Genomic DNA, 288,358 nt, shown 5'->3' on the forward strand with positions numbered 1-288,358 from the left:
TATTCATGCTTTAATATTACATTGTTCCAATCTATCAGAGAGATGTAGGATGACCACCAGTCTTGTAAATGTAAAAGTTTAATGCAAAAAGCTGAGGCGTGATGTTAGAGTACGAAAATTGTCTTTGTTGACCAAAATACAAAACTGTTGATGCCTTACTGTGTGTCACTTCAATGAAGCTAACAAGATAGGCAAGTAATATTTAGCAGATCAATCTTAGCTAGCTGTTGCATGTCATAGAGCAGCGATGTTTTTGATCATGCCTGCAGATTTCTGTTTTACTTGTTTGTCTTGTCTCTTAAGTTGTTCTTGAAAAGTATTTAAGCCCTTTTTGCTTAGGAGCCAATTTCAACTTCCTGAGGAGCTTGAGTGAATTGTTCTAAGTCTCACCTGCTTTCACTCTTGGATGCAATTTCCATACAGACAGAATTGGTGGGTCAGGAAAAGCATCCTCTGACTAAACCAGGTCAGAAAAGGCAAGACCTGGCTTAGCATAGTTCCCTCCTGGTTAGATTCCGAGTAGCTTCATCACAGCCGTGTTTCAGTGAAGGGGACTGGGCCCTTTACGGGCTAGAGCCATTGCAGAAGCCCAGAGCAGTCCACTTTCCAGCTGTGTTGCTCTCATTGTTATAAGAAATAATTCCCTAGTAAGGAATGCCTGCCCTCCTTTTCTTCCCTTGGTGAGCACCTTATACTGAAATGTAAGCCGTGTAGGTTTTCAGGGAGCTGCATCTGAAGAGTCCTTCCCATGTTCTTGTGAATCGAGCTCAAGGAGGATGAAAATCCCCAAACCTTTAATCTGTGGGAACTAAGCATATGTTGAGTAGGAAGGTTTTCTTTTAGATTGATGCAAATGATCTGTTAACCCATCTGCTTTTCATAGAGTATGTTCTGTTGTAGAGATCCGCTCTGTATGAGGGAGATTAGCAGTGAAGTACAAGACACATATGACTAAATTATGTTCCTGTGAAATGCTGTTTTAGACTGTTTTTCACTTCAGTGTGTTCTCTGCTTTATGATTGAGTTTGCAGAGAGTAGCCTTAAAACGCGTGGGGTCTTTACGAATATGCTGTTATAATAAATAGCTTGCAGGTATGACACAACATTGCCTTTTATTTGTGGATGTTTGGGTTTTTCTACCTTGACTAAGCACAGCTGAGCTAAAACAGAAAGTCAATCACAATTAGTTGAAACAAACATGAGACTCTTTCTTTCCAAATAAACAGAGGGGCATAATAAACAGAGAGCACCCCACAAAATCAGGCTCTGCTAAACAGTGTGCTCCATGTTGCAAAACTACTGAAGAAAGCAGAATTCAGCTCTACTGCAGCACTGCCTGTAGTCTGAGCAACAGAGGGCATCCTGACAGCAAGAGGAGCTGGAGATCTCAGCCAGCTGAAGTTCAGCTTGTTTTCCTGAGGGCTGATATCAAGAACATGAATTCTGAGGTCAAGCAGAATATAATTCAGGTAAGAAGCACTGTATTCCTACTCCAGAAGCATCGGAACTGGGATTGTGCCTGTGATTACCTGCTTGCAGTCCACTTGTTTTTCAGCAAGATTGGGATTTGACTTCTCTGTTCTCATAGTCTTTTTCATAACAAATTCCCCATGGGCAGACACCCAGATCCCCATGACCAATAGGTCTCTGTTCTATACCGTCAACCAGAACCAGTTTATTTGCAAACTCAGCTGATTTTGTAGCTGGGCAGGAGGAGGACACATACATGTTAGGAATAGCACTAAAGCCTTTCTGGTTGTAACAATGAATGTCTGGCTCCTGTTGGTGGATTGAAGATGTTCAGCACTTGACAGTTGTATTATGATGACCTTAGTTCTCAAAATCCCGCAGTGTGTTGCCTGTGATGCACTTCATTTGGCTGTTCGTTTCACTTCCTCCTAAGCAGCTTGGGTTTGCAAACTTGTTAGTGACCTGGCCAGCAAATTCCTCCTTTGATTTCTTTATCTCAGATGTCCTGAGGAGCCCTAACAGCACTGAAGTTTGTTTGTTAGCGCTTAACAGTTGAAACAGTAGAATTCACATACACTGTTTTGTTATTTTGAGCAGCTTGATGGCAATTTATTCTCCCCTACTCCTCCCAAGTAGATTCCTGAGAGCTGAGCTGTTGCCAGGCAGGAACTGTAGTGTGGCTGTGAGTACATTAGTGACTACTGGGCTGTATGGGAAAGCAGAAGAGTAGGATTCTAGTTAGCCTTTCCATCCCAGCCCCGGCAGCTCTCTTTTTCAAAGACCTATTAATGCTGGACCATCACTTACCTAGTAAGATGTTGTCCCAGGCTACTTATCCAAATATTTCTATGCTACAACTATCATAACTGGCCAAGATTCTACTCTTTTTGGGGCTTTGCTTGTTTCTGTTTCACCTCAATTTAAAAAGCACCATGGCAATTACTATACTGGTACAGTTCTGCACATTAGGCAGCAGTTGCTTTTCAACACATAGTGAAGCTTGCCAATTTTAATTTATTGTAAATTAGCAAGGAATATGAAGCTATTTTTCAGCTTCCTTAAAGGCCTCGAGTAACTTCATCAGTGGGAACTGACCATGCTTTCTCTGATAGAACTTGCTTCAATGGCAGCACTATTGTTCTGATTTGTCCCTTGTTTCACAGTTTGCCTCATGCAAATGAACACCTCTGCCTCCACATCATTGAAGTAGGAGTTGGCAAGTGGCCTTGTGATGAATAACTTTCAGAATATGTAGGCAATACCTGCAAGCCCTTTGTATGCTGTAAATAATGTGGGTGTTGTTTTAGAATATTTTTGCAATTCTAGATGTAAATGAAATTGAAAATACTATGTAGTGTTTCACTATACAGAACACACAGTAGCTTTAATGACATGGGTGACGATTCCTTAAATTAACTGCTAAGATCAACAGTTAATGACATAAGAAATAGAAAAGTGATAAGTAAAAGATCATGATCTCCTTGATTCAACACCACATAGAACTACGTGGGTTTTCATCAAGGGTGATTTTATTTCTTTTTAGTACTGCCTTAGTGCTTCTATTTCCTCTTACACAGACTAATGACTGTGGCTCTGTGTATCTACCTTGCAGAACTTAATGCAGTTATTTAGGATATACTACATGCACGTCACAGCGTTAAGGTACTTTCAAAATCCTTTTCTGCCTTGCCAAGCTACAAGAATATGCTTTTTCTGGAAGTACAGGATATAAAAGCCCTGCCTCCATATGTTCAAAAGCAAAATACTGGTCCACAAGTTGACTTACTGTGCTAAGCAAGAAACTTGTAGAAGGGATAGTGCTTTAATCAACTTCGGTACTTCCTTTCTTTTACCACATCTAAATAATAGAATAATGTATTCTGTAGAATTATTTATTTTAACGTTTAATTGCTTGAGTTGTCTCTCTCACTGAATCCCTGAGGAAAAACTCTTCAGCCCTTCAGGTTATTTTTGTTGTTGCTGTTTCTCTTGTGTTATTATGATTTTTACCCAGATTATCTGATTCTTTCTGTACAGTGGTATGAACATGCCAAGATCGAGTTCAGGCCTTCTAATTCATGAGCTGCACAGAGTGCATCTGGTCCAACTGCAGAACAGGCAGAGCGAGCAGCCTTCTCAGCTGCAGTAACTTGGCAGAGCTCAGCCTGCTCTACTCTGCAGTACTCCAGCAGTACTGCTCTGTGCAGTCAGGCTCTAGCTGAGGAGTCAGTATTCAGTGCTTGAGCAAACAATCTATTTTCTGTGCTACTGCTGAATGCAATTTACCCCATTGTTAAGTATTTTTCTCTAGCTTTGTGACAGCAACTCAATGAATATTCTAATTTTGCTGGATTATTCTTTTTTTCCCCAAGGATTGGAAACAAAATTGAAATTCAAATAAGTTGAAGCATCAAACAAAACCACAGTTGAGTATTTTAAGTACTGCAGCACAGGGGGCAAATAGTGAGAATAATGCTAGATGTATTACCATATATATCAACGAAATGCAAAAAGCAAAAAATGCTAACAGTTTTGCTCCTCATTCAGCCTGCACCCTTTGTTACTCTGCCTTTTAGCAACCGCCTAGCAGGGCTGAGATGTCTTATCAACATGTGCTAATGCTGCTGAAGCAAATCGAGACCAGTTGTGTGCACCATCACCTGATATCTGAGTCACTCTGTAGCCAAGGCAGCAGAGCAGCTTCACGAAGCCCACGTGACCACATCTGCAGTGTGTCATAATGCAGCATATGCAGTGTGCACCCAGAAAACAGAGCAGCCTGAGGAGGAGAGCCTCGGCTGTCACAGCCCCAGGACAGTCACAGAACTCAGGACACCTCTGATGGTCTGCTTTGTGAGAAGTTAGCAATTAATTCTGTAAGGGATGATGCAGGATTTTGTGCATAAGCATTTCATAATGAATTCTCCCTTGCTTTTGGAGCTCGGTGTGCTCATCTGCCAGCTGACTGTGAACATCAAGTCTTTGATACAGTTTAATTATACCTGTTGTTCTATGTTTGAAATACCATTTGTTTATTAAAATAATTAATTTCACATTATCTTCAACCTTTACATGAAATTCTATGGTGGTTCATGATGTTACAGCTAGAAGATATCTACAGCTAACACCAATTTTGTTACTGCTCTCTTACTGGTACCATTATTATCTTACATCTCACATCTAGTTGAGACAAAAAAATCCCCTTGTTCTCAGAGTACCAGCATTTTCCATGAGAGGTCACTCTATCCAGAAAGATGCTGAGCTGCAACGGATCTGAACAGTGCACCTGAACAATGAAGAAGTGTTTGTGAAATCACTCTGACGGTGCTGGAAGTAAATCAGCTATTTGTATAAAAGCTACACTCCACACTTCCCCAAAAATGGAAGAAGAGAAAGAGTTGTGAAGATTACTCACATCAGTCCACATTCTTTAAGTGGCTCTTAAACAGAAAGCAGTGAAAATGAAGAAAATGCGAGATTTAAAACAAACTTCTTCCATGATTGTTTTTTTTTCCTCACCCCAAGTAAATTGGAAGCTTGCACTGGATCCAAACGAGGCAGAAAACATACCATAGAAAATTAGACAAGTGATACTCAAAACTTCCTTGGTTTGTTAATACAGAAATCAAATTGAACACCATACATTGTGAGTCAGCATCTCAGAGATCATCAGTATGCTGAAGTCGCAGGGCAATAAATGATGCTCGGAGGTGGACTTTGAATCAGAGCATGTGTGTGGAATTTGAAATGTAAGAAATGTTGTAGTGGTACGTTTAGTGTTGTTGCAAGGACTTAGAAAAATTGGAGCCTGTTACTTCCTTTTAAATATTTGATATTTTTGGTTAAATCAATGCATATAGCAGATGAAATTGTCTTCAGAAAATATTTGCACCTATAAGCATTGCAATTCAGAAAGCTTCGTGGAAAGCCCAATGCTGGCTATCACCTAGTTGGGGAAACAGGATTTTAGTTTTAGATTTTAATGCTCAGCAAATCAAAAGGAAGCTTTTTGCAATCCAGATAAGTCAGGAGTCAGTACTTGTGCCATCGGTACCAGAGAACCAAGAGGCCCTAAAGTAAAGCACATAACACGCAAAGCTCACGTGCCTTGTTTGTTAGTACAGCATAGAAAGAAAGAATGACAAGATTTCTCATCCTTACAGGACAGCTTCCAGGTGAGATACATCACCTATCAGAAAAGAAACATATTCTAAAGAAATACTCATTAGTTGCTTATCAGTCTGGCACTTAAGTTGCTTGGGGCACCGTTGTAGGCAGTGTAGAAAGGCTACCTGCTCAGCACTGTGTTTATAACTGTTTTTAAAATCCTGTGCTTTATGACAGTTGAAACTTGTAACATGGAGAGAAGGAAGCAGTGAGCCAGGCTCTAGAGCAGAAGCTCTTAGGATGGAGATATTCAGATGCCATTCCTCCTGTTACTGAGATGCTGCACGTAGAAAAAGAATAAAAGTTGCCACTAAAAACCCTGCTGTTCACTGCTCCTTCTTCATTTCATAATTATAAAGAAGCAATGATGAGGAAGGACCAACATATTACAATGCTGGTTGTGGTCTAGATGATAAAAGGAAGAGCCTGTATGCTTCTCTCTGGTTCAGTAGATTAAAAGTAAACTGGAAGCAACCTGTATTATCTTTTCCACAGAGACTGGTATCTTTGATGTTCTGATACTCTTCTTATCCCTTTACAGTCAAAGAAAGGCAAATTCCCTGCAATGGCCCTGCAAATAAGACAGATGGAAAAGAAAACACTAGGTCATTCTCAAAAGAATGAAGAGCTGGGTGCAAGTTCCCTTAACTTGGAAAAGAAAAGTCAGGTTTTATAAGTTATGTAAACTTGTGGCAAGGCTTGGCTCACATCAATCATCGTGGGAAGGAAGCTGAGTCAAGTCAGTGGCAGCCAGGACATTTAGCTTTAAGGCAAAGGACACCTCCATCCTTCCTGTGACAGAAAATAATGACAGCAGTTTCTGTGGGAAGAACAAGATCTCTGTGACAGTAGATTGGAATTCATCAGTGAATTCTGAAAGAATTAGAGATTGCAGAAAGACAGCCCCAAAAGCACGCCTGGATAAAGGCTGGCAGTAACTCAGTAGGGATTATCAGGAAGACCCCTCAGGCAGAGGTCCTGAAGCCCGTGGCACACTCAAACAGGCTGCTTCAGAGGCTCACTGGGTCTCTGCAGATCCTTCTGTTGGCTCTGGAGCTCTGGGCTTTGAGCAGGGACAAGCACAGCACGTTAAGACAGATGGTTTTATTGATCTGTTCTGTGTGGTAGTCCTGGATTGCACTTGGACATACAGCAAAACAAATACATGACGGTTGGTTGGAAGAGCTTTCTCTCCAGGCTAGGATATGTCTGATCTTTCAGAAATTAGCTTGCTTTGCATTTGAAAATGGAAAAGACTCACTTTTTAGAATTATTCTTTTTTCCCCCGCTACTGTTTCTGAACAGATCCTAACCTTTCATCAGTGCAGATCAGTATTTCCACCCACAAGGAATAAGAGCTTAGAGCCAATTCCTCTGTTATTATTCTGTAGCTAAATTGTAAAATCACTGAGAGGCATCAATCAGGACTGGATTAATGTAATGCCAGGCAAAAAAAACCACAACCAAACACAACAGAACTAGATCACAGTTCCTGACTCTGATCCTTCCTTGTGCCAAGTTCTTATGAATTTTATATTATTTAATCACAGCTCAAAAGGTACCTATTTTGGAAAACCAATTAATATGCCTTCTCAGTGCATGTGCAGTACATTCATCCATAAAAATACGAGTTATAAGTGGTATTTTGTGTAGGAAAGATCTAGGGCATAACACAGATGTTTCTGGGGGGGAAAATCTCAGTGTTCATTATTAATCACAGGCTCAGATATGTATGGAGGGGGCAGGATACAGCACAGAGGAGCAGAGTTAATACGAGATGTGATGTTTTCTGGCATCTATACAAGGCATGATTTAAAAGAAACAATCAATCAAAGGGAAACAGCTCAAACCCCTCAAAAACAGCAGCAGCAGCAAATGGTCACTTCAGCAGACTGAATACAATAAGTATTACCTAGGCAATACCCATACAGAATGCTGCATTGGTCATATTTCATCTAATAATAATGATAATGAGTAGAAACTGGAATAAATAGAAAAAGTCACCTACCTGAGCAAGACAAGAACAGTCTCTCATGAAGAGGGAAAACTTGGAATATATTTGGAGACAAAAATGCTGGATAGTTAATGTGCCCATGCCTGCTCACCACCACAGTCTTCAGACCTTAGAAAATATTATCAGAAAACAAACAGTAACCGCTTTCTTCAGTCTGCCACACAAGTGTGTAGAGCTTCCACATGCAGGTGGAACAGCTGCTCTCAGGCAGAGTGTTTTCTAAGCATCGAGGGGCATTTAAAAGTTAGCTGTAAACATGGTTATATGCAATATTGTAAATATGTTTGTTAGATCAAAACTTTTAATTGCTGCTGCCCACGTGTCACCAGAATAAATTGAAGAAAACGCGTTTTTGTTAAATGTGATACCTAAGCCAAGGGTGATATATGGGTGTAAAGTTTTTCCTATTACCAGCACAGACAACTCGTTAGTATGTGCAAGAGACAGAAGCTCACCCTTGCATGTTGCAGACAACTTATTGGGTCCTTTTTTTTGTCCTAAGTTCTCTGCAGGGCCTGCAGGCAGCACTTCCTGGCAGTGCTCACTTTTCCAATGATACTGCTCTTCTGTAGGTAAACTGGAGGCTCTGCAGCCAAGCAGAATCTGCTTCTGATAGCACCTGACTCTTGGGGTACCTTTGGTAAAGGGCCTTCATCCATTCTGAAACAGTTCTTGGCAGCCTCCTCACCCCCCTCTGCAGGGGACAAAAGCAATGATTGAGGGTGGATATCCTTTACATTGCCTTCTCGGAAATCCTGTAAGTGGAAATTAAACATTAGATTAAACACAACTTCTTTACTACCTAACCAAAGGGCTTAATAAATATTGCTTCCTTAAGCTTACTGTACTTTGGCATAGCAAAGTTAATTTGTGCTACGTAATCCTGTTGCTGTGCAAATAGTTTGTTTTTACATTTAAAATGAAAGAAAAAGTGTATGTAAGGAGATGCATGTCTCAGGCTAGGCTAATATGCTCTTGGTACAAGGAGAAGCAGTGTTGGTCTTTGAAATTTTTTATTCATCTTTTCATTACATTCTTAAATATGTTTTTAAGTATTTATTTTTATATGACTTAAATTAGAAAAGCTTTCAGACCACGAGGGCATTTGGACATGGATGCTCTTTTTTTTTAAAGCTGAGGATCACACTTGCCTTAGTTCATACTTCTCAGCTTTCCCAGTACTTCTGATGCAAGAATTACAGAATTCCATGCATACTTGTTGCAGCTGCACATCTAAAATAAAGCTTATATTATTAGGGCTCTATTTCAGGAATTACACTCAGACTTACACACAGCATGAACATTATGAACACTGAAGAGAGACCTTGATAAACATCGGTGGTGTTTATGTTGTACTGACAACGAACAGCAGGTTGCAGTATTGAGGAACACTTTTAGCAATGTGACAACTGATAAGAAATTAGAGAACCTTTTTTTTTTTTTTTTAATTGAAAAAAATTACACAAGGAACTCACCAGGCAATTCAATCACCAGAATGAAATCATGAAACCTCTGTTAGCATAGATTATATGAAAATAAGTGAGAATGAACTTGTAGTTCCACATATTTAAAGTTTTTCTTGTTTTTTTTTTGTTGTTGTTGTTGTTGCCTCATAACTAGCATGCTTCACTTCTACATCTTTCCTGTTTCATGTATATTTAGTAAAGTATATTTAGTAAAATGTGTATTGCTTAAAGCCTCCACACTTTGACCACACTAGATATCACAAACAGAAAGAGAATATGCCAAGTTTTACTGAAGGATGAAATATGAAATTCAACTAAACCACTGTTGCTCAGAGAAAGGTGGCAGCCTTGCAATCAGAGACTTAAGTTTCTATTTGCCCTTGCTAAGTAAAATGTAAAAGTAAGGTGTAAAAGGACCTATTTGTCATATGTATCATTTTAGAAGGTGTGTGTACAACACAACAATAACAACATATCATTAGATTGTTAAGATCACATGGAATTGATTCCATTGGATAATACAGAGAGGAGATAGGATGAAGAAACCAAGCATTCCAGGTTAATAATTAGAGTATGATCAAATGATCTCAGCAATGATTAATGATCAAAATGTGACCTCAGCAAGAAAAAGACTTTATTTTGTTTATCATTAATAGACTAAGAGAAGGCAGAACTGAAAGTGAGCGAAAGGACATGCAAATGTAACAGGACTGATGGCACACTGCAGTGGAAGCATATATAGGAATGCCCTACCTGTCTTGAACAGCCATGTGCTGTGTCCAGTAGCCAAAATATTACTGACCCCTGGGACCGTTTTTGACATTTATAGTGTTCTATATGAAAAGTGGAGAGCGAGAGATGTTTGTTTTTTGTTTTTTAAATAAAGAATAGATATGGGCCTTTTAAACTGGGAGTGAACCCTCTGGTATCTCTCACTGCAGTTGATGCTCAGGAACTATTCAGCTTGAAATCTTTAAATTTTTTTTTGCAGCTAAGCAGGGAATTAGGAATTCATAATTCATTAACCATCTTACTACATGTGCACATCCACTGAATGACTTATTTTTATATTTATTTTTTAAATTATAGTGTTTCAGATCAAACAGAATAATGAGATTAAAACTGTTTCTGCATTGCTGCATGGAGATATCTCACCTAAACCTGCAGTACAAGCAGCTTTGCACACCTACAAGTAATGCAATGGGTAGCTGTGACAATCAGGAAGATCAACGTGGAGGAACAGCGGTAAGGAGGCATAATGACAAAGGGAACAGTACGATGGAAAGGTGCTACAAAGAAAAAGGAAAGTGTTCATCCATTTCTGAAGATGTAGTCTCCCAGGGGAAAACTCCATAAGGAGCAAATCTCCAAACAGAAATCCTTCCTCAGTGACAGCCCTTCAATGAGGTCTAAGAGGTGCAGCCAGGCTCCACCCCTTCTGGTCACACAGCTGAATTGCCTTCACCTGTGCACCTAGGGCTGACCTTTCCTTTTCCTTTTTTCCCCAGGTGCTCCATCAGTTGGTCAGGCTGGGACTCAACAGTTCCCATACAGCAGTGTAACACACAGCCTCCTGAAAGCTATTCTTGTTTTTGTCCTGATGTGGCTACATAAAGAGCATGAATACATGAGATTGTGAAAGGCTGTAGCAGGTGGCTCTTGAAAGACAAAGGTCTTGCCTGCTTATTTGGAGAGGGTTCAAAGAAGGGCCACAAAGGTGCTCTGAGGGATGGAGCACCTCTCCTAAGAAGACAGGCTGAAGGAGTTGGGCTTCTTCAGCTTGGAGAAGGCTCCAGGGAGACTGCATTACAACTTTCCAATATTTTAAGGGAGATAATAAACAGGAGGGAAAACAACTTTTTGCATGGGTAGATAGTGACAGGACAAGGGTGAATAGCTTTAAACTAAAGGAGGGAAGATTTAGATCAGATACGGGGAGAAATATTTTGTTGAGAGTGATGAGGTGGTGGCACAGGCTGCTCAGAGATGCTTCAGATGCCCCATCCATGGAGCTGTTCAAGGCTGGGTTGGATGGGGCTCTGGGCCGCCTGGTCTAGTGCTTGATCCAGTGGTTGGCAACCCTGTGGCAGGGGGGTTGAAACTGGTGATCCTTGAGATCCCTTCCAACCCAAACCACGTATTTATGTTAAGACTCCATTTTGTTGAATTACATGAAGTGCAAATATTCATTCCTAAATACAAGGTAGCTTAGCTGCTTGACATTGAAAGACAGTGAATGACCTCACTGTTCATGCTGTTAATGTCAGAAATCTTCTTTATGGGACAGAAACTTGTGCTTGATATTACACTATTTGGTCTTAAGACAAGATAATAATAATAATAATTTATTCAAAGCCACTACAATATTATCCCAGAAATAAACATTGTAACAATAAAATCTAAGAAAGTGAAATATCTTAAGCCCTTAAGAACTTATTTTTGTTAAAACTTAAATACATTGTCATTATTTTAAACACATTCTCTAAACATCTTCAAGGAGGGCAGGAGAGAAAGTTGATTTAACAATTGCTGTAAATTTCAAAGCTTCTAAGTGGATTTATCTCAATGAGTGAAAGGTAGTCACAAAAACAAGCACAAAAATTCTACTCCTTACGTGAATTTGAAATACTTTAAATAGTTTCTGAAAGCATTCAAATTACATGCAGAACTGATTTTAACAAGGGTTAAAATACAGTGTAGATAACAGCCTCAAAAGTCTTTGCAGCTACATTCCTCAAGGACCACCGGAAAATATTTTGTACAGGTACACCATACACTCTGTCATGTTACACCTGACATGTTACCAAGGGGAAATTAATTCAAAACAAAGCACTGGTGCTATGAAAGCTCATCTGCCTTTTCTGGAACACTCAGTCTTAGTAACCAGCAGCAAAAGAGTCCAGCAGATTTTAAACTGCAGAGCTCAGCTTGCAGAGGTTGCTGACTTTTTAGCCAGTCAGTGAATTAGCTACATATAAAACAGTTTATCAACATAGTCACAGAAACACTTGAAAACTACAGTTCAGAAATCCCAAATGAGGTATTTTAATAGCATTTATCTTGAAATGTTTTCTTTTTTTTTTTTTTTTTTTTTTTTTTTTTTTTTTTTTTTTTTTTTGTTATTTACACAGTTTGTTTTCCTACCTGCAAACTGCATTTGCTGTTCTCTATTTCCAGCCACTTTTCTGGAAAAGGACTTTGTAGTAACAGATTGAACACTTGGCAACAACAATCATCTTAATGTCCGTATATGTTTGTACAGAACAGGATGTATGTTTTGCTGTGTGGTTGCTAGGAAGACTGAACAGGTTAAACGTTGGAAAGACAACCAAAATTTGAAGGGAGAACCAGCAACAGAACAAGGAGTAATAGCTTAAAACTGGAGCATAGGAAGCTCCATACTAACATGCAGAGGAATGTCTTTAAGGTAAGGGTGACAGAGCACTGGGACAGGCTGCTCAGAGAGGTTGTGGAGTCTCCTTCTGTGGAGATATTCAAAACTCATCTGGACTCCTACCTGTGTGCCCTATTGTAGGGTACCTCCTTTAGCAGAGGGGTTGGACTCGATGATCTCTTGAGGCCCCTCCCAACCCCCGTGATTCAATAATTTTTTTCTAAATTAGCATGAAAATTCAGATGTAATTGTAAGCTGAAAAAAGAAATTTGTTTTTTTATTATGTAAATATGCACCTGGCTTGTGCAGCAAGCCACAACATTTGAGAGAAGGATGGACGCATTCCAAAGACTTGGGAAAACCGTACAAAACATTTTATGCCATTTTTGAGATTGCTGAGGGAAATACATGAAGAAGCTAACTCATGAGGAAATTATTAAAGAAATACAAGGCAGCACCATCCCCAATACCCAACTTGTTACATGGAGAAGGCTGGCAACGTTCTACACTTTATTAAACACAACACTAAGCATAAATAGTGCTTTCAGCTGTGAGTGGTCTCATCACTGAGCAAGAACGCCCAGCTGGTTCACTCACCTGCGTGTGCCTGGGGCTACCAATAAGAGCTGTGGGCACCCGCAGCTGCCAGCTGTGCACCTGCCTGGAATATCGGCTGTCTGCTAGTGGCGATATTTGGACCTCACCCTGGGAAGGAAAGCGATGCCCGTAAAGTGAAAGATCGGAAAGGCTAATGACCACAAGCATTAATTAATACGGCGGGCACCCGCTTTCCCACACCTCAGGGGCGCTGCCGCCCTCCACGCACGGCTAAGCCTTCGAGGCCGCGTTGGTCTGAGGGGCGCAGCGAGCCGCCGCCAAATGGGCGGGAAACGCGCAGGGCGCTGCCATCGCGCCTCCTCCCGCGCCGCAGGACTGTCACCACAGCAACCGGCGCCGCGGCGCCGCGCGGCATCATGGGAGATGTAGTCGCTGTCGGCCCGTTGCCTCGCTGCCGCTCGGCCGTACTAACTCGCGTTCCCATGAGGCGCCGCGCGGGATGAAGGCGGGCGGGAGGGCCGAGCGCGGCCGTCGCCCCTGGGGCCCCGCCTCGCTGAGGGGGACGCGCCTCCGCCCTCACACACCTCCCGGGCCGCTGTGCGGCAGCGGGCCGCGAGGGGCGGTGTGACCCGCGATGCTTGGGGTGCGATGCCGGGTTTCGCTCTCGGCTTTGCGGTGTCACCGCGCCCCTCCTCGGGCGGGGGGTGCCGGGTGAGGAGGGGTTGCCTGCACCTTCCGCGGTGCTGCCGTGAGGGTCGTCGCCTCCGATGGAGGGGCCGAGTTTCGGAGAGGTTCGGTCTCGCTGGGCGAAGACCAGCGAAGCGGTGGATCGGCGGCACGAAGGGCACCCGCGCCCCGCTGCTGACGGCAACGCGAATCCCGCTGAAGGGGGAGCGGGAGGGCAGCGAGACAGCGCGCTGCTCCTGGGGAACATCGCTCCAGAGAACGATAGCAAATAAACACTAATAACGCAGCAGTCCAGTCCTCCTGCCCACGTATTCCGTGGCAAACCGCCCCGGGACACGAGAAGCTAGAATTGTTTGAATTGCACGATAGACGCGAAGAGGACGCGTTGGGTCAGTGGGGAGCAGCGCAGGACGGGGCGGAGGGGCCGGGAGAGCCCTGAGGGCAGGGCAGGGCAGGGCAGGGAGCCGCCGAACGGCTCAGCGCAGCACGGGCTGCAGCCAGGCAGCGCTCCCCCACTGCGCGTCCGCTACGCGCGCATCCCGCCATTCACAAACGCGAGCCGTTGGGTTTTTTTTTCCTCATGATTTTTTTTTTTTTGGTCTCCTCTCAGCTTTGACCCAAAGATAGAAAGCTCAGCGAGGAAAGCGGCCCGAGGAGCGCCGCGCGGGGAAAGCGGGCGGGAACTGCGGCGGCGGAGGCGCGGGCAGGCAGGCAGGTGGCGGTGAGGCGCGGGAGCGGTAGGGCCGTGCCTGCGGCCCCGCCGGCGGCGCTCGGCCGGGTCGCGGCGCGGCGGCTGATGGTGGCGGCGCAGCGCTGACCGCCCCGCGCTGCCGACGCGTTTGGCGTCGACTGCCGTCGCCGCGAAGCGCCGCCACCTGAAGATTCGTCGAGTCGAAAGGGGAAAACCCCGACGGGAGAAGGAGGAGGTGGGGGAAAGGAGGGGCAGAGCCGCGTTTCGTGCGTGCCAGTGGGAAGAGGGGATTGGTTATCATGGCGGATCGGACGGCTCCCAGATGCCGGCTCCGTCTGGAGTGGGTTTACGGGTATAGGGGCCACCAGTGCCGCAACAACCTGTACTACACGGCGGGCAAGGAGGTGGTCTACTTCGTGGCCGGAGTCGGCGTGGTTTACAACACCCGAGAGCACAGCCAGAAATTCTTCCTCGGGCACAACGACGATATTATCAGGTAAGGGGGTGACTTGTCTTTGGTGGGGTGGGGTTTAAATGAAGGGAGGGGAAAGCGGGTCGGCACGGTTCCCCCTCCTCGCTTCTCGCGGCTGGACCTGGCGTCGTGGAGCCGCTCGGGTTTCGTGCCGGCGGTCGGGGTGAAAGCCGGCTGTCTGCAGGTTGTTGTGATTGTTATTTCCGTGGCATCGCTTCGAAACATTGCAGTGACGAGATAGAAAGCTTTTTTTTTTATTTTTTTATAATTTTTTTTTGTGCCGCACCAAATGCGAAACAGTTTCAGCGTGGCGATGCGATGGGAAGATCCTGATGCAACAACGAGCCCAGCACCTTGCTCTTCCCAGCGCTGGGACCTCGCCTCTCTCGTTCTGTTGCCTTACAGCAGGCAGGCGCAGTTCCCTTTACACCCTGCACAAGTGTGCTGTAAACTCGGCCCGTAGATCAAACTGATCTATTTCTATCATCCTGAAAATCTTACGCCAAGTCAATTTTAGCTCTTTGTACCCAAGATAAAAAATAATCTCAGGCGTGCTGGTGCAAGATGGCTACAGGAGGTCTTGCTCCTCATCTGGTCGGTTTCTTGTATCTTTTTTTTCACCTTCTTTCTGAAGAGTGACTTTAACTGATGCTGTTTTATTAGAGAAATACAAGATTTAATGCACCACACAAAGTAACAAAACTGTGGTTCCAGAGTTCCAAGTAGCTTTTTTAAAAAATCTGTCCAAAACACAGAAATTGTCAGTATGTAAAAAATCAGAGTTACTTCTGCTCCTACTCTCCTCCTGTCAGATATCTGAACCTGGAATACCCTCATAAAGGCATCATTGCACAGTATGATGCCGAGCACAGCTAACTGCTGCCCTCCTGATTCACCTGAATTCAGCATGAATGAGGCATTTTCCCAGTGATCAGCACAGACCCAGGAGACTCATGGTGTGAGTGAAGGAACACGTGCTGAAGTCAAAGTTGGGACACTTGCTAACAGAATCACGTAGCTGTCATACAATCATTCTGGACTCTTGTTTACAGAAAACTATCTGCTTTCCCCAGGGAGAGCTTTTGGCTGCTCTGTCCCAAGTAGCGTTTTTCTCCTCCCTTTTATAGTCCATGATAAAGTATTTCATGAAATACCGGGGATTGCTTAAGAATTTATTATGGTTTTAAAGGGAATGTCACTTCCAGAAGGCTGTTCAAATAGACTCTTGTCTCCTCAGATTACTAAGATAAGAATGACTATTTTACTGAATCTGCAGTATCATGGAATGCAGGTTTTTCTTTCCGGATAACCTGTCAAGACACAAGTGCATATGCTCACTGCTTCTTTGGTTTGACAGAGATGCTTTTATTCTCCTTCCCTCACCTGCACCCTCCCTCTTTAATATCCCATCTACTGAGGAAATAATGTCCAGTTTATTATACCTGACAACAGTTCCTGGCCAAAGTTGGCTGTGTTGTGTGACTTCTGTGCCTTGTCTTTTAAAGCACTCTTTAAAAGAGAGACCACTTTTGGCAGTCTCTCATTTAGAGTGTAAAAGGGGACTAGGAAGAACGTGAGTGACTGCTGTTTGTACTTCAGATGCTGCTCTGCCTGTTCTACTTTTTAAAGAAAATGAGTAATCACTTGTTCAAATCAGCAGGTGTTTTGACGACTCACTGTTTGCTCAGCTGATTTTTAGCTTGTGATTTTGAAAGGTGAATTTTGTTCCTGTTCAAAACGAGATCAGAATTTTGTAGGATGACCATAATTTCAGCAGAGGATGAAATGTTTTGGCCCAGAGGGTGAGAGCAGGACTCAAGATATCGGATGATTTGAGCTTTTAGTGGCCTAGAGAAGTTGTTGTTATAAGTGTTTTAAGGGAGGAAAGAGAGCTATTGTTTGAGTCTCCAAAATGTTGGTAGAATGTTTCATCTTTTGCGTCTTTCAATGGTTGCCTTTGCTACCTTTGATGCAGTTTGTAGACATTGAAGAACATCCCATCGCTGCAGTACTTCCAAGTAGATGGTTCCTTGCATGAATATAAATAATAGAATTGAAATTATAATATTTTAGACTTTACAGCATCCCACTGACACGAATGGGCTGACTGTAATCCTTCAGTTTTTCTTGTTTTGTTGGTACTTATTTCCCTGGCACTAACTTCTAAACAGTAGTGTGTATATTTGCAGTCCAACAGGTTGTAATTTTTAAGGTTTGAAACATGATTAAAAATAAATAAATGAAGCTTGCAGACTTTGGAAAATACTGCACAATCATTAAGACTGGAAGGCCTTGAAGAGGGCAGAACTACTTCCAGGGGTTGCCATTAGCTCCTACCATGTTGAAAACATTCAGTAAATACAACTTTTTTGGGGAGGGAGAGGAGGAAGAGGAACCGAGAAATGTTTCCTTGAAGTGTTTGTTAAAATCATGAAGGTGGATATTCTTCCTTGGTGAAAAGGTTGCATGATTAAAAATGTACACTTGCTTTTCATCACAATGTTAATGGTCTTGTCTCTTGCTTTCTGTCAAGATAATTCGGTTGGACATAATTTAGTTGTGGCAAAAATAGACCAGATTGTACTGGATTAATGAAGAAATAATTTGTTTTTTTCCCTTCTAAAATTCATATTTGAAAAATATGTCCTACTGTAAAGTAGGTGTTCAGAATATGGACAAAGTGAGTTCTGAAGTGTATTTCTGTGCAAAGCAGCTACAAGGTGCTGTACTTCTGAGCTCTTCTGCCTCTTACCTTCCCGTGAGACGGGTTTCTGAGTTGCCCGGTTGAGCTCTGAAGTGAGCCCAGCTTTGTGGGTGGGTCGCTCTGGGTGCCCTGCAGGGCTCCCTGTCAAGGCTACAGCATTCAGTGGTTTTTTGTTACTTCCTGTCGTGTAATACCATTCTTCTTGCATGTCATTTAATTCAGGAATAATTAATACTATTGATTATCAAGTCTTTATAAAGCAGGATGAACACTTGGTTGAAATTAATAGCATTGGTTTTCTGAAGATCGCTGGTGCATTTTATTTGGAGCCCCAAAAGATGTGCAGTTTATGAAGTTTACAGTCCAAGAAAATGGAGCATACAGTATTCTTCACCCTCCTTTCCTTTTTTTCATGTTCATTTCTTCTGTTTGTTCTCAAAAATGATCTAACAGCTGAGGGGCATTGAAGGTCAGAATAATCCTGTTTCCTCTGCTCTGCAAGCCCTGTAGTCTGCCCTAAGGTCTGTGTTCTAGACCACAAAGTATCACAAAATGTAACTCTGCATTTGAAGTGTGATCTACCTGAAGCATGGTAACTCAGGTGTGGGAACTATGTCAAACATTTTAATGAGCAAAGTGTCATGTAGGTTATCATGAAGCATGTAGCTTTCTTTCATTGGATTTGGTCATTTGTGCTTTCCAGGACTAGGTTTCGGAAGCTGTAATAATAACGTATGGGTATTGTTTTCCTTCCTGAGGAATATTAAAATAGATTTTTGAAGCAGGTAATGGTTACAGCTCTAAGTCAATGTGTTGATGAGAACATTGCAGTTTGTGTGTTGTCACTGCCTTGAGTGAAATTCATGTGAGTGTGGGATTTACATTGAGTGCAACCAAAGTGGTTTGTGAGTTTTGAAGGTAACTGAACACTTTCAAAAGAAGATAAGGTGTTTTTATATTGTGTATTCCTTGTGTAACAGAGAGCAATGAGATCGCTGCTCTTTTCTCTCTTAATTAAATGTTGGATGGGGGGGCAGTTCTTTTCTATATTTTTTTTTCTGCAATTTTGCATGTGAAAGTGAAAGAAAATGAAACTAAACAAAAATCAACCCAACATTTGCTACGAGAAACAGCGAAAACACAAATACGATCAGTTAAGGTACTTCATTATACTTAAAATGCAATTTCACTGATTTACTTTTAGAATTAATTTCTAAACAGAAATTCCTAACCTTGAGAAAATTTAGTGATGGTTTGGTGATAAGTTTGTCTGCCTGTTTTTATTTCCAATAATTTCTGCAATATTGAGCAGTTTTTCTGAATATGTACTGAAGACTTCATCTGCACTTTTCCTATACCACTGTTTCCTAACATTATGTGATGTCTGCATTTAATTTGACAGATACCTCAATGTGTCTGATATCTTGTGGCATCAAGCATGTTAAACAAGCACATTTTGCATTCTGCTGCCTTCCTCAGGAGCCTCTGCAGTGCTTGCTGCCTGGGCACACTACCTGGAAAGCCAGCCTATTATCTGTGGATACTAAAGCATGTCGTTTCTGTAAGGCTGCTTACAGTGTAATAGCAATGTAGGATTAATCAGAATATTGCTGTAAGTATGCGGGTGTGCTGCTGTGCTGACAGATTGAGATTAAAAATGCGGATGTGCCAGTGGTGATGAGATTTACTGAGCTGTGAGAGTGACAAGGGGCCTGCCTTATTCTTTTTAGAGAGACCTTTTGGAACATAAATACTTTGTCTTTCTGTCTTTCTTGTCTTTCTGCAGCTGGGGAAAAGAGAAATATGTTTGCCTCCAACAATGTTGTTGACTGTAGCAAACATAACTTTTGAGTAACTCAGTTGATGGCAGAGATTTGCAAATCAAGACCCTGGAGTTAAAATATCTAAGTAGTAGTTTGATGTTTTTATATAAGTCTTACGCATTATTTCTGTTTATAGAGTGGTGTTATTTGAATGGATGCAAAATACTCCAAATTTATACATAATTGCCACCTTTCTGATGGTAAGGCACAGCATTCGTTTGCTTAATAATATTCAACTTACCATTCTCATTTACTGAAAGTGTATGGAAAATGGAGCTGTTTGTAGCTTGTACATAACCTGGACTTCAGTCACAGAAGATGCACATGCAGGACTGCTGAAACAGCCCCTGGGAAGACAGAAAGTTAGCAATGAAGTATGAAATTTCCTGCAATGGAATGTCCAGACCTGCTTCCTGTGCCAATGCCATGTAGGTTCCTAAGCAAAGCCAGTACACCTTTAAAGGCATGACTGTGGAGCAGCTAGGATGAAGGAGAATCTGGGGTCTGTGTGTACTGAAATGCTTTGGGAAGTGTTTTGAAACTGGAGGTTATTGAAGGAGTTTCATATTAGAGAAGTCCATTCCCAAAGAAACTCATTTTGTCAGCTTATGTCTTCTTTTACTTTCAGTCTCAAAAAAAAACCAAAAAAAAAAAAAAGGGAGAAAGCCATTTCTTCAGGTAGTTATGGGGATCATTCACATCATTTTTTTTTCCCCATGGCTTTCATTAGCTTAAGTTTTAAAATTCAAAATTAGCTTGATTTTATTTATTTTACATCTGTTCTGCATTAAATCTTCACATATAATCACAGAATTGCAGGGGTTGGAAGGGACCTCAAGAGATAGTGAGTCCAGCCCCCCTGCTAAAGCACGTACCCCATAATAGGGTGCATGGGTAGGCATCCAGATGGGTCTTGAATATCTCCATAGAAGAAGGTTCCACTGCCTTTCTATGGGCAACCTGTTCCAGTGCTCCATCACCCTTACTGTAAAGAAGGTCTTCTGTGTGTTATATTCAAGTTTTAGACCATTATTCCTTGTCCCATTGCTGCACAGCACCAAGGAGAGCCTGGCCCCGTTCATTTGCCTCCTACTTCCCTTTAGGTGTTTATTAACATTTATCAGATTCCCTCTCAGTCTCCTTTTCCCCATGCTGAACAGACCCAGGTTACTCAGCCTTTCCTCTTATGGGAGTTGCTCCAGGCCTTTATAATCATCTTTATGGCCTTCTGCTGGACTCTTTCTAGGAGGTTCCTGTCTTTTTTAAATGGGGAGCCCGAAAATGGACACAGTAGTCTAAATGTGGCTTCAGTAGAGTGGAGAAAAGGGGGAGAATAATCTCCCTGCCCAGTGCTCTTTGTAATGCACCCCAGGATCCCATTGGCCTTCCTGGGCACAAGGGCATACTGCTGGCTCATGGACAACCTCTTGGCCACCAGGACCCTCCAGCAGGTCCTTCCACACAGAGCTCCTCTCCATCAGGTCATCCCCTAACCTGTACTGATACAAGTGCTTATTCCTCCCCAGGTGCAAGACTCTATGCTTGCTCTTGTTAAATTACAGAGTGGTCTGGGTTGAAAGGGACCACAAGGGTCATCATGTTCCAAGCCCCCTGCTGCAGACAGGGCCACCTGCTTCCGTTCCTGGTACCAGACCAGGCTGCCCAGAACCCCGACCATCTTGGTCTTGAACACCTCCAGGGGTGGAGCACCCACAGCCTCTCTGGGCAGCCTGCTCCAGTACCTTACCAGTCTCTCTGTGAAGAACTTCCCCCTGACATCCAATCTAAACCTTCCCTCGTTGAGCTTAAAACCGTTCCCCCTTGTCCTGTCACTATCTACCTGAGTAAAAAGTTGGTTCCTCTCCTTTTTATCATCCCCTTTTAAATACTGGAAGTGAGGTCTTCTCACAGCCTTCTCTTCTCCAGGCTGAACAAGCCCAGCACCCTCAGCCTATCTTCGTAGAAGTGGTGCTCCAACCTCATCAGGTTCCTCTCTGCCCAACTCTCCAGACTATCCAGGTCTTCTTGAATGGCAGCACAGCCTTCTTGTGTCTCAGCCGCTCCTTCCAGCTTTGTATCATCAGCAAACTTGCTGAGGATGAACTCCTTTCGTCCAGGTTGCTGATGAGGATGTTGAACAAGACCGAACCCAGAACTGACCCCTGGGGAACGCTAGTTATGGCCTCCAGCAAGCCTCTGCACTGCTGATCGCAACCCTCTGAGCTCTTGTCAGTTAGCCAGTTCTCAACCCCCCTCTCTGTCTACTCATCCATCCCACATTTCTCAGTTTCAAAACAAGGATGTTATGGGAGACGGTGTCAAAAGTCTTGCTGAATTCAAGGTATACAGCATCCAATGCTCTCCTCCTATCTACCCAGCCATGATGACATCATAGAACGCTATCAGCTTGGTCAAGCATGATTTCCCCTTATCAAATCTGTGTTAATGTCACGGTTTTATCTCTAGATCTGTGTCCTTTTCTAGTCCTTTTTTTGTGGCGTAAGAACATGAAAGTGCGGTACAGATGAGGCTCTAACCTAGAATTAGAAATACCAGACTAACCTTGAAGATGTACTCTTGTTTGGGCTTGCAGTGGTTATTTCACTTTTCAAGTCAGGAAAGAAGTTCTGCGGAGCCGTGTCTGAGCGGTTACAGAACACAGCAGAACCAAAGCTCTTAGAGCAGGTAGCCCTTTAGAATCACAAATGGGAATATTACTTTCTCTTCTAATACCGTGGCAGATAAGCATCATTCATCAAGTGAAGAAGTAATAATTAAGCCTTTTGTAAAAATGCAGGTTATGATTATTATTACTTGTAATATTGTTACTTGCAATAGGTGCATGTATTTTGTAGGTGATATGTTTTCACAGCAGGTTTTCTGAGAACATGTTCAGGCAGTGCTTTCTTATGGAACCTGCAGATGTATCTGCTTGAATGTGAACAGCTACAAGAAATGCAGCATGCGCTGAAGTCCATCACAGATGTGACATTCACAGTGGTGGAAAGGTTGGTTATCCAAAAGCTTACACACAGCCTTCCTGGATACTTTTAGAAGATTAAAGGCATAGGCTCCAGATACAAATGTTTTTGCACTTTGAGAATTGAAAAGATTTTTCTGTCCTTAGAGTTGTTAAATAATGTCCTTAACAGAACATGAGTATTTTTTAGGTTTTGTTTTATGCATTATTTTATGCATTATTATTTATGCTACATTTCCAGTGCTTTGTTATTTAATGAACTGGTGCTGCTATTTGGAATGTAATTCTTCTTATTTTGGGGGCTTCTTTTGAATACAGGACTCTTTTGCATATGGAATTTTGGATATAAATTATATCTCAGATCTCAGATGAAAAACTTTCAAATTTATTTCAAGTGAAAATTTGACATTAGATGCTGTGACAAGAAGTATAAATAAGGAGTAGCCAGGGAGAACTAACTCTCTTTTACTGGGGCATTGGTAACTCTTCAGATGAGTTACTGCTAGTATTCTAAAAAGCAGCTTTTGCACATGCTAAACACTTAAATCCAAACTGGAAATTCTTGAGCAAGCTGCTTGTAGGCCATACCACTGATCTGTGTCAAGGGATGTGCTGTCTGCAAGTTTGATCTGCCAAGGATGAGCTTGGAATCTTTGCTTTGAATAGTTTGCTACAAAATCAGGAGAAAAAGAGAAATAATAGGCAATGGAATGAATCACAATGCTTGCATAAAAAAGGTGAAAAGCTTTCATTTTGTGTTTGTTCATGTAAGTCCTGGTGTTAGTCTCACGAAAGTTTAAAAGGAATCCTTTGCATAACTAGAATCTCTCTCAAATACAGCATTTGGTGTATTTTGGTGGTGTAATAACTTTACAACACAGTCTGTTTCATACACGTCTGTGACTGGCTGCACACTCATTAGAGCAGGCAAAATTAACAGCATATGGGTAATTAATAACTGTATCCTACATGAAAAGTTTTGAATAATAGAAGGTTCCCTGTCTTATGATGGTGCTCAGTGCAGCTGGCAGTAATGAAGAATCCCTAAGCTGAAGCAGTTTGTAACTATCTTTTTAAACTCCCAAGCTCAGTGCTTCTCTCAAACATGAAGATTACTGAACAATGCAAAGAGCTGTTTGAGATTTGGGTACTTGGAAGTGGATTGGAAAAATACACAGCTAGATCCAACAATGCAAAATGGATCTTCCTGCCTAAATGGTCTGTTTTGAGCTGTTTTTTTGGTTCTGCCAAAATGAAGATACTTACAGTGGAATAGTGTCAGATCCAGAACATATTTATGTGAAAGCATTACATTTTGGCCTCAAGTTGCACCAGGAGAGGTTCAGGTTGGGTGTTAGGAACAGTTTGTTCTCTGAAAGAGTGCTCAGGCTGTGGCACAGGTAGCCCTGGGAGGTGTGGTGTCACCGTCCCTGGAGGTGTTAAAGAGATGATTAGGTGTTGTACTGAGGGATGTGGTTTAGTGTGAAGTATTGGTCATGGGTTCACAGTTGGACTGGTTGATCTTGGAGGTCTTTTCCAACCTTGGTGGTCCTATGATTCTATCATTCTTTGTTATTTAGCAGCCCTATATTTCACTGGGTTCCAGTGGGTTCCTCAGCACTTTAACAGTGACAATTAATTACTTGGCATTAGTTTTTATTTGAAATTTACTGAATTTACATTTTATAACAATTCATTTTAAATAAACTACAAAGCAGCCTTGTCGACACAGCTTACCTCATGATAAGTTACTGTCAAATCAGTTGCTCAGGAACCCGGTGGGTTTTGAACAGTCTGCTCAGTATTTACATAGTTCCTGTTGGTCACCTGGTAATAACTCAACACATGTTTTGCAGCTATCTGTTTTGTGGCCAGCACGTAGGGGAGATATCAGATTGGAAGAGCATGCTGCATTTCCAAACTCAGTCTTCAGTTTTCACAGCGTCTCTCGTCTTTCTGGAGAGTGATCACAGGCGTGTGCTTTGTAGCTGTAGTGATGGCCCTGCAGGCACTCCCTTATGGGCTAACATATGAATGATTCTGTTAACACAGATGGAGCATTTTAAAAATTTACGAGTAAATTAATCTTCAATGGGTATAATTTCTGGAAATATTTTCCAGGACTTGTTCATATGTGAAGGGAAATAGGACATAAATCTTTACATGTGAAATACTAACAAGAAATCCAGATCTTTGCATTTGTCAAAGATCTTTACAATTTACTAACGTAGCTCTGCTCTAATGTAGACTGAGACACTGTTTAAATTTCTGTGATTCAGTGGGCATCGAGCCTACCTCTAAATTGCAGGAAATGTGTATTGGTGATGAAGCCATTCTCTTGGAACATCAGCATGTTTGAAGCATCGTGATGTCATTGCAGTTAGATTGTGTTCGTGATGGAAGTATGGTTTGGAGAGTAGCTGGGAGTCTTGGTGGATGTGAAGATTTTTGGTTTCCCTTTGTATTCTCTACCTCTGAATGTGTTTGTTAGCATGGACTGTCTGCATTTCATCTTTGCTGTTCCTAGAACAGCTGAACTCAGCTGGTTAGGCTGAGCTCAAAGCCCTAAAAATGATATAAATTGACATGCTAGATTCTGGGGAAAGGAAAAGATCGACTTTCCACCAACTAGTCATGGGTGTTACTAACTATGTTGAGGAACTCTTAGAGCTCCATAGAAGTTTGATGTCACCAGTTCATTTTTGTAAATGACTACCATAAGAATATTTTAGTCTGGATATACTGCATTTTTCTATCAGAGTTGACATAACATGAGACATAATACCATTTTTCTGTAAGACAGTTGGGAAAACAATGCCCATTTATTGGAGCAAGGAATGTTTTGGCACTTGTGCCATCAGCATAACTTTCACAATTTTATTTCATTTAAGTATTAGACCTGGTGATTGGTCATTAGATAAATCAGGAGTAATGGTGGAGTATTATTTTTCAACAGAGGGCAGATTAAATGAAGTGTGACTACACTGCTGTTAAAAAGACAGCTCTTGAGAATGTTCTGTTCCTTGTATCCCTGCTGTATTAAATAGTTATTTGATGGAATTATTCTGAGTGTGCTCTGAACACAGTGTATTGCATTTCATATTTTTCCTGGGGTGTGCTTTATTTTTTCATTTTGAATCTGTGGGTCTCCCTTCTGCCCAGAGGTAAATGTTCTTTTACCTCGTCAGTTAGTTTGGGATGAATTGCTTTATGCGTGATGACAGTTAAGTGCACTGCGCAATTTTTTTCTGCCTGCTTCTTCCCTCTCAGATGTAACCATTTAATCAGCCTTCCCCCTCTGAACAAGCAGTTCCTGCTGCTGTCACAGGTTATTACCAGCTGAGCTAGAGTTGGTGTATGATCCACCTGTCTGCCTCAGAATTTTGGTAGGATTGCATTCTGTTTTCCATGGTGTCTTTTGTTGTTGTTTGTTTGTTTTTTAAATATATATTTATTGGAGTGGGTATACAGATATGTATTTGATGTCAAATGAACTGTTTAGACCGAATGTTCAATAATTAAAAAAAGCAAACCAACAATTGATTTCTGTTCCTCAGTATAATTTCCTGTATGCTTTGTACTTATGGACAATTGAGCTAAATCACAGCCACAGTCCATGCAATTTTGTGCAGTTTCTGTGCAGTAGACAGGATTATGTTTCTCTTGAGAGGTGTGTGTGCTTCATCGAATTTGACTGGGAACACTGCAACTGTTGTGAAGCTCATTCACTGCAATTTCAGAGCAACTTCTTATGACAGAATCACAGAATTGTAGGGGTTGGAAGGGACCTCCAGAGATCATAGAGTCCAACCCCCCTGCCAAAGCAAGTTCCCTACACCAGGAATCTTCATCTTTAGCCATAATCCCCCTTATCTTTAGCACAGAAAGTAGTCAGATTATCAAAACCCTAACACTAGCCCTGCACAAATATTAATGTTGATTCTACCAAAAGATCTCCACCAACATGCAGTGGTTTTCAGCTCAGTGCTGCTTTATTGTCCAATATCACACCTACAGAATTTAATTTTAAGACTGGTAAAGCATTGGAAATTGAACTGTCATTTTGTAGAAATAGAACAACTCATTTTCATTCATGTTTCCAACTATTAGGATATGATTCTAGTTTGGATTTTGCCTTCATTTAAAGTGACATGAAAGCGACTGAATGAAGCTTCTGCTACAGTAAGAAATTGCAGCCTATTTTTCCTGATGTTATTTTAAATATTCCTAATCATTATTAGTGCTAAATTCACCGAAGTTTTGGCCTTGGCATTCTCAAGCTTACTCACGTATATTTTGCTACATTTTTGTTGTGTCGTAAGTTTCTGTGCTTTGTAACAAATTAGGATTACTTTACTACAGCCTGCTTGTTCCATTCCTGAACCAAGCTGTTTATCAAGATTATGAATTTCTTTCTGTCACATCTTGAAACAGGAGAGTTTCACATGTTTTCTTTCCTGGATATTTGATGAAGAAAGCACGTAAAATATTTTCGAGAAACTCAGTGAAAATAGATTTAGCAGATTAAACATGTAAGTATTTGGCAGTATGGGGATGGGAATTCCCTTCCTGGATGAGATGTTCCTTGTCCATATAAAGTATTGTGCTGCCTTTGATTGGCCTGATTTCCTCAGTGAGCACCAGTCCACTTCAGAAGTGAACTGCTTGAGGCCACCCCTGCATAACTCCTTTACTTTCAACGAGCTTTCACATCTGTCTTGGTGGCAGTTGTGATGAATAATGCTGTCTGTTCATTCACTTTATGCATGTAATGTGCTTAAGCCCCAGATTGCTAAGCAGTTAGAATTAAACAGGGATTTTCAATGTTGATGAATCTGAGCCTTTTTTTCCTGAGTTTTCTGAATTTTAGTCTGCTGGAAAACATTACCTGCAAAAAAACAAGTCTAGGGCTCTGACAGGAAGGTTTGTTTTCCTCTCAACTCTGTGATATCAGTTACTTTCCAGATAAGGGCAAAAAAGCAGTAATCACAACCACGATTCATTCTTTGTCGTCCAAAATGACATGTGAAATGTTTCTAATGACATGTGAAAATTATTGGTCATACTGTACACCCTGTCTAGATCACAAACAGATGAGCTTCAGTGCATTTCAACATAAACATCAGTCATAAGCATTAGGTGTCGTCTTTTGCTCTGGTGGTTGCGGGGATTTCTACCTCCTCATTTCTTTCTGAAGACAGCTCACAGCATTCTGTTGTACCTGCTTTTCCTCCCTTCATAACAGCGCACTCCTTCTAACATGTCACACATCAGTTGTTCTTCTGGCTCCCACAAGTCAATTAGGTAGAACTGTTTCCCAGTTACCACCATCCACCAACCCAATGGATAGAACTGAAACTTAGGTAGAACTAAAGACAAAGTAAATCGTTTTGTGGTCGCAATGCTCACTGATGTGAGAATTCTCAGCCTGAAATGTAAAATATGCTGGAGTGTTTCATAAGCCTATCTTGTTTTTAAAATATTAGCATATGTCTTTGATCAGCTGTTACAGAAACCAGTAAGAATACACTGAGGAATTTAGTTCATAGAAAAAAATTGGCAGCAGATCCTAAGTTTTGAACATTATTTTGTTGTTAGACATTTAATCTTCATTTTCTTAATTAGAATCTTCATTTATGTTGTAAAGTAAACTTCTCTTTATTTCATCACTTTTCCTTTTTCTCTCCAATTTATAATGCAGTTCAGTTTCTTATGCTGTTGTCAAAAAAAAAAAAAAGCTCATCTGACACAGTGAATAAAAATGAGTGCTTTTGGTCAGCCTTTAGGGAGATGACTTCATAGTTATCAATCAAACTCCCATGCAGCTGCACCAATCTGCTTTGACTGATGACCCCATGGTGACTCCCCTAGAGGCTGGCTGAAGGTCTCTCTTCTCTGCACTGACTTGGAGACATTCTCTTCTGAATACGTGGAAAGTTTCCTAGCTGCATTTTATTTTCATCCAGCTTGCAGCTTTTTTTCTGTTCTGTTTTCACTCTTCTATATTCATCCAGATATTGATGTTACAGTTCTTCCAATCAGCATAAAGTGATGCCCTTTGGGTAAAAATCGTGTTACAAATCTGCTTTTTTTGTCCCCAAATCTGTGAAAGTTAGGTGCTGATTTACACACCTAGAAATGTTTATTTCTCTGAAATGAGATTCAGTTAATTGTAATCTTTTGAAATTAGGAATGCTGTTGTTCCAAGGTACAACTGACTTCTCCACTAGGAGCTAGAGCAATTGATTCTTTGGCCTTGAGACCAAATGTCATCATGCAACTTGCATGGTTTTCTTCCCTGAAAGAGGGTGGCATCATTCAGATAACAGGAACTGCCTGTGCTGTGTTTTGTCTTCCAGACCTTGCCCAGGCATTGTGTGAGAAAGCACTGAATACCAAAGGCTGAACCTACTGATGTGTCTGTTGCTTAGGTGATAGGTGACCAGTGTTGAGTCTGTGTTCTGAAAGTGGTTTCTGAAGGAGCTGGGAATGTTCAGCCTGGAGAAGAGGAGGCTCAGGGGAGACTCATTGCTCTCTATAACTTCCTGAAGGGAGGTTGTAGTGAGCTGGGGGTCGGCCTCTTCTCTCGTGTCATCAGTGATAGGAGCAGAGGGAATGGCTTCAAGCTACGGCAGGGGAGATTCAGGCTGGACATGAGGAAGTATTACTTTTCAGAAAGGGTGGTCAGGCACTGGAATGGATGCCCAGGGAGGTGGTGGAGTCACCGAGCCTGGGGGTGTTCAAGGAAAGGCTGGATGTTGTGTTGGGGGACATGGTTTAGTGGGAGCTATTGGGAATAGGTGAACGGTTGGACTGCATGAGCTTTTAGGTCTTTTCCAACCTTGGTGATTCTATGATTCTATGATTCTTTGTTAATGTTAACATAGTTTAATTTGAGTTAACATAGCTTAATTTGAGGGGTTGGCAATTAAATATTCAACTCTATGTAGCCAAAGACAGTCAGGAGATTACTGCAAGATCCTTTTTTTTAATGTTATTCCTACATACTGCAAAAATAAAAGCAAATCCATGCAAAATACTTTGCAGAGATGGGCACCTATTAAAATCCTAGTTCATTCTCAACAAGCCAAGTCTGATATTTTTGCAAGAGAAGGATGTGGCTGATGTCTCGCCCATCGGTTGGACTTACTAATCTTTTGCTTTCAAAAATAGATGTGTATCAGAAAATATTCTCTGCATTCTTGGCTGAACTGCAAGCATTTTATATTGCAGACTGTAATATCTCTGGAGATACCAGTAACAGTCTGGCTGTGGTTGCATGGAACTCAAAAAGAGCAAACTTACCCTTTATTTGGTTTTTCTTTCTTGTTGACTTTCCAACAAATCAGATTTCCCAGCAAATCTGGGAGTTCTGATACACAATTACTTAAAGTGTATCTGCTTTCAATTTCGTCTCTTTGCCTGTACTGAGAGCATTACAGGAGATACGAACACCTGAATCCACCAAAAAGTGTTCTGCAACACAGTCCTAAAATCTGTGCCCTGTATATGCAGTATATCCGAAATGTGCTGTAGATGCAGTGATTTATTGATGTGTTCTTAAAAACATTGTCATTGTGTGAAGAATTATTGTTAAAACAGCCTTTAGATTCATTTTACTTTTAATAGTGGTATTTGTTTTCATAAGCTTTTGATCTGAAGCTAATGCAGAATGAAATCCATACGTAGTTCTTTAAGCACGATAGCCAAAGCTTGGCGCACGTTAAGTAAGACAATCCTGTATAGCATTTTCCTTTAGGGATTTTCACATTTGTGAATGCAGTGCCAAATCATATATTTGCCTTATGTCTTGAGAAGGTGGAATAGGCACTCTCATGTTCTTCTTTGACTTTTTCTGTTAGAATATGACTGTCCACATGACATTATCCTTAAATATAACCACATTCACCTTACAGACTGGGTAAATTTAAAGTTCTTGGAGCTACAGCTAGGTAAGTTAGGGTTATGGCTTTGAAGTCCATATTTCTAAGAACATTTACACCAACCAAAGCTGGTACTCAAGATGAAGGCCTTTCATGTTTCTTCAAAGGTGAAATTCTCAAATTTTATTTGGAAGCAGGAGGGAGATGGCCATTTAATCCATTTTCTTGCTTTCTGAAGTCCAAGATAAGTCCAAGATGTGCATGGCTGATCCAATCCTTAGGGAGATACAGCCATTTTGCAGCTGTCATGTATGAGCTAGTGCTGCAGTACACAAGGAAACCACTGATTCAAGTATCAAACTGGTTAGTTTCTACAAGATGCAGAACAAAATATGGTGATTAAATTAAAATACATTTGTATGAAATTACTACGTGGTTGAAGTTGCCACAATGAGTACAGTGAAATCAAATTAATTTTTAATTTAAGTGGAAGTTTTCTAATTTCCTCAGAGTGATCTCTTTAGCTATTGCAGATCCAATGCTGCGTTGATTTTTTTCTTTTACAATCAATACCTCTTTTATGCAAGGCTGGTTTGTGCATTTCAGATGTCTTAACTGCACGTGGCATAAAATGTGAGGATAAAATTGTAATAAGATTTGTGGAGTGTTTTCATTTGTACACAGATCATCTGGGTTAGTCTTCAGGCTTTTGTTTACTGCTGCTCCTTACAGCACCGTTAGCACGCCCAGAATGTCCAGTCTTCATTTATATAATTCTGTTATTAACTGTGCTGATCTCATCACGCAGGACTAAAGTAAGAAGTGGAATCATTTAAAAGAAATTGATGAATTGTTTAAGGCCTCGTGCTTATCTCTGAAAGAAGGGAAAGAGTCCTATTTTCTGTAATATGTGGCACTTGGAAATCATCAAAGCTTTATAGAACTTTAACTGTCATTAAGGTAGACTGAGTCTCTTCAAACTTTCTTATCTGGGATAACTAATACTTTTACTGACACTGATTTAGGTTGCCTTCCCTTGCAAGATAGAAACATTTGGCAGAAGTAGCTCCTGCTGTCGTCAGCAGCACAGCTGGTGAATCATGGTGGCAGAGCAAAGAGGATATCTGATGCACCAACCACATCAGGATGCACACTGTGGGCTTTCTTAGAAATTTACTGTACTCTAGCTTAAATTAGTATACTTTTTTATGATTGTGCACATATATATAGTTTTCATATAATAGAATCACAGAATCATTTGAGTTGGAATGGACGTTATAGAGGCCTTTAACAGCTGTGTAGTCCAACTTCCCTGCAATGAACAGAGACACCTACAGCCTGATCAGGTTGCTCAGAGCCTGGTCCAGCCTGACCTTGAACATCTCCAAGGATGGGGCATCCACCACCCCTGTGAGCAACCTGCTCCAGTGCTTCATGACCCTTTTTGTAAAAAAAAAAAAATAAAAAATTAATTAATCCAATCTAAATCTCCTCTCTTTCAGATTGAAACCATTTCCCCTTGTCTTATCACAACATGCCCTGCTAAAGATTTGAAAATGCATTCCACCAATGTGCTTTCCAAGAATATGCTTTCCATCAGTGCTTACATTGAATAGAATACCTGTATTCTTCCTAAATTTCATTAAAATAGTATGTTAGTAATAACTCCTGCTTTTTGGACTTCTAATCTCAAGAATAAGATTTTGTATCACAGATGCCTGATAAGTAATTTGATTTTCTCATCCTGATGAACTAGAGTTTGTCATCTGAAAGCACTGCTCATGCCCACATTAGTCTGAAAAGCACATTCTTAGAGCTTGTGCAGTTTTCTGTGAGATTCCAAGAGGCAAAAGGAAAGAACAAAATTACTTTGGCTTTTGTAATTAGTGTTAACATTTACATTTCAAGCTGTCTCTTCTTTTTTTACTTGGCTAGACTGGACTGATGGAGGTACAACTTTTTCTAATGGACTTCCCAACTCCTCAGGCAGTCTGCTTTTGTGTGGGCCACTAAGATGAACTTGAAGTACTGAGTAACTAATAAAGCCCTGGTTTTTTTTACAAGGGAAGTGCTTACATAACATGGTATAAATGATTTAGAGAAAATATTCAGTAATAACACAGGAAAATTTTAAGAGTTAAAAAGAAATTGGGAAAGAAAAAGCTTTTTAGTGACTACAGAAAGTTTATTTTAATTTTGAGTATTGTAACGCTATGCACCTAGGAAAAAGATTTAAAAAAACAACAGACCTCTTGCTGATTGTAATTTGTTTGTTACTGTTAGCTAAGTTCTAAAAATGCCCAGTATGAATTTCTGTCTTTCACCAGATATGAGAGAAACTTATTTCACTTAGCTTTGGGGTTTTACAGCTCTATGGCAGAAGGTAAGCTTGCACTTTTTTAGTGATTTCAGTAAAGATAAATTCAGCAATATTTCTGTGTACTACATGGAAGATGATTTTTAAGTGCTTTCGGTGTGTTTATGTAGCCCTTACAGTATTTTTAGTAGTTTTAATAGGAAATGTGGCTCTCCCAGTGAAGTGTGGGTTAGGATGTTTTTTGTTGGCGAGCATCTTCAAATACAACGGCTACAAAAACATGGCAGAACCTGACTCTTAAGAAAAGCTGAAAAAATGACTGCGTGTTGAAATGGTTCCAAGTTACAGTTCTCAAATTGACAAAAGCAATGGATTACATGGCTTAGACATAGTCAGCATTTACCTTCAGACTGTGAAGAAGTAACTTTAGGGTTCCTTTCATTTGGTTTCCTCTGTTCTTTGTGGTGGAAAAACACTGTGTGAACTGCTGTTAGGAGGAAAGGGTGCTTCCTTTCTTATCATGTTGAAGAGGGAGACACTAATCTATCTGTACATGTTTTGTTATCTTCTACTGAGGCTTTTACAGCCCTTTAACCTTCACAGTGCTTTTAAGTGAATAACAGCTAGAAGGAGGTGAGATAAGCCCTCTGCTTCCATCTAGTTGGTAGCAGCAATGTGTAGCTGGAGAAATTTTGAGTCCACTATCTAGTTGGAGAATAAATGAATCTTGGTAGTCCTAAACATTTCTCTTGCTACTGCAGTCAAAATCAAATTGGATATTTTCACCTTCTGCCCCCCTGTTCTCAGTTCCTGCATTCTGTGTAAAACCTAGAGAGGGAAGGAGCTGTGGTTGCTGATGTCCTGATGCCCAGGAGCAGGACCTCCAGAGGGTTCCAATGGCAGATAGATATGCTTTGATGGTGATTTTCTAAGACATGTGAGTTGGCTGTATATGGGTATATTTTCACAAGTGGTGCAAAATAGATACAATCTTGAAAGAGTAGCCTTGAATAACTTCAGCTTGAGCAACTGAGTTTCAGAAACATTTTGAGTAAACACAATGACAGTGCAGACATTGCAGACAGTGCAGTGAGCCAGAATTCCACTAAAATTCTGTCGCTTGCTTTTGATTAATGATTTTAATTCAGCTTAATGCTGAAGGGCTACCTTTCCCTAGAAATCTGAAAATCTCCACTTGATAATAGGGAAGCGGGCACTGAACTACATGAGATACTGAGTAAAGTGCATCTTAGATACCAGAGCTCCCATAGGGAAAAAAAAGAACAAAAAACAGCAAACCTAGCATATGGAATCAGCTCTGTGACACTACACTGATGTGGACGTGAGCTGGGTCTCTTCAGCCTGGAGAAGGCTGTGAAACTATTAGCAGCTTTTCAGTATCTGAAGGGGAGCTGCAGGAAAGGAGGGGACGGACTCTTTAGAAGGGGTTGTGGTGATAGAACAAGGGGAAATGGCTTCAAGCTCAAGGAGGATAGATTTAGGTTAGATACAAGGAATAAGTCTTTCACAGTGAGGGTGGCAAGGCACTGGGACAGGTTACTTAGTAATGTGATTGATGCCCCATCCCTGGAGACTTTCAGGGTGAGGCTGGATCAGGCCCTGGGCAGCCTGGTGTAGCTGTGGCGTCCCTGTGCATTGCAGGAGGGTTGGACAGATGGCCCTCAGAGGTCCCTTCCAACTCTGAGAATTCTATGATTCTATTGAATTCTAGCTTTTCTTCTAATAAAAAGAGCTCTGTCCAGTGAAGATTTTCTGTATTTTTATATCACTGAAGCACACATTTTACTTCAAAGGGATATTTCACCTTTATTTAACCTGTTGAAGTTGAGAAAATAGAACTTGTAAATGGGATTGGGCAGTTAAAATACCTGCTCCTGGACTTGCCAGGTTTGTCAGTTTGTAACAAATCTGAACCAACAGGGAGAAGAAGGGGAAAACATCTTCGGGTTAGATGCAGGATTCCGTTGTCAGGTTGGACACGTGGAAGCTGCTTAAGGGAGTTGTTAAGCAGTTGTTAGGCTTATTGATGCTTTTCCAAACTCTGGAAAAACTGCCTTAAAACATTGTCCAGTTTTGTTTGGTGAAGAAGTGGAAAAATAGTTTCTCTTTAGTATTTTTATCCATTAAATGTATTACCTATTCCTAAGTAGTAGTTCAATTTTTTTTCTTGGTTACATTGCAGTTAACAACATTCTACTTAGTTTGTGTCAAATCATCAGTTGCTGAAATCAGCTGAGTTACTGTGACTGACAAAACCTGTCACAGAAAAGTGAGAAGGCTAAATGGATAACTTAATCACTAGGAATATAGCAGAATGTGGTGAAAGCAGAGCTTTCTTTTTTATATATTGAGCACCTCGTTTAACTGTGTCCCTATTCATTGCAGGGAAGTTGGGCTAGAGGACCTTCAAGGGCCCCTTCCAACTCAAACAATCCTATGGTTCTGTGAAACATAATTTTTTTTAGAAGAGTGACATCCATCTGCTTCTTGTTTATTAACAGGCCATAGCTGGTGACATGCCTTTCATATCTGCCAGTTAGAGTAGGCTCTACAGCTTCACCAAGGGCAAATCCTGTCTGGCCAACCAACCTAGTAGCCTTCTATTCAGTGGACAAGGGAAGAGCCACTGATGTCATCCATCTGGAATTCAGTAAGGCCTGGTCCACATAGCATCCTTTCTGTGCAAGTTGGAAAGGTATGTATTTGGAGATCTGTGATGGGAGGTGCAGTAAGATAGAAGAGGACAGGACAGGCTCTTTAGCAGGGTCCATTCTGAGGACAAGGAGAAGTGGTTTCAAACTAAAAGAAGGGAGACAGACTGGATATAAGGAAAAAAACTTGTTTTGTTTTATTTTTTTAGCAAGGAGGATAGTGAAGCACTGGCACAGGTTACCCAGAGAGGTGGTGGATGCACCGTCCCTGGAGACACTCAGGATCAGGCTGGATGGGTCTTTGAGCAACCTGATCAAGCTGTATTTGTCCCTTTTCATTGTAGGGGAGTTGGACTATACAACCTTTAAAGGTCCCTTCCAACTCAAGTGATTGTGTGACAATAGATAAATTCATTTATGTAATAAGTTTAGCACGTGAGTGCACTTCTAGATTTATTCTAGCTGCATCTTGTGGTGCTAGTTGGTAATTTCACTTTCTGTAATCTCATACAAAATAGTCACTTGATACTTACAGTCTTCAAGTTGTTTCAGACAACATAGAATAAGCTGATAAACATCACATTTATTTTAGTAAATGCACTTGAAAAATATTTGTTTTCATAGACTTTTATAGAAACTTAAAATGTGAGTTGCTAGAACAACGGAAAATTAAAATATGTGTATTTTGAGAGCAGTCTTCAAGTTTTTAGAAATAGATTTTGTATTTGTATTGTACACAGCTGGCTGGTGAAAGAGAATTTCAGGAGCCCAGCAAGAGTGCTCATAAAACTAATATTTGTGACCTTGTGACTGATACACTGTAACTGGAAATGTAGATGATGGACCCAATTTGATGTTAAATGTGGATACTCTGCTATGTTTTCTGTTTCAGTATGTAATTTTTGTTATAACTTATTCCAGCAGACCCAACGGGGAGCAGGGTTTCTATACAGTCATACTGAACTTGTATTCCCATTTATTTGACAACCTCTGAAATACGGGGAAAGATAATTTCTTTGGAAAGTAGGAGAGCATGAGCTTTCAACTGACTACTGCAAACAGCAGGAATAAAAAGCCTTCTTGAATGTCTCACGTAGTCTAGAATACCTAGAAAACAGTATTTTTCCCCAGATACATTTAGTATTACCACATTTATCATTTCTGTAAACATCTGTTGTAGGCTTTGCTCTGCATAAAAGAGCCATCATCTGCTTCTGACCAATGGCATGCAGCTTGGCACATGTTCATCTGATGCACTGTTGGAACAACCTCCTACTTTTCCTAATTTCTTTCCATTAGAGTGCTTAAAATCAAAATGTTCTGTGACAGGCTCATCAAGAATGAAGGAATTGGAGGCAAACCTATGCGAAAAGTACTGTTATCCCAATGTAAACTTTTTAATAAGATTCTATGAGTTTTCTCAGATCATACAACTTGTCATAGATGTGAATTCACCCAGGGATTTTCCATAAGATGAGATGGAATCTGTTAAACAAAAAATTGAAGTGGGACTGATCCGGAAACATTATGCATAATGGGTTTTTATCTTGTTCTCCCACTTCTCCTTGGCTATTCTCTGCTAGTCTTGGTTGTTCTTACTGTGCCTTCTCCAATGTTTTATTCACTTTGTATCTCCTTTATCTTTCTTTTCAGTAATTGTCTCTATTGTGTGCCTTATTTCCAAGATTTCTCTAAATATCCTCTCTTTCTCAGATGTATTTCAAATATTTTGACTTGGATTGTGTGTAGAGTGAGCTACATAGTTCTGTAGTCTCTGATGACTGCTAACTGCAGAAAGTAGAGTAGATCCAGGAAATCCCAAAGCAGTTAATTACTGAAGCAGCCTCAGGAACGAATACCTTCAGCTGTGCTGTCAAGCGTAGGACCCATCTGCAGCAACCATAATGCAGCTTGATTGACATCATCATGCTGTGGGCAATTAATTAGTGCACAGATATTTACTGTTCATTGTGACCACCAGTTTTAGAGCTGACTGGCTTAATCTTTGCCTGAATTATGATCGCATCTGTACATTTGGGAGAAAATGCACAGCTAACATTCAGTCCATTTTTAGTCATTTCAGCTCCAGACTGTGATGAAATCAGAAAAATAGGCAATTTGCTAGCAGCATAGCACAGTTGGTGTCATCTGTTTTGTCTGAGCTTTGAATCAGTATTTCAACAGAGTCAAACTGGAACAGGGTGAACATAGGAAATAATGGAGGCTACAGTGTGTGACAGTGGCCATGATAACTTAACTTACAGATTTTATCAGATGTATAAATTGTATTTGCAATCAGATTGCTCAGAATGACCTAAAATTGTTAATACCAGATGAATGTGAAGTTTTTGCTAGTTTCTGTTGAGCAACAGGAAACTTAGAGCAGCGTGTAGCTGCTGTGCCACATATTGCTCATTGAATTAACCCGGTAGTCTTTGTTGCACCACAGACTGTATTTCTTTGCAATGTTTTACTGTTCATTACAAAACATTCTCCACTGTCCATGTAACTATAATAAACATTGAATAGGCAAAACAAACAAAGGCACCCCCACACAACAAAGTTTCATTTCAGACAGGTAAAAGCTATGTAGCTGTTTTGGCTGAACTGCACACGCCTGTGCAGCTTTATCCAGCTCCTGACTGTCTAGCAACATCCCTACTTCTTTCAGCAGGGGCCAAGACCCTCTCTTTCTTGTATCTTTAGCTCTTTCTGAACAGGTATTCATAGTATTTTGTAGATGAAAAAATCCAGTATTCTTATATTGATGTCACCAGGGTAGTTGTTTTCAGATATTTGCAGAATGCTGCAGTAATCAGTAGGAATGCAAATATAATCACAGTCAAAATGGAAACTCCATGCATGTGAAAGCTGAAGTTGTACAACACTGTGTGTTTGACCCAGTGCAGCTAATAGGAAATAATGCATATTTTTCCCTGATCCCGTGTTCAAAAAAAACACAATTCATGAGGCCATCAACAGTAGTTTACCGTTCAATGTCCTTGAATGTGCTTTGGGTACATAAGGCTCATTCTGCTGACAGAAGCTTGGAGTTGCAAAGTATCTGAGAGTGAGTATATGTAAAATATATGCATTAGATAAAAACCACATCAACTTTGTGCTTCTGCAGCAATGTGTGCTGTAGAACTGTGCTGCAGTACCATTCCTTTTATTAGATCTGCCAAATCTTATTGCCTGTACACATGCATGGGTCTGCAAATCACAGCTGGTCTCAGTTAAAGTGCAGAACAATTGAGTCTAACAAAAATTGCATTTTAGAGTTTTCTAAGAGCTTTTCTCATGTTTCTTTTCCCTTCTCTTGGAGGAAATTCTAATCATTTGGTCAAAATTTAATCTTTTCATCTGGCCTGACTCTGTGAACCCACTGCAGCTCTGTGCTACAACTGCAGATTGCACATTTCTGTGATGTTGCTTTTGCCACTTTATGGGCCTGATCTGTCAAGACATCTATTAAGCACTGAGCAGCCAAACAGACTATTGGAGTGTGATGGAATAACTCTGTAGACTTGAATATAACCACTGGCACAGAGAACCATTAGCAATAATTCCCCAAGAACAAAGTGGAGTAATTCAGTGTGGCAGGAATGTCCATAACTTTGGAAGCTGCTGCAGCAGTTATATCCCACATTACTTCTAGAAAAAACAAAAATAAAATCCTGTCAGAATGCCCCTTGAATGAAAGGACACTTTCAGTGGGCTTAGCATAACAGCCATTAATGTGCATGCTCTAGAGACCTTTACCAACGCCAACTGAACTGCATGTCTACTCTATAAATGATCTTAATATAAAAAATCTTAGGCTCTGTTGGTGGCCAAGACCATTTCTGTATGCTAACACTGATTTTCAATCAGTCTGCATCAGCTTCATTCAGAACTGTAGGTGTTTGCTTCCTCTGACAACCAGATGGTTGCTGTCTGAGGCAGGCCCCCAGATTCAGAAGCTGCTGTTGGAAAAGTTAGCCTGCAATGACTTGATTGAGGTAGGAAGCCAGTGTAGAAGTATGAATAAATTCCAGAACAGCTAACTACATCACTCTGCTTCCCACACATCAAACATGAAAGGAGAAAGAAAGCATAGCAGTTAAGAACTTAGGCCTAAAAAAATATTTGCCAGATGCTCTGAAATGAATATTACTTGGTGGTGTTTCTATGGACATTTATATTATTTCAGGTCAAATGTGTTCTGTACCTCAGCTGTTTGCTGTAATTGAGCGGCAATATTTTGTATTCTTCAAAGGTATTATTACAGCTTTATATTCATGTGTAAAAAGTAGTTAAATTGTACCAAGTCCCTTTGTTCTTCCCTCCTTCTGCTTCTTTTCTCCAGGCTCCCCCTTACTTCCTGCAGGTCACCACATTTTCTTCTACTTAACTGCTGGTATTCCATTGCTTCTTTTAATGAGAATTGATTTTGATTTATACTGTATTCAGGAATAGAGGTCAGGCTGCATCCTGTCTTATTTTTCTGATAATACTGATCTGTCTGTACAGCAAGTTGCAGTCTTCTGTTTTGACCCTGCAGCTGAGCAGAGAAGCTCATTTTGTTCCATGAAATGAGAAATTCCTGAAAGACCGTTTGTTTCCTTTGCTGACATGTGAAAGCAGCTCCATCCTTTGCACTATATGAGCAGAAAAATGAAGCTGAAAAGATCCCTGGTCTTCAGACATGCCTGCTGGCCTGTCAGGATCTTGAACGTGTCACTTCATTCTGCACTGAGAGCTAGCAGTGCAGAGCAGAAGGAGGCAACCAAGAAGAAAATACCTAGTGGCACGTAATGGCCTATTTCAGGACAGGCTTGGAGCTTCTTGAAGCATTTTGATTTTTCTTTATTTCCTCAGAGATGTTTTTGTTACAGAGAAAAAGTCTTATGAAAAATGGTTGTGTTATTTATGTGTCTGCTATTCAAGCATAGCACAGGCAGCGCCCTCAGTACCTCCCAACAACTTTGACCTAAATGCTCAGGATAAACTCACTATGTTCTCTGTATCTGTAAGCTGTAGGTTTTGTAGCAGATTTTGAGCCAGAAAGTATCAATTCCTTCATTTATTTCCGGAAGTAATTAATCATATACAATCAGTATCAGTTTTGCTGGGGAATTTGATTTTAAATTTACCATACATTTCTCACCAAATCTTCACTACGTAGCATTGCATTAACATAAAGCTGCCAAACTCTTTAAAGGTTTGTCTGAACATTAAAGTCATTCCAACTGTAAAACAGGGTAAGTTTCTAGTAGAGAATTATTTACAAGGGTCTAACTAGCTAGAGTTATTTTAGAATAGCGTCAGATTTTCAGGCTTCTTTAATGTGCAATAAAACCTTAGCAGTGAGAATGTTTTGCATTGTCAAGAGATGGGTGACAAGACTCAACATCTTTCCAAGAGCAATTTTTGTATGTTAGGTGGGGGCCATTCCAGGAAGTAAATGTAGTTTGTATGGAAAGTGCATTTGGTTGATTGGTGTTAATCAAAGACTAGTTAATATGATGGTTCTAGAAAAGTTTCAGTTCGTAAATAGTAAATACACTGAAAAAATTATACATCCATAAGAATGGAGAGAAATGCTCAGCCTTTGGCTGCTTCAGTGAAAGAGTGTTTTGACAGCCTGGTGAGGTTTGTAATAGTAAATTAAGGATAGTGAACTTCAGATGTTTATCTTTTGTTTAAAGCATCCATTTCAACCTCAGTAAGCCTGTCAATGTATGTATTAAAGATAGCAGGAGCCACTTTCCTTTGGCAGTGTCAACTATCAATTTACTAATGCAAGTAAAGTTCTCTGAGCCAAAATCCATTTTTACTTTGATTGCCTTAGCTTTCTTGATATATTTCAGTATTTGGGATTATAGAAAATCTAGTCTTGAAGGGGCTTCCAGAAATCATCCAGTCCAGTCCTGACTTTCTCCCGAGAGCACAGGAGGTCAGGTTACCTTGGGTCCTGTCAAGCCAAGGAAGTCTTATATCATTTCCAGCAAGGGGAATCTTCCACTTTTCTAGGCAGTGAAGAACATTTTTCTTATGTCCAGACAGGATTTCCCATGAAGAAACTCGTGCCTCTTGCCCTTTGTCCTTTTACCATCTTTCTTTGTGACAAGCATACCTCCAACTTCTCTACAGCTACCTTTGAGGTGCTGGAAAACTATCAGATCCACCCTGAACCTCCTCTAATCTTTCTGAAGGACCTCGTCCTTGACCACCTTCAATTCCCCCATCCCCTTTTCTGTTCTTCCTAATCAGGCTTGGGGCACAGTGGTGGAAAGACTGGGGAAAATGGATCTGGGGGTGTTGATCAGCACTCCTGTGAACATGAGCCAGCAGTGTGCCCAGGTGGCCAAGAAGGCAATAACATCCCTGGAGGTGTTAAAGAAACATTAGGTGTTGTACTGAGGGACGTGGTTTAGTGGGGGAATATTGGTGGCGGATGAAGGTTGGACTGGTTGATTTTGAAAGACTTTTGCAACATTGGTGATTCTATGGTTCTGTGATTCTTTGTTTCAAGTCTGTAGTTCTTTGATTCCTAGACTGTGTTCCTGTTGAGGATCAAACATCTTTGCTGGTGGTTTGGGAATAATTTAAAGGCAAACACTTCAATTTAATATTCAAGGATGTTGAAGTAGTTTGCATTCCGTAAACTTTTCTACTTAGTTCAGTTTTAAGCTTACATATATGCCTAGAAATCTAGAGGAACTGTTAAAGAAAACAAACAAACAAAAATACAATATGGACGAGAATCAAATACTTTCAATCTTGTGAAATTCTAAATTGTTATAAAAGCAAAAGAAAATCTTGGAGCAGAATATGATTGCAACAGCGATTGCGGAGGTACTGAGAGCTTACCATCTGGCAAGGCCCTCAGTCCAGATGGATCCACTAATGACTTTTATAAAGCATTTCATCAGACTCTGCTGGAACACGACTGGCGTCTGTAATTATCCTAATTTAACAGGGTTCCAGCCTTCGATGCTACATTCATAATCATTGGTCTTGGAAGTGAAGAAAACGTTCACTGAAATCTCTTACTAACAAAAGCATGGATTAGGAAGAAGGTGTAACGTTAAAATGCTGCCTGGAGTTCATTGGTTCATCTTAAATGGATTGTTTGATTTTCAAAAAAGTGTCTGTGAAGTGCCATGCACTTTTGTTGAAGACCTTCTCTGCAGATACATCAGCACGCTTGTGGAATTCTCAGTTAGCTTTATGCTGCCACAAAAGCATTCAGCTGCTGGAAGGAGCAGATTGCCAGAAATCCCTTCACTTTTTTTTTTGCCTGCCCTGGAAGGAGGGGAACTTGCAATTCCCAAGCAATTGATCTCTGCTTCTTACCCTACACATGCAACTGCTCCTGTTACAGTTCTCACAGACAGAAGGTTGAGAAGTGTGGGGAAGTGACTGCCACTACCAGCAAGCACTGCCAACAGCAGTAACTGCTACTTTTTCCCCTTCTGTTTTCCAGCCTAGCTAATTGTGTGGTGTGGAAGAACTGCAGATAAGGCAAGATAAATGTGAATTCCTTTTCATACAAACCTGGAAAATAGGGAGAACTTTTCTTGTGAAATTTCTGCTGCCCATCTGCCTAGATCTTGTTGGCTGTACCCTGTGCTGCGATCACTCTGCCTTACACTAACGAATCTCAAACAGCTATCTGCAGCCTTATTGCCTGTGGGTTGCAGAAAATTGCCTAGTTATAAGAGAAAGACTTTTCTGTTTCTAGCTGTTGTTCCTTTTGGAAGGAACAGGAAAGATTCCCCAGCAGTGTTGTTCTGTATCATAAATTACTTTTGTTTGAATACATAATCTAATCATATTTTTATCTTCCTTCAATAATAATATTTCAGTACTTTCCAGTGTAGTGATGTGATACCACAAATTGTGTAGGTATAGGATCTTTGCTTAGAAAGGTTGAAGATACACACCTATATGCTGGAAGCAAAACAATGAAGTTTATACCCGTTTTTAGAGTGTGGAAGGGCAGAGAAGCCATGCCAGTTAGAGGTTTTCTGGTCTGGAGACAGGAAGCAATCCATTTGCAAACGGATTGAATAGTCACACATGCAGTTTTGCATTTTCATTGACAAACATGGCTGTCATGTATGAAGGTATTCAGACAGTCACCAGGAATTGTTGTTGAATTTCGACTCCATTTCCTCACTCCGTAAGCTCTGTCTGCCAAAAACAAACCCTTGGTTATCTAACAGCCAGACTGAACGTAGGCAGTTGTAGTGCATTATTGTAAAGGTTGTGAGCAGGAAATGAATGTCCTTAGTGGTTCTGAAAAATCAGGCTACTTCTTAGGTGCCAGAAACTGATACTTGGTCCTAACTTTAAATGTGCCATTAGTTGACTTCATGCATAGAAATGGACAAAGCAAATAACAGATATGTTCAGTATTTAGGTTGTAGGAAATACGTTGTTCATACAACCAGGAATGGAGATGCTGAACATGGGGAGATCTAGTATGTGAAAAGCAAATTGTACAGACCAATGGTAGATGTAATTAAGCTGCAATTGTGTTCTAGCAGTGAGATAGGTTGCTTCAATTAATCTTTTCCATCTGGTTTTTATGTTTTTATCACTGAAGAAGAGTAATCCAACTTCATTGTAAATGTCCCATCTTAAATATGGTGAAGTTACCCTCTATTTGCCTTACAGGTTTACAATTAAGGTGACTAGCTGACACACAGCAAACTTTAGAATCCAAGCCTGAGAAGAAGGAAAAAATGAGCAAGTAGGAGAACTGATAAAAAAAAAAGTTTCTATGGAGTGTTCTGCTGAACTTATTCTTTTTGCAAGTATTGTTCCTTAACATAAGAAAATTGACATTTTTTATTTAACTGCCTTAATTTTTTTTAATGAATCCTTTTTAATAATTAGTATTATCTACTCCTGGGATATTAAAATATACTCAGATGCCCTGAGCCATCTGTTGAGTGTCAGTTTATTAATAGGATACTTTTCCTTATTCCATCTGTAGCTCGCATATTTAGACATCATTCTAATTTGTTTCGTGGATAACAGTGTAAAACTGTCTTTGTATTCATGCTACCCTAGGGAGAGGATTTTTATTATTAACTTCCCCAGGCGAGATTTTCAAACTAGATCCTCTGGGCTTTGTCAAAGAGAATGCCTCAAGGAGTAAAGGACAGCTTGACAACAACTTGGAATCATTGCAAAGAGCACTTTTTGGTACCGTGTCAGCTACTGATAGCCTGCATTGCTCTATTCTTAGTATGGGAGAAAGTTTGCTCAATGATGGCCTTCTGTCTTTCTGTGTTGCCATGAAAATGTAAAAAATATGTTACAAGGAAAATACAGAATACATTTTTTTTTTCCTAAATGGTGCTACTGCTTCGATCCAGAATATGTTTGACATCTAAGAGAAACGTCCCAACACAATATGGAAGTAAACATTAGAGTTCACACTTTGGCATGGAAGAGAAAGATACCATGGGCAGTCTGGTGGAGATTTCCATGTCTGAAGAGATGTGCACAGAGATGGTTTTTGATTCTGCATTAGAGTGGCTTGCAATAATGTGCCTCTGTACAGAGACTGCAGGGAAAAAAAAAGTTGAGAGGTCTGTGTTTAACAGTGTGTATAAGATAGTCAGTCAAAACAGTTGTACTATTGGAGTTATTGGAGTAAATCACTGGAAACCAGGGAATGATTTTTGAAACGTTAGCATTTGCTTGGATTTAAGTAAGAGAAGTCCTGTTTGTCATGAAGGTTTTTATTGAGAAAATGTGTTGTAACTTAAACTGTGTTTTTTCTTTCAGCCTTGCAGTTCACCCGGATAAAACTTTAGTAGCTACAGGGCAGGTTGGAAAGGACCCTTACATTTGCATTTGGGATTCCTACCGTGTACAGACTGTTTCTGTCCTTAAGGATGCACATACGCATGGAGTTGCCTGCTTAGCTTTTGATTCTGATGGCCAGGTATGTATATCTTCTTTTTCAATGTTTTCAATTTAGTTTGACCTCTGAGCCCAAGAGACATCACTTTGAAATATTTTATCTGTACAGATAGGTGTATGGCTGTACTTAAACTACTATTATGATTAATTTTTTTTTTAATGCAAGGACTGCAAATGTAGCTCGTTCAAAAACCAAAATGTCACCAAGAATTCAATTCAAGTAGATGCATTAGTTACTGAACAAATGTCTATAAAAGAAACAGCCCTCCTCGGCTCAAATGTAATAGCTTCACTACATACTTATCACTTGCTGTTCAAGAGACCATTTCCTGGCAGAGTCCTTGCAATCCTGCAGCTCTTTTGGCAGAGAGACTCCAGTAAGAGTCTCATTGGCTAAGGTGCACAGTCAGTTTAATAGAATAAAGGGGTTAGGACACAATATGTTAAATGATTATGTGATATTTTGAGGCAGGATTAAAACACAAGTAAGCGATGGGCTGTTCACGTCTAAACACATTGATTTTTTTCCCTGCAGGAGAACTAGTAAAAACATTGAATTGTAACTAAAAAGGGAGAAAAATAGATTAATTATGTGGATAAAACTGAGAAGTGTTTCATATTCAATTTTGTCCTTATCAGTCAGTTTTCAGTTTTCTGGTATAACACTGGTCATGTTTTATAGTTGGCTGCTGAAATTTTTTAGGACTAGTTAGAAAGTAAGCTGATTCCTGGATTCTTGCACAGATCTTCCTTGTTTTCTAGTGAATTGCATCACAGAAGGACAGATTTGCCTTCAAATGCTTTCCTTAAAATAAAGTTGTAGACAGTTAGCTGTCTGTAGAACTTTACTATCATATGCCTGACTGCTCTGCGGCTGATCACAGAGTGGTTTTATTCCACTTTCTGAGATCAAAACCAGACATACAATGCCTAAAAATGTGTTCTCACATGAAACAAAAGTGCTTTCTATTGTGTGTTATCTTGTGTATATTCAGTTTAAAGATCAGTGTGAGTTGAAGTACACTACCACAAGCAATTACCTGTAACACATATTCAGAAAGCTTTACTAGGCAGCACTGTGGCATGTATTTCTGTTTTAGAAATTGGAGGTAACTTTCTATTTTAAGCTTAGTTTTCAACTATCTCCTTCCAATTTTTTTTTTTAAAGTAAAACCATTTCCTCCGAAATCTCATGTGCCAACTCTAATTAAAGAAAAAGGTGTTCCTAGGAAATGTGCATTAAAAAAATCAAATGAGAGCATCCCCAGTTCACCAGAAGAAAATTTTGAATGATATAATAACCTTAACATTATTTTAATTCAGAAATAAGTATTCTTAAAATTTTCTCTTGTTTCTAACTTCATGAGAATGGTGGGTAAACCTTTAAACAGGTTTAAATCCCTGCTTAAGCACATGATAAGGATAAGCCCAGTCCATATGAGTTCAAGATGGGGACTCTTCTGAAGATGCTGCTTGTTGCCTAATGGTAATTAAAAACTGAACTTATTGGTGTGCTGACTTTGCAAAACAGTGGCATTCTGTTTCTGGAAATGTTAGAGAAGTTGCAGATATTCTGGAATGAAGATTTGCACAGAATGCAGTTTATATCTGGAGAAGGACCAGTGCTGGAAAACATAAATGTGGATGATGCATCTTGGCTTTTACTGCTCTTTCTGGTTTACAAAAGAGGGTGTTGTGCTGAGCCAAAATTAAAGAGCTTTGACATAACTTTGAGTATGTGGAATGCAGAGCTGCTTCCACGTTATATAGTCAGCACAGTCACCTGAGGGAGGTGGCATCTTGTCACAAAACGGGCTTCATATACATTGCTCATGTCTTTCCTTCAACTGCATACATTTCACTCATAGTGTCTATTTCTATCCTGGAAAGATTGATATTTTAGCCTCAACACAAACAAAAATTCAATAGTAACATAACATACAGGTGCAAATAATTGTATCCCTACATACTATTTTCTCAAATACCTGCTATTTTCCACTTTTAAAATAAGCATAGGCTGAGGAAAAGCCCAGGTAATTCTGCTTCTCTGCCCTTGCTCAGTTCCCATAAAGACAACTCTGCTTCCTCCCACTCTGCTGCACACAGCTTCTGGTTCCGAGGGCAACCACTGTGTTGAGTGCTGCACAGCCCCAGTGTGAGAATTTAGTGTGGGTCCCAGAATGGTGACACTGCATTTATATTTTGACCGGTATAATTAGCTCTTCCTGTATCAGAAACTCTGGGGTATTTTCAAGCATTCAAATGAATTAATTCTGAAGTATTACTCCCTGCTAGACTTATTCCCAGCTGGCACTGCATGGAGACAGCTTAGGTGTCTCTGCAATGCTTCCCTGGCGTAATTAACCACAAACTGAGTAATGGAGAGTAGAAAGTATTATTTTCTGATATACAGATCAACAAGCAGCTTAAATCAAGGGTAGTTTATTTTATGTACTTTCAATAAGGATTTGAAATTTGAAGATGAATATATTTTAAGGAAATTTTCTGTTAACATTCTCTGTAATTAATGTTGCATTTTAAGAGTGCTGAAGGCAGTTAAATTCCAGCAGAGCAGTTGTTATTGAAAAATACATATTTTAGTTTGTGATTTTTCAGTATGACTGGGAGATGACATTTGTAGGAGGGAAGCTGCACATTGTTCAAATGTCAGTTTGCCTATGAATAAAACTTACTCCGTTGAACCAGGAACTAACTAGAGTTTGAGAGCACCAAGGTCTGCCCTTCACAGAATTACCTACAAGGCTGATGTCTTTTTTATTAAAGAATTTCCCTAATGCTATATATTTCAATTTCTGTTCCAGGTTGTTTTTTGAGGACCTCTTTTGTGGGCTTTCTTTAAACAGAGTAAGGAGGGCATGCGTGCATTTCTGAATTTGGCGTTAGGTTGCGGTAGGCTACTTTAGCCAGATCTTCTACATCTGTGTAGACTTAAAAAATAATTGTTTAATTATGTGCATAAGATACTTGGCAGATTTTCTTCTGGTGATTCTGTGAATTGTCTGAGCAGGATGCTATCAAGTTCCATTCCAAAAGGAATACTAAAAGTAGAAGCGTTTTAACTTAAAAGGAAATTCAGCATTTACCACTCTTGTGCCAGCAGGAGACCTTCCTCAATAGATCTAAAGGAAAAAAGAAACTATAAATCATTAGCTAACACACTCTATAAATATCACTGCCCATCTACTCCACTAATGGAAATTTATTGTCTGGGAGATGAAGTCTGATGTTGTTATAAGTCTGAAAGGTACTGTAAGTACTGCCATGGTTTCCATGGTGAAGAGAACAGTATAAAAAAGGCGAGAAAATGTTGGAATCAGTGATGGTTCCGTGAAAAAATATCTGGTGTTTTGATCAGTGCGTCCAACCTCCTGGGTAGATGTAGATTACTCAAGAGCAAATAAAACATATGCCACAATAATAGTCCTTTCTCAAATGCATAAATATTTTGATCTTGGTGATTGGCAGGAGTGTGTTTGTTCTTTCCCCTATTCTATTTTCCCTTCATTACCACTCAGTACCTACCTTTCCTGTTTCAAAGGCTCGGATGTGGGTAGATGCCAAACAGATTTTGGTGAAATATATTACACTGAAATCTTTTCAGTGCTTGGTGTCCTACAGGTGCTTCTGCTAGATTTTATGCGTTATTCACTATGCAGAGTTCAGCTGTTACGTGAGGTTGCAATGTATGTTGTGTCGGTTCCCAAGCAACCAAATGTAAAAGGGATCTATTTCATTACTCTAAAATAAAAGAACTGTAACTATTATGAAGATAGTGCAGGGTGCATGTGTAACTACTGCCCTTAAGCCAGAGGCCTTTGGAAGTGGCTCACTTATTCAGTGGAAGATGTACACTATGTTTTTGCTCTTGAAAATGGCATGAAAAGGCATGGAATACCTTGTCTGATTAATTTTGCTACGGACTGAAAGCTGGAATGCTCTGTTTCTTTGTGAATATTGATTTCACTCAGCTGTATAGTAATTGGTAGTTTTATAGCAATTAGTATTTTTTCTAACAAAGTATTTTAGAAGAATTTTTTGGTAAAATTGCTCTTGTCTTTGCTGGTTCAGTTCTCTAGTATTAACTCAGAAATTTCCAGACTTTAAACAATTTACCTGCTGCAAAGCCAAGCCAAAAATAACAGACATGTAATTGAAGGAAGCATTCAGTACAGAGATTCAGTTTGCAAGTCATCTTGAAGTAATTCTTCAAGGAAAAATCTGGTTCATGTCAAATCTGAAACATGAGTCCATTTGGATCAGATGATTCATCTGCTCATCTTCATCTTTGAGGCCAAAATAAGGTTTCATTTATTGCATGTTTGTGAAATGTAGGCTTTCTTGTAACAGAGCAAAATGTGTAGGAGCTTCAGTTGGACTCTTAAGTTTTTAGATAGGGCAATGAGAAGAATAAGGGACACAACAGAACGTTACCCAATTGTGTTACCAAGCTAGGTGGCTGTTTGCCATGAAAAGTGTCTCTCAGTCTCTTCCCACAGTGCAAGTTACCCAGGCATGTTCCCTTTACTAACATATATTGGACATATCTCTGTCCAACATATGTTATATCCTATCCTATCCTATCCAATCCATTTTATACAGTTGCAGTACATGTGATATCAGTTTAGTCTTCAAGCTGTTATAGATCACAACAGTCTCTGCTCCATCAGTCTAAGATTGCTCATCTAATAAAAAACTCTGATGGAAATCATGTAAAGTTATACACAATGAGCACAGTCACTGGGAGGTTATCTGATACACTGATTTATATAAAAGGCAGTTATTGAAAGTGCATCCAGTTCAGATTCTAAACCTCATCTAAATAAACATAATGAATAAACGTGTTTGTGGATAGTGAGAACTTCTGTTTTCCATTTGTTTTTACTATCAGGTTAATAGATCAGAATGCCAGAGTGCATCAGAGTGATCATTACAGTCCTTCTGTAATTATATTTGAGACATCAGTAACCTGAAATTAAAACCTAACTCTGTGGAAAAGATTAGGCGTTTCAGTGCTTTCTCCAGCAAACAGATGATTAACACAATTATCTTGACGATGCCTTTAGCAATGTGGTTCAATCACAAGTCACATGTGGGAAGCTTTATTTGTTCAGTACAGTAAACTGATTTTTGAGTTGATTAACTGTTAACTAGATTACTATTGTTTTTCCTTAGCGTTTAGCTTCAGTGGGACTGGATGCCAAAAATACAGTGTGTATTTGGGACTGGAAGAGAGGAAAGCTACTGGCAACAGCTACGGGCCATTCAGACAGGGTAAGTGTATTAAAGAAATACTTTATTATTTATTATTTTTTTGTTTATCAAAGGTTAACATAGAGGTAATTTTGTTCATTCTACGTAGCTTTTAAAATACTGAACAAGGTACTTCTTTCTTCTCATTCTACCAAACAAAACACAAAGGACTATGTTAGCACATGATGTATTCTTGAGCTGGCTGGCTTGCCTGAGGAGGAAATACTTTGTAATTACACACTGATGAAGATGATTTATAGCCCTTTATATGAGATGTGAAATGCTAGCTCAGTGGACAAAGATAATGCTCTTTCCAAATGCATCAAAAAGACATTTTATCCTGAGGGGAAGTTTAATTATTTCCTTTTCATTTTTGCTTAAGATAGTTACCTGCAGGTGAGCTAAAAGTCAGGATAAATATTCCTGTTGTATCTATTAAATTCAAGCAAAGAATCAGAATAACCTCAATAAATAAGAGAAATTAGGAGGTCTGAGTTTAGAATATTATTCAGGATTACAAAATGTTTAAACAAGTTTAGCATCAGCAAAATAACTCCCCGCCATGTAAGCATGCATGTGTTAAGTTTTGGAAATATTCTGACAGCTTTTTTCTTAAGTATATTATGAAATTAGGATGCCTTCATATTGAAATGTTAGAAAGTTTTACTACTAATGGGGGAGTATTCATGGTAAAATATATAGAAGCAGAGCAGCAGACTAAACCCTTTCTTCTAGTATATGTGTACATATAGCCTACCTGCATCTTACATATCATCTGGATAAACTATGGAATCATAGAAAGGTCTGTGTCTGAAGGGACCTTAAAACTCATCCAGTTCCAACCCCCTGCCATGGGCAGGAACACCTCACACTGGGTTGTATTGCTCAAATCCTCCTCCAGCCTGGCCTTAAACGTTTCCAGGGATGGGGCATTCTCAACTTCTCTGTGTCAGGACCCCACCGCCCTCAATCTGGTAGCTCATTTTTACTTAAAATATCCACACCACAGCAGAATCTTAGTCTTTATTCAAATTTCTTCTTTCAGAACTGATTCACTTCCCAGTTATGTCAGTGGAAGTTTTGCTACCATCTTGTGCTACCCACCTCACTAGGCACAAGATCAGGTTTTGAATTATTTGAAGACTCCAGGACAGGCAAGAAGTACTAAAATCTTTGTCTCCTTAGACTTTCACAACCAGAAAAAGCAGATTTTGCACTGAAGAAGGAATGGGAAAGAATATGTATCTATTACTGCCACAAATTGTATTGATTTAGTGTGCTGGAAACATACAGCACTTCTAAAATAAAATATCTTGTGTTTAACAAAATACAAAGTACTTGAACTACTGTAAGGGATGGTTTCTTAAAGAAGATAAATATTTTGTAGGATAGCATATAAAATGAATGATGGGTTTGCTTAGCATAGTAAGTTCCTGTAGAGTGCTGGAAGTTTTCAGAAGTACACGCACTTCTTGTACATGTACAGTGTTAAGATGTACTTGTTAACAGCTGAAGAGCTGGAAGTAGCAAAAAGACCCATTATCTCTGGCTACAGACACAGGTTTCCTGTAGTAACTCGTGATTGTGGTAACATCATTGGTTTTCAGCTTGGCCTTTGAGAAGCTGAATGCCAGAGATGAAAAGTCTGAAAATGGCATACTGGTGAAAATCTGGGCTGAAGTAGAAACTTCTTATTTCCAAACTTCGTGCAGTATTTTTCATTGGACATAATCTCATAGTTGTAGATTACTCTGTAATTTTTTTTCTGATAATGGGGATAGGACCTGATGCTTAATTTTTTGATGCATATTGTTGTAAATTTAGCAATAATCAACATGATTAATGCAATTTTATTTCTGCAGATTAATTCAAATGAATGATACCTCATTTTGTCACATTAAGTCTTTGTGATCAGCTTATATTAACTACTGTACCTTTTACATAAAATAATAAGCAAAGATAAATGCACCATTCTTTCATCCCTAAACTTAAGGAACATTGGCTCACCACGTGATTCCCATTTTATTTGAGATTGTTAGTGTTATTTATTCAAGAATATCTCAGACCTGGAATAGATTCCTAGTTTGAAGGCAGGAAAGAGGTGTCTTGGCAGAGCTGGGTGAGATGACCTTAATCTTTATACAAAGAGCTCCGGTTTTACCTAAATATTGTGCTTTGATTTTTAGCAGTACTTTGCAATACTTATGCTTAAAAATTAGTAAAAGCAAACTGAGTTTAAATTCAATTACTGTATAATTTAAAATATCAGCTTACTGCATTTCTTAACAGATATTTGATATTTCCTGGGATCAGTATCAACCAAACAGAATTGTCAGCTGTGGAGTAAAACACATAAAGGTAAATATCTTTTGTTTGCTGTTATTTTTGTTTGTGAGTAAATAGCCATTGTGGAAGAAGTTTGTCCTGTGAAATGATGAGGCTTTCAATATAAGAGATTTTCCATTTTTCTTTTTTTAATCCGTCAACATTTCACCAAAATTTTTTGTTGGAAGCCAGTTTAGACATTAAGCGGATGCAAATTATCAAGTGAAGGTCACTTGGTGTAATTTTCATCACTATACACTTCTAATTTTGGGGTTTCCTTCTCCCTGTTTGTAAAAGTCTTCAGTGATTTTTCTTGTTGAGCATCACAAGTGGTCACTGGGCTGGTGTAGGAGTAACTAAGAAGTATGAATTGAATGAATTTCTGTCTGACGTACTGTGCTACCAGCAACTGTAGTGATGCTGTAGAGAAGGTACCTAATACCTGTGGAGATGAGCAGATTATAACTCCATTTGGCCTACCACGCTATTGGCAATTGCAGTGATGCTGTAGGGAAGGTATGCAATGCCTATGGAGCAGATTAGAACTCTAGGATCTGACGATTGGATCCCTCTAATTCATCTTTTCAAGAGCTGACATTCCAACGCTTATAAAAATACTTAGAGAGAAATTCTCATTTGCTGATACTCCCTGCAATTTTCTTTTTTCCTCCAGTCTCATCAAACGCATTCCTAACAGATGGTAATTATTTCACATGGCTGAGGTGGGAAGAGCTTTAACTAGAAGTCTAGGAAACCAGCTAATATCTCTAGTTTGGGTTACTGAGAAGCTTTTGCCCTTGAAACCACCACTGCTTTCAAACTGTGGGTGGTTTTGGCAGGAGTGATACCATCTGTTGTATTCTGCAAGCTGTTTTCCAAAACCTGTCTTTATTTGGCACCTGTGTTCTGTTTTAATTGGCCATAATTGCCCCAAACGTGCATAATACCAGCAAAGTATGCATACGGATAGAGGTGTGCCAAGAAAAGAAGAAAAAAAAGAGGGACTGGGGGAGTGAGTTGGAATGCTTTCTCATTAGATATTCCCCTTCAGTGATGCTCAAGCAAGGCTCTACGTAGTTGTCAGTCATTATATGCCTGTGGAAATGTGATAATCAACTTGCAAAAAGGGATAAGAACAGCTCTAAAGCAATTGTAGCACTCTGAGAGTAAGGACTAGTAGTTAAGAATAATGCTGTTTCTTCCTTAGCATTTCAGTTCTGCTGGGTCTACTGGGTAAGCAAAAATTAAAAGCTGTGATAAGGCTTAGGAGCTAAGCCTTCATGCCCCACCTACTTTCTAATGCTGCTCTGCTCTCTTTACTTATGGTAAAAGACAATGGGAAAAATAATTGAATTAGAAATAGAGAAAGATTTGAAATAAAAATCCTTGACACAAAGATCTTCTGGAGTTCAGCTTATGGAAACTTATCGGAGCAAGAACAAGGAAAAAGACATGAAAATTGTTTATAACCACAGAAAAAGATGTAGGCATATGAAGTGAGATAGGCATTATGCTCCTGCGTCAGGCACCTCAGCATACCTATCCAATCTCTGAGTATCTCTTTATTGTGAAATGAACCACTGAACATAAATGCCCATTTCTGCTTGTGCTGCCAGGCCTGAGTATTTCAGCATTTCTTGTCCACATCTAATTGTAATCCACTTTATAGTCCCCAGGAGGTCTGATCCCTGAGCAGGCGCTGCGTTGCACACTGTTCTGTCTTCTTGATAGAAATTATGTCTATTTAGAAGAAAAAATTACACTCAATACTGATTCCAAAAGAAAAAAGTACAATTCCATGATTGTATGATTTTTCTAGCCCAGCCCTAAGGATGGCCTTCTGTTGTGTTTGTGTTCTCTTGCTCATTTCCTTTTCCTCTTTGCACAGTGTTACTGTATCTGTGTGAAAGTGAAGAAAGTCTCTATGCCACACCTAGAAAATCCCATTACTTCATACTCAGAGCAAGTTCAGTTTCAGGTACAAGGGTCTGCAGTTCTCCATCAAACCTCTGTAAATGTGGTTTTGAGGAGCATATTTGTTTCAGTGCACTGGGGAAGGGCAGAAATGTTTATTCAGCTCATCCAGAAGCTTAACTGTTTTATTACTTCACAACACTGTTGACGCTGTTTTGTAGGGATGTACATCTTTGAGATCTGCACATTAACATGAAAAAAAATGCAGAAATTCTTCCTGATAATAGCATTTACGTTTCAGTTTTGGACTCTGTGTGGAAATGCATTGACAGCGAAAAGAGGAATATTTGGTAAAACAGGGGATCTGCAAACTATCCTTTGTTTAGCATGTGCAAAAGAAGACATCACGTACTCCGGTGCTTTAAATGGAGACATCTATGTTTGGAAAGGGCTAAACTTAGTTCGCACAATTCAAGGAGCACATAGTGTAAGTTGTATCTTTAATGTCAATTTCTGAAATGTCTTGTTCATTGGCTTGAAAACTTTATTGAAGACCTTTTATTTCAGGTCAGAAGAGCGTTGAAGGCAGTTCGTCAGTTAAGATCTTATCTTTAATTTTGTACATTGTTTATGTTTTGTCAGCGGATGCTAGCTGCTGAACTGATATTGACAGAGCAGATATTGTTAGCGCAGATTTAAGCAAGCAGACTAAACGTAAGTTTCTAAATCTAAAGTTTCACAGATTATAGCTTCAGGTATGATCAGTTTAAATAAAAATATTTTGTAACCAAATGATCTTATTTCAAATTAATTTTACCAGTAAAATTCCCAGTATCCAAGATTGGTTCTTCACAGAAGCCTCAATGTAGAGTAGATCGTTTTAATCTGTGAGTGCACTCTGACCATATTCCAGAGGCTCTCAGTTTACTCCTTTCATAGTAACACCCCCTAATGTGGAGCCCTTAAAATTACAGAGAGAGAAAGGAATGTACGGGTTTCTGCTGGCTTTCTAACCACTTGGATTAACATCCGAAATACACGTTTCTGTTGTTGCTGCACTAAAGGCACGGTAGGATTTCCATGTCTGCAAATACAGGGTGGTGGTGGTGTGTTTTTTTTAATCTCCCCAAATTCATTATATTGGCAGTGCATCAGGATTCATAGCAACTCTTCTAATGACCTAATCCCTAATTTGTAAAAGCTGTCTGACTGAAGACAGTGACATTTCTTACCTGCAGAACTACCATGTAATTGACAGGTTGTGATTATGCACAACTGCAGTAACGTGGAAATCTCTGAGCTAAGCAGTAACTCTGTGTAGCACACTTCCTTAAGTTTATATATGGATTCACTGGAAAAAATAAATTCTTTCTACACAATATGTTCTGCTTTATTTTTACACATGATGGAGTTTCTTCGTGGCTAATTCATATTCTCCTGCCCACTTTGTAACCTCTATGTAAATATTCATTAATTAAGACTTTGAACAAGGCCACTTTGAAATCAGAGGTTTTCCCTTTCATTGTGTTAATTTCTGTACTGTTGAACTTGGCTTTTAACTGAGAGGTCTTCCTCATAATAGCATTCTGATTCAGCATGTGTTCCATGAGCTATTCCAATACTGCATAGCACAGTCATCAATAATGAGGCATTTTCAAAAATGAAGGAATTCAATCTGTAACAGAACTTTTTCTTTCAACAAGGAGAATGAATTGACAATCTTTCAGTTCCTATTAGATTCCAGATGATGTCTGCACTGAATTCATGAAAGAATGTCTCTATCATCTCCACACCTGTAAGAATATTTGTATGGCTTGTTTGCTTGTTTTTCTTTATTATGGGTAACTATTTATTTTAAGTGTTCTACTATTTGCTTAGTAGTTCCAATGATGATGTTAACCTAATCCAAATTTAAAGTTCTGCAAGTGGGCTATATCACTATTATTTGTATGAAAACTTCTACAAAAATTACTTGAGGTGAGAGCACTTGAAATAAAAATGTACCTCTGTGTTTGCTGGCTTGCTTTCTGGATGGACAACAGTATGCTGCCTAGCAGTTTCTAGCCTTTAATAAGAGTCTTTTCAAAAAGGTTTGCTTTGTGTGTTTAAATCAGTTGTAAAGAACCTTAAAACTTGTTATAATATTGGTTAACAGGCTGGAATTTTTAGTATGTATGCTTGTGAGGAAGGTTTTGCCACTGGAGGAAGAGATGGTTGCATTCGGTTATGGGACACTGATTTCAAACCAATTACTAAAATTGATCTCAGAGAGACTGAGCAAGGATACAAAGGTAATGAGCTACTACTTTACTGGCTTTTCATACATCTAAATAATTGTGGCACCACTGCATTCGATGCATTAATGTCTGTGTATACTGCTGATTTTTTGCTTAATGCCTGTATTTACCTCTAAGATCTGTGTTCCCTTTTTATTGAAAATGATGCTGCCTGATGAAGTTTTCTGTGCTTCGTTATATAAAAGGAGGGATATAGAGTTGCTCCTCCCCATGATGCAAATACGAGAAAATAAGTAAAACTGATTAATGACACAGGCAGGTGAATTAAGCTAGTCCATCTTTAAGTTATTATTTGCCAATTCATTTAGTTATTTGAAATTTTTGGAACCTGATATTTAAAGATGCTGAGCATCTCAGTACTCCACTTAGGTTCATTTGGAATGGTACCACTTGGCATATTTAATATAGAGGTTATTAATCTTTTGACCATCATGTTTATTGAAGCTAGCCACGCTCCCTATGAATCATCACTTTTCTTTGATTAGATTTTCAGTTTGCTTATGATCTCTATAGATGACAGTGTATGATTTATGAACAACTCAACTTTTAGGGAATTCTGCAACATCCATTTAGATTGAGAAGACTGATTGCTGGCCTCAAGTAGACTTCTGGCAGGCAGTTCTGCAATGGTTAGCTTATGGTTTTAGACAATTTTCATATTAAAATTGCCTTTGGAACACTTAGAAGACAACTAAAAAGGATAACATTTTTTTCCTCAGTTATGTATGTTTCGGTCTGTGATTTAGTGACAAGCTTGTTGTGTTTATTTTTTTCAGCTTACTTGAAACCAGATTGGCTAATGATTTTAATTCTTGTAAAATACAATATCAAGGCTCGTCCAACAAGCTAACTACTTTGAACACTCAATGAACAACTGCCCCACCAGTTTCTCTTGCTTGTTGATGTGTAGTGCAGTCAACACATCAGAGGGACAGGATGCTATCCAGAGAGACCTAGACAGGCTCAAGCAGTGGGCCCAGGAGGTTCAACAAATCCAAATGCAAACTCTTGCTCCTGGGTCGTGGCAACTCCCACTATCAATGCAAGCTGGGGAACAAAAGGATAGAGCACTGCCCTTCTAAAAAGAACTTGGGTTACTTGTGGATGGCAGCTGGACATGAGCCAGCACTCTGTCCTCACTGCCCAGGAAGCCAACCATGCATCTGGGCTACATCAAAAGCAGTACGACCAGCAGGGTGAGGGAGGTGATGGACTTTTTAGAGTGTGTTCAGAGAAGGACCACAAAAACGAGGACAGCCTGAGAGAGCTGGGGCTCTTCAACCTGAAGAGAAGGCTTCAGAGAAAGCAGTCTTTCAGTATCTGAAGGGGGACTACTAGAAGGAAAGGGACAGACTCTTCAGCGTGGTCTGTTGTGACAGGACAAGGGGAAATGGTTTCAAACTGAAACGGGAGAAATATTTTCCTATGGGGTGGTGAAGCATGAAAACAGGTTGCCTAGTAATGCTGTGGATGCCCGGTCTCTGCAGACACGGTCAGCTTGGACGGGGCTGTGGGTAACATGATCTACCTGTGAATGTCCCTGTTCATTGCAGGGGAGTTGGACTTGGTGGCTTTTAAAGATCTCTTCCAACAAAACAGTTGACTTTCAGTTGACTGCAGTTAACAAAACTTCCACGGAAAATTTTAATTTCATACTAGTAACATTTTACAAGTCTGTAAATATTCGAATACTTACAGGAGTTATCCAATCCTAGCATGTTGTCTGCAGAAAGCATCTGACAGCAGCTAGCTGCCCTTCTGCAGGTTAGCTGCAAGGGAATTTGCCTCTTTGTGGAAGTTAAGCTCAATCAAGGAAGAACTTAGTGAAGGAGAATTCCCATTAGACGTTCTGTTGAATGAATCTAAATTGATGCCTTTATTTCTATCTGCTGAATGATAGAGGAGACAGAGTTCTTAAATGAGTGCAGCTAAGCAGAGCCAGGCACCATAACAGCAGCTGAGACACAGTCAGCAGACGATTTTGTTATATTCCTGCATGGCAAAAGTGATAAAAATAAGCATTTTTAGAAAGTGAATTGCGTTGCTATTTTGTATATATTTTATATAAATTAAAACTTTTTACAAAAATTGGTAACAGATTTCTGTAAAACATTGTCTAAATCTTGTCTTGGAAACATTTAAATCTTTCTGGTTTATCTTTGTTTGTCAAAACACTGTCTGCATTAAAGGCAAGAAACTGACTCAAGCAAGTCTGGAAAATTTCACAGAGCTTAGCCAAAAATGGTGTGCCTGTGAGCATAATCGTTTAGACAAAGTAAAAAACTACTATGATTTGTATGTGAAGTGTTGTCTGACTTCTGGTCCTGCCGTAACTACAAAAAAATCAGGTCCTTGGGGATGCAGGTCATAAAACCCAAGCATGTACTTACTTCCTTGTCAACATCTTTTTCCTTTATCCTATTCTCTAGGCTTTCTTCTCTCTGTTTGGTGTGACACAAATCATGCCTGCTTTGTTTCTGTTATGCCTCTGTACTTTTCTCTTGTTACTGTCCTGTATGCCACCTACTGATGATCACTTCCATTTAGTTCTTGCTACTAAGACTGTAAAAAATACGTTTTACTTTCCATTATCACAGTGGCTAGTTTAAGTGTACATGTGACTTGAAGCAATACCAGTAGCCTAATTGCTTACCCATGCCTCCTGTTCCCTTTTTTCTTTTTCAAAAGCCATTCACAAAGACATCAGAGATCAAACTTAAAGCTCCTTTCCCAGGTGGTAGGAAGATTTTTGTTCTGCATATCCTCATTCATTGTTCATCCTGTACTGAAGTGTACTAAATACTTTTCAAGTAAGATGCGTTGCCAGTAGCCATCTGATCATAGACTCAGCATTTATTTATTAAATACATGTGGATATCAATAAAATTTCTGAGAATGGATCATCTTATGTGCAGAAAAAATTAGCTTTCCCGCATGGGAAGATGTAATTAGTATTCTAAAACTTAACACCAATTTGCCACTTCTGAAGTTCAATCATTGTGTGGCATTTGCTGTTTTTCAAGAAGGCGTGAGTCAAAAGTTCATTAGAGTCTCAAAATTAAAAGGTACTGGAGCTGGACAAGACAATAAACAAAGTTTAATTTGCCCTTCTAAAAAGATGACACAGAATGCTTGCAGTATGTTTTATTTATATGTCTGGTAGTTAATTGCATTGTGTATTCCATTCCAAAAGATATAAAAATCATGATGCATTTGACCTTGACTACGTGGTGAATGAATTTTTAATTCATTCACATCTCATAGAATCTAGACCCATTATTGAAACTTCAGAATTTCACATTTTCATGTAATTCGTTGGACAGAAGATAGAAACCCTGCGAGCAGTCAAGAAGAGAGTGGCACCAACCCATTAATCTTTTGGTTTAAAGTATTCAGCTAGGGTCACAAAACCAAATTCAGCCTTAGAGCCACTGAACCTCTTTACTTTTTGAGTGTTCTTCAAATGGTTACTACCAGATTTCCCTACTGTAAAAGGTGTTTCTGAATGCAAAACACTAGTTTTGAAATGCAGTCACCTACGTTGAGGCAGTCAGTGCTGTCATTCATTGATAAGAGGATATTTTTAAGCATGTTGTTAGAAAAATTCCAGCTTAAAAATTATGGAATTTTTTGGAATAAGATCAAGCTCTCTAATATGTATGAAAAGCAAAACTCTAATTTTTTTTTTTAATAGTTTGGATAAAAGTAGAGAAGGGTGATAACTTGTAACTTAAGATCATCATTAAAATTTTATTCACTGTTTTGTTTAGATATGCAAAAACGTAAAGTACCGGGGAAAAAAATAAAGCTTCAGAAGAAGGAATCTTACCTATTCTAAAATTTTTATCTTTAACTCATGCCTTATTTTTATTTTATGTAAATTCTGAAGATGCAAGCAAAGCAGAAGAACTCGATCCCTTGGCAGAATGACAGCAGACAGCGTTTTCCCAGAATTGAACCCTCTCTTTTTCTGTGTAATGGAGATAACTTAGGAGAACTGTTTTGAGATTCAAACAACTGTGATATAAGGCTTGTTTTGAAAACGTGATGATTGTTGTAAAATTCTCTTGAAGTCTTAGTGATCTTCACAGTACTATCATTTGGTCTTGTCATTGCCATTAATCTGAAATTATTCTGTCCCATCAGGTTTGTCCATCCGAAGTGTCTGTTGGAAAGCAGACAGACTTCTAGCAGGGACACAGGACAGTGAAATATTTGAGGTGCTAGTAAGAGAAAGAGATAAACCCATGCTGATTATGCAGGGTCATTGTGAAGGGGAGCTGTGGGCCCTGGCAGTCCATCCAAAGAAGCCTTTAGCAGTCACAGGCAGTGACGATCGATCAGTACGGTAAGGCTAGATCTTGTGGGTTTTTTTTAATATATTGAATCACGTACATATCATTTTTAACCAGTTTCAATTTGATGTATTTGTAAATGATTTATATTTTGGCCTTATGTTAAGAGTCCCATAAGGCAACATTCCCCCCACTTTATTTTTCTTTAGCAGCTTTTCTTTCTCTTTTCAGTCCTTGTATGTGGTCTTCAAACATCATGTGAAATTAATCAGAATATGTGTTCAAATACTTATGTTTAGCACATGCTGGAGTACTCTGCTTTAAGTACTTATTACTGTTCTGAACAACAATTTTAATTCTAATTCTGACAGTGGCCTCCTGCTTCTCATCAGTTAGTACCATGCAAAAATCAAAAATCTTAAACACCTTTGACTTAATTTTTGCACAGCAAGAGTCTGAGCCAACCATGAGTGTTTAGAAAATTTAATCTAAACCCAATTAAATTAAAATCCCAGAAAACAAGGCTGGATTACTCTGATGAAAAACATCTTTCAGGTGTTTACTTGTAGCAGGTACACCTGAAGTCTTGATAACAGCGATTTGAAACTTTGTACACGTGTTTGTGGAGGTTTTGGTAAAGTCAAGGATGTTTCTTTTCTTCTCGCTGTTAAGTTTGACCAAATGAGAAGCGGATGAAAAACCTAAGCTTTTTTTGTACACTTAGTAAAACTTACTGTAAAGCATGGAAGTTAAGCTATGTTGATAGCCATACTGATAACAATCTCAAACCCACACAGCTGTTTTCTATTACATCATCTGGACTTGAACAGTATCCACTGTGACTGATTACTTACCTGAGATTAAAGAGAGTCAGCAAAACTTTTCTCAGCCTTCTGTTTTCCACACAGGGAAAGATACCTATCAAGACTGGATTGACTTTTGGGAAACCAGATTTTCTTATGGTGTTTTCCTGAGACTTTCCTCAAATCCTTGTTCCCTCAGACCCTGAAGCCCTACACTGCACACAGTGCAGTTCACAGCAGTGTGGTTTCTCAAGCTCTGGTTTTCCAGGGGTTTCTCCTGACCTCACTGTCCTAATTTCTAACCTGTCAATTCTCCAACTCTACGCCAAATAGATCATAACTGACTTTCATCTTACATAGACGATTTGGTCACATATTTTCAGATCAACCCTTGGATGCTACCAAACAGATTTTCAGTTCTGATGGACTACTAGTCACTTCAGAAATGTAACAGTGGGTTCTACCATTTGGACTTGTTTCAGTTTCCTGTCATACAGACAGTTCAAATTTGTGCTCCTTCAGATTTCCCATTGTGGATTCACCTTGGCCGTGAAGCTTGATGGTCAGTTGGAGTTTCAGTTTCTTTCCTTTCCTTTCTCCATTTTTACTTGTATGGCTTCCTATTCCTGCCGTTCCTCATCTCTTTCTAATCAATTGTGAAACTAATGAAGCTCCACTTAGACTCTACAATCACATTATCTGCATATGTTTCCTACACAGCAGCATTATTTCAATTTGTAAAATGCAGGAATGGTCTCTTCTGCTTGGAATTTTCTGCACAGCTTTATAGGCAAACAAAAATTGACACTGCCTGCGTTCTGGTGGAATGTGAGCCCATTCCCAAACAAGAGCTGCAGTGCTGAGATTAGTGTAGTACTGATCTCAAGCTAATAAGCCATGCTAAGATTATGGACTTATTATCTTGGACTCATCTCTTGACTTAGCTTGGTAGTACCACTCTGGTTTGGCATTGGATGATGTGTTGTAGAGTACGTGAGACAAACTTGTGCCCATCTATGAAAGGCTGTTAAAGCATGTTCCCTGTGCACAAAATCTTGTTGAGTGGTGCTCTTATGATTACTGCTGCTGTTATACTTGTTGTTAGATTATTGATGCCTTTGAACATCACCATTCTTAAAATATGCATTTATTAACATTGCAGGTAGTCTTCTGCTCTTCTGTACATTTATTTAGCTCTTTAGGCACTAGAGAATGGGGGATTTGAATTCTAGCTCAGGCAGTGATACTTATTTTTTTAGTGTGCTAATGCTTCATGTGAGGAATTCCAGAGAAATGTATAAATTCTTGTGTGTTTTTAGTGACGTAAAACATGCACAAAAGGATTTTTCCTATTATTTTTTCATTATATTTTTTGATCTGTAGGCTTAGGCTGATTGCATGGTCTTAGCCACAGATACAAAAAAATAAATGAATAATTTTGGAACTGAAAGATAATTCTGCTGGTAAAAAGATTTTCCACAATGGAAGGAGATTATCAGTCCCAAACAATAAAAACCAGTTGTGGCAGGGAAATTAAGCACTTTGTGTTTGTTTACCTAGAAAGTTCATGCGTTCCTAGCAATGTCAAAAGAGTTTTAGTAATGATTTTGCATTGACAGGAGTGTTTCTATATTGCTATTTCCTTTATTGCATAATTTTCCTGTTAGTTGAATAGAATATAAATCTGAATTGTTTTACAGATAAAATTATCTAGTGAGCTGGATTATGTTATCATGTGTAAGTGATGTGTTTAAATGAAAAAGACCTCTGCATGGTGAAGAGGAATTTCTCTAGATTTTCCCTAGCACAGCTGAGAGAAGACTGGCCAAATACAGGATTCTGACTCTTAAAGCTTCAATGTCCTGTCAATTAGGAATGCTGCTTGCTTCATCATTCTTATGGCTAGAACCAGGAAAAAGCATCAGCCTCATCTGAATACTAATGGAGGCATAAAGAATGATTTATTACAGTTGTTCAGTGCAATTAATACACGTCTTTTTACAACACACCAGTATAATGACTAGCTGCAGGACTACAAGTAGCTGACATTCTGGCAGAACATCTCTGCTCTGCTGGCTGTCTTTCTTGAATGATCTATTCCTGCATTTGTAGAAAGATTGATGCAGAGTCTTATTTTTATACAAATTATTTTGAATGTATATGTCTCTGATTTATTTATTCATTTATTTATTAGTGCAGTGTTGTTCTGCCAGAGCCAGCATTTAAGTGGCTGCCGTCAGTACTGGCTGTTTCTGAAAACAAAGAAGTCGCTAGTAAGCCTCTTGAGAGGCTGTAATCAGTATGTGCACCAATAAACAGTGAACTCTATGTCAGGTATGTGACAGAAAATACTGGAATATTTACTAATAAAATGTTCAATTGGAGCTTCTAAAACTCAGACATTTAAACAAATGTAGAGGAAAGTTGCTGAGGAATGGTGAAAACACATCTTTGACTTCTTGGAAAACAGAAGCAACTTTTATACAGAAGTGGTTTATTTATTCAGCTCTTTCAAAAAAGATATGCAGAAGGATTTGCCAGAAAAGATTACCTTCCTTATTTTCATAAGCAAAGGCAGGCCTTTCATCTCTGAGTTGTGCATACAAATGCTTGCATGTGTACAAAATTACTGTTTTTATTAAAAATGAAAAGGTAACATCTGGAATTATTCTTACATTAAATTTTGGGGTTTTGATTGCATGTTACTAAGAAAATTGAATTATTCATCTTGCACTGCCATGTATTGCAATTATGCTCAAAATGTAAGTGATTCATGTGGAGGCAAGTTTTGGAGGCATACTGTCCTGGTGTTTCTTTTGCAGTCTTTACTGTTTCTTACTGGTTCTGTTCTCCCTTGCATGGCTCCTAAGAATCTTGCATGTGATTCCTACTTCTATTTTGTCTTTGAAACCAGTTCTAGCATTCCGCGTCTATTTTTCACCTGGAACCTGTACTTGCTGTTCTTTCACAGAGGAACCTTTCCAGGTTTTTTTTCTCATCCTTGCATTTTCTGAGACTAAGAAAGAGCCAGCGCCATTTAGGGGCGTTAATTCTGGATTTACCTAACAACATTAACGGGCTGAGTCCCAAAGAGTTTCTGATTGAAAGGAAGTGCTGAGTTGACAGGGTACCACCCTTTCTCAGTACAGGCAGTCAAATGCTCTATTTCTACAAAATTTATCAAACTCAATCTCTTTTCTCTCCTTTTTCTCATACTTCAAGCCTGCATCTAAATGCTACTCCTGGTGTGATCATAAACTTCCTTCTATTTGAACTAGATTCATGTTCTGTTTATCCTATTTGTTCTAGTGCCAATATGATCCTTCAACATAATTTTTTCTCCTTCTTTGATGTTTATCCTACTGATGCATTTTTGGAAGCAACACTATCTCTTCCCAGCCTTTGTTTCACCAAGGTATAGAGATTAAACTCTTTTAGTCTTCTTCAATGGGATACAGTCTAGATTCTCTTGATCATCCTAGTAACCCTTCACTGCATCTGTTCCTGTTGTTATTCAAAGTTCTTGAAAGACTTTGTAAAGAGCATGTTGGATGAAATGACTGTGTGTTGTGTGCTATTGTTTTTGTGTACCTCCTGGAATAGCACCCAGGATACATTTTAGGATCAAATTTCCTTTTCCCTGAGATTTCCTCACTCGTGGATCATGGTCATTCTGTACTTTGAAGAATAGTGTGAGATCTTACTTCTTTTTGCTAGTTCCCCTTGTTTCAAGCTTGCGGCACAATTTTAGAGAATAAAACTCACAAATACAGCTTCTGGTTAAGTTTCATTCCATGTCTGTTTCATCATCAAGAATCCTGTTTCTAAAAATATGATAAATCCATCTCTGGGCTCACAGTGCCTCCCAGCTTGCTGTCCATAGCAAATTTCATCAGCATTCTCATCTTTTATGTCAGTGTCTTTAGAGAAAATATTGAATGTTAATATTCCAAAGCTTGAATTCTCAATAGAAACTTCCATCCAGCTAATTGTTTCTTTCTGTAAAGCTTGCATAGAACTTTATCCAGTACAGTATACAGTTCTTGTGTAAGTTCTCATTTTCTTGAGTTTGGCCAATAATTCAAATATTTTACTTAGTATTTCATAAGTCTTTACAAAATATATTACATCTATGACACTGTCCTCAAAATCCTGGTATTTCTAACTGGTATTTCTGGGTATTGCTGACTTAGTTTATCTACTGCAAAAGATCTTTTATGCATCTTCTTCCACGTTTTATTATTCTTTACTTTTTATTTTTTTTCCTAAGTCTTAGATCTCAGAATACTGAGATCTGATGAACTAAGTTGAGGTGATTTAGGAAACTCCCTCCATTCTTTCATAAAATATAGGTAACAGTGTTTGCATTTCCCCATCTTACAGAATAACATATTTATTGATTCCTTTTTTTTTTGAAGTATTGCAAATCAGCAAATCAGCTTGCGTTATTGTTTACTACATTGATTGAAAGTAATGTCTCCTATTTGTTTTCATGTAAACCACAACAGCTATGAAGAGCACAATAGCACTACTTGATTGAGCAAATTCTTAGCTACTGTTTTTCAACATAATCACCACCACTAGCTATGCATTTTCACCATTAGATAACATGAGACTGCATGCCACGCTTCTGGACATGGCAGTCCAGAACATAGCTTGTTTTTCATGTCACTGTCATCACTGCTGAAATGCACCACCCACCATGGTGCTGACATCCAGTGTTCGGTCTCTATAGATGTTCAGCAAGCATCAATGAAGGTCAGTGGGTATGATTTTTTCTGCGTGGAGGAATTCATTTCCACATCTTTGCTTCATTCGCGCTTCGTGTCAGACACCATTTTGTCACACAACCCCTCTGCTGCCATCTGTTGCACAGTAACAGAATGTCACAGAAATTGGCAGAAACCTCTGCTGCCATACCACCAACATCCGCCTCTGAGGTTGTGAGCCTACATAATAGAACAGGAGGCATTACTTTCAGAGCAGCCCTCTTAGTTTGCTCAGTGTTAAAGAAGAACCATTTCCCCATGATTGGAATGTTTATGCTCTGAGTGTTACTTTCTCTTCCAGCAAAAATTTCACCCTATTGACTCCATCTGTCTAGAGGAAATTACATTTTTGTTATTCATCCAGGGGAATTCTATTAGATAATTAGAGTCTGAAGATGATACAAAATGCTTATGTCATTTAGCTTGAAGCTCTCCCTTCCCCTGTTTACTCTTCAACTGTCGTAGATGTGTTCAGGTCTGAGCTGCCATCTCCACCAGAACTGGGGGTTATGAGGACTCCTTCACTTTGAAAGGAATTTGAACCTGGGATTTCACCTGATGTGAAAGAGATTTAGTGCTACTGTCAGGAAATTCTAAATCTCCATATGTTGAATCAGGCAGTCAGTACACCATCTTTCTGCTCCAAATTTGATAAGCAGTTTTGAGATTTTAAAAACTACTTAACTGAAAGTCTGTTGGCTCAAGTCAGTAAAAATATCTTTGTTCCATAGTTGGAAAGGAACTCAGTGCATTATAAAATCTTAACATAAGGTGCATATGCAAATAGGGCATTACCAATTCAGTTGGACCGTTCATTTTCACGCTTGATAATATTGAAATATTGTGGAGTTAGGAAGAAGTTTCTACTGCTTTCAATTTCCTTTGATGCAGACTATGGAGTCTTGCTGACCATGCCTTGATAGCTCGTTGTAACATGGAAGAAGCAGTGCGGAGTGTGTCTTTCAGTCCTGATGGATCACAGTTAGCACTTGGGATGAAAGATGGCTCCTTCATTGTTCTTAGAGTAAGGTAAGATGAGAAAATATGGCATTCATTTCTCAGGTTTTCTTTTTGTTCTTTTTTTCCTGAGTAACTCAAAACCTTTTTATAAAGTCTTTTATTCCTGTTCATCAGAAAATGAAAGTGAACAGAAGAGAGTAAAAATTGACCATATCCTTCCATAATATTACTTTCTGTAGTTTGGCAGCTCAAAGCAAACCTATGGTTTATTCAAGTCATAAGATCAGCTCACAGTAACAAGATCAATGAAGTTTATTTATTCTGAAATGGTGCAGATGTTTAGGGAAATGTGTATTAACACCAATAACACAGTTTTGAGAGGAGTCTCATTGATCATATTTCTGCCACATATAAGAACAGGCAGTATTAAAATAATCAGTGATTGGGCATTTGCTAACCATATGCAAATTTCCCATTTTTTAATAGATGACAAGCGTGTTTTGCATGAATGCATCTTACCCAGTAGGCATTTTCTGTCTGGAGTAATATATGGAAGATAGATGTAGACAGATAAAACATGAAATTGACCATGGAGTGAAATATCTAGCCAACAAAAGTAGCGTGAGTTCGTAACACCATAAACTATTCTAAATGATACTTGGAAGAGTTTACTACTTTCTTAATATTACTCCATTTTTTAAAGTGAGTTTTAGTAAATTTAAAAAACTGACTTAAAAAACTTTGAACAAAGAATTTATAAGAGGGAAAAGCATGGAAGGTTCTTGTTTTGAATAATATATACTCAGTGACATTAATTTTTTTATTTTCTTCTGAGTTCTTGGCCATGGGAGATCCTTCTCAGATGCAATATTTACCACTATGGAATAGTTATATTGCAGGTTTTCAGAAAGAAGGTAGAGCTAACAGATTCTGTTTGTTTGTTTTTGTTTTGGCCAAAATATATTTAAAAGAAAAAAATGCCTGTGAGTAAATAAGAATTTTTCCAACTAAATTTCTCCTGTCGTTGACGTTTTGGAGCTCCACCATTTTAAAGGAAATTCCTAAAGGAAATATATTTCATCAGTTTTTTTGAAGAATTCTGATCATCTGTAGTATTAACCTTTTGATTCATACCAGTCTCCTCAGAGCCCCTGTCTGTCTTCATTGTGGGTGATTCTGCATTACAGTTCTATGAATCTGCATTTTTAAGAAACTTCAGCAAAATTCACTGTTTCTTAAATGGTTTGGAGCCTTTTCATAAATTTGATGCTACTAGCAGAAATTGAGACAGAAATTGGGAAAAACGTTTAAGAAAACTAAAATGGAAAGTAACTGAGGCGTGACATTTGGAGCAGACTCCTCCTCAGAACATTGCCTTACAACTCAAATGTGTGATCTGGTATGAGTTATCTTCATAAACCCAAAAGTAATGGCAATAGGACTTGCTTCATCATTCAGTCAACTCAGGGGAAGATACATTTCAGTTTACTTCTAATTTATTCTTCATATCCATAGAGTTTGGGAAGCCTCCTTGCAAAACCTTTGTCTGCTTTCAAGAGAATTGCAGTTTGAGATTCCTTGTAGGGTTTCTATTTCCACAGAAAATGGGTTTGTATCAAATATAATTTGGATAGGGGAGAGTTTTTCAGAAGATGAGACTGCATCGTGTTCTTGATTTTTTTTTTAACTTGTAATTATTATTATTTTCTCAAAGGTTCATGCAAGGAATTATCACAAGGACATTTTAGGTCTGCTGTGTCCCAAATACTGTAGCTAGCTGGTCATTGCATGGGAGAGTAATCAAATCTAGCTTTACCAGTTTAACTCATAGCCACTAATGTGTTTGTCTGTCTCCCCAGAAGAGTAAGTGTGGAGAAATGGTGATCTCCTGAAGTCCATTCTGATATGTTCTTGTGAGGTATAATAATCACTCCTTAACAGAAATCTTTTTTCCAACTTTTTCAACAAAAACACAATAGTCTATTGTGGTCTACACAGCTAACTATTCCGCAGCTAAAACTGGACAGTGGAGTGAAAAGTGTCACCGACAGGTTGTTTCTATTTTTTGCTTTAAGGAGGTGCTTATAGCCCGTGGAAGCAGTAGGAGATTTTTTTGTGACATCTATGTCTCCTGTACAAGATATTTGTTACCATACTTGTCTTAAATATTTATAGGCTGCATGTTCAAAAGTTTACAGTCACGTTTTCACTACTGTTTCTTGCAGGGACATGACAGAGGTGGTTCATATTAAAGACCGAAAAGAAGTAATCCATGAAATGAAATTCTCACCCGACGGCTCTTACCTCGCTGTGGGCTCTAATGATGGCCCTGTGGATATCTATGCAGTTGCTCAGCGATACAAAAAAATAGGAGAATGCAACAAGTCTTGTAGTTTTATTACTCATATTGACTGGTCTGTGGATAGCAAATTCCTGCAAACCAATGATGGTGCAGGAGAGAGACTGTTCTACAAGATGCCATGTAAGTTTACAAGTATGAACATGGAATGAACAAGTAAATTTCTGTGTTGATCTGAAGTGAACGATACAAATACTATATACATAGAGCATTTGCAAGCAGATTTTTGTGACTGGAACTTACAGAATACTACAGTTCATTTTTACACCCTTATTCTCAGCATATACCCACCTTCAGCTTTGTTTAAGTAAAAGCTGTCTCTCCTTTTATGTTTACACAAATTGTATGCTTTTAGGTAGCAAACTTTTACAGGTTGACTCACTGAAGAACTAAATTTTGTTTCACACCACTAAAGCACTTCATTCCCTGTTGCATTTCCTTCATGATGAATGATTACAGTTGTAGTGATTAGAACATTTTAAAGAATTTAATTAGTAAAAACAGAAGAGCTGGTTTCAATGTTAAAACATGTTACTAGAAACAGTGTTCAAAGTGTCACTGCTAAACTTTGGCAGAGTAATTGAATACCCCAACAGCCCTCATCCATGCATGCATTGTACCAGGGAGCATTCAGCAGAAATCCAGAAGGCAGTTGGTAACAGCTGAGGCTGAAGTAGCACAGCCCAATCTGCAGGAGATGATTGGGAATTGTTTAAATAAATAAGGGATGCCACAGTGTGTTATCCATGTTACATCAGTACCTTTCCTGTTCTTGCAATAAATCTCAAAATTGTAAGAAATACTAACAGTTTGTGATGGCAGTTCAAAATGAGCTTGGAAAGTAGGGAATTCACCTTCAATCATGGGGCAAGATTTATATTCATCTCACCAAAGTAAATAAGTTAATTTGTGCTAAATGTTTAATTATTCTTTTTACATTTTGTTAGGGACCTCAGCTGCATTAATGTATATGCCCTGTCTTTATCCTTACAGTCCAACTTACTTGTCACCTCTGAGGATGATTGTCCTGTAAAAATAGTTTTAATTCTTCCACTAGGGTATAATTGATTTATTCTAACTTGTAATTGAAAGTGCTTTCTGATATTCAGAAGAAATTGTCAAAGAACAGAAGAGAACTTTTGGATAAGATTTTGTTCTCGTTTGAGCTAGTATGGCGCCCTTCTTAATGCAGGGAATCTAGGCCATATTTTTCTTACCTAGATTTGTCTGGAGGTCAATTTTGAACTCAGCTGACTGTGGCTGTATCATGCCTCTTTGAAAGGTAGCTGCTCCTGGCTCTGTGCAAATACTCAGTTGCAGTCAAAATCTGAATTTCCACTGCCCCTGGGGGAAATATCTTTATCAAAAGTAATGCGAGAGTGTTTTAAGCCTTATTTATTTGTACTTACTGTGATAATTTATATGTAAACAGTTTGAGTTCAGTTGAATTCACTTAAAGTTTCCAAACTCATCTTTTCCCTTTACCTTCCTCTCTTTAACGCACATGAATAAAAGCAGAATACATCAACTTTAAGAAATGATGATGGTTTTGATGACTGTTAATGAGTAGTGCATAGATAACCCCCCAGGCTTATCAAATTAATCCAATCCATCACATTTTTAGGATGAGAGTCTTTAGCTTTAGGTTAAAAAGCCTGGGATAGTCTAACCAAGAAATCCACTGGGCTGTGCATTTCTGATAGCTTTGTATCAGTCTAGGATGAAAGTTAAAGATGCTCTCTATTTTTAGCAGTTATGAAAACAAACCAAAAAATACAATTAATTTCAAATATTGCCTGTACATTTTCTTGGTCTATTTAAGCTACATTCCTGCTGAAGCTAACGCCTGACCCAGTTCAAATTGCACAGCAGTTCAGTTAAATTTCTGGATGAGATATCGGTTTCTTTTCAGTTGACATCTCTTGACATACTTAAAATTTCAGTCTCAGTGTTCAGTTATGTTTGTCCCATGGAGCCACTAAATTGACAGTTCCAATGTTTTTCATAATGCTTTTCTTGAAAGTCTTTTGTTTTAAACACGATACTGTGGTCAGTTTCTGTTCTTTGTTGCTGGTATATTAATACTACTACTAATGTTTTTGTCATGAAGCAAATCGTGTACGTGAAATGTTCATCACCAGTTACGTTCATTTTCCTAGCATGCACAAAAGATGAAAAAGAGATACTTACACAATAGCACTCAGACTTATCACAAAGTCGGGCTATATCCAATAAATTATGAAGCACTCTCTGTAAATGAAAGTACCACAGAATGATTCACTGAATAAATATACGAAGTTCAGTGACCTTCTATGATTAAGGCAAACAATTGCTACATAGCTTGCACATGTAGCTTCATTTTAAGATTTGTATTAGTGATCTCATAGAACTTGAAAGTACTCTAGGAACACATACACATGCTTTGTATTGAAGGCATTTCTTTGGTAGAAGTGATGTGGAGTGATTACTTTTTGACCCTTTTATATGTTTTTAGCTTTATATGTGTGCAGCTGCTTTAGAGCTTGTAAGACATAGGATGTCCCCAAATGCTACAAATACAAGACTATGCTTGTTTAAAGAAATCTGTGAGTCTTTTCAATTTACTGAGGTTGAAGTCTAATCCCAAGGAGAATATAAAGGTAAATGTGATGAAAAAAAAAAAAGTTTTACTGAAAAACAAACGATATTCACTTGTGTATTTTCAGCTGGTAAGCATCTAACTAACAAAGATGAGATCAAAGGAATTCATTGGGCCTCGTGGACCTGTGTGATAGGATCTGAAGTAAATGGTATTTGGCCAAAGTACACAAACGTGACAGATGTCAACTCTGTGGATGGTAATTACAACAGCTCAGTGCTGGTGACTGGGGATGATTTTGGGCTGGTTAAGTTATTCAGATTTCCATGCCTAAGGAAAGGTAAGACAGTATTTTCTATTTCTGAAGAATGCAATGTTTGTTTAGTTCCACAGCAGTATATTTTCTGATAACGGCATTAGATTCAGGTATATAATTCACATTTCTATGTGAACAACTCACAATTAGTTTTGTTGGACAGAATGATGAGATTTTAACTGTCCTATTTAGCAGTTCCCTGACAACGTATTTGCACTTGTTTGAAAACCATTGAGAACATATCATTTAACCATGTAGCTATTCTGATACTACCTTGTCATCCAAACCTCAGCAGGGTCTACTAGAACGAGTCAATATAGCTCTGGGTGAGTTATTTATCTTTGGAGTTGGCTGTAGTTTATTTCTTTTTTAACATAGTTTTTTTCCTTGGCATCTACACTGCAATACATATAATGTATACACAACCAAAAGTAACAACCTTTTGACTCCCCATGTTCTTTCATGTTTAAGTTGAAATCTGTATATTTTCTGACTCTGCACTTGAATTATTGTGTATTAGCATGTGTGTAATTCACTTGAGCATCAATGGCCATAGTATAAATAACTAATCCTATCTGTACAGATACATATGGCTGTTTAGATATAGATATAGATAATTCTTGCCAGGATTTAATTACTTTTTTCTGAAAACTGAAGTAAACCTGTTTCTTGAGGTATTTTATGCCATTTATTTTTCTGTGATTACTATTAATATCAGAATATCCAAGCAGGCATTTAAGTATTATTGTAACTTTCATTTCTGTTTCCTAGGAGAAATTAGAGCTTGTTTCTTTTGAAAGACAAACTTTATTAGCTATCATGGTTGCTTTTCTTTATTCTTCTTTATGAGCTGTTCTATTTGTGCCTTTTAGGAGCTAAATTTAGAAAATATGTTGGCCATTCAGCACATGTAACCAATGTCCGATGGTCCCATGATTTTCAGTGGGTTTTAAGTACAGGAGGTGCTGATCACTCTGTTTTTCAGTGGCAATTTATTCCAGAAGGGATAACAAATGGCATCCTCGAAACAGCTCCACAAGGTAAAAATGGTGTTTTTTGACTTATTTATTGAATGAAATCAACAGAGAATTCAGCAATGATGAAATGTATTTTACTGAATTGAGAAAATAGTTTTGATTCCTTGGTATGTTGTACACTTAAAAGCCATACAAACTACATAATGTCAGTTGCTGAAAATTTTGTTCCCTTCAGTAAAAGGGCAAAAAATCAGTCAGTACCTGCAGAATTGGCAAAATGCCTTTGTTATAGCAAATCTTCTTAAACACAGATAATGATCAGGCTGGAAGTTTTTATTTACCATTTTTGTATCGTCACTCCAAAACCTGTGAAAAAAGCATTACTCTCTCAGATGATGGAAATGTACTAAAAACTACTTAGTTATTCTCTTCCCTCTGCCACCATCCTGCCCCAGGCATTGAAAAAGGAGAAACAGAAATTAAACCTGACACATTCAGTCACCTCCTATGATTCTTACAAGCTGCTTTTGATTCCAAAGTTGACTACTACCAAATCATAATAAAAGCATTGCATGCTATTTCCTTGTAATTAAGATGTCTGCTATATAATGATTATTTTTATGCAGAGGGTGGCATTGATTCCTACAGTGAAGAATCAGATTCAGATTTATCTGATGTGCCGGAGTTAGATTCTGACATTGAGCAAGAAGCTCAAATCAACTATGATCGTCAGGTGAGTCAACATTAATACACTGTGCCAATTATCTGACAAGTTATCCTCAGTATTTAGTAAACATAAGTAAAAGAGGTTTCCAGCTAATTCATCTTCCTGCTCTAAGAAGATTATTTTGACAGTATTCAACTGATTACGCAACCAATATACATAAAAACAGAGTTTACTTTAGCTGCAGATGGGAATTTATAAGGGCTTTAGCATATCTGTATGTAAAACTATCTATTGAAATTAGGAATATGGCTTACAGAGCAAAGTCAAACATTTTGCAAGAGCATATTGCTATCCCCATTCCCTTGATACGTGTTAGAAAAGATCATTCTGTCCTATTAAATTGAGAAACATAATTTGTAAAATAGAGATCATGGATTTTTTTTCTATGATTTCTGCATATTCAAAGCAGAATAATCCTCTTAATGAGTGTAAAGCCTGCATAATACATTTATTTATGACAGATTCTTCTTTATTACCAATGATAAAACTTCCAATAATTAAAATCTCTCTGGTGAGATCCAAGTAAAATTGATTTCTGATGGTCACTTAATACACTTCATTACCTTCCTGTTTTCAGTACAACTGTGTTCTAAGGTAAATTTAAATAGATTGCTTCCATGTTAGAAGGACAAAATCAAATGACTATTCTTTACTACGTTGATTTTTTTTCAGGAATTGTAGTACACCATTTCACTCTTTAATCTCATCTTTCAATGTCAGTCTATGAGAATTGTTCTATTATTTTGATTAAAATAAAAATCTAATGAGTATCCTTTCAGCTTTAATTTTTAAAGTGTTTAAAATTCTATTCAATTTTAATGGAACATCACAGAATGATTTAGCCTGGCTCATACTCCTCATATTGTTTGTGCATAAGACTGATTCTGCTTTGGCCAGTGTGACTTAACATCATTTAGAATCCTTTTGCTTACTGCCATAAATAGGAGAAGCAAAATAGAGTTTGAAGTTTTCTGATTCAGATCCATTTATTTACAAAGTTGAAACACAATCTTCTTTCTTTATGAAAACCTATTTGAGATATATCAGTAATATCTTCATTTCAAGTTCTACTCAGTGAATAACAAAAAAGCCCTCTCTGTTCTCTTTCTCTTGTGATCATAGCCCCAGTGCTTCTCTTGCTTTTTCCTTGGACTTCTTGCAATTTCTCTCTGGTGATTACTTCATCAACTTCTGAGCTTGCCCTTGAATGTCTTTTCCACAGAGAAATGCAGTTCTTTTCACTTGAACTCTATCCTTACTGAAAATTGTTTTGTTACATAGCTTAGCTTCTGCTGGTTTCACATGAGCTATATGTTTTGAATAGCAGGTTCTATATCATAAAAATGTCTTTACACTCGTCCTGGCTAAAAGACATCTCTTGTGCCCTTCAGCTCTGATGAAGTGCTGGGGTGCTGCTGTCATGCTCATGTCTGGCCATGGACCGCTCTGATCCAGACTTGTCTTGGGTCTGTCTTGGGTCTTTGTTTGATTTTGGACCTGCTTTATCATATTTGCCAGTGTCTGGCAATCACTGGTGGCTGGTTGAGAAACTTGCAGTCAGTTACAGTAACTATCCCTTATTGTCATCTTTGTATCAGATTCTGACTTGCTGACTCAGTGTGCCAACCTGACCTTGCATCTGTTTGGTTGCTATGGGCTTGTCAATATTGTGTGCTCATGATCACTGATCTTTATAACAGTCTATGATGTGGAAGGGTGCTGTTATCTTTGTTTGTTGTGAAGGCAAAGGAACATCAACATCAAATTCTGCTCTCTCTCTCTCTCTCCCCTGATTTTGGCTTCTGGTTTAAAATATCTGGGGCTTGATTTTTGGAATCCATTGTTGTGAGGAGATTACTATTTGTCACCTTGACAAGTTACCTGAGCAATTGCAATGGTCAAAGGTCAGAACTTCTACAGACCAGACATAATCTCATGCTATGTACCTGAGAATGCAAAATGTACAATAAGCTTGGTTCAAGTTAGTTTGACTCACTTAGTGGCAGACATGGAGTTTCTTTCTAGAATGCTGACAGGTCACCTCTAACATTCCATGCTTTAGTGAAGGACTATCCTTTGTCTTTTCTCTGCACGTTACAGATTCTGCATTAAGTGGCTCAGGTCCTTCAGCCAACAGCTTATTTTACCCCTTTGTTATGGAGATCTATTGTGTTTGCCAAATGAAACAGGGATTTTGCAATATTTGCTCCCTGGCCTTTCTTTTACCCCAGAACTGTCTGGTCTACTTGTCCCAGCCTCCCCCTTCTCATTATTCTCCCTCTGCATGCAAATCAGACAGCATCCTCCTCCACACTATGCGTCAAAAAGAACATCTGGAATTAAAAGCTGAAAATGAAAAAATAGTTTTAGGCAGTTAAGGTGAAACGTATCAAGCAGATTAATGTATGGCAAAGCTAGAAGCAGCATGAAATAGAATCTTAGACAGGAAATATGAGACAACATCAAGCATATAAACTACACGTAGAGGAAAATCACTTGTTAGAGGAAATTATAAAAGCACTTGGAAATTTAAAACCATGAATCTCATTTTTAGAAGTGGGTATAGCTTTTTGTAGTGGAAATGCAGAGTCAGGGCCTGAACTAGTCACTGAGCACCTGGTGGGAAGGCAAAGCCAACCCAGGGAGCTCAGCTGCACGCAATGCACTGAGCGACCAGAAGGGGTGGAATCAGGATCCACACTTTCCCAGACCTCATTTAAGGCTTGGCAGGGGTGGGGTGGGAAGGGATCCCTTCCTTCCTGAGGCCTTCAAAGGTAAGCAGCTGTTTTCCTTCATTTTTGTGTCTATAGCTGCAGTGTTTGGATTTGTCCTTGTTTGCTGTCGCTTAAGGCTTTGCCTCCCTGCTATTATCAGGGTACTTTCCATTGCATTATAGCATTACACTTTTTTTTTTTCCTCTGAGTTTATGTCTGAAGCAGTGTAGGGGTACATATTAGATATTATAGAGATAGGTTCTTAGATATTGAAGTGTATTAGAAAACAATAATCCTTGATTCTTATTCATTAGCAGCATTCACTGAGGAGCAGAGTAGATAGTCAAGAACACTCAGGACAAAGTAGAACCCATATGAGTGACAGATAAAGTGTGTTAAGGTCTACTTAGTTACCACTATCAAAAACTCATCTCAAGTTATATGAACATTTTACTTGTATAAATCCAGTGTGTTGTCTTTGAGGTCAGACACAGTTCTACGGCACTAACGATTTAATTGTCCTTTGTGGAAAAATGCAAGGAACAACAAGAAATGTAGGTACAGAAAAAGAGGAAAAAAAAATAATAATCAGGCTCTGTCTCCACGTTGTAACAAATGTAGTTTAATGCCACTACTTTCAAGAGGCCTCAGACATCATCAGCAATCCCACAGAGTTTCAGAATTCCTGAAAGATTTTAATGCATGATGTCTGTATCTGTAGCGTTACCTACGGAGATTCTCTTTTCTGGTTTCAGATGTATTGGCAAATCACTTAGGTACTGTTGGGCGCTGTATGTTTAATCATGATATCTAGGCAGAATTGGTTCATTATGTTCAGCTCTGATTACATACTCTGAAGTACATTTGAAGTTAAAAAGATGCTTAGAGACTTAATGGTTTCAGTCAGTATTGTGAATCCTTTTCACTGACAGACAATGGAATCTCGTAGGAAAAATGAGCTCTGCTCCACAGTAATGCAGTGTCCTTCACGTGTCAGGAGACTCCACTGCCTGGAATAGATTTATTATCATCGTTAGGAGTTCTGCAGGAATGAATAGAGACTTCCTCTTTCTTGTAACTACCGACCATCACTTTAACAGTGTATTAAGTTGTAAAATTTGTATGAAATGGTGTTTTTTTTGCATGTACACAGATATTGAGAAATGTTTGGAGCTGTGCTATTAATGTTAACAATTATTCTTCAGGTTTACAAAGAAGACCTACCTCAGCTGAAACAACAAAGTAAAGAGAAAAACCATTCTGTTCCTTTCCTTAAAAGAGAACGAGCGCCTGAGGACAGTCTAAAATTGCAGTTTATACACGGGTAGAGCAATATTAAATAATGCTTTCTTTTCCTTTTTTTTTTTTTTTTTCTAGTTGTTAAAACATCCTAACAATTATACTCAGAGCTTACTCACAGCTAATTTATTTGTCACTGCTGCTGTACATAATTTATGGAATATCAACCATAGACTTTGTTTTCTTTCAGTTGTGTTAGGTAAGGAACGAGAGAAGATTGTAATAATATAGCCATATATTAAATAATACCCGAGCAGTGCATTTCATAAAACTACCTTCTATTGACTCAACCGTATGTATCCCAGAGCAAAGATTCTATTTCTGATAGCTGTGATTTGTCACGTTGCCTAACTAGCTTTGTTCTTGAACCCAAATCTCTATAAAGCTGGCTGTAGTTCTGTGCACTCTACGTATTCTTTCCTGTGATGTCAGTACTAATTTAAGAGTTTACTGCAAAGTAAACCATGAAGATTGATGACTTTGGTGGGAATAGTGTCTCTCTGCCTATGTGGTGAGAGATAGTTTTGAGACGGGAGGGTTGAAAGCCCTGCTGTACTATCAAATTAATTTACACAATTTGTTACACAATGTACCAGAATATTTTTAAAACAGAACGTAACTTGTTTCATGTTTACTTCAGTTATAGGGGCTATGACTGTCGAAATAACTTGTTCTACACACAGACTGGAGAAGTGGTGTATCACATTGCTGCTGTAGCTGTTGTATATAATAGGCAGCAGCACTCTCAAAGGCTGTATCTCGGCCATGATGATGATATCCTCAGCCTAAGCATTCACCCAGTGAAAGACTATGTTGCTACTGGGCAGGTAGGTATTTAGCAGAGATGATTTTAGAAATCCGTGGAAATAAGTTGCCTTTATGATTTATAATTAGGAGAAAAATAGATTTACTATTTTACGTTCACTTTGAATTTCTGCTTTTATCTGTGAAGTGTGGGAGATGTATTTTTATCTATGTCCTAGGCATTTTTGATGTATCATTAGTTAGTCTCAGTGTAGGGCAAGCTTAGAGAAAGGGGATTTTGTGCATGGATATATAGATATATAGAGAAGGGAAAGGAAAGAGGTAAGAAAACGAGAAGCTGAGGGAGAAAGTTGTGTGGACTTTTATTTCTAATTAAACTAGGCATCCCTGAGAGAGAAGAATGAGGGTATGTATAACTGTGTGTAAAAGAACAAGTAAAAAAGTTTTAGTTTGGAAAACTCTCTAAGTTGACTGATTCTGAGATCCAGTTTACAACATAGAGGCAGACATACTACTTATACCACAACTAATGAGGCTGTGAACTTCTCACAAGGTGAGAATGGACTTTACCATGAATGCAGTATATCAAAGTTCCACACTCCAGTGTGCCTGAAATGAGTTGTGATACAGAAGAGAAAATAGTCTGTGAAAAAGATAAAATACAGCAAGGAGAAAAATAGTTACCTCTGGAGTGTTTTGAAGATGTGATAGTGCTAATTACTGATATTGGTGTGCTTTGAACTTTATGAGCAGATATTCCAATTAATCCTCTGATTCAGGTTGGAAGAGATGCTGCTATTCATGTTTGGGACACACAGACGTTGAAGTGTTTATCATTACTCAAAGGCCAGCATCAAAGAGGAGTGTGTGCACTGGATTTTTCAGGTACATTGCTCTAGGTGATTAATTAAAAAGCAATCCTCTTGGTGAAACTTTTATTTGAATAGCTATGACAGTTAGTTTTGTTCTTTGTGTTAAATGACCATTTTACGGCCAATACAAGTTTTACATGAAAGCCTTTCTGACAGTTTTGATAAAAATTGAGCAATGAATCAGTTATAGGATTCTTTTACAATCCATCACTAATTCTTCTTAATGTCTAATTCATGATACCGAGTGTACAGCTGGGACTCAAATGGCTTTCTACATGATGGCATAATAATTTAAAAGCAGGCAGAGTGATCACTTGAAGTGTACAAATGAGATGGCATTGTGATCTCCAGGCTCATGCAGTTCTTCAAATTTGCTAACGTTTTTCAGTGAGTTTATAGGAGCAGATATGATAAACAGTTGTCTGCTGTTTCTCCTACTTGCCTTTCTGGGATGAATGACCTGAGCTCTCCGTTGTCTAAGGGCAGCTCCTGTATTCAATTTTAAATCACTCACATGATGGTGATTCACACAATTTCGTGTTTTTATAAAATCTTAACAATCCATTACTCCTTTCTATTAAAAAAAAAATATTGAAGTTTTATTTTTTTATCTGTCTACTCCTCCCAAATATGAATGAGAAAGAGGGAAAGAAACACTACTCTTGGAGTACCAATCTACTCTTCCTTGTTTACAGTCTTGCTAAGAGTCTTAATCACAGTTTGAAAAGTGACTTGAGCTGTTAGTCTCAGATGAGCCTAACTTTGGAAAACAGGACAGAAATTATTTGGAGCCTTTAAAAATGTTTTTATTCATTTGTGAGAATACAATGCTTATAGATAATATATAGCACAGGATTTAAGAAGTGATTGCAATGATTACTTTGAGCCAGAAGACTTATGGAGAGTGCTTGAACAGTACTTAGAATGCTATGTATTATCAGATTAAACATTTATGGATAGTTAATGAAACAGTGCCTAACTCCTGTGTGCTGCTAAGCAGGAATAGGATCTAAATTGCTCAGTTTGAAAAGAGTGGGGCACAGCCAGGAGTGCCCATAGTCACTCCAGTATGCTAAGGGTGCCCAGAGAGGATGTGGAGTCTCCTTCTATGGAGATATTCAAGTCCCATCTGGATGTCTACCCATGCTAACTATTGTAGGGTACTTGCTTTAGCAGGGGGGTTAAACTCAGTGATCCTTTGAGGTCCTTTCCAACCCCTACAATTCAGTGATTCTACCAGTGTAAAAATTCATCAGGAACTCATGATCTCAGAACAAAGTAGAATTCTAAAATTCTGCTTCTCCTCATGCACTCAGCTCTTCTCATAGACCTGGCCCTTGGTGTGATACATCCATTTTACCTTCAGACAAAAGCTGGCCTACGTCACACTTAAATTATAAAAGATTTTAAAGTCTAACAAATACTGTGGCTGCCCACTACTTTACCTTAACTATCATTTTCTGAACTCAGATTTTTATGTGGGCTTCAATTAAGCATGATCTATTTCACATTGTGCTCTGTAGTAATGTCAGAATTCATTATGGCACGTTAGATCACATTTATTAGATGGGACCACGTGGAAGAGTCTTCCACAAAGATAAGTCTGGAACTGACTCATATTCCATTATCTGAAGAGGAGCCTTGGTGTTCATCCAAGCAGTGTGAAATTGCTGATACGCTGCAGTGTGAAACCTAGTAAACTTGGTACCAGGAGAAGGGGAAATGGCTAGAGATGATCTGGTGGACACTGTGTGTAGATGTTAAAAAAAGAAAGAATGTCATTGAGAACTGTATTTGAGCAAAATACAGTTAGGAAATACGTTGTGATCTATGTTCTCATTAAAATTAGATTTCTCTCCAGTTACTTATATCCCATGTATTAAAATATATATACCTTCATAAAATCATATTGATCACATACTCTATGGGCATTAAATAACTGTTTTTTAAGAAGTAAGAATGACTGGCATGATGACAGTGTTGCTTTAAACCTAATCCTGAAAAAGCACATATTGAAAAAGTCTTCATTTCCTACCTAAATGGCTTTAGTTTAGGTTCTTGACACTGAATGGAACAGATACTACAGGATCAGAGGGCTGGTTTGGCCCTGCGAAGGCAATTTTCATTGTGTTACTAAGAGATATTTCCAAATTAGTTACAGGTTGCATTATGTAAATCTTTAAAAAAAAAAAAAAAAAAGTTGCCCTGAACCCCAAAGATGCCTTTTTTCTTTTCTCTTTCTGTCTTAGTTGATCTGGTGTCTAACTTTATACTACTCTTCCTCTCTGCCCATACTTTCAAAAGCATCTGCTATTGGCCACTGAGCTCAGTGTACAGAGCCAGATTGCTTTTGTAGGACTGTTTTGATCATCTTATGATTCTGATGTTATAATTATGTTCATGCAGTGTTTGATTGTGCCCTCTGGTGGTTATTAATCAGAATGTGTAGCCTAAATTAATGCATGAAGCCTGTTTGATGTGAATAAAGTTGTAAAGTTGTATTCTTAACAAAATATTTTTTCCTTGACTTATTTGAGTTACCTTTAAAAATAATTATCATTATTATGATATTATGCATCTTTCCTAAAGAAATAATGCATGTCACTGCATATTTACTTTTTGTATCAGCTATATTCATAGTGGTTTTGCTCATTAAAGCTGTTCTAGAATGGTTCTTACTGTCTCCTTTGGTTTTTTTTCACATTAACTTTTTGTCTCCTTGTTTGTATCTTTATTTTCTTTACTTTTTAAAAACTGTTTTGGTTTTATTTCTTGTTTTTTAGCTTCATCCCTTCCTTCTTTCTAAGCCTGTGCTGGATGTTGTGTTGAGGGACATGGTTTAGTGGGAGCTATTGGGAATAGGTGAATGGTTGGACTGGATGATCTTTTAGTCTTTTCCAACCTTGGTGATTCTATGATTCTATGATTCTATGTTCTTCAACTGTGAACTCTAATTCCCCTTCTCCTCTTGGGCCTGTTTTTCATAGAACTTAGTCATGTAAGATGCTGAACGTGAGGCCAGTCCAGTATGAGAGTCTGTTTGGCCTTGTGAATCCTGAAGGAGTTCTAGTGGAATCATTTGTACCCATGACATGCTTTCTTTTCTTTCATTTATAATATCACTTGAAATTCAGTTTACAGTGTATTTGTTGTGTCCATTGCCTGCTGTATGTTCAGTTAAAGACTAATCACCTTTAACATTAAGTACTGCTTTTGTACAGCTGATGGAAAATGTTTGGCATCTGTTGGGCTTGATGATAATCATGCCATTGTGTTTTGGGACTGGAAAAAAGGAGAGAAGCTAGCGACAACCAGGTAAGAGTTTCTCAGTGTGTGTCCTGTGATTACATTTTTTGGAATCTGGTCACCCACCCGTGTTACTCTGGGAAAACAAACTGTCTGCAGGGATGGGACACCACCACCTCTCTGGGCAACCTGTGCCGGTGCCTCACTGCCTTTGTTGTCAAAAACTTCTTCCTTATATCCAATCTAAATCAACCCTCCTGAAGTGTGAAACCATTTCCCCTTGTACTGTCACAACAGACCTTCCTAAAGTGTCTGTCCCCTTCTTTCTTGTAGCCCTCCTTTAGATACTAAAAGGCCACTTTCAGGTGTTTCATAGAGGAGGTATTCCATTCCTGGGCTCGTTTTTGTGGCCCTCCTCTGGAGGTGAACCAACAGGTCCACATCTCTCCTGTAGTGAGCACTCCCTATCTACCCTACACAGTGCTCTATCCCTACCCTACACAGTGCTCCCCTCCCCTGCCCTGCTGGCCATGCTTCTTTTGATGCAGCCCAGGATGCGGTTGGTTCTCTGGGCAGTGAGAGCACAGTGCTGGCTCATGTCCAGCTGCCATCCACCAGTACCCCCAGGTCCTTTTCAGCAGCATTGTTCTCTATCCTTTCATCTCTAGCTTGTATTGATAGTGGGAGTTACCATTACCCAGGGACAGGCCTTGCACTTGGATGTGTTGAATTTCATGAGGTTCTCCTGGACCCACTGCTTGAGCCTGTCTGGGTCTCTCTGAATGGCATCCCATCCCTTGGGCATCAAGCTATAAAACCTGGATGTTCAGGTTGAAAAAAGTAGTAGTTTTTGCTCCTAGTGCTTTAACATCCTGAAGCAGAAATGATTGTTATATTGAGACTCAGAATTTTTTTTTTTTTGTAATGGTGAAACTTAGTTCTACAAATGTCCTTAAGTACATGCTCAAACAAGAATACCTTTACTGAAGAACTAAATTTGAAGGTATATTTGAAGGCTCATTTGCTAAGTGAACTGTTTTCTAGACTATGATTTTATAATTTATTTGAGTTTTCCTCTTGAATCGCAATAGGTTTGAGACTTCCTTGTGATTTTTTTTTTATAGATAATTTTAAATATTTATAAACCACATTCTTATTCCTTTAAATATTCATGTTGCCCTTTATGCTGTCTTTTAATTGCATTGAACTTTGTTTCCTGCCTCTTCATCATAACGGAACTGAAATTCAGTGAGAGATGGTTTTTATTCACCTCGTTTCTGTAGTCTAATTCATACACAGCCTATAATCAACTACATTCTTCTCTCTTGGTTGGATTCCCAAGGCTAAACCCTTGAAGATTAGGAGTATTGTTCTCTCTTTTCTTGTTAGATAGGATAACTGTGGCAAAGAGAACTTTGGGATATCTCTGTGAGTCATCTGCCAGTGATGATGTTAGAGATCCCTGTTGTTGTTTTAGCACCAAGAGTACAATAGTTGTGACAAACAGATTCTTGTTGCTAAAGACTGTCTTTGAATTGTCCAATACTGTGAAATAATTACTTGAAACAGACTACTTTGAAATGTTAAGTAATCCCTTAACTTCCTGTTTTTAATTTTTATTACAGGGGTCATAAAGATAAAATATTTGTAGTAAAATGTAATCCACATCATGTAGACAAGCTAGTCACGGTTGGGATGAAGCATATCAAATTTTGGCAGCAAACAGGTATCATACCAAATACTTTCTATTTACATTATTTGGGGATTTATACCTATTTAATTTAGGGACATCATGTTTTCTGTTTAATAATTTGTTTTATTTGTAAAGGAGCATTCAGCAAATGCCACAATATTCCTTTCTCTTTGGAGAAAGTCATTTGGATGTAATTTCTAGCTCATTGGTTCTTTTCATTCTAGTCATAGTATTGAGAGTTTCTCCTGATTTGGCTAGCATCTTGGTTCCCAGAAAAAATATAGTCCCCTTAATTTACTCAGGCAGTATATGACTCTTATTGTGAAAATCCCAGCCAGTGGCACACTGCTAAAAAATAAATAAACAATAAAAAAAATTAATTAGATGACTCTAAGAAGTTCCTATGCTTACACTGTAATTTACAAGGTTCAAGTGCCCTCAGCTTAAAAATTACTTTTTTTCCTGCATTTTTAATGTCTAGGGTATTTTTGTAATAACTCAATATACTTTATTGCTGTTTGCCAAAGTGTATTACATTCATTTGCATTAAGCAGTGTTTTACTCCAAGAATAATCTCTTTGCAGTAAAAGAATGATGTCCTTTGAAACACAGTTGTGTAGAATTGACTGAAGCAAGGATAGCATTGCATGTATTGTTTTGTAATTGTGCACGTATTTTTGCCTATATGATCCCAATTCACAGGTGGTAATGGCATTCTAAACCAAAGTGAGTAATGCAGTTGTGGCACAGTGAGGCTTTTTGGCAATCTAGAGAAATAGAAATCCTGCCATTCATTCTGCAAAACTGCTGTCAAATTTTTTATTTGGGCCAGTAAAGCAAACCTCTGACTTTGTTGTTGTGATAACCTCTGCAGAGCTTGGCAGGCTGTTCTGTACAGAAATGTTCTGCCTGCCCCTTGTATTAATTCTTCTATACAATTCATTGCCAATATTTAACAACTGCTTGGAAGTAATGATCTGAAAGATACAGTCTGTACTGCTTTAAATCTCTCATTGCTAGACTGATTTGCCCTTACTGTGTTTTTCCCTTGTGCGCTGTGTTTTCAGTATTTATCTGCTGTGTCTTAGGCAGCCATAACAGATGATGAAGTCAAGATTTTTGTCTTTTACAGCACTACGGCTACAAACAAATATAAAGGACTTCTTTTTATGTTGCAGGTGGAGGCTTTACGTCAAGACGAGGAACATTTGGAAGCAGTGGAAAATTGGAAACTATGATGAGCGTTTCATACGGGCGAATAGAAGACTTGGTTTTCTCTGGTGCTGCTACTGGAGACATTTTCATCTGGAAGGATACTGTATTGCTCAAGACAGTGAAAGCCCATGATGGACCTGTATTTGCAATGCATGCATTGGATAAGGTATTTGTCTTCTTCTGTGATCCATGCATCTTTATTATTTTTATTTCTAAATCCATATCGGTATTATCACCATACCATAGGCAAGCAAGACTTCAGGTATGCAAAGGTTTTATTTTCCAGAGTTGATTATTCCAGATACCAGTATTATTTTCCTTCAGATGCAACAATAAACTTTTAAAGAAACTGAGGCAAAATATGTCACTGATATCACATCAGTGAGCGTATCTTGAGAGACTAACTTTTACTACTAGAATCCACTAGTATCCACTAGTATAGAATCTACAGTTTGAAGATGTTGATAATGGAACATTCTTTTTGATACTACAGTTTCAGCTTTCAAATTATACCACGAGGAGAGGAACACTACACATAAACCTTTTGTATCTGTTAAGAGCTTTGTAAATCCCTCTGTCTCTGTCCTTTCCTGCCCTACTTGATCGCTCCTGGCTTTCCATCAGTTTTTCTATTTGATGGCATTCTTTCTTACGAACATCCTCTTATGTTTATGTTGGTTAGTGATTTATGCTGTGTTACGCACTGTCTTGGCGCAGGCAGAAGAATGTACCAAGGGAATTGTTCAGTCAATCCCTATGCATCACTAGAAAGCCATTTCAAACATCAGTTAATTTGCAGTAACTTGAGAAGCCAGTATTTCCGCCTACTGCCTTGCCAAAGGATGAAACACTTATTTTTTCCATAATTTATTTTCACATGTAGAAAAATATTATGGTCCAACATTACTATTTACAGTAGTAGGCATTCTGTATAGTTATCAGTCTGCGTAAGGCAGAACCCTAGAGAAGAAACTCTCAAAATCTTCTTCTCTTATAGGTTTTTATTCATAGGAATAGGCTCCAGTAGTTTGATTTAGACACATTCCAAAGACACAGGAGGATTTCTACTATATTTGTATGTGTCTTTTTATATGCTAATATCAGATTGCTGCTGTTTATCTATGTCTTTCATACTGTGATCATACAGGGTTTTGTAACTGGTGGAAAAGATGGAATTGTGGCCCTTTGGGATGATATGTTTGAAAGGTGTCTGAAGACATATGCTATTAAAAGAGCAGCACTATCTTCTAGTTCCAAAGGTATTGTTTGTACTGTGTTTTAATAGGTACTGTATGCATGAAGGCTGGTAAAATGGCAGTAATAAATGTCAAATCTTGCCAGAACACAAAAGGAACATTACTGAACTACTTGCTATTCCGTGCTAGAGTCTTCCTATTTGGTTGAAATATTCCAGTCTTTGTAATTTTATAGTTTGTTCTGATATTTCCTTCTCTATTCCTTGACCTTTAGCTTTGTTTTCACTAAAGAAATGATTTTAGGAACAAATATCACAAACCTGTGAGTTTGGGTGTTCCAAAATATGTGTAGCAATTGGTTTCCACAAGTGGCTATATTTCCTGTAGGAGGACTGTGGTCCCTGTGAATTGGAAAGACCTGTTGTGTACTTCCCCAGGCATCAGGATGGAAGTCTGTAAAGTGATATTCATAGATGATCACAGAATTACTGTCCAGATTGCTGCAGCTTGCAGAACTGCTTGTATGTTAAAACAGTAAAACTCCAGTCGTTAATTGCCACAGTACATACTACCACAAGCTCCTCTCCTTTGAACTGTTAATGAAAACCATGGATTATCTAGTATTATGATTATGTAAATTTATGTCATGTTTCATGGTTGATTTTAAACAAGTTTTAATTATATAAGCTGTATAAAGGTGAAATGAGGCTCTTTTTGGTTTCTCACACGCACACAAAAAAACCTAAAATATCCTTTTATTCTTCAGGTTTACTTTTAGAAGACAATCCCTCTATTCGTGCCATCAGTCTAGGACATGGCCATATACTCGTGGGAACTAAAAATGGAGAAATACTTGAAATTGATAAAAGTGGTCCTATGACTCTGCTTGTTCAGGTACAATATGGGTCTTCCTATCAAAAACATTCCCTGCAGAAGTACAAAGCATCACTGGATTTCCTCTGTCTTTTTCCTTCTGTTTTCATTAATCCTGTTGGCCACCGTTCCTTTCCTTGCACAGGCAGAAGCTGATTCTTTGTTCTGTAAGTGACTTAGAGTCACTGTGGATTGCATAATTCTGACGTAAAAGAAAGAGTCCATTAAGTTAAATTGGTAGTGAGACTTGCAAAGAATATTCTAGGCTTTTTAGGACCCAGTAGAGAAAAAGGAAAATTAGGGGTAGAGCTAACAGAGTTTATTTGACAGTGTTTGACCCATTTGCTTTGACTGAGATGATGTAGTCTACTGTGAAGGTTCCTGTATTGGTGAAAGATGTTTTAGAGCCATAGTATTTTTCTGCAGCGACGTGCAGTTCTCATTGAATCTGTTGCAAAGGACAAAAGGATTTCTTCTGGCAAGGCAGAGGATTTTGTGAAGTTTGATTTAAAAAATATATGTATTCTTGACATGAACATATCAATTTATGTGTAAGGCTGCTCCAAAAGTAATGCCTCCTATTTTATTGTGTTGGCCCATGACATCAGAAGCAAATGTTGGAGGTATGGCTGTAGAGGTTGCAAGTTCCCAATGATATCCCATTACATCTTGTTGCCATGTGACAGATGGCAGCAGAGGGGCAATCTGACACAGTGGCATGTGACATGGAAGTGTGTATGAAGCAAAGGGTTGGAGCTGAATTCCGACATGTGGAAAAAATTGTGCCTATTGACACTTGTTGATGCTTGGTGAACACTGATGGAGATCAGACAGTCAATGTGGGTGGTGTGTTTCAGCAGTGGTGACAGCAACAATGGGTCACCTGAACTGGTGCAGATTGTTATGAGCGTGGCATGCAGGTTCTTGCTCATTGCTGGGAAAAATGCATAGCCAGTGGTGGGGGCTATGTTGAAAGATAGTGTGTTGTGCTGAGAATTTGCTCTGTCAAATAGAATTCCTGTGCTCATTGTAGCAATTTGTATTTTCCTGGGAATAGATCAGAGGTGTTGCATTAAGCGTGACCTACTTATTTCATGTTGCTTTGTTTTATTGTCTTTATCAAGCATGATGTCTATATGTAAAAATTTGTGTGCATCTTTTACTGAGGTATAATTTGTCAAATTTTACCTTATATTTTTTGTAACTGACCAAATTATTTTTCACAAAAATATTTGATATTTACTTTGTGATCAGAAGTAGTTGGAAAGAAAATCTTCCAGATTTGTATTGTTTTCATGACAGCATAAGTAACATAAATGTGAGAATTTTTATTAGTAATTTTTAACTAGCACAGTAATTTGGAATTGCAATCTTATCATAGGGGCTATAAGAAAGAATGGGATAGGCTTTTTAGCAGGATCTGTTGTGACAGGACAAGGGGAAATTGTTTCAAACTAAAGGAAGGGAGGTTTAGATTAGATTAAAGGAGAAAGTTTTCAGCAATAAGGGCAGTGAGGCATTGGCACAGGTTGCCTAGAGAACCTTGCATGGGACTCTGAGCACCAGATCAGTCTGTAAACATCCCTGTTCATTGCAAGGGAGTTGGAGTAGATAATGTTTAAATGTCCCTTCCATCTCCAGCAGTTCTGTCGCTCAATAATATAGTTCACATACCTTGTGAGTTTTATGATAAAGAAAAGTTTTATAAGTGTCATCTGGTTTAAATTGTATGTTTGTATGAATTAACTTGAGCAAAAATACATACTCAGGACACCGAGACAGTTCCTTCCTTTCCTGTTTTATCAGTATTTTTCTGTTTCAACAAACAAGGCAGTTGCCAAATTGAAATTCAGACTGAGAACAGTAAAAAATGATTTAACGTTGAAATGATGCCTGCAAGTTATGTGCAAGTTGAAGAAAATACAGGGAGAGTAATTAAAATTTAAAAACTGAGTTCTGAAGGAAGACTAGAAAAGCTAAGTAGGTGTACAATGGCCAATGTACAAGTTCTCCAGAATCTAAAAAGTTAATAAACCTTGCAGACAGACTAGCCCATTTTAGGATTTCAAGAGAAAGGCCTACCTTGGGCTTAACTATTTCCTGTTCAGTTCAAGACTGAAAGAGGGAGCATTGCCTTAATTGCCTTAATAATAATTACAGCTAGCAATTGTGGAGGCAAGTAGGGAAGAGTGTATTTCAGATGGTTACTAGAGGAACCAGACCAGGCATTCATGGTTTTGTGAATATAGAAAAATTTTGAGAGAAGATGGTTAAGATGTGTTGTCTGAGACTTGTAAAAGGAGGTAGGGCAAGTTCTAGAACACATTACATAAAGGCAAATGCATGACTTTCTCATGTGTTAATGGCATCCTCTAGGGACATATGGAAGGAGAAGTATGGGGCTTGGCAGCTCATCCTCTCCTGCCCGTCTGTGCAACGGTGAGTGATGATAAAACACTTCGAATCTGGGAACTGTCATCCCAGCACCGCATGCTGGCAGTGAGGAAACTCAAAAAAGGTAATCTTCATTTGGTGATACGCTGTGATAACGACGGCGCTGCTTCTGTAGCGCACAGCATAAGCGTTAAGGGAGGAGGAGGAGGACAGTCATCAGGAAATTGGATGCATAGGAAGTAAATCATCTTTGGCAAGTCCATGATAAGGGTAGAATGAAGGATTATAAATCATTGGAATGAATAATAATAAAAATAATTTAATGTGTTTTACTCTGATTCCAAGGGGAACTCAAAATCATTTTTCTTCCTATGAATGCTTAAGATCAGCATATTTGTTGCTGACATTAAAATACTTACTTTTAAAGACAAATGTAAAATTTTAAGCATGTTAAGCACCATCAGCATTCAGTGACAACGTGAACTTTTCACATTATGCTAGCTTCTCTGAAAATAAACGGTTGTCCTGCCCTCTCTTATGTATAAAAGTAGCTGACATACACTGAAATACTGCTGCCTTCTTATTTCTTTTACACGTTCATAACCTTCAGAAAATCTTATGGTGTAAATTCAATATGCTTCATATTTGGTGACAGATCCAGAGTGCAGGAACTGAGGGAAAACAGAGTTGAATGTTTTGGGGAAGTGAACTCAGGGGAGGATGAGGAGAGCTGTATGAGAATGTGGTCAGAAATAATGTGGGGGGGAAAAAAGAAAGTGGAGAAAATGTAGTGCATCTCTGTTTCAGATGTGTTCTGCCTGAGCACATTACTGGGTCATGGAACAAAGTGTAACATCCCTGAAAGACATGTCTGAAATGAGTCTTTAAACTTTTTAATCTCAATTTCCTTTTTGTGTATTTTCTTTATATGAAACTAAGGTGCTTAAAATGCTGTTGGCAGGGGATATTTGGACTGATCAAATCATCTCGTCAACTCAAGAACAGCCTATACAAAGAATACATTCCTATTTAGGAAAATACTACTAGCAGTTATCACAGAATATACTTATTTTAATAATCAAGAAATCTATTGGTGCAGAAACCTTTCAGTTGCAGTTTTTCTCTCTTTTGGGGAGGGGATTTCTCAATCCCAAATTCATAAACCTTAGGTTACACCTTTTGATCTTCCTTTATAGGTGGACGTTGCTGTGCCTTTTCTCCTGATGGAAAAGCCTTGGCTGTAGGATTGAATGATGGGAGTTTTCTGGTGGTAAATGCTGACACTGTGGAAGATATGGTATCTTTTCACCACAGAAAGGAAATGATCTCAGATATAAAATTTTCACGAGGTATAACTAGATAGCAAAGTGAAAGAGCGGTGTTTATCTTGAGTTTGTTTTTCTACTCTAGCCATAAGTTTGAATGCTCAGAAGGTAGATTGGCTTTATGTGTCCTCCATATCTTTAAATACTTTACAATTCTTTATAGTTGTGTACAGCTTCATACACTGGGGTCCCTTAATTGAAACTTCTGGGTGCACTAGAGTAATAAAAATGCATAACAATGTATGTCTTTCATAACCTCAATGTCTCTTCTTTACAGAAACAGGAAAGTACCTTGCTGTGGCTTCCCATGATAATTTTGTAGATATTTACAATGTACTTACCAGCAAAAGAGTGGGCATTTGTAAAGGTGCATCTAGCTATATCACACACATTGACTGGGACTCAAGAGGTAAAATGTTTGACCAGAAATACAGATTTAAAATTCCTGCAAGAGGGAATATCAGATAATTGTTCTCGTAGCAGTAACTGAAAATACTGTAAGACTAAACTGTAACTACTAATGCAAATGTTTTCTCAACATCAAGCACCATACGGGTTCAGTATAATTACATTTGTTGGTAGAATTAATCTTTACTTGTACCAGAGTATGTTGCACTCCACCAACAATAGCATATGACTAAAATGTTACTTAGGAACATAATATTGCTTTTCTTTGCTCTTTTTTTTTTTCTTTTATTTGGGACTGTGTGGCACATTTTCTTCTTCACCTTTTATATTTAATTTCCTTTCCTCCTTGCTGAGCATTACTTGGCAATCACTGCTGTGAAGTCAGAGAGCCTTACTGTCACAACTAATTAAGCCTAGCGAGATTGATAATGAGCTGATGCAATAAGCCTTCCTGGATCTAATATGATTCTGCATGGAACCACCTGTGTGTCTGAGCCCTGCTTCCACTGTTACACTAGTCCCAAAGTGTGCTACAAGTTAGCTGACAGTGACAGCAGCTAAACTCTCCTCAGAATCCATTTGGGTCTGGGTGCCATTCTTGAGCTATTAAGCCACACAGTTACTCAGCTGGCTCTGGGTGCTTGTTTACAGTGCCAATAATCTAAGTACTCATGGTTGTACCCATAATAATAGCAGTTTGTCTGATAAGTCCCTGTGTATCTGTATTAGTTAACTAATGGATGTGTTGTGTGGGTAGATGTAAAAGATAAGAAAATGGAAATTCTGTAGTGTTCTTAATGGTATTTTACCAAAACTAGACATTAGTGATAGGACGAGAAGCCCCAAGTTGCACCAGGGGAGATTCAGGTTGGATGTTAGGAACAGTTTCTTCTCTGAAAGAGTGCTCAGCCACTGGAACGGGCTGCCTAGGGAGGTGATGGAGTCAGCATCCCTGGAGGTGTTCAAGGAACGTGTAGATGTGGTAATAAGGGATGTGGTTTAGCAGGGAAACATTGGTGGACGGTTGGACTGGTTGATCTTGGAGGCCTCTTCCAACTTTGGTGATTCTGTGATTTGGAGAAGCTTCATCTGTTAAGATTTCTTACATACAGGCTTAGCTACCTTTTATTTCTTGCTAGTTATTTTATTCCCCGTTTCCTGATTGTTCTTAGTGGATGACTGTATCCCTTTCTTTTGTATTGCTTGTGTTTTTCCCAGGATTTATGTTCATTTCTTTGCTCCATCTCTGCTTCTGCAGTAATCACAAATGCAAAAGAATCTCCAGAAAATATTTTCTATGGGGTGTATGGTTCATTTTCTTCTCTACAACATAATAGCACATTGCAAATAGTCAAGAACAAAAAATAGGCATATGGATATTGCAGGTACTGGTGGTACAATGAAACTCTAACTGAACTTCTAGCTGTAAAGGATTAATGTGTGATACAGGTCAGATAGGAAGGCCACGTTACTCCTGTGGTCTTATATTTTACTTTTTGATTCAAATAGACTCAATATAAATCAAAAGAAAATGGTTGGCTGGAAAACCAATTCTTCAAGGATGCTGAATCATGTTTAAAATATTACTGTGTAGTGAATCAAGAGTGTAGGATTCTTCAGGAGTGATCATAAGCATCTTCTTTAATTTTGCTATAAATAACTCTGTGGATGATAATTTGTTAACATACTTCTTCATTCAATAAAAAGTTAATTATATTCATAATGATGAATAAGATCTGTAACAAATTCTTATTTTATATCCAGGAAAGTTACTGCAAGTCAATTCTGGTGCTAAGGAACAACTGTTTTTTGAAGCACCAAGGGGGAAAAGGCATGTCATAAGAATTGCTGAGGTATGAGTTGTACTTAATGTATTTCTTTCATTGTGACAGTTATTTTTCTAGACAGCTCAAAGTTAGCATATGTTTTGTTTAAAGGTTTGTTTTTTTTCCTTTAAAAATACTATATTTACAGTGTGTAGATTTAGGATCATTTATTCCTTCCAGCATTTGTAAATATTAGGATTTAAAGTTTTTGTTTGTATCTCAACATTTTTTGTTGTTGTTGTTTAATAGTGATGGTTTCCCATAAGCTCCTTTCCAGAACAGCCACCTGTTGTCCTTGTAATCAGTGTGCATACAGTTTTAAAATCAGCTTTAAACAGTATGACGTGGTTTTTAATGGTATAATTTGTGATACATAAGTGTTGTACAGAGCTGACAGCATTTAATGTCTCATTAAAAATTGAAGGAGATTTCTATCTAAATCATGCTTACCTTTGGGAAGTGGGAATGTTTAAAGTTACTTTTAAGGCTTTTGATGCAGAAGTGTAATTTTGTATTAACTAGCTGGAAACAGTGAAAAATCTCTAAAAACATATAAAAAATTAAGTTAATATCAGACACTGGAGAAATATAAGCATTAGAACAGCATGTATCAGGTACGTATTAAGATGACTTCTTTGAGTGAAATTTTCATTGCAGTTAGAGAAGATTGAGTGGGATACCTGGACGTGTGTTCTTGGTCCTACTTGTGAAGGAATTTGGCCCATGCACAGTGATGTCACTGTTGTAAATGCTGCTACTCTTACAAAAGATGGAACATTACTAGCTACGGGAGATGACTTTGGTTTTGTGAAGCTTTTTTCATATCCAGTGAAGGTAATAAGTGTGTTTATTTGCCTTTTTAGACACTAGTGGAGAAAAAATTAGGGAAGACAGTGTTGGTGACATATCAAACTGCTGATATGTGTGTTCTTTGTACAACAGGGCCAACATGCAAAATTCAAAAAGTATGTGGGTCACAGCGCACAGGTGACCAATGTCCGGTGGTTACACAATGATTCCGTGCTGCTGACTGTAGGTGGTGCTGATACAGCTCTGATGATCTGGACCAGAGAATTTTTGGGCATTCAGGAGAGTAAGCTGGTTGATAGTGAAGAGTCGGACACAGACGCAGAAGAAGATGGAGGTAAAAAAGATGATATAACACACATTCTTAACTTAGTCTTTGTTCCACAGGCCTCACACACGTTTAGGTTGAAGTCAGCGTGATAAAGTTCAGCATAGGGAGAGCTTGGTAGGATTGTTTCCTTCTGTTGGTGTTTTCTATTCCTCCACCGTGAGTCAAGGGTAATTTGTTTTACTCTGCTTTACATTTTAAGGTTATGATAGTGATGTTGCAAGAGAAAAAGCAATTGATTATACCACTAAGATCTATGCGGTAAGCATCCGAGAAATGGAGGGGACAAAACCACATCAACAGCTGAAGGAAGTTTCAGTAGAAGAGAGGTATGTCACACAGGGGCGTTCATTTCCAAATGTAGATTGCATTCTTCTGAATCTCTTTTCGCTCAAACTGGTCTTTAGAAATAAGACAGGAATTTTGAAATTCGTAAGATAGTATTGAAAATGCTCCTGGTCAGTTACAATATGTTGGTGTGATGGCTAAAAGTATGTATGTGACTAAAACACCTGCGAGTGTAGTCTTCTCTCCTGTTCACATTTGCAGTTATTTTCGGTTCTGATCAGAGCACACAGGCATATGTCTGCAGCAAGGCATTTGGGAAAGGAGGAGCCTGTAAATCCTGTGTACTTGAGGCTCTTGGTGACATTGTCATGAGAAGATTGTCAGTTACTTAAAATTTTGTCAGGCTGTTACTACAGCACATGTTATTTGGGGAAAACAAAACAGCAGTAAGCTGGAAAACATCAGTGGATGGGAAGAGAAGACAGTAAAGAAAAGAGGTAATAATAAGTGTAGAGAGTGGGGTCCAGTTGTCTAGGGGAGTGGGTAAATAAAAAGTCTGGTTGGGGCAGGACTGCTGGGACAGGAGAGGAGGATCTATAGCCAGTAACTTGGAACTGGATTCAGGCTCAAGACATCTGTACAGAATGCTCCCCCATTGATCAAATAGCTGTGGCATTTACTGGTAACAGTTGTATCTTACTCCCCTTTTGGGATGAAGTTGTCTGAAGGATTAAGGTCTGTGAATACTGGTGGGTACCGAACACAGATGTGCTGAGAATGAATTGGAAAGAGAACTTAAAATTTCCATTTTTGGGACATACTGCTAAGTTATTATTATTACACGTGAAATAACAAGTATCAATAGTAGGATGGACAAATGTTTTACACCAAAAAGTTTTCTACCTTCCAGCTGCTTTATTCAGCCTTGATGCAAGAGCAAATGCAGAATGAGTGTAATTGACCGATTAAGCCAGGCTTACAATTGGTTTGTGCTGGTGAATTACCAACAATATAAGCATCAGGTTTTTTATTCTGCAGCTTTTCAGCACTACTTTCAGTCTAGGACTGAAAATCACCACAGCCCTCAGGAACTTTTCTTTCTCTGGTACCTGGCCATGTGTTTGCTGTCAGATGCAAGCGAGTGCTCTGTTTCCTGGAGACTGCCTCACTCTGTCACATGTCCTAAAGGCTTTGTAACTTTTGAGTCTGTCCACAGTCCTACACTGCACAAGCTGATCTAGCTGAACATGCTTTGTTGCTGTGGAAGAAGGCACCCTTTGAAATGAATGTATCCACAGAGCAGCGTGCAATGAGGAAAATGAAACAGGCTTCCTGTTTGCCACACACTCATAATCCACAGTGCAATGGCAATGTTCCTCATGCTATCCAAAACTGTGAAGTCTCACTGGAGCAGGAAGCTCCTCTGCTATGGCCAACTGCTTCCTCGCTGCCCGTCCTGATTATAGCTGGTGGTCCTAAATGGGTAGACACCTCCTCTGTGGTGAGGTTGCCTTACACTTCCATAATGGTTTTCATAATGCTTGTATGTAAAAGTAAAATACTGTAGTATTGGAAGGAATTATCCATGCCATAAGAGAGCAAAAAGGTAATTTTTAATGTTCTCTGTATCTTTTTCCTTCATCCTGTCTCTATATAATCAACAGGTTTGTGTAGTACATTTTAAAGTAGCTGGGGAAAAAACAAAGAACTGTCTTTACCATCTTTTCTCCTAAAGAATCACAACTATTCTCATCTTTATATATAAACTCTTTTGGTTTCGGTTACTTTAATATAATGGCATTTTTAGTATTTGGAATTTGCTTTTCTGATAAGTTTGTCAGAAATCCCCTTACCTTTCATATGTGGCTCGTTAGGAAAAGAAGCATTTGCTTCCTTCTCTTCATCCCGTTCGTATAAATTACTAGAATTTGTAGCCAAATAATTAGAAGCAGAAAATTTATGGTGAAATGTAGCAAAACTGCAGTTTCTGGACATATTGTGCTGGGATAAGGCTTTGTGGAAAGTGGTGGCTTTTGGATGCAGAAAGATGAGATTAATGTGTTGGCTACTGCGTTTGCCAAAGACTTCAGCTATTGACCACAGCTGTCACGAATTTGTGCACGATTTATCCAGAATCTTGACACTCAACTCTGAGTGCTTCAGGGTGAAGCTGACTTTTCTCAAAGACATTTGAATGATGACTTAAATTTCCTAACTGTGCCAGATTTCATCTTTTCTGAGGATACAAAGAATGCAGCAGCTAATGAAATATGTGTCCGACTGTGTTCCAAAAGCTTCCTGAAAACTTCTCCTTCCCCCTGTGAGGGTCGTAAGTGAAAGCTGAGCCAAACAAAATAAAAAGCCTACAAATACTCAGCTGTCAGTGTCCAGGAAAGGTTCTAAATCAACAGGCCTTCAGGATACGGAGTCCTCAAGTATCTGTGCGCTGGGTTGAGTGAGATGGCATCAAGTAATATTGACACCAGTGTGCAAAGCTTTACTTTTTCTGCAAAGGCACTGCTGAAAGTAGCCTTTCCCAGTTCCTTCAGATGTGAAGAAGGGGACCAAGAGGATGTATACCATTCTCTTTCAGGCAGCTATGTGGGAAACCCTGGTGGTCTTTAGAGGGGAAAAATTGTCTGGAGAAAATATCCCAAATCCAAAATCTTTCTTCTTTATAGTTGTGTCATGTGTCTGTATGAAGACTCCAAAATGAGTCTGTGAAGGTGGTGAGAGGCTCAACAGGCTGCCCAGTGATGCTGTGGATACTCCTTCCCTGGAAGCATTCAGGGCCAGGCTGGATGGGGCTGTGAGCAGCCTGGTTTAGATGAAGGTGTCCCTGCCTATAGCAGGGAGTTGGAACGAGATGATCTTAAAGGTCCCTTCCAACCCAACCCATTCTATGATTCTATGAACCAAGGATTGTGCATCTGTTGGGATTCGCATACTACAAATGCTCTGAGATCTTCACATATTGTATAAATTTTGAAAATTGTTACAAGACCATTCAGGTTTGCAAGAGTGAAATAATCACAAGGCCTCAAAAACTGCCAGTTTGCTTCATTGCAAAAGCAGTCAGGATCTAAGAAGAAAGAAGTGTCCCTCCTTGCTGTATTTTCATTATGTCTGAGAAAGCAGAGCAGAACGTTTGAGTTTTCACTGGTATAGGGTAGAAGCAAATGAAACAAATTAAGTTTAAATTAGAAAAAGAAAAAGGAAAGATAAAAACAGGAATGTTTCCAGCTTCTATTAGAGAGGGATAACTGGAACGGTTCATTTGAGCTTCTTGGGAACAAGGCCTTTAAGCTTGCTTCATTTCTTTCTTTGAATAGTAATATTTTGAAGGTAAATTGTTTCTGAACAAGTTACCTCCCTGTTTATAAAACACAAAAATGCTTCAAATGTGATGTGATGCCTAGTAGACAATTCTGGTTCAGGAAAATGGTTGTTTTGTTCTCCTTTTTATTGTAGCTAAATTTTATTTAACAGGGAATTCAACTTTTGTGTTTGCTAGAATAAGCTAATAAGCTTGCAGGAGCCTGTTAAGAATGGTATGTCTGAAAAACTCAAAGTGCATTGTGCCTCTAAAAATAACAACTTGTACGATTCAGGATGAGTTTGGTCTAGAGCTGTGTTAATGTCTCCTGCCAAGATGCAAGTATATGGATGAGAGCTGATGTGGGCAGTGCTGGGTTTTGAAGGGAAGGGTTTGCAACAACCACCACCCATCTGGAAAAGAACCAACAACTTACAGATGACTTTCTGCAAATTAATACAAAGGCTTGGTCTTTGTACCACAAGAGAGGAGCCAGCAGCTCTCTCACATCACAGGAGGAAGGGTAGGAGGACAGGTTTGACATACCGCTTGATTGAGGAGGACTGTGGCTTTGAGCAGCTGCTGTGGACCCTCTTTTACTGCTTAGCAGGTGTTCTATGCTCAGCATAATCCAGCAAAATGAAATCTCTATTATGCTGACCTTCTCCAGAGCATTGGGCCCCTAAGCAAAGTCAGCGGAGAAATCTCATGATTGTAAAGGCCAAAATACTCAGAGGTGACAATCGTGGGGATAATGTTAAGGAGTTGCCCTTAGAAAAGAAAATGAAAGCCCTTTATCAAATGTACTTCTCCTGTCTTATTTATTTACGTAAGAAAGTAATGATCATTCTGCAAATGTCTCAGAGGGAGGTAGAAAGCACACAGTACATCTTGCCTGCAGAATTTGAAATCAATTGTGGTCTAATATTTTTGTGCCCAGTTTTGTCATCTCTGCCAGGAGTTACAGCTTTAGGATGGAAAAGAAACAGGAGAGATGAGTCTGAGTGACAATATCTAAATGTGTTGTGGTTGTATTAGTTGGTGCATTTGGTTAAGATAATTAATTGATTGTTGTTTCTCTCTCCCCAACCTTCTTGTTTTTCTTCTTCTCCCTTTCCGTGTCTGTCCTCCTTTCCTCCCCCACCCTTATTTTTCTCTTCCTTTCTTGCTCCTCTGATTGGCATTCTCTTCCTTGCTCCACCTGTGTGATACAGAAGTGGGGTGCCAATGAGAGGTGCTGCAGGAGCAGTCTCACGGTGTGGGAGCTCCAAGAGCAGTGCTCCCACACCGCGGGACCCCTTGGGCACTGCTGGGACTGTCCCAGGCAATCCAGGACAATTGTAAGCTATACTGTGTGTTATGGAGGAATTGTGCTTTATTTTGTACAAGGGCTAACTTTTGAACTGGGACCCTTTTAGCTGGCTAAGAACTCATGAAAAAAGAAGTAAAACAGGCTTGCATAAAGACTGTATTTCTGTTACTAATACCAAAGGCAAAGATTTATTTGCGTTTTGCATTCTGCTAATCGCTAACATCTATCCTGTGTTTGCAGCTTTCATTTAGTTTGATTTGCATGACTTTACATAAACTGAGAACTCTTGTAACACACCTGGTGATGGGAAACCCTGTTAAGCAAGTTGAATGTGTAGAAAACAAAAAGCAGCATTAGCATGTTTGTCTACTTTTCGGTTTTCTTACCATATGGTGTCTCACTTCCTGTGAGTCACCTTGTCTCAAGCCTGTTCCCATGTGCTATTGCGCATCGTTTGTAATCATATGTTCTGATCTGAAGAATTCATGTTTTCCTTCTTCGAACTCTATTGACTATTTATTTCTTTGCAAAAGCATGAGCTGACTTATAAGCTTCCAAAGGAGCCCCCACAAATGACAAATACTAGCTTTTGTACCCAAAATGCAATTATTGGGCATATGGTTACAGAATCTGCTCGTGCACTTTTACATGCACACTTGTATGGGTGCAGTGTAAAAGCTTGGAGTGTTAATCTGCGTTGTATTGATGTGTAGGTGGGAATAATTCAAAACATGTCTGGAAAAACACGTATGTGAGGTGGGGAGAACAACAGCTGGCTTATTTCAACAGAAGTCTGGTGCTTATGAATGAGTGGAGTCCTATAGAAAATTCACTTTTACTTTCTCACAGGATTATGTCAAGTTAATGCATCCTAAATGTATTTGGCATCATGCTGTTTTCATCACAGTTGTCCCCAGGGCTTGAACACATTGTGACTGATAATTTTGCTGTCCCTGCCAACCTATTGAACTCAGAGTCAATTTCACTTCTCCCACAGGTCAGCACAAAGCTGGCCCAAAGGTCCTTTGCATCTGTGTGACTCTTAGTGGGTGTGCAACTGTGGGGTGGTGGTGGTGCTGCTGCAATGCACATCATGCGATGACCCTTCTCTGTCTGAACTTGAGAAGTGCTCTGCTCTGAGATGGATGTGAAAAATTCAGGTGTTTGAGAGCTTTTTGCTGTGTGGGCTGTATTCCAGGAAGGATCTAAGAAGTACTGTTTCTAATACAGCTTAGATTTTGTTACATGGGGAAAAGACGCTAATGGGCCTACCTCTGATGTTTCTACCTCCAGCCCCAAAGTTCTTAGTATACTACTGGTCAAATGTTTTTACTTACACAAAAAACAGAGCTATAAAATGTCAGAATTTATGTAAGGAATAATGAAAAAAGTGGAAAAGCCTCTTCCTTTCAAACACGCTCATAAGGAAGCCTAAGAAAGGAGAAACTGTATAGAATATCCTAAGATTAAGTTAACAGTAATGCCTTGATGTACATGGAGAGAGTTTTCCAGAAGTCTCATGATTTCAGGTATTTTACACTTTTTTTTTAATCTAAGACAGCAAATTAGATTTTGCCTCAAGCAGGGTGCAGCGTGTTCCTTGTTTTGGCAAACAGGGTTTGGCTGAGAGGCCACGTGGACAGTGCTGTCTGAGCAGTGCGCTGTGTGTGACAGATCTACATGCACTGCAAGCAGGCTGTTCTGCAACGGCCGTTTAGATTACCAGCCTTATGAGACACTTAGAACAACGAGCTTGTTCAAAAATGAAAGCCTTCAGATTTCATTCGGAACTGATCACATTTATTAACCTGCTTTTCTGCTCATTTCACATTTGGAGGCTGACCTCGAATGATATGTGAATGCAGTGATACGTTCCCTTACAAGAATATCAAATTGGCTTATCACCACCATTTGTTCTGCAGTGCCGTTTTGTTTTCTTTTTTTAAAGAGTGCATCAGCATACCTGTAAAAGCATAAATAAGGTTTAAAAGGCAACTCAGATTGCAGTTTATATCTCCCTCTGCTTTTGTTTCAGTTTTGCTTTGATTCGCTATGTGAAGAAGTAGGATATTGTCATGTTGTCTGCAATATCTAAGGGAGAAGTAACAGCAGGAAAAGTGGTATACAGAACTCCTGTGTGTGTTGGGATGGGAAAATCCAGAGGTTTAGAATTCACAGAATCGCTTCTTACAGCCAGGAGTTTCACAGCAGTTTTGGGGCTCTTGGGAGTCCTTTTCTCATCAGCTAGTGAAAATGTACTATTAAAAGCCACTTCTGTGTTTTTCCTTCTGAAATGAGCCGTTTGGTTGTTTTTTTTAACCTTGGGCTTTAAATCTCTTGTCCAAGCAAACCTCACAGTACTAAATTTGTTGCTTTCATGCAGCATTGTTTCTGAAGATCCAGTTCTGTTCCCATTGGCCTCAGAACAGTGTATTTGCATTCTTGCCAACTTGTGAGGGATGCAGACAGTGTGTCTCTTCAGAAAGCAATTATGCCATGTGCTCTAAAAACATGAGCTGTTCATCCCATCCCATGGAATATATCATAACGCTTTCCTGGGTCTTCTTTCTCTCTCCTGTAATTTCTATCTAAAGGCATTTGACTCCTTTACTGCAGGGGGACCCTGTTCTCTAAGATCACCGCTTCCTCAAGGTGCCCCACTTCTCTCCCCTGTCCGCTCCCCCATTTCACCCAGCTTCTGCTGTGCCCATCTGCTGCTCTCTGTCCTCATGCTGCCCATTCACCCCACCCAGGATTTAGGCTCCTGGTCTTGGCCATTCCGTGTAGCCTTACTGGGAAAGTGAGAGGCAGTGAGTTGTCACTTGCACCTTCTTACATTCTGGCATTAAGGCCCATAAGGGGAGAGGGTGAGATTTGGTCAGTTTCAGTCTGGAGTTAGCTCACTGCTGCGTACCCGTGGATACCTGTGTAAGTGCATAATCAAGATAATCAGCAGTAACAGAAACTTTATTTGCTGTATTTGCAGTACTTTGAGAACTCAAAGCTCTCTAATGTCTGACTGTGTCTTATCTTCCCTGGAACTCGTTCATCCCATAACGTAATATAAGCGCATTTACTTTACATCACTGAAAAGAAACCGTTAATACTTGTATTATGTTTTAACTTGCTTTCCTTTGGAGGCAGGGAATTGTCAAGTAAGTACTAACAACACAGCACAGAAAAAGCACAGATTGCTGTGAATGTACAGTGCAGATTGCATAGGCCATAAAGGGTAAATATTTGTAACTTCCTACAGCACGAATTTCTTGTCTTGACGCTGCCATCCTATGTATGAAAGTAGATTAGGTGTAGTCATAGATTTGCTACAAATGAAAATCAAATTGGTGCTGCTTTACATTTCTTTTATTGAGGTGATTATAAGGCAACGAATGCGTGTGTATATATACATACATATATATGTATATATGAATGCACACAACGTTTGTGTTTGTGTGTACTGTGAACAGTTATATATTCAAGTACATGTGTGTATGTGTATGTTTCCAAATTAAATCTCATGTTTACTATCTAGTGATTATCTGTCATGTCATAGTGGTAGTGTTCTCTGCTTTCATGAAAAATTTTGGCTTGCTGTTGTCATACACTCTAGAAGATATGCCCAGGTAAAGAAATGTAGAAGTGATCCCTCTGAAAATTACGCTAAAACAGAAAAAAGAGCAGGAAGCATACAAAAAAACGATTGATTCTTTTCATAAGGCCTGATTCAAAGGCCTTAGTAAATCTGGGTTGAAGTGGTGTCTGCTTTTCTAGCATCACATAATGTTTTTATTTGGTAAGACAATTGAGTTTTGCAGTAGCTTCCTCCATCCCTTTTCTATGGTGATTGCACTGCTATTGAATCCAATTACCACCGATGGTTACGTAACAACTTGATCGACCACTCAGAGAGAATAAAGGTACTTGTTTCCCTGTGAACAGCAAGTACAAGCTGTCCTGTACATAAGTTGGCCTCCCAATGAACGATTATTAGGCTAAATTGCAAGTTGAGCTAGGAGAGAAAACAAGCATCCATTGTGTGAAACTTTACAGTGCTTATGAGGCTGCTGAGTTTCTAGCAGTTTCCATCCCTGTCAGGTACCTGAAAATAGAGAAACTCATGGAATCACATTCTGCTTCAGTATAAAGTGAGCAAGAAGCAGTGATGTAGCTTCCTTTCCCCCCCCTGTTCTGTAGGATCTTAAGAATATAGCCAGTAATGCCAGGGTATGGTATTCGTGAATTTGTAGACTGGTGCACTCTTTAATTTCTGTTTTAGTTTTTGCTGGCATGCTTGAATAGCATGTTTTGTGCCACGAGGGAATGACTGATCAACTCTAAAAATGCTTGTGCATGAGTAAAGTGGTCAGAAATATGCCTAAACTGTATTAAGTTTTTTACTTGGCTTTGTTTGCTGCTTACAAGGGGATCAAGGTAACTCTTTTACTCTTTCAACATCACAAGATCTAATGTACTTTTCCAGTATTAATGAGTTTGTTTGTTTGCTTGAGAAGCGAGTTGGTTTGTTTATTTTCAGTCTGCTCTGTCTTTTTTAGAGCCCAGCTTTTCATGCTACTTATTCCTGCAAAATAAGCCATGTAGCAGTGCGTTCTGGCTATGTGTTTCATCAACTGCTGTCCTTAAGAGCTTTCATAAAAATGCAATTCCAGATAAATCAGCTCTCATTAAGCAAAAGGGATTTCATTCCTCTGCAGTCATTTTTGCAAAACAGGAGTTACTGAGAGTCACAGTAAAAGAACAAACCAATCTAATTTTTTCAGCGTATAAATTTTATATCAAGTTCATTCATTTTTGAAATCTTAAGCTGTGAAAATGTTTTCCAGATTCGAGCTTAAATAAATTCAGGCCAGGTTTAACCCTGCCCCCAGAATCTGCTGTTAGTGTTTAATGGCGTGAACTGTTTTTGTGTGAATAACAGCAGCCATTGAGTGATGTTTTGGAGCAAGCATTTAACCATAACATCAGTTTTGATTCTTTTGCTATCACCTCTTCTACCCTGACCTTCTCACCAGGCCCATATTCTAGCTAAAAGCTGATCAAACGTGATGAAGGCCAAATTTCTTGGGGTGATTTTGCTGGTAATCCACTGCGATGTTTTGGGTCTGTGCTGTTGCCAATTGGGTTAGAATTTAGCTCTCCTTAATTCCTGTTACCTGAAAGGGATAGTCATTGCGCCCAAATGAACCTAATGGTCATCCTGAGTGAACCCAGTGCAACAGGACTGTGTTAGGTATGAACTTCTATGGGTCCAACACGCTCTGCTCCTCTTAGGTTTGTGCCTGTTCTTTTTTCTTAGAAGGATCAAGTTGAATATCCCCTTTGCTGCCTCCCTTTAGTCATATGTATGTTCACTGTAGCCTCTGGACTTGCAGTTAGAGCATCTCATAGAAGTAAATGTTCTCTGTCTTTAAAAAGACCATTTACACAAGTAATTTTTTTTTCAGTCCATGTTTCCCATTTGTCTTTTTAGTTACTTTCAGCAACTGTAGTTATATAAAATGCTTTGCTGCCCTTAGCCTTCCTCAGATTCATACAGTAAATGACTTACACAGACTAAAATGTAATACTTTTATCTTTAATGTGATTTTGAAATGATTTTATTACTGCCAAGTCAAGGTTTTGTGATGGGATTTCTCAGAAGCAAGGCTGGGGAAAGGTCAGCTGCCAGCTGTAGAAAGTCTTTTAGATCATTCCTGAAAGCAGCAATGTACTGTCAGCCAGTACTCAGGGATTTTCCAAAGGATTTAAATCATTAGAATTTAAACAGTCATTTTCAGGTGGTCTGTTTTGCCACTCCGCCCCGAAATCAACATGAGTGTTGTTTCTGCTCTCCCTATCAAAATGCATATGATTACTGTGTGTGTTATAAAATGCTAAAAGCTTGGTATCAAAAACACATAGTTGCAACTGGCCGCTTTCTGTACTTAAAACATATGCTGTGGTTTTGCTTTCAAACATATTGATTGGCTTCTCTTTTAAACGCGTTTCTTTCAGGCCACCAGTTAGCAGAGCTGCTCCTCAGCCTGAAAAACTGCAGAAGAACAACATCAACAAAAAAAGGAAACTGGTTGAGGTCAGACTTAGTTGTATTTTTGTTTTCATTTGCTTTAGAAGTAATGTGTGCTGGGTTAAACTCATCCCTGTTATGAGGGTAGCTGAAGTTGTGTAGGAGTAAAAGAGAAGGGGAAGAAATTTCTACAATGTGCTCTCAGCACTCCTAGCAAACACCAGAAGACATGATAGCCAGCAACCTGTGGCAGAAGGGACTTCAGATTCGGATATGGCTGACCTGCAATATCAGATCTCTCCAAATCCAAAATCTGTCTCTGGATTTGAAGAACACTTACAGCTGAGATGTATGTTTAACTGCAGCAGAACCCACTAGGTAACCCCAGTGAAAACATACTCAGAAATTGCATTTTGCACATGCACCATTACACGCATGCTTTTGGATGATGAGATTTGCTAACTTATTTTGGAACACGCCCTTTCCTCACACTGTAGGCCCTCTCTCCTCCCCACCTATTTGGAAATGTGCTGAGAAATGAATATTCTGTGGATGATGTGGTCCATTTGTAACAATTGCTTGGTCTGTCACTATTAGTCAAATTGTTCAAAGCAAGGTGGAATTATGTTAGAGACAGATGCATTAACTCTGTCTTCTGGGCTAGAACAGCAGCTTTAACAGCAGTCCATTACCCATCACTGTTTTCCTAGAGGAAATCTCTTTGACAGTTGCTCTTTGTAAGATGAAATGTCCAAGACGCCTCCAATTAATGTTTTAATAATGAAGTTGCTTGTAGCCTGCCATTGCCTCTTATAAGGACCTTGGTGTCAGAATTTGTTGTATTAAAATGTAACTGTTTATGAGAATGACTTTTGAAGACTCCTAAAGTAGAAGTAAATGTATTTGCAAATAGCTGCTCAGTGTAGATATTAAAATGTAACGGGCAGATTCATAAATTGGACCTTTTTTAAAGTTGCCTGTATTTCTAATGGTAATTAAATACTATTTTCAGATCTGGTTGAATTATTAAAGAAATAATAATGCAAATGTGTTGCCTTACTTGACCGATGGCAGCTTTGTATGTAGTCCATGAGAACGTCATGCCTCAGTAAATGCAGAAAAGTAAAGAAAGAGGGACAACTGATTAATTATTGTTTAATTATCCTGTTGCTTGGACAAGATGTTTGTGTCTTGTGTAATAATTACCTGAGGTCTTCACATGCATGATTCAAACTCTTTAACCTCTTTCTTTGTTCTTTATTTCACTCTTATTCTTTTTTTCTGTTTTGCTTGTCTAGGAGCTGGCTTTAGACCATGTTTTTGGATACAGAGGATTTGACTGTCGCAACAACCTTCATTACCTAAATGATGGTGCTGATATTATTTTCCACACAGCTGCAGCAGGCATAGTGCAAAATCTTTCTACTGGTAATTCAACTTGCAACAGTACTTTGAGATTAAAAATTACTGTGGAAGTGAAACATTTCTGTAGGAAAGTCACGCTTTTGTAACATTCCTGCAACTCCTTCGTATTTTGTATCTTCTGAAATAATGCAAAGAAATTTAGATGGCTATTTTAGCAGACTGTCAAGTCCTCTTATTAAGGTCATCCTGTTAAGCCACCCGACTCATTTTAGTAGGTATGAGATTCTGTTAGGAAGCGTAATACTAAGCTGTTCTATTTCTGCAGCTGTGCCTTTCTAAACTTCACACTGAAGGCATAGGGATGGTTTCTCAGGTTGCATGGGATATGAAATGTCGAGCACTCCTGACGGTTTTAGGAGCAGTAATTGTTCCATTTTGGGTTATTTTAGCAAAATCGTGCTCCAGGGAAGGATCCATTTCTATGCAATACAATGTGAGTAAATTGCTCTTCAGAAGGAGTAGAAATATTCTGTGCTTTTTTGGGTAGTGACAACTTATTCTGCCCCGAGTTGTAGCTCTCCACATAGCTTAAGAAACAAGCCTGGAATTAATGGCAGTTTATTATTCCCTCTTGGTCCTCTGTGGCACCAAATAGTGACAGCACTTCACTCAGCTCTGCTGCCAAGGAGAGGCAGAGATAGATGGTGTCACATCTGCTGACTTCAGGAGACTCCTTGCCCTGCACAGCCTCTGGCCCGTGGAGCTGGGAACGCCTCCCCAGATGCTCTTCCTGGCCTTCCCTCTGGGAAGATGGTGCAGAGCAGAAACTTCCCAGGGTTTAGCTTTCTGCTTTGTTTCCTGTTGACTCCTTTGATTAAGTGGGAGAGCTGGTCTGTGCATTTGGCAGTTCTGCTTTTTTCTTGTGGTGGTTACAGATGATTAGAGGATGATTCCTGGGCTAAGTCCTGGTAGCTAGTTGTCCAATCCTGCTTCATGTATATGCATTAGTGGTTACTCACAGCTTGTTTGGAAATGGTGCCTGGAAGTGAAAGCAAAGCAGCTCTTGGCATACTTATTGCTCTCCCCCACGCATCCCCTAGAGCCCAGCATGAGCGTACCAACAAGCTGATTAAATATTCTTTGCTTCAGTTGTGGTTCTTTCTTTGAGAATGTTGTGAATAAAACCACGTTTGAATTTTATTAGGAAGCCAGAGCTTCTACCTGGAGCATACTGATGACATTCTCTGCTTAACTGTGAATCAGCACCCAAAGTACAAAAACATTGTGGCTACCAGCCAGATCGGTAGGTGACTCCATGTACCAATGTCTTACTCAGAAATTGTCAGGGGCACTGATTTATTTTGGGCTTATCTACATAGAATTTTTACTGGGATTTACCACTGTCACTTTTTTCTTTTTTTTTTTTGATCTTGAGAAAATCCTGAAGCTTAATTATTTCTGTCATTTCAGTCTATCTACAGCAGTTTCATCTCTGATCGTGTCATTGGATTTTAGAGTTAATTGTACTGCAAGGATATTTCAGAAAACAAGCGTTTTTGAACAGCACTAAATCTTCCCATTCATATGTAATTATAAGCTTCACAGGATTTCCTCTTTCTTTCCAGTATCCAAAGCACTGTTTAGCCATAAAGCACTTAGCTGTGAAAATAGAATAATGACCATTTCCCTTGCAGAAATTCAAAACTAACACAAAAAAGGAAAGGGTTAGAGTGGAACCTCAGCAGAAGTTACGATGCATGTAAGGCTGATCCTGAGACCATATGTATTGATATGTTATTTACATGAAGAGTCCCATGAAATTACAGAGTTCAGAATTGTAGGGGCTGGAAGGGACCTCTAGAGATCAGTCACCAGTGCCTTTTGGAGAAGTAAAAGCTGTAGGGCACATCAGGACTGTTTGTCCCAGGCTTACGGAGGGATGTGTTGCTTTTCACTTATACCAGGGTAATGCTGGAATAGTCAATGTCATGAATAACAGAGTCATTCTCATTCATTTCAGTCTGAAAGCAGTGACTTCTGTAATATATAACTTTATAACAAAGCTGGAAAGTGGCAGTAGGTGAAGGCCTTGGCAAACCATCTCTGCTGCCTGTACGGAGCGTTGTCTTTTCAATTGGAATGTTGAATGAAAAAGAGAATGTATTCATACAGTCAGAGCCCTGGTCCAGAATACTGATTTCTGTGACCCAAAGCAGGTGACATTGAGCCTGTCTTTTAATTCCATCATAGGAGCCCATGAAATCAGTGTTTCTGATTTTGGTTGGGATTCTGGATCATTGTAGATTCATATTAGTTTTAAATTTAGTAATCTTTAAAAGCTGCATGTCTTTACCATTTCTTTTAAATACCATTTTTAAAACTGAGAAGTACTAAATATTGTTGCAATATTTGTGTATAAAAGACAATATACTCAAAATTAAGTTCAACAATATTCCTGCTTATTTGTTTTGTTGATTTAATCCATATCCATTTTCAAACTTTTAATTTTTTTATCTTTTTTTTTTTTTTTTTACTTCTGGTGCTGATGCTGGCACTTCAGCATTAGAAACATGACTTACTTCACTTATTGTTTTCCCTTGGTGCTTCCTCATTTGCCATTGCTCTCACAATGCAGGTGATATGACAGAATTTTCAGGTAAGGCTGATTCGTTTGTGAATTCTAGTCAGCAGAGTTATGTAAAAGTTTCCTGTTACCTCATTGTATCTGTGTCAACCGCGGATACAAGTGGAACATCTACAGATAATTTCTTTTGCATGAGGTTCTTCATAAATGTTGCGTTGTTCTTTTGGCATTTGTCTTCTTCCATGAAATGCAATAATTTCCCTGGATTGTTTTTGGTTTTTTTTTTTTTCAAGACATGATTTTTTTGAGTACTTTTAATCTCAAAAAAAAAAACAAACAACCAAACTTAAGTGTCTGTTTAGGTTCAATGTTCTTGAAAAATGCATATTTTGCACTGAAGCTTTCAAGATGCTGAATTAATTTTCTTTTAATACATCTTTTTGCGTGTAGGTACGACTCCCACAATTCACGTATGGGATGCTATGAGTAAGCAAACAATTTCAATGCTACGTTGCTTCCACACCAAAGGAGTCAACTACGTTAACTTCAGTGCAACAGGCAAACTTCTGGTTTCAGTGGGAGTCGATCCAGAACACACCATCACAGTGTGGAGGTGGCAGGAAGGTAACTGGAAAGCACGCATTCCTTCAGTCTGGCAGATCTGTATGCAGTTATTTGCTTTTCCTTTCAAGTCACTGGCATAGGTTTATGTTCTTACTCTGAGTGAAATGGCTCCCTGCTGTCTCAGAATCAATTGCAGGAAGAAAACAAAGCGCAAGAAAACATCGATAAGAAAATAAGCTTAAATTTCTCTTGTAAACAGAAATAAGGAGATTACATTCAACATATAATTCCCTGAAATTGAGGGAAGTGTTTTCTTGCTATGCTGAAAATGCTCGGATTTGAAATTGCATGCAGTGCTTAGGCCTTTAAGAAGTCATTTCCAGACAATGGTTATCACAATCAGGAATTGAGAGTGTCTCAGTTCTCTAGATATTTTCCTGCTTTACTTCAAAACGTCCCCAGATTTTCAGTTTTCTCTGCACACACCTGTGCTCAGTGCCTGTCTCCTGCCTCCTCCACTGCAGGAGCAGGCATTGCATCACCCTGATTGCAATTACATCCAAAAGATGCGTAGAGAGTATCTGATATCCCTGCACAGAGCAGTTGGTTCAGGAAATGCAGCAGTCCTGCTGTGCTTTATAAGTTCACTAAGAGGAGGCACTGCTCATCTTTTGCGTGATGCAACTTGTTGATGACACTCAGTGTTTTGATGGTACTTCAGTACCTGGGAGACAAATCGTGCTATTAATATCCTCAAACTGTCAGCTGTAGTGGAACACCCAGGGACCTAGCAGGCTGCATGAATTAAAATGGTTGCTGCTTTAAATAATGTTGGGATATGCTTAGCTTTCGGCATCTGGGACAGAGTTTTCCAATCTAATACCAAGTGATTTTGTTTTATAAAATCAACCCAGAGCTTAATTTGGCAGGTAGATCTAACTGTATTTTTATGCTTTCCTAATTAAAACAGGGGCTAAAGTTGCTAGCAGGGGAGGACACCTGGAGAGGATATTTGTTGTAGAGTTCCGCCCAGACTCGGACACTCAGTTTGTGTCTGTGGGGGTAAAACACATGAAGTTCTGGACATTGGCTGGCAGTGCTTTGCTGTGTAAGAAAGGAGTCATTGGTTCCATGGAAGATGCCAAAATGCAAACCATGCTTTCTGTTGCCTTCGGAGCAGTGAGTTCAAGTTACTTGCTACAGAATTTTATAACACGTTTTTACTGAGAGATCCAGCACACTGAATGGTGCAAGAACGTGGAGATCTTGTGGAATAGTTAAACCTCTAACGTGAGACTTGTGCATCTTTAGATCCTCATTTAATTTTTCTAAATAGGGCTGGGTTTCTCTGTCAGTGCATATTTTTTTGTTAATTACAGTGTAATTGATACGGTAATTGTGTAACCTCTTTTTCCACTGACAGTGTTGGGTATGACGTGTGATTCAGCTCATGTTGACAGTACATAGGATTTTCCTGTATGTTTACTGAGGAGCCATAGCACTGTGCTTTAGACTTCATAGCGGAGGAAAACAATCTGTTCAAGGCACAGATCAACTTTTGTTTTTTAAAATGATAAAACTAACGTGCTGTGAGGAGAACATTCAAAACCAGCAGATGAACTCCATTAGCACACGTCATTTGTTCAGGATGTTGTTTTCTTCCTTAAGTGTGTGTCACTGAATCCCACTGGCAATAAGAATGCATGTCACAGGAGCATGAGTAACTTATGCTGAACAGAGGAGGGGCTGAGTACGTTCCCTCTGCTCCTTTGTGCATCCACGGGCTTTTCTCATCCAGGTCCATCTAATGCCAAAGGCAGCAGGTCATGTTGGCATGCAGCTACACTACATTTTTGCCTCTAACAGTAGCAAATTCATTTGGCGAATTCTTTCCACCAGTTTCATCACTAGATTCTTCTGTTTATTGCAGAACGTGAAGCTTCCCTGTGAGCCCTTAGCAAAGGGTTCTCTGACATTTTTTCCCTTGTATCTATCAGTGAACTTGAAGGTGATGCTGTATTTAGTTCTTTATGCTATCAGAACATGGCAACTGGGAACACTTTTCCTTCTTCCTGCCAAAGAGGAGATGAGATGCTTTTCATTTACGCAGAATTTTTCTGTATTTTTCAATACAGCTAAGCCACTTTTCCCCTTTACAGTCACTTAGGGATCATTCAAGATGTTTAAAAGGCACATACTGTTGCTACAGAATCCAGTGGGATTGCAGTTGTGCCTTTTCACCTGCAGCAAGCCTTTCCATTTAGTAGAGCACACTCCAGAAGTACATTTTCCATGCAGAATGCTCACTACTGTTTCCCGTTCAGTTGTGCAATTGCCATGGTGCTTCAATTAGGTACAAGTTCTGCACTTAGTCTTAAAGCCTTTATTTTCAGTATCTTGAAGACAGTGGGATTTCCATGGGCATGTACTCAAGAAAGAAATGTCACCTGAAATTCAGTAGTGATAACCTGCTGTCCTTGTATGCAGCAGGAGATATGACAGTACATGCATGGCAAAAGCAGCACGTGCATTGGAAATTCCAAGGTGGAAATGCATGAAGTGAATGTGCCCTACACTCTGGTCTATGTTAATTATGGTACCTCAAAGAGACACCATCATAGCACAGTGATTAAACACATTATTCTCAGTGTGTGTGATTTTAATTCCTGTGGTCATTGCATGGTTGACTTTCTCAGGAAATGCAGTACCTAAATAATTTTAATTCAAGCTGCACAAAGATGCTGAGATATTAATCACAGCAGAGATTGTTCCTATCTGTTGCAGAATAACCTTACGTTTACTGGTGCCATAAATGGAGACGTCTATGTCTGGAAGGATCATTTTCTGGTCAGACTTGTGGCAAAAGCTCACACAGGACCAGTGTTTACAATGTACACCACCCTTCGAGATGGACTTATTGTTACAGGAGGCAAGGAGAGACCGTAAGACATATTATGCTCTTCCTAAAGCACACAGCTTTCTTCTTTCTCACATCATTCTTAATTCATCAATACAAGACATACTGAATGGTTGTGTTATCTGCCACCTTTTTGTTACTTGCTTTACATTACCCTATAGTGTAGTGAGGTGTCCTTAGTAAGAAGGGATGCAGATTGATGTGTGGGATCTCTGGTAGCCCACGCAGGAGACATCTGTGTAACACAACATTCTGCTTTCCAGCACTAAGGAAGGAGGGGCCGTAAAGCTGTGGGACCAGGAGATGAAACGGTGCAGAGCCTTTCAGCTCGAGACAGGACAGCTCATCGAGTGCGTGCGCTCCGTCTGCAGAGGGAAGGTGAGAGAGCCAACGTGGCAGGCTTCACTGCGTGGCATGTGTTGCTGTGTGCTGTTGTTGGTGAAGATTGGACTGGAGACACAAAGGAGGGGACTGTTCTGAACCAGGGCTTTGCTGGAAAGGCTCCTGCAGTTCAGACTGCAGTCCAGCTAACGTAGGTGTGTGCCACACTGGTCTAACTGAGTCTAACACCTTGTTTGACATTTATATTATTGTCCAGAAGTGACATTAAGTCACCTCAGCGGTGTGAGAATCATGCTGTCCCAGCCTGTATGTAAACACTTGGATCTGAATACAAATGGCAAGGGGGAGGTCCACTGCCACCACTCAACAGTAACACCAGCATACGATATCAGATCTCCAGGCGTGAATCTATCAGTGGTTTATCTCCTGTTCTTAAGATTCTGCATGGACGACCACTATAAATTGGGATGGGTTATCACAGATATTTCTATAACACTTAGGTATCTTACTGTGTTATATTATCTGATTTATTTATTTAGTTATTTTTTAATACAAACAGGGGAAAATTTTAGTGGGAACAAAAGATGGAGAAATCCTTGAAGTAGGAGAAAAAAATGCTGCTTCAAACTTATTAATTGACTGTCACATGGAAGGGGAGATCTGGGGCTTAGCGACGCACCCCTCAAAAGACTTATTTATCTCTGCCAGCAATGATGGGACGGCAAGAATCTGGGACCTATGTGACAAAGTGAGTATTGCTCAACTGAAAATAATGCAATGAAAAGTGATAATTTGATACAGCCATGCATTTTTCCAACTGCACAACATGCACTGCTCCAGCCCTGTGTGCACCTTTGAGCAGCCAAGTAAAACAACAGTTGTGTTTGTTGTTCTGGTGCGTAGCATTTCCTGCTGTGTGGCCATGTGAAGAAGCAAGGCATTGGTGAAGTACCATGCTGCTCTTCCCAAAGGCAAGCTACTTGCAATGAGATGCAGCTGCATAAGTTTGTGTTAATGGAGTGCCTTTTGTTTTGTGTTATTTCTGATATAACACTGTAAAAAGCAGAGATTTGACCTAGAAGTGCAGACTGGTGCAGTAAGAAAGCATTTAACTTCTGTGCTGACACAGATCCATGGCTAATATGCAGATCCTCCCAATAAGCTTGCCTCACTGGCGAGCATGACTCCAACACTTTTACAGCCTTTCTTTACAATAGATGAGATGGCATATATGTAGATCAGCAGTATTTTTTTTCCAACATCAAACTGCATTAACCAACAAGAATATTAAAAATAACAAGGATTTCTGGTTATGCCAAGCTACATAAATTGTTTCAAAAGCTAGTTACCTGAGATAGTAGGCTCATTTTTAATGTCAGAAATTATTAGCGTTATTATTGCACCCAGATAATTGAAATGGCAGAAGTGTTTTGCTATGTTTCCGTATAGCAAATGGTAAAATAATAGAAAATATTGCTCAGAAATTGTAGAATAGCCCTCTGAAGGCAATGGGATTAAAAAAATCCATTTCCTTCTTTGGTAAGTAACATGCTTTGCGATTCAAAGTTGAAGTTCTCCTGCAGCAAGATAGCTGCAAATGTGGAACACCCATTTTAATTGCACCTCTATTTGAAGCCTGTTTTGCAACATATGTCTGGTGGGTGTGATTTTCATGTGAAATTTCAGATTTCTATTTAGAGGAAACTCTACAGAACTTGTTTTTAATGAGCGGCTTTCGTACTCAGTGTTTGGAAGCCTTCCATTTGCTCGGAGGCTTTCCACAGGGAGGTTTGTTGCTGTCGCTTTTGTTCACGCAGAAACTCCTGAACAAAGTCAACCTGGGTCACCCAGCAAGATGTGCTGCCTACAGTCCTGATGGAGAGATGGTCGCCATCGGCATGAAGAACGGAGAGTTTGTGATCTTACTGGTTAACAGCCTTAAGGTGTGGGGCAAGAAGCGAGACAGGAAGTCTGCAATTCAGGATATTAGGTATGTCCAACAGGTCTGAGCTCTGCAAGGACACAGCCCTTCCTCTGGAAGTAGTCCCATAGGGCCAAGTTCATTCATTTATTTATTGTGATTAATTCATCTCTATCTACCAGTAATTTGTACACTGTGGAGTTATGATTCTGGGAATGAATACAATAATGCATTGTAAAATTGCAAATCCTGTTCCTTTCTCACAGAGGATTAATGTTGTTCTTCATATCATACTGTGCACTCTACACAAGTGCAATGTTAACCTCAGTTAACAATATATGATGTCATCTGCCTATGAAGCACCAAATTTGATTTGGACTGAATTTCCCTATTGATACAAGGTTTGTCTTGTTTTCCAGTAAAATTGATTTGCCCTTTTGTGTTATCACGGGAAGCAAAAGCAAATCTTGCACAGAAACAGTAAATTATATCCTCATTCTGTATCTTGTTGTCTAGGATCAGCCCAGATAACAGGTTTTTGGCTGTGGGTTCCCAAGAGCATACTGTAGATTTCTACGATCTCACTCAAGGTACAACCCTAAACCGAATAGGCTACTGCAAAGATATTGCAAGTTTTGTCATCCAGATGGATTTTTCTGCTGACAGCAGGTACATTCAGGTATGTCGTGTGTGGGCAGCCTTGTTTCTGTTTCCTGTGACTGGTTTATCAGGCATAATGGCAAGATGGCAAGCTGAATTTATGTGTGAGTCACTTCCTTCTTAAACTTTCCTGATCTAGTAAAATTGGGTTGAGGTAAACTAGAGAGTACACAGCTGAAAGGAAATCCATCCATACGCATTGAAACACTTGATTCACTTGTCGTCCTGTCACTGTTATTCCTTTATATTACATATCAAGAATTATAGCAAGCTAAAAAGAAAAATGCATCCTAGATGTTTATTTCCTGATATTACTATTACTACTGTTACCACTGCAGTTCTTTACAGAAGAAATCAATGCATTTACAGTGAAGTTTATAGCTTTTCCTTTCCTGCATTCAGGTATCAACCGGTGCCTATAAGCGTCAAGTCCATGAGGTGCCACTAGGAAAGCAAATAACAGATACTGCCACGATAGAAAAGATCACCTGGGCCACGTGGACAAGGTAAAAAAACAAAGCAGAACAAAAGCAAACACTAAAAACTAAAAAGTTCTGCCTGTCTGGGGACAAGTACAATGGAGAATACAATACAGTGCACAAGGTCGAATTGTGTACACCATACACATAGAATATCACAGGGTTTGGCAAGCCTATAAGAGAGGGGTACACACTCCACTTCCACAGAGGCCTCTAACACATGTTTTTCAACACTCTTGATGTTGGTTGGTGTCATGCTCTGCGTAGTGTCATTAATGCTGTCAGATATCCGTGCTGATTGTTGCCATTTGTTCCAGATTTCTATGCTGTTACGGCTTTACTTTTACTGGCACGCTAGGATAGGTTGCTACCTTTACCCACAGTGAACACGAGCAGCATAGGGGGTGTGGAAACATGAGCTGATTGTATGGAAGGGGGTTGTGGGTACCGTTAGAACATATCTGCTGACGTGCATTTATATAGGGCCCTCCCCACACCTTTACAAATCCGTGGCTGTGCTCTCACTGTAGAAAGTGGAACAGGCCAGGAGCCCATCTGGCAGCAAACAGTGGGATGATACAGGCAGGCTTTAGGATAAGGTAAGTGAGAATCCTCCCACTCTTACTGCTCTGCCATGGAGCAAGCTGAAAAATCTGCCCTGAATTTCTCATTTCTAAGGACTCTTTGGACAGATGGGGCAGAGGCATCAGTATGTGGGTAAAACAGCAGTAACTGCACAGAACCTCAGCTAAGGTGAAAACAGCTCCTCTGAGAAATGCTCAGCTCCAAAGGAGCATTCCTTCATTCCACAACCTCAGGGTAAGAGAACATCATTGTAAAAAGCTCTGTGAGCAGTTACGTACGGGCTCACAAGGACAGGCAAGGCCAGAGCTACACAAGCTGCTGCTGCAGAATGAGGGGAGTAGTTTCACAGGAGATAAACCTCAGGATGTGTGGTTAGAGCTGGTTTTGGAGTCACACAACACAGGTGCATTGCTGTGATGGGCTCCATTGTGGGGTTTAGTGGGAGAAGGCTTGCTTGTAAGGAACAGTTTTCTATCAGGATGCTCTGCAGCAACAAGAAAGTCTTATGGTCTAACATTCTTTTTTTAATTTCCTTTTGGAACAGCATTCTTGGAGATGAAGTCATTGGAATTTGGCCACGAAATGCAGATAAGGCAGATGTCAATTGTGCATGTGTGACCCATGCTGGCCTGAATATAGTCACAGGGGATGACTTCGGTCTGGTGAAGCTGTTTGATTTCCCATGCACAGAAAAATTTGTAAGTGGAGGTTTTATTTTCCTTCACTCTAAGCAGCTTACTTTCCCCATGTTCACATTCCTTAGCACGTGGCTTTAAGGAGAGCGCGATGCAGTGGGTCAGCTGCAGGCTGCTCCTGGCTGCTGGGGGGCATTGCTGCCTTCTGGCACTGGGGAAGGTGCAGTGCTCAGAAGCAGGTGCTGAGTTTGGATAGTGGGGGCTCGAAGGGAATGCTCACAAGTCAGCATTGGTGCTCTTCAGTGCTACGATGGCGTAATGAAATCCTGAACTTTTTTTCTTTTTCCACCAGGCCAAACACAAGCGGTATTTTGGGCATTCTGCACACGTTACCAACATACGCTTTTCTCATGATGACAAGTACGTGATCAGCACAGGAGGAGATGACTGCAGGTATTATTTATTTTGAGTTATTTTCGTGATGAAGAATGAGAAAATTCACTGTGCACCTTTGCATGCCAAATCTGCAGCAGTGCATGCACTGCCCTTCTGGGTTCAGGCTGCATTCATTGCTGCCTGCTGAAATGTGAGGTTTGCTTTTCTTAGTCTTGCAATGCTCTATTTAATGCTTGATTGTGGCTGATTTATTCCTCTGCTTGGCCCGGAGCCAGCTGTTGGATAAAGCTCCTTGCAGTACCTTGCAGTCTGGTGCTTTGCCTTCAGCACCCAGTGCCTGCACTGCACTCCCTGGCTCGCTGTCTTCCTGGAACAGCTGGCTCAAGCAGAGCTTGCCTGATGCCAATACGGAGCTGGGAGCTGCTGAGGGACTGGAGGTGGCTGAAGGAGCCCCTGCTGCTGGCACGGAGCCCCGTGTGGGTCTGAAGAGCACTGAGATCAAAGACAGCTGGTGGGGATGTCAGTCACACCAAAATAACCGCAGGGTTCCCACCCAGCAAAGGGTAGGACAGGAATTCCAGCACAAGAAACAGCACAGCAGATTTAGAAAACCATTCAAACAGAGGAGCCTGCCCAAAAGGGGTCTGAATTTAAAGAGGGGAAAAAATTCAGGAAGTGTGTGTGTGTGCAGGGAGGAGGGGTAGGTGTCTGTCATAGTGTTGTTTGTGCAGCTGTGCAACAGCAGTGTGTGGCTCTGGGTGTGCAGCTGTACGTGTAGGGATGTGTGGCTGTGCTCACTGCAGTGTAGCTGTGGTTGTAGCTGTGTGTGTGGGTGCGTGCAGCAGTGCATGGCTGCGGCTGTGTAGGGCTCCTGAGGGCTTTGTGTGCACACGTGGCTCTGCGTTGGGCTCCGGCTTTGTGTGTGGCTGTGGGAGTGTGCACGTGCCACGTGTGAAGGATGTGTGTGGCTCTGGTAGCTGTGTGCATGCTGCTGTGTGAGAATGCGTGTCTGTGGTGCGTAGATGCCTGGCAGTGTGTGGCTTAGTGTGTCTGTCTGTGTCTCTGTCCATCCACGTCTGCACACATCGTGGGTCTCGATGTGCCCATCTGTGCATCTGTGTGTACACACGTGGCTCTGTGTTAGTGTGCCTGTCCACGTGTCTGTGTCTGCAGCTGTGTGCACACATGGATGTGTCTGTCGGTCCGAGTGTGTCTGTGTGCACCTGTCTGTCCATCTGTCTGCATCTTTGTCCGTCCATGTGTCCATGAATGTATGTGCATGAAGACAAAGCCCTGGTGCTGCTGGGGAAGGCACTGCAGTGTGTTCCTGTTCTGCTGGGCTCACCTCTGCCTCACCTGGAGGCGCGTGCTTCAGTGTGCACTTAGTCCACCACTCTCTCTTACAGAAGAGATGCTGGAGGTGACTTCAAAAAATATCAGTCAGTGGTATCAATCAATTGATGAGCTACCAATTAATTTCTTTGCAGTGTGTTTGTGTGGCGATGTCTCTGACAGCTCCTGCTGTGTTGCTGCCACCCCAAGCGCTGGCTCAGGACCGGACAGCCACGGATGCCTCTCCCCCTTCAGCTGCTGTGACTGCTGCCTGATGCTGCTGGAGGATTTCATCTTTCCAGATTTCTTGTGACTGTAGTGAGCATGAACGTGCTCTTGTGTCTCAAATACCAACATCCCAGAGCAGGGAGCTGAGGTTTGGAAGGGAAGTTTTGCAAGTGGGGTGGGCCAAAGTGAACAGGTAACTGCCTAATGCTGTATTATTCAAACCGTGTGGGAGAAGGGAGGATGCGGAGAAAAATGCTGGGCCCTTTAATTTGTGTAATTTCAAAATTCATGGCTCGAACATTCACAAATGTTTTCACCACACCTGCTTCAAATTCAATCTCAGTGCGCTCAATAGAAGCACAGGCTGCTAATGAGGACACTGGGGTCACATTGCAGCTGTCTGTAATCAAAGAAGTGAAGTATAGCTCTTAAAATCCTTTTTTTTTTTTTTTAATATGTTTCTTTGGCAAATTTTTCTATCCATTAAGTGCCTTTGAACAATATTTCTCGTAGTATGGCCTATGATCTTGCCTCCCTCCAGTCTGCTTTCAACATATGGTGCTAAACTTCCACACAGAGGAGGGCTAACCACTCACACCCCTTCCAGAGGTGTACTTACGTTACCCCTGTGTACTGCTTTGGTTTTTCATACCTTTAAAAAACAAATTCCAGAATGTTTCTGTGAGCAGGAACCTATACAAGCTGTAAGGCCAAACATTTCCTGCCATGCTGTTCACAATTAGTTCATGCTGGAGGTTGGCTGCAGCTAGAACTTGAAGCTTAACCTAAAGCAGAGCCAGGAGGGGGCAAAAAGGAAGGTTTTAAACACGAGTAATGAGGAAGTTATTCCTTGAGTGTTCCTGCAGTCTCTCTGGTTGCAGGAAAATGTACTTCATGTTTAATTAAACGCTGGCCCAGGCAGTGACCATCAAATCTGTGAAAGTATTCTGAAAGCCACCAGGAATCAGTGCTCCCCACTCTGCCACAGGGATCTCCTGGCCCTGGGAACACTGCTGGCCTGGGCCCTTCAGCAGGCAGCCAGCCCCATGCTGCCTGGTCTCAGAAAACACATCATTCAGGTGCCCAAGAAGTGTTCCTGCCCTTGAGAAAAGCATCGTCTGCGCTCAGTTTGAACTCCTCTTCCTGTCACTGCTTCTCATGCACCCTCTGCAGCAGCCTGAGCTGTGACCACAGGCAGGAGGGCAGCAGCTGCTGCAAGGAAATGAGAGGTGCTTCCACGTGGAAGTGGAGACCAGGAGCAGATGCTCACAAAGGACAAGCAGAACTGTTCAACAACTGTTAATGAACATTTCTGCAAGACCAGAAACCAAGGGACAATGAAATTGGAGAAAGAAAAGAAAGTAATTAAGTTCAACAACTTTTTCAAGTGAAACTTTGAAAAGGAACAGAAAATCTGGGCACTGTGAAATGATAATGGAGATAATGGACATTCAAGGAGGTTACTCAAGAAGGATGTGGATGCCCCAGCGCTGGAGGTATTGAAAGCCAGGCTGCATGTGGCTCGGGGCAGCTTGGTCTGCTGGTTGGCAGCCCTGCACATCGCTGGGGGTTGAAACTAGATGAGTATTGTGGTCCTTTTCAACCCAGGCAATTTTGTGACATGGGAATGACTTTGTTCTTTCAGGATTGTTTTTTAATCTAAAGAATTCAAGGCCAAAAGAGAACATTCTGACTTTAAGTGATGTTAAATAGTGCTTTAGTCCCAGTTCAGCTCAATGAAATGCTGAGCTGTGGAACTGTCCTGCTGTGCCACTTCACACTCCCACACCCAGCTCTGATAGCAGCAGTTGGACACAGAATATTGTAGTGCTGACCACTGAAACAAACGGCTGTCCCATTCAAGGAGCAGATCTATGTATATTTCACACACAAAAGTGCTTCAGCAACCTCAAAGAATCAGCTTTTTTTAAAACTGAATTTATTAATGCCTTATATTACTATACAGAAGATCAGTTTGTCAGATACACAGTAAGAGTCCCTATGCAGTTTTTGTTTTGTTTTTAAGGAATCCTTTTGGATCACATGGTGTAATCCTGTTGGGTGGTGATGTCAGTGAGCACCTTCTTGGCCTATGTTGTCATGTTTGCCTTTCACACTGATTGTATCCTGACCAAAAGCAGCTGTGCAGCAGCAGGAGCTATCGACAGCAATGCTACCACTACCTTACAGCAATAGCATCTGTCAGGAAAGCACTTGCAAATTTCTATGTTTATATCATTTGGCTTTATCTGTAAATGTTCAGAAGTGAGGATGTATTATACTGTAAATTAATACATTAGTGCATGAATTTATTTTTCAATGGTCAAAATGCCATTCATGGAACATCTGTGTCTCTAATAAATTTGGATACCAGTTTTCAATGTCCAGCTCTCTGACTCAGACACCGAAAACAAACCAAACATCTGAAAAAATACTGACTTGCTTTACGGTTCCCCTCAGACAAGCAGCGGGCTGCGTTCTCTCTTCTACAGAACAAGCAGCCAAGGACCCTGAAACTCTTCTAGCAGACTCCCATCTCACCTCCCTAAGGTTCAGTGACAGCTGAGGACCGAGTGGGGGTGGCAATGCAGGGCCTCCTGCTGCTCTGTGAGCCACCACAGCTGGGGCTGAGCAAACTGCTTCATGCTGCACAGACAGAAAGAAAAGGTACCATGAAAACCCCACCTACTCACACTGCTCGAAATCTGACAAACTATTTCTACCACCATGTACAATGCATGTTTAAGCACGAGGAACTTAAAATAAACACAAATATATTAAACTTACCTCAAGAAAGCAAAATGCCGGTATTATTTTAAGTCTATAAGCTTTATTGATACTTGGGGTTTTTTGTTTGGGGTTTTTTTTTTGTTTTTTTGTTTTTTTTTTTTGCTTTTTTGTTGATTTTTTGTTGGTTTTTTTGTTTTACATTTCACAATGCATTCCACAGACTTAGTTCAATACAGCTTAAACTGCAAGTGTTTATATTTTCATTGACCATTTCTTGCATAACAAGGTTTGAAGTTCCCAAACAACATTTGCAGCATGAGATATTCAGTCCACACATGTTCAGAGTTTGAGAGACTGTAGAATTATTTGCTCAAAATTAACTACTGTACGTTTGCGCAACCAAGTGTATGCTGTAATTTCAGTTTACGTGGAGGTTCCTTTGTTCGTTACTCTTTGCTTCTTTTAAACAGATGCTAGTGTTTACAGAGACGTTTTAGTTTCTCAAGCTTGTGTGCTATGGAGCTAGTCCAGAATCAGTCAGTTCTCTGACGTACGAAGCACTGTGGAGCAGCTGAAAGATCTAAGCTTTGTGAAACACATATATATATATATATATATTGGCAATTGATAAAACAATAAAATCACAATACAGCTATACTCATACCAAAAAGGCAAGATTCTTCAAAACTTGCTAAAATGGTATATTCTTCTAAAACATCTCATTTTAGAAAATCTGCATCAATCTACACAGACCATACACAGTGCACAAACTGGGAAGTGTTCTCCTCTGCTCCACCTGCACTACCTCTTCTGGAACGCAGCAGCGCCTACCTCTGATAAGCAAAATGTACAGCTTTCTCAAATCTTTTGTATTAGCCAGTGCTGCACACAGGATAAAGAAAGATGATTAGTTTTAAATCCATACATAGCAGCTTACAATACTTAAGATGATGAAACACATGGCAGTCAAAACAGTTATTTTTCCTCAAACACTGCGTTGCTAAAAAATAAAGATCTGTGAAATTGCACTGCAATGTCAAGGGTTTCGCTATACCCTGACCCTCCCCATGTAAATCCAAATGAGTATTTTCCCCCTTGAAAGCTGAACTTCCTATCCATAAGTTGCTTCGGGCTTTTTACTCGGTTTTGCGCTTCAGCCCAGGGATCTTTGCTTGGATCCTGCAAAAGGAATGGGAGAGGAAAAAGAACGGCATTGGAGAAAGCAAAATAGAGGAGGCAGAAAGGTATTCTTAGGGATGTGGAGGTCATTAGCACAGCAAACCAACCACTACCCTCAGAAACTGGTACAACTGCTACATTCCTCCTCATGCGCCCCACAGCTGCAAATGCTGAGGGTCTGTGGTTCTACTGGTAGCTTCAATCTATGCATTTCCATTAGAAATCAAACTGGATGAACTTAACAGCAACAGCAAGAGGGGAACAGACTTCACAACCACTCTGTATTTAACCAGAAGACTTTCTCCTCCCACAGCTTGCAGTATGGGACATGTAGTGTGGGGTTGTTGTGCACATTATTTATACAGAAAGTGAAACAAACAACAAATACTCACTTTGCCATCGCATCCTTGACATTCTTGTTCACTAGTCCCAAATAATGGTCGATCTGGGCCTAAAAGGTAAGATGGGAGATGTTACAGATCAACTGCTGGATGGCAGCATTACAGCAGGGCACCAGGATGTGCCTCACAGGATCAACTGCTGACAGAAGGAAGGAGCTCAGCACTGATGCAGCCCAAGCCCAGCTCCCTCTCAGTCACCTTCCAGCGCAAAACCCTCCATCCTGTGACTGCTGACCAAAAGGCAGCAGTTTCTCCAGGTAGAAGATGCTCACTGGAGCCCACTGCTAAGCTGAGCATCAGCAGGAGATTGCATTTTTAAACACAGGCCTTTTTCACTCACGCCTCTTCTTGAGGCAGCTCTGACAGAGTGCACCACTGAGGAGGAGGTGAGGAGCAGTCACCCCTTGGGGCACCCAGAGAAGGAAAGCTGCTTTGGTGGGCTGGGCCTGCTAAAGAGCTTACGCCCTCAGGGAGCAGCCTTCAGCTCAAGAGGATTGAGGAGCTGGGGTTAAGCCACACCACTTGTCCATCAGGTTTCCTCAGTGCTACAGGATTTCCTTTTGCTGCAGAGCTCTGTTTGCTCTGCCATCTTCTCAGCGCTTCTCTTCCTCCTTGCCCAAATTGCAGGCTGGCCTCTCTGAGCGGGGTTGTTTTTGAAAGAGGAGAAGGAACTGCTAAGCCAGCATTGGCTTCCCCCCTCCTCCTGTAGATACTCCCTGCTCCAGCTCTGCTATTATTTCACCATATGCATTTTGCTTTGGGTTCTTCTTACCTCCTTCATGTAACATTAGTCTGTCAACAAGAGAAGTATCAGAAGCATCTCCCATCACCGGTTTTTGTCAGAACTACAAATTCCATGGGGATTTGGGACACAAATCCTGAATATTATTAGCTCCAAAGTGGTTTCTTCAGAACTCACATCAAGAGCAACACCCCCTGCCTAATGCTGCTGTCATCCTGACCAAATCTGAACAAGAGGACAAGAAATCCTCCAGGTTAACCATGACCGTTTCATAACTGTTTGGTGGGGGCAGCCCTCTTAAATTCCACCAAACAGGAGGGGGGGAAGCACACACAGTTTGGACTTCACAGCAAACTCAGTTCTCTGGCACTTGCTCCTGGTTAAAGGCCTGTGCTTCAAAGGCTTCAGAGTTTAGAAGGATAAAATTTGGTTTTATTCCTTCCTGGTTTTGTTTCAACAGAGCTAATCTCACAGAGTGCTTAATGAATCCTATTAAAAACTCACCTGATGTCTCTCATAAATAACAGGAACACTGAAGAGCGAAATCAAAGCTGGAAAAGAAAAGATCACCAGTATAAATACTGACAAAAGAACAGTGCTCTATTTAATGGACACTGGTGTTCACCTTGACCATTCTTTCAAAAAGCTACAGGAAAAAGCAATAGCTAAGCTACATACAAAAATCATTGGTCAGTAATTTCAACTATCTACTAAGGAGTTGGGCTGCTCTTCAAGTCTCATTAATGGCATGGTGCACCTGATCACAGCTCACTTCTGCACTGGGTTATACACATTCTTCAGACCCCAGTTTGCTTCTGACAGCTGCTCTGGACTACCAGAATCAAACTGTCTTGAGTGGGAGGGGACCAGATCTCCTCCTGCACCTCCACCAGTAAGTTACAGTATAGCAACCACGCTACAGAAAAGCTAACGCGGACAGATAAGCACAAGGGACCATGCTTCTGAATGATACAAAGTCTGAAAAATCAGCAAATTCAGCAGCACAATTCACAGTTACCCCTCTGCAGTGTTATCAGTGCCCTAGAAGGACACACAACTGCATCATTTCGATACACTCTCAAGAACCCAGGAACAGCCTCGGAATACCAGGCAGACCTCAGTGCTTTTTTCAGGGTTATTCTGTCATGCCAGCTATTTAACACAACTTGAAACACTCACCCAGTATCAGTAACGTCAGACCATTGAACAAGGCACCAACATAAGTGAACACCCACATCAACACTGCAAACTGTAAAGGAAAAAAAAGCACGTTAGCCCATGATGTGTGGTACAAAAACATACCGGCCGTAACACTAAGTGAGAAAAACTCCCAAAACACACTCATAAAGCTAGAAAGCATCAGACATCACCGTGCACATCCCATGTAATTATAGATGTGTGACGAGGTGGCTGAAGGGTTCAGTAACAGGATATGTGGCCCCTTGTGTCTGGGTCATCGGGCTGAGCGCAGTGACCAGGAGTGGTCGCTACCTGGTGGCTGCCCAACGCCCTCTGCACTGATGTACTGCTTCCAACCCAGCATTTAGCAACAATGGGCAACCAGTTCCCACTTGCCTCCCTTCTGACACACACAGCAGGACAGGCAAGTGAGGGGCTGGAGCAATCCAGCACCGGGGGATGGAGCCAGGAGCCAGCAGCCACCTCGCAGCACGCCTGGCAGCCCAGCAGCCCGCATCCAAATGCATCAACTGCAGGGCTGTGCTGCATATGGGGATATGGAACTGCCCCAGCCGTGCTTCAGTCTCTGGGAGCCACCAAGTGCCCTGGGCAGGGGGCTGCCACATCGCCATCCTTTGCCCACCACTGCTCCCACACAGACCCTGTCCTGAGCAGCCCCAGCAGCTCTGAACAGGACTGTCTGTCCTCCGCCAGGTGCAGTGTCCCAAGCACACCTCTGACCTATACGGGGTGGGAAGGGCCAAGGCTGCCAGCTCTATTTCTGTGTCAGCACCTCCCCGATCAGCCGCTTTCTTCTAGAGTTGCACAGCCCATAAGGAACGAAGCAGAAGCCAGGACTTGGGTGTCAGAGCAAGGGCAGTTAGCAGTGTGTATCTCTAAGCAATGACTTGTGCTTTGGTGAGATTATCAAGAAAAACAAAGCAGACTTCTCCAAACTCCCTCTTGATTCATTCAGACCTCTGTTCTGCTCTGCAGTGCAGTGGTGGGAAGTGGGCGGCAGCCTCTGCACACAGTGCTTTAACAAAGCCAACAGTCTGCTTCCAGCATGGGTCTGTCTGTGCAGCACGTCCCCCTCTGCACAGCAGGAGGAAAGCCAGGAACTGACACTGCAGCAAAGAGCCCCGGGCCTGGGATCATTTCCATGACTCACAGCGTGCACTCAGCACCGTAAATCCTCAGGCTTCAAGCAGAAGAAGCAAAGAGCTCCAACAGCCACCCAAGCTCCTGAGTTGCTGCAGGGACAGGCAGGGGAGCATTAATAACAGTGCTGAGGACTATGACCATGCCAGAAAACCGGGCTCATGTAAGCAGCAGGTAGCAGGACTGACCTATCAAGATAATGCTGTTCTTCCTGCAAGCTCAGGACAGGACAGAAGGAAGGCATGGGGCCCAAGCTCTCTGCTTGCACGTGACAATGACATGCAAGCCAGCAAAAACAAGCAGTGTATCTGATGGACTGAATGGAGTTTCTGCCACCTCATTCCAATGACAAGTAGCTCCAGTACTCGAAGCGCAAGGCAATTTAACGGCAGATCCAGAAATGCCTATCCTTCAGCTTCTTTACTGTGAAGTGTTCCAACACAGCACGGAGCTCTATTTCTCAAAGCACAGTTGAGCAATGACAAACTGGGAGCTGTGTGTCCCAACGTCCCTAAGGAGCAGCTGCTGCTTGTGCAACTCAGTGCATGGCAGATCATGGTGCACTGGGGCCAAAGTGCAGCTTCTCCTGGGCCTTTGGCAAGGGCTCTTCTGGAGACCCTCCTGAGGAGCATCTCCTTGAGCAGCATAAACACTTAATCCATTTTAAGACTTCCACCACTGAACAATTGTTTAATAAAAACAGAAAAACTTCTTCACGAGACAGATTTTACAGCCAGAACTATTATGCACAATAAGCTGACCTGCAGACATTTTCTACAACAGAGCTCTTCAATTATACACAATCCTGCTGTTTCCTATAGTGAAGATGTTTAAACTACACAAGCCAAGAATTGTGTTGGTTTTTTTTTTTTTTAATATAAAACCAGAGCCACTATTTACATAATCAGGATCTCTGTGTTCTCCTCGAGCACAAACTCTTCAAACCAGCAGCTGAGAGCAGCGCTGGCATTTACTGCTTTCACAGAGGGCTGCTCCCAACTGCCATAAATTAGACTAATTAACCCACATGAAGTGCCTTAAATGCCAGAAGAGAGGGGACATGAATTATTTCAGCTGAATAAACACCTATTCCCCACATACCACACTATTTTAAAGGTGATTATAGGGCCCTGAAGACATCCCAACTGGAGTCCATTCTATTCTGGTAGCCCTTCACGCAGTGCTGACCAAAGCAGCTGTTGGCCATTCACCATTTCCCAGTCCTTACTGCGAGGGACTGCGATCTCCAAACAAATGGCGTGGAAATTCTCCTCACTCAGAGGAAGGAACACACCGCAGGGGCCTTAATTCTTTAAAACATAGGGACAACCTTGTGACTACAATGTATTCTGCCATGTACCCTGTTGTTTCATCACATCCAAATAGGCCTTAAACAAAATAATCTTTTTCTGAACACAGACTCAATGCCATTAGGAAGCACAATAGACAAAGAGCGTGTTCCTTTCCTCCCTCAGACACCAAGTTATCAACATGCAATTCCAGTCACGTCAGAACCTTCCTCTTGGTGAAGGCCACAGCACTGCAGAGATGATCCCCAAGGACTCGGCCACTGAACGAAAGGCGAGAGCCTCGTACAGACCGAAGGGCAGCGGGCAGACATCAGCCACCCCATGCAGCCAAGTGGAAACACCAGCAAGGCACAGCCAGGCCCACCTGAGCCCTGCTGCCACAGAAGGCAGCAGTATCCACTGTACGTGAAGGCACAGCCCCATCATACGAGTACTTTCACTGCACAGCCGTGCAGGAGCAGGAAGATGATGACACAAAGCTCTGGGCTAAGGCTTCACCTCCCCTCTCCCTCCTGAGAACCTCGGTCTTCTCACAAGCAGCAGATCCCAGATGACCTGGGGCCTTACAATCTTTTTTCCAGAGGGAAAAGGCTCTTCCTATGGGAGATCTGCACAGCGCTAACTACAGCATTTGCAATACCAGCTCTTGACTGTGTTGAGGCATAATGAGAAACAGGATCCACAACCACTGGTAAGATCCTGAGGTCTGTCTCTGGTTTCTATTCCACAAGTATAACAAAGACTTTCACAGCCTTCCTCTCTTATTCCAAGTTTCACTGGAAATCCCTTCCCTCAGCCCCACAGCAGCTCAGAGGGCTCACTAAGCACTTTGCAAGGGAGAGATTTACTGGAGGATAAATGCAACTTTGCTTCAGAAGATTTAGCAAACCGAAAAACAAATGGACAGCAAGCTGCATTCAATAAAGGAAACAACAGCTTGAAAGACAAAGCCAGGCACTAGGCTTGAAAGGAGAGAATATAATTCTCACGGAACAAAACTGGATTTGCAGCCATTTTTCTCTGTTTTTTCACTGTCAGTTTTGCTCTGCCGACTTCCAGTACTGTCCATCCAATGTGAGATACCTGTTACGCTGTCTGGCACGCTTTAGGCAGCTGCTTACAGAAGCGGTCAGTAATTTGTATTACTAAACAAAACAACTATGTACACAAAAATCTAGTGACTGAATCAAGCATCCACCTTCCTAGAAAAACAAAGGCATCATTCAGTCCCCATTCTTCCAGCAAAAGAATGGATACAGAGCTCCTGCTATTCAAGGCAAGGGGTTGTAGATTAACTGCAATACAGAAACAAACAAACAAAACAACATAACCACACTCTGTCAGTCCAGCCCTAAACTGAGGTTTTGTTTTTAAAGAGAGGTAATGGTGCATTCTAACTGCACACACAGGAGAGAAGCACCTTGTTTTCTTAAAAGATTTCCACTCTTAAGCACCAGGTACAGCTGAACTGCATGCAACCAAAGCCAGTTTCAGTTTTCCACTCAGTTTTATTGTACTGCCACAATGCAACCCTGTGGCCGCATTTGGTGCTTTATAGGCAGCGGAATTACTTAGTACTTCCAAGTGGAGCCAAACAGAAATGTGAACTAACAATTGCATCAGGACAAGTGGGCTTTGCTACTCTGGGTCAGCAAGGAATCTATCTGCACAGTGCTGGTGTACCTACAGCTGGAGTAAACTTACCTTCAGAGAATCAACCAAGTCATCAACGAGGAAGAGGCGTCTCAGCTCCTTGACTGTGCCGTTGATGTGACCAAGCACAACATTGCTGTATTTCTGAATCAGCTCTTCAGACACAGCTACATCAGACTCCAAGTAAGCCCTGAAAGAAAGAACAGCTAGTGAAACTACTGCAAGAGTTGCACTAAGCAGTACCAACATACAGCACGGTGTCACCAAGAGACAAACCTCACAACACAAGGAATGCAAGGAGGACAGAATAGAACCAACCTAAGCTATCTTAGGAAGGGAAGAGCAAAAATCAAGCTGTGTTGTGCTCCTGTACTTAACTCAGACATGCACACAGCCTGGGCCAGACCGTGCAGAAGGCACACTGACCTGCACACGGGGCCAGCGAGTAGCCAGACACGTCCAGCATCTCTGACCCATATACTGGCATCTGTCACAGTCAGAAGGCCAGCGGGTATTTAAAACAGGAGACACAGATGGAGAGGCTGGCAGGGGACAGGGGGATCGTTCTCTGGTTTTGCTGCTGCATTAGGAAAAAGGGAATCCTTAAGGCAACCTCATATCCTACGGGACTTGAGATTCCTACATTTCTCAGAGAAAGTCCTATGAAAGCAACATATCCAATCTGCTGGAAGATGTTTTTGAAACACTGTGACAAATACACCAAGGCATGGGAAAACTGGCAAATTTTTCATCAGTTCATTAAAAAAAAGAAGATACAGAAAAAAGAAAACCACTTTCTAGCAATTACTGACAGCAATTCTTTCAACACAAGTGTGTGTATTTACACCCCATTAAAGGTCCATTCCCACTGCACTCCAACTTTTGCCTGCATTAGTTGGGACTGTGGCACATGAAGAACAATATATTTGATTTCCACCTTAGAGAGAGGAGCAATGCAGCACCATCTGTAACAGGACATCACTTTACATCTACTGCTGCTAACTAATTAATTTTCGGGGGGGGAGGGGGATTCTGCTGTAAGGCGAGGTGTTGTTTTCTTTAATTAAATAATTATTTTAAACCCCTACCAACACATAGTGGAGTCTCCTGTGTGCATTGGCTCCTACTGTCAAAATTAACAACTACATGTGGTCAGGGAGAAATAAATTTGGGAAAGCTTTTGACTATGCTTACTGCAGATGAGTGGAAGAGAAACAGAGTAACTGGAAAGGCCACAAAGTTGTTAAGGGGGCTGCAAAGAGGAGGCAAGCAGGATTTTCTGAAAGGTGCAAGGGAAGCTGAGATTGAACCACTTTGCTCATTAAAAAAGGAGAGAAGCAAGAGCAGTGTGGGATGGGGTTGGCATGGAAACCAGAAACAAGCACTCTCAGTAATTACTCTTACACATCAGTGGTTTTATTTCTTCTAAGATGCAGCTCTGCAGTAACAGACAGCACTGCAGTCTACACAGAAAAGAGCATAAATGCCAAGGATACTGCATTCCTACCCTGCAGGGAAGTGCACACATGGTACACCACAAGGGCTGCTTTCATTACTTAAAAGCAAGAGCCTAAAGAAAAAAATAAATCCTATCATTTAACTGCTCTATCCTTAGCATTCTTCAGAGTCCAATCTTCTGAATTTCTTACCTGGGTAGGCTGCAATGAACCTGGATTCTCTGATCACAAGGCAGATTTGCATATGAGAACACAGCTCTGCTGCTATGTGCTAAAATCTAAGTGCTAGGAGTCTCCTGATGTCCCAGTAAGTTCAAAATCCCCCCTGCTGCATCTATTCTGACTTTCTCTAAATAAACTGCACTGGAAGTGCTGAAATAATCTTTAAATTTTGTACATCATCTCTCACTGGTTCACATTCTGAAGGCTGTATCACACTAAAATGCTTAGCCATTAGATTGGGGCATGGTCTGTCATTTTGGTTTCATTGGCTTTTTTTTTTATAATGCAAATGGATACACTCTAGCATTACCATTTATTTTCTTACACAACATATTCATGCACGTGTCATTCACCACCTCCGCCAGCACCAGAAGCACCGCTCCCAAAAACACCACGTTTTTCCTTAATTAAAAGAAAAACCTCACCTAAATGGGTGGCCTTCGTCGGACTTTTGGATTGCCTGGATAACTCCCTTGTATATCCTAAAGCTGATGGTCACAGAAAGCAGGGCCAAGGCAATGTAAGCTGTCACGCTCACGATGCTGAACACTGTTAATGAGAGCAGCAGGAACAAGCTGGCACCAAACACCACTCCTGTCTTCTTAATGTCTCGCCAGTAAAGGAGGTCAACAACTAAAAATGTAAAAAGGTGAGAAATTAGAACAAGATACTTTTTGCACGCACATGAAAACAGAACACGATTCATCTGACTGCTGAGAGTCACCAAGAACAGAACTCGTGATCTCACTGTCAAACAAGAGCTGAAATGACAACTAGAAATAGGTTACTGTAGCCCTGACTTTGCATCGGGCTTCAGATTATTGGGATTATTGATGTTAGGATTAGCTCAAATGTAATTGCTGAATTTTAAGAACAATCCTGCCCTTCAGCGATGTCAGAATTAATCTCTTCAGCTACGGTACTGTGCTGTGCACCAGAACCACAGCACTTGGTGCTTTATTTCCTGTCATCTTGGGGGATCTCTTGAAGACCACTTGCAGATTTCCCGTTGGGATGAAGGACAAAGACATCAACAGATCTCTACTTCTGCAAGTCCAAAAGAGGCAAAGGCATAACTTTTTGTTTTCTTCCCTTTTGACTAAAGTCATTCCTGTGGGAGCATATGAAGTCGACTATGGGTGACAACACAAAATTCAATTCAGGCTAAATCTGCTGGGTTATAATATAAAATATTTCATTTGTAAACCAGGTTTACTTTTTTTCCCATGACACTCAGCTAAGAACACAACACAATGGCATTTTCAGCATGCCTGTAAACTATACCCTTGTGTAAGTTTAAGGAAATGGCTTAGTGTGTCCACTACAGTTCTTTTTGGTTTGGGATGGTGGGCTGTTTTGGTGCTTGCTGGGAAGGTTTTTTGGTTGCTTTTTTCCCAAACTATTAGTGAAATCTGACAAACATCATTCTCCATTGCTGAGCACACAACTGTGCCAAGCACACGGCCCAGCCTAGTCTAGTTCTATATCACATGGTGAGGTGCACAAAAACATTTGGCCTTCGTGGTTGTCATTTCCACAGCTGATGAGGTTTTCACAAGAATAAATTTCTCCTCTGCATCAAAACTGCTTGGTAAGAGAGGTAACGTGAGAGTTAATAAGTGCAGAACTCAAACTGTGGACAAATTATTCCTTCGATCAGACATGGCTGCAGTAACCCTGACCCAGACAGTACAGAATGTTAGCTGTAACATTGCATATTACAACTCTGCAGGGAAACCTTACTCTAAATGCCTGTAAAAGAAGTAATTCAATAACAGTACAGCTGCTATTTTGTCCTGGATGGAAGGATGGTAATGCACCAGCATTAAGTAACTTCGTGGCCTCCGTAGGGCAAAGTCTGCACAATCCTTCTGAAGGTACAACATGAAAATGCCACTGGAGCAATTTCACATGTTTCAGAAGCTGACATCCTGTCCTAATTATTTCTGTAGGGAAACCTAGCAGCAGGCACCGGAAAATTGAGAACTCAGGTCAGAAACATAAAAGAACCCATTATTTCCATAACGCAAAGCATTTTATCCAAATATTTAATTCCCAGAAGCGTAGGAATTCCTTCGAGCTCTACAGAGTCACGTTACAGTTACACGAACACCTTAAATGTGTAACAAGTCACAACTGCTGTTGAAAGAAACCATCTGAGCCCTCCACCGCTCGGTGCCATTACATTCCTCAGCACAGCCGTACAGAGCCAGCCCAGCAATCTGCATGCAGCCCACACTGAGCACAACCAACACACAGCCCGAGCACCCAGCCAGATCAGGTGCCGGACGGCGTTCTCTTGTGCGGCTCCACCAACATGTGGGGTGAGAGATAGAGCAGCCGACCGAGGAGGTGACGCTCCTGCCTCGGAACAGCACGACTTCCAAGTCCTCGTGGAACTGCAGCCTCTCACTGCGCCCTGCTGAGCTGTTATTCCTCCTCATGTTACAGAGCTGCACTGCTCGCTTCCCTGGCAAACAAGCAACGCTCTGGGCCAAAGATAAGCACGCCTTTTCTTTACTACTTGCACACATCAAACAAACAGAAATTAAGGCATGGCTGAATTCCTCTTGTATGAGCTATAAACCCTACATTAACCAACATCATATCTGGTTTCTTTGGTTTTGTCTCCAATTACAGAAGGGTCTCCCGGTGTCTCTGCACGCCTTATTAGCAAGCTGGCATGCAGAAGGTGGCAGCAGAAGGGGTGAGCTTCACCTACATGCACTGCAAACAGAGGGCTCTGCTCGCACTGAGCTGCACCTGGGGGAGATTTCCAAAAAGGGCAGTGGGCCCCTTGTTCCTCAATCACACAAAAATCTTTGAAAAGCCTCGCTTTTTGCTTCAGACACTGAAACCACTTTTATTTTTACACCCTGCAACTGGAGCATCCGTACATTACCACATGGATGACTCTCATGTGACACTCAGCATGGCCCTACTGCTCCTCCTGCAGCCAGCATCAGCTCCGCAGTGAGACAGCACCTCCTCTGCAATGCAACATTAAACATCCACACTGACAGGGGGTTCTTGCTGCTCCACAGGAAACCACGTACCGCAGGCAATAGCACCTCATACCTGAACCTGGCTCTAAAAATGAGAAGGCAGCAAGCCACCTGCAGGGCAGGCTCCAAAACAGGAGGAACACATGCTGAAACCGAAGCACAGCACAGATGCCAAGCACCCTCAGCAGCCCACCCCAAGGCTCCTGCTCTCCGCAGTGAGAGCCCCCGAGCCGGGCCCTCCCACACCATGCTTCAGCTGCACAAGAATTTTCCCTTGCTGTCTCTGCTCCATTTGGAGAAGCACCCCACCGACCTCGGCTTCATGACACGGCTATCTTGTTTCATAGTAAATTCTTCAAAGGGAAAATCCCACGTTATAAGGCATCTGAAACAGCGACTTGTAACTTTTAATCAGGGAGCAAACGCTGATTTCTCTTTTCCAATTGATCAGAACCAGCTATTCACATTTGTTTCTGAAGTGAAAGGGAAGGTTAAAGCACTGCTACCAGCAGTCCTCGGGGATGAACTCGAGCACACGGCATTCACAGCAAAGCCCACAGCAGCCAAACAAGTGCTCCAGAACAGCGCTGCTGCTCAGCACCTTTCCTCGAGGATCTGCTGTAAGCTTTCCTTTATACAACATGAACTATAATCTCCTGCTTTTAGAGCAAGTATTCCGGGCCTATTTCACAGCAAGAGCAGCTGTCTACATTTGGTAAGCACGAACTGTCACTTGGCATATCTAAAAATAGTACCACCAGCATCCGTGCCTTACATGCAGAACTCATCCAATTACATTTTGCCTTTAAAGCAAAGCACCGTTACGCGGCACGAGGTTTATCACCGCATTTTTCTAAAGACTCTCCTTTCTTTCACTGACATTTAACTTAAAACCGAGCAATTTAATGCAGTTTCTGATGACAAAAAACAGCGGTTCAATGTATTTAACCCGATAATCCTCTTTTTCTTTTTAAAAAAAACAAACAACCAAACCAAGTAATCCTCTCCTTTTCAGACAGAGAAATTATAAGCCTCGAGATCTACGATAGTGTAATTCACAGACACTCAGTAAAAGCGAAAGAGAAGGGACTAACCCATTTTGGCATCCATCTTGAGCGTGCCTGCATGCACCAGCCTTGTGCAGCTACTCCCAGCGCCTTTCACTTCCTGCTGGGGCAGCGCTGGGGCAGCGCAGCGACGCAATGCCTGCCTCAGCCCGCAGCCAATGGCCGCCCCGGCGCGACGGCCGCGGGACGCAGCTGTGGGAGAGCCCGGCTGCCATCAGCGCTGCTCGGTGCCGGGCACGTGCAAATGGACACACAAAGGGGCTCAGCCCAAAGAAAGACCCTTTGTGTAACAGGGGAGAGAAGAGAAAGCAAGGCGGGTGTGATTTACAGAGGCTGTGCGCGCAGCGGCCATGACACAGAGCCTTTCTGCGCTCTGAAACGTAAACAGAAATTCCTTCTGTTCCTCAAACAGTAACAGCAGCTCAGGAGCACAACTAGAAGCCTTTTCTGGATCAGATTAAGAACAGCGTGGTACTGACACAGAAATTTAACAGAATTACAGAGATGGAGCTTTTAAAGGTCTCTATGGTGTAGAAGAAAACTGCCATCATGGCCATTAAGACCACAAATAGGTAAATTGCCGATTTCTTTTTAGAGGGGCACTTTCCGGTCAAGCTAATTAAAGTTCTTAATTACTCATGACAGTGATCTTCACGGTTTCCACAGATCTTCTGTAGAGAGCATCTGACAGCCCAGACCCAAAGCTGCAGCTCCCCTTCCCAAGCTCGCTCAGCCCTCATCCAACTTAATCCGACCCCAAAGCAAAGCCGCACAGCAAGGAGCCGGCACAGAGCCTGTCTGCGCCCCACAGCACCTGCCTCTGTAGGCAGCTCTGCAGGTGGGCAATTCATTTGGAGGGCCTACATGGAAAGATGTATGCCCAAAGGAAAGCAGCCTTCACATTGTGTCACCATGGCTGGTGGCCGGGTAGGACGCAGTTGCTGGGGATGGAGCTACGAGAATGTCAGGTGGAAGCTGGTTTAGAATCATTAAGGCTGGAATTGAGCTCCAAGATCATCCAGTCCAGCCATCAACCCACCCCACCATACCCACTGCCCACGTCCCTCAGTGCCACATCCCACGGCTCTGGGGCACCTCCAGGTGACCCCACCGCTCCCTGGGCAGCTGTGCCACTGCCTCACCTTCTTTGGGAGAAGGAATCGTTCCTAACAGCCAGCCTGAACCTCCCTTGGTGCAACTTGAGGCCTTTCCCTCTCATCCTATGCAAAAGAGGCTGACCCTCCTCACTACAACACCTCCCTTCAGGTCACTGTAGAAAGCAATAATGCCTCCTGTAAGTCCTCCCAGCAGCATTCAGTCAAAGCAAGCAATGTGCTACCCAGGCAGCCAAAGCACAGAATGCCCTGACCTTACGGTCCTGCCAAACACTGCCTACAGACTGATCTGCCCCACTGCATCTAAGCACAAATCTAGTCATACTATAGAGAAATCTGAGAAACGTGGTGGTCCAGCACATATGCAAAGCCATCCAAGTACAGGCACCATTAGCAGGCTTGGGCTTTCACATTTTAATGACTACTTACATCAGAATGACATGGTCCCACATTGTGTTTCATATGTTTGTTTTAAATCGTGGCTGACACTGTATGCAGGAGCAGTTGCAGAGTGGTTTTACCCCACTCAGATGTGCCAGGAGCCAGCTGGGTTCTTGACTACCTTGCTGAAATTCACTGAAACAAAACAACCTCAGGCTGGAAAAACAGCAAGTCTGTAGCTGGACTGCACGGAGTACCAGGCATGGGGAGCCAGCAAGGACCAACAGAGCCCTCCCTGTCCAGGTTGCCCCTGGCAGCACAAAGGAGCAGTGCATGCAGGAGGATGGACACACTTGTCCAGCTGAACGCCCCCAAGGTCTCAGAGCCAATCTGGAGCCCACAGGTTTCACACCTGGCACACCTGCCCACAATCCTAGCAATGAAAAACCAACACCGACTCCACAAAGCACAAGCTAGAACTAAAATGAAGTCCAATGCTTCCAAGTTATTCAAAAAAATGCAAACACTAGGTAACAATTCTTAATGTGCCAATGCAGCATCTTTTATTTCTAGTTCATCATGTACGTGTGTGTGCACTTACTCACAGTGCATGAACTCAGGAAACCGTTCCAAAGTCCTGTTTGCTCATTAGGACATTTTCAGATATCAAGGCCTATTCTACCACTTCTCACACCTAAGCCAGAACTTGGAGATATTTTCAGCACATTAATAAAAAAATGAAAATAAATCCTGGGGTAACCTGGTAGTATAGCTATGGCACTCATCTTACCATTACTCAGCCATCAACTCCACATTTCATTGAAATAATTAAAACACAAATCACCCATCTTAGATGCCTCACTGCTGATTACACCACGTGGGCCTGGCCTTAAAAGTGCTAAAAATAAAAGTCATGCCATCCCCTGGGTAATCTGGTTTCACCCTGCTTATCTCAGAGATCAATAACCGCAGGTACAGGGCTTTACCACTTTCACTGCACCGCTTTCTCAACTCCTATGGCTGTTCCAGAAGAATGTGCCACATGTGCCAAAGCAAAACGTAAGATTATTTTCCAGCAGGAAATAGCACCTCAGGGGAAAAGTCCAACTTTTGGTCCCCCTGCGATTTTAGATTTGACTGTTCCATTTTTCTTTAGTTTATGTTTAAGCTCAGAAACAAGCATGTTGCAATATTTGCTTCTGTGCTTATTAAGGGGCAAAACGAATCGTGTCATCGATCCTTGAACTTTAGCCATTTTTTTTCATGCTGCTGAAGCCTTACACGCTAAGAAAACATGAAAGAAGACTGCCACATCTCCTTGTGAACAAACTCTAACAGAGAGCACTTCAAGGATGGGCATGACTGGCAGAGTGCAGTCACAAAAGGAGGGGAACCAGACTGTTCTGCTTCCCCAAAAAACTTCTTGCTTCACCTTCCATTTTCTTATAAATCATAAATTATACCCTAATTAAATCTCAAGGCAGCAGGGACTTCCTTGGGAGAAACAGGCATGAGAACAGCTTCCTCCACCTGATGGGATGCCTTCTGTAAGAACAAAGGCCTGGGAAAGAGGAAATTGAGCCACCTGGCACAGTACACAGCACAAGATCTACATGTAGGACAGGCTCAGGTTTGCCTGGTCCATCTGATACCACCTCCACTCCTTGCTAACCAGGCCCACTTGCACTGAAGCATGCAGCCCCAGGTGCCCTGCCTGCATGACCCCACACTGCTCAGTGCCTGCAGCTCTGACAGCCCTCAGTACTCTCCTGGGTGAGAAAGGCAAGCTCCTGAGTGGAAACTCATTAATCTCAATCCAAGAATGACTCCATTATTCTCGAGGCCTCAAATTCAGGGTTGGGAAATGTCTGCTCTCAGGGGCAGTGAGGGACAGACTGCAGCCAATGCTGCTCATTGGGTTGCAAAAGCCAGCCTGAAGCAGGGGCTCCGAGCACCAAAGGTAACTAACCAACCTGTTCACTTCCACACACACCCTTTCATTTTTTTAACCCTGAGAATTTCAGGCCTGACATACAGATACTGACCACATAAAGTAATGACATATTAAGTACAGGTGACTAAGCGCTGCAGGTTATTTTTTTCTGCTATCCACTTGCCTTTAACAAAAGCTTAGAACCTCAGTGTACTCTGCAGGGCCAACTTTTACCCCCATGGCATTTTTTTTTTGCTAAGTGGATTCTGACAGAGCATTGTGTGGATCCCACACAGCTGGCAACTCTGTTCCACTGAAGGAAAACAACTCTGAAATGATGGCTGCAAAAAAAACAAAAAAAACAAAAAAAAAGAAAAAGAGGCAAAGTTCAGCAGTACCAAGCACTGCAGGGACCTTTAACAAATTCAGTATCCAGAGATTATGACATTTTTTTCCAAAGGTTGTCCTGCTGATAAATTTTGGAGATTACGTATCTGGTAAGGCTTAAACTCTTACACAGTGAGCACTAATAATGATCCCCAGAGATTGACAACAGGGATCTCCCATTGGCGGCTGCAGGAACAAAGGTCAGCAGCACACTAATTTAAGGCTGGCTTCTTATTTACCACGCAGCACAACACCTCTGCATTCTGGACACCAGGCACAGGTTTACCTAGAATCCCACAGAAATATGGGCAACTCTGAGCAAGCACAATTAAGGGAAGACCCCAAACACACCACAACGAAGGGAGAAGCAGGCAGCCTGCTGCAGCCTGCATGCAATGTCGCCTCATAAAACGACCGAACCACATGAACCGCAGACATGACGTTCTCTTGAGTTAATGGTTAATATTTTTAAATTATCAATAACACACAAATTTTAAAGGAACATGAAGTACATTTGGATATGGTGCTATTTGTGCACCGCATACCCACAGGAGCTCTTCTTAGCAGGCTCAGTGGGGCTGGCAGAGCTCTGCAGTGCCACACAAGCTGCTTCACCAACATAAATTATTTATTCTTTCTGCACCGCTTGCATTCATCTCTTCTAATCTGCAGCCTTTACCGGTCTGCATGCAATGCTAATGTATCTTACACCTCCACATACGCCCCACAATCAAACGCATGCTAAAAATACCATTCATTAAAAGCAACCCACAGCATCTTTAGCTTAAGGAAAAAAAAAAAAAATAGAGAAAAAAGTTGAAAGAGCAAATACCCTTATCCTTCCAACCGCTCGGCTGACTGTCCATCTCTCCACACGCAGTCTACCCTCCAGCTGCAGTTATCAATTATGCATACCAACAGGACAGCTGCAAGAGGAGAAACCTACAGCCTGGGATGGCAAACATGGGCTTCCCTGGCCGCGTCTGCAGCCGCTGCTGCACTGGTGCTGCAGGAGGCGGTCAGCTGACGGCGCGGGGCGTGGAGCTGACGCAGTGCCGGCTGGAGGCAGCCTGCTGCTGCGCCGACACACGGCTGCACTGCCGCCGCAGCCATTTGCTGGGAGGGGGCTCAGAGCAGCGGCTCACCCGGCAGCCTGCAGCAGACTGCTTCTCAAATAAGGGCTAAGACACTTTTCTGATGGTACACAGCATCCTTACGTGCTGCTGGGCCGTATTTACTCATTTTAAAGAAGCAGAGATTGAAAATGGTTATCTTGCACACTACCCCTTTCCTGCAGCCAGCACCTCCCTCTGTATTTTTCATCACCACCCTGCGGTGCCAGCTGAAAATCTGACAGTTCCCTCTTCACTTCAACAAAACAAGGACAAGCCAGAAGTTTATACAGATAACCTTTAAGAAGCAACTTACAGAAAATACTGGGCAGGCTTGAGACCAAACTAGAAACTCAAAGCCTGCAAGAGCTGTGAGAACCATGCCAATCGATTTTCCGCTCTTGCTGAAAAATCTGTGACTGCTCTTTAATATTAGTCTCCTTAATGAGAGTCTCTGCTTCCTACCTGGGACTGGCAAAAAAAAAAAAAAAAAAAAAAAACCAAAAAAAAACCCACAAAGGGCTTCCACCAGTGCCCTAAAACTTCTTAAAACCCCGACACGTTAATTTATATAAAGACACAGATTCCATTTGGTTTTGAAACACAAATCAAAACGTGTACTGTGGGGTGGAAAGGTGAAGGGTATGCTCAAATGTTGGAGCGCAAGGAAACTCACTGAGCTGCACTGCATGGAAGTACCAAACATGTCTGAAAATCTCCATCTGCCCCTGACCTGCAATTCTGAACAACTGGAAGCCAGCAAACCCTGTACTTCTCTCCTCACCCTCTGGATGAGTGCATTGCCACCAAATTAATAACAAACTATGCCTTCAGCAAGTCCTTCCCATTAACTTCCCATACTGCTATAGACACACAACTGAAGTCAGTTTAGACGGGTTACCAGCCCATCTCCCAACAGCAACAACTCCACCAGCAGGAACATCTCCATCCTCGGGATTCTTTTCTTCACCCTTTGCATGCTTGGTCTCCCTTCCTACCACCCCACGCAAATGATCCCAAATGAAACCTGTATCCCTCTTCTTTCAGGCAAGACTCACCCACATCATGCTATTCTATGTGAAAACCGAGTGCTGGTGGTGTGCCAACAAACTTCTGTGTGAGCTTTATCGTGTCATTACGGAAACACAGATGTTTCTGTACCAGTATTAAGATAAAGCTTCCAAAGGGCTAAGTGCACAGTGATACCATCAAGTGACCCAGACAACCAAAAGCGATGCATCCAAGTTCCTAACTATCCTTTGCTGAAGGCACCGCTCTTCTGAGGGCCGCATGCCTGCAGGGAGCAGGCTTTACCTGCTGACTGTCCACTAGCAGCTGGCTGGAGCTCTTCTGCCTTGAGGAGGAGTTCTAGATGAGAACCAGCTCTGGTCTAACCCAACGTCAGCTGTCTATCGGTGCTTCTGCCACAGCTGATAACCACAAGCACTCCATTCTCTCCACAATTCTTACACGCCCAACAGGCCTCATTTGCTGTTTGCGGTCTGAACTTCGCCCAAAGCCTCGCAACAGCAGAGCTCCAATGGAACACAACAGATCTTTCCCTCAGGTACATTTTGCTCCAAGTGTCTCCTTTAATGTCTCCTACTCCTTCAGATACTCCCAACACTGCAATATAAGTCTCCATTTATTACTTACTAGCATAAAAGAAGACCTGAGCAGACATGCAATTTGAGAATAAAATCAAATGTAATTAAATCAAGATTCCATGTTGAATTAAATGGTATTTTATAAATACAACGCTCCTTAAGGAAACTGCCCAGCATCATTCCAGGCTCTTTTTCCCCTCAGTGAAACACAACAAAACCAAAGCACTTCTCGCTGGCTGTGCAGCTCTACTTAACCAACCGTCTTTTCAATATGGAAAGAACCAGGAATGAACCAAGGGGATGCGTTTTATACTTCATATAACCACCACATCCTGGTTTGCTGTTACAGAATGACAGGAAGTGCTTTACTTCTGCTTCTAAGACCGCTGGCACTAAGAAAAAGCTCCAACATGAATAGGGCTCAGCCACCCTCTCAAAGGACGCTACCTGCTATGAATTCACCTTTGCATCGGCCCCCTCAGGAAAATTTGGGAAATAAGCTATCATGCACATCTCTGTGTTTCTGTAATTCAAGTACTGAGTGCTCTGCAGCTTACATGAAAATGAGAGCTGTGTTAGCCTGTGAGGCTGAAATTCAACCCCAGCGCATTCAGAAACAAATGTCAACAGACTGATCTTCAGAAGCACCATCAAACAGGTTTCCTGCAAAACTCAAAACCATTTTTAAGCTTCCTGCACTGTTCAGCATGAATATCTGGAATAATTTCAACTGTCTGTGTGATTACAGCATAGCATACAACTTGACATCATGATGAGAATCATCAGTTTGGGGGACCCCGCAAAGTACTTTGACTTTGTAAGCTGGCACCATGAAAACCTCCATCTGCTAAAATAAGCTTATGGCAAGATGGCTTTCTGCCCTATTTGTGAGAACTAATGATCTCTATCCACAAGTAAAGAGCGTACTGTGAGTGAAGCAAGTATGTACAACAAAAGGAGCAAGATATGTAACCCATTTATCTTCCGGGAACGTTAAATCAAGATTTCCCAAAACCTTGGATATCATTCTTTGGAAGCCATGTTGCACTTGAGTCAGTGCTCATTTACGAGCACTAGATGGCATCAAATCCTCTTTTATAAGTAGGCCTTAAAGCAACTCCAACAGTCACTGCTGCCTGCCCACACCGAGGCTGGAGCCATGCCTGCTGTGCCATGGTGCAGCATCACAACAAAGCCCATGCTGAAGTCAACCTTCGTACACAGTAGTTTTATGAGGTCAGAAATGGGTTTTAAAGTCCAGTTGGCATGAGAGCAAAGTAGCAGGGCTATCTGCTAGGAAGCCAAGCACAGCACATACCGAGAAAGGGACAGGAAGCCAAGTACAGCATATACTGAGAAAGGGATGGGGAAAAAAAAGGCACAGCTGGCAAGATCTCTGAAAATGACACGCAAGTGTTCAACAGCAGCAGCTGCTGGTGTTGCAAGGTAAAAAGAAGTGGTCTGTTGAAACTGCTGTAAGTTGGAACTACTTACATGAGGACGGGTTTCTCCATAGTTAAACCCAAACCAATTCAGAACTTATTTTTGTTTGTTTTCCACATCTGTGCCACCATGAAGTACGAGGTCCCTGTGGTCTGTCACCCTCTTAAAACACACCAGGCTACCTGCGTTTCCACCATACAGCATTAAACCCAGATCTGCCAGTGAGGTTGCTCAAAGCTCTGTTTGCTTTATTGGAGTCATGGAGTATATTTAATAACTAAATAAATCTGCAACCATTTCTTTTGTCTCCCTGCAGCCTCCTGGAGCTGTCAGGAGGTACATTTTCAGGTACACAGAGGTATGTTTGCATTTCGGTTGGCTTACAACAAGCAGCACCACTGAGTAAGTATTTGAGGACAGCACAAAAAAAGCAAGGCTCAGAAGAACACACAGCACAAATCCACTGCTTGGCCCTGTGATGAATTATCTGTCCTTTCTCAGAGTGAAAGGCAACCGCCTGTTAGTTCTTTGTTTCATTACTCTGCCTGCTAATTGGAAGTAGTTTGGCAGTAAAAGCAGACAACTGATTTTAATAATTGATTTATGTCTTGTTAGAATCTTCAGGCACATCACAGAAGTACAACTCTGTTCAGCAGCAGAGTACCACAACACCAAAAAGCAAAGTACTTCTCCAGTCTACAAGAAGCTGGAGCTCCATTATGCGTACAGTTTAGAATGAATTTCTTTAACTCTCTTCTTCTTAAAATAGCACATTACTATCTGAAGAAAAAATAAAGCAACACTGAAATGCAAGTTCCATTTGGAAATTATCTGTGCTGTGTGTAAACTGATCTTAATGGTTGCAGGATACTCAAGTTCTTAATGGTCACTTCCCTACTAAACTGAGCACTTAGCTCCTTTGTGCACTATTTATTTCTGGCAGGGATCTACTACAAGCCATAAATCAGGTGAACGGAGCTGTGCATGTTCTTTTCCAGGCATAAGCTGCATGTACCACAGAAGAAAAGCTTCAAAGCCTGCTGTTTAACTGCTGTGAATTCTGCATGAAAAAGTAAAAACGCCTCTTGTGCATATGGAGTAGACTGAGACACAACCCCTAGCTTACTATTGTGTACAAGCAAGTCTGGAAGGCCTCTAATGCTCAGCTTGTAGACAGTCACAGAAGAGCTTACAGTGAGTAGCAACTTATTTGTGCACCGACAGATCACCAGCAGGAGAACTGAAGACAACTGAAGGCAGTGAGTCCAATCCTGATAAACACGATAAAAAAAGTACTGAAGCAGTCAGAATGTGAAAAAGATAGAAGTGCAGGCTCTAACATTATTTTGTTATCCTCTGCTTAAATAGGGAAGTTTACAGAAAGTAACTTAAAAAAAGAGTAAGTCATGGCATGCTTAAGTGTAGCTAAAGGTTATGGAGATTAGTGATCTGCAAGACAGTGTACACAGATTACCTGAAGATATATTCAGCTTTGCTGAAAAGACTGCAGTAGGTTTTTCCTTTTCTTTAGCAGAAGCAGCTCCTCTCTCAGCTTCCTTCTCAAAAGCTTCTGGCTTTCCTACACTGACTATTTCTTTTTCAGTAGGTAAAGGTGAGGTATCTGTGGCTGGTAAGGACACCATGGATACTTCAGGCACTTCTCTGTCCATAGCCTGCAAGGACTTTTTCAAGGCATGAGCATCTTCTTCAGTTTTCACTTCTACATTCTTTACAGACAGATCACAGGGCAGCTCTGGGCAAGGCAACCGCCTCTTCTCCTCTCTGATCTCATTACTGATCTCTTCACTTTCATTTTTGTGCACTGTTTCTCTGTCGGTGACTTCTGCCACAAACTCAGGACCACTTTTAGGATCAAGCATCACAAAGTCATCTTCTACTGAGACAGGAGAAGAATCAATAGGCGAAAGACCTTTGCCATCTCCTGATTTTGGCTCTGTAGCAATAGATGCATCAGTTGAATAAGCCAGAGCGTTCAGCTCTTCCATGTGAAGTGGAATCTTCTCTGCCTTGGCTATTTTTGTAGGTGTGGGCTCGGATGGCTGAGTGGTAACAATTTTGGAAGAGTCTAGTTCAGCTTGGAAAGACTCCAAATAGGGCTTACCAGTAGCAGCCAAGGAATCTACCAGTCGTTCCTGTTCCTCATCAGTTTTAATATTCTCAACTGATTTACTACTTAAGATGAGAGTCTGATCTTCGCTTTCTTTCCCAGGGAAGTCAGGTATCACCTGGAGATTAAACAAGTCAGATTTTCCAAACTGCGGAGACAGTTTTTCAACAAGTTCCTTGTGTTCAGGCACATCCTGAGAAACACGTTCTGTTACTGGAGTTGTGGAATAATCTGTTAAGGACGGAGCAGATTCAGAGACCTTCGTTTCCTTAATTAAGTCACATGCAATAGATATATATGGAGTCTCTAGATCTTCAGGACTGGTGCTACTCTCATGATCAGGTTTTCTAAGTGTCAGCTCCTCTTTTGCTCCTTGGGCCTGTGTCAAAGGCATATTCACTGCCTCTTGGTACAATGGAGGTTTCTCAGCCTCTTCTTTTACATTCTCGTAACTAGCAGTGGTAACAAATGTTCCTAACTGAGAAGTTTCAAGCTGCACAGTAGATGCTTCTGCACCAGCTGTCCCACTGCTCAGCGGGGCTTCCATGACAATATCAGGCAATACTGGTGATGGAGCAGCTTCTGAACCTTCAAATGAGGGGCAGAGCTGCGTCACAGGTTTCAGAGTCTCTTGCACCGACTCGGAGGTTTGAACTAAATCAATCTTTGTCTCATAAGCAAGTTTTGTGCATGCTGCATCGTGCATTTCACTTTCATATGCTTCTTGTACTAGATCAGGAGTGAGACCTTCAGGCATACTTGCTGCAGTGTCAGATAGCGGTGTTGATACGCTATCTGTTTTAGCATCATCAGCTTCCAGGCCCTCCTGCTTGCCAACTGCTTGAGAGCTAAAATCACCTTGTTCTGTGTTCTGAGCTTTCATTTCTGCAATTTTTTTCTCGTCATCAGTTCTATTTTCTGAAGTGTCTTCCTCCATCGGGCAAATAGATTTGACTTTGCTACCATCAGGAGTTACAGAGGATTCAGATTTAGTACAGGTGATGTAATTCTGTGAAGGCTCTTTTACAGCTTCTGGGGTGCTCGGGAAAGACAGATCTTCAGCACTGCCTTCACTGTCTCTTTCATAATCCTTCAGCACTGTCAGCTTATCTACACCATATTTCTCATCTAAACCGGCTTCCAGTTTGCCATCTATTTTACTTCCAACATCCTCTCTCAAGCTGCTCAGTCCATGACCAGCACCTTTTACTTCCCATACAGGCTCATACGCTTTGAAGTCCACATACTCTTCCCTTCGAATAGCATCTTCTTTCAATGCCTTTTTGTCATCACGATCACCATCTCTGTCTTTGTCTTTGCTAGAAAAGATGTCTTCCTCATTTTTCTCAAGCAAATCTTTACGAGTTTCTGGAGACATGCTCAGAGGCTGTGCAGGCATTTTCTCCAGATCACATAATTCTTTAGGGCCCTCTAGCTGCATTTCTTCTTCAGCTTGAAATAAAATGGCTGCTTCTGCTTTAGTAAGTGAGGGTTCCATTTCTGAGTATTTCATCTCGGAAATGTCTCTCTTATTTTCCTCCGTAAGGAATGGATTTCTTACATTTTCCATTGTTTCTTTACAAACCTCACTTGCACTTTCTTTGTAAATGCCTCTTGCAGGTAATCCATCTGAGAATGAATCAAAGGCTGTGTGCTCTTTAAAGGGATCAGCTGAGAGAGGAGAGAAGGAGAGAAGAGAAGCAGCAGGATCAAGCGGGACTGCAGTAAAATCCTCTTGACCAAGTGACTTAGTGCTACCTGGCTGCTCCTGCAAGTCCACAACTTTTTCTGTGACCATGGGGACAGAAAGGAAAGTTAGAAAACGCAGGCGTTCTTAAAGTCAATGCAAATTTTCATGACAGGTTTTCACATGGTGTTAGTTATGAAGAGGCACTTCTGAGTTCTATCCCAAATACTACTAGCCAACAAAACAAAGTGTCAGGTAAAAAATGCTACTCTATTTTCTCTCTTCTAGCAGAGAAGTATAGGAAGTTAGAGAAGCAGCAACTTTTTGCATTGCAAAGATCACAGTAAAGCTGAAGATGCCAGACAAGTACAGAGCATCCAAGTACAGCAGGCAACATTCCCAAGGTGGGGGGAGAAAAAAAAAAGATGAAACAGAAAGAGGGTAAGTGTGTATGCTTGCACATTAATGTATGCACAAGCATTCATGCCTGTAAGAATTCTTTTTTTTGTCTCCCTTTTTTTTAAAAAAAAAAATAACATGAATTTGGTGGACAGAGTAACAGAAACCACTAACATGTATGTACAGATATCACTTACATCAAGTACTGCAGAAAGTCACTGCGCATTAAATCTTTTTGCTAAATGTGTAAAAGAGCTGTGCTTTAAAGTATTAACCTGTTAACAGTACCAACTTCTCTCTTACATCCAGGGTCCAAGAATTCACAGATGGCTGTAGTGTGTTTATAAAACAGTTTAATGCATAAAGGAATGAACGGCCATTAAAATCTTGAATGGATCAATTGAAAATTCAAAACTGAAAATGAGAGAAGCTATTCTTGGACCCACGCTGACTTTTAGTAAATGAAGAGTAATCAGAAAGAGTTAATGAGATCAGAAATGCAGGATGTATTCAGACAAAGGTGAGCAGAAAGAACTTGCCTGCAGAGGAGTGCATCAGAGGCGCAGATGTAGCAGGAAGAGCAAAAAGGGTCTCATCTGAAAAACAAACAAATAACCTCAGCAGAAATAAAGGCTGAATCGTCGAAGGGGAGGGCGGGGAAGGCAAGCAAGTACTCAGTTCCCAGTAACTAGACAGGGCCAGAGCCAGCATCTACACCCACAAGGAATGTTAGCATAGATATAAGCCGTGTGACCAGGGAGTGTCAGTGCTCAGAGTTCTTTATTACAACAGGACCTTTACTGAGGGATCTCCACCCTGCCATCCAAGGCCCAGTTCAACATAAGCTGCACCACAAGAACATTTCATTCTGCACGCTTGCACACAACTGAGAAGCTTCTGTATCTCTTGCATAAGAAAAAAAATCACCTGCCATTGATGTCAACACACTGTCCTTTATGTGGTCACTTTGTCAAAGCGTTTCCAAGCTCCTAATTTGTGTGACAACAGCAAAGATAATGAAACTCAACACAGAATTCTACAAGAAGATGACTGAAGTAAGCTCTGAAGTCCTCTACAAGGAGAGCTGACCAGGCACGCTGATACTAACCAAGCTGGAAGCAGTAAATGACTGTACCCTCAGTTACTACCTGCCTCTACTATTCGCATTATGCTGTAACACAAACTTCCAAATGAAGGCATTATTAAATCCTTCTTCAGCATGATTCAAGAAATGTGTTTTGCTTTTCTGAATTTGTATTAATGGCAGTGTTTCAACAGAGAAAATCCCACTTCTCCAATTACAACCCAAAGAACTAAGAACTACTGCAAGGAGGGACTTCCTTCTGCTAAGCTAAAATAGTCACTCCAGTTCACAAACACACAATGGTGAGAAGCCAGATGATCCCGGAGTTTCAGATTATACAGAACGAAGGCACACAGCTAAAACACTTTATTAAGCTGCACAAAAGCCTAGCTGAGCAGCAACAATGCCAACCATCATGAGGAACCAAAGAAACTGAGACCAGTCCTACTCCACACGTGAGCAGACAGTACTTTCCCCAGGTCTGCCATGGCCTGCTGGCACGATGCTGATGGAAAAATAGTACTATCTTTTGTTCCAAACAGTGTGTAAAGTTTTCAAATTAAGCTTGTTAAAGAGGATTTACGGTTTGTATTGTTTGTATTAGAGGAATGGAGAATCATTTTTGAGTATTTCAATTAGATTTTGAATTACCAGTCTAGACAACATCAACAATCTTGAGTTTTATTCGCTTGGATAAAATCAAATATTAAAAAAGGTTACGAGCTTACACTGTAATAGAATCGATTGCTTTCAAATGATGAAAAGCAAGAAGTGAGAAACATGATAGGCCCAGCAGTGCACACAGAGCAACCTAATGAAGACGTCAGAGCCATTTTTGTTCCAGCGTTGAACCAAGACTTTCTGCAACTGCAACAGCATCCTCACGACTCTCTTGCCTTGCTCAGGTTACTCCCACCAGCGGCTTTAAGTCTTACAACCTACATTTCCCATCACAACATACAGTTGGTTATTTCTGTTTTGTAGAACACTTATCTTCACGTGATGCTTATATGTCCCAAAATCTGACAAGATATTAGAGTAATAATTAGAGTATAGGACTTGGTATTTAGAATGACTTCCTCAACCTCTGCCAGGCTGAAGAGGATCGCCTGCTTTCTGGAAACTGTTTTTCACATAGATTGAAACCTCAATTCCAGATTTAGAACTTGTTAAGACAGTGCTGCAGTTCAGTGGCAACAAAAGCTTTTAAGGACAAAAGCCACACCAGAGGACAACAGATCAATAGGTGACACTGCAGCCCACAGAACTGCAACGCTCACCCATCCACTGCCAAGTGCCATAAAGTATCAAGGATCAGCATTGTGCACTATTTTCAATACTGCATAACCCCAGAGTTTTCTGTTTCTGTTGGGGAACACTGACTTTAGTTGTGTGAGCACTGGTTTCTTAGTGCTTTGTTACGCCAGCACAACCCGGGAGCTCGTTCTCAGGTTTGGCTTCCATTTGCTCAGTACAGAAACACACAGCAGCTATTGCAGTCACTGAGCTCCCAGATTCTCTTAATGGAAAGATATGCCCACACCCATACTTTATTTTTCACACATCACTGGAGTGTGACAAAGAATTACATAAAAGCAGCATTTCCTAACCAGCCAAGGAGAGCCGCCCACTTTCCCTCCACCTACATCAGAGCAGCGCTCTTCCTGCTGGAAGGAGGGCAACCAGGACCTCTCCCTGCTGCTGGCACTGGGTGCTTCCCCCAGGCAAGTGGGGGGAACAGAGCAGCACCTCCACAGCTCCCAGCCATGGGCTGGAGCTCTGTGCTGCAGCCCAGCATCAGCTGAGTAAAGAGCTGGCAGCGACCCCATCAAATACACTATGCAGGATGCACTTCATTAAGAACAACTTCTAGATGTTAATTTCACAAACCTGTAAGGAATGTTTTTAAATAGGAGGGAGGTTGAATCAGACTGGGAAAGCCTTCCAAGTGCTGGTTTGTCCATCGCACCACCCACCCTCATGGGTGGCAGCCACAGAACAAATCAACAGCACGCAGAGCTGCTGCAGGGTAAGAATGGCATTCTGTAGGTCAAATGAAAGAGAAAAATACTACATTTCACTACGTGCATATGTACCCTGACAAAGACTCGTATGTATTACAGTTTCATGCAAGCTTCAGTGTGGTAAGTTTTGTTATAGAATACCACTTTTAGCAGGATATCATTCCTCATTTATAAAAGAAAAGCAAATAGGATATGCATTGGAGGATAAATCACTGAGGGTGATCCTCTTGACGCATCAGTGGAAGACACTGGATGATTCACAACAAAAATATCAGCAAGTTAACTGCTTGATCATTGTTTCCAGCAGAAGAAATATTTTGCTTCCTGAAATACAACAGAATGAGACCTTGAAGTTAACACTGCCTTTCCAGAAGTAAGCCTCTACTGCAAATGATATCTGCCAAAAATCCACATAGTTAGTGATTTACTTGCAACATTACAGCTGAAAGGATAAAAATAAGAGTTGCTTTCACTCATGCCATTTAGCAAAGCACTCCAATTGACATTCCTTTCATTAGCACAAACCCTCCTACCTGAGAACTCCGTGTTTTGTTCTGTGCTAAAACCTACGTCCCACCAGCAAGAAACCCACTTCTGGTTTGTTTAAAAAACAGACAGCAGCATAACTAAGCATCGTTTTAAACCCCATTCTGATTTTTGCCAGTTTCCCCATCGCTGCTGTAGTCATAGGAAGCTGGTGTTATCAGTCTAACTTCAAATCACTGCATGACTAGTTAATAGCAAACTTATGAATAAAGACCAGAGAATTCAACGGAGTGAAAGATTTCTGGAACAAGAGAAAGTTAGCTGCAAAAGAAAGAACGTTTTAGATGGAAGAACGCTAAGCAGACAGTCCCAATGACAGCCATCTCTGAAAAAAACAACTTTCTTCAACATTTACTTGCCCTGGATTTAATTCTGGTCCCACAGCATAAGAACTGAAGAAAAACATGCTCAGCCCTCATCATGACTGGATTTTGGCTTAGTGATGCACCCTTCCACCTGCTCTCATGTGTGACCATCCAGCCACGCACAGCAGGTTTACAGTAAGGCAGGTTTGTTGTTCTGATCAACTCCTCATTTTGAGCTCAGTATTGCACAACAATATATATATATATATTTTTCCTTACATGTAAACACAGTCAACTTCCTCCTGATGAACAGCTTAGCTTTGGCAGGGACTGTACCAGGGAATTAGCCAATGCTAGATAGCAAGGGCACACAACTGCAGAAGAATCTGCTGAGAAAAGCAGCTGCCTACACCAACTCCACTTCAGCTGTTCTCCTTGTTATGATGCAATTGCTATAAACACAGCATTTTCCACCGAATATTTAAGCAACTCAAGATGAAGATTCAACGACTAACAGCATATTTTCACATCATTAGCTCCAGATGCAGAGGCAGCAAGCAGCTAGACCTTCTCATTGGGCTCTGTTTAGTCTATAAAGAGAAGCCTCGAGTTCAGTAAATTCAGACTGCAATGTACTTAAAAGTCCAGGAGGGATACAAGCCATACACAGGACAGAGACTGATGAAGGTTCAAATGAAAACAGGAGCCCTGTTTTACTCATCTTGATGGGATAAAACGATGGAAGGACCTAAGAACATCATCCCTACCAAAGGCAACAGAGGTCCTCAGCTCCTCAGTTAGTGCCAGCAGGCATCATGCACCACCTGCACAAGAGGCACTACAGCACCAGGGAGATTCCTAATCTTATGTTATTTGAAATAGGTGAAGAAAATGAGTTCAAAGCAAGGACTTTGAATCTCTGCCTATCTTCAGCTATTCTGTCTTATGGAAACAAGTCTCTAGCCAGAAGCAAGTGTCGTCTTATTGTTTAAGCAGAAATCTATAACCAAAGTAGTTGAAGCATTTTTTTCTCCCCTCAAATATCATGTTTTCACGGCCCAATAATAACATACTGTCTTCTTCTGGGGGAGTGGCATTTGAGGTGAATTGCTCAGGAATGCAGCACTGTCCAGCCTACAGTGGCAGGGTAAGGTATGCCATCTCATCTTCTGTTCAGCTACAAAGGAAGAAAGCTCACGCAGTTCCCCCATAGCGCTCAGCTCCCAAGCACAGCAGGAGCAGGCACACAGGTGTTAACTCTGGCTGTATTGTAGATCTCAGCCTGTTAAAATGAGGGGCCATTTGGAGAGTGGTACTTGGGTTTTTGGTTTTGTTCTGTGCTCTTTTTCAAAGGCCACTGAATATTGTGATACAGCTACCAACCTCATCTCAGTCCTGCATCAAACGTTTCAATTAATAATGCTATGGACAAGATCCAGTTGGATATTCAGAGACGCAACATTTAAGGATTTAATTTATTGTAACACAATGAAGAAGCAGCAATCTAACCCATTACATGCCCAGCTTCACACAGACTCATAGATACTTGTTCTGGCTATACTTCTAACAACAGCAACAACAGGAAAAAAAAAAATCACAGCTCAACATAATTTAACCAAAATAACTCTTTCTTAAGATCCAGACTCTTTAATCATACATTGAAATACCAAACAAATTTGGGTTCTGGCAGTACCACAAAACAGAAAAATATAATAATTACACCCAAGCTCATTCAAAAGCAGGAGGTCTAAAGAGCCATGCAAACCCTATCATTATGCAGACATTACCCAATTTGATTTCAGAGATTATACCAATCGTAAGAGTCCCTTTCACTGATTTGAACAGATGGAATTTTTCCCTGCTTGCTCCATGATTAAGATTTAAATTAAAATTAAACAATATTTAGATTAGCTATTTCATCATTGCAGAATATATTATTAGCTAAATTAACAGGGAAGAGATGTTACCAATTTCTTCCAGCACTCGTTCTGAACACATTACCTTGTGTGATAAGCCACTGGCGTAACAACTTACAGTCTGTAAAATAAAAACAAATTGGTGCATAAGATACCTTCATCTCACAGGAGGGAAAAAGAACAGGATATTCTGAGGATTCTCCAGAGCCATTAACATCACAGAAGAATAGCTTTTAATGAAATGGATAAAGCAGCATCAGACCTTCACACGTATGCTATGCTCTAACATTAAGCAGCACTGCACTGCCCGGCGTGCAATAATCTGTGCTCACTGCAGGTTTTAACTGCTCACTTTTAAGTCACTTTGACAACCTGCATACACAGGATGATCATTTTCTCATCTAACAATGAGATCTGTTACACAACACTTGGGTTCAGAACACCCTTTGAACAGCATTTCTGGAGCTGAAGGCATGGTGCTTGAAGGCTAGGCCGAAGACCAAGAAATGGCCTTTCTTCCAACAATACCACATACTTTGTTCTCCTTTCCCTGGATCTCAGTTCCTTTCCCTTCCCTGCTCCATCTACCCCACTTGCCAAAGGCTTCACACAAGCTCTACTATCTGTTTTACTTGCCATTCATTTCCTTATCACCCACAAAGGAGGACAGGCACTCCAGACTTCTGCCTTCTGTGGGAGAGGGGCTGGAGCAGAGTTCAACCAAAACAGTCGTAAAACACTCACGATGGACAAGCAGCAGGACTTTGACACCAGAACAGCAGCACCCGATAGGCCAAGAGCATTTTTAACTGGAAATAGGAAAGTTTATATTTATCTCAGTCTGGTGTCTCGTTTAAAAACTTCTTAATTAACATATTCTTCCCAGCTGATGAAGTTGATGACATGATCGCTCCCATTCATTAAAAAGCTGCAAGTGAAAGTTTATTTTACAGTTCCTAAGACACAAAGCAAGCCTTCCAGCAAAAATACAGAAGGTCAGAATGGTACTGACATGCCTTGTTTATACACTGCAAAGCAATTGAGGCAACGCCATGGAGAAGAGCAGTCATTCAGAAACACCTCTAACCGAAATCTTCTCATTTTGACACATCCAGTTAGCAGCAGATTGATTACTTCCACTTGAAGGATAAAAACATTCCACTGAGATAATTTGCTTTTCTCAGACTTTATGAATATTAATCAGCTCATTACTTTATCACTATTGCAGTAGCTCCAGACGTGTCACAAAGCTGCAGTTCCAGCAGTCTCACACTACCTGTACCACACTGCCCTAAAAGCAGTCTCAAAAGTAGAAAACCTTACGTAGCATTTTAAAGTGTGAAGAGCCATTTCTATCTTAGCCCATAAAACCAGATATGAAAAATAAATATGAAAATATTTCACCATTCTGAGCTGCAGTTCTTACTCTAAGCAGGTGTGTTGTGTTTTTTTACTTAACTATGGCTTTTCTTTCATTCCTAATGCAGCTCATTCCTACTTCATGCATGAACATTTCTGAACTCCTGGGGACAATTTACCTGCAATTACACATGTTGCTTTATATTTTCTAGCCAGCAACATGCCAAGAAACAGTTCCTTGCTTACAAAGCATCTAGAACCTGAAAAGCATTTTCAGATTGAAACTTTCCTCATTTTGTATCACTTACATAGCTACCACAGCAATATGCAAGCTCAAAGAAAAAAAAAAAAGGCCACTTTCATCACTTTCATTCAAAATACTCTTTAAACAGAAAAAAAAAGATAAGCATACTAAGACATGCCTCAAGCCATAGGCCAACAGCCCCCAGCTACTCTAATGCCTTCTCAGCAGACAGAAGTCAGATTAAGCTGATGAAATCATCAAGCTGTTCAAACAGCCATTGAAAGACACAAGTCTATAGCTCTTGCCCAAATCCAGGGGCAAGCAGCAATACCTCCACAGAATTCCAGAAGTATGGAAAAACTACAAGAACAAAGACTGTATGGATGCTGCTAAGTAGCCAGGCTCCAAGCTCGAGTGCTCTCCAAAATCAACATCTTTCCCATCCTCAGCACTGGAAGAAGGAAAAGGCAAAGCAGCCTCCTTACAGAAGATCAACCAGAAAGTTATATTAGAAAAACATACAGCAAATTACTGAAATAACAAAATGCATCGTGTTGCTCCAGGAACAGCTCTACTTTATGACTTGGCTGTCTTCTCACCACACCAATTGCCAACAGCCACCGGATATTTCTGTCCCTGGGAGCTGCAAAGTTGGAATCTCCTGACCTTTATGCTCCAGCTACCACTGACTCCTAACCCAGCAGAACAATCGCTGCAGGCCTTGATGCTTCCCTAACAATTTTCTACCTGCCAGTAAGAGAACAGTAAGAGAACTGACCAGGAGGCTTGGATGTTGCCCTGACTCCTTTGAAGAAGGGCTGGCATTAGTGGCTATCCAGGTGATAAGGAAGAGGTTCAGTGCTCACCAGCAGTGACACAGAAGTGTGGATGAGAGCTGCCCCTTTGTAGACAAGAACTTTCCCAAGATCTACATCACTATATGGCAGCTGGAAGCTGTGTGGTTTTATTCTAGAAAGCAAACCAAAGGATACACACACCAAGCAAACATACTACCAGACTTGACAAGCCCATCCCTGCATACACTTCTGGTTAACAGGGGAGATGGCTGTTTTTGGCTTTAGAATCTCTTGCAGCAGCTGAACCACAGGAGCAGGTCCCACCGTGCATGGTGCAGTGCCTAGCACAGTGAGATCCCCCACTGAACTCACTTAGATGGGGAAGGTGAAATACAAAAATGAAAACACGAGCTTTACTGCACCAGGCGAATTGTTGGCTACTCTCCTCTATATGCCTCTACAACAGAATGAGTAACAGGAGAAAGCCACATTCTACCTTTAATTTACACAGGTTATGGCCACCTCCCTTATAGTTCTACTGCTGTTTGGGAGGGGGGAAGGGACAGGGCCCCATCCTCCAATGAAACACCGAAGATCAGCAGGAATGGATTTTAATAACTGAAGGATGCAGTGAAAGTCACCTGTGGCAGTATTCAAGGACAGCTGCGCTTTTTCCATGTCATGCTGCATTCTCTCCATAAAACCCAAACAGCTCCTCTGCATGATCCTATGCGTTCACAACAGCTTACCAGAAAAAGTCATCGACACAGAAAAAAAAACAACACACAAAGCATATGTGCTGCTTTACAACAGGTACAAAATGCAAGCCACAGACTCCAGAATATTTCTGCTGCAGGATAAAATGTACACAGCGAGTAGAAGCAGATGCAGCCCACTACATTTAACTGCCTTCTGCTGCAGCTAGGCTCAGGTTGGTGAGGGTGAGCACTAACACAGAACAGTGCGTGCACTGCTGCTAGCTGGAGGCTACAGACAGCATCCCTGCTGACCTCCACCTGACACAGCCCTGCATACGGGCAGAGCTTGTATGAAAACTCTCCTGAACACCTATGAACTAAAAGCAAGCCCTACAAAATTAATTAAAAACAAGACTAATAAACTGGCACTTCAGAACATTTGCACGCGCACTGAACCATGGCTGGATTGCAGGCTGCTGAGCCACAAGGAGCCGTCATCTATTGCTCACTCAGGCTACTGGCCTGCCATTCCACGTGACCAGCCTGCTTGGACAGCACAAGGGTTTCCCATTAAGTGTAGGGTTAAACGTTGTACTGCAGCTCTGCCTTCCAGCAAGGCGATATACAGCCTGCAGTCACAAGCAGCAGCCTGTGCTGATACCATCTAGGGCTGTGAAGATGAAAGGTGGCATCTCCTTGTCATAATTTACCGGTTACTCTTAACTGGAACAGCTAGGAGAGGGGGGAAAAAAAAGAAATTAAAAAACAAAACCACAACACATCAGTGTTACCAGGGATGACCACCTAACGTTTGCCTTTTTTCCTCCCCCTTCTCTCCTCTCCCCCCCCACTGTATGTAAATTTAAGAAATCAAGATTACTTCTTGGATTTTTCAAGAACAGTACTTTTTGCTACTCCCATACCAGTGAACAGGAGAAAAAAAAGGGAAAAAAAAAAAGGTATCCAAGGCAGCTTAAGTTTTACTGGAGCTCTTTTTCTTGTTTTCTTCTTCTACAAATATTTATATTCGCTCTTAGGAAGGGAGAGCCTTGCCAGCGACTTGCATTACATATAATTATGTCACAACCTCTTGCAAGAATGGTACGGAATACTTCTAAGCATGTAAGTGATACTAATTACAAAGCTTTGCTTTTTAAAGCTCCTCCAGATATAAATAATACCTTTTACTGGGCCAAGAAGTTGTCTGCATTTTTCTCCATTGTTTTACTGACAAAAAGCAGCACCAGAGCCCACAGTTGCTGGTGATAGAGGAAACCCTACTATTCTTCACACACTTACCATAGGCACTACTCCTTCCAAATAAGACTTCAAAGCTATTCATCTCAAACCATCACTGAATCAAAGCCTTAGATGTTAAATACGAAGAGAATCGAGTCTTTCTAAATTATCGATTATGAACCACAATCTTTCACTTAAACCTTAAGCAGAGCTGACAGGGAATGAAGCCATAACCTTCCAGAAGAGCGGCGGCCATCACAGGCTGTGGCTATCATTCCACAGGCACCCTGCCACCAGCTGCAGGCATCATTTGATCTTGCCAGTTTCACAGCAAGACTGGGAGTGAACTCATTTGAAGTTAAATCATCAAGAGTTGATACCCATTCAGACAGCAGGTGGTTTTTGGTTTTATGTCGGGTGGCTATTGCTGAAACAAAGCACTCCCACACTCGAGAGGACCAAAGCACTCACATAACATGTCCAGACAGTGCTTTTATCAAAATGATGTGCTCACATCTGGATTCCAGTGCTTAAAACATAACCTGTGTTCCAACTCATCATTAGATGAGTACTGTACCTGTCACACTTTGCCTCTGGAAAGCAGGCCTGCTAAGGATGCCAGTCCTTGCTTCAGAAACTGAGCTCATCATCAGTGATAGATCCTGTTCCCCCACAAGTAGGTCTCGTAAAATAAGTCTGGCACCACTTCTCAGCTACAGCACCCAGCTCTCACGGGGTTCTCTCTCCTCTGCTTTAACAAAGGAGAAACACTTCAGGTATGAACACGCTCCTCATCCTTCTGGGGTCAAGGAGTAAAAATGCTAAAGCAGCCCCAGAAATGATACTTTTATCCCTGTTTTCCAAGGAACAACATGAAGTTGGACTTGATGAACTTCACGGGTCCCTTCCAACTGGCTATTCTATGGTTTGATTGACTCATTAAGGTTGGAAATGAGCACCAAGATCATCCAGTCCAAGCACAGCACAGCCCACTGTGCCTGCTGCCCACGTCCCTCAGTGCCACATCCCATGATTCTGGGACACTCCAGGTGACCCCACCGCTCCCTGGGCAGCTGTGTCAGTGCAGAATCACTTCTGGAGAAGGAATTGTTCCTAGCAGCCAACCTGAACCTCCCCTGGCACAACGTGAGGCCATCCCCTCTCGTCCTATGGCTGTTCCGTGCGAGCAGAGGCCAACCCCGCCTCACACAGCCTCCTTTCAGGGGGTTGCAGAGCCACGAGGTCTGCCCTGAGCCTCCTCTCCTCCAGACCGAACAGCCCCGGTTCCTCAGCTGCTCCCCATCACCCCTCACAGCTCCACTGCCCTTCTCTGGACACGCTGCAGCCCTCGGTGTCTTTCCTGCAGTGAGGGCCCAGCGCTAGGTGCAGCACTGGAGTTTGCACAGCTCGCACTCCTGCTCTGACCCAACCCGTGCTTTTGTCCTTACCTGCGGCCCCACAGCAGCCATGCGCATCTCCCCAGCGCACCGCCGCACACGCGGCTCAGTCAGAGGGGCCTCACGGAAGGCAAGAACCACAAAGCCCTGTCACGGGTGCCAACAGAACGCGCGTTAAACCTCTCGTACGTTATCGCTCCAGTTTAACGCGGATTTGGGGCAGTCGCTCTCGAACGCCGCGTTCACCGGCGGCTATGCGACTCCTGCAGATGCCATCGCGCACGCGAGGCACAACGGCAGCTACGACACGAGGCAGCATCGCGACGCGAGGCCCTCGGTTTGCCAACGTTTATTGTTCCGGAGGCCGCCGCCCGCCCGCCCCCCCCGCAGCGCGGCCCCTCCCACCCTCCCCGTGAGTAACGTCAGCGCCCGCCGCGCCGCCGCCGCCGCCCGCCCCGCTCCCCGGCCCCGCTCCCGCCCCGCAGCGCGGCCGTTGCCAGGCGGCGGCGGGTTCGCCCCCGGGCGGCCATGTGCGAGGCGGCCGCCGCCCCTCCCTCCGCCAGCAGTATAAGAAAGAGGGGAGCGGAAAGCGACTCGTTCGCGAGTATAAAAAAATTAAAAATAACAATAATAAAAAGAATTAAAAAGGGGAAGGGGAAAAGGCGTTTTCCCGCAAAAGCTGCGGAGGGAGGGCGCGGTGCGGCGGCAGACAAAGGCGCAGTGAGGCACTCACCCGCCGAGCCGGAGGAGGACCCTCTTCTGCGAGGCTCCGACTGGGGCCGCTCGGGGCCGGGGGATGGCGTGCTGGCGGCGGACGAGGAGGAGGAGACGGCGGGCTGCGGCGGGCAACGCGCGGGCTGCGGCGGCTCGGGCGCGGGCTCGGGCGCGGCGGGGCGGGGCGGCTCGGCGGGGCTGCCGAGGTCCTGAGGCGGCGAGGGCCGCTCTTGCGGGGCCGCCACGGGCTTCCTCTCCATCACCTCCAGCTGCTCGTCGAAGTCCTCGTCTTCTTCTTCTTCTTCCTCCTCCTCGTCCTCCTCCTTCTCGTCGTCCAGCACGAACTGGTAGTTAAACTGGGGCTGCTGCGGCCGCGGGGGCCCAGAGGAGGAGGAGACCAGGGGCGACTGGTCCAGCTCGTCCATGGTGCCTGGAGCGGGCGGAACAATGAGCGCGGCGCCGGGGCTGCGCCTCTGCCGGCTGCGGGGGGAGGGCGCGGGCTGCGCTGCGGGACCGGTTCCACGCCCTGGTGAGTCACGGCCGGGGGATGGAGGCGGGGCCCGGTGAACGGCGGCCGCGCGGGCCAATGGGACGCAGCGGGGGCGCGGTTCCGCCAATCAGGTGCGGCCGCCTCATGAATATGCAGCGTGAAGGCGGGGCGGGATGGCGAAGTCGGGTGAAGTTCTGCGCGGGGCGCGGTCCGGAATCCGCGCTGCCCCGATGGGCCGTGGCGAGGCGCGGGGCGCGGCACGGAGCTCGCGGCGAGCAGCGGATACCGGGCTCTGGAGGCTGTGACGTGCTTTCTCACCCGCCGGGCGTGATGCGGAGCTCCGCAGTGCGGAGGGGCCGCTCCTTACGGCGCTGCGGCGGTCCGCGGGCGGAAGCATCCCCCTAGGGAGCGCGGGCGGCGGCGGTCAGCCCCTGCCTTCGAGGAGGTGGGGGCGGGGCACTAGATAGCAGTCGGAACGGCGCGCGAAGAGCCTAGCGTGGCTAGGGAGCAATAAAGCCTGCTGGAATCACGGCGTCCATCCAGGGAGGAGACATTTTGGGAGCGCACCAACTTGTTCATCCCCCGTGACGCTGCAGCAGCCACGCAGACGGGCCCGGCGGTCCCGTTGCTACCCGAACCGGGCGGCTCGGCCGGTTTTTGTGCCCGAGCCCGGCCTGCTGCAGGCTGTGATGCGGGCCTGAGCCGTGAAGGCGACGCCTCGTCCCCCGCACTGCCGCCTTCCCCCGCCTCCTCCGGGCAGCCTGCACCTGGCCCGGCCTCGGGTAGTGCTGGAGGAGGCTCGCGCAAGCGGCACGAGGATACGGGCATTCCCTTCCTCTTGCAGGCACGCCTACAAGGACCACAGAAAGTATTTTCACAAAGACAACTGTTATCCTACGGGGATACAAAATCCTCCAGCAGTGAATGCGAACTTAGCTGAAGACCTGTAAAGTCTTTAGACTCTGTTCTCCTCATTATTTCTTCTCCCTCTTGAGATTTCCTTGTTGACAAACAATTCACATACGTTTCCAAGCCAGCCCTTTTGGCGGTCATATTTGGCTTAGTGGCGTGGTGGTGCTGGGTTGGTGGTTAGACTAGATGATCTTAGCCAACCCTTATGTTCTTTGGAGGGCTGTGGTTCACCCATAATTCTGTTATCCCCCAACCAGAGTTTTGCTCTGCTAGAAGTGCTGTGTCCCAGCATGGAGGACCACAGCCCAGAAGCTGTGCTGCAGCTCCGTTAGCAGCAATTCCTCCTCACTGTGCCAGCAGTTAACGTGGTTTGGGATTTATGACATGATTCCCTTACCTATAGCTATTCTTAATACTTTGTAGGTTCTGAGTACAGACACAGCAGTGAAACCAACTTGAAAGTCTTCAGCCAGAGTCATTTTTGGTCATCTACGAAAAGGAAAATCTATGTAGAATTCAGATGATGTTATCAGAATGCTTCAAAGTGAATCCATCATCAGTTAAAGAGAAACGAAAGGGATTTTTATTTAGAGAAAGGAAGTGACTAAAGGTCTTGGAGGGAAACAGGAAGGGAGTTCCAGATACCCCGAGCAAGTCAATTAACAAGGGAGAGGAAAACACAGCTCTCCGGTTTTGGACATACACTGCAAAACACGCTTTGGTTTAGCTCTTAGAAAAATATTTTGTTATTCTTGTATGAAGATTGTCAGCAAGTAGGCATACTTTGCAGATATTCAGTAAGTTCATTTACAGACTTAGTTTTCATGAGATGATTTTGTATCGCAAACTTAGGAAGAAAACCATTCAGTACATTAAAGAGAAGCAGTTAGTCTGCTTCTGAATTTCTGCAATAGCACTGATAATGGTTGTATGTGCTAGCTGCATTTTCTCTGTCCACTGTGACCTGCTTAATCTTACACAGAAGATATCACAGCATATCATAGACTGGGAACAACATTGTGATGGAACAAATGGTAGTGGGTTCAAACAGGAATAGCATTTAGTCTGAGCTAGCAATTAAAAAACATGGAGTTAGAATTGCAGGGATAGTTGGATTTCCGTCCCTCATTAGGCTAAAACACAACCCCCAGATTTCAAACATCATGGTTGGTCTCTGGAAGGAAAAAACTCTGCCTTTGCTTTCAGATTATGCCATTGCTACAGCATGGTGGGCATTGGGCATGGTTACCTAGCAGGTTTCTCTTGGTTTGAATGCCCGCTGTACTTCTGTTCAGGCCCTGTGGTGAGGTAAGAAAATCACTCCTTGATTTGATAACACAAATGCAGGACATCGAGGAAAAGAAGTGTTAAAACAGCGTTACAGAGAGATTACCATCTTTTAACGGTAAGTGGGACAGGTTTGCTTCATAGAATCTTCTCCAGGACCTGCCTCTCAGCTTTGTCCTCTGCAACAATTAACATTTTCTTGCCAGTCACTTTTTAAACCTTTTATATTCTTTTGTGTTCCAGGCACTTCCTGTTCTGGACCTGTTTCTAACGTCCCATAAGAGTTTGTGTGGACTGACTTCAGCTGAGCCAATTTTTCTATTTTTTCCCCTCCAATGTCATCTTGAAAAATGAAAGCAACGTGTTTTTACAGTAAGCATCCCAATAACCATGCTGGTATGCAGCACCCTGATTCAGATCTGTCACAAAACAGCGTTTAAAACTTCAGCCAGCCAGCAGGATACTGTGCCACAGCACCTGCAGGGATGGGGCAGGTTTAAGGACAGCTCCAAATTACATCAGCTGTCGTGAGGGCAAATTACCATCAGCTGCAGCTTTGAATTCCCACATCCAGCTAATTTCTTCCTAGGCTGCAACTTGGTTAAGCTTCCATTCAAACACCTAAAGCACATGCATAACATCACAAATAACTTTGTAACAGAGAACAGGTATATACTTGCTCATCATTAAAACACACATGAATATGAGCTGAACCAAATCAGTGATAACACGCAACGTGCTCTAGCAAACGAGGCTGCAATCTGAAGAATTCACCTCACTAAAACTGCCCAGGAATTCAGTTTTAATTGGATTTTGGTCTGACCACTCTTCCCCTTGGAAACAAACCAAAGATGACACACATTTAAAATGCCAGTTTTGTGTCTCACTGATGCTGTGGGGCCCTAAGCAGTGGGATCTTTCCATACCTAAAGAAGGCATAGTTTATATAGAAGACAGACAGGACTTGTGTACAAAAACCTCAAAACCGTTGCACTTCCAATTGCCTGGGTAAGCTCCCATCTAAATACTGACCTCGGGTAAGGCTACTTAACCTGTCTGACTAACAGGTTCCCAACAAGCAGGTAGTGTGGATTTACAATAAATATCTCCTTTGAAGTCCTACCCTCTCTGTCCAGTGGGAGGACACTTCGAGGGAAATTGCTGCAATGAATCAAAACAGTCCTTAAATGAAAATAAGGACTAAAAAGATTTCATTGTTATAATGAAGTGATACGTTAGAAAGAAAATGGAATCAATGAAAATATATATTCACATCTTATTAATAGAGTATTAGAAAAACAAATCCAGGGAAATGTGGTGGAATGATGTACGCTGAATGATTTCAGTACCACTTTCAACATTCACCAGGTCTCTGCAGAAAGTTTCAACGTACAAAAATGTGAAGTTTTCTGAGACTGATCTTAGAATGCTTAGAGAATTCCTTAGAGAATCAGAATGATCAAATGATACAAATAATTCCTCACTTTAGTGTTATTTATACTATAGTGTTATTTAGTGCATTGCTACTCTTCAGTCCTTCACTTGTATAAGAAGTAGAATAATTCTCTTACCATTTTAGCCACAATAGTTTACACTCCTGAGGAACACGAGGACCACCAGCTTCGTTGGACCTGGACACAAACATTCATTCACTGTTAATGCAGATCAAGGTAGTATTGTAATTGCTTTTTAAAATGCATGATCCCCCCTCCTACTTTTAAGCTTGAATGCACAGAATCAACATCAAGTTTAGATCTCAGCATCACTCATTAGATTTGTACTCATGCACATGTCTACATTCAAATGTTTCAGCTGCAATACCAAGGGTGTTTTGTTTGGTTTTTTTTTCTCAGGGTTTTAATATGACTTCGTTCTCTGTAAAACATCCCACGTATTGTAATTAAAGTAATGAACCAGCAGTGTTTGTCCCCTCTATGCCTGGGGATGCAATGGGAAAAAGAAGGTCCTGTACGTTTCAGGTCTTTTGGGTTGACATATTGTGATGTCCAATTCCCAGGGAATGAGAAAAGGAGAACATGCTCACTACATAATGAATTAGAGCACAGGCAGAATGCTTTCACAGCTACAAGTGTAGCTTTAGAGCAGATTACTGGCATTGCTACCTTAACTTCAAACCTTAAGTACGCAGGGAAAGCTTGCACTGGAAGCAACAGTAGTGACATCAAATGCCTCAGATTTGAAAGGTCCCAGCATGCCATCTTGTCACACTTTGCTCAGTGACTCGTGCACTGTAACTGCTTGTATCACACTGGAATCTTCACACGAGTTGCAGTGGTGCTTTGGGGTCTCCGTGCACTTTGACTTTCAAAGACAGCACAGCACCTTTGGTAGACAACAACGACCCTGCGACTGCTGCATTTTGTCCCAGCAGTGTTTAGGGAGCTCTTCCTTTTATCTGGGTCAGATAAAGATAGGACAGCTAAAAAAATTTCAAGACGGCTACCCTGCTTTCTCAGAAGCACACTGAGCTGGTTGCATCCTGCAGCTCTCCATCTCCCTCACCTTTTCTCACACAAAACAAAAAGCCCACCGCCACCTCCTCAAGCTTTTCAACACTGCAGACGATTTCAGTTAACTTTGGCAGTGGTAGAAGACTCAAGGATATTGAAGTCCTGATAGTTTTGTGACAAAGAGCAGCTGGGTAACTTACAGAAAGCAGACAAGCTCTTCTGTGGAAAGCAAGGTAGGGAGAAGGTGGTTGTTGCCTGTTCTGTTTGACAGCCATCAGCTAGAATGAAGATCTTATGAGCATGTTTCTCTTCTACCAGATGGCAAAACCAAAAAGGAAGATAAGAGGCATGTAGAGTAACTGCAAACAGCAGTGTGCACTGTTGGATCTGAAGCGATAAAAACCTGAATTTGCTAGTTTTACTGGTTTTAGAACTAGTTTCTGACTGTTGTAGGCAGGGATTTATTCTAAGTGAGCCACACCAGAGGAACTGTGGCTAAGACTACCTAGCTGCAGCCACTGCTTTGGCAAGGGCAGAGAAAAATGGAAGGTAAATCTTGCAGACTGATTTAGTTCTGATATATGTGAAGGGGTAATATATGATATATGAGGGTAATGAAGGGTGTATGTGATATATGAGAAGGGGTAAATGCAAAGGAAAAGAACTGGAACAACAGCACATGAGAACGGTTACGTATTTTACTGCGGAAAGAAAATCAAGGCTCATCAAGTTTTCTAGGGCAGGATGCCATGCAGGCATCACTTACTCTGAGCTGCTTGTTTAGTCCTCTCATTGTGACTTACAAAACATGTAATGTATTTCAATAAAAGCTCACTACTTGAATACCATATAACATCTATTCAAGGAATAATCCTTCAGTACAGGCTGTTAGCAAATTAACTGCTTTTATTCAGTCAGATGGAGTCAAGCTGCTAAACATTTTTAATATATGAGACTGAAAATGATTATAACCTGACCATATGTGGAGCAGAAATACCTGGATGTATTGGGAAAAGTAAGTTTGACTTGAGAGTCAAAGATTTGCTTCTCATCCAAATCTTACCCACTTGAAGTGTAGTAAATGAAATCAGAATTTAGAACTAGCAGTCTTAAAGATTTATCCAGCTAAATCAGTTGGATGGAGTTCCTGTCAGTTTTGCATCGTGCCACAGAAACACAGAACAGGTCTCTCTGATGGAGCACAGTCTTTCCGAAGCTAATATAGATGAACTAAGATGGAAGGTTCGCCTACCCTCAGAAACTTATTTCTTTCCCCATTTCTCTTCACTTACAACTTTGATTCTCCACAAGAGTAATGATGTTCTTAATTTTGTTAATTTTTTCCCAGAATGTCACCTGGCAAATCAGTTTCCAAAGACTGCTGCTGAACGAATAACATCGTGTCATGCTTCAGCTGAGCAGTATGCTGTAAAACCAACCTCACTGAGTGACGGCAAGCAGCTTTTTGACACTACTCTGTTAGCAATTTCTTTTGCCTAGACTACAATCTCGGGAAAGAATAAGTTCATAAGACATGCATGTTGTATTTCTACAGCATAAAAATGTTTTCTGAGCATCCTGCTTAGAACATTAAATGAAAACAGGCCCACCAATTGCCATTTCCAATAAATCCTTTCCCTGAAAAAACAGCCTGCTTGTTCCTATTCGTTAAACCTAAGAATTCATCTGTTCTGCTAAATTGTGTAATATCAGATGATAAATAGGCAATTTCCTCCTATTTTGGCACGCTCGTGTAACTGATAGGATGGCAAGATGTCCCTCGTGAGGTCTTTTTCAGCACCCAGTGAAAGTGCCAACCTCATCTTTTACTCCTAAGAGAAATCCTCAAACTCAGCCCGCTTTTAGCCACTTTCCCCCAAAGATTATTGCTGGTGTCACAGTGCTTCTCACCCGGCTCAGTTTAGCCCTTCTTATAGCCTGAAGCTCAGACAGATCTTCAGTAGTTGTACTGCACTCTGTATCTGAAGCAACATATTTTTCTTCCATAGCAAAAAGAAAGGACGTAAGGCACATAGATGTATGTGCACTTCATATTTCTGACATGTAACACTTCCATCAAAATGTCCTGGCTACTCTGCAAAGATGGTTACGACCTCTGCAGATTCAGCCTCTCTGCCATTATCTAAAGCACTTTTTATATGAAAATCCATTTCTATGGCCACCCCAGGATGCTGAATCTGTAAAAGTAATTTATGCATCCTACTGTGTGATAAGAAGTAAGACAGCTGGGAGGAGACAAAAAGGGATGCTGAAATGGACAGGACCTCCAGCTGCTGCTGCACAGAATAGGAAGATCAGCACTCACACTGGCACTGCCTAAAACTATCTACTTTAGTTTCCTCAGACCAAAACAGCCCAGGACTGGATAGTTCTTACTTCTTCTTACAACATACTTCCAACTGCAACCAAATAAAAATGACAGTATTATTCCTAAAAGTAGTACAGGATAGATCATCTCCCAGAGTTTTCAGAAATACTAAGTGCTATTTGAACTGCTTTTTAACAACATCAGGTACCCCCATGTAAGTACATAATATAATATATTTGTTACATTCTAGATCACTTTATGGCAACTGAATGACATCCTTCAAAGACGTAATTTTTCAACAAACTATGTTAAGGATTTTGTCTACCTCTCTGCTTGGAATTTTCAGTTCAGATCGTGAGTATTCCTTTCTGTAATGATTTATGCACTTGTAATTGTGTGTGAGATATATATTATATATTTATAAATGCATATGCAAGTGTGAACCAGCTAAGCTAAGTACGCTGTCTTGAACCTGACGGGCTGTTTGATTTTGTTTAAGAAGGCTCATGTTTGCTGTTACAGAACGCCTAGGCATCCCTGTCAAGAAGCAAGGCTCACTGGGTTATGCAATGTCCTGGCACGTTAAGAAGTCATTACCTCCTCCTACACACAGTTCACAAGACACAATGCAACAGGTGGATGAAAGACATGTTATGTGGGGGTGTTTTGGAAAAATGAGGCAACAACAAACCAAAGAGGACAGTGGAAAAGCAGCAGTCATTGTGCCACCTGCTTTTATTGGAGAGTTGATTTTTCTGGCAGATGTTTGGGATTTGCTTGGATTTGCAAACCACATCTACAAGCAAGCAAAAAACATATATACATGCATTGAGATAAAAAAAAAAGGGTAAGCAATCGAACCTCAGCAAGCAAGGAACAGTATCCCATAATGGCACATTTGAGTATGTGGGTAGATGATAACGTGTAGCCTATACAGGCATTCTATATTACATTATAGCTAGTTGCACACAATTCTGTGCACTCCCTTCTGCTGCAAGCACCTAAGACAAAGGCTACATGAACTCATGTTTACAGAGCACAACACAGAAACCCACAATCCCAGTCAGTCCCTGTATGATACACAGACATTATAGATACCTCCTGCCAGGCTGGGTTTATGTTTTTCTTTTAAAATCAGATTTCTCACAACTCCACAGATAGGCCAAACATGTCAGCCGAAAGCACGGCTGAAGAGGTGCTGGGAACCCACACAGTTTGAAGCTCAGGAGAATTGCTGTGCTCAGAACTCACAGACCCATTTCATTTCCACGTATGCAGCTCCACGTCGGGCTGCGTGTCTGCACATGGCTAATTGGTTTTTAAACCCTGAGTACTGGCAACAAACAGACATGTGGAATACGTTTACGCAGTGTGCGTTGCCATATCACCCGGGGCAACATCACATGGGATTTGACACTGTGGGCGGGTTTGGGGTTTGGCAATCCTTGGATGAGAAACCCACAAGATCCTGCAAGAGATAAGTTTGGGTATTTGTGCTCTCAGTGCTGCTACACAGAAACTCAGACGCCACCATAAGCCCTGTAGCACTCTTCCAAAAATAATGGCCATCTCATCCAGTGAGCACGAAGAACGGCTGGCTGTTCCTGTCCCTGTGCCCCAATGAGGTCATTTCCTCACAAGGAGCCGTGTAATGCCACAGCTCAGCATCTGGGGGCTCGTCAGTGACAGCTTGGTGGGGAAGAGTGTGAAATGGTGGGTAGGGAAGGTAGGAGTTTGTGTACAGAAACTGTGAGTTCCCTGTGCCTTGCTGCCTGGAGGGGAGGACAGGCTGAGCAGTGCCAGTCAGCATCAGCTGGAGGAAAAAAAGAAGGCAGAACGAAACAGAACCTGTGTCCTGAGGTCTCTGAAGGAGCAATGTGAGAGGATGAGGAGACAAAGGCTGGAAGGAATCACAGCCACAATATGCAGAGATTGTTAGAAAGAAAAAAAAAAGAACCCCCCTTTTCTATTACAACAGCAGAGGCAGAAAAACAGTGAAAAATCTAACTGCAGGTTACCTTACCACACTGAATTTATTTCTGGTTTGACTCAGTTATTGTAGATATGCATTTAAGTCCAAGTTGTCCCCCACTCCTTTTTCTCATTCAAAACTAATTGCTAAAGACCAGCTGGTGCCTCACTACAGTATGATGCAGTTGTTTATGGGTTTCTAAAGGCAGGAGGACTAAAATATCAAGTCTGATCAAGGTGAATGCAGTGGCAGTAGTTACAGTGGCATGAGGATTGTCTTTAAAGCCTGACCTTCCATTCTGCTCATTCTAATTATATAATGCTGTTAAAATCAGAAGGCATTACACTGTTAAACAATATTCTGAAACAGCCATGTATTTGTTTAGTGAATAGCCAGTCTGAATCTCTGCTCATTTTGCTCTCACAGGTTAAGTTCCTTGTAGACTGAGAATGAGCTAAAAAATGCCCCAACAAATATAATCTGAAAATACATTTGAATGTATTGTAATAGTAAACAAAACCTTCATCGCAAAGTTAATGTAATGGAAGCATTTTAGAAAGATTCCACCTAAAACGTAGAAAGCACAACAGAGCTGGGAAAAAAAAATAATCAAAAGGTATTTAAACTAGGAAACAAGAGGTTCAGGAGATGCAGCTATTTAAGTCAAGCAATAAGATCTTCAGATGAAGGAAGTATGACTTCAGTGCAGCCACTCCAGACCCAGAGGCTGATGTGATGAAGAAACACGAGTGAGCTAACCTGACGAGAGTGTGGGAATGTGAGCAGCAGCAGGAGAAAGGACTCCTGAAGAAGAAACTGGTTTTGTCCCAACACAAAGTTACCGATGCTAATGTAATCCTCAGTGCTAACGAGGGTTTGATGTATAATGAGGATAGAGCTGGAGCCCTGCTGCATCAGTCTGAGACTGGGATCGCCAGCTGAAGCAGCCCTGCAGAAATCTGCTCCCTCACACTTCTCCAAAGGGAGCAGCTCTTCAACACAGCTGTGCAGTGGAGGAGCACAGCCTCATCCTGAGACCATCACAGCACTTAGTGGCAGAATTACAAGTTAGGGACATCTGCAGACTGCTCTGTTTTTGAAAGATAACCCTGGAAATATGTGAAGTCATGGACATGTGTATTTACTTTGAGAAAAAGTGAAACGATCCTTAATTTTTACCAACCTGGATAAGAATCAGCTCCTGGCTAAAAAGTGTTATGTATTTAAGAGAACTGTCATTAGAATCAGCCTTCCATGCAGAGTCATTGGATGAGCTCCTCAGCTCACATGGAGCCGGGCTGCTTCTCTCACATCAGTGCACTGCTGGGAGTTCGTGGCAGCTGAGAATCCAGCCTGCAGCTCTTGGGCTTAAGTAGTTCAAAATTAACTGGGGGATACATGGGCTCCACGAAAAGCATAGCATCAGAGGATATCTCTGTGCATTACAATAGCAGTCCCAGCATAAGCCTGATACCAAATTCACCATACATCATCAGAACATGGATGTGCATTGGACCATCTGATTCCCAATGGTTAGCCTGGGAAGTCAAAAGCCCACCCACTCTTCACACTCCCATGCACCACAAGCTCAAACACACTTCCCAATGCCCTACAACAACCTTGCAGCCCACAGCAAAGACCATCAGCTAGATTTTTTCTTTTTGAAATGACTGATAATAGTTCTCTTCATAAATAAACTGTAGAAACACCCTACCTCCAAAATTAGCTGCACCGTTTTCTATTATTGTCTCTAATGCTCTACAGCATTCTTAGTCTTTGTATTTGAAAAAGCAAAAGCAAACTGGGAATACTGCTATTGTTCAGACTTGAAAACATATTCCCACTACTTTAGTAATCCAGTTGCTATTTGTTTTGGTATGCAACACTGACACCAAAGAAATCAAGAAATGGATTTAGTAGGACCATGCTGTGATCTCAAGGCTGACAAAGAACAAGCCATAAAAGGGCTCTGTAAAGTCTAAAAATGCATGAAAACAAACTTTAAAGCAATTGTTACTTACAATTTATTTAGTTATTTTAAGAACTGCCTGCTAGTTTTAGAGTGATGTGGGGTGTCTGCTGTCTGGCTTTGCTATTAACTTGCCTAAGTAAGTGTTGACAGTCTCTGTATTTTTCAGAAACTGATGAAATGGGTTGTACCCATAGAACAAACTCTAATTGCATTCATTCTCTTGTATCAGCAGATTTCATCTGATTTTTGTACTTGTTTCTCAGCTGAAGATCCTCCTGAATAAAGTCCACATATTTGTAAGAACAGGCAGTTCGGATATTTCTATTCTAGTTATCAGCCATACCACTAGAACCGAAATAGCATCAATTAAAATTGTCATTGACCTCTTACAGAGCACTGATAGAAGTGCCATTCTCCCTGTGTCCCAGCTGCTTTTTATACGACGGGGTATTTCATTTCCTCTGAACATTGGATAGAAAGATGAAACTGTCCGATGTTTCCAATTAAAAACAGTTTGTGTTCTACAATGGCTTTAACCACTTCATTAAATCGTTCTTTATGGGTTTTCTCACAGTTTTACCTTTAATTTCTCTTCTAATACTACAAATTGTCATCTTCCCTTCAATCTGTACACTTTTCACTTACGGATCTAATAAAATCATCAGGAAGCTCAATTTTCTTTCATTTGCTAAAATCAAAAAGATGTAATTAAAAATCATCACCTCTATTCCGTCTGCCACTTCTGTGTGCTGTCAGTGCATCCAAGTCGTCTGTCTGCAGTGTTAAGAAGTCTGCAGATGTATGTATGTAATCTGATCAGAGAAAATTAGACACAATTTGAACTCTGCATCTATTGTAAGAGGTCTCATACTGCTCCTTCTCTCACCTAGGAATCTAGCTGCAGTCCGGCCCATGATGCGGCTTCACGGGAGTGAAGTGTTTCCCCACTCTTTTTGGGAATACTGCCAATACACTTCCTTGCCTCATTCGGATGTGACTGTCCTTCACATCCACGTTTTGTTCCATTTAGATCAGAGTAACGCTAGATCCTTTCTGCTGATGTGTATGCATGCAGAATTAATAGACTTCATCTGCCACAAAAAGACGCTGGCAGGAGTTTTGTTGGCAGCAGGCAGAGTAAGCACATAACTCCCTCAGTGGCTTAGTTGCCCTGGTTGCCAACCACATTCAATATTGGCCTCAAGGTGCTTCCTCTTGACCTTTAAAGCCTTGTGGAATCTCAGCCTGAGCGCCTTCTCCAATGCAGCAATTCCCTCACCTTCCCAAGTACCAGCCAGGCTTGTCTGAGTCCCTGTTGTCTCACCAGCAGGTATCCAAATGTGCTCAGCTAACTAGCAGCTAGATTGCATTGAGCAATTTAAAGCAAGTTACAGTCAGCTTTTGTAAGAGGTCTAGATTACAATAAAGACGTGTCAGTTACCTGAATGTCCTTCCCACCCTCTGGTCCCTTTGGCCTTTGGGACACTTACCTCAGTATAGTAACAAAGAATAACAAGGGACAAAGTTTACACCTATAGTCCTAAATGCATCAGCAACACAGCTGTATGCAAGTCGGTAGCCACAATACTGTTTTGGAATACTATTTGAAATAACTTGCTCAGGCTAACAAAAAGATTGTTCAAACAGCAAATATATTCACTAAAATGAGAGTTCTTTTCTCTTTGGTTTAGCTTGCAGGGAGTTTGCACATTGCTCCACAAAAATGGTTTTTATAGATAAAAATTAGAAAAAATTAAGCTTTTTATCCAGCCCATCCTTCATCTTCCCAGCAAAAGTTGGGCTCCTCCACACAAGCATTGCTTCCTGAGAGGCACGGAGTTGTGCTTGAATTAGAGGGCACAGCTTGTGTTTTTAAAATCCTGCTTATACTTTACAAAGCACTGATAAGGGCCTACATTGCAGAAAGCTTATTTCAGAGCATTAAAAGACAGCAGAAAATGAGAAAGCTGATCCTGCTCTCATCTTACTGGAAAGTCTGGCTCAACTGCAGTCTTCCCTCAGTGAAGGTCTACGCTATGAATTAACAAACTGCTCGTCAGTATAAGAAAACAAAGTTATTCTGCCACTTTACCTTTCCAGGCTCATGTTCCTTGTGGTGTTTCCCAATCCTGCTCCACGTGGCAGAGATTTGTGTGACAGCTGGATGGTAACACAAGCGAGTGCCATCGAAACCGCAAGCAATGCCTTTGCTGTAATTGCCGCTACAGGTACGCTGCAGTTCCTACAGCCAAGCAACCATCTGCATCACAGTGAAAAAAGGTACCGTCTAGTTGGTGCTTGTCAGAGGGTCTGTAGGAGTTCTCACAACAGAGAATCAACAGTGCTTTTATTTTAGCAACAAGAGCTGTTCAAGTGATGGTATTTAAGGAATGAGGTCACATATTCAAGCTGTTTAGATGTAACAGCGTTCGGAGATGTCAGTCAGGCTCCAGGCAGATAAAAAGTGCATCCTCTTATCACCCAGGCATTTCTAGTGCTGGTGTGCTTCTCACATTTAATAAAGCACAGGATGGAAAATGAACTCTGTCCTGGCACAGACGGATGCTTCTGAAGCCGTTCACAATATATAGCACTGCTGGAAAATATGAATTAAAAGACTTTGTGCACTTTGTGATCCAAGGGAAAAATCGATGTTCATACCTGGGTTGGTAGTTTTTCTCTGTGTTAGGTCAGGTTTCAGTAGGACAGATTTTGTAGCAGAAATCCTAGGCAACAAAGCACATTTCAATTACTGCATTGGTAAAACTTACTCAGTAGTGTAAAGCAATAATCTGAATGTATAACTTCATCCAGATACATTTAATTAACATGGAAGATTTGGCCCAAGGGTTTTGGACAATGGCAGAATATGTCTGATGTTCTCATGCATCTACAGAAAGATCAGTGGTTCCTCTTAAATTTTTATGGAACGTTTCATTCCAAATAAATTTCCTTCGACTGCTTCATTGCCAACCAGCTTTACCCATACAGGTGAGCAACTTTTACTTAATGAAATATATATGCCTGTGTTACTTAACAACAATATTTATATGCATAAGGAATTGGCTCCAGAGAGATGACCTGAATTAACCCTGAGAACATGCTTCCACTCTAGCTCCCATTATTTTTGGGCATCCCTGAGGGACAGTAAGACTAGCCCTAGTATGAGACCAGAAACCCAAGAAGAATTAAGTACAACTGAAAGACATCACAACTTCATACAGTTCCACATGTTCTCCTACTTAACATTTCTTACATTAAAGACAAGTAGAATAAGATGGACAGGAAAAAATACTCAATGGGGACTGGATTCACAGCAGTCATGCATGATACATGGTAAAATCCTTCCTTTCCCACTAAACCTGGGAGTTATTACATTAAAATCTGACCAAGTATAACAAACAGTAGAGCAGTTCTTGCTCTCCTACTTCTAACCACCTGAACTGTGCAATATTCAGTATTAATGCACCCTCAGCAAGCTTGCAGATGACACCAAGCTGAGTGGTGCAGTTGACATGCTGGAAGGGCAGCCATCCAGAGTGACCTGGACAGGCTGGAGAGGTGGGCCCATGCCAACCTCATGAAGGTCAACAAGGCCAAGTGCAAGGTCCTGCATCTGGCTCAGAGCAATACCAAGCACACAAATACAGGCTGGACAGAGAATGGCTTGAGAGCAGGCCTGAGGAGAAGGATTTGGGAGTGTCGATTGATGAAAGAGCCAACAGGAGCTGGCAGCATGAATTTGCAGCTGAGAAGGCCAACTGCATCCGTTGCATCAAGAGAAGCGTGACCAGCAGGTCGAGGGAGATGATTCTGCCACTCTGCTCTGCTCTCCTGAGACCCCACCTGGAGCACTGCGTCCAGTTCTGGAGACCCCAGCACAAGAAGGATGTGGAGTTGTTGGAGCAGGTCCAGAGGAGGTCAATGAAGATGATCAGAGGGCTGGAGCACCTCTCCTATGAGGACAGACTGAGAGAGCTCAGGCTCTTCAGCCTGTAGAAGACAAGGCTCCAGGAATACCTTATAGCAGCCTGCTCATTCCTGAGGGGGCCTACAGGAAAGATGGGGAGGGACTTTCTGTAAGGGCAGGTAGCAACAGGACAAGGTGACATGGCTTTAAACTGTCAGAGGGTAAATTTAGACTAGATGTTAGAAAGAAATTCGTTACTACGAGAGTGGTGAGACACTGAACAGGCTGCCCAGCGACGCTGTGGATGCTCCCTCCCTGGAAGCATTCAAGGCCAGGCTGGATGGGGCTGTGAGCAACCTGGTCCCTGCCTATAGTAGGGGGGGCTGGAACTAGATAACGTCCTTTCCAACTAAAACCATTCTATGATTTTATGATTTATCATTACACAGAAAGAAGAAACGTGGAATACCTGCCTGCAGAAATGCTTGGTGAAAGCACTGCCATAGACAGTGAATGTACTGAACAAACAGCCAGAACGCCACCTGAGACATCACGTAGAGCCAACTATTTTCTGCTAGAAATAAATACTTTCACTGACATGACTAAAATTACTCGTGTTTGTTTCTGCACTTTATCAGTTGGTCTTTTTTTTTTCTTTCTGCCCAACAACAGCAGACATAGATAGTTTTTGTTCTGATCTCATTACAAAATAAAATTAAAGCCTCTCTGAAAAAGACTGACTTCTCTTTTGGGAGCTTTCATGTTGCTGCTATGGCACTGTTTGTTCTCTCCTTTGTTTAGTCTGTGTATGGGAGCTGTTTACCTGAACCCGCCCAAAACAACTATTAAGACTTAGGCTAAACACAGAAAGCAATTTGTACCTCATCTCCCTGACAGAAGAACAAATTCTTAATCTTCACTGAAAAAGAGGAAAACATGCTGCTAGCTACTGAAGATACCTTGCCATAGGCAAACCTGTCTCCTCAGGCACTGAGCCCAGGCCAGCTCCCCACTCTGAAGGCACTCACTGGGTAGTTCCCTTTCTTTGGAACTCTCCCTGTGGTGGAAACTGGTGCAAGGATGCACAAGGAGCATTGCATTTGCATTGGGTGTACACAGTAATTACACAGGAAGGCAAACAGCAGTGAGGCAGTTCTTCAGCTAAATAGTAAACCAGGGCTGTTTTGGTTGGTTGGTTTACCTTTTATAAGCCCTGTTGATATATGACAGAGTAGAGGTGATGAATGCTTAGTTTCTGTCACTCGTCCAAGCCAATGGTTTAATCTTGCAGAACTGCATCAGTGCAGGGGCTGTGTTTTTCAAGCTCAGACTGGACCACCTTACTAACGGCATCAAGGGCAGTAAGGATCAAGGATTAATAAGGATTCTCATGAACTTCTTTCAAAGTTTTTGACCAAAACTTTCCTCTCTGTACAATTCAATAACATCTGAGCAACTTCCCAAGCAAATTAAACCTACCCAAAGCATTCCATTAAGCAATTTCCAATGTAGGCCATGTACTGCCATTATAATCAATTTGTAGGGTGCTAAGAGCATTTCACCACTTCATTATTTCATGTTACCAAGTTGCAGAGTGATTCATGTTGTCTGAACGTCTCATTTCATGGCTTAACAAAAGCTATCATAGCCACTTTATGAATCTGATTCAGAAAACCTGTCATTGCTTACAGATGGAGTTCAAATAGAATAATTGAGTCTATTTCAGTTATTTAACAAACATACTAGCAATTGCATTATGAAATAAATGGAGGAAATGTTTCTAATTTTCTGTTACTTGAAGGTACATTACAATTATACTACAGGTGAGAATAAAGCAGCAGACCTCAATTATATTAATTGACTTTTGCTAATTTAGGCCAACTGAACATAACTGTCAGGATTCTTCTAGTTTAAGTGCTTGTGCATGTAATCTGCTGGTTCACTGTGACGAGGCTGAGCTATTAATCATATGCAAACAGAACAAAGTTCAAAACATTGAGCTTGTAATCACTGCCTTTCTCTGCTGTTATGGGCTGGACCTCACACATCAGCTTTAGAAATACACCCCAACTGGAATGTGCTGTCATCTCTCAGTGAGCTCTAGCATATATTGCCTCCCAAACCATTCCTCTCATTGACAGGCTGTGCAGAGCCATCTCTGGCTCGAGCCTTTGCCAGCAGGTCTCTGAAAGCAGTGTCAGGGAACTGATTTAGCAGTCACACAGTGCTGAGTAACGCTGATCCTCACAGGGAATAATTTCTGCTGCTGTCCCTTCTGAGTCATTACATTTTTTGAGGATGGAGCCTTGTTTGCTACCTCAAACTTTCCTTGATGCACGAATGCTGACTCCAACGCTCCATAACTCCATAACTTCTTACAATAAAAGCCGTCCAAAGAAGTTCCTTTGTGGAAGGATCAACAGTCAATCCCCAGCCATGACTTCAAAAAATACTTCTGCATTCATTTCCTTTTTTTTAATATACCTCCACATGCTCAAATCCTCAAAAGGAAGCCTTTCTCAGAGCAACTACAGCCCCCTCTGCCTTCTTTCCCTTAGATACTCCTCATCTTTTCCCCTAGACACATTTCCACCTGTCTATGGTTGCTTCCTTTAAACACTTAATCTTCACATAGTTTTGAATTTTAAAAATCCTCTTTCAAATATTTAAAGGTGAAATAGTGAGCAAATGCATTGCTGGAGAGAAAAGAGGACACAGAGCTTTGGGGTAACAGCAAGACAGCCTTAAGCTCCAGACACCATCACCTCCTTAGGGCATCTTTCTGCTGAGTTCAGCAGACACTGCATCTTCAGAGCCTGGCTTGGCCGTGTTACAGACATGCACAAGGCATGACTCTAGACCACAACACACTGTTCTGTTCCTTCTGGCTTACTTTTAGAGTAGTCAATAGCAGGATTCATTTTGTATCTACTACTTGTTTTCTTTCACAAACACAAAAGTAACCTCCATATGTTCCCAAGTTAAACCAAATCAATGTGCTGTTTATTTTCAGACTTATTCAGTGCAAAGAGAGATGATAATGAAGAATCAAACTGCCCTGTATGTATAGGCACAGCTCCTTCTATGTAGTCTGCCAACATTTGTGTTGTCAGACTAATGAAGCCTTCAAACCATAAGCACTAGCATCAGAATCCTTTAAAACAAGGATATATAGGCACCAGAATCCCACATAAGAGGGAATATAAGCCAAGGAAGAAGCAAACACAATAAGCTTTTTTTCAGCTCTGAAAACACTAAGTCATGCTCAGTGGACTGCCGAAATGACTTTTCTTTGTACCCAGCTATGTAATGCCTTTGCAACACTGCCAAACTGCAGATGGGCTTTCTATAATGGCTCCTCTTTAAAGCCTCACAAGGGTTTCCCTGCCTTAAATCAGGTCTTATTGCTGCACCAAAGTAAAGATATGCTGTTAATATTGACAGGTTTTGTCACCAAATCATATAGCATTGTTGTTGTTTTCCTATGCAGACAGCAAGCAGTGTTCTCAGCTCAGGAATCTTAACCATTCTTCCTCAGCACAGCAGAAGCAAAGCAGTGACCCAGCCTGCTTCCTGCAAACACTGCGACATCGCTGTGCCAAGCTCTCTGCAAACACCAGACATCAGGGAACTTACTCCACAGGTTTCTCCTTGAAGTTGGAATTACTTACCAAGCCTGAAGCATGAACTAAGTTTTTACATTTTTTTTTTTTTTTTTTTTTAATATCCCTAACAACAACAACAACAAAAACCTGCAATTTTTACATATTCCAGATTATGAATATCTGGAAATCTGGAGTGTTCCAAAAACGAGGCAGCTGGCCTAAAGCAATGCAGTAAACATGAGGTTCTGCAGACTGCTCTGTCTCCTTGAAGTTCACACAGCTGATGTGTGAGTATGCACAGATGCAGCTGTTTAAAGGGGAACCAGGCAGCCACAGTGGTGGCAGGAACTCAGTGTCCAGAGCCTGGTTGGTGACAAGCAGTGAAGGTACCCATGTCCTGTGATAGCCTTCAGGATGAACAGCCCTGGGGCAATTTTGTCCCATAGACATCCCAACAGGAATTCTGATTCAGTAACTGAAAGGTCTCCTTGTTACCTCTTGGTCTCACGTGGTTACAGAGTGAGAACTGAGCACAAATCCTAGAAATGATGACTGATCATCTAAAGAGATACCATGCTGATTTTCCCAGTGAAATGTGACGGCTACGGAAAGTCCATTTACAGTCTGTCAAGGACAGTTGAAAGAAAGAAAGAGATCACAAAAGCGATAATTCTTCGTCTCTCCTCCTGTTTAGTCAGTAGTCAGAGTCCATTAGAGCCAGCTACGAGCCCCCTGTTCAAGACAGAAGACCCCACAGACGTAATGGGGAATGTGAATGGGAGGAGACCCCTCACAGCAGTCTGTGCACTGCCAGCTGCCCACCCCCAGCTTGGTGCTGATGAGGCTTCATTGCTGCAAACAGCTTCCATCAGGTACCTTGAGCCAGCTGTGCCCTCTTGGTTGATGTCTCCAAACGTGTCACTGCAGCAATACAAATATAGCCAGTCCATTACTCTCCAATTGTTTGACTAAGCAGTTTTTGGCTGAGAAAACACTGTTATTTCACCACTGGGACCAAATTTTTATTTCAGATATATTCCTGCAGTCATTGCATTTCCTGGCTAGGGCTGCACCTCTACAAACCCAAGGGCAGAGCTGGCCTTGCTGAGCAAACAGCTCTGACAGGAACCCACACTTGAGCCTCCTGTTTTTCCATCCTGAGTGTTGATTAAGAAGTGACAGGGCACAAACAAATGGACAGAAAACAAACTGTGAAGGATACTGGAGGATCACATTGTATTCTCAGTAAAACATTCACTCGCTAGAGAAGTATACTAAATCTCATACTAAAACTACTTGTCTTTTCAAGGGTAGGGAGAGCTATTCCGTAACTGTGAGTGAGGTGCTCCTGGCTAAAAAGCCATGTAACAGAAAGCCTGCATGCTGTGATTATTGAATAAAATATTGAACCAGTATTTTGGATCACAACTCATAACTTAACGTCAGCTTTTTATATACTGGTTAAGAACACAGTCTTCGAGGAAGCCTTAGATTAATCTTCCTGATACAACGTATTAGCTGCAGGAAAGTTGCTTCATAAGCACTCAATCAGATGCCAAAAAGTACCTCTTTGTGTGCATGGAAACAATGCAGCAAGTTCTTCCATGCTGAGTGCAGCTATGGGCCTCTCTACAGTCTGGGCACACTCGGCTCTATAGTGCATGAGCTGTTTTTGTTTGCAGATGGCAGGGTTTCTCAGCAACATGAGAATGTGAAGCACAAGTGGCATGTGTCAATAAGAACAAAGCAAAAAGTCAGGCTTGGCTTCCTTTCACAACTGGGTAGTTCTCCTTTCATGCATTTCCCCTCCTATGCTTTTTGCCTACAGGTTGCCCAACAGTTTACAGAGCTTGGCCCAGGTGTGCTCCTGCTGCATACACAAAAATGGCCAAAAGTAAGAGGGAGAGAAAGGGCATCAACATAAGTATAGAGATGAAATGTTTTCATTGCAATGCAACATCGTAATGCATGCTAATGCAATGAGGTCCACGCTGTCTTTATTTTGGGGTGTGCTTAACAGCAGGCACAGTATGGCAGTCTTGTGCCCTAAATGGTGGGACTAGATGATCTTAGTGGTCCCTTCTGACCTTAATGATTCTGTTATTCTGTTCTATATTGCTGGGAAATTCTCCAATCTCAGGTAGTTTTAGATCTACTGATAAGCAGAATTACACCTTAATTCTCATCCCTCCAGAGTATGGTGAATGTTTCACAATAAACATACTGATTTCATCTGTCCCAAGAGCAGATTAAAAACTAGGTTTGGCTATCAGTTTTGTGTCTCTGGGAACACCGGAAAGCATTTAAACTTCTTTGTTCTTGTAACTTTTTTTGATTATGTCTTGGAGTAAAACCATTGGTCTCTTTGGCCACGCTGGTATGCAAATAGCATCCTTCAGAACTGATGTCACCATACTAATTAGCCCTTAAATGAAGCCCTGTGTCACTGAGAGCTTTTACACCATCACTGAAATTGATTATCTTTTGTATCAAGCACCAGGGTGATGGACATCGAGGTGCACTGCAAACAAATGGCCCAATGTTGTCAACTCCCGCGTGCCCTCTGTCATTTATGTCGTCCCTCTTAATCCTGGAAGAAGCAACAGGCACCTTAAGACCCATTGCTTTTGGCAGGGTCCAGTAAGCTAGCTAAACTATGTCCACTTCACTAGCTTTGTTTGCAGAAGTTGAAACCAAGTGGAAAACAGCACCACCAGCTCCTCGCTGCTCAGGTTTGCCCCCCATGGTTCATCTTGGCAAAGGATCAAAACTTGTTGCTGGACATACTTTCACCAAGGCAGTGCAAAAGGAGGGGAGTCACGTCTCAACTGCGCCGTTCCCAGAGAGCTAATCTCCTGCATGCTGTCAATCCAGTCCTGAATTTCTATGTCCCAACCAGTAAACAGACTGTGTTCTTTCACAAATCACCAGCCAGTGTGACTGCTCACAGCCAAGCAGCTGCTATTGTTCTCTGCCATTTCTAAGGGTTCAACTTTACACTCATTAGACAAAGATCAGGCTAAACAAGGCCTAAAAGAAACCAGCAGACAGATTCATCCACAGTTACAAGGGCATAAGAAGCAAACAGGTTTTTTTAATCCAAAGTACTATAGAGGAGGAGTTGCACTGGAAGATCCCATGGAAATGACATTAACATGTTCGTAACTGAGTGTGCAAAAAGGGTGGTTTGAGCATCACAACAGGAACAGAGATGACGTTTAGCCAGCCACAAGCCTGCCAGCTTGAGGAGATCTAACGCTGCCTGTCAGAGGAGGTGATGGATTTCAGACAGGAACTATGACAGCATTTCTAACACACTGAGTGGCACCCTGTGAGTGTTCATCTGACGTGTTCACCACGTGACACAGAGACTGGGATGGAAATTCCCCTTGTAAGTGCAATTGCTCTATTTTGTCATCTCTTAAACTATCACATGACCAGATGGGGTAAGTGCCCAAGTATTAAACCTGAAGTCTCTGTCCCACCCTTTGTAAGAAAACTGTGGAGAGTAAAAAAATTTGATAGTAAACTAAAGAAAGTTAACTTGTAAAGAGAATCACAGAACTGTTCTGTGGGCTAAATCTATCTGCTTACAGCATGGAGCCAGAATCAACTTCTGTGAGTAATTTGTTTCTAAAACTTCTCTCTAATTGAGGCAAATTACTTACATGGGATGGTTCAGTTTTATTTTCATAAACCATCTTCTGAAATCTGTAGGGAACTTCCTCGTGATTCGAAGATGCAGGATTCTGGCCAGTAATATAAATCTTTTGATGTTAATTTTTTGTCTTCACCTGGGCTGTCCACATACTTTCTTATTGGCAGTGACACTATCAAATCTGATGAACACGTACTCATCTTCCCATTCTTTAGCAAGGTCCCAGACCTATGACAGTGGCATTTTCACAGAAGCATGGCTCCAAAGTGAAAACAGAACAACATTGTTCTGTTCTTGCTTTGTCTTGTTTTGTTTTTTTTTCATTATTCTTTTTTGAAGCCAATATGAAATTAGTTGTCTTGCAATAAGCCTTTGGGCCGTACTTAGAACAAAAGTTAAGATTACGAGAAGAAAACAGCTGCTGAACATAGAGTAAACTGTAAGTGCTTTCCAAAGGCGATGGAAAGAGAAGTCTAAAAGATAAATCTTTCTTTGTTCCTGCTTCTGAAGCAAGAAGAAAAACGGGAATGAGTTCAACCTACTCCAGATACTAGATGATGCATAACAGCATGTATCCACATGGTAGCATTCCCAGAGGTTGCCAAGACTCATAGGAGGCCACAACTGCTTCTGCAAATTTCACCAGAGGCCTGGAGGCTCTGCACCAGAGCAAATCAGCTCTGCAAAGCCCGGTGTCTCTTTATTTGAGAAGAAATCTCAGGCACAAGGGTCAGATACTACAGGGTCCCTAAAAAGGACAGACGGACAGAGACAGAACTGGAAACTGTTCAAGGAAGTACTGAGTCTGTAAAGGTGCTTTAGTAAATTTAGCCAACTTAATTTCAGAGTGTCTGGTTAAAAACAAACAAACAAACAGACAGACAAACAAACAAAAAGAAAAGAAATATCAAAGAGAGCCAGATTCCAACCATACTGTTTGTTGAGCTCCCCGTGTCTTCTAGCACAAGCAGCATTGCAGTGTGAGGCTTCAGGTTCAGTTATGCACAGGAAACCTCTCATTTGGGTGCTACTGAAATGAGAGCCATCTCTGCAGGCAAAAGAGGAAGAGAGCTCTGTCACATGCAGTGTCACACTGATGAAGTCATGCACTGGCATAACAGCAAGTGTTGTCAGTTGTCAAAGGCCATCTGTAGCCAGCAGACTTAAACTGTCATCCTGGAAAAAGATGCAAACAAGCCTAATGGGAGATTGCTTTATCCTCTTTCTGGCATTCAATCAATGTTCCCAGAACAGATCTAGAAAACAAAGGATCACATTTATTATTTTTCTTTTCCAAAGAAAAATGTTATTTTTTTGGCAGTTGATATGTTTTCAAAATGACAGGAAGAATAAGAAGAATCAGAGAAAACTCCATAAGCAAGGGGTCACTCGTCAGCTGCAGACTGCATATAACTGCTGCTCCAGGGAGAAAAGGATTGCTCCATTGCTTGCTCTGCAGAATAGACTCACAGACTTCTGAATCATTTATGGGTTTGCTGTGTAAGTAATTTGACTCTACTTTTGTGCTTTCTCTCTTTTTAGGGGGAAGGGGAAGAAGTTATTTTTATGGTACCAAACCCTGTGGAAACTGCTGGCAAAATGTAGAAAATAAGAGATCCATTCCTTGGAGCAGGAAGTGGATACCCACTGGGATATGATACATTAAGCATGCCTCACAAAGCGTAGTGATGGCTCCCTGTACACTTCAAATGTCCTCCAGCAGGTATCAGATCTCCAAATCAACCTGCGACTGAAGAGAGGAGATGTGCCAGGGGAGAGGAACACCTTCCATCACATGCAGGCCCCAGTGGTGTAAGGAGGGAAATGCTCCGTTCCCTATTCCTGGAGGCAAAGAGTAATGTGCTTGTTTGGTTGGTTCTAGCACGGGCAGGATCCAAAGAAGAAGAGCACTGAAAAGTGAAAAATGAGTCTTGGGATCTGTGCCTGGTACTGATGCAAATGAAGGTGAAACTATACAAACAGCAACACAATTGGGCCATTCATCATTCCTTCATTAGCAGCTTTTCTTCGCAACACCCCCATCAAAGGAAGAAAACCTCCCTTCTTTTTATTAAACACCAAGAGGATTGAAAAGAAGGCCTAATTGGTGAATGTGCACCATGTGCACTGTTTTAAGGCCATTTGTTAGTGCGAGTAGGATAGCCCTGAATCCATAGGTAGTGTCAGTGTCATTCAGTTTACACAGCTTCCATAAGAAGGGCACTGACTGTGTCGTATTGAATCTCAACCTATGGCAAAACTGGTGTTTGCTATGAACATAAATGCTTCCAGCAATGGTGCTAAGCAGGTACGTCTACACTCCAGGTATAATCCCAGCCCTGTTATCTTGCTCAGATTTACAGGAAAGCTCAGATTCCAATAAAGCATGCACATCAAGAGCACTAGTCTTGTTTACTCATACATAATTACAATTGCTATTAGTGAAAAAGAGTCACATTGTTTAAAAATATTTCATGTTCCTTTAACAGAATAAAAGTCTTTTGTGTTCTGTTCACTTGGATGATTGAACATCAAGGTTCTGTTTACATATATATATATGTGTGTGTGCATCATACTGACAGAATTCGATATCACCACAGCTGCCTGTCACTTCCCATTAAAAAAACTTGACTTCAGCTGCTTATAAACCTTTCAGTCAAAATTTTCCATGCCAGTGACCGAACATTTGGAAAGCATCTCGGCAAGAAATGATTCAGCTGTTTTCAAGAACTCAGGTGGACAGTAAAATACATTGTCATTCTTATGTTAAAAAACTTAAGGTGTTTGTTGGGTTCGTTTGGTTTTGTTTGTTTTGCTTTAATCCCAAAGAGCATGTGACAGTAAGGCATGCACCTTGCTATCCCTGAAAGACAGTGTTCCAGTTGTTGCAGTTTCTAGGATTTGAAGCTACTCCCTTTCAGGAGATCACAGTGCAGAAGTGACACCCAGGGCCTCACAAAGCCTCTCATCTGCAGTTGCTGAACCCAAACACTAGAAGTCTGGACAGAGAAACCGAGGGAAGGAGCTCTCCCATCTTCCCCAGTGACCTGTTCCTCAGCACACAATCACAATGGCTTGTGCTGGAAAGGAGCATCCGCTTCCAACCCCCACCAGCTCAGGCTGCCCAGGGCCCATCCAGCCTGGCCTTGGGCACCTCCAGCAGTCTGGGCAGCACTGCCAGGGCCTCACTGCTCTTTGAGTGAAGGATTTCTTCCTAATCAACTTGGAGAAGGTTCACATAGGACACAAGGATTGACGGAAGGACGTTCTGAAAGAAATAAACCAAATGGGACAAGATATCCGTACAGCAACAAATGCCTAGTTCTAACTAACAAACAGCTTGGCTACCAAAATACCAGGTTACCTACAAAGATCACCTTTGGGTGCTTTGGGCAGCACAGCTCATTTCTGATTTTCCCTGTTTTGTTCCAGTCATACCATGGGTATCATTCATTAACACATCCCACTGTAAACTGTTGATCTGTGGCACGATGATTCTAGCAAGAATTCTGTGCTTTGTTTCCAAATTTCAGGCAGAGGAGACATGCAGTGACATGGAGGCTGCATGCTCAGCCTGGCCTCGTTGGAGGAGTGCCTTGTATTGCACTGAGACACAGCCCCTGCACTGCCAGAGCAGCACTGATGCAATTCACAGTCTGCTAGGATGTCAGCTGGAAAAGAGCTCTGCAGAATGAGGATCATGTGAAATTAATACTTCCAAAAAAAATTGCAACAATACCAACTTCCCGTAAATGGTGTGAAGGAAACTCCTTCAGGAACAGCAGCAGAAATATCATTTAAGTCTGTAAAGGTATAAGAAGGCACAAAAGAAACCTGTGATAAAAAGGGATTAAGCCTCTGGAAACAGACCAACAGTCAATGATCCTTTGGATTTAAGGTCAACTCAGATCCTGGCTGCAATGCAGAAATTGTAGCTGAATAGATTAGAATAAATGCAGATTTCAGCACTGTGGTGCCTGAACCTCAACACTTGCCAGCCCAGTCCTTGATTTGACTTCTGCTTAATTCTGGTCTGAGTCAGAAGCAAAGCAGTGCCAATCAGTAAGGATCTTTAATGTATGTATATTACCCTATTATAAAATATGCAGTACAAATGACTGAATTACAACAGGAGATGCACGAATTCATAGGAAAAACAAAGCTGAATTTGAACATACATGAACATCATGTGAGTTGGAAGGGACCTTTAAAGGTCATCTAGTCCAACTTCTGCATATTTGACACTGACTATGGAACAATATCATATAATACACTATTAACTTAAGCAGTATGTCATATCATATAATACACTATTAACTTAAGCATCTTACAGACAGCTGCCAACATGGACATGTATGCATTTCTCCTTGGATCCAGAATTAAGGATCAGCAAATGGGAAAGATAAATGGAAGCTGGATTGTATCTGGAGGTCATCTGAGATGTCTGCACCAGACACAAAAGCCAGAGCAGCTACAAAAAGATGACCAAGAATTCACAAGTTGCTCTTTCAAAATATCTTTTCACTTTGGAAGTAATTAATTCCTTTCAAAGAAATGCTAGGGATACACATTAGCAAGAAAGAAAACTGGAGAAACCCATTTGTGATGCTTCTAAAAATGTAAACAGCTTTAAATGGTAAGCTGTGATTCTACCTCAGGTTAACGTTTGGAAACCTGGATTTACTTCAGGCTTTGTTTTTACACTCACTTCTATGTGAAAATATCCATTTAGAACAACTTAAAATGCACAGCCTGAAAGGTTCAGGAATGGAGCAGGGTGCTGAATGCTGAGATGTTCAGTTCACTTTACAATATAAGCCCTTTTGAATTGGAATTCTATGCAATGACTGTTTTGTGAAGAGAGGAGATGGGAGAGATCACGGAGCTCTGGACCACCTTCACAGGAGCTGCTCCTGAGGAACTTTGCAAGCCAGAATGAGGCTTCAGATGGCCTGAAAAGGTGAAAGCTTGGGGAAAAATGAGGGAGATTGATGGTTCTGAGTGTTACCCTGAGTGTTTGCTTTAATGTTTCAAAACACAAGTCCTGAGCAAAGGAAATAGGGCTTTGCACAAGTTGTGTCAAGGATCTGCTCACCAGCTTGCAGGGTATGGCAGGTACACAGCAACCAGCCTCAGAAGTAATGGAATTAATTTACTTTGTGTTTTATAGAAGTTTATTTACAAACATGTTCTCAGGAGGAAAATAGAAAAGGTCACAAAGAAAAACAGTGAATTTTACTAACAGATGTTTCAACCTCAGAGAGCATTTACAGAGAAATACATGAGAGGAGAACATGGCCACGTTTGCTCTTTGAATTGCAAGTAAATGCTAAAGCCACACACAAACAGAACTGGGTTTAAAACTGCATGCCTAATTAAACCAGATCAGATCAAGAATTAAAATCCATTTTTTTCCTCGTTCATCGTTCCCAGGAGCTTAGGTTAGTAGTTTATTTGCTCCACAGGAGAGTTATTGCTATTGCAGTGCAAGTTCAGCATCTCTTTCAGAAGAATGGATGCAAGACACCCCCTGACTTCAGCAGCTTTCGTGTCTGGCTGCAGATCCCAGTACAGCCCTGAGACATGTAAAGACTTTCTACAAAAATGACTGAACCCTCCTAACATTTGTTACGTGCTGATAAAACTTTTCCTACTGCACAAAGCGTTTCACTAGATTAAAGAGGAAAGCCAGATCCTCGCTGAAGCAATGTACAATGTACAGAGACCAAAAGCAGTTTTAAATGAGCCAGATTGCATGGCTGAGACCCAGCAGTGCTCTAGTTCTGTACAGACTCTGCCGTGGGCTCATTTGCTGTTCCTTGACAGTCTAGTTTAGGAACAGGTTGGCTGCCTCTAAGCTACACAGCAATCTCCAGTGCAGACATGTCCTGAGGGAAACAGTGGCTTGCCAAAGTGATAAGCTTACATGCATCAGGACCATACTGAATAGGTTATGCTGCACCTTGATTCACTTTCGCTTTTAAACAGTCTTTTCAGATACCACGGCTCAAAAATTAAGCGAAAGAACAGCAGCAGAAGATGGATGGGCCCTAGGCAGCCTGAGCTGGTGAGGGGCAGCCAGTCTATGGCTCTCTGAGGTCTCTGAGGCCCCTTCCAACCTAAGCCTTTCTATGATTCTACAGTCAACAGCTCTTATTTCTACATCCTTAAAAACAAAAAGAAACTTTATTATTTATTAAAAGCTCTTTTTAAGGAGCCAATAAGGAGTACTGATTGATAATCACTAATACACACTTGAGATACTCCTAAACAGTGGCCTAGACGAGCTACCTGCAAACAAGATGTCCCTCTGGCTGGATGTTAGTCTGCTAGAAGAAGCCTTAAAGCAAAGGTATAACATGACAGTTATATAATGATGCATTGAAAAGGAAGTGGAAGAGAGAGTATAATCTCAGATGCCTAGGAGCTTGCTGTCTGTGCTGGTTACTGTAACAGGAAAACCCAGTAACTCAATGCAGCATGAGATATTTCTGGAAACCAAATTATTTCCATGCATTCCAGTCCCAGCTTTCCCTGAATGAGGAATAATTTATTACATAATATTCAGGAACAAGAATGTGAGTCAGTCTTTCTATAAGACTATATATATGCATTTATATATATATATATAATTTTATCACATGAAGGTATCTGCTGTGCCCTTGTCTACAGCCACACTGCCCTGAAATGGGGTACTTCAAGAAGTGTGAGCAACACCATGCTCAAACCAACTGAGTGGGTCTCCTGTTCTCGATGGGAAAATTCCACACCTCTCTGCACCAACCTCACACACAGGTAGAGCTGCAGCAGCAGTTATCAAAACTGTCAGAACTCTCTCATACCCAGCTCTTACATTAAGGTTATTAATGGTTACGTTATCTATGGCTGAAAATGAAAGCAAGACAAATGAGTAAAAAGCAACGAAAAATCAAATATTTTTCTATTTACAGGTAAGCTCTTTTAGAAGTTCAGGTTAAGTGAATCACAGATGCAATTAGCTTGTGGCAACACAGGAAGACTGGAAGGGAAGAGCCCAATATCTACCTGTTTATTTTGAATGCCAAACACAGACAGTGCCTTTGTCATCATATATACAATGTCAAGCACAGCCAGCTGCTGTTACTCTACCATAAGAAGGATTAGGAGGTACTTGTGTTACAGCACTGTCTCAGAGATAGGGTAGGATTTATTCTTCCAGTTTCTTCTAGGATAAGTGCAATTATTATTCTAATTTTACATAGGGGAGAATGGCGACACAGACAAATCAGGCCACTTCATTGGCATCCTTTGAAAATGTGACATCATAGTCCCAGCTTAAAACTTAATATTCTCTAAGCAAATATATTTACTCATTGTTTATCTCTGTGTTTATGCCAGGAGACACAAGCAGCTGAAGAGGTATGTCAGAAATTGCCACTGTTCTGAATTCAGGGCTTCAGCAATTGCAAACTGAGCACCCACCTGAGCAACACAAAGCTGTGGCAGTAAGTAGATATTAAAAAAGGATGTTTTCAGTCAAAAGCAATATTGCCAGCTCCTCCAGGGTACGGCTTTTTACAGCCTGCCCAAGTAATGTTTATAACCACTGACTTCAGAAGGGAAACACACTTAGCTCCTCAGGGTGTCAGGCCTGTAAAGTAGGTTTCATTTTCTCTAGCTGCAAAGCAAGACCAGTCTGTAGTGCAGGCAGCTATTGCAAAGGTTGCATCATGCTAGCACAGTGCTGTGAGCACTAGATGTGCCTACTGCTGTTAAATATGTGACAGATGTACCTGCAGAGAACTCATTAATTCTAATTTCTATTCCTGTTAGTCTAGAAATACCAGCATGTAATTGTTAGTTTCTAAAATATTCTGGCTATTTTTTTATTTTTTTTTTTAACTGGAAAACTGTGTCAGCGTTTATTTTGGACTAGGAGATGAAGCCTGCTCTCTCGTGTGCCCCTCAAGTGATTTGTTAGGGTAACTTCAGCCACCTAACAGGAGGGGTGAGAGCTGCAGCAAGAATGCTTTCTGCAATCCTGTAAGCACTTGGAGTAACTGGGAAACTTCTTCCAAGGAAAGTTGAATGGAGAAGCCTTCTGTGACAAGAAAATACACAATAAACTCTCATGAAAATGAAAACCAAAACCAACGCATGTGTGATACACAGATGGTATGACAATAACACACATATTTTAAGGTTGCATTGCAGTGCCCATCAGGAAGCTGAGTGAAATGCCCATCAGGAAAAGGCTGAGTGAAGAACAGGCCAGCAATCACATGCTGTAACTGCAGGCTGACAGGAAGAAATCCAAAGGAACTTGCATATCTCGTTTTCCTGAAAAGCATGCTAGTTTAAGTAACGCTGAGTTTCTCTCTTCTGACGTATTGTTTTTCCTAGAGTTCTGAAGATAAGTTCATTTGACACCGAATCAAAGCCTGGAAGTAACAGTAAGCTAACTAGCTGGGTACAAAGGCATCCATGCATCTTGGTGATAGAAAGGGCTCACACACATAAACTGCTTCCCTGTGAGAATGGGAAGACACCACATGTATAACAGCACACGGAGACCAGAAATTGATGGTATGCATCCCCAGACTGCAGCTGTGGGAGCAAAATCTTCTATCAGCCCAGACTTCTCAGCCTGCCCAAGGGGACTTGAAAGGCTGACAGAGGAAAACTTCATTTAAGCAGTGATATTAAAGACGTGGGCAGATAAAGCACAGTGGTGTCTCTGAGAGGAAAGCCACAAGACTCCAGAGGAGAGCCACAAAGGGGGCTGGAGCACCTCCCCTACAAAGACAGGCTGAGGGAGCTGGGCTTGTTCAGCCTGGAGAAAAGAAGGCTGTGGGGTGACCTCATTGCAGCCTTCAGTACTTAAAGGGAGCCTACAAACAGGAGGGGAGTCAACTCTTTGAAAGGGAAGATGACAGCAGGACAAGGGGAAATGGTTTGAAGTTGAGGGAGGGCAGATTGAGGTTGGATGTCAGGGGGAAGTTCTGTGCTATGAGAGTGGGGAGGTGCTGGAACAGCTGCCCAGAGAGGCTGTGGATGCCCCGTCCATCCCTGGAGGTGTTCAAGGCCAGGTTGGATGGGGCCCTGGGCAGCCTGGCCTAGGCTAAATGTGGAGGTTGGTGGCCCTGCATGTGGCAGGGGGTTGGAGATTCATGATCCTTGAGGTCCCTTCCAACCCTGGCCATTCTGTGATTCTGTGATTCTCTGCAAATAATACACAAAATTACCAATTATTATGTATGAAAAACCAGACTAGAAAAAGAAACATAGCTTCAACTCTTTCATAATACTTCAGATATGCAGCAATTACTGCCCCAACCAATAGCAAACTAGAAAGTAAACACAGTGGCCAATGGATATTTGCAGGAAATAAGCTGTTAAATTATGCAATTGCTTTCAGGGAAAGTTTAAGAGACCTTAAATGCACGAAATAAATGTGTGGGATTGTAAAGGCTTGCACAGCATGGAACTACAAGCATGGACAAGGCACTGCAGAAATCACGACACAGTTGTGCTGAGCTGTTTCCCACAGTATGTGATTACATGATTGCAATCTATGTAATAACCATCTACGAGGGAAGGTAGACTAGAATTATGTAGGCAAATTGGGGCAAATTTCCCTCTCCGCTCACTCATGCACACCTTGTTTCTGAGTTTGTTTATTTCGTTGTTTGGGTAACCTAGAATATAGGTCTGTTTTACCAAAGGTCAGGGTTATCACTGGGTGTGGAATAATACCATGGAAGAACCAAGGTTGGAAAAGATCATCCAGTCCAACTGTCCACCCATCACCAGTTTCCCCACTAAACCACGTCCCTCAGTACAACACCTAAGCATTTCTTTAACACCTCCAAGCACAGTGACACCACCACCTCCTGGGCAGCTGTTCCAACACTCACCACTCTTTCAGGGAACCAATTTTTCCTTTTTTTTCTGTTTTATTACACAATACCATGCACCACAATGCTTCTTCTAGACACTCTGAGAGCATCTGCTGCTCGACAAAATTGTCCTGCAAACGTTTCTCCAAGTTGTGCACAGCGAGCTGCAACACTTTGCATAGCACCTGAAATGTTCCACTGCTGAAGTTTTGCTTTAATTCCTGGTAAATGTTCACAGATTACACACCTACCTCTGACTTCTTTTGCTTGGTAGGGGTTTTTTTTTGAATCAGCAGCATAGCATTTTACATAGTGATTGTGGACAGAAGGGTAATACTGGATTTCTGCTATATATTAAATGCACATAAATAGTTCACACTACATACTATAATACACCAAGGACACATTTTAAGCAATTTATGTTCCATATACTACACAGGAATTTGTCTGTAGGACTAATGAAGGGTATTCAAGCTACTCTGTCACAGTAAAGCTATTAGTATAAATGGGACCAACTCCTCGTGTCACAGACAGCATAATGCTAAAAGGTTTAATAGGCTCTTTGGCAGGAGACAGACAGAATAGATTCAGCTGCTAAAAATCGAGACGCTGACATTTTGCCCTTAGTCACCAGTGTTATCTTTCTCTATAGAAACCAAGTGTAGGACAGTGTACATTGTCACTGTCACTCTCTAGTCAGGCTGTGTCACAACAGCCCCACTTCACAAAGAGAAATTTAGTTCCCAGGAATATTTGTAATCTATTGCTGTTATTAAGACACTAAGCAACTTGCATGCATTAGGTGCTCTGACTACCTTCCATCCCCATCATTGAGGAAACACACAATAACAAATGAAAATGGGTGTAAAAGATATATACGTGCTAAGGACTCACTCTATATGGCACTGCCATTTAATCCAACAATAATGTTCTCAAACAACCTCTCTGCAAACAGGCAGAGAAAGCTGCCCTAGAGAATAAATTGCCTGGAACTCAAACAGTTTATTGTGATAGGTTGGAACTACACAAAGGTTTGAACATTGTTTTATCAGTCACAGTTTTATTTCCAGTCCTACTGACATTTTAAGGCATCTGGGATACGTCAGGGAAGGATGTCTGCACAGAACCGGGGAGATAACCGAACCAGATGGAAAGAAAAGGGGGGGGAAGGAACAAAAAGAAAGCTCTAAGTCAGGCAAAAGCCATTGCACGTACTGTGCTTATCCAAATGTGAAAAAGGGCTGGGCTGTTTTTTTCCCACATCCTTCACAATTAGTAGGCCAGAGCACTATTCCCAGAGTTCTCTGTTCCCTCAGGAGCGCTTATTTAATCCATTTTTAATCTCTCTGTACGTTTCATCTGAGTGCTGAGAGCAAGAGAAGCAGGGATAAGACAGGATATTTTATTCTCTCCAATATTTATGAGGGTAAAAGAGTATGTTTGAACATACGTTATGAAGCATGACTAAGCAAGAAAACTCATTCCTGACATACCATTCCAGCTAGACCCACCCAAGACATTATTTGTAATTAACTGGTCTTCTGCAAAGCTTTATAAGGGCTCTGTTTGCTATTCACGTTGGTTTCAGAGAAGTCACTGCACTGAAGCGAAGCCTCATCTGGAACAAGGAAGGGATTTTTTCCTCCAGTCGTGGCCGTTCCCTCTGGAATCCTGCAGTACTGCAAAGCCACTTCTCCCCACAGCCAACTTCCAGACAATTTCAGTTCTTGCACATAGCAATCAGTGTTATCAATCGGATGCACCTCTTGCTGTTCTACAAATTAATTTAGGAAGACACGCTGTGCAGAGATTCTTCAAAGATGCGTGGAGGACGCGTGCAGGAAAGCAAATGAAGGGGCCCTGCTGGCTCTGCTCTCAGCATTCGTGGGCGCCATCTGCCGGTCCGTTACTAACTATTGTCATATTTTGTGGTAACGTCGGAGATGTTAAACGCCCAGATCACAACGACTTGCTCTTGATGGTGAAAATGACTCTAAGCTTGAAGTCGTTCTGGCCAGACTGCGGTCCACCTTCTCAGTATGAGCTAAAAGCATACGTGGTGTAAGATCTGGACTCCCAGCCATGAGTCCCTGCTGCCCTGCGGCTCAGAATGCGGATGTGGGGTTCCACTGTATGCCAGCCCCTGGGCTAGACTTACCCCCCCGTGCTGATAATGGAAGCACATTTCTAGAAAGAGCAGGCTGCTGGTTGCACAGGTCTCTGTCAGCCAAAACCCAGCGGAATAAATACCTCTAGGAGTCAGATAATCCCATTGGGCTCTAGAGAGCTAAGGCATTTTTCATGTGTGACAAACGGAATCTAAATTTACAAATGGATGAATCAGGGGGATTTCCAGAACCATTTTTGAACAGGAAGACCACTTAGCTGGCCTTCTTCAAACAGAACTTCTGCCACATGCAGGCCCTGGAATGAGGAAGAAATTTGGCTCTGAAATTCTCTGCCGATGACACAAAACTCCATTTGGAAACAGTAGCTAATGAAAAATACAAACACGTTCCCACACAACCACAGCTATGAAGACAAATCAAGTATACTCACTGAATGGAAATTAGAAGTATTTTTAATAGCTGGGTGTAGCAGCAGCACGTGTACAACTATTGTGGGATTATATCCTCCTAAATATGTTTTTACCAAAGGGTCAACTCCAAGAATAACTAAAACCAGCACTGCATGAATTTTGGGTAAAGAGGATTTAGGATGTGCAACTCATAAGAGATGTATAAATCCTTCTGCACAAGAATACTTATGCCCATACTTGGTGCTGAAGGATAATTCTGAATATAACCTCTCTATTCAGACATTTCACAAGCAGCTGTCAGATCCTCATTGCATTGCAGATTCCAGCCTGGAATGCTTGGATTCAAATTCACACAACATCACTTCTTTCTGAGCCTAATTTAAGATACAGACCTACTGCCAATGCAGGGAAAGCAGTGCTTTCATAGCAACGCAATGGTTCTGCTGTGCATGGTGCAGCACTGTGGTTCTGCATCACCCACGCTCACACAGCCAAGACTCTCAGATATCACCAGTCCCCTTTCTGCTCTTCTGCCCATCTCAGGTACAAATATCCCAGAAGACAAAAATTTAATATCCCACAGGCAACACTTTCCCCATATTCACTCTGTTAAGAAATACCTCTACACAATCAGTGTCATTTATTTTTCTCCTGATGCTTCAATACTGATATGAGCATAAATAATTCCACTCATTCTTTGGGTTTCCATACCTCATTTTACTGAAAACACACAGAAAAAGGAAATATACTTAAAAAAAACCCACAACAGCAACAACCAGGACTCCCTTCTTCTAGATATTTGCCACATCACTCTTTGAAAGCACCAACAGCAACTCAAAATGAAACACAGAAAAGCTATTACATCCATCACTCGATGGGCCACTGGGAGGCAGTCTTTTCTACCTGAAGAATAAAGATGTTTGCCTTCTGACACTCCTTCAAACATAGTGGCTGTTTTCCCACTGCTTATCCAGAAACACCTATTTCTTTTATTATTATTTTTCCCAGCTCAATTTTTTTCTGTGCTTCCTTAAATTTCTTTATCTTCTATCATTCCTAAGTATCTCACCTTTGTCGCTGTTCTGTTGCAAGCATGTTCAAAAATACTATTAAACTTCATCCTTATATCTCCTCCTTTCTCGCTGCCATCGAAGCCTGTTCTTTCAGCTTTTCCTTCTGTCAGTTTTTTTCTCCTTATGTGCAGTATTCTCCTTTGCTGTTCCTTTCCACGAGCCACCCATTCTTTCACTGTCTAAAGAGGTAATAAAACAACAGCAACAATTTATGTATCTACTGTGTGAAAATTGCATTCTTATGGAGTAATCTCTCACTGGCAGCAAGAACTGGCAGCAGCTTCTCAAATATGAAACCCTGGATGCTCTACCATAACACACAAAACCTCAAGTAACTGCTTCCCTTTTACCAGCTCTCACCTCCTGTTCTTCCCATAACACTCACATTAAAACTATTATGAAAACAAGCAGGTTGACCCAAACAATACATTGAAAAACAAAAAGAGCCATCTAGGGATCAATAGGATCTCTGACCACAATGCAAGTTGAAAAAAGTAAAACACTTCTTTTGCATATGGACAGTGTTAGACAAAGTACAGCTTTGTGATGCGTGTGTGTTTGCAAACCAGCTAACAGAGAAGCAGTAAGATATGCATGAAGTTAGCCTTCAGGTGGATAAGCCTGCAGCCTTTATTAGATGTGATCAGCTTGGCAGATTGGCAGCAGTTCATTGGAAATCAGAATTGCACAGACAGAATGCAGTGAAGCCTACCATGTGTGCATGTTTGGTTAGCGATGAAATAAGAATAATTATTAAAAATGGTGGTGAAGAGGAATATTTAAAAGTAAGAAATATTTATTCTTCATTGGTGTTAAGTTTAAATAAATTTAAGTAATGACTCTTCCCCTTTAACACTTTTGATAATGATACTGATACTGCAAATGCATTTGTAGAAACACTGAGTGAAAGGGTGTTCTTTAGTTCTGCTGTTTAGTTCTTATTTTCTCTGCTCCTAAAGGACGATCACAGCATCACCTTTCCTTGCCTAGCAAGCCAGTTCCCAAAAGCCTTCATGTAACAAGAGCTGTAAGGTGCTCCAGGTGCCAACAACAGCTCCTCCATGTCTTATTTTTCCCCTGAAGGATGCAAGGGTATGCCTGGACAGCCTTGCTGTCGGCCCAACAGAAACCTCAGCTTGCATTTGACTAGATCAGATGATTCATACTAAGTTTACCAGTAAAGGTAACTAAATGACTTGTTAAGAAAAAATACAGGGGAAAATTCTAACATCTTATCTCTTGCAAAACCCAGGAGAGAGGAAGAAAATATGCCAAATGGGAGATGTAGAAATAAGCTCAGTTGAAGTGCTTTGAAGCAACCTCTGATACCCTCTTTTTCTCTATTGTCTATGCAATAATAATGGCAAATACTTTCTCCAATATCTACCTTCCCCCTCCTCTGTCCTCCACCCTTTCTACATCCCTGGGAAACCTTCCTCTTTCCACTCCCACAGTTCTTTCTGTGCCTGACTGAGCTTGTTGCCTGAGCAACTGCAGCTGAGAAGAGAGCTCTCACCAGCTGTAGTACTGCAATAGTACTTCAATAGTACTGCATTCTAACCCTGGTGATAGCTACAGCAGCAGGCACAGCAAATTAACAGGTGAGCTGGGTTAGGTGCCTCCAGCTCCTTGCAAGGTGCTGGGGCATCTAGCAGCCACCTTACATTTTTGTTCAAGCATAAATAAAATAGCCCAAAACATAAGATTGCCAAACAAGTAGCTGCTTAGCTTACCCACAAACCTGGACTATATTCACCCAACAGCCATCTTTCTTGCTCTTTAATTCCAGTCCTAACAGACCAAATGAACTCAAAGAGGAACTGAGGTGGTCTACTGGGACTTCTGCAAGGCTTTTGCTATGGATACACACCACATCCTTGTCTCTAAATTGGATTTGAATACCCTCTGTTTGGTGGATAAACGATTGGATTGTCACAGCCAGAGGGTTGTGGTCAACTGCCCTACATCCAGAGAAGGGCCACGAAGATGCTCAGGGAGCTGGAGCACCGACCACTCCTATGAAGAAGGGCTGAAGGAGCTGGGCTTGTTCTGCCTGGAGAAGAGAAAGCTCCAGGGAAAGCTCACTGTGGCCTTCTTGTACCTAAGGGAGCTTCAGGGGGGGCAGAGGAGGGGAGCGACTTTTGACATAGTCTGATAGCGACAGGACAAGGGAGAATGGCTTTAAACTAAAAGAAGGGAGAGATAGGGTAGATGTTAGGGGGCAATTCTTTACTCAGAGGGCAGTGAAGCCTTAGCAGTGCTGCCCAGAGAGCTGTGGGTGTCCCATCCCTGGAGGTGCCCAAGGCCAGGATGGATGGGCCCTGGGCAGCCTGAGCTGGTGGGGGGCAGCCAGCCCACAGCAGCTGGGGCTGGGGGACTGTAAGATGCAGTCTATGAACTGTGTTTCTATGAGCTGATAATCTCTTGAATCAGAATACTCCCCTCTAAATGTTTCAACTGATATCAACACATCACTCTCCCTTTGCTTTTTTCTTTGTTTATTTTAAAATTCAGAAGAGTAACCAGATCAAAAACATCTATCAGTGACCTTTCCACATCCTTGAATACACATACTTTGTTTTCTTTTCATCTCTGCTGCCCGTCTCCTGGTATTTGAGCAATATCTGGTAAAATGAGAATGTGGTCACAGCGCTACCACAAATACAAGGACTAATCTTTGCAAGATACCCAGCAGAGATTTCTTTTCTAGTACTGTCTTATTGAAAAAGTTTATTTTACTTTTTTAAATAAGGCCTTTACTTTGATAAGGCCTCATGTTCCTACAGTACATGAAACACCAGGAGTTGCCTCCCTGCTCCCAAGATGGTTTATGATCCAAACAACACTAAGCAACTGCTTGCAGCTCCACTGATTGCAGGAAGGAAAGCTGCGCAGCATTTCCTGCACTTGTGCCAAGTATCACCTTGAGCACAGAGCACTGCACTTCTGCACTGATGCTTCTTAACAATCATTAGAACCACACTTAGTGAACAAAAATCATCAGGCCTAAATGACTGCAGCCACTGTGGCACTCCAGAAGTAACAGTAGTAAGAGAAACAGTGCAGTATAAACACAGTTAGAAGTTCCACTTGCATCAGGGGCTAATGGTGAATTACTGAAAAATGATGCGACCTTTTAAATTTGATGTCACTTTCATTGTGATCTTCATTCAAAATCTATTTATTCCAGGTTATCAAACCTACCTTTGGCATCTGTATGATACAAGGATATAAGTAGTAGTGCCTGGGAGTTCTCAGTTTGTTGGCTAGGTAAGTCCACAGCTGCTTTTCCAATGGCTCTTACTTACTAAAGGCTTCAGTCATGGTGCAAATCAGGAAACTGCTTGTACAGCTCTGAAACACAGAAGGGAGACTCACAGTCATAAAATTTAGTGAAGGAGGAGACATAAGGCCAAGCATTCTTAGTGTGACTCATAGGTTCCAATGGGACTGCAGCAGGATGGAAATAGACCTGATTCACCGTATTAAGTCACAGTGCTAATATCATTCATCTTCTGCCAGGGTAGGATTGTTCCCTGCCTTCTATCATTTGAGGTATGAGGATAATTGGGCTGAGGGAATACAAGAAAGCAAGAAGAAAAGCACACAAAAAAACTTACCTTCATTTTTAGCCATCTCCTTTTCTCCATAAAACTTGCTGGAGAGAGATCAGAACAGACCATCTCACAAAGACAAGAATGCAGTAGAAATTGTATTATTAAGCCCTTGTGACATTTCTCAAAGGAGTTTGGAGCAAAACCAATTTATTTGCAGTAAGGGCACTCACTTGGCAAGTGGATCTTGGAAGAGCTTTGTATTTTTTCCAATAAGCTTTTTGCAAGAGAGAAGAATTCAGCAAGGCAGAAAGTGTGGCTTATCATTTCCTCCTTCCAGTAAGAATCCTGGGTGCTTGGCTCTGTAACTGAACTCGTAACATTTCCTCTTGTTCTCACATCTGTAATTTGAAATCCTCTTTTACACAAGGGGCCAAAAACAAACAAACAAACAAACAAAAAAACCCACAAATGTGGCACCTCTCCTGTAAGAGCCTAATTTCTTCATTAAACTGATATATATACCTATGGCTGACCCATGTGAGGTTTGCATTTGGAGGGGGGCAATGCAGCACACCAACCAACTAGGGATGTGATCGAGTCAGTTTGTTAGAGCTTGGCAACCAGCAGCAGAGGTGGCTTTTCCCCCCCCAGAATGAAGTAACTGAGAATTTTGCTGAATAAAACACATAGATCTAAATCACTTTAAATCCAAAGATATTCAAAAGCTTTATTCCTCACTTTATTTTATCACTATCACCTCCTACTTCCCCCTTGCCTTCAAACAGAATTTTATTAAATGCCTTTTGGCATTCAACATCAAATGAAATCCATTCACAGCACAGCAGGTGAGCTACAGAATGTACAATATTAGCTTAAATGAAATGAAATCCTACCTTGGAAAAGATGTGGTCAGTTGATATGACTGCAAAGGCATCTGAGCAAGGTCCTGCTTCCTGGGGACACAGAGCTGATGCTTTTCCTACAGCACTGCAGTACCAGCTGCTAGGGTTAGCATTAGGGTTCAAATCTATCAAAGACAGAAAAAAGTTCTAAGGTTCATTACAAATAGCATATCTCTAATGAAACTTTCCTGAATTACAAGCTCTTCAGAGCAGTAATAGGTCACAAGGATTTGGAAACACACTACAAAGGGGCATGCATTACTTCTGAAAGCTTAATGCTAATTTAAACAAGGAATTATGTGTTTAGATATCTAACTTAAGGTTTATATTTATAGGAAATATTATTCTATACGCTGAAAATGGGAATTGGGTACCCTGCTGTTCCTCATCCACACCTCTGACACTTACAGACTCTGTAGTCTTTTCTTTTAAAGGAAATTCTCCCGTGAATCTGAACTCTGCAAATGCATCCACACAACACCTAATGCCCAGCAACTTTTAAAAAAGGCTAAAACATCAAATAAAGGAAAAATCCAGCAGTAGTTAAATCTAGCTTAGATACAGAGACATCCGTTATTTGGGAACACATAGCACAGTGGCAGCAGCAGATGACATTCAGTATTCTTCCTGTCTGTACTAGGAGCAGGCTCTGCCAACACGCACCCAGTGAATCTGCTGGCAGCCGGTCCAGGCTAAGACTTCCAGGGCTGGCTCTCACTGTGCAATATGGTCCTCAAATCACTCAGTTCCCACAGGCATCCAAGGAGCAGTTGGATACACGTAGCCAAAGTATAGCTTCATACATTAAAAGGCTTTGTTAGAAGATCACGATAACCTCATCTGTACTACGACTGTAGCAACAGTGACCCTCCTGACCTACCATCAAAGAACAACACAAAGACCAAAGCATTAGGGCGTGCCTATACTGACAATGCACTATTATTCAGAACCTTCAGAATAAGGAGGCACTTGCACCAGTTTTCCTTAGCCAAGCCAATGCTAAACCCTGAGCAGTACCTGCCTGCAGCACCATACTAGAGCACAGGTATAACATACGGAAGCTGGGAAAGCATGGAGAAATATGTGCCATTACCATCTACCATTCCTGAGCGTCATGTGGCAATTTCCTTCCACACTGAGAACACATTTCCAGGTAAGCAAAATGCTGGCACGTAGACGTTCTCATATACGTGTACTAAAAGGGACCAGCGGTCGATACTCGATGGTAAAAGAATTCTCAGCACTGTTTCTGCACGCCTGGTGTTTGCCTCGATTCATACGAGGATTCGTCGCTTGACTGTGCTGAGAGCGCCATCTGCTGGCTGCTCTGTGTCACTGCAACGCCAATCCAGAGCCATTGGGAGGAGCCGCCACAGCCTGCAACGTGACACTAAATTATTCATAAAAACTAGGAATTATATTAAATTAATCATAAAGATGATACTCTATGATTCTCAGGGTGGCCATAAGGCACGGCTTGTCTTACTGCTTCAAGAACAATACCAATTTTGGCATGCCAGTAGAGGAGGTTGGAAAGTTCGGGGAGTATTTTTTGCATTAGTAGGTTACACACAGGCTAGAACTAAGACAAAGAAGTGGCATTCAGATGCTGACACAAGATGGTTTAGAATCTGAGAACTTCATGATTTCTCCAAACCAAAAAGTAGAGACAGACACAGTTCTAGAAATTTAAATATCATTTTGTCCTATCTCCATAAATTAAATAGCAGAGATTTAGTGCAGGCATAGGGCTTACAGTTTGAAGATGTTTTTAGTGTAGCTGTGTTCTAAACTGTGGATCTGGCACTGGCATCAACAATAAAGTGACAGAAACTCACCTTTCAGCAATTCCATTTTTCACAGTAAGGTGTGCAAAGATTGTCTGTATGGATTTTAACTACAGTAAAAGAGAAGGGAGACTGAAACAAACCTGCAATGCTGCAAGAAAGGTTGACAGCAACAAAACAAAAAGCATTTCTCAGCAGTTGCTGTTGATGTCACCCATTTGATCTATGCTCATATTGAATTTAACAGTGGATTTAGCATCAGGAAAAGGACATCTATTAATGTATCTTTATTTGTGCTTTGTTTTAAAGGAGCTAGTTGAAGAAAAGATGAGTTGGGCAGTAAATCAGATGGATGATGTACTCTGTGTTATTCTCAGAGCAGAAGCACATAGCTTTGCTGAGTAACCCCGTGTTCTACAAGATGTGATTGCTTTTCAGACAAAACACACTTTTGGAAGGTGTCCAGCTGCAGTACTTGTGTCTATGAGTGTCAAAATACTTCAACCAAGATAGATTTCTTCCTTTAAGACAGCTGAAGTCACTGGTTGAACACTCAGAGAAGTAACTTTACTATTTAAGTCTACCTAAGTCTTAGCCTTATTTTGCTGATACCCACCAAAAGCCTCTGACATAACTCTTACTGAATCTTCTGTGAGGTTAAGTCATGTCAGATGCCATGTTAATCACTTGGAATTAAGGCTGCTCAGAACTGAAGGCACAGGATTCATCACAGCATTTAACCACGGAGAGATAATGATAAAACTCACAGGGATACGGGCGAGTCTGTAAGCCAGACAATTGATTCTTTCAAGTAAAAATACAGGAAATGAGATTATGAATGCCTAATTAATGCCTTTGGGACACAACATCTTTTGCTAAGACCACTCAGTTTTTGAAGTTTTTAAATTCAGATCCCAAATATTAGCTTTTCAGTTATCAGTGAGCGCCTTCAAACTTGAATGGAAGCACGTAAAAAAAAAGTGTTCATCTTGTCAAGTGCAGCCATGCCCTCCTGTGGCTCCTTCCCAGATGCAGGACAATGTATTCAGCTGCTTCAGCCTCTGACGCTGCCAGTAACACTGAACACTGTGTTAAACTAACAGACAGGTTTTTGCTCTTCTCTCTTACACGCAGTCAGCAGAAACAGAACAGTTTTGGCACTGCATTAGAACAGCTTTACACTGAACATTCAGACCATCCCTGTCCTCCACTAAACAGCGAGGGTAGAACAGGGATTTACGCTCCTGCAGACTCGGAGCCCCAAAGTGATTTAAAAGCCCTTGTCTAGAACATCGGGAAGCCTAATAGCTAGTGATAATTTCATCAGCCTAACATTTTTAATTAATAAAAAAAAAGCTGCACATAACTGTTTATGTTCCACTATTTTCCCCAACCTACATCTTATTCCAACACCAGTCCAGCAGTAAGAAAAGCAGAGCTGTGTTAGCTGTCTCCCTTTCTGTCTTGTATAGTGTGTCCTTAACAGAGAAGAAAGCACAAAGAAAGTGCCTTACAGCTTATATTCAGTTTGGAATTTTAACTGTAAACTACTGAACCCAACAAACAGTTCTTGTTCATCCCAAATTCCTAAGCACGAAAGTGGCTTGCTTGACACTTACTAAAATCTATTAAGAATGGATCCAATTATCAAGCTCCATCATTGGAAATTCTTGAGAGCTTTGATGCCCAGCAATTAATTCAGAATCTTCAGCAAGCCGACATTCCATCTGGGGAAGGTTGTTTTTCTGTGATAAGCAGGACATCTGGAGCCTAAAAGCAGAGTCTCAGCGTTCCACAAGCTGTGGAGATGTACACCGTGCCCTGCTTGGGCTGGTACTACAGGCACCACAACGTTATAATTAGTCAGCAGCCAATTTCTGTGAGTAGTCTGTGACCAAATGAGGGTTGTGACCTATTTAGCTTACGACCTTTTGGCTGGATAGCATCTCCCAGTTGAACCCAACAACCACCCCTTGCAAAAACCCCACATTAACACAGTGCATGCATAGCATTAGATGTTAATATGGATAGCAATTCTTGGAATTCACAGAAAATGCATGAATATTTGCATACTGAATGTATCTGTGTGTTTTTTAGCTCCTGTGAGTGCATGCAAGGAGAGAGATCCCGTGTGCACTCAGTGCTGCAGTAAGCTGCCATCAGCTTTCATCATGAAGGTGAGTTGACAAACCAATCCTGATTTTTTAATAACAAGGGATTATATTAGAGATAAGATCTGTACATAAACATCTGCATCAAATGCAAAGCCCAGTAGTGTCCAATTTCCTTCAGGTATCTGGATGCTCTTGAAAAACCCCCAACTTCATCAAACCTTCAGTTCTGAAGGGCCAAGGTAGACATTCAGAAGGTAGATAAAGGATTGATTTATTGTCTGTGGCCACATCCCAGCACTTATTGCATTTATGATATTAACTCTGATCTTGGGAACTGCCAACTTGGAGCACCATGACAACATTCTTTTTATGTTTCAAAATATTCAGGTGAACGTCAGTGGGTGCAGATTAGTCTCATTATTGTGGTTGATCTCAGCCCATTGATGTAGCCTATCCATACCACTCTGCAGAGCCTTCCTGGTTTCTGCAAACTTACTGAGGGTGCACTTGGTCATTCACTGTTAAAGAAAGCTATATAAAAAATACTTAAAATACTAAAAAAGAGCAACAAAAACGTCACACCAGCAGGATATGTGACCAGGTTTTTGTGACACTGCTGCATCAGGCTGGTTTGATGGCAGTGGCTACAATTCTCAGTGAGCTCTGAGGCATTCATCAGAGATTTCTGATGACATTTTACTCTCTCTGTGCTTCATCCTTGAAAACAGTTCTCAAATGTCTGTACTGCCAGAAAGTGATGACTTGATGAGGCAGATTGTGCAGCGAGAGGTGTTTCTCTCTGGTAGAGAAACATGATCAGATTCTTGAGTTGAATATCTCATTTTCTCTACATTCCATCTGAAAATTCACGGATTCATGGTATTTATGTTGACTGAAAATCGAGTCACAAATATACCCAAAAAATTGATATATTTTTTTTTTCCAATCTTGAAACCTCTTCTCAAATTCCTTTGTCAAAATAGAAAGCACTGCTGCATGTTTTTCTCAGCTCACGGGCTCCTTTCACTCATTCTTTTATGGACAGAAACCACTAAAGCTGTCTGAAGACAGTCATACAGGCCCTACCTCAGCCACTGGCAGCTTCTCACAATAGCAAAGACTTTCTGAATATATTATTATTATTCTGGTATAAAACTCCCTATTTCTACTGGTTCACTGCTCTTCTACATTCCAGCAAAGGGATATGCATCCTACAGGTACAGATATTACAACAGAATCATAGAATCATTCAGGTTGGAAAAGACCTTAAAGATCATCGAGTCCAACCACAACCTAACCATACTACCCCAACTCCAACAACCCTCTGCTAAATCACATCCCTGAGCACCACATCCAAATGGTTTCTAAACACATCCAGGGATGGTGACTCAACCACCTCCCTGAGGAGCCCATTCCAGTGTTTAACAACACTTTCTGTAAAGAAGTGTTTCCTGATATCCAACCTAAACCTCCTCTGGCACAACTTGAGGCCATTTCACGTCATCCTGTCACCTGTGAGAAGAGACCAACCCTGCTCTCACTGTAAGCACCTTTCAGGTATTGGAAGAGAGTAATAAGGTCTCCCCTCAGCCTCCTTTTCTCTAGACTAAACAGCCTCAGCTCCTTCAGTCTCTCCTTGTTGTTGGATGCCAAGGGCAGCTTGGTGACCAAGGATAAGGACAAGGCTGAAGTACCTAATGCCTTCTTTGCCTCAGCCTTTAATAGTAAGACTTGTTACAATGCAGTGATTATCACTGTTGTTGTTATTTAAAAATATATATATTGAACACGGAAGAATGGCTCACACTACCAGAAAACTGGATTTCCCTGGGATGGGCTTAACAGCACATAATATTTTCTCTTAGATGCCAAAGTCTCAAAGGGCCTCTCCCTTACAAATTGAGCCTTTAATGCCGCGTTTTCAGTTTTTGCAGAATTCTTCTCAATAGCTTTTATTCCGAGGAAACAACCAAAGAAAAACCCACGTACTTACTCTGACAGCAACAGAGTTGTGGACTCAGATTCCAGGACTTTTTTTTGTAAAAGTGGCCTCACCAGGGCAGGTCACCTCCCTCACCTGCTGCCCAGCGCTTTTAGTGACGCACCCCAGGATCCCACCGGCCCTCCTGGGCACACTGCTGGCTCATGGACTGCCTGCTGGCCACCGGGACCCACAGGTCCTTCCATGCAGAGCTCCTCTCCACCAGGTCATCCATCCCCTAACCTGTACTGATACATGTGGTTATTCCTCCCCAGGTGTCAGACTCCACTCCTGCTCTTGTTAAATCTCGTTCCTCCTCTCGTTCAGTTCCTCCCTGCCCACCTCTGCAGCCTGTCCACGTCTCACTGCACGGCAGCACAGCCTCAAACGCCTCATATTCCTGCTGGACTGAAGTCAGGCCGTTACTCTTGTAAGCCCTATGAGGTGAAACACAATTAGTAAACGCTCTGCAGACTCATTTTAACCCTCAAAACATCAAACTACCTCACGGCTCAGAAGCAGAGGCAGCCACCTCCATCCCTATCTATCTGGAAACGTGGGTGTTTCAGTTACACATTCACACACCGCACCTTCCCGTCTGGTCCAAAAGACACGGACAGAACCGGCCCCGCTCCCTCACGAACTCCAACTCCCGGCAGCCCTCAGTGCGCCCAGCCCCGCCCCCCTTCCCGCCATCCCGCCCCCTTCCCGCCCTTCGGCCGGCGCTGCTGAAACCCCGTGCGTGCGGCCCAGCCGCTCTTTCTGCACGCCGCCATTCTGCGAGCGGGACGCGGCTGAGCTCTGCTCCGTTGCCGCGTGTGGCCCCGGCCCGGCCGCCCCTCACCGCCTCTTTCCCGCGGGTGCCGGCCTCGACATGCAGATCTTCGTGAAGACCCTCACGGGGAAGACCATCACCCTTGAGGTGAGGCCCTGTAGCGCCGTGCCGGCTGAGGGCGGGCGGCGGCCCGGCAAGGCCTCGCTGCGGCAGGGCGGGCGGTGCGGGCCGGGCCGGTTGAAGGCAGGCTGCGTGCTCGGCTTGCTGCGGGCTTTTTTTGTTTGTTTTTTTTCTCCATCGCTTTGTTTCACCACAGGTCGAGCCCTCTGATACTATAGAGAATGTGAAAGCTAAGATCCAGGATAAGGAAGGTGAGTTGAAGACGCTTCTGGCATCCCGCTCTCACTCAGATCCACGCGTGGTTCGCGTTGCTTATCCCCTCTCGCTGTGTCTCGCTGGTAGGAATTCCTCCTGATCAGCAGCGACTGATTTTCGCTGGGAAGCAGCTGGAAGATGGCCGCACGCTGTCTGACTACAACATCCAGAAAGTGAGTAGGAAGCGCTGAGCTGAGCCACGGGAACGGGCTGTGTCTGTGCTGCTCTCAGTGCTCCACCCACACTGAGCCTCGCTGGCACACCTGGCTTGATGCAGCCCATAGCTGCAGGTCAGAAGCAAAACGTTTCCAACAGCTTGCATTGCTTCTGCTCTGTCAGCCCTGGATCTTGGTGCTGTGACTTTAAATTGCTGCACAGTGCTGCCAGGTTAACCTCACTGTGAGGCCAAGTGAGCAGTGGTGCCACTAAGAAGTGGAAGAACAATTCACCGTTTTCAGCAACAAGTTAGCTTGGTTGCATCGTGAAACTGTTCTGAAATTTCAGATAGAAATGAAGAATGTAGACGCAACAAATTAAAAATTATTTAGCCCTTTTGGGCTTTGGAGTGCAGCAGCACATGGTTCTGTGGAGCAGGTTCGTTTGCAGACTAAATGGCAAAAAATCCATTTAGAATTTTCATAGTTAGCTGGAACTTGAAATCCTGCTACTTAAATGCTCTTGTAGATGAAAGAAAAAACCTGCTGAAATACTACTGTGCTTGAGAAAGCGTTTTGTGTATTTCATAAACAGGAATCAACTCTTCACCTTGTGCTGAGACTGCGTGGTGGTGCTAAGAAAAGAAAGAAGAAGTCTTACACCACCCCCAAGAAGAACAAGCACAAGAGGAAGAAGGTTAAACTTGCCGTGCTCAAGTACTACAAGGTATGTAGAGCTACCTCTTGAGGAGGGTTGGCAAAGCATAGGCCTCACTGGAAGAGGGACTGGTTATAGCATGTGAAGCCTGTAACTAGCCTGTGTGTCACCAGGTGTATTTAAAATCCTATTTGCAACTGTCCCATCTGATACATTGACTGCTACAGTCAGGCACTGTTGAACTTTGCTTTGACAATTCTGACAGAGGAACATTTACAGAAAATACTTTGTAGAAGAAAAGTACTTGAAAATAACTAGTGCTGAATGTGGCAAGTACAGGTGAGGTGTGGCCTCTTTGTCCTTGGCAGGTGGATGAGAACGGCAAGATCAGTCGTCTGCGCCGAGAGTGCCCTTCTGAGGAGTGCGGGGCGGGAGTCTTCATGGCCAGCCACTTCGACAGACACTACTGTGGCAAGTGCTGTCTGACGTACTGCTTCAATAAACCTGAAGACAAGTAAATGTACTAGACAATAAAAATCTCAAATTCTAGACTGCGTGAGGATTTATTTCTGCATGGTGTTTCTTCTCTGCTAAGCTAGAAGGGTTTTAAATTCTGGATGTCGCTACCACCTCCAGTGAAGTCATTTCAGTCTGGAGCTGAAGCACCAACTTGATGAGTGCCTTTGATTAAGATGTTTTTTGTAGCTCTAGAATGCAGCAATATCATAATGCTAGATAATCTTCCAGAAAAATTTTCCTCTCTAAGTCATTGAGTAATCCTGTGACTGGAGAAGACATAATACAAACCATTTCTTATAGGCTACTTGTTAACCAAAGGTGGTGGTTTGTCAGGTAAAATGTTGCATTTTTTAACTCATATTTAAGATTGAGCTATAGTATCTGCTGCATGGAATATATCTGTGTGAAAACACCACCTCTTAAAAGAGCAGAATGCTGTTTTTTTTTTAATTTAAATTTTATTCTATGCCTTTTTAAGGTAAGTCTCCCAAAAAAATAAGATGAAATCCTGCAGACCTCAATGGCCAAAGTCCTGTCCATCCCTACTTGTGTGGCTCATCTGTACTACTTAAGATTCAGTGTATGAAATGAACATTTTGGAAACACTCCTAAGCTTACCAAAATATTCTTTCCTCATTTCTGGTCAGCTCTGACAGTAATTTTTTACCTGTTTTTCATAGCATCTGCAAAATGTGAGTAAATTAGTCCTGGAATTGCTTTTGTAGGGGCAAAGTGAGTTTGCATTTTACAAAGAAAGATGGGGTAGTGGTGACAGATGAGAAAAAAACTTCTAAGTAAGTGGCCTGTTAAATAGGAACTGAGAAGACAGATGGTACTACTGCAGTTCTGACCAGGAAAATCAGGACAGAAAAAAATTGAAGTCACATTTCTGTGCTAGAGGCAGAGGGCAGACCTCACAAAGCTGACAATGTTCTGAAAAATGGTACAGAACCAGTGTGGGGGAAGAAGGCTGCTCAGAAACCTAGAGACAAGCATCAGAAATAGCTGTACCTTGTTTCACAAACATGAAGTGCTCGTCACTAGTGTAATCTTGTGTTCCAAGGACATAAGCTGACTGGTGGATGAGGTTTGAGAGTGGAACAATACAGAAGCAGCAGATACAGGGACACAGTTTTTTCCATAACTAAGTTCATTTAATGTTAAAGAGTTCAAGGCAGGAACAGGACACGACCTTTCGCGTTAGGTATCCAACCCTGTTTTAAAACCCTGGATTCCAGGAAGTTGTCTGTTGAATTTCTTTTTCTTCATAACAGATGATTTCATCTCCAATATTGAATTCCATATGCTTGTCCAAACTTAATCCACAATCCATACCTGTTTTTATTACCTGGACATCATCTTTATGATGCTTCAGTGATGATAAAGATCCTAGAGAGAAAAGGAGAGGCAGAGTCCACTAACAGCATCAGCATGGAGATGCTTGGCGTTCCCTGTCTTACCTTCTTAAGATTTTAGATGTAGCTGAAAATGAAAGCAAGAAATCCTAGGGATGATGAGCACGTGCAGCTAATGGAAGTCAGGCAGCAGAGCTTTTTAGTGGGTGAATCTGGGCTGCTGCTGATTTTCTATCAGGCATGGTGGCTTGGAACAGGTATGACAACCACCACTTTTCTGTACTTGGAATAATTCCATTCTGAACAGCACATCTGACAACTACAACTTAATGCACACCTTTTACACTCATTTCACAGGAACCAGTACTTGTGGACAGGGCCATCCTGCTTACCTTTCCAAATAACATTCCCTTTACGGATCAACTTAAATTTCATCTTCTTGTCCAGCTGCCCTTTCTGTACTCTGCACCCAGCTACTGGAACTTTGGTTTTTCCTACTGTTACAGAGAAGATGTCAAGAACAGAAGCTTCCCCTTAAAAAAAAATAAAATAAAATTAAGTAAAACCAAGTTACACTATTCCACTTACCAAAGTTCTTTACCAAAACAGGAAAACAGCTATAGAGAAGGATTAAATATCTGATAACAGCAGGAACATTTTATTGGAGAATAGATGTGAGGCTGCAAAAATATAATTGAACAGTCAGTGAAAACTCACCTATTGTGTTTTCCACCACGGATGGGGGTAGTCTGCTACTCAGCTCATCTTTCAAATCCTCAATAAGTTTGTAGATGATGTTGTGAAGTTTAATTTTTACTCCCTTTTTAGCAGCCATCTTTTTAATAGTTTCATTTGCTTTCACGCTGAATCCATAAACAACACCTGTCAAACATAACAATCAGCAACTGAACACCAAGAATGACTTTTTAAAGTGAGCGAAAGCATTTGCCACCTCCTGAATGTCAGACTGGTAACAGTTCAGTTTCTGCTAACTGTAAGTTTATCTTTAAACATACACTCACCATTAAATGTTTCAGCAAGGCTTAGATCAGTTTCACTGATATCTCCCATTCCAAAATGAATGACATCCAATTTACACTCATCATCTGCATCATAGCTGTCCAGAACATTCAGAATAGCTTCCACAGATCCATCCACATCACCTGTGTGTGTAAATGGCAGCGCTGCTGACCTCATATAAACAGTGTGATACTGGAGAATTAAGGCAACTCTACATGGTGCAAAATAACCCACATCTACTTAGTACTCTCTTCATGTTTCTTGCAGTACTTTAAAGCACATCTGAAAAGCCTCTTCATTACAAAAGTGGAATACATATAATAGGGCCAGAAGCTCCACACCTACTGTTCAGGTTTGTGCAGTTTCTCAGCTGTTACTTTTAATGCACACACAGTACTGTACAGGTGGTCAAACCGACTAATATGTAGCTGTTCTTTTCCTCTGGTCTGCTAATGCAGTTCTGCTGCTCAAACAGCCTGCTTACACACACATGCATGTGCACCCACAGCACTTCCACTGACCTGCTTTCCTTACTGATGGATGTTCAATACTCTGTTCAGTTTTAAACTGATCAAACTTCTGGTAACTGAAGTTTTGCTAATGCTTCAGAACTATGCTGCAGACTGAGCATCTGAGAAGCACAGAACCAATGCAGTAGTAAACAGAACAGGAGAGCACCTTTAATGATTATGGACAGCACGTTTTCATCTGTTTCTGCTCTCTCTTTCGGCTTTAAGGGCATGAGATGCTTGCTGGCCTTGTACAGGGCTGCCTTTCTCTGTCTCCAGGTCAAATGGGCTAAATTCTGTAGCTTCTTCTCATATTCCATTCTGTGTTCCTTTTGCTTTGCTTCAATAACTTCTCCGTCCTTTTTCATCTTCTCTTGTTGTTCAACATATGTTCTCCAGGCCACAACTTCATGTGCCCTTTGCTGGGCATGAAAAAAATAAAATCATCACCTTTCAAATCACTGCACTGAAAATCTCCCCCTTAACCCCATTTTATCCTTTTGTTTCTTCTGTCAAACCAGCTCATAAAATTACAACACAGATACTGTTCAGCACTGGATTGTTCTCCAGGTAAAGCCACATCATGGTCACATAAAAGAGAAAACAGCCTTTCTGAAAGCAGAGACACTAAAACATATCCCAGGTTAACTCTGAAACAGCCCGACTCAGGCCTTAATGCCCATCTTTCACCAGTTTATGCTGGGTGTTGAGAAGATGTATATATTTTCTGAATATGTATATTCTACATACAAACAAAGAAAACCCTTATGTCCTTCCTTCTCATCTTTCTGCAGTATGACTTTCCCATTACACAGTTCTTTCTGTACCTCAGATTCCACTTCAAGGATTTCATCTCCTGCTGAAGGAACTTCCTTCCAGCCCATGATTTCCACTGGGATGCTGGGAGAGGCTGCATCCACAGCTTTGCCATTCTCATCGAACATGAAACGCACTTTTGCCCAGGTCTTCCCTGCAACCAGAACACAGCCTTTCCTCAGAGTTCCTCTTTGGATGATGGCTGTGGTAACTGGACTAGCGGAAAGCAGAGGGGGAAAAAAAAGAACAGACCAAATTCAAGTAACTCTCCATTAACTGAAGTAGCCAGGGTTATCACAGGTAAGTCAGCATAAAGAAATGTTTTGGTGATCGACCACAGGCAGAACATTGCTGTGACACCTTCTATGAGCAAGCTAAGAAAAATTTAAAGTGACTTGTAATGATAACCAAACCCGGGCTGCACTCCTCATTTCTGCAGATTAACACAAGATTTGACATCTTCAATCTTTCAGTAACTTTGCATGAAGTGAATCCCTGCTCCTCCTCACTCAAAAACAAACAAACAAAAACCACCAAACAAAAGCCAACCCAACTTCTCAGCCTTCAGTTTATTTTTAAAGAGGGGAGAACACACCTTCCTAAAAGAGAACATGCAAAAGGACTACAGCAGTTCGAAGAGCAAAATGTCAGACCTTTTTTTACAGATTGTGCCATATTTGTGACATTTTAACTATGAACACTCCCAGCTCTACTTCTCAGTGATGCTGAAATGCTAAAACAGATTATGTTTTGAAAATATTTCCTGAACTTACAGGATTTCATTTTAGTAGTACAACGATTTGTGCTCAAGCACTTTATGAATGCCTTTTCTGTACACGATGCTGTAGAATTATGATTTCATTAGCTACAGTTTTATGTGTTTTGTTTTGGTTTTTTTAAGTACAACTTTAAACCTAAAAATTTAGGTAAGGACCACCTACACAGTATTGATGCACTGTTACAAACTTCTTCATTGAAGTTGTAAAGAACACAGATAACTTACCCTTTCCCTTTGTCTTTGCGAGACTCAACGATGGTCCCCTCTACCAGACCTGTGTAATCTGCCTTCAGTTCTAACATCTCAGCCAAAGCAACGGTTGCTTCTGCCAAAACTGTCAGGTTGTCACCCTGTATGGGACAAAACAAAACAGAAGTAAGGTAATGCACAAACTAAAAGGATCCAAAGTCGAAATCAGCACTACGATCTGCCATTCAGTTCAGAACTTGTGACAACACAGTACCAACAGCACAGATGGCAACAAAGTAAACAACGTGACAGGCTGCTCCGGCTGCTGCTCCATTCTGCAAGGCACATTAATAAGCACAGTTTGCCCAAGGAAAAATGAATCAATGGTGATCGCTGAAGATCTGAGGTTCAAAATGTTACCATGAGGCAACAGCTCATGGTAACGTGTCCGATACCAGAAAGACAAGCATTCATCTTCCAGCTGTCAAACAAGTGTATGGATGCAGGTGTTAGACATCCATCAGTGGTTTGTTTGACCAAAACTTTACCTTGAGTGCAGAAATATTTACAGCCTGAACATCACCTCCAAACTCCTCACAGACCACATCGTGAGCCAGCAATTCCTTCTTCACTCTTTCAGGATCAGCTTCAGGTTTGTCACACTTGTTAATGGCGAGGATGAGAGGAACTAAAATGAGAGAACAAACCCATCACTAAGCTAACAAAAACTCACTGCTACCAGCACAGTTACAGTAAGAAGTTAGAACAGGTTGTGAGTACTCAGAACAAATCAGCTCACTTGGTATCTACTCCCTAGGCAACTTCAGGAAACCAAAGGCAACTGAGCTATCTTAAGCAGGGGCTTGGAGGAACCACAGTAGTAAAGAGAGGGAAAAAAAGAAAGAAAACAAAGCTACCTACAAACGACACGTTTTTCTGGCAAATCTGCAAATCCTGAAACAAATATTTCAATATCTTTAGTTGTTAGTGTAACATTCAGCATATTTTTAGACACCTTCCCCATGGAGAAGGCAGCAGAATGGGGGCAGTTTCTTCACAAGCGTTATGGCTCTAAATTCAAGCAGTTTCCTGTGAGAGGTGAATAAAGGTGTGCAAAGTGCTCGGTACTGAGCTGCACAGCAACATTACACCTTGTATATTAACTCCGTGGCTTGCCACTCATTTACAAATGTAACATTAACAAGTTGAACACGGTACCTCCTGCATTTTTAGCATGTTCAATGGATTCTATAGTTTGCTGCATCACTCCATCCTCTGCTGCTACAACCAGGATGATGATGTCAGTCACATATGCACCTCTCGCTCGCATGGCTGAGAAAGCTGCATGCCCAGGAGTATCAAGGAAAGTGATCTTTTCCCCAGAAGGCAGATGCACTGTGAATAAATGATATATTTTATAATCAGCATTTCACATAGCTTTATCTGACCTTTCGTAAATTAAGCACTACTCATTTGAGGACTTACAGGGGGAAAAATAAAAGACTTTTTAGGCAGACAGGTGACTGCTGGCATGGAGGTCAAGAGTGCTTTTTCTTCTTAGAGAAGAAAAAAAGACATCTTGGAATCTTTCCTAATCCAAAACGGTCTAATTTCAACTGGACACATAATTCACTTCAAAGTTTCATCCACACAGTTACATGGATTTGTCTAGTTGAGAGAGAAAAGCAGACCAATGTGTAATCTGGTTGTTCTCTATAATTTCCTGAGCAGAACAAACAGAGAGGGAAGAAGGGTCTCTTCTCACTGCTAACCAACAACAGGAAGCACAGGAATGGCACAAAGCTGTGCCAGAGTCCAGACTGGGTGTTAGGATAAACGTCCTCATTGTGAGGGTGGTCAAGCACTGGGTAAGCTCCTAAGAAAAAAGGCTGATGACCCAGGTGTCTCAGTGCTCAAGAGGCACCTGGATGATGACCTCAGTAACATGCTTTGACTTCTGGCTAGCCCAGAAGTAGCCAGCAGTTGGATCTCTTGAGGTCTCTTCCAACTGAACTATTCTATTCCAGTTACAAGTTATGCTTTCCTTTTTCACTACTTGCATATAAACTGGGTGTGCTGCAACATTTCCCCAGTGACCTGTCAGCGAGTCAGCCCGCTACGTAAGATAAGTCATCATACACACACACACACACACAAGTACACTTGGATCATACCAAGAAAAGCACCAATGTGTTGTGTGATGCCTCCTGCTTCCATGGCTGCCACCTGAGTTTTCCGCAGGCTGTCAAGTAAAGTTGTTTTCCCATGATCAACGTGGCCCATTATGGTAACAACTGGGGGCCGCGGAGTTAAGAATGCCGGGTCTGCAGGAGGTCTGCAAGCAAGACAAAAGATGTTTCATAAACATCAGGTCAGTTCACCACGCCACCCCGTGCCCCCTGTGCCTAACCCAGTGCCATGTGCCAGCACTGCAGAGGTAAGCCTAGCTTCTCCCCACCATAACCACAAACCCGAGCTACATCACAGTTTGCCCTCCTAGCATTCCATCTTCCTGCTGCATCAATTAGAGCAGCAATTCAGTACCCTGAAGAAGAGTTGGCTTTACCTCAGAGGACCACTTAGAAAAACACCTAAAACTAATCAATCTGAGCATCAGTGTCACAGGTAATACCTGTGGCACTATCTATAGTGCATACTTCCTGACTATGACCACATCAGGTACCATCTACACACTGCTGGAAGAAAACACAGTACACAAACAACCCTTGGAGAAGCAAACAGGCTGAAAAGAACAAGGAGGAATGGTTCACAGCTCACCGTTTCACTGCATCTTTGTTTTCTCTTTCTTTTTCCTCTCTCAGTTTTGCTGACTTATACTTCATTCCTGATTTTTTAACAATCAGCTTGATAGAGTCTTCATATAAAATGGAATCTGGTTCTAGGGAATTGACGTCAATATCTGAGTACAGCAGGGCTTCATAAATATGATCTGAAACAAAGAGAAAGACATTTAATAATCCCATAAAAAAGCACGTGGGACTGAAACACACAAAGATGATTTGTCTGTGAGCAGCTCAGATTGTACCAACAAGTTTCACTCACAAAGCATTCTTGCTTTAGGCAGATTCATCAGGGAATAACTTCTATCTACAAAGTCTATGGAAAGTGACCACCTCATGTGATATAAGGAAGAAGGAAATCTGATAAACGTGCTCATATGCCACTCTCTCTGGTAGTGGATATACAGAGCATACTGCAATAATCAAGAACTGTTACACGTGGACTTCAGCATCATTACAAATCTCTCTGAAACACACAGAGAGATGCGACAGACTCTTGGTTCTCCCTTTGTTTCTGAGGGGGAAGTTTGCAGAAAGGTACTGAACTGGATAAAATAGATTAGGAATTGCAATTACGAAGGTGTGTAATTATTTCAAATGTCAATGGTCAAAGCACGTTAATAACTCCTTAGAACATCCTTGAAAAATAATTGATTAAACTGAGCCACAGCCAGGAACGGTTCATGGGGTTAAAAGAAACAAGCCTATTTCTGCAATCCAGCTTTAGGGAACTACCTGAAGAGGAAAGTGCCGTGGGCAAGTTCTTAAGCCACCCTTGACACCAGTTAGTCAAATGACTGCTTTAATGGAACACAGATTGCTCCTAAATCAAAGTTCCTGCTCCCAGGCAGGGATCTAAGGACTGGACTGCAGGCAGATGCTCTTCTGCTCCTTTTCTCCTTAGCCCTGAACTCTGAACTCACAGGGATCCATCTTCAACAAAGCAGGATGCAATGTTTCTCTTCCCACAACATAATTCAGCCCTCTGGGAGCACAACCAGAGAGCAGCCTACCCAGACTGAAGCCCATCTGCTGGAGAGCAGAGTTCCGGCTTCTTTACACTGAAATGTCCTCCCTGACAGTTTGGATGGCCTGGCATTTTTTCCTCTTCAGCCTGACATCATGCCTACCAACACCTTCCTCCTCTCTGGTTAAATAAATTTGATGAAACAAGTGATTTGGTACAGGCCTACATTGGAAAGGGACGAACTGGTAACCAATGACACCATATTAGAATACCCTTGACTTCACCATTCATGAAAGTGGTACGAGTGATGGACACACCACAGTGAAATGCATCCTGAACAACAGAGAGGCTCTCACCTATGTCTTTACCCATTGCTCTTGCAAGTTCCTCAACAGTCATCTGCCGCCTTATCTCCACTTCCCCTTTGGTCATCGGTAATTTCCTTCTGTCCTTTTTCTTCTCCTACATGGAATTAGACATGTACATAGGAACACACAGCTGGCATAAACTAAGAAGTAATAAAAACAACATTAAAAAGACAGTGGTCTCAAGCTGCACGCTGCAAACAGTCCTTCTGTTTACAACACTAAGATAAATGAAAGACATAAACATCCTACTGAACACTTCACATGTGTATCCACACTGCCTTCAGTTGTTTTTAATTTTCTGAGGGGGAAAACAAGGAAAACAAATCATTTTCTCCTGCCTTTGAAAGATTCATGATGCTGTTGGTAAAAGTACTTCATGTCAATATTTGAGAATGAGTCACGATACAGCCTTAAATAACTACATTTTGTAAAAAATAAAAATAAAAATTAGAATAGCTCCTGTATATTCATTAATAAAGCATCCTTGTTTCTTGTTATTAAATGCCCAGATTGATTTCTTGCACTTTGAAATTCCACATAAAACCAGAGATTACTGGGTTTTGTGAATTACCTCCTTAGTAGCTAGATATCTGCATGGTGACAAGGCAACTCTGACCAACTTGTCTCTCTGCCAGCACTGTGGATATGGATGAACAGAACGTGTGGGACACACAGATGACTGTACAGGCTTCCATTGTGCTCTGCAAACTGCCCTGCAGGGAAGAGTGTGCAACTGTCTGCAAGCACCACGGAAATGGATCAGATTTTCAAACTTCAGTATCAGCCTTCGATTCATTTCCTCACTGAAAATGGAAGAGGACACAATGAAAGCTGCTCTCTGCCAGGATAACACTCATAGGAACAAAACACACAAACATCACAATCATACAAGCATAGAATTGATCGGTTTGGAAAAGACCTTCAAGATCAAGTCCGACCGTAGGAACATTTGGGTTTGTGTTGAGGGACATGGTTCAAAAAGAACAATTGGTGATAGGTGGATGGTTGGACTGGATGGTCTTGTAGGTCTTTTCCAACCTTGGTGAGTCTGTGATTCTGTGTGACTGCAAATTCTACAAGGCTGGCTTTTTGATACTGACAAAGATGAACTACTTTGTTCATTTTTGGCTTTACCTTCCAGCTCTCTCACTATCCTGTTTCCAACTTGGACTTATTAATAGCACCACAACTTAGAAGCCTTCCATCCATCCCAAATGAACTTTAATATAAACTACTAAAATCACGATCCCAGGTGACACGATCTAAAAACAAAGGACATTTATGCTGCATTAACAGTTTCCCTGCTGCAACCTAACTCTCCCCGTCAGTAAAAGCAATCTGCAAAGTGCCACCTCCAAGAGCCATACCACTGCTGCAGGATTGCAGCCCCATCGTGGTATTAGTGTTGTCCTATGCACACAGTGACATCTTTCAAGGCTAAGTCTATAACTTTCCAAGATTACAGAATCATAGAATGTCTTGGGTTAGAAGGGATCATTGAGTTCCAACCCCTCCCATGGGCTGGCTGCCCCCCACCAGCTCAGGCTGCCCAGGGCCCATCCAACCTGGCCTTGGGCACCTCCAGGCATGGGGCACCACAGCTCTGGGCAGCACTGCCAGGGCCTCACTGCCCTCTGAGTAAAATTTCCTCCTAACGTTTAACCCCATCCAATCAATTCTTTCTCTGCCAAACGGCCCACCCCCTGAACCACTCCTCCCCAGCTCAGAGACAAGGACGCGGTGCCGGCCCAATGCAGAGGCCTGGCACAAGGACTGGCAGCTGACACCCAGATGCCTCTGTCAGACACCCCGCGTCGTTTTATCCATCCGTTTCGCTAACCACCCCGTGTAACTCTCCTATTTAACCGCTCTTCCCACTCAATCTGCTATCCGGGCCCCCCTCAGTACCTCGGCTATCTCCCCTCACAGCGGCTCCGCACCATCCCCCAGGCAGCCCCCGGCGAGCTCACGGCTCTCAGTCGTCTCACAGCGCCTGCGGTTCCTTCAAGAACTCAGGAACCGTCTCACCCCGCAGGCGGGAGCCGTGAGAACGCCGAGCTGCCCCAAGCAGCACCACCGAGCACCAGCCCCGCCGCCTCTGAGGAACGCGGCTGCCGCCCGCTCCCGCCCCGTGCCTGACGCCAGCCGAGCCGTTCTGCGCATGCGCCGAGTGACAGCACTCGCCGCGCAGGCGCAGCGTCCGCCGGGTTCTCGGCCAATCACAGCGTGGGGCGGGGCTTCGTCTCACGGCTGTGGCGCCACGTCGCGCCTCTGCGCTTCTCCGCGCCTCTTCGCGCCCGGCGGGCGAGAGAGTGAGGCTGGTGTGAGGGGCGGCGATGGCGGCGGCGCCGGGGCTGCGGGAGGCGCTGGAGCAGAGACTGCGGGATTTGGGCATCGCCGCCACCACCGCGGAACACCCGGAGGTGGGGCCCCGCGTCAAGGCTCCGGCAGTGCTGCCCAACGCCGTGCCCGTGGCCGCGGATGGGCTGTGGGCTGCGTGAGGCGGGGGACGGGCAGCCCTCGGCACGGGCGGGGCTTTGGGGTCCCTTCCAACCCACCCGCTGCATGTACAGAGTGACTGAGAGAGGCGGCGGGAGCAGCACGTCATTTTATTCGTGTTCTTTTAAAATTTCTTCATTAAAGGATACGGTTTTGAGGCTGAGCATCGCACTGGGTATTTTCTAAGTGCTTAACTACGGACAGCTGCCAGCACGCAATGGGAGTCCCGCGGGGCGCAGCCTCACGCTCCGCTTACTGTGTTTTCCAGGTGTTCACTGTTGAGGAAATGATGGCCCACGTCCGACACATGAAAGGAGGGCACAGTAAAAACCTTTTCCTTAAAGACAAAAAGAAGAAAGGGTTCTGGCTGGTGACCGTCCTGCACGACAGGCAGGTGGATTTAAACCACCTGGCAAAAAAACTTGGCCTGGGAAGCGGAAACCTCAGATTCGCCGATGAGAAAGCCATGCTGGAGAAGCTACAGGTGGGCCAAGGCTGTGCCACACCGCTGGCTCTGTTCTGCGACCACGGAGATGTGAAGCTTGTGCTGGACGCCGGCTTGCTGGAGGGCGGCCACGAAAAGGTGTATTTTCATCCAATGACAAACTGTGCCACCATGGGCTTAAGCCCCGAGGACTTCCTGAAGTTTGTGAAATCGACGGGTCACGATCCAATCGTTGTACATTTTGATGAAGATGTTAAATAGGCTTGCGTGGCTCAGCACTGATTTTACAGCGTAAAACCGGTGGGAGTCTCGTGATAAATACAGCTTGGAAAAACAGACCTGCTCTTTTGTACACTGTAACACTCAGTGGAAAAAATACTACGCTCAGGTTATTGAAAATTCAGCAGAATATTCTTGAGCTGTTTGCAATCTGCCAGCATCCAGCAGGATGAAAAGGCATTATATAAATAAAATTCATGAAGCAGAACTGTGTGTGGTACTGGGCTTGAAGGTCTAAACATAATTTAGTAATAACAAGTTAACTTAAAAGGTCTGAACTATCAACACGCAGTACAAAAGTGTCTGGATTTTTTTTTCTCTCACCTGTACCCATTTCTCTCCTGCTCTGTTGCTTTTCTTTCTTAATTTTCATCTAGAAAATAGAAAATTAGTTGCACTACAGAAATTGTACTTGATTGTCTACATTTTCAGCTGCATTTTCATTTCACAGTCTCCTCCCTTTGGGATCTAATCATTAAGCCTTCTGTGTTAAGCCCATTAGGACAGCGTGCCTCCACAAAAGTGGCAGAGCATGAAGGAGAACTGAGCAGACAGGGAGCAGTGCAAATAGCCAGGACAAGAGCTTTAAGGAATAACACAGCTTCCTGCAGGGGTATGGCATCTCCTGCTGATTCCTGGGAGGAAAGAAGATACCACCTGGCACAGGATTAGCTTCTGTGCACAATTTCTTCTGGCTCATCAACCTGTGGAGGGTGAGCATGTTCTCTATTCCACTGTACCCTTGTAACCAGTGCCATGTAAGTGGAAAGAAGGGTGTGACAGCGGACAGACTTGAGTTTCTCCCTTTGGGAGATGGGGAACCGAACACACAAATGTCCAGATGTTCAAAAAGCTGTGGGGAGTCTGATTTGGCTTAGGATAGGCGATATATTTAGTACAGAAAAGTATATGCTATCACAGGAACCAGACCAACATGTTCTCAACATTGAATTCCTAATGAAATTACTTCTCTCTCCTTTCTAAATGAGTAAAACCCCTTTCCAATGCTTTCTTAAGCAGAAAGTCCATGATGTCCAGCAGCCAAACTGGTCACAAGTACCCAAAGCCAGGAACAACATTTGGAGATGAGAGGTAAAAGGGCTTTTAAATATTGCCTGAGGAAGATGGCTGTGGTGTGAGAAAAACGCCCAAAGGCAAGCAGCAGGATGAGCACAGGTGGAAACAGAAGAGGAAAAAAAGAATGAAGAAAACCACAGAAAGACTTGTGGTACTGATTAGCATTTGCTACTGCATCTTGCTACAGGATGCACTACTAACAACGACAAAGGGGACATTTTAAATACACAAGGAAACTGACTCAGTTTCACGAGATATGGCCAAGACAGCTCTGGGAGCTGAGGAACTCCATCAGAGTTTATTTCCCCCCAATTTTGTTTTCTTTTTAAGTGAGCTGATCAATGAACCCCAGGTTGACAAACGCGCTTCTAACACAGGCAGATACGACACAGCCTTCTGCACCTTTAAAAGTGAAATCTGTTGTGCCCTCTGCCTGCCACTCTCCCTTCCCTTTATTCCCTGTGGCACTCGTGAATTATCACTTCCAAAAGGGGGAGTAAAAAGCAATAAATTTAGCTGGTCAAGTTTTTTAAACCAGAAAGCTTTACATGTGAAAGATAATAAGTTGCAATGATGTGCACAATAGCAGATTCCTACACTTCTCACAAGTCTGAAGATCTGCAAGCCTAAAAATTAAACTATCTTCACTATTAGAAGAGCTTCTGAGTCTTGTTCCAGCAGAAATAACCAGCAAGCAAAATCAAAGCTCCAAATCCTGCGTTTGGCAAACCTGCCAGGAATTCTTAATGTATTTACTATGAAATTAGTGTCTTAAAAATAGTATTAAAATAAGGGATATTAAAAGCTACATGAGTCTTTACAAATTAACAGCACAGAACAAACTACGCAGCGCCCAGAACATTTCTGCTACAGTTTTATAGGTTTCCTTTCAGAAGAAATACTGAACACATCACCAACCGAGCACAACCACCACTGAACACCAATATCCTTCCAGCAACATCAGTTTCCAGAACATGTGTGTATCAATATATATACACAAAATAAGGATAAAAATTATTTGGTTCGGTATTTTAATAACATCATTAATAAATGTATACAATGGCAAACATTAAAAAAAAAAAATCAATATGTAAAGGAAATTACAGTTTTAAATAAGAGCTTTTTAAGTTTTGTTTCACACCTAGGTACATTCCTTTAAGGCAGTTTTATTAATATCAAAGCATTATTTACATATACGTTATCATCTACCTCTAAGAATCATCCGTGAGCTCTGGTGAGGCTGCACCATGTCTTGGACAAAGTTGGGAATGTTGCTAAAGAACAGCAGACTATCAGCAAAGCAAATGGAAATTCTACACTGTGCGGTATTAAAACAAACTGTAAGCTTGAACTCACAGTGACACATTTGGCAACTCAACTCTTGCTGCTACCAGTGATGTGCTCTTCTTGTGGGCTGCCCCACAGCCGCTGTGCTGCGCCCTGGGAGGCTGTGTTTGAGAAGGGGAGGTGGCCCCCGAATTACATCGATAGTTTGGTTTTTAGTCGTATGGAAAGATGAGGTGCCTTACAGAGGTGTTATACCAGTCTGGAAAGGAAAGGCATCAGAGTACAGAGCGCTTCCTGACTGCTCTTCTGCTCTGAAGTGTCTCCACACAGTAAGCACTGGGAGTATTAGGATCTGATCTCAATGAAAATGTATTCCTGGTGCGTGCTGCTTTGGTGTATCTTGGTGAATACAAACCAAATCCCCCTGTGGTCTCTGTCCTGATGCTGGCCCAGCAGCTCCAAGCCTGCCAAGAATGGTGCAGGGCCACCAGCCAGCACTTTGGCACACAGCCCTGACCTGCACTAGTGGGATGAATTCAGCTGCCACGTCTCCACCGATGCTCCCAAACAAGGAAAATTCACCGAGGTTTTTGGACAAAGGCTTTTCACCTTCCATACGTGCTATGTGGTAACTCTCACATTTGTGACTAAGCACCCTGGCCGTGATGGGAAATTCTGGACAACTTAATGAATACAGAAAAGAGCCCAAAAATGAGAAGTCAGGGGAGCGCCCATGCAGGAATGACACAGCCACGTGTAGTGAGGGCAAAAGGCTGCATGTGCCTGGCTGTGTGCCACACGTCAGCCATGGCAATATTCCCAGGTCTTCGAGTATGCGGCACGCCAGAGCACACACAGCTGCACAGATGCTGCAATACAAGCAATGCTTGGCACCATGGGTTAACTGAAGACACACTGAGTTCTAGAAACAGTGACACTATGAATTGGTTAGGTTTAAAAGCTTCAAGCGCATCAGTCCTCTGCTGTCAAGGAGAGGTACTGGGAGAACGCACCAACACTCAGGCCCTGAAACAAACCTGAGAGTAGCAAAATGGAGAATTAGTTTCCTAGTATTTACTTATTTCAATTATCTTTCCTAACAGCTATGGCTAAGAAACTCTGTAAGGCAAGTTTTCCTTCGGTCCCTATGGCTACGCCTCTATTGCAGCACAGGAATGGCAGAGAAAGCTGGCCTGACATCAAGTTTTTATTGCTTAATAATTTTCTCTGAGAGCACACCAGGGGTCTCCTCTCTGGCTCACTTTGTATTGAGGAAGAACCTCGGTAGTACCTGAGCTCTGACTGCACACAGGGACACAGCAGTACCTGCAGTACGGCCTGTGACACCTGGAAGCTGTCGCTGCAGCCTGGAGCGCTCGGAATCCTTCCCTAAAAGACTGTGCTATCAATTACAGCACAGGAAGTTATTCCACGTGCAACTGAGCTCAGACTGCCTGCAAAAAATGTTGTGGAACTGGATGTCAGGAACGCTCTGGGCTTCAGGTCACTCCTGGAATCACTGAACAATGGCAACACTCTGCAGGCAGCAATGGAAATCTTGGCACTGAGAATAAGGGGACCGGAATGAGACACTTGTATGAGTTCATGCTGAAATTCAGCTAATGAATTCAAATACCAGAAACATCATCAGAGGAAAAAATCAAACTCCTCTAAGGTGTAGAGCTGCAAAGTTTGTCCTAGTTTCACTCAAGTGGAAAAAAAAACCTGTAAGTTCTCTGTGGAAAAACACTCAGGCTGAACAAGGCATTTATGTTGCCAGACTCTGATGGAGATCTTGTAACACACTCCATCATAAAGAAGTATTTCAGAAGGAAGTCACTTTCAGGAAAATAAAAGGAGAAAATTTCCAACTCTAAACTTACTGAACTTTCTTTTTCTCTTTTCCTTTTTGACAAAGTTTCTGTAAAATAAGAAACAACTTGCCAGTACGTTTTAAATCCGTGGAACTGCGTTCTCTCTCAGGTGGAAAATGATTCTGTTCCCATTGTCCCTGAAAGCTTGAGACTTCACACATGGCAAAACCTGTACGCCTCAAGAAAAAAGAGGAAGTGAAAGGAGCTGCAGCGGCCGTACGGCAGTCTGAGCAGCAGTGTGATCCTTCTACAAGCACTGCAGCTCCAGGACTGAGCCCTGCTTACTTTATGTGAACAGAGAGCTGCACTGGAAGATCAGGCATGAGGTTACACAGCTAATTTAACCCTTGAGAACAGAAACATGAATGTGCCTACTGTTTAGAAATAAAAAAGGATTACAGTAATGTTAAATCTGCTTCTAAGTTCAGGTACACTTCCTTTGAGCTCACTGCAAATGCTTCCGAGACGACCACTGAATGTACCAATTACACGTGTTGACTTTAATGTAAGTCAATAACCAACAAAATGTATCTTAGTAATACAAGATAACCTTAAGGGGAATTGATTGTGAAATGCACACACGTTATTTCCCTTTTTTGCCATCAAGAAACCACCTAAGCTGCAATCAACTCATGTCAGAAGACAAACAATGAAAGAAGAAATCAGTCAGTACACAAACATGGCAGGACAACCCTCTCCTGGAAGTGCCATTTGTTGAACACAGCCTTACGCTGAAATAAAAGTTACAGAGAAATCATACCTGACAATTTCCTGTCAAAAACATCTGAACACAGATATGCAGAACAACTCGGGAATGTGAACACAAACATTTCCTATATCATACGATTATCCCATGAGCCCCCACATTTGTTAGTGATCAAATGTTCTCATGTATGTAAACAATTGTTTGCAACAAAAAGAAATCAGCATAAACTTTATAAGAGCCATTCCATGCAGATTATGCTAACCAATAAGGCAGGGAAGTGCCAGTAAGCTGAGAGGTCTTTGTGTCTGTATATACAGTCGCTTTCAACAAAATACTACAGCATTTATTTTAAATTTACAGAAGTAAATATAAACTGCAAGTTATGGGTTGGGCTTTTTTGGCTAAGTATTAGCAGAAGCTTAAGCAAATCAGTGGCTAATTTCATAAACAGAAGCTGAAAGAAGTTGTTTGCTTTTTTTTTTTTCCTGGAGTAATTCTTGAGACCTTAAAATTCTTGGTCCTTAGGGAGATGAGAACTGTCCTTTATTCAGTAGATCTTAACAGTGCAATGTGCAATAATTCCTAAGACCATCTACAAGTTTTCGGCAGCAGACTCCAGTAGAGCTCCTTGATTCAAGGAAGGAAGGAAGGTAGGTAGGTTTTTATTTCTTGCCTGCTCTAGTCACGAAGAACGTAAAAAATTCCCTTAATATTTATTAATGATTCCTACAGTTGCTGTCTTGTTTACTTCAGAAATAAAGGCTTCATATTGAGACACTGAAGGACACTTTTCTCTCTGTGTTGAAAGGCAGAAAGGTAGAAAGAGAAAAGAACGTAAGAAAAGCTTAAGCGTAGAAGTATAAAATACAGAGTTAAGTCACTAACAGCACTAACAGCACTAACAGCACGCATCAAGGATGTTCTAATCACGTCAAAAGGAGGACAGAATGCCAAAGACAAGCTTTACCAAAAGGCCGTTTTCTTATACGATGGAAAACTTGGCAAAACAAAATTGTTTTAACTGCTCTTTTAGATTTACCTGTCCCTTTCTAAGAACTGACTCCAGTATTAGTGCTTCGTTTGCCTTCGTTGTACTTTCTCCTTCAAGAGAAATTTGAAAACTAAAAATAAATGGCATTTTTACAGGCAAAAGAAAGGCTCAGTGGGATGCAGTCCCCTACTTCCACAGGCAAAATAACTGCACTAAAGCAACACGTTCTGGCTTAACTAACAAGCAAGATAAAGCCAGTTAAGCAAGCAGTATTTACATCTGGTTAATGCTGTGCGCTTGTTCTTACACGTAATGCTGTTAGTTTGTTGTAAATGAAATTAATCTCATTTACATTTTGGGCAGAAAACTCACCACTTGGCCCACATCTCATGTAGTGGGTAATAGATTTAGGAGCTTTGTTGCTCCCTAGACCTGCATTTTGAATTTCTGCTTTCTGGGATAGCTTCCACATCTGCAGAGAAAAGCATTTCAGATTATTCATCACATTGATCAGGACAAGAAAAAACCCTCATGCATACATACATTCTACTTATTAGTAGAGCAAAAGGATATAAAAACATTTTGAGTTTTTGGAGAGAACAGAGGAGAGGGACAGAAGAAACTCACGAAGCGCCTACTCAGTGACAGTTCATCTTAGCATTCAGAATAATAAGGTACAGTTTTCAAAGCCACAATCAGATATGTTCAACTTTTATATAAACTAAACCTGTAACTCTGCCTGTATGATGAGAAAACAATATCATCTTTTATCAAGGCTGACAACCCCATCGAGAACTTCACTCATCTTTTCCTTTTTGTTCTTTCTTCAGCCTGCTACACATTTACAGAAACGTTCACATTTAATCCTGCTAAGCAGGAAATTATCTTTGCATGCAACAGCTTGAACGTGCAAAATGCAGTATCTTAGTTTGCTATTCTCTCAAAGCAAAGCATCGAGCAAACACTTAATGGCAAGCACATCATCAAACCTGAACAACCACCCCTTTTTTGGCTGGCAGCCACCTCTTAGCGTCTATAATGACCATGCAGAGTTCTACCATCCTATTTTAAAGGCAGGAGGGACAAGAAACGAGCAAGTGCACTGTGTGTTTGACAGTCAGCCACCCCAATGGCCAAGGAGCAGTAATGACTGCATCTGTAACCAATCTCACAGCTCCTTCTACTCCTGGAGCACAAACCTACACTGACATCCACGACCCACGTACTGCTAGCATGTAAGGACCAAGAAGTGTTTATAAAAAGTTATATTAAGTTACATAGCAGTTCCTTTTATACATATGAACATTCGTTTCCTTTCATAAACTAACAACCTTTATTACATATTTTTTTCAGAGACATTGCAAAATGCCCAGGAGCGTGCTCTTCCTGCTGCAGTGAGCCCAGTGGAGCAAGAACAGGAGCACAATAGCCATCATCTTCAGAACTGAGATTTAATTCATTACAAGGTTACGGAAGAATGCAAACTGGTAGCTTGGGTAGGACAACATTTGTCAGAACTCTTGTCTGTAAGGATACAGACACCAGCCAACTTCAGCTGCTCTGAAGCCTTTTGTCTTAGTGAAAGCAGCTGTTTCAGTGCTGCTCCCTCCTCTTCAGAATAATGCAAAACACAGGCCACAAAGCATTAAGTATCAGGTATAAATGCTCACTATCAGACTGGTTTTGTATGTGAAAGTTTAGCGCTGTGGGAATAAACCAAGCAGTGCAAACTGAAGTGCCCCATGGGCAGCGGCTGGAAAAATGCTTCTTTTGTTCCACTGAAAGCAAGCTTTAACTGCACTCCATGGGGGAAGAACCTTTAGAATTTCTCTTTAGACTGGCTTCCCTCATTACAATCACTCATTACAAGTGGGGACTAGTGTTTGTGCAGGTAAGTTTCATAACAAGCACGTATCTGGAGACAATACTGCTATTTTTCACTGTTGTGACAGTCTCACAAGGTAAGGCTTCCACACAAGAGCTAACAGCACGTCTGAAACCTTACCAATTTCTCAAACAGTGACAACTGGATCTAAACAGAAGATACTGCCTCTAGCTACCAACCTTGTTCTGATCATAAAAAAGCTTTGCTAAGAGACACAACCTTGCAATCAGTTAAGAAGAACAGAAACTGGAGACACAGAATGAGTTCACACAAAGTACTGGCAATGCTACAAAGATTTTCTCTAATTCCTCAAATAACTCCCAGCATATACTATGCACGTCGCTTCAGATAACACTGTTCTCAAAGCTAATTCAAACACAGCTCTGAGTTAACAGAAATGAAGATGAATGATGAGACTTAAGATCAGAACACAATGTCTAAGAGTGAAGACTAAGATGGGTATGAAATTAAGATTCTTCTTCAGATTTTAGGTTGTGTTGTTGTTATTTCTGTTTTAAAAGGTGAAACAATTTGAAGGGGAAATACAGCAATGATTAGCACAGCACACTGTGAACAATAGTTAAATGAAAAAATCATCAGCCCAATAATAACAGATGCCTGCAAGCATGGTAAAAGGGGGCTGCTTTATTTTTTGGAACAGCAATTGTCTGCTCCACAGAATGTCTTTAACAAACACATTTATCCCCCTACTCCTTTTCCTCTGGGTCTGGATGCCCTCACGTGCGCAGAGGGAGCCGGCAGAAGTGGTTTGCAAACCACTCTATCACCTATGGAAGGTCATGGAGAACAGGAGAGGTGCTTGAAGACTGGAGGAAAGCCAGTGTTACCCCAGTCTTCAAAAAGGGCAAGGAGGTCACGCAAAGCTGCGAGCCAGACAGCATCACTTCTGTCCCTGGAAAGTGAGGAAACAATTTATTCTGAATTTCACCTCCAAAAAAATGGAAGAAAGAAAGGTTATCAGGAATAGCCAACAGGGGTTCAGCAAAGGGAAATCATGCTTGATCAATCTAGTAGCCTTTGTCATGACCAGCTAGGTAGATGAGAGGAGGGTTGTGATCAGCAGCACAGAGTCTGGTCAAAGGGCAGTAGCTAGTGGTATTCCCCAGGGGTCAGAACTGGGTCTGGTCTTATCTTCATCAACAACCTGGATGAAGGGACAGTCCACCCTCAGCAAGACTGCTGATGATCTGAAGCTGAGAGGAAGCTGATCAGTGGCACCAGAAGGCTGTGCTGTCATTCAGCAAGACCTGGACAGGCAAGAGAACAGGAACCTGAGGTTCAACAAGGGCAAATGTCCTACATCCAGGGAGGAATAACCACACACATCATACAGGTTAGATATACGTACAGGTTAGGGGATGACCTGCTGGAAAGGAGCACTGCACAGAAGGACCTGGGTGTCCTGGTGGACAGCAGGTTGGCCAAGAAGGCCAAGGGGAACCTGGGGTGCATTACAAAGAGCACTGGTCAAGGGAAGTGATCTTCCCCCTCTACTCTGCCCTGGTGAAGCCACATTTAGAATACTGTGTCCACTTCTGGACTCCCCAGTTTAAAAAAGACAAATCTGCAGAGAGTCCAGCAGAAGGCCACAGAAATCATCAGGGGCCTGAAGCATCTCTCCCTTATGAGGAAAGGGTGAGAGACCGAGGAGTGCTCTGTCTGGAGATAAGGCTAAGAGGGGATCTTATCAACACTGACAAACATGGAAAGGGCAGGTGTCAGGAGGATGAGGCCAGGCTCCTCTGGTGGTGCCCAGTGACAGAACAAGGGGAACAAGGCACAACCTGGAACACAGGAAGTTCTGCCTGAACACGAGAAAGAAATTCTGTCCTTTGATGGTAAGAGAGCACTGGAACAGGCTGACCTGAGAGGTGGCACAGTGTCCTTCGCTGGAGATAATCAAAACCTGCGTGGACATTTTCCTGCAATGTGCTGTAGGGAGCTTGCTTTAGTTTGACTGGGGGATCTCCAGAGGTCCCTTCCAACCCCTGTGAGTCTGTAGAAGAGCTACCTCCACATTTTATTAACAATTCTCACGTATTAAATGGAGACTTTAGAGACCAACACGTGGGATGTCTGCTGCTTTCTCTGAAGGAACTGTATTTCTGCATCACTTCTACTCCTCCTGACTTAAAACACTGAGGAAGTCCAGCTCCCACAGCAGCACCATGATTGGCACAAAACTGCTGACAAAATACATTCAATTGGAAAAATCAGAATAGGTTATTCATTATTTTATGCATATATACCACTGTATATTTTTTATATATTTTACATATATTTATCATTACAAAGTTTCAAGAAGTTGCTTGAAACCATGGTTCATTAAGACATCACTTTTCAACCTTACTGTTCAGCTGGTTGTCAGGAACTTAATGAGTTATACACTTAAATTTGTAAGCAAGTTCCGAATTACTTGCCTTCTGCAGCACTAATATTTAACAGTTTTTGTTGCTCTGTGACACATCCTGGTTTCTATTACATGAGTGTTACTTACATTAAGAAGGAAAAATGAATTTCCACCTTAATCAATACAAGTTTATTACCGTACAACACATGGATTCTGAGATTAGTGTTATTTGATCACTAGAGAAACAGCATCCTGTCCTGCACCACATTTGCACACCAGATGTGGAAAGACAACATATATGAATGGGAAGAGGTGGAAAGGCTCATTTTTTCATTGCAAGTGCTGCATGTTGTTCCATTGTTACCTCTTAATAAAGAACCACCATTTGAGGTTTAGAATTGTGAATGGTAATTCTAATTCCTTACTAAAATATTTAAACATTAATATGGAATGTGAATCATATCTTTGTGCAGGACAGTCACTGAGTTACTGGATTATAAGTTCTGTTTCTTGTGCAGAGTGACACACAGGAGGTGGTAAGGAACTGAAATCTCTCTAAAAGCTTCTTCTCACTGGTGTTTCTTTTTAAAAAAAAAAAAAGAAGGAAAAATGTATTTGTACTCCAAACACAGAGTCAACATGTTACTGACAAACTGGAAGCACAAGCAGAACTGAAAGGCACAGACTTTGTACTGACAGTGCTGTAGTTCACTGCCATTCCTGGCAGTGCAGCATGCAATTGCTTTAACATGCGTTCAGTTACGTACAGATAAAAACCAAAATATTTATAATGGACAACAAATAAAAATAGAGCTTGCATTATAAAGATTTTATAAAGCATGCAAAATGTATACAGTGCAATTAATGTTTCATGCAAACCTGGATGAGGTTACAATTTTACATTCGAACACATGCTTGAGTACACAACTGTATGCCACTGCTCTCAGGAAAGAAAAGAAAAAACAACCCACAGATCTAAATGAAGTTACTTCTTCATTGTAGTGAAATTCTCTCTAAGGCCAGTGGACATTCAGCAGAGCACCTATGTGTCCTACATAATTATATATTTAATAATGCAGTGTTCTTATCACACACAACCATACTCATACCACACGGTTTTATTATCCTCAGAAACAAGAAGCAGGGACTCTGCCTCGCTGGTGTTCACACAGCTGGTAGGAACAAATTCACTACTTAGTGCTGGCTGTGGGTCCCTATGAGCAGATTTCTGATTGGTAAAAGGCTGTTCCTGATTTTTTGGTACAAACACTGACAGGTTTGCCTGATCAGCTTTTGATGCAGACCTTGGAGGCAATCCACTTATATTACTAACTAATTCAGTGTTAAGGGACAAAAATGGCTGTACCACAGTAAAAGATCCTGTGTTCTCACTACCAGATAGACTGACTTTATCATTAAACATATTTGTGCTTAAGAATGTTTTCTCACAAAAATGTGACCTTTCCATCCTTGAAGTCTTAGGCACATCAGAGTTGCACCCTAAATTACGTGCTTTAACTGTATTAGTTGCATTGCTTTGCGGAACACAATCTACTCTGTAAGCCACACAGTGAAAAAAATGAGATGATAACTGGTGTGCTGAGTACTCACTAGATGTTGCTGGAGCACTTCTGTCAGCGGTGGGTGTTGCTGGATCACTAGAAACAGGCTGCCTAACGTCCTTAGACAAAAAGTCATGAATGCTTGTCCTTCGAGTAGTTCCTTCTGCTGTAGAAATCACACTGCTCGCACGAGGTAAGGTAGCGTAAGGATTGCAATCCCTTGATTGTCGCTGTGATGCAGCTGTTTGCATCTTTTCTTTCACTGATTTGGCCTTCCCTTGAGTGCCCGATGTAAATTTTATTGGGGAGCTAGTGAAATAGGCATCTTCTGTTTTACGAAGGCTGGGCCTTACGAGTTGCTCTGGTTTAATGGATCGTCCATCTGAGAAATCAACTGGATTTTTTACGCTCAGTGACCTCACAATTCCACAACCAGCAGATGCCTTTCTTAGCTTTTCCTTCCCTGTCAGCTCAGATGACTCTGATAAACTTCTCATTACTTCATCTAAAAGATTCTCTTCACTCCCAGATTTCATCTGTCAAAAACATCAAACATATTGTAAATGCAGAATTTGTAATTTTTACTTTTTCTTAATTGATCTTTGAGGACACAGAACAATTCTGAAAGTGTTTTCAAATATAAAATCTTAGAACTGAAAGTGCTATTGTACACACGAGATTTCTGCACAGTTACTTACAAGCAAGTTAAAAACGAGGCATCATGGCAATCACAGCTACTTGGAATTGGCACCCATAGCACCAAACAGTGCAAAAGCCAAAAGCTGGGAACTTCAAGCTCATCTTCTCATCCACTTGCTGTCTGCACCTGACATCACTACTTTGCTAAGCAATTTCACATGATCTATCATCTTAACTTACACTGCTAATATGGAGCTAAAAGCTTACCGCCTCCACATACTCAAGTAACGAAGACAAGAACCTCAGAAAACAATACAGAGCATATAGAACTTCGGTGGCTGAATTTGGATGAGTTTCAAATAGACTTAAAGACTTCAGCATTTTTTGAAACAGTAAAAGAGACAATTTGGAACAAATCTTTAAGATGAAAGCATTAAGGAAAGGCTCTCAAGAAGGCTAAAGGGAGAACTTCTGAGGACCCTTGCAGCCTGACTTATTCTGTGATTCTATGAAACGGATTCCCTGATCCCTGAGCAGCAGTGGATTAGACTTGATGACTCAGGTGGTCTCTTAGTTCTATTTCCAGAACATTGTCTAATGTTTTAAACAGATGAAAAACAAACAACGAACCTAACAACCACTACAAACAAACAAATCTTGCCAGTGGGATCACAGGTGCAACATCATTAAGTAGCTACCAAAAAATCCAGGGATTTATTCCAAATTCAAGTCACAGACTACTCCAATTCAGATGTGAATCTGTACGTTTCCATTGTAACTGTGTAACTAAAATAGATGGAGGTTGGTCCTTACCCTTGATAGGCCCTAGCCAGAGTAACTGCCTTGCCTTAGAGTCTAGAAGACTCCTAGGCTTCAGACAGATCTATGTGAGCGATGAAGGAATTAGAACAGCAGCAGAGACAACAGTGATTCTGTGTTTCTAACAAACTGGCACTGATTTTAAATAACATCCTCTGCATCTTACTCCTAGATTTCAGTGAGCTCCAAGGCCGGGTGTTTTGCCCAGTGGTGCTAAGTTAAACATGAAACCACCAAGATTTTCTCCTCAGGGACTGAAGTAAATTATCTCCTTTGCTGTTGATGCAAGACAATAGCTCCCACTGAAGACAAGAGCTGAACTGGAAGATAAACAGCAAGCTTTCTTTGTGCTTATGGTCTTCCAGCTAAATTCTGATGAGTGTACCACACATCAGTGCACCAGATAACTGTGTGCAGTAGAGTTTGACTTTTTTTCATCTGCCTCAGCATCCTAGAGTCAAGCAAAATACAGCAAGTACAGTATATCAGGATACAGCCCACACTACAGAACATAGGCATAACCAGAGTTTCCACAAAGTTCTAAAGCAATTCCATCGTGGTAAATATTCTATTAACTCTGTCAATTGGAGTAAATTATATGGTGTAATACATAGTTAAAATATGTTTTGAACTAACCTCACTTGAGGTACTTTTGTTGCTTTCTTCTAAGAACTGCTGCAGGGTAACAACCTCACTTCCAGGAGAATCAGTTTTGATCCATCTTCCACCACGATCCAGTGTCTCAGGTGTTCTTTGCTGAAGCACAGGACTAGACCTTGTATGACCTTTCAAATACTGAATAGGGCTGCTGCTGCTGCTTGACCAAGCATCGTGTTCATGTAGCATGCTGAATTCTCCGCTGCTGTGACTCTGAGGTCTGCTTTGATTGTTAACCACACCTGCTTTTGGGGTAAACAGTACTAAATATTCCATCACAAAATATACAAAAGCTGTTAAAACACTGTAACCTTACTCAAACTTGAACACTTTCACATTCGGTTCTCAGTAATTCCACTCAGAATACTGAAAAACATATTTACCTGTATTGCTCAAATCAAATTCAGAACAATCTCACTCCCCTGACTTACCTCTCATGGCTTTTTAAATGGGGCACAATAGCTTTTGAATTAAAAACCACCCTTCACTTATGATCTGCACCTCTGTCTACATAATGCTGTTTTCTCAGAGACTAAAGACAGGCCTCTGTTCTTGCCTGTAAAGCACACATTTTAATTTACTACCAGTGAGTTCTACGTTATACAGAATATCAGAAATGGAATGGAAAGAAAGTATTTTCTCCAACGTAGTTCAGAAACAACAGTTTTGGAATGCTACTTCTCCAGGATGGTGGTACATATGCCAAGTTTGCCTGCTTTGTGTTGCACACTATATAGCATCACAGCAGCAGTGAGCAGACAGTTGGATGCTACATGAAAAATAGCAGAGTAACTCAAATATCTGTTAAATAATATATGATTTTAATATAATTTGGGGAGAATATTTATTTTGCAAGATCATTAAATGGGTAAGATTTGGTTTAAAATAGTCTGAAACCTACATATTAGTATCACCACTTAAAAATCTATTAAAAATATAAGTTCTATTAATACTTGAATCCTTTCCTGATTTGGGGAACAAAGGCTGATGTATGAACATACCTACAGAAAAGCATGCTGCGTTGCTGCTTTTGTTTTAGCTTTGTTTTCAATTCAAGCAAAAATTCCTACAGAGAAAATAATGGCAGTGAAGCACGTATGTAAATTGGCCTACAGCATACCTTTGACTTCATGGAGTGAAGCATTGTTATTGCTATTACTAGTGGATGTTCTGCCACTATCAAGGCTGGCTGGTCTGGAAGCTAATTGGAAAATGAGGAGATAGCATGATGAACAAAATTTTAGCAGATGACAGGGCACCTTTACATTCTGATCACAGAATGCTCTGAGGCAGGAATCATGCACTTCACAGGCTTAGCATGCCCACTGTTAACAAATTGGTTTCTTACAGATCAGAAAGCGAAGGGATTTCCGGGCTGTCCAAGAGGACGCTTTAGAAAAGGGCACTACAGGAATAGCAAGGGACAAGGGAGAGGAAGAGAGAAACAGAGTGCATGTTTAGAAGTGGAACAGAGCGGTGAGTGGGAAAGCAGGACTGTAAGATGAAAGGAGTGGCATGCAGGAAGTTGCTCGTGATTAGGTCACTTACAACAGATCTGACAGGGAACCTTGCACATTGCTGAAATGCCACGAACAGGAGGAGCAAGAGCATCTGCACAGTTAATGTCCTGTACTCCTATCCAATACAAGGGAAATGCACTGTTATTTTGTTAGCTTCCAACAAGTTCACAATAATTTTAAGTACTTTCAGAAGCGTTACAACCTCCCCTTCTAAATAATTTCTCACAGCTCTCAATTCATGCCTTTGCTTGAAGAAACCTATAATGATTCTTTATCAGGTATGTACACAGCACATTTACATCTCACTATACAAGAAATATTGGCAAATCTGGCCAGATTTGGATTCGCTTTTTTTGTTTGTTTGTGGGATTTTTTTGTTCATTTGTGATTTTTCTTGTTAGGTTGGTTGTTGTTTTGTGCTTTTTCTTCTTAGAATTGAGATTATAACAGCTGCTTTTATTTTGCAAAACTCCAAATACAATTTTTAAAGGCAAAAAATTTTGATCCTGTTCAGATGCACTTCATACTTTCTAATAGAGATAGAGAATATTTTATCTGGCAGTGTTTGAAGAAAAGGATAATCAGAAGAAACAATACTGATGCTATGCATTCAAGAGGTATGCAAATCACAGAAAGCATGCTCACTTGTAACCGTGCCATTCACTGTTTGGGGGGGGGGGGTTTGTGGGTTTTTTTTTCCCAAACATTGTTAACACTCACATAATACATCCATAAGCAATTCAATTAAAATTTACATCTTACCATGAACTCTTGATCCTGTACTAGAATCATCACTAATACCTTGTGGACTTACATCTTCAAACGACATCGCATCTAAACACAGAGACAGAAGAAGATGTGAAATGAAGTGGAGATCATAGATGCACTTATCTGTAACATACAGTAATCATTTTCAAATCAATCCACTTTTACTTATGTAACACTCTGTATGCACAATCCTAACATTTTCTAGTTATAGTTATTAAAGCCATTCACTCCCTCATCACCATAACTCAATTACTCAGGTTGCTTTTTGCTGAAAAAAAAACATATAAATACAAAAAAATATATACATGAAATTGCTGTCACACACAGACACATCATGGTGCAAAGAGCTTCTACCTATACCTTTATTATTTAGCAACTGCTTGGATCTGAAGCCTGCAGAAGAGTTGACAGTTGCAAAGTTGATAGCTGTAGTAGAGAAGGCCATAGCTCCCAATTCTTTCCTCCTTTTACCCGCAGATATATCATCAGGACCCTCCAGATGCTCAGAACTACCTGTCCACTGTCCTCCTGCTAGGACCATGGACTGCACCAGGTCATTCATGGCTGGGATGCAAATGAAAGCAAATGATCAGCATGGTCAATGTATTTGCTTTTGTTCTCATTTTATACTGCAAAACGTTTGACAGTTCTCTAAGCATTAAAGTGCATTGAATACCAGAAGGTACAAACACGAGATCATCCATGTTATGACATGCAATCAGCTCAACGAATGAGAAGTATTGAAAGTCAAGAGACTTCTCTGAACTCTGTATGGCTCTTAAATCTGATTTTATTAGCTATAATCGCCATGCTTGTGCTGCAATGATGTGTAATATATATGTTAGAAGCTCTGATATGCTGCTTGCAATGATAAAATGGAATGAATAATAAACGGGCAAGGTGCTGACACAATATAATGCCAACAGTGACACGGGATCCTCGTACAGTGCAGGATACTGCAGGCAAACTGTACTTCACATAATAGAAGGATCTGAAAACGATGAGTTCTGATGACATTCACCTTTACTTGGCAAAGACAGAGAAACTTCTCCACTCCTCATGAAAAAGGAAAATAAATCAATACAAAATTTTGGCAACAAGAAGTGATGAATACTTGAAGAGTGACAGACCACCATACAACCTTGCACTACTTTTTCTATACTCACTTTAAACAAAAAATTGCAGCGATTTCTTAATAAAAGGCTTATGAAACGTGTAATTTAGAACTACTTATGCTTACACAGTGCACTGTAAATTTATATACACATGCAGACATGTGTATATAGACAAATGTGTATACAAGTATACGTAATTGCAATGCACTGAATATATATATATGCGTGTGCATGTCAATGTGTTGTGTGCACATGTGGACATATATAAGGTATTCAGTGCTCAGGTTGAAAAAAAGGAAAGAGAAAAGGCTCCAGCTCCTTGTATAGTAGCAGGACTTGCACACTGCAAAACAGGAGGAAAAATACAGCGCAGTCCAGGGAGAGGTTAGTGAAAAATTAGTAATGGAAGCCAGTGTAGCCATTTAAAGAAGCTGAACTGTCATAAAGTCTTACACATGGAGCGACGATAGAAGGCCTTCATTTTGTCTTTTTCCTTCGGTCTGTTCCTCAAAAAGGGCAGTCTTTTCAGTGCAACCACTTTTATGTCATAGCATGAGGAAAAACGGAAACAGGGAAATGAAAGAAAAAAAAGGGAGAAGAACAGATGGAAGTTAAATGCTGAAACTAAGGACAGAAATGAATGTCTGAGTTTAAGCTATGCTATGCTACAAACATCACTCTCATGCTTCTGTGTGATAATGAAATATGAAAGCTACACCAAAATATGGAAACTGCACTATGAAAACCTTAATATATGCAGAAATGCACCAAAAACAATGGTGAAGAATGTATCACAGTCTGAAAGCTCTAACTGCCACCTCCTGGAAAACTACATGGAACGTCTTTGGAGATGGCTATAAAAATTGATAATAATGCTTTTTCTTTTAAATGTGAAAAGCACATTTATTACACGTAAACAAAAACGTGAAGCAGAAAGCTTTAAATGGGAGTAATTAAGTACAGTGCCTACTTTGACACATGTTCTGATCATTATCTTTTGAAAACAGTAACTTCTGTAACTTTTGCCCAATGTCTACAGAACAAAACAATCTTTACTAATATTTCTTGCTCACCAATAATTTTGACTACATTCTAGAAATATTAGTGGACCTTATATTCAAGCAGCTACATTTATATGTGGAGTGATGTTAATACCTTACTGAATTGCCTGTAAATTAAGATGAATCTGTAGTTAGAAAAATTAAATCAATATTTACTGGCTGGAACAGTAAATACCGAATCTTTTGGCTGGAAAAACCCCAAAGATTCAAAAAATAAATAAAATAGCAGAAGAAAATACAGATGTGAGCATTGCTGTGGTATTTCAGGATAAAATACTAAATACCAGGAAACAGAGTTAAAATTACAAACAGTATTTAAAGATGGGGAGGGGGAAAATGACTTATCCTTAGATTCAGCTATTGCCCATTAGTAACTGATTGCTATTCACTAATTACTTCACCTTGAAGCAGCAGATAAATGCATCAGCTGACTGCGAAGCATGCAGGAGCCACATGCAAACAACTAGATACAAAGATCCAGAAAGAAACATCATGGAATCACTGAACGTTCTTGCTTATGCAGATGTGAAAGCAGTGCAGAACATTCTGTCAACCCAAGATCTGCTTATTTTACCTCTCTAGAGAGGCTTTTTGAGGTGCATGCTTTGTCATTCACCTTGTTTTTCTGCTAAGCCAGTAGCTTGTTATACATCCATTCTATTCTATATGTACACATATACATATTTCATATGTATTTTACATGTACATATATACATACACACTTACAAGTGCACGAGAACTAGCCTGAAACAGAAATAAATCTCTTTCTGTTGTATTATTTTGTGTTTGCACTTAGAGCAGTGTGTCTACAGTGCTCTGCTGTCTTCAAACAGCACCCAGCAGCCCAAGTCACAGACCAGAGCAATTCTAACCTGGGTGGTATGTACATACAGGGTAAAAAGACTGGGGTATAAAGACTGTTTCTAACCAAAGGGAACAAATGTAAACTGAAGAAGCTACAGGAGACACAATGCAGTTAAGACCTATTTATAATCCTTTCTACAGAATGCTTTAGATTATTTTACTTGCTGCTTCCTGCAATTGGTATCTTCTGTGAAGTCCTTTGCATATAAGTTCCTTGGAGCCTGCTTGTTTTGCCTGCAAGAAATGTCCTGCAAAAATTCTGGATCAGCAGAGCTACAGCAAAAGCAAATAGAAAAGTTCAGATGAGTCAGCTTTAGCTCTTTGCATATTTATTCCAAAAAACTCCAAAAAATTGGTGATGGTAGGAGGAATATCTTATTAATCCTCTCTATATACACTATAACTCTAGTTATAAGCATTCCATTTGCTTTCTCTTTTGAGATTCTGTGAACACAATCTTACTTCCTGAGTTGAAAATGAACACTGTAGAATTCTCCCACTCAATCTCAAAACCTTCCAGTTTGCCATCCCACATTTGCCAGAAACACCATGGAGAGTTCTGTATGGACAATGTTACAGTCCCCAAGTTTTGTTCATGCATGCAGGAGGACCTTTGGGCAGACATCTTTAGTCAGCACGGGTTCACCAGGGGGAGGTCGTGTTTGACCAACCTGGTGGCCTTCTATGATGTTGTCTCTGGCTGGGTGGATGGGGGGAGAGCAGTGGATGTAGTCTACCTGGATTTCAGCAAGGCTTTTGGTACTGTCCCCCATGACATCCTTATAACAAAGCTGAGGAAGTGTGGGATACATGAGTGGACAGTGAGGTGGGTTGAGAACTGGCTGACCGGCAGAGTGCAGAGGGTCGTCGCTGGCGGTGCAGAGTCCGGCTGGAGGCCTGTAACTAGCGGTGCTCCTCAGGGGTCGGTGCTGGGTCCGGTCTTGTTCAACATCTTCATCAATGACCTTGATGAGGGGATGGTGGCCACCCTCAGCAAGTTTGTGATGATACGAAGTTGGGAGGATTGGCTGACACGCCTGAAGGCTGTGCTGCCATTCAGCGAGACCTGGATAGGCTGGAGAGCTGGGCAGAAAAGACTGAGTGGGGACCTGATCCAGGTCTATAGGTATCTAAGGTGTGGGGGGCAGAATGGTGAGGCCGGACTCTTTTCAGTGGTGAGTGGAGACAGGACAAGGGGAAACGGCTGGAAACTGCAGCATAGGAAGTTCCGCACCAATGCACGAAGGAACTTCTGTACAGTGAGGTGACGGAGCACTGGAACAGGCTGCCCAGGGAGGTGGGGGAGTCTCCTTCTCTGCAGATGTTCAAGACCTGCCTGGATGCCGACCTGTGCGACCTACTGTAGGGAACCTGCTTTGGCAGGGGGTTGGACTCGATGAGCTCTGGAGGTCCCTTCCAACCCCTACCATTCCGTGATTCTGTGATCTTCAAAATGGAGCATGATTTATTCCTGGTACCTCCATGATAGTAACACATCCGCTACTGGGACTACTGTTTAAAGATGGCAGCTTAGTAATAGCCCCGATTCTGTGGATGCTGCTCCCCCCAGAGAAGAGGCTCCACACAAACCACATATCAGATCTGTGCTACTCTCAACCACTGAGTACAGATGTGAGAAGTGAAGGCCTCTGAAACCAAACAAGGGATTCAGGCTCTCTGAGAGCAGACGAAAATCATCCCAGCTGTTGCTTTCATTTTCAATCAGTGGCAGTAGCAGAATAATTCATTTTGGAATTACTGTCTCCGTTTCTCTGGCAGGATATGGAAGCCCACAGGTCTCAAGGATCGCTGGAGGACACTGTATGCAAAACCCTCTGAGAGCATCCCTGATTTGTGCCAATGATGGCAATTTGGGGAACAGAAATCACCTTCTCTCACCTTCTGAAGGACACTTGGGAGGGTTTTTCATTTTCCTCCGGGATCACCTCCTTTTACAAACATAGGGGAGATCAGTGGGGCTGGGGACAGGACAAGTTCTGTTCCACAAATGGCCTTCCATTGGCATGAAAAGCTACAACGCCATGTATAGACAGAAGACAGAGATTTTTTCTCCTGTATTTTCTTTTAGTGGAGGCCAATACTGCAGAGTCACTTCTTTGACAATAGGAGGGAGACGGCAAAAGTTATTTTGGTAGGCTGCAAAACATGCACCACTATCGGTGCTTCTCACTGGCACATTCTGATCTTAGTTTTGTGCATCTCAGTAAGATTGTCAGCACTGAGCTGGCAAACAATTTATCCAAATTCTATCAAAAACTATGGATGCCATGTGTAATGGAGGAAAGACAGGATTCAGAATTAGATCAGTCCTTCCAGTTTGTGGATAAATACACTGCAATTAGAAGGAATGTGAATAAGCTCCATGGATAGAAAACTAATGAGATCTGAACAATTTCAAATCTCTTTTAAGGATCAGCCACCCTAGTTTCAACCTTGACTTCATGAGGAGTGTAGCAGCAGCATGCTAACACCACAAGGTCCCAAGTGTGAACACGAAAATGCACACAGAAGAGCCCTTCCAGAGCACAGAATTACTGTGCACCCACTCTGAACCAAAGCATGCACACTTGATTCAACCACACATGTAAACACATCCACTGTAGCTTCACTCAGTCCTGAACTCTGTAAGACTTTGAGCCTGCATTCCAAAATACGCTTTTTCAAATTTCAGATACCCATTTTGAAGCTTTAGAAACTCCTACATTGAGAAATCTGAACTCCCCAAATTGTCAATTTAGCAACCAAAGCAATGAAGCCTACCCTCAAATTCAATATTTTACTATTTTTAAAAAGTGATGTAGCCAATTGAAAACTACCATGAAATAGTGCTTGTAGAGCTTTCAACTTCAGCTAAGTTTATGTAGTAAGCTCAGAAAAAAATCTCCATGGCAGTTTCAATTATTTTGAACACAGGAAATTCATAGCTGGCATGAAAGGAGAATATCCATCTGATGTATTTTGAAACCCAAGACAAAGAACTTTTTTAAAAATTAAAAAATGATTGTTACTAAACATGTATTCTAATGTTTTTAAATGTACAGCCAAAAATGCTTTCGAGGTCTAATTATTAAATACAATCACGGCAACTTGAAAACCTGTCTGTAATGTTATCTCTGAAGAAATTGGACAGTTTGTGATTGATGCCATTAGTGGATGACAAAAGATACTGATATATCAGACGCAGAACCTGGTCGTTTATATGGTGGTCATCCTAAAACAGTGGATGTCAAGCACTTTCAATGTAAGCAAATCTGAAATATTTGATCCTCCCACACTTTTGTGATGCTCCTCAGCTTCCCTCTTTAGTCTTTTAATTTTAATCCTTCAGATGAGTAACAAGTGGTTTCGTTTTGTCGCTGCTGTTTGCTTGTTAAAAAACAGTTATATCCCTATATAATGCTTCCCATTGCATATTCAAATGTCAGAAGTCTTCACCACTGATTCTGTGAGATGCTGGAGGAACATCTCCAAACAGAAGATCTATTTAGCAACTGCAGGTTAGCACAGCCACAGCTTGCAAAGCACTCACAAAGATGAGGGGAAGGATTCATGCGAGGACAAAAGCAAGAAACAAAACATGGTCCTGTGATGTTATCTAACATTATACCTGAAATTCTGCTTTCCTGACCCAATAACAATATTCACTTAATCTTTCATCTCAACATCTTTCATTTAGAGCTACAGAAATGCTAAGAACTACTACCTGCCCACTAAAAAGATCTGCGTGAAATCTGTAAAAAAAAAATAATTTAACTAATGAAAAAATTCAGACTCACTTCCTAAAGACTCTATGAATTATCTGTAAAAAAAAAAAATCCTCTATAATACAGAGGTTTAAACTGACAACATCTTTATTTTTAAATGCATTAAAGAGAGGTTTCGTAGTAGTAGTAGTACTCACTGGTACTCTTCTTGGTTCCCAGGACATGTCCATCTTCAATAGAGTTTGAGCCCACTGAGGAGCTATCCTGACTGTCCTGGTGGGGCAGCTGAAGAAATCCTTCACTGGATTCTGAACGGGTAGGTGTAGGGGTTACAGACTTCTGACGTTCTCTATTAACATCCTTCTTGGATTTCATCAGTTTCCTCATCTTCAGTGTAATCCAGTTGCCCCTTCTGTTACCAGGAATACAACACATTTATTTGCATTTGTAATGTATTACTTAGGCCTTCATACTTGTCCTATGTATGAAAGAATACAGACGTGATTCTGTTCCTCTGAAGCTTAAAGAAATCTCTCATCTTTCAGTAGGAACAGAATGGACGTGTTGTGTTGTAGATATCTATTTTATATCATATGGATCACTACCTTCTGGGTGGAGATGGTTCATAAAATTTATATTGATCCATTATCTTCTCCTCCAGTTTCTCCTTCTGTCGCCTTAATTCATTTAGCTTGTCACTGTGAACAGAAATTAATGATAGCGTATGCTTGGAAAATGAGCATTTAATGAATACATAACACACAAGTAGCATGTTCCTCTGGACATCAGTTATCTGAGAGCTGACAGTTTTGTGGGAAATTCTTATCTGACACTTGTTTCTTATTAAAAAAATATCAAGACAGTGAAACAAAGAAAACAAGCAGCCTTCACTACGATAAGGACATCAGCCTTTCGTAAGACACACAACCTCTGCCCCCAAAAGGTGTATGTAGGTCATACCAGGATCATTTACACAAGTTTATTTTCTCTTCTATCAAATTCACTGAACAGGCTGCAGTTTGCAAACAAGTCTGGGATCTTTGAATGAGGAATGAAGGACATTTTAATTAGACATTTTTATCACTAATAACGAAAGCAGTTGCACTCATCTTTTACAGTTAAAAACAAGTGTTCTTAGTTTTAATCAGCTACTGTCCATATTTGACTTAAGTTTTTGTTTTTTACAAGAGAAAAACATGCTACTTATGATATGTTCATTTCTGTATACAGCAAAATGGGTATTTAAAAAAATGTAACTGCTCTTATCACAGTAATTTCACTGTTTTCAAAACTCACATGTACTGCCTTTGCTCTACATGGAAGAGATCCTTGCTTTCCATATTCTGCTCAAGTAATGTTCTATTCTGTAGCATTAATGTCTGAATTTGATCTAGTAGATGTTTGTTTTCCTCCTCCATATTTCCTTTAAGCTGGCTAAGCAGCTGTTAAAATAAATGGAAATTTATGTGCATACATATACGAACCTATTTTATACACAGATGAGATTATCAAGAAACAGAGGTCTACAATTATTTATTTCAACAGTCAAATCAAACAAAACTAGATCATGATACAACTGATAAGAGCTTTAAGTTTCAATTAATACAGTTTACCTAGCAGGAGCCCATTTTTTTGACTGCCTGTACAGCAGGCAAATTCATTTCCCTTCAGACCCATTTCATTATCTATAAACAAGCGATCAGTTCTCAGGCACCTCATTTTATTTTATGAATTTATATGTAATGTTACAGTGATATTGGTCTTAAAAATACAGTAATTTTTACATACCTCACATTGGTTAGTTATTTTTGTACATTTAATATCCAGCAGTTGGTACTCCTCTCGGAGTTTAGAGAAGTCAGCTTCTAATTGTGTTTGTCCCAGCTTGGAACTGTTCAGTAAAGTCTTCAAATTCTTATGATCAGTTTGCAGAACTTCATTCTCTTTCAAGAGTTGATCGTGTGTATGAGCAAGCCTGGAATTAAAAGATAACAGAACTGTACATGCAATTTTGATATCAGGCAATGTATTTGCAACTCAAGCTCCCTCGAAACACTGAGCTTCCATGGCTTGATGCTACTCTCTCAGAATAGGTATAAAGTTCCCTTAGTAGCTCTCTCTAAATCTGATTTCCCACAGATATGTGTTGTGCAGACCTTCACTGCCCACATCATTACACTTCTACCCCTATCAGCAGCAACCTGTCATCCCGCCCCTTGAGGAACTCACGGTGGGTTGCTCTCTCTACAGTCCACATCCACACTGCACAGCACTTTGTCTGGCATTCTTGTGCTGCAAAGTGAAATTCAGTTTAGTCAGGATAAATGATATTCTTTGTGCATATTTTTTTTTTCCCCCTGTTCAGCCTTCCTATTACAGAGCAGCTTCTATAAGGTATGGATCATTTATGTTCTGGTCCATGGCATCAGGTGTTAAGAAACATGAGTGGATGCAATACTTGTTCTGACCATGATGGTCAGCACCCAGGGCTCCACCAGCACACACACCAGACTTCTGCTTTACCTTTCATTTTCATCACGAAGTTTCTTATACTCTGCTGCCACAGTCTCATGTTCTTCATTTTGCTGCAGAATTTTCTCCTGCTCTGTTTTGAGCACTTTCTCCAATTCTTCCAGCTGCGCTTTCTGTGTAAGCAGCTGATTGTACCTGCAAAGAAAAATCATATTCAACTTTCTTTCCTACAGAATAAGAAGAAAAAATTGAAATTTTCTTGAAATGGTGATTTTTCAAATTCTGAAGATCTTATATCTTTGAGTAAGGAAAATTTTATTCATACTAAGTACACAGCACTATTTGCTTAGAAAAAAGTCTTCTATTTTTAACATGCATGTCAGTATTTACCTATCTTCCAAGTCCTTATGCTCCACCTCCAGATTTTTGTGTGCAGATTTAAGACTTCCATGTTTAGCAATCAGTGACTCATACTCAGAAGCCTGGCGTTCATGTAGGTGCTCCAGTTTTTCGTGGTCTTTGAGAAGTGAATCGTACAGTGACTTCAGATCTTCCAGCTCTTTGAGCACACCTTCCTTCTCATTTTCTAAAGCAGACTGTTGAATCAACAGTTGTGCATTCTGATTCATTAGAGATGTACTTTGAGAATTAAGGGTAGAATTTTCAACCTGCAGTCATGAATATTTGACGAGAGAAACAAATTAGTTTCACAGACTGGATCATGTTGTCTGAATCCTCCTATTAAAGGGTTTTTGAGTGTTTAACTTTGAGTGTTTAACTGCATCTGTCTGGTTACTCCATTACCTGACAACCTTTAACAAGAACACTTTTCTTCTTCTATCCTAATAACTCAAATCTGTACACCCTTAAGAATATTTTGGATCATCAGTGATCCTAGTCATGTAAATCCAATCTGTGACACTACTAATATCCAAGTTCCTTTTATTTTGGTGCAACTCTTCTTAAAAAAAAAAAACAAACAAAAACCTCTTTCTAGTACAGAATCTCTATTGCTTCCACAAAACCTTGCTGTATCCATGTAGACTTCACAATCAGTCTTAAAACACTGCCATCCATTTAGCAGAGAGAAAGGGAAGCTATCAAACTTGAAAGGACCTAGCCAGATTCTGTTTGACTGAGAAGCTGCCAGTTACTGTTCTTTTCCCATCACAGTAAGTGGCAGCAGCTGATCACCTTATGTGCATGTTGAAGCAGCTGACAGAAGGCACTCCTGTGGAAGATCATGTTTTAAAAACTCTGTCAGAACAGTATTGATGTCCATTATACATTAAAGTATTCAACATAAGACGAAAATCTTTACTTTGCCTATAAAAAATTAACCTAATCTAATCCTTAGATGTATTAAAGAATTGAGGATACCTAACATACTTGTCACCTGAGCTGTAATATGCTCGTTTCCTCCTCTTTCTTAATCAAAAACAAAAGCAAATAAACACATTCACTAACTGACTGCAACTTCTAATACCCTCAAAGTATCTGTTAAGGTTAAAAACAAAACCAAGAAAGTCTGTTGCTGCAGTACATGCTATTACTGAGGAGCAAATCCCTTTCTGTTGGAACAGAAGCATTCTTTGCTGCAGATGACAAAGCTGAACCTTGACTGGAAATGAAGTAACATCTGGCAGCAATATATGTTTTGCAGTATATGCTGCAAAACTTCACAGACTGAATTCAAAGTTTGATTTGGTTCAGAACTCCCAGTTATTCTTTACTGCGTCATTTTTCTGATATGTTCTTTAGGGTTAACAGGAAGAATACTGGATTTACAGTTGCTTAAGAACAGCTTCAATGTAGTCAACATAGATCAGGCTAGTTTGCATTTCTGGTTAATAGTTACTTTAATTTTCTTGAGCATACTTCAGCTTTCATTTTGATTTAGATTTACTTGCTCTCCAACAGATACAAGAAAAACAGCTGAATTCTCAAGGAAGAGGAGGAACTCCCTTTCTCAAGCTGGGTGTGACATTCTCCTGTCATTTCCAGCTATTAACATCACATTGCTTAGTGAAGCTCACAGCAGCAACTACACTGAAAGCGAAAAATACTTCTTCCAACTCATTATCACAGTACTTGAACTTATCTACAGTTATTACCCTTACTTGTCAGATAGGAAAGGCTTGTGGTGATGTTCCTTCATGCAGCAAAAAGGAACTGCGTAAGATATTCTTGTTATTTTGACAAATGTTATTACAAAACAGCAACAGTTCTGAATCCCAGATGTACACCCCTACCTGTCTGAAATGCAAGATATTCCCATGCCCGTGCCCACTGATAGTTTAAAATCTAGATGAGACACACCATGTGCACAAATACTCTGTTTTGTACACAGGCTGGCCTGCCACAAAGGGGAGCACTGTGCACTCATTAGATTTCTGTGTGGTAGATGGAAAGTGCATCTGTGGTACAACAGCAGAAGGCAGAATGATGACTCAAGGCATTCACAAAGTGCATTATTTTTCTTTGCTAATTTATTCTCTCACATAAGGATTCCTTCACTCACTGACTGCCCACCTTTCGTCATTTTTTCACATCTATTTGTGCTGCACTGCTGAGTTTGTATTAATTTTCCCATCAAGTAGTTTTGATTTATAGAGCTCCAAAATCCAATCCGTAAAGAAGTGTATTTTATTTATCAGAGGAAAAAACCCAAGCATGTATTTAATAACACCTTGCTTTTTCTTTTAGGTATGACTTTTTATTTACTTATTTTAAACTCCAGCTATAAAAATAGAATGACTTCTTAGTCTCTGTGGATGTACCAACTGCTTCCCTGACCTAATTTAGAATTAAAAAAGAAATAATAATAATAGATAGAAGAAGAGAATCGACTCTACTCCCAATTGTAAAGCCACAAGTTTAAATAGGACAAACACAAGGGAATAGAAGCAACTTCCAGAAATTTTGTTCTTGATCATCAATCACTAAATCTCATTTGATTGTGCTTATTGCATATTATTTGCACATTCCCTTCTCTTCCATACGCGCACCAGAAACAAAATGTGACTTACATCACTGTAGTTAGCTTTGAAAAAACCTCTCAATTACATTTGTTTTTAAAAAGAAAATAAGAAAGCATTACCTGAAGTTTGGCATTTTGAGTCTGTAGAGTTGTATTCTGCTCCTGCAGAGAAACAGTCTGTCTCTGAAGTGCAAGAATCTGAGCCTGCAGATTGTTATTCTGTGTCTCAAGCTGCTTTAATTGTGTTTTCAGTGCTTGCTTCTCTGCTTGAAGTGTAGCATTCTTTGAACAACAAAAAAGAAAATTTGAGTTCACAGGCTTTTACGGAACTTTAGAAACAACACTTCCTCCAAAGGAAATAAAGCAGCATGATTTACACTCCTATCCTTTGTACTTCAGCTTCAGCAGCAAGAAAGATTGACAACATTCACAGATATTTACAGGGTGTAACAAAACTGTGTATCACCTTATATTACAGGAGTAACATACAATGATATCACTACAGTTTAAGACTGAAATAATGGCTAACTAGTATTTTACCTATGGAGAAATGGTAAAGAACTCTCACTGATGTCTATACAAACACCATGTGAGTCATTTGTGAGATATCTGTAGATTCAAAAGGGAAAAATTCAGGTTTCCATTTTTTTCCTTTTAAATGCCTGTCAAGTGCTTTACAGCATCACAAGATCCAGCTGTAAATTAGGTGATAAATTGCACACTTCTTTAAGAATACCCTTATACACATTACTGGAACAGCTTATGACAGCTATTTCAAATGAGAATAACAGAAAAAGCACATCTTACATTCCTTTCCACTTCAATTAATCGATCTTTAACTTTCAGTAATTCTCTAGTTGTTTCCTGGTTTTCTTTCTCCCACTTATTGACAGACTGATTTTCTTCTCCCTTTCTTGGAGGAGGATTCTGAACCATTCTTTCCTCTTCTTGTCTTTGTTTGAGAGCTTCATAGTTCTTTTTCACCTGAAATTATTCAGGACAGTTTGCATTCAGTTTAGTAGTTTTCATTTTCTACACCATACAACACCATATGACTGCACCACTTCCACAGTACAAAAAATGCTCTGTACTATTCCATCTGTAAATTTGCTTTCTTTATCTCTGATGAGATACTGTAAAAATGACATATGGATACTGATAGCTCAACCATAATAAACACTTAGTATGACTGTGAACCTAAAGGAGACTTCATTTTATTCCAGTGCTTCCAATTGTGTCTCTCGACTTTTATAACAAAGTCCAACAAAAAAAGAAATAGTCTCCTTGATTAACTAGCCATCGAGGCTCAAAGCAGATCAGGAAATGTAACTTGCTAAGAATTGACTGTTTTTGGCATCCCAAGTCAAACAGACTTCAGAACGTTTATCTACCTGACACATTCAATGATCACCAACTTCTTTTCATGTGATTTCAATTCTGGACCTCTATCTCTCCAGTTTTAAAAAGCAATTACACCTTTGCCCTGCTTTATGCTACCCCAAGGTTACTCATCTTTTTTGCTGTCTTAAACAAAAATACCAAACAAAAAGCAGAAACAACAGTAGCTGGAATACGATTCATGTAACCTTATGCAAAAAAACACATCCTTACTGTTTTAAGTTCCTGACGGAGTTGCTGGTTTAGATTTGTTGATTCTTCCAAACGAGCCTCCAAAGCAGCAATTTTCTCTTCTTTTATTTCAAGAGATTTCTTAAGAGTGGATTCCAATTTTGACTCCAAAAGTTTGTACCTATTCAAAGGCATACCACAAAGAAATGCTTTTCTTTCAACAATTATTTCAGGTTACCTAAATTTCACCCTGCTCTGAAGCTGTACGCCGGGGAGCTACATTCAAAAACATCCACGTGCTAACTCTAGTCAAAAGCATGAAGATGCCTTGGTGATAACATCAGCTCTCTAACAGAAATGGAAGGTAACAATCAAAACCATCTTTAAATCCTTCTTTCTCTCAAAACACATTAGATACACAAAAGAAATACTCAGCCACAACAGTAGGGTGCTGACTTTACAGGGAGAATTAAAGCGTGTGCTGACATCACCCTTCTTTCTGGCTCCACTCCAGCAAATGCAGCAGGGACTGCAACTAAATTCAAATGTGAAGTATTTGGAGAGCAAGATTTTCATCAATTTCCATTTCCTGCCTGCTCAAACAGAGGAGGCATTAGGGATGGAGAACGGTTCTTTGCAGGTGCATGCTCATTTGATGCATGAGTGTGTGAATTGCTCCCTCAGCCCAGCTGCTGCTATTTTAAGACTGTTACCACTCCTGACATATGAAGATTCCATTTTTTTTGCTGTATTTAAAATATTGTAGGGCACCTAAAAAAACAACCACGTTTTGGAGAGGAGGGAGCAGATTTAGGATATATTGCTTTAGAACAGTACTTCCTGAGACTGTCAGCGCAGGATATTCTAATGCATTATTAGATCTTTCAGAATAGAGGATTTTAGAAGGCCACACTCCACTTTTCAACTGCTCTGTCACTGTACTTGTGTTCAGAATTTGGAAGACATCCCACTTTTACCAGCTGTAGGATAAAATAGAAGCAGCCATAAATTCTTTCCTTCCTAATCTCAATTGCTGAAAAAATCTGTCAGAGTGAAGAGAAGAGATTGCAAGAGACTCCTGAATTGACAACAGCATTAGATCCAGTCAGGAACTGGAGCAGAAGACCAATGGTAAGAGAGTTAATAAGTAGAAAGCTGTCCAAAAACATCACGTAGTAGGATGAGAATTCTAGATTCTGAGATACAAGGAATAGTTTTCAGGCAGTCTGTGAAAAGTAGAACAGACAGCACTTCGTCTTTGTGAGCTGAAGCATATATTCAGCTACCAGTAAGTTCTGTTATTAGAAAGTTATACAGTTACTCCTTTTCCTTCTTCTTTTCGTGTAATAACAGACTCAATCTCCAGCATCCTTTTGAATACTGAACAACAAGAAATGGTACAAATTTCTGACCTCACTGCCATTTGGGTATTTCAGATTCAAGGTCTGAATCTACAAATGTTTGCCTAAAGACAGCTGCTGTTTGAAAGGTAGGACAAAATGGCAAGGAATTCAAAGCTAATTTATCAGATGGGATCAGCTGAGCCCCAGATAGAAATAAAGAGATTTTTCTCTAAATAAGGGGAAAAAAAAAAATGTGTTTTCACTTTGCAAAGTAAAAGGCAGGACAGTTGTAAAGCACAACTTCCAACCAAACAAACTTTCCACATTTCAAACAAATATTTCTCATTCACGATCCTCCAAGCAGTTTTTAAAAAGTTTTGAGATTCTTCTCATTCATTCTTGAACGAGAAGTATCTGAAATGGGAAAGAATATGATTCTGTACAGGTGTTTTTGGAAGCTGTACTACGTGAAATGGTTTAGGATCTGCTTAAATAGACAAAGTTCTAAGGACTGCTCTTGAAAGAACTTCTTATTTCGTGAGCTGAGAGAAGATGATAAAGGACACCAGCAGAAAACAAGAGATGGCAATGGCTCTATGGCACCACCCCACTAAATCAGCTTTGGCATCAAGAAAAGGAAACCGAAGAAATGTCATTTGGTTTTCTTTCAGTATAAAAGGCCCTAAACCAACCTATGTGTTCATGAGAACCACTGATAATAACAGATGATCATGACAACACCAGCTATTCCTCTCCCCTGCTTCTGTTGGTTTTGTTGTTGTTGTTTTTTAAGAAAAAAAATAGCATCATGAAGGAAAGACTGGAAAGACTGGCCAGAAGCCCACACTTGTCTGCTTCTCTTCTGTCACAAGTTTTCCCTAAATCCCTGCAGGACAAGACAGAACACAACGTACAACAGAGGAAACTGAAGCAGATATCAGGTAGCAGCTGCTTTATGCTGGCAGGCATGGAAAGCATTAGAAATATCTTAGTCCAGATAGGAAAGGAAACAAGAAATATCTTAGTCCACATAGGAGCAATTACTTTTTTGATAGATTTTACAAGAAAATAGCAGTAGGCAAAGACAGAATGTAAGCTAACATGACAAAAGTGTTAATAACATTTCTACCAACCAAAAGGGGAAAATCTTAAGATGAGCATACTACATTTTACTGTCACTGTTTCCACTACCAATTAGAACATTGGCTGTTTTAGTTACACATTAACCACATCTTCTGACATACTTCAAAAAATTTCGTAGTGGCAAAATTAGTAACTCATTGCCAAAGGCAGCCAAGTACATTTACTAATTGATTCATACCAAAGAACAGCAAGCTCTATTTTGTGTGTGTTACTGTGCATTAAAATCTGAACACATACAAAATGCAATCTATAAAACCATTTTATCTTTATGAATAAGACAGACCCTCACTTCTGTACTGTTTTTTGACTGGACAAGCCAATACCCTTCTTACCTGTCATCACTGCTCTGCTCATCACACAGGAGACGCTCCTTGTTCAAGCCTATTTTTTCAAGTTCATGGGAAAGTTTTTCTAGATCGTTATTCATTTGTTGGGTCTTCAGTTTTTCATTCACCAAGTCCTTACACAGAAAAAGTTAGTGTTATCATACAGATAAAATGTCTTAGTTTTCCCTATGGGACACATCTTCTATTATCACAGTCCAAAATCTGTCTGTGCCATTAACTCCCTTTCTCCCACTTGTTAGCTTTTCATTGTATCAGACATTCCACTGCAACCAGAAGTAGGATTTCATTTTAGTTCCTTCACTCCCTTCCTTTCTAACTTGGTCTTGAACATCAGAATCAAGGGGTAATGCTGCAGCCCAAACAAACACTAAGATGAAGAATCTGAACGACATCCATTTAACAAAGGCTCTATAACTGTCAATAAGCACCCTTAAAGATTGCAGTGTAAATATGACTGCATTTATTATTATTATGCACCTCTGTCCCTACTGCAACCCCTAAAATAATGCTAGCAGTTTACAGATTGAAGCATTCTTTTTTTTCCCCCAAAAGAGAGATATTAGTTCTCTATGCTATAAACAGACTACAAGAATGGTAACTACTTCCTATTTACCTCTCGTAAAGTGACAAGGGTTTTCTTATCAATGCTAGCTCTCTTCACAAGCTCTTTATTTTCCATTTCTAGCTCTTTCAGGCGGACACAGGACTCCTTGTAGACAGCTATTTGCTTAAACAGAGACTTATTTTCCTTTTCCAGATGGCTAATTTTGGCATTGTTTTCTTCTAAAGTACTGTCTTTAATTTCTGCTTGTTGTCGAAGTCTTTTGTTTTCTTTTTCTAGCTGTTTCTTATCTTTTTCCAGTTGAGAAGTCTCCTGTTCTAACAACTTATTCTCTTTTTCCAGTTGCTCCAGGCGCTTACTAGAAATAACCAACTCTTCTAAGTTCTTCTGCAGAGTTTGATTTTCGGACTCTAAATCTTGTAATTCACTTTCTAATTGCTGAATTTTCTTATTGCTGTTCTCCAGGGCTTTCTGTAGCCTTTGGTTTTCTGTGTCTAGACCTTGGTAGCTGACTTCCAAGCGTTCATTTTTCTTAAACGATGCTTTCATGAGTTCAAGGCTTTTTTTAAGCTGCTCCTTTTCGTTCTCCAGCTCCTTGTTTTCCAATTCTAACTGTGCCATTTTAATGCTCGCACCCTTTGAAGATTCAATCCTTCTTCTCAACTCTAAGTTTTCCTCATCAAGTTGAGAGTTTTCCTTTTCTAAGGACTCCAGCTGAAACGAGAGGTTTTTCACACTATCCAAAGCTTTTTTCAGCTTCCTGTTTTCCATGTCCAGGTCCGAGTTCTCTTTCTCTAAGGCCTCTATCTTCTCACAAGTGATATTTAAGTTAGCAATTCTTTTCTGCAGAGCTTCATTTTCCTTCTCCAGACGATGCATCTCATTCTCAAGTTCTTCTGCTCTCTCTGCTTTCTCTTTGTAGTGTTTCATTTCCTTCTGGACTTGTTTTATTTCAAATTCAAGTTTATTTAATTTACCGCTGTTTTCCTTAATGGACTCGTGAAGAATTTTGTTTTCATTTTCAATTTCTTTCATTTGTGCTTCAGCACTGAATTGTGAGCGCTGTCTTAAGGAAGCTATGGTTTGATTTGAACATTCGTTTTCTTGTTCTAGGAGTTTAATCTAATTTAAGGGAAAAACAAACTTTAGTAAGCAACGTGTCAACAAATAATTATTCCCATACACACACTAAGATGCTAGGACTGCATCCTATGGCCTTTTTACAGTAGGATTTTAAATGATTCTTACTCTACTGATTATTTCTTTGCAGCCTTACAGACGGTGCAAACATACATGGGTGAGAGTTTGACAAAAAAGCTCCTCAAATATTTTCCTCTTGGATTTCAGACAATACAAAAATGAAGCACACAAAAAGCCACAAAAGCTGTGCTTTATTTCTTCACTTCATTTCCTTCTCATTTGTTTAACAAATCTAGTTTGTATTTTCCTTAAAATGTGATTTCCAGACAGCTTTTTGTAGAAAAACATAAACAAAGTATAAAATTGCAGTTGAATTCTAAACCAAACTTGAGATGGAAAGAAGTGGGACAGATATGAGAGTGTCTTTCTTCCCCTTGGAAAAAGCAGAACTGATCTTTGGGATATGAGGGTGTCCTCTTTACAGTCAAATCCCATTTTGGGAAGAAATATCAAAGCTACATCAATTTTTCAGTTAAAAAGAAACGTTAGGACACGTTGCTCCAAAATGGCCTACAAAGAAAGTCATTGGTAAGATTAAATCATTTTCTTAAGGAACGTACTCTCAAATCTACTTCAAGAACAAGGATAGCTTTTATATCTCCATTTTTCTTCTTCCTCTCCACTTACTCCGTATCAACTTAACTTACTAACAGACTACAAGACCCAGAAAACTATTTAGATCAGCATTTAGAAATACACAGATCACATTCCATAAAGGATGTTTGAACAATAAACCATCTATGAGAAATGCAAAGAAGTGCCAGCCACAATAAAAAACAGAGCCAATGATGTGTTCTTTTGTACACAAGTCTAAATACAACTATTAATTACAGGATCTACATTACTTCAAAGCAGAAATAGTCTCACAGAATTATCAGTCCCACTTCATCACAGAAAACAACACGTGTATTCCTGATGGCTACAAAGGGACTCAGGGCCTATTCCTGAAAGGTTCTGCATGCTCCAAATACAATGCACTGATCAGTTATTGTAACAAAACAAGATAAGATGACACCTTTGCTTTAAAATGATCCCCACTTATCTTAAATGAAAGTACAGGATCATGCCAAGCACAGTGGTTGGGATTTAGCTTCCACGTCTGGAATTTGATGTTTTGATTAAACAAGGGCTTTACAAGCTTACAGAACTTTTAGAGTATTCTGTACTCCAAAATACTGTACTCTGTAATTTTCAGTTAAACCCTAAAATATCAAATCTCACTAAGAACTAATAAAAGATAACCACAGGTCTAATTTTGAAGGACTTGATTACTAACAACAACTTCCAGAAGTCTCCATAGCTTGTCTCCTACTAGCTGCCTCCTACCAGCCTTCTGAACTGCTCACCAAAAACCTGCAGAAGCTCTGACAGTGCCTGCACCCATAAGATAACATCAGTACCCTTCCAAATACAGCCCACATCTTTTACTAAGGCACAGATTCCAATTTCTAGCAAGCAAAACAAGAAATTCTGCCATCATTTTTGAGCTGTGACTAGCTGGTAGAACTGGTGCAAGGGATGTTTGGAATGCAGGGCAGGATCCATTGTATCCAGATAACTACAAAGGTAAGTGACAGCCTCAGCAGCAGAGCAGCTCAGATATAGGACCCTGCAAGAAGTGGCTGTACAGTTCTCAGTAGTACTCCAACACTACTCCAAACACTGACCAGCCACCTGAATCTTGTTTTTCTCCACTGAGAGGCGTTTGGCTTAACTCCAAAGTTACCAATTTCCTATTCTGGCTGAGCTACACCCTCTAATCAACCACAGCAAATACACAGCCCACAAAAACTCAACACTAAAAAGTCCCAAAATTAACAGTAAAGACTCAGCTCAAAATAAGTTGTGACTCTCACTGACTGCAGGTCTTAGACAAGTTAACTTGCTGCAGGTATTGCTACATCTACAACTCCTTTATGCCTATAGAGAAATAAAAAAAGAACAATACAATACAATGCATTAAGACCTTTAATTCTTTTACTCACTTGTTGTTCTAAGTTTCCTCGAAGCGTCTCAAATTTCTTTTCAAGTTGTACTTTTTCTTTCATCAAATCCTTAGTCAAGTTTTGATTGATCTGAAGACACTGTTTCTCTTGGATAATTTCCTTTTCCAGTCCCTCAATCTAGGAAAAAAAAAAAAAAAAAACCACCTTAAAAAGTTAAGCCTTGCCTTTACTCTCATATAGATGAATAAGGAGAGTTAGAGTAACTTTGTTTTGAATGCAAAACAATTCATTTCAATTTGTTCTTCAATGACTTCTGACAGACATTCTTTTATGTTAGCAGAGAAAACGACCTGTAAGCTACTTTTTCATAAAAAGTGCTGGTAATATTATTAGGCTTTGGATATTTCCCCAAACACCCACTTTTGTTTTTCTGAAAGTGGAATTTCTACTGCCCCTTCATCGCCTGTTCATCTCAGACTTCAGTAGCAATACTTTCAGAAACCAATTACCTGAATCACACCCCTACTTGCTGTTAAAAATAGTAAGGAATAAAACAATATCACAGGAGACCATGGAATAACAAATTCTGTTCTACAAAGCAATTCAGTGATTGGAAATATGCAAAAAGTGTGACATCAATTAAATCAGAATTGAATTATACTTCTACTTTGGATGAGAACACTAACATTTGACCAGCCTTCTGTTTATTTTCCCTCTGAAATTAAGATAGTCCTGATCCCTAACTTAGCAGAGCAATGCATGTTCTATGAGGATGTTGGCACTTTGCAGCAGAGAGGTAACTGGCTCAGTCACCTCAGCAGGAACAGTCAGGTACCACCTGGAACCAAATTTACCCATAGCCTGCCCAGCTGTCTCAGCAGGTCTGTGCAAACTGAGCACCAAGAGTGGGGTTGATACAACCACTCAGTCTACCTGAAAGCATGTCTAGATAGAAAGACTACGTATAAAATATCTGTAACAAATATTCTGTTCAGCTTCACTCATTTTTCTGAGGTCAATACAATTCACAGCAGTGCTCTTAGAGTCAAGTGAGAGAAGAAGGACGTGCTGGCAGACATCAGAAGTGGTAAGAACACTATCAGACAACAAGGGATTCCTTTCTCATTCTTTTCCCCCAGCTGTCTCTTACCTCTTCTCTCTCCAACACGAATCTCTCTAATGTCTGACATAGCTGTTACAGAAACTTTTAGACATTTTGTTCCTCTGTACTTAGTCCCTATTTTTTTCAGTTTTTATTCCCTACAATAATCACTAAGTCATTTGATATGTATCATTTGTAGACTAAAATACTGTAGATCAGCACAGATAAATCTGAGTAACTTCTCTCATTTCACTTGAGCAGTTCCTTGACTCATCATCTCTATTTTCTCAGTAATGATCAAGAATACATGATCAAATTTTCTGCATATGTGAAGACAGGTTTCTCTCTCTATATACACATAGTTCCCCCTGTGTAATAATTACACAATTAAAGTAACTTTTATCAAGAATCATAAAACATTTTCATTACATCCCAATATTAACACACTGATTTTCCTCCCTACTGTGAGAAGAGCCTTCTGAATAAAATGATCCCATTTGGAAATTATTAATTAGAAAAAAAATATCTTTCCATCTCTCCTGTAAAATTGTCTTCCTTACCCTAAACTTACAAGCACCATACCACTACTCAGACACTACCAATATTTACTTTTGCCAAAATCAGGGCAATGCTTATTATGCTATGCCTTAAAAAATAGCAAGTAAAATTAGGCAACTCATACACAACTCAAAACACACTGGTGAGTACCTTTTTGTTCAGTCTTTGGTTTTCTTGTTCCATTTTCAGAATCCTTGAACTATTGCCTCCTACAGAATCATCCACTGTGCTCCGTAGTTCTTCCACTGTTTTCAGTAAGGCTTGGTTTTCCTTTTCCAATTTCAGTAATCTGCTTGATGTCTGTTCAGTTACCTCAAGACCAAGTGACTTATGTGACACTGTGACAGCAAAACACAATTAAAAAAAAAAAGGGTGAAAAAAAGGTAATTTGTCATTACCTGGAGTCATTCAAGGACAGACTTGGCATTTTTAGATTTAGAAGCCTATGATTATTCTGCAGTGCCTCCTATTTGAATAGAGCATTAGTGACTCATTTTCCTCATTCAAGGAGAAAACTACAGATGCAAACAATAAATGTCCTACATATTCTATAGTGCATAATCATGATAGAGTTTTCCCCAAAATCTCCTCAAATCCTTGGTATGTGATCCAGGAACATGACCAAGCGTTCTTATACCAGAAGAATCAATATTCTTGCTTCAAGAATTACTGTAATTACTGAGAAACCTTAGTAAATCTCTCCTAACTTTCAGAGTACCAAGGCAGAATACAGACGTTTGAATGCCAAAACCATTTAACTCCAAGGTATTTATGGGTTTTACCCTTTGAACACACGGTTGCCTCTGCACAGATATAGAGGCCTGAGTTTAAAAAAGAAAAAAAAAAAAGCAGCAATAACTAATCAGGATTAGGAGCTTTAATTTCTTAATAGCACTCTCCCTGCCAAGCCTTCATTTATCAACTCCTTTCCAGTTTGCAAATATTATTAAACTTACCTTCAGAATGATCAGTAAACCTGCTTATCTGCTCAAGTTCCCAGCCAAGATGTAGTGATTCATCCATACTTCGTTTCTGAGCCATTTCTAGAGCCATGTTTTCCTCCATAAGTTCCTCAATCTTCCTTCTGTCCATATCACGCTCCTTAAAAATGATTTCATGTGTAACTTTAGAAACAGTTACATCTCAACATGCACAAAATTATTGACTATCAAGTACGCAACAGAAATGCAGGGTGCCTTTTCTAATTTGCCAACGCACAGTGAGACAGGGAGGAACAGACAAAATTATGGAGGACACAGAACAGAAGTGTGGCAAACAGCAAAGACAAATATAATGCCTCTTCTCAAATGACAAATACATTTTCTTTTCTCAACATATCCTATGGCCACGACTCAATTTATTGTTTTTCAAAATTCACTTCTCTCAGAATATCAGGAAAGGAAGCATATGCAATAAGCACAGCTTGTGGCACTCACAACAAACAGGAGGATCAGTATTTGTCTCTCTACTATAAGACCACTTCCATGCAAAAAGCTGTAACAGGAGTGGGTCCACAGTGAAAGAGTCTCAACAGCCTTTGCAAGTCCCCCTCTCAGCACATTCTACTCTTGTAGGAAAATAAAGTGCAGCTATAACTCACTATCAATTTCTGAAAATTTTCAGATTAGAAGGTAAACTCCTGCTCCTCAATGAAAACTGAAAGCAAACCAAATAAACCTGCAAAACGGGCAAATTATGATTTTATACTTTACAGTATTTACTTTTGAGGGAAGAAATGGTTGAAAACAATAATTATTTTGAGAAAAACCTTCTGGAAAATATGTCACTTTATTATTCTAGAAGTGGAAACATGAACCATGTACTGATCTAAGTACTTAAGAGACAAAAAAATACCATATCATCCAAAAAACATTTATCCTATCCTCTTACTAATGAGTCTCATCAGCATAACTTAAGCTGATCAAACATTTTGGAAGAGTATTGCTCTTTGCAATTTTTATTTCCCCAAGCAGAATCAAGACTACTGTAGCAAAGCCCATCAGAAAAAGATCAGTAAACCAAGACATACCTTCCTTTTCTCCCACACCGTTCCGACAGGAAGGTCTTTTAATAAAAGTACAAATAGAACTCTAAGATTTTTAGTAGGTTTCTTCGTCATCCATTTACACTTACCAACTCCATTTCATGTAGTTTAGCTTTTAATTGGAGATTCTCTTTTTCTACCACGTGTAATTTATCAGAACGGAACTGCAATGTCTTTATTTGATCCTCAAACATTCTCTTTGTTTCCAGCATCACTTGGTTGTCTTCCATTAACTCCTACAAAGGCAAGAGAAACAAACAGGATAAAATTACTGTGCTATTAATACAACTTTGATACTCATCACACCTAGCTTTAGAAACGTTTTAATGCTGAACATTCATTTGAGAGCTGTAACAAACCTCAGAAACAGATTTACAGCAGTTACACGTAACTGAGCGACACACAAAAATTTTCAAACTTAAGTGTGCAGTGACCAACTATACCTGAAAAAGAGATCACTGAATATAATAAATATCTTTGAACTCCTACCTACTGAAATGCTAACTTATTACGGAGCAAACCAAACTAATTAACAACTGTCTCTATACAAGCATGCCTGAGAGAAAATAATTCAGATAGATGGCAGGCCATAGAACATGAAAACAAATTTTAATTTCTTATTAGCTTAAAATGCACGTGAAAATGAAATTCATCCTAGATGAGGACGAGGTTTAGTTTTAGGAATCTAATTCTAACAAAGATACAAATGAGCACAGAACCCAGAGAATGGAAAAAATTACCTTATAAGGCAGAATGCTGTCGGACTGTGGAGCACAAAGAACTATGACAGAACGTGTGATATGTCACAGACTTCAAAGAAGCAAAAGACTGCTATGAAAGGCTGTGGACACTTTACCAGTCCGGTCTTAAAGGATGGATGAACACCAAAGCTTTGTTTGGAGTGGTATGGAAATGTAAGAAATACTCAGCACGTTTACAGTGGGGCTGAATGTGATCCTGAGATTCCCATCCAGCTCTGTGATTTTAAGAGTCTACATTCAATGAAGAAATAACATGGAATGACACTGTGCAACTGTGTAGTTTAGCCTCGTATCTCGTTGGCTTTTTGGTCATTTTTACTTTAAAGAGAGGTTTTGAACTAGTATCCTAATTTTACTTTTTCAAAATAAACAGATCTTCACTTCCATTTTAGTTCTTTCTGCTTTCCTAGGAGTTATGTTTTTTAATGCCCACCTTGAAATCTTCTTAAAACTTTAATTAGCTTTGACTCCCATAAGTGATGATTTCACTCAAAAATTCTGCCAACTTTCTATTTGCCTTAGAAATTTGCTACAATGATTTGATTTCTAAACTAATTCTTGCTAGAAAAGCAGGTGCCTCCAGCACAGTGTCAGTGAATCTTTTTCAGTGCATTTTATCCATGGAATCTTGTCATCTTATTTAGCATTTACTTAGAAAAGTACCCTCTCTTTGGAGATTTACAAAGGAGAAAAAAATTACTAAATTACTACACCTTCAATATACTGTTAATCAGCTCCTCATTTGAGTTTCTCAATAGCTAATACGTATATCCTAAACAGTCCTTCCTATTGGTCTTGAGAGCTTGGAGCTATGGTGGATACTGCTGACTTGAAATCATAGAATCAACCACGGTTGGAAAAGACCTCCAAGATAAAGACCTCCAGTCTAACCATTCACCCACCACCAATGTTTCCCCACTAAACCATGCCCCTCACCACAACACGTGAACATTTCTTGAGCACCTCCAGGACAGTGACTCCCCCACCTCCCTGGGCAGCCCATTGCAATGCCTCACTGCTCCTTCAGAGAAAGAAAAGGTTCCTAACGCCCAACCTGAATCTCCCCTAGCACAACTTAAGGCCACCATGAAAACGTGGAATTAGACACAGGGACTCTTGCATAAGAGCTGTGCTTTACCATATAAGACTGACTACTATGTATCCCAGAGCAAAAAGATAAACATTGAGATGTGGAGCAATGTTGTAAGTGATCAAAACAACTTCTAAAGAACGACAGCAAACAAAAAATGATGGCTAATCAGTATTTTCCCAAGTTAACATACCTCCATTCTAGCTTTGTAGAATTCCATATCACGCAGCCTCTCTTTGTACCGGCCGACTTCACTTTCGAGCTTGTCAACTCGAATTGCCTTCTCACGAAGAATATCCAATTCATCTCTATAAGCTCTGGCAGCACGGGCATCTGAGAGTAAACTCTTATTCTAGAAAATGCAGAATTGCACACAGTATTAAAGGACACGAATATTTTTTTCCCTACGCGTTGATTCTTCAAATATGCTACCAAGTTGATGTTCACTGGTATCCCAGTGAGGCCATTTGTTATTTCTGATCTGTACACAATTCAGGAATTCAGCCACAGAATGCTTTCACAAATGCTCTTAGCTTTGAAAGGAAGACGACCACTTCTGACTGTGTTCAAATCTCATGCTCCTAGATGGACAAATTCTAATCTCTGGTTGTGAGCAATTGATGTCTAGCATTGAATTAGAGACCTGAATCAATATTTATTTGCCAAAATAAACAACTGCAGACTGTTTATCAAATTGCTGAAGAAGTTATAGCTGGTGTTTAATAAGGCAATTCACAATAGAGGCAATAGCAAAAAACAGATGTCCAGCGTGCACTTTTTACATAAACTCTCCATAGTTTATGTCTGTTTCAGAATATGTACCAAAAACAGAGAAACAAACAAGCTTTGTTACTTCACACATTTATCATAGCTACACGAGCAGCAAACATAACAGAATTCCAAGAGAACTGTGCTGGCCTTTTCCAAGCTTTTCTAAGTTTCAGAACATTTCCTTGACCACTAATATAATCAAGTGGTCCTCAATAATTACATAAACTCAGATTTTAAGAACAAATGATTTTTATGCGTTCCTTCATTATCAACCTAGATTCAAGGTTTAAAGAAAAACAGTCAAAATTTGAATGTGCTGTTTTTGAGGAGAAAACAATATCAGAAATTCAGCACAGCTACTCTTTAGTCCTCAGCACAGGACATATTAGTTACAAATATCTTGAACGTTGAAGTGCAAAATATCAGAGAAGAAATGGTAAACTAATGCAGAATGCTTTACCAGCACAGCGGACCCAACAAAGAAGCAAACAATTCATGTTCAGAGCGGAGCTTAAACTTGACAAAGCCCATACCTCTTGCTGAAGCTTCCTTAACTCACTTTCCATCTCTTCAAATTCTTGTTTATAGTCAAGAAACTGCTCATTCTTTTCTTCACTTCAAAGAGAAAACACAAAACACAGTTAAAGATGACTGCAGAACTTCATAGTTATCACCCTGAGAAGCAGAGGCTAAGATTTACTGATATTTCTGCTATTGACTGAGATCTCTTACTCATGCAGGGCAGAAAGATGAGGGGATAATTTTCACAACAAGCATTTTTGTTAAAAAAACAAAAAAGGGAAAAAGATAGTACACATTTTTGTACAAATAAGAATTGAGGTTTTCATATGCCTCATATGCCATTACTCACTAAAAAAGTTACTACTTAAACAATCTGGTATTATGGAAAGCAGCCTCCTGCATAATGACTTTTAGTTCTATGGAGACCATGCAGTTCTTGCTTTAGTTTATTCAGAGGCTCATAACAAAAACAATTTGATTTAGAACATTTCTCTTCTTATAGGACTCATTCTTCACTTCCAGCTAACACTTAATTTTCAGTGCTCAAGAAATGAGTTCTTTGAGCAATGAGTAATTGAAAGAGAAATCTCATTTTCTCAGAGACACAGAGTATGTAATGTTCAATATTCATTTCTGTCTCAAGACCAAGTGTTCACTACTGAAAAAATAACAAAAAAAGTGCCATTTCCCAAACTGCCCATAGTTAAAGGTATATCGCGTGTTCAAATGCGTTCCTGTATCATTGAGCATTTTGGAATTCAAATATGAAACAGAAGTATCAAGTAGGAAATGAGAACAGACCGAAATGTACAATACAGTCTGAAAATAATACTGGAAATTAATCCTCACTTCTGTTTCTATAAGATTTATAATGCTTGCTTACAAAAACAAGTAAATCTCACAGTGCGTGACCTTTTTGCAACCATACTTTCAAGAAGGTCTTTGACAGGGGTTCATCTTATATCACTGCAACATCAGATACCAAAGCTTTCCCATCTACATAAGTGTCCAGAAACCAGATGGAAGTACAAATGTATTCCACATTGTTAGGTTACTGTCACTTTACTATCAACATTCATATTCCTGGTATTATTGTGCTACATGGAAACATGGAAAATCAGGTGTACAGCTTTCAAGTCTGGAGATTCTAGATCACATGCCTCAAATCACTCTTTGGATTCAAATGTTGGTATATGGTACTGCAGAGATAAATAAGCTTAGCAGATCTCTTGCATGAAATTCTATTTGCTACAGTGTATATTAAACCAGGTTCACTGCCAAAACCAGGTTATAAATAAATTCAAAGCTTACTATTTTCAATCCTGGAATGAATCCAGTTTTAAGCTTATCAGCAGCATTTAATAACAAATGCTATAGATAGAAGTCAATTTATCCAAGTCTAGTCTTTTAAATGTCCTGCTACTTGTAAAGGAAATTTATTGAGGAATTGGAGTGCAAAATGTGAAATATTCTGAGCCATTGCTGCTGTCCTAATTGCATGCTTCAGCTACAGGCTAGAGAGGATTGTACTAAATTATACAGAACATACCAGTGTTCACTGTTTAGGCTATCTATTAACTGTCAATCAAACTAATAACAGCAATTTTTTCACTAATTTTCTTGGTGCAGCTGTTTATAGAATATCCTGGGCGGGCTCGTTTCACCAGGCACATAATAATACAGGCATCAGAAGGGGAAAAAAAAAAGGCACATCTTTTTGTCCTCTATTCTTCACGAAAGCTGAGACGTGGTGGGGGAAGGGCTTTCTCTGCGTAAATCAACTAGATACTTAAGCCAGCCAGCTAGAGATAATCTGATCAACAAACTCTGATAAAAGCAGACCAGTGAGCTGTAATTTTGACTTATGTTACTTTCAACTCTATTTAATTTTACCCGTCTCCTCTCTCCACTTGATGTGCAAGATTAAAAATCTCTAATTACGCCGTTTCCATGAGATGCAAATTACTTACTACACGTATTAAGTCTCTACACATTTAACATCTGCAATTTTAAGTTCAAACTGCACATATTTCATTCCACAACAACACAGTGCTGTACGGAATCACATACTCCCCCTGGCCTGCTATTTTTCTCCTTAGGTAACCTGACTACAACTCAGATTTGTTCCCAGACTCTAAGGACAGTAGTTATCTCTTGGTAAGTACTAAAATAGTTGTCTTTCATGAAAAAAAAAAAACCGCAGATCTTTGCTGCAGTTGGATTGATTTATATTTTTTTTTTTTACATCACTTGGACCAGGTGAAGGAAGGGGGAAATACCCTGCAGCTCCAGGATCACCACCAGGGGGAGAAGGCAGCACTCCCCACCTAGATGAAGGTAACGACTTGGAAACTAAGAATCTTTATTGACCCAATCTGTATTTTTACTCACATCACAAATTACATCTTTCATAGCCATAAATAACCACCTCCTGCCAGTGAACTGACCCAACAGGTCAAGAGACTTACTGGAGTTTGGTTTGCTTTATTTCCTCTACAGTCTGGCACTGCAGACAAGTTATAAGGAACAGTTTTAAGAAGCATGAGCAAACAAATGTTGTGCAGACAAACATACAAAGAAATTCTAATGAATGTTTTCTTCCCATCTCCAACGAATCACAGATGACCATTTCTTACTGTATTTCTAAAAAGAACGAGTTAATTATGCTACAGATAGCACTGCAGTGATTCCCCATCTCCTTTTAAATGCCATGTTTTGCCACTAATCCTCCAGTAATCAAGGACACAGCTCTTACTTCCAGATCCTAAATGTCCTCCCCATGCAACTGCAGCTGAGGCAATTTTAAGCACGTCAGGTTACTCTCTCAAAAACATGCATGAATACACATATGTTAAAGCCACACTCAGGCACAGATTATTGCTCAAGAACAACAGAGGAAGCATAAAGAAGTTGCCTCAGAAACTATACTACAGACACAACATGTAAAAGAAAAAAGCAATGCAGTGTTAGCTGAAAAGCTGTGTTTGTCCTGGTTGTGCACAAATATGTTTATGTGCTAGAAATATGCTCCCTGGGGTACAATAGCTTAAAAAAGGCATTTTAAACTGCATTCTAACATTTGAAAGAAAGAATCTGCACACAGAGTGCTACTATCATGTGACATCAAAAATGATTAAAAATGAACAACTTTCAGCACGTAACTGCAGCCTACAGGTACTCACATCTCTTGCCTAAGCCTTCTTATCTTTGCTTTGGCATCTGCTAGCTCAACTGTCAGGTGCTGCTTGCTTTCAGTGTCTTTCAAGCAAGGAGATCCACAAGGTGATTGTGCTACTAATGTCTGAGGTTGCAATTGGAGACAGTCCCGTTCTTCTGAGAGTTCTATGATAGTCTAAGAAATAAAGTATAGGAAAAAAAATTAAGCCCTTTGTACACCTCTATACCTAAAGCAAGTTATGAATAGTCACAGTTATTTAACAGTATTGATTGGCTATTGTAAAACTACTCAAATTTAGACTTAGGTCCACCAAAATAACAGTGCCCAAAATGGGCAGGATAATTCCTCATGAATTCCTCAAAAATGAGGATAAAAATAAGCCTGTAAAGAAAGTGGTGCTCTTTATTAAGCAGTGGCATCCCTGCCAGCTGCATAAACAATGAATGAGAGCTATGGGAGCATTCCTTTTTGACTGTTAAAAAAAAGAAAGGTGTTATTTCAAGAGGAAGATCTCCTCTTCCACAGTAAAGCTACTTCTTCCTTGCTTTCCAAAAAATGATCACCACATACAGTCTCCCCTCAAACTGCTCCTTTACTCTTACCAACGCTGTGACTGGGACACAGTTGGTGACATTCACAGGAACAATTGCAACATCATCACATTCCCATGCTACTGAGGGGCAAATCTGGTATCCTTAAGATGATTCATAACTTGCATTGTTTTTTAATACACATCTATTTCTCATTCTCACACTGTGCAACCAGTGCTTCATAAGCCTGTAAGAACTCTGCTCCTGGGTTCTGCTCCAATTCACTCAAAACCATATGATACATGAATGCAACAGACACCTTTCAGTGACTGCCATGTACACTCATGGGTTACTGATTCCTGGAGACTTTACAGATGCAGCTCTTTTTTTTTTCTGCTTATAGCTGTAAAAGAGCTCCAACATCCATGTAAACTGCCCATGTGATAAAGATCAGCTGCTACTTTCCCCTCAGCTTCATCACGGTATTCAACAGAAAGTACGCACGTTGTAACCACTCAAAGCAACATTTTGGCAGTAAGGAGTCCTTGCTTTTGTACACTAACTGAACCTACATTGAAGTGTTCTAAAAACAGTAACCATCTCCATTTGCAAAAATCATTTCTCATGTTTCGCTTAAGCAATAAAGCACATCTGTACCTCTAAGTGCTCATCTCTTTCATCCACAAGTCTTCTCAAATGTGATGCCATATTTCTCAGAAGAGGTTCAACAGAGTCTTGTGTAAATACAATGACATCCGTCCACTGCAGATCAAACACGTTCTCCTGGTTCTGAGTTACCTACAAAGAATGAAACAGAAGAGAAAAAAGGCACACCCTTTAAATTATGCCAGTAAATAAAGAAGCATAAATAAAACAATGCTGAAACTACATGGGCTGAGTTGTCACAGGACATTAAAAAGACATGAATGCTTAATATACATTAAGTTGTATGCAATGGAATGGCTTCCTACCTACCTTAACTTGCATTTCTGGCAAAATAAGAAGCAAAAAGTGTCTATGACACACTGCAGCATAGGAGATTCATCTTTTATTTAGAAATTTGTATGTGACATTCTCATTAAGCTCAGTTTGCAATACATCTAAGAATTTCTTGGAGCAACATACTTGCTTCTAAGCACTGCTCTCACAATGTAAGGAATTTGATGGCAAAATCTTTTTCTGAATTAAGCTAAAATATAAAGACATTTTTTGCTCCCTAAAAACAGTAGATAGACAAACTTTCCATTTGATTTTCCTGCTTTTGAACAAACATAATAAAAGCTCTTACAAAATAATCCACCTCCAGAAAATGAAAAGCATAAAAACAACAACATACCTCTTGAATATGGGCTGCAACAGCTGCTTTTGTGTCAAAATCCAGATGTTGGATTCTTTCAATGAATTCTTCCTTTTGCTGACACTAAAATATATATATATACATTATATACATTAAAGCACGTCTATATAAAATCACAAGTATTTCCATTCCTCCTTTGTATTTTTAAGAACGAAGAGTAACAAAGCTGAAATTTCAGTAATCATATCACTAAATTATTATGCAATAATTTCCTTGATCAGTATGTACTTGATTTATGCTATAATATATATAATTTATGCTGTAATAATTACAATAACTTTCAACATTAATAAAATGATAAAGAAAAAGAGCAGCTACTGCAATGGGGGCAAGGAAGAAGTTTCTTAAAGCAGCTATTTGTTCAAAGTTCCACAAGCACTTCCTCAGTGTCCTCTTTTTAATACTCACATCGCTTACCTACGTTGTTAAAAATACACAATTAATCTATTTTTTCAGTTTAATTAGCTGAACGGTGCAAGCCTCCTTAATGAACTGCAGTCCATTAGAAGAATATTGAATACGTGACCACAGGAGCAGGGTATCTTAGAAATACTTCCACCCTGTCATCTGTCCTGCACTATTCTTACTCGTGCTGTTGCCAGCTCAATGCACAAAGCAGCTGTTCTCTTAGTGAGGGACCTAACCTTGCCCATGAACCAAGAGCTCCCAGGAGACAACTTGATATGAGCGTACGTCTTATCTGCCTTGTAGCCTACTCACTGCCAAGCCTATCAAACACACCTCTTGTGGAAAAGCAAATCTTCAAAGTTTAGGTTAGAACAGCCTAGAAGGTAAAGGTCGCGCAGTTACAACCTGTGACAACTCTGACAGCAAAACTGTGCAAAGGGAGACAGTGCTAGAAAGATTTACACATCCTTGGTGGACACGACACGTCTGAGTAGCGCGACTTCCCTCACTCATTTCACCCTGCTTAGTTTACAAATTAATGAAAATTAAGCAGAGTAGGCAGACTGAATGCAAGCCATTTCAGCAAGATATAACTAAGGCAACTCTTCATTACTTTATCATTTCCTTTCTTTACAGTATCTAAGGTGAGTACAGTTACAATTAATGAACCATTAGAAACCTTACAAAGTTTGCCATATGCAATAAGACATAGGAGATGTAGAGTTGTAGCCACTTGAACTGTCAACATCCTGATTGTCAAGGAGAGCAATACCATCATCAAAAAAATGAAGGCTACAGTTACATACAACTTCATGTATTGAAGTAGTAGGACAAGAAAATGTTAACACAAACTATTCCATACAAACAAACATTATTTAAGCTTACCTGAACAGCACAACCAAGCATAAGCAGGAGTATTTTATGTATTTCATTAGTACTTGGCTCTAAGTAGAAAGAAAAAAAAAATGGTGAACTGAAGCTCAGAGAACATTAGCTTTTCTCACTATTGTCTTATAATTTGCATTATCCCAACTTAGAAAACAAAGGCAAAGAAAACCCCTTCTTTCCAGCTTTCAACTTTGCCCTTTTTGCCATTTAACTGCCAACTTAATGCTTACAAATAGCTTAACATGCATGATAGAAAAAGCAAAGTTTCAGGCCTTCACACAGCAAAACTGAAGTGATGTTTTCAAGTGTTTTGGACATGACCAAGTTTTCAGCTGGAATCTCAGCTATCTCAGCATGCTTGCAGAAGCGTTCAAACTGTCTGTCACCCCTAGGCTATCAACAATTAAGAGGCAAATTAAATAAAGCTTTATGAAATAATTAGGCAGCACATTAGATATTCATCTCCACATCTAGAAACCAAACTGTATTTCCAAATCTGGCCTTAAGCATCTTAATTTCTTTTAAAAAAATTGAAAAAAAAAAAAAGCTTAAGATCCCTCTTTACAGCTCAGTAAAGATACATCTTCCTTCATACAGCCAGAATTTCCTGGTCCTGCTACTAAATACACCACATCATGCCACAGAGTGAACACTTCAGGATGGCAAAATAGTTTAGTCTAGCTGGATTAACCTCTGCATGGCCATACATCACTTTGCTTTACTGAAAAAGTACTTCCTATTTCATTCCCAGTTTTGAGAACAAAAGAATCTCGATAGCATCCTCTGTAAAACATACTCAGGATTTTAGCAATGAGTTTATTTTGTTATTAGCTAACCAGACAAAAACTATGCTGTCAAACATAATAATGCAGGCTTGGGATAGAAATCTAACCTTTATTCCACAAACCCAAGTTCTATAGCTGAGCTGGTATAACTACCACCAGCAGCAGCATGTTCACCCCTAGGCCACATAAGGAACACTACAGGCAAAGTGCAGGTTGTGGTATGATATGCACAACCCTTCTTTAACCTGCACCAAAATTTCACTTCTAATGGATTCAGTTAGTAATCACAGATGACCTCTGATGATCTTGAGATGATGATAAGCATCTAATAGAAAACCAGAATCATCTTTTTGAATAGCACAGACCACACACTTCCTTTATATTGGACAACTACTTTGATCTACTTTGGATAAACTCCCATAAAACAAAGATGTAATCACTCAATTACAACTGCTTGAAAAATCAGCCTTTGTTTTTATCCACTGAAGTATTTGATAAGTGAATCAAGTTTAAAATCCTTAAAAAACTAAACAAGGTAATCTTGATCAAAAGAAGAGAAAGTAGAAAAAAAAAAGAGGGTGCAAAACTGGGAAGAGACCCACTGCCAGCACTTTTCTGTGCACTGCAGTATTAAGTAGAGTGCCTTTTTCAACACTGATTCAACCTGCTTCTCTGAGAGGGAGAGAAGTACAGCCCCCACTGACAGGTAACACTCCAACTTTTCAAAACACAAACTCAAGTGGGAGATTGTTCTTCACTGCAGAGATTTCTTGCATCCCAAAAACTTGAGCTGCAGTCTCTTACGCAGTAACAGAAAACATCAGTGAATACATTTCATGAGGAGCATGTCACCTCAGCTAGAGAAGAACAATTCCACCTGGGTGTCTATTTGAACCAACACCAATTATACAGAATATTGTAACCCACTCCACTGTCTCACACTGGAAATTCACTTACTCCAATAAACTCATCAGACTTCTCTAACAACAATCCCCGAAATCCTCTGGAGCTCTCATCTGCGCACTGGTTCAGCAATTGACTGATGCTCCTAAAAACCTACCTGGAGATTGTTCTCATGCCTTTTCCCTACATTCCCTGATGGAACATGGCAAAATACTGAACAACCTTAGCTTCTCACTACTACCAACTGTCCTGTCTGTTTTTGTTCCTTTCACTCCATCACAGATACAGAAGTAGATCACTGAAGCCTCTGTACTAAACCCTTCAATGTGCTTCTCAAACTTGGTCCCTTATCCCATCCACTGATCTTTCCTGGGCCCCTCTTATCCTCAATTTTCACATTCTCTGTAGCCTTCCATCATCCCACCATCCCCTAGCTTGCTACCTCAGAAATATTAAGTGATTTTAATCTTTCCTCTTCCCCCATTTAAAGAATATTCGCCTCTTCATCTCCTTCATCCTTTTCCTCTTCAATTCAACATTCACAACCACAGCCTGCAGCTCTTTGCATTGAGGTTTTTCCTCAAACTGACCTCCTGTCAATTAGCATAACCAAAATGTTTCTTTATGATAAAGTCTCTGATGATCTCTTTTAAACCAAAGACCAAATCCAGAATTCTACCTGTATTTTCCTTTATTAACCAACTGCTTCTGCTGCAGCCAAACATGTTCTTTCCCTGAAATCTCATCTGCTCTCACCTTCTTCAAATCATCATCTTCAGGAATTTCTCTACTTATCAACCACTTCTTATGTGCAAAGCACTGCAAGTGGGAAAAACTGGGATACATTCCAAAGAGAAACCACAGCTGCAGCCTAAGCCTTACAGGGTGAAATCCTACTCACTATTGGAGAATCTGCTTTTGCTGTGCAAGATTGCCCTCATGCAATCAAATTTACAAAGCAAGTCTCTCTAAAGGTCACAGAGGTTTGACTTTGCTACATTACCCTCCCCCACACTCCTCCTCCACCAAGAAAAAGGCTTTCAGCTCCCTATATATGGGATGAGGTCCTCTTCAAGAGAACCGTAAGAGCAGTATTTAAAAGGGCATGAAATGGAGAAACTTTTTGGAGGAAAACAGTTTCAGATACAGGCCTGTAACCAACTTCAGCAGGAACCTGAAACATCTTCAAGAATCTCATCTGTATACCAGAATGTATTGTAATCCCTGGGCTAAGCTACAGTAAAGTCTGTATTTTCTCTCAGATACAACAACTTCTCCAGAAGAGAGCAATACATGTATTACCAGAGGGTCCAGATGCCAAACCACAAACGCTGAGGTCCCACAATAGGAAGAAGCTTCCTTATTAAGCACTAAAGCATAGGCTTCTGTGTACATACTCAAATACTACATTTTCTCTGTGGTTTTTCATAGTGCATTTTTATTGGAATTTTCTACCACGGTACATTACTGTAAGCCCTTAAGATGTACTTTGTCTCACTATCTTAAAGAGAATAAAAAACCATCACTACAAAAACAACATTATGACCTGCTTGGTTTTTTTTTCAAATCTGCTTCTCCACTAAATCTCATTTTTAGGCAAATCCATGGATTCTTTTAAAAACCTTAGGAATGTCTGGAATCAAAGTATAAAAACACAACGTTGGAACAACAGTGACCACGTTCACACTTAACAGTGCATGTGACAGATTATAGTACCTACACATAGAAAAACTTAAAACGCCATGACCTCAGAAGCAAAAGCAGCAATCATCAAGAGCCAAACGTAAAACTCAAGAGAATTAAATCAAGATATCTACATAAATGGTGCATATGCAGATGGGATATGGAAAGTATCGGAGTTATGAACCCTGGAGTCGAAATGAGAGCTAACGCAGATGGCTCTTCTTGCTAACGAGAAAAACCTTGTCTCACACACACTGATGCATGGCATGTAAGACCAAAAAAAAAAGAGGAAAAAAAAGCCAGGGGAAGCTACACAGCCTGTTAGAGTAGTTCCTAACCTCTCTGCTGAGGTGCTAGAACATCACAGGTATTGGGACACATTAGACCCAAGGAAATTAATTCTGCCCAATCCATAAGTGGCTCCATGCAGGCCAGGTGTATCTGCTCCGTGCTTCTGGAATTGAGAGCATGGTGCAGAGATTCCCAAGTAGCTGTGGATAGTCAGCTGGGTCCATACAGGCTAATTTTCTCGGTCTGAAAATTTCAACTCTCAGAGCTGGAAGCAAAGAAGGTGGGAGCACGGAGAAGACAGCGTCAGTTCAGGGGAGAAAGAAAGAAGGTAACTGCAACATTTTTCAGGCAACGATGCAAGAGAGTTTGGGGGAAGGAAAAAAAACAAACAAGGATTAGGTTTTGGACCAAGTGAGATGCACCAAACCACCAGTTTTCTCAAGGACGGCTTAGGTAAAGGCAGCTGAAAACATACCAGCTGGGAATACATGAAATGTGTATTTTGTCATATCAGTGGCTCACTGGTTGCTGGAAAATGCACGTCTGTGTGAATTCAGTGTTGAGGTTTGGAATTTTTGTCAAGTATGGACCCTTGGTGTGAACAAAGAAAGTGTTACTCAGTAAAACAGCTGCTAACAGCAGTTATTTATACGTGAAAAATATTTCCAGTGAAATAACAAGTTATACCGATATCAATTTTCATCTTTGTTAAAAATAAACTTACCTGAGAGAGGATTTCTGCCGATTATTAAGACATTTGGCAAAGCCATCATGATCAGCTGCTGCAAACATTCCTATAAAAGTGAAAATATTTTCACAGTTGATGTACTGAACAAAAGTATCACATGCTGACCAGCACTAAGATGAAATTAGTATTCCACAAGTAGTTCTGAATTGTATACATCTTAATACATACACATACAATACTTATTTGCACTCTAAACAGAAAGCTTACAACTGAATTTCTGCTGCACAAGCCTTGTTTTGTTGGTTTGCAAGATCACCTCAACACAGTGAAATCCCCATGTGGTAAGGAGGTGGTTTATTGGTTTTGTGCCTCAGAATGCAGCAAAATTCCTTGTAATTATTACTGTTTATGTTTCTCTGACTAGCTTATGTTTGTTTGCTCAAAGTTTCAATTGAACAACGGAAGATGAACTTCCCTGAATTTATGACCATAGTCTTAAAACCTAAATACCTAAATAAAACCTAGAAGTCACAGCTTTTCCAATGCATTTATGCTGTGGCAATCCTGAATATGAAGGCAGAAAATCCTATTTGTCTGATCAAACAGAGTTTTAGTTTGGTAAGTCCCACACTCACGCAGCAGCTTTGCCTATCTATTCCACAGATTGTATCAATGGATAGTTACTGTCAGCCAGTAATGGCTGTAATCAGGTCAAATCCCCAGTCTAGACAGAGCCTAATTCTTCCCAAGCAGAGTAGTCTTCCTCCTATTCCCAGATGTTTATTCACAGATGCAATCATATCAGCAGCTCTGGAGTCATGCTTTCTGTTTTTCCACAGTAAAACAAATGAGAAGATGCACTTGTAATTTAACTAAAATGGCACAGAAAAGAGGCACAAAACCAATAAATCTAACTAAATGGCACAGGAACTAAGAGTCCTAATTATAATCTAATAAATGTGGGGTTTTTTTGAATGTTATATTTTATCAGTGCTGCTTTTTGGACAAATACATTAGCAACACCTCAATGCAATTATCTGCTGTGTTGAGAGAGTGCATCTCATAAATTCTACAAAAACTACATGCAATAAACTAACAGACAATTTCACAACAAACAGTTCTTGGAGTTAAAATAAACTAAAGCTAACAATTAAAAAAATAAATAAAAATCCATATCTTATTCCCAGGTAACACACATTATTGTGTGGCAATACAGGGAATATTTTCCACTACTCCCAACTCCATTCCATTCAGAACACACCAAACACGACGCCTGTTCAGAGGGCTGCCTGAGCCACTCAGATGAGAAGCCCCCAAGGCTCAATACCAGTGCATCCATTAAGCACTTGCTTCTCTGCTTTGGGTAATTCCCCAGGTGACAGGAACTGCAGTACCCTCCCCTTTTTGAAGCTGAGTTTGCTATGCTGCCTCGCTAACCCACACACAAGGCTGCAGGAAAACACCAGCTGTTAGGCTGCACTAGGTTTGAGAGGGAACAAAACCAACAGTATTCAAATCCCAAACAAATCCTGGCATTAAACAACCCTCTTTCTGGAATTATCCTCATGACCTCGGATGCAGGAAGCTTTACAAGTGATCTGTGTGGATACATGCAGATGGAGTTTGAGATATTGGGATGCCTGCTGCAGCCCACAGCCCTGTGATACCTGGGCAGCCAGACTGGAAAGCTGTAACCCAGATATCTTAACGGACTGCATTGTTTTATGATCTAATCTTTGTTTCAGTTTTGTATAAATCAAATCATTTGTTCACATTCAATTTACACACACTTAAAAGGAACTGCTTGTTGTTTGAGCAAGAACAGAAGATGACACTAACAAAGGAAGGGAGATAACTTGGAAGGTTCTCCTGACCACCACTGCCCCCATTCTGTGCCCAGGTAAATAAAAGCACTACTAGTCTAGGTCCAAATGCTACACTGAACAGAAACTTCAAGCAATAGAAGTAAACTGGCAAAAGGGATTTTAAAAAATATATATGTATATATATATTTTTTTTTTTAACTCAGGTGGTATTTTAATTCAGAAAAAACATCAACCATCATTAACAACCCTTTGTACCATGTGGCTTTCCAGTACATAGTGAAAAAATCCTCAGTGAATATTGTCACCAGGCTATCTTATTAAAGATACAGTGATGAAAAACAAGAATTTGGGACAGAAACAGAAATCTGTATGTTTCAGCTGGAAAGAATAGCGTAGAAATACATAGGGTACTGAAATATGCATTACTTTCCAAATCATATAAAATGAACTCCTTGTGTTTGCAAGTGCAAACGCAGATATATTTTTTATCAGAAGCACTGAAAGTCAAAATCAACCTGGCTTTGGCAATGCTAGTGATATCAAACTGGCTGTCAAAACACAGAACAAGTCTGAATATACAAAAGCATGTACATAACAGTAAGAAACTCTTCTATTTTTTTGAGGCAGATATTTTTGATTTTTTTCTGAATTTTTAACGCAGATACAGTTTAAAGCAGGGACATTTGCAACATACACTTGTACACTTCAATCCTTTATGCCTTAATTTATGTACAAATCAATTCCAACTCATTCCTTACTCAATGTGGCAGTCCACAGGCAAAATAATATTATAATAAAATACTACCATTTAACAAGGACCAAAGGCCTAACCCTACAACTGCGGTGACAACATCCTACACTGCTAACAGAAGCTTACCTGCTTATCTCATTGTGCTGTGGTTTTGTGGAGCTATATGGTCACATTCACACTGCTCTGACATCCCACACCTGAGGACTGCTGCACCAGCATTCACACTGCATAGATAATCCTGTGCTTAAAAATGCCCAGCAGTCCATTTAGCTTGTTTTCCTTCATTGCTCCTTTCTGCCCTTTCATCTGCACCACATGTACTGCACAGCAGCCTGCTACCCTTCTACTTGGACACCCTCAACAAGTGTGGCCTACACTGAGGTCACAGGGCTAGCAAACTTGTCCACCACCTTCCCACAAGTTGTGCATGAGCATATGTCAGTACCTAAGAGGAAAGGAAAGCAGCATTTACCCACTAGCTTAATGCTCAAGCCATTGCCTGGGACGTGACACTCATCTACTCAGAAGCATAAAGGAGGAAGTGCAGTATGTGACCATTACCAAACATCTCTGCAGGAATGAAATCCTGAGCAGGCTACTCAGAGCTGGAACAGACAGGAAGGAAATTTGTTGGTACCCAGCAGAGTGCCATCCTTCTTGCTGCCTCTTATTGCACCACCTTGCCAAATTCCCCCTTCTTTAAGAAATTAGCAAACAAACTGCACACAAAAATAACCTGTTCCTGAGAAACATGCTCTACATTAAGAAGAAAGGATCTGGGCAGTCGATCCTTCCAAGGAGCAGAGACTGGGAAATAGGAAAGACAGACTTCCATAAAGGCCAGCAAAGCTGGCAAATCAAAGAATGAGCCCAAAGGAGGCAGGTAAGGCTGGCAGACTGCTGGAAGCCACACTGCTGAGCATAACATTCAAAGATCGGTCTGATGAGTGCCTCAGGATCCTGCCAGGGGGGGAAGGGCATACAGGGTCATTGCAAGATTTTCAAGCTGCAGCATCAAATTAGGAAGTAGATGAATATAAATGATCAATGGTTGTGTATCTACAACCCATTTTCTAACATTTCCCTCCAAACCAACCAAGCACAAAGAGTAAAGCAAGTGTAAATTTGAACAAATGCTCCAGTTTGGCTACTAAATAATTTTAGCCCCTACTAAAATGCCAGACCTTTGATGTTTGCAAGTTCCCTCACTTGTACTGTACGGAGGGACTGGTATCTCACACGACCAGAAATGTGAAAGACTGGCATGCAAAAGGAAAAAAAAAGCACAAGCAGTTCTATACAGCTTGCACTTCGAGAGCAAGAGTTGAACCATTAAAGGCATGATGACTGAATCAAACATTTATTGAAGAAAAATGCTTTAAGACAAAAAAAAAAAAAGCCCAAAAAACAGCTTTTGTATGTTATTTCTAAGACAAAGGCTTGGATCAACATCCAAAATCCTGAATCACACTGAGACAGATCAGTGAAATGGAAGCAGTTTGGCCTCACGCTTCTAGTGGAACAGTACCATGCACAAGAAGCGCAAGGATTGCTTTATTTTCAGGTAAAGATCATTTCTGTCACTGGTGTTGCACCTGTTACCTGTAGCACTAATACCTGTCTGCAAACAACTACCATCAGGAAATGGAAATGCCTGAGTATAAGCCAGCAGCACTTACACCCACATGTAGTAGCTGCCATGTATCGCTGCAGTAAGCATCAGCTGGGAATTCTCACTATATTTTGGAGTTTTTAAGGACAAAGTGTGTATGTGTACACATGAGAAAAAGCTTACAGAAGTACAGATACCGCAGTGATGAAGTTAGAGGCAGATAACTGAGACTTCCTCCCACATCTGGGCTTTCCTGCTTGCCAGAGCATTCCGAGGAAGTGGGAGGAGACACTAAAATACACACTGTGAAGTATGCTGGTGGTATCCACAGCATCCTGCTACAGTCTGTCCATGTGCCACCAACTCAAATTAGAAAGCGTAGTATTAACTCTTACCTTCTGCACAAGATGAACACACAAAAATTCAGTAACTGTTCTACAGCTCATCACAATGTTTACTGCTCGTCCCTATTAGGTTTTTACTTTTCCTAATAAAAATCAAATGAATTCTAAACACACAGATGCACTGTACTTACAAAAATGTTGTTTAGTCAACTAAATGTACATACAGCCATTTATCTCAGGCACAGAACTTGTCTCAATTCAGAAAGACACAGATTAAGGTACTAAGTGAGCAAAGATGCAGGATATTCACTGTATGAAACAGAACATCTTTCACAAACGAGTGCTTTTGGACTCCTCCTCCAGCTGTGAAAGTGGTGATGAAGAATTCTGACCAGATTTATAAACAACAGACTAATTACACTGTTTTCACAATATATTACTCTTATTGTTATTACTTTTAAAGATAATGAAAAAAAATGCTCAGAAAGAACTACGGGCAGAAGGTGTTGTAAGAAACAATTACTGACCTGGTAGAAATATTTGATTTTCTTCACCAAAATAGACAAGTTCTGAATCCTTAACGATTCATCGTTGTTGACTCTCTTGTTTACGTTCCGATTAGTGGACTTCGGATTGCTGCAAGAAATAAAAAGAAATAAACACAATGAAAATTAACCTTTAAACACATCTAATAATGCAGAATGTAACTTGGAGCATCCATCGCAGCTACAAGAGAAGGAATATAAGAAGTTACAGTGATTGACAGTCACAGATTTGCACTTCTCTATAAGCAGCCCCATCCCTGTGGAATACAGAAAGCAGAACAGGGCTGTAATGTAAATATTCCAGCACACACTGCAGACATTAGTAATTATTCCTGATTGTGCAGACAATTATGAATAACAGAATTCAGACTAGCTGCATTAACCAATGTCTAAACTAAAAAGCTGCACAGTGTTATTTCACTACCATGAGGCACAGAATTAGAATGAGGTTTCTAACTTTTAGAACAATGTGGAATACGAAACACATCATATTAACACACACTAAATTACTTTAAACTTATTTACAGATAGCTGAAATCTGTCAACAAAGGGATATTAATGAGTGTTTGTCTTGTGTTCTCACATACTACCAGATTTTTCTCTGGTTTATCTCTGCTTCAGAGAGGAAATCAATCCCTTTTTCCTTCCAAAAGTTTTAAGGGTCTGAGAAAATGCAGATGAGTCATTCTTTTTCAATACCTCATCACATACCATGTTATTAGCCACATACAAGAGAGTGTAACCAACAGCCATTGTGATTTTTCCAAGGAAAGCAACACAGAATCAGTGCAACACACCCACAACACCCTGCAAAAGGCTTAGAGAATTGCTCAGAGATGGCCAATGTGAACTTTAACAGATACTTGATGCAGCTACACAATGCAGCTTCTGTTATTTAATGACATTATTGCATTGTTCAATAATATTACTGTAAGATGAGCGTGCAGCTAGCTGGAATGCTGCACTCAACCAAACTACCAGCTTCTCACTGGAGGCTCCTGCAGGGCCATGTGTCTGCTGGGTCTGCTTTTATTCAACACAGTCATTAATGATTTAGACAATGGAATACCAGAGCTGCCATCGGCAAAAACTGGGGGGGAACAAAAAACACTTCAAACAACACTATGACAACTGAGCATGATCCTGAGAAAGTGCAAAAGTGCCCAGATAGCAATAAAACAACATTCAATAAATGCACGGGCAAAGGGTTACATTTGGGAATCAAATGCAGAAAGAGGAGTGACCTCCTCTAGAACAGAAATGAGCTGAATACTGTAGGAAATGCAGCCAAATACTAGCAAAAGAGAAATAGATTCTTTACTTCTTTAAAGACAAGTGCTGTCTACAAGAGAAGTCATCTTATCCACAGCACAGCTGATGCTGCAGTTGCTATGATCACCCCTCAGGACAGCTCTGCTCATCAGTTTTTCACAAGGTGATCACAGGATCATCGAATCCTTAAGGTTGAAAAGACCTCCACGATCCAGTCCAACCACCAGCCCGCTCCGACCATGCCACTGCCCACATCCCTCCGTGCCACATCTCCGTGTTTCTCAAACACCTTCAGGGATGGGGACCCCACTGCTCCCTGTGCAGCCCCTTACACCACTTTACCACTCCTTCTGAAGGGCAGTTTTTCCTAATATCCAACCTGAACCTCCCCTGGTGCAACATAAGGCCATCACCTCTCATCCTATCTATCACTGATTACCTAGGAGCAGAGGCCGACCCCAGTGGCACATCCTGCACACAGAGCATTCCTGAAGAGTTCCTGAGGAGCCCTGGGTGCAGTGGGTAAGAGCTGCACACCAAGCATCCTGCAGGAACCAAAGACCTGAACACCAGGTGCTATCAACTCTTGGAAAGGGTTGATAACTGCAGAACGAGGGGAAATGGCTTGAAGTTGAGGGAGGGAAGATTGAGGTTGGATGTCAGGGGGAAATTCTTTACTATGAGAGTGGGGAGGTGCTGGAACAGCTGCCCAGAGAGGCTGTGATGCCCCGTCCATCCCTGGAGATGTTCAAGGCCAGGTTGGATGTGTATTTACACCTTTTCTTCAGTTAATTACTATCAGCATCTCCCAACTTGTAAGCATGGACACAAATAACATAAAAATACTGCTACAAAAAGCAAGTTGGATCTGTTTTACAATACACCTCTGAAACAGTCATTCTTAGGACGGAAAACACTACATAAGCACTACTGCTATTTTCTTGTACATAGAAATCTACAAAAATGCAGACACAGATTTACACAGGGGTAATTGCTTCACTACTAAATGCTCATCACCACATTCCAGAAAAAGCTATAGACAAAGTATGCCATAGAATATACTACCAAAACTATGCCACTATGTCATCCTGGGTTTATTAATTGAGTCCACCTGAAGTTACTAAAGGAAACAAATGGGCTAAAAAAGATTATGCTTTACAGACACACAGAACTGAACTCCTTTTCTAAACTGAATTCATTCAGACTCGTTAAAACCAGAAGAGAAAATCCAGGATAAATCTTGGTGATGGAATACAGAGATCAACTGGAATCTCCTACTCCTGCATTCATATCTTCAAAAGGCTGATCTGGTTCTTTAATCTTCACCTTTAATCTTAAAGACGATTACCTCCAGGCTTTAGCATCATCTTCAGCTGCACTTCTAATGCTACACATTTTAACTGAGTCTTCCTTTAGAGAATCCTTAACAATGTTTCCTGGATATCATAACAGCATCATCTTTAGCACCACCACTAAAATTCACATGCAGTTACACATATTCAAAACACAGATGTCAAAAGCTCAGGCTGTTATGCAAACCTCAATCTTCACAAACTTGTAAGGCAAATTAATTATGTCCAGCCCAAAACTATAACATGCAAACAAATTCCTGAACAGCAGCAGGGAAAAAAAAAAAAAAAAAATCAGCACTGCAACTTCGTGTGGGGAGGAAGAAAAACACAGCTAGAGCCCAAGATTTCTTAAGATGCAGGAGCTTTGCTGCAGCCATGCATCAGTCCTGCTGTTTGTTTTGTAAGATAGTATTTCACTGCTGGCACTTACACACACTGTAAGACATGGCAAGCGTGCTTTATGTTTTATTGGAGGATATGAAAACACACTTTTGAAACCAGGAGTCATAACACTCAGGCATGGTGAGGACCTACAGAGTCATCATACCTGTCCCCAGTGCCTGCATACTCCTGCATAGAAATACCTGCTCATCCCTCACACCATATCCTATCAGATTCTAATCTGAGCATTATCAGGACATCAGCAGATACTTTGTCAACAGTACTACAACAAAATCATTCTTAAGTTTCATCCTCTCCACCTTAATCCTTACAAATCCAACAACGTATGGATCAACTCTGGCAAGTTAAGCCTGGACAAAGATGATCAGAAACTGCACGGTGTTAATCTTGTGTCAAAGTTAGTGCCAGTGAGAGCCAGACGTTTTCTGACTTGTTCACTTACATGGCTTCTGAAAGTAAGGCAGCATCCCTTTGGATTTGTTTCCAACAGATCACCCTGTTTGTCCCTCTCCTTTACATGTTGCACATCTTCATCTCTCAACACCAACTTAATGGCTGACACGTTCCTTACGCTTTATGAAAATACCTGCCTTCTTTTTTGATAAAAATTATACTATTTGAGGTCAAAAAGTTTCATTTGTTGTTCTTAAAATCCACAGCGTTAGATGTGAGGAAAATTCTGGCTTTCAAAGCATGCCCCAACTGCACAACAGACACCCAAGGACACTGACAGCTCACTGTCTGCACTGAACTGTCACCAGAAGAGCTGATGAGGCCCCTTGGAAAGAACTCCACTATTTTAAAAAACAAAACCCCCTTCCCATTACCAACAACCAGGACCTGTTATCTAGAAACCACCAACTTTAAAACTCACTGATCTTCCTGAACTACAAACCACCGTTTTACATCATCTTCATTCAGTCAATATAGTCCTCAGAGAGGCAGCTGGAGTATTAATTCCTTAACTTGCTCCTTTCAAAGCACAAAACCACAGCTTGATGTTACTTAGGCTTTCCGTTATATATTGTTAGTATAGACGTATTCTGCCAGACTGCTACGTGCCAGAGTTACTTTAATGCTGCTATCAAGCATTCTGAAATAACTGGGAGACTAATGAAATAAAATATGCAACATTTTTCCAAGCAGAAAGATCATATTCTAAACACAAATCCCAGAATTTGTATTGCTTTCAAGAGCATGCATCTTCAAATTTGTTTATATTTTGTTGCAATTTATTACGGTTATAAAAGGTTATTTACACCAGTGCTAAGTAACTGTTAATGCTAAGAAAAACCTATAATAAATTCTAGTAATGCTAAATGCTAACACTTATTAGAATACAGCCGGTCCAATACCAGTGAAACAAGATGTGCTGTTGGGAACGTAATAAGCAATAAAATCATTTTAAAAACAATTTCTAAAATGGATCTTTTACAAAGACGAGCATTAAAAACCGCTTTTTAGAAAACAGAAGGTTCTTGTGGCTGCTGCCCTGTTTACACTGGGAGCTTTTTTAACACAACACGCTCTGAACCGGTCCCTTTATTGGGTGGAGACACTGAACTGCTTCAGTGGCAAATAGCCTAGCAAAATAGGGCAAATCTGTCAAGAAGTCAATAGGAAGCAGAGCAGTAAAAGATACCCTTAAGCAGTTTTGCATTTAAGAGCAACCTACTTATGACAAGATACATTAATCTCAATAGCAATAAAAACAGACAAGAGCATCTATCCCAATAACACATCAGTTGAAAACTACTGAACACAGAGAGAACTTCAGTGTTTTTGAAATATTACCAGTGCCACGAATTACAGCTTGAGACCTCATATAAAAATCAAGGATTGTCTTCAATTTTTCATTGACCAAAAACCTATCAGAAAAGGGAATGTGATAGCTTAATGGCTTCATGGCAAGCTGCAAACCAGTTGTGTCCTCTCTCACCATCTGTTCCTCGTTGGTACTTAATCACCAAGTATTATGCCACACCCCAATTTCAAATTTGCCATTGAGTGAATATAATTGTTGCACATCTTGAAGGGTAATAAATACTGACTGTTACTCTATCAGTAGAGCTCTAGGGTACTGCAGCACAGTATTCATTTTTACATGTAAACGTTGCTGAGGCTGCAATGTATTTATAATATTGGCAACGCACATGACTACTACAACTAGACAGCTGCAGCCTGACTTGCTAAAGAAACAAGCTGTGTATGATCTGGAGTGGCTCAAGTTTCACTTCTGAATCCTGCTTAGCCTTTAACTTCATGCACTTCTGTAGGATCCAGTAAAAGGATGCTCAAATCCTAACGTGCAGCAACCAAGCACAAACCACTCCTCTGCCTTTTTAGTGAGTGGTTATCACAATTCACCTCTTGCAAAGCATCTTGTATTTCTACCCTCAAGACAACACTTTTCAAGCAGCAATCCAGGCACAGCTAAATGCTTGCGTAGTTCTCCAGATATCTGCTCAAACATCTGAAGATATTACAACAAATACCACGTTATCTTTACCCCAAAATAAGGTGACCATCAGTACCTCAGTTTAATGATGCTTTGCTAACTCTGCATTTAGCAAAGATTGACTACATGTGCAAAAATATCCACCAGCTGTATCAAAGGCTTTTTGTCTCATCCCAACATGAGTTTTAGGACTAGCATCAAAAGCGTTTTGCTCCTTGTACAAAACTCCATCTCCTAGCCATATGTCCAACATCATAAACTGCTAGGAGGCTGAAGCTCCAAAGCTTTTGCTTTAAGAAACACAACCAAGTGGCCTACAACAAATCGACTACTTGGTGGGGATCCCAGGGATCAATACTGCCAGAACAGACATGGACAAAATTAAGCCTATGTAACCAGCTTCCCTACTCCCAGCCTGAGCTCTGCAGCATCTGAGCAGGCTGACCTACTCATAAGGCAGCTGCACAGTGCTTAAGCTCACAGCAGAGGAGCTGTCAAACTACTCAAGGTGGAAACATGCTAGAAAAATTGCACATGAAGCAGTGCCACAAGCCTTTGTGCTGAGCAACCCAGTATCTCCTTCCTCCATCAAAATGAACCTGCTGGCCTCACCATCTCAGTAGCAGTGGTATGATTTGCTAGAAGAGGCATCCCCTCATATCTGTATTTTCCCAGGTTTACAGGTTCATGTGCAAACAGCCAGACAAAATCATCGTGTATTCGAGATCTGATGTCTGACGTTTCATTTCTTCCCACCTTTTGAGGCAACAGTATTTAAGAAAAACTACAGAAGCAAAATAGAGTTAGTAGTCAGAAAGCACCTTTGGCACCAACTTTGAAAAACAGTGCAGGCAATTCCTTCGTGTGATTCACTCACTGTGATGGAAGATGCTCGGTGCTTCTGTGACAATAATCACTCTGAACTGCCTTCATTAACATAGCACCACATTAAGACAACATGACAGCCATTCTGAATTGTCTTCAGTAAGGAACACTTAAGATTTAAAAAAAAAAATTAAGATGAAAAAAGCAGCCAGAGACACTAAGAAGGAGAAAAAGGAAATTACCCAGTTAAACTCAGAGGAAGTAAGGATGACCAGTGCTCAGTGGCATTTTGACCATTGAGTGCAGGAACAGATGATGAAAAAACCAATCTTAAATCAGAACATTATCACTATGTAGCTGTATAAAGATTTTTGCATCAGTTAATATTCTCCAACAAGTGTTCAGAAAGTACACTCCCACTCGCTGACTGTAACTCCCACCCAGTGTCTGGTCTGTTATTTCAAGTGCTTGAAAATATCACTTGTGGGGAAAAAAAAAACCCAAAAAGCCGTAACACCCAGACTGATTTCTTCCTGTATCCTCATTAATAGCAAAGATGCATGCAGGTGATCAAACTGTAGGCAAAGAAAACTCAGGAAACAAAACAGTTTGCCTCTGATTCACTAGGCACACCTCT

The 288,358-nt window shown here is 40.9% G+C and overlaps 6 protein-coding genes and 1 long non-coding RNA gene across 37 annotated transcripts in view; 3 read left to right on the forward strand and 4 right to left on the reverse strand.

Moving 5' to 3' along the window:
- The first annotated feature begins 14,573 nt into the window (after positions 1–14,573).
- Positions 14,574–124,074, forward strand: EML6 (EMAP like 6). 9 transcript variants are annotated; one of them, XM_048935211.1, is made up of 42 exons: positions 14,583–14,943; positions 45,088–45,247; positions 50,419–50,517; positions 52,786–52,854; positions 55,037–55,222; positions 56,891–57,026; positions 61,179–61,380; positions 67,791–67,928; positions 70,085–70,341; positions 72,924–73,136; positions 73,985–74,152; positions 74,716–74,822; positions 78,736–78,854; positions 79,470–79,656; positions 80,374–80,479; positions 83,688–83,781; positions 85,338–85,438; positions 86,584–86,786; positions 87,768–87,879; positions 88,583–88,710; positions 91,066–91,207; positions 92,280–92,432; positions 92,686–92,817; positions 94,581–94,669; positions 95,300–95,476; positions 95,585–95,786; positions 95,980–96,106; positions 106,706–106,784; positions 108,017–108,146; positions 109,288–109,386; positions 110,719–110,739; positions 111,118–111,291; positions 112,202–112,410; positions 114,016–114,173; positions 114,412–114,526; positions 115,050–115,238; positions 116,308–116,480; positions 116,928–117,090; positions 117,474–117,577; positions 118,680–118,833; positions 119,123–119,223; positions 120,654–124,074. In XM_048935211.1, exons 1-42 carry the CDS (start codon positions 14,747–14,749, stop codon positions 120,676–120,678), a joined length of 5,898 nt encoding a protein of 1,965 aa, XP_048791168.1. In that variant the 5' UTR covers positions 14,583–14,746; the 3' UTR covers positions 120,679–124,074. The 9 variants fall into 9 exon arrangements, 7 of the variants coding, with proteins under 7 accessions (XP_048791175.1, XP_048791168.1, XP_048791169.1 ...); XM_048935212.1 differs by lacking the exon at positions 110,719–110,739; XM_048935213.1 differs by lacking the exon at positions 55,037–55,222.
- A 385-nt stretch (positions 124,075–124,459) lies between these two features.
- Positions 124,460–161,883, reverse strand: RTN4 (reticulon 4). 4 transcript variants are annotated; one of them, XM_048935221.1, is made up of 9 exons: positions 161,367–161,883; positions 149,564–149,620; positions 146,285–148,726; positions 133,186–133,393; positions 131,133–131,271; positions 126,958–127,027; positions 126,283–126,329; positions 125,028–125,086; positions 124,460–124,635 (listed from the first exon to the last, which is right to left on the reverse strand). In XM_048935221.1, the coding sequence occupies exons 1-9, from the start codon at positions 161,770–161,772 to the stop codon at positions 124,593–124,595; spliced, it is 3,471 nt and encodes a 1,156-aa protein (XP_048791178.1). In that variant the 5' UTR covers positions 161,773–161,883; the 3' UTR covers positions 124,460–124,592. The 4 variants fall into 4 exon arrangements, with proteins under 4 accessions (XP_048791178.1, XP_048791180.1, XP_048791181.1 ...); XM_048935223.1 differs by lacking the exons at positions 146,285–148,726; positions 149,564–149,620 and having other exon boundaries at positions 161,367–161,854; XM_048935224.1 differs by lacking the exons at positions 146,285–148,726; positions 149,564–149,620; positions 161,367–161,883 and adding an exon at positions 141,481–141,675.
- A 35,087-nt stretch (positions 161,884–196,970) lies between these two features.
- Positions 196,971–208,353, reverse strand: LOC125688780 (uncharacterized). Its single transcript, XR_007374871.1, has 5 exons — positions 202,996–208,353; positions 201,894–202,027; positions 201,231–201,398; positions 200,648–200,797; positions 196,971–197,622 (listed from the first exon to the last, which is right to left on the reverse strand). It is a non-coding gene; the product is annotated as an uncharacterized LOC125688780 (long non-coding RNA).
- Positions 208,354–208,497: 144 nt separating this feature from the next.
- Positions 208,498–210,296, forward strand: RPS27A (ribosomal protein S27a). The gene is made up of 5 exons (XM_048935230.1): positions 208,498–208,706; positions 208,876–208,930; positions 209,022–209,107; positions 209,685–209,816; positions 210,116–210,296. Exons 1-5 carry the CDS (start codon positions 208,659–208,661, stop codon positions 210,263–210,265), a joined length of 471 nt encoding a protein of 156 aa, XP_048791187.1. The 5' UTR covers positions 208,498–208,658; the 3' UTR covers positions 210,266–210,296.
- A 1,081-nt stretch (positions 210,297–211,377) lies between these two features.
- On the reverse strand, positions 211,378–221,223 carry MTIF2 (mitochondrial translational initiation factor 2). Of its 3 annotated transcripts, none has more exons than XM_048935228.1 (14): positions 220,978–221,223; positions 219,641–219,782; positions 219,058–219,209; positions 217,712–217,883; positions 217,108–217,268; positions 216,152–216,328; positions 215,482–215,621; positions 214,970–215,094; positions 213,978–214,182; positions 213,320–213,572; positions 212,644–212,784; positions 212,339–212,503; positions 212,014–212,154; positions 211,378–211,655 (listed from the first exon to the last, which is right to left on the reverse strand). In XM_048935228.1, exons 3-14 carry the CDS (start codon positions 219,131–219,133, stop codon positions 211,486–211,488), a joined length of 1,926 nt encoding a protein of 641 aa, XP_048791185.1. In that variant the 5' UTR covers positions 219,134–219,209; positions 219,641–219,782; positions 220,978–221,223; the 3' UTR covers positions 211,378–211,485. The 3 variants fall into 3 exon arrangements, with proteins under 3 accessions (XP_048791185.1, XP_048791183.1, XP_048791184.1); XM_048935226.1 differs by having other exon boundaries at positions 219,058–219,163; positions 219,641–219,872; XM_048935227.1 differs by having other exon boundaries at positions 211,379–211,655; positions 219,058–219,163.
- Positions 221,224–221,304: 81 nt separating this feature from the next.
- LOC125688777 (prolyl-tRNA synthetase associated domain-containing protein 1-like) lies at positions 221,305–222,484 on the forward strand. The gene is made up of 2 exons (XM_048935229.1): positions 221,305–221,492; positions 221,837–222,484. The coding sequence occupies exons 1-2, from the start codon at positions 221,406–221,408 to the stop codon at positions 222,272–222,274; spliced, it is 525 nt and encodes a 174-aa protein (XP_048791186.1). The 5' UTR covers positions 221,305–221,405; the 3' UTR covers positions 222,275–222,484.
- Positions 222,485–222,600: 116 nt separating this feature from the next.
- Positions 222,601–288,358, reverse strand: part of CCDC88A (coiled-coil domain containing 88A) — a 75,574-nt gene continuing 9,816 nt past the window's right edge. The window contains exons 3-36 of one of the 18 annotated variants that reach the window (XM_048935206.1): positions 281,395–281,503; positions 276,371–276,440; positions 271,982–272,040; positions 270,668–270,751; positions 269,989–270,129; positions 268,806–268,975; positions 265,635–265,716; positions 264,524–264,682; positions 262,569–262,715; positions 261,392–261,536; positions 260,586–260,773; positions 258,815–258,952; positions 255,681–256,751; positions 255,053–255,180; positions 252,277–252,415; positions 251,473–251,649; positions 250,786–250,947; positions 248,076–248,353; positions 247,737–247,880; positions 247,443–247,505; positions 247,002–247,188; positions 246,510–246,655; positions 245,819–245,911; positions 245,411–245,625; positions 240,017–240,100; positions 238,809–239,012; positions 238,443–238,514; positions 237,709–237,795; positions 237,509–237,565; positions 237,281–237,361; positions 236,140–236,405; positions 234,095–234,581; positions 228,600–228,699; positions 222,601–228,032 (exon numbers count right to left, since the gene is read on the reverse strand). In XM_048935206.1, the coding sequence (XP_048791163.1) occupies positions 228,635–228,699; positions 234,095–234,581; positions 236,140–236,405; positions 237,281–237,361; positions 237,509–237,565; positions 237,709–237,795; positions 238,443–238,514; positions 238,809–239,012; positions 240,017–240,100; positions 245,411–245,625; positions 245,819–245,911; positions 246,510–246,655; positions 247,002–247,188; positions 247,443–247,505; positions 247,737–247,880; positions 248,076–248,353; positions 250,786–250,947; positions 251,473–251,649; positions 252,277–252,415; positions 255,053–255,180; positions 255,681–256,751; positions 258,815–258,952; positions 260,586–260,773; positions 261,392–261,536; positions 262,569–262,715; positions 264,524–264,682; positions 265,635–265,716; positions 268,806–268,975; positions 269,989–270,129; positions 270,668–270,751; positions 271,982–272,040; positions 276,371–276,440; positions 281,395–281,503 (5,698 nt within the window). In that variant the 3' untranslated portion in view covers positions 222,601–228,032; positions 228,600–228,634. The other 17 variants (XM_048935193.1, XM_048935192.1, XM_048935208.1 and 14 more) reach the window with 17 other exon arrangements.

Source organism: Lagopus muta, chromosome 2 (genome assembly GCF_023343835.1).
Source record: "Lagopus muta isolate bLagMut1 chromosome 2, bLagMut1 primary, whole genome shotgun sequence".
Lineage (NCBI taxonomy): Eukaryota > Metazoa > Chordata > Aves > Galliformes > Phasianidae > Lagopus > Lagopus muta.

What these genes read in the sequence shown, in the direction of transcription:
- LOC125688777 (XM_048935229.1), top strand. Translation starts at nt 221,406, where the DNA reads ATGGCGGCGGCGCCGGGGCTGCGGGAGGCGCTGGAGCAGAGACTGCGG. An exon ending in CCACCGCGGAACACCCGGAG is followed by an intron (nt 221,493 to 221,836) that starts GTGGGGCCCCGC and finishes TGTGTTTTCCAG; the next exon opens with GTGTTCACTGTTGAGGAAAT.
- RPS27A (XM_048935230.1), top strand. Translation starts at nt 208,659, where the DNA reads ATGCAGATCTTCGTGAAGACCCTCACGGGGAAGACCATCACCCTTGAG. An exon ending in GGAAGACCATCACCCTTGAG is followed by an intron (nt 208,707 to 208,875) that starts GTGAGGCCCTGT and finishes GTTTCACCACAG; the next exon opens with GTCGAGCCCTCTGATACTAT. An exon ending in TAAGATCCAGGATAAGGAAG is followed by an intron (nt 208,931 to 209,021) that starts GTGAGTTGAAGA and finishes TCTCGCTGGTAG; the next exon opens with GAATTCCTCCTGATCAGCAG.
- RTN4 (XM_048935221.1), bottom strand. Translation starts at nt 161,772, where the DNA reads ATGGACGAGCTGGACCAGTCGCCCCTGGTCTCCTCCTCCTCTGGGCCC. An exon ending in AAAGCTGAATATATCTTCAG is followed by an intron (nt 133,394 to 146,284) that starts GTAATCTGTGTA and finishes TTACATTTTTAG; the next exon opens with TTGTTGACCTCCTTTACTGG. An exon ending in TCTGACGTTACTGATACTGG is followed by an intron (nt 126,330 to 126,957) that starts GTGAGTGTTTCA and finishes TTTCTTTTCCAG; the next exon opens with CTTTGATTTCGCTCTTCAGT.
- MTIF2 (XM_048935226.1), bottom strand. Translation starts at nt 219,865, where the DNA reads ATGAATCGAAGGCTGATACTGAAGTTTGAAAATCTGATCCATTTCCGT. An exon ending in GATATCTAGCTACTAAGGAG is followed by an intron (nt 219,164 to 219,640) that starts GTAATTCACAAA and finishes AATTCCATGTAG; the next exon opens with GAGAAGAAAAAGGACAGAAG. An exon ending in ACATGCTAAAAATGCAGGAG is followed by an intron (nt 215,622 to 216,151) that starts GTACCGTGTTCA and finishes CTCTCATTTTAG; the next exon opens with TTCCTCTCATCCTCGCCATT.
- EML6 (XM_048935211.1), top strand. Translation starts at nt 14,747, where the DNA reads ATGGCGGATCGGACGGCTCCCAGATGCCGGCTCCGTCTGGAGTGGGTT. An exon ending in AGTGAGGAAACTCAAAAAAG is followed by an intron (nt 91,208 to 92,279) that starts GTAATCTTCATT and finishes CTTCCTTTATAG; the next exon opens with GTGGACGTTGCTGTGCCTTT. An exon ending in TCCCATGCACAGAAAAATTT is followed by an intron (nt 118,834 to 119,122) that starts GTAAGTGGAGGT and finishes TTTTTCCACCAG; the next exon opens with GCCAAACACAAGCGGTATTT.